This window comes from Clarias gariepinus, chromosome 11 (genome assembly GCF_024256425.1).
Source record: "Clarias gariepinus isolate MV-2021 ecotype Netherlands chromosome 11, CGAR_prim_01v2, whole genome shotgun sequence".
Classification (NCBI taxonomy): domain Eukaryota; kingdom Metazoa; phylum Chordata; class Actinopteri; order Siluriformes; family Clariidae; genus Clarias; species Clarias gariepinus.
Window position 1 is genome coordinate 22,275,500 of NC_071110.1, and position 288,358 is coordinate 22,563,857.

General features: G+C 38.1%; 11 protein-coding genes and 1 non-coding gene across 21 annotated transcripts in view; 5 read left to right on the plus strand and 7 right to left on the minus strand.

Moving 5' to 3' along the window:
- Nucleotides 1-12,840: 12,840 nt before the first annotated feature.
- Nucleotides 12,841-15,143, minus strand: LOC128532876 (tubulin alpha chain-like). Its single transcript, XM_053506995.1, has 4 exons — nucleotides 15,084-15,143; nucleotides 13,699-13,918; nucleotides 13,466-13,614; nucleotides 12,841-13,381 (listed from the first exon to the last, which is right to left on the minus strand). Exons 1-4 carry the CDS (start codon nucleotides 15,084-15,086, stop codon nucleotides 13,097-13,099), a joined length of 657 nt encoding a protein of 218 aa, XP_053362970.1. The 5' UTR covers nucleotides 15,087-15,143; the 3' UTR covers nucleotides 12,841-13,096.
- A 3,182-nt stretch (nucleotides 15,144-18,325) lies between these two features.
- On the minus strand, nucleotides 18,326-26,529 carry LOC128532836 (tubulin alpha chain-like). Its single transcript, XM_053506937.1, has 4 exons — nucleotides 26,509-26,529; nucleotides 20,199-20,421; nucleotides 19,958-20,106; nucleotides 18,326-19,869 (listed from the first exon to the last, which is right to left on the minus strand). The coding sequence occupies exons 1-4, from the start codon at nucleotides 26,527-26,529 to the stop codon at nucleotides 18,889-18,891; spliced, it is 1,374 nt and encodes a 457-aa protein (XP_053362912.1). The 3' UTR covers nucleotides 18,326-18,888.
- A 6,615-nt stretch (nucleotides 26,530-33,144) lies between these two features.
- On the minus strand, nucleotides 33,145-38,015 carry LOC128532750 (tubulin alpha chain-like). 2 transcript variants are annotated; one of them, XM_053506860.1, is made up of 4 exons: nucleotides 37,928-38,015; nucleotides 34,720-34,942; nucleotides 34,497-34,645; nucleotides 33,145-34,415 (listed from the first exon to the last, which is right to left on the minus strand). In XM_053506860.1, exons 1-4 carry the CDS (start codon nucleotides 37,928-37,930, stop codon nucleotides 33,435-33,437), a joined length of 1,356 nt encoding a protein of 451 aa, XP_053362835.1. In that variant the 5' UTR covers nucleotides 37,931-38,015; the 3' UTR covers nucleotides 33,145-33,434. The 2 variants fall into 2 exon arrangements, with proteins under 2 accessions (XP_053362835.1, XP_053362836.1); XM_053506861.1 differs by lacking the exon at nucleotides 37,928-38,015 and adding an exon at nucleotides 35,083-35,705.
- A 13,167-nt stretch (nucleotides 38,016-51,182) lies between these two features.
- Nucleotides 51,183-90,068, plus strand: LOC128532832 (endothelial cell-selective adhesion molecule-like). 2 transcript variants are annotated; one of them, XM_053506932.1, is made up of 8 exons: nucleotides 51,183-51,453; nucleotides 79,034-79,179; nucleotides 82,741-82,942; nucleotides 84,297-84,452; nucleotides 85,349-85,393; nucleotides 87,221-87,343; nucleotides 87,430-87,559; nucleotides 88,116-90,068. In XM_053506932.1, exons 1-8 carry the CDS (start codon nucleotides 51,387-51,389, stop codon nucleotides 88,540-88,542), a joined length of 1,296 nt encoding a protein of 431 aa, XP_053362907.1. In that variant the 5' UTR covers nucleotides 51,183-51,386; the 3' UTR covers nucleotides 88,543-90,068. The 2 variants fall into 2 exon arrangements, with proteins under 2 accessions (XP_053362907.1, XP_053362908.1); XM_053506933.1 differs by lacking the exon at nucleotides 85,349-85,393.
- Nucleotides 90,069-90,321: 253 nt separating this feature from the next.
- Nucleotides 90,322-100,638, plus strand: LOC128533446 (V-set and immunoglobulin domain-containing protein 2-like). Its single transcript, XM_053507717.1, has 7 exons — nucleotides 90,322-90,408; nucleotides 91,378-91,541; nucleotides 94,247-94,451; nucleotides 94,670-94,828; nucleotides 98,612-98,731; nucleotides 98,810-98,945; nucleotides 99,037-100,638. The coding sequence occupies exons 1-7, from the start codon at nucleotides 90,357-90,359 to the stop codon at nucleotides 99,149-99,151; spliced, it is 951 nt and encodes a 316-aa protein (XP_053363692.1). The 5' UTR covers nucleotides 90,322-90,356; the 3' UTR covers nucleotides 99,152-100,638.
- Nucleotides 100,639-102,344: 1,706 nt separating this feature from the next.
- acad8 (acyl-CoA dehydrogenase family, member 8) lies at nucleotides 102,345-113,052 on the minus strand. The gene is made up of 11 exons (XM_053507498.1): nucleotides 112,938-113,052; nucleotides 110,957-111,057; nucleotides 110,676-110,845; nucleotides 109,674-109,783; nucleotides 109,170-109,246; nucleotides 108,940-109,077; nucleotides 106,115-106,250; nucleotides 105,126-105,223; nucleotides 104,877-105,029; nucleotides 103,791-103,893; nucleotides 102,345-102,701 (listed from the first exon to the last, which is right to left on the minus strand). Exons 1-11 carry the CDS (start codon nucleotides 113,041-113,043, stop codon nucleotides 102,646-102,648), a joined length of 1,248 nt encoding a protein of 415 aa, XP_053363473.1. The 5' UTR covers nucleotides 113,044-113,052; the 3' UTR covers nucleotides 102,345-102,645.
- Nucleotides 113,053-115,202: 2,150 nt separating this feature from the next.
- thyn1 (thymocyte nuclear protein 1) lies at nucleotides 115,203-121,876 on the plus strand. Of its 2 annotated transcripts, XM_053507471.1 has the most exons (7): nucleotides 115,203-115,428; nucleotides 115,493-115,662; nucleotides 115,763-115,831; nucleotides 117,545-117,637; nucleotides 117,798-117,893; nucleotides 121,136-121,286; nucleotides 121,739-121,876. In XM_053507471.1, the coding sequence occupies exons 1-7, from the start codon at nucleotides 115,380-115,382 to the stop codon at nucleotides 121,783-121,785; spliced, it is 675 nt and encodes a 224-aa protein (XP_053363446.1). In that variant the 5' UTR covers nucleotides 115,203-115,379; the 3' UTR covers nucleotides 121,786-121,876. The 2 variants fall into 2 exon arrangements, with proteins under 2 accessions (XP_053363446.1, XP_053363445.1); XM_053507470.1 differs by having other exon boundaries at nucleotides 121,136-121,876.
- Nucleotides 121,877-122,984: 1,108 nt separating this feature from the next.
- Nucleotides 122,985-128,247, minus strand: vps26b (VPS26, retromer complex component B). Its single transcript, XM_053507469.1, has 7 exons — nucleotides 128,090-128,247; nucleotides 127,567-127,863; nucleotides 127,307-127,463; nucleotides 126,864-127,028; nucleotides 125,447-125,622; nucleotides 123,572-123,714; nucleotides 122,985-123,459 (listed from the first exon to the last, which is right to left on the minus strand). The coding sequence occupies exons 2-7, from the start codon at nucleotides 127,787-127,789 to the stop codon at nucleotides 123,328-123,330; spliced, it is 996 nt and encodes a 331-aa protein (XP_053363444.1). The 5' UTR covers nucleotides 127,790-127,863; nucleotides 128,090-128,247; the 3' UTR covers nucleotides 122,985-123,327.
- A 1,168-nt stretch (nucleotides 128,248-129,415) lies between these two features.
- Nucleotides 129,416-149,525, minus strand: jam3a (junctional adhesion molecule 3a). The gene is made up of 9 exons (XM_053506864.1): nucleotides 149,391-149,525; nucleotides 137,429-137,494; nucleotides 137,229-137,342; nucleotides 136,937-137,089; nucleotides 136,628-136,830; nucleotides 132,736-132,835; nucleotides 131,832-131,961; nucleotides 131,626-131,677; nucleotides 129,416-131,537 (listed from the first exon to the last, which is right to left on the minus strand). Exons 1-9 carry the CDS (start codon nucleotides 149,437-149,439, stop codon nucleotides 131,502-131,504), a joined length of 903 nt encoding a protein of 300 aa, XP_053362839.1. The 5' UTR covers nucleotides 149,440-149,525; the 3' UTR covers nucleotides 129,416-131,501.
- LOC128533746 (U5 spliceosomal RNA) lies at nucleotides 134,838-134,950 on the minus strand. The gene has a single exon (XR_008361378.1). It is a non-coding gene; the product is annotated as a U5 spliceosomal RNA (small nuclear RNA).
- Nucleotides 149,526-168,156: 18,631 nt separating the features above from the next.
- On the plus strand, nucleotides 168,157-238,968 carry igsf9ba (immunoglobulin superfamily, member 9Ba). Of its 4 annotated transcripts, none has more exons than XM_053506670.1 (21): nucleotides 168,157-168,406; nucleotides 187,440-187,637; nucleotides 195,016-195,162; nucleotides 206,651-206,802; nucleotides 214,756-214,873; nucleotides 220,459-220,600; nucleotides 223,644-223,789; nucleotides 225,574-225,716; nucleotides 225,822-225,962; nucleotides 226,129-226,248; nucleotides 227,829-227,979; nucleotides 229,705-229,828; nucleotides 230,089-230,264; nucleotides 230,396-230,622; nucleotides 231,870-231,954; nucleotides 232,237-232,398; nucleotides 232,953-232,998; nucleotides 233,645-233,731; nucleotides 234,288-235,817; nucleotides 236,449-236,494; nucleotides 238,884-238,968. In XM_053506670.1, exons 1-20 carry the CDS (start codon nucleotides 168,343-168,345, stop codon nucleotides 236,489-236,491), a joined length of 4,002 nt encoding a protein of 1,333 aa, XP_053362645.1. In that variant the 5' UTR covers nucleotides 168,157-168,342; the 3' UTR covers nucleotides 236,492-236,494; nucleotides 238,884-238,968. The 4 variants fall into 4 exon arrangements, with proteins under 4 accessions (XP_053362645.1, XP_053362646.1, XP_053362647.1 ...); XM_053506671.1 differs by having other exon boundaries at nucleotides 232,255-232,398; XM_053506672.1 differs by lacking the exon at nucleotides 233,645-233,731.
- Nucleotides 238,969-252,451: 13,483 nt separating this feature from the next.
- arhgap32a (Rho GTPase activating protein 32a) overlaps nucleotides 252,452-288,358 on the plus strand; it is a 43,310-nt gene continuing 7,403 nt past the window's right edge. The window contains exons 1-19 of one of the 4 annotated variants that reach the window (XM_053507406.1): nucleotides 252,452-252,509; nucleotides 255,941-256,054; nucleotides 257,317-257,407; nucleotides 257,509-257,603; nucleotides 257,740-257,824; nucleotides 269,094-269,180; nucleotides 274,565-274,702; nucleotides 277,087-277,179; nucleotides 280,462-280,584; nucleotides 280,680-280,757; nucleotides 281,588-281,669; nucleotides 283,262-283,411; nucleotides 283,498-283,600; nucleotides 284,726-284,870; nucleotides 284,966-285,048; nucleotides 285,178-285,288; nucleotides 286,344-286,489; nucleotides 286,576-286,777; nucleotides 287,515-287,663. In XM_053507406.1, coding sequence (XP_053363381.1) covers nucleotides 255,966-256,054; nucleotides 257,317-257,407; nucleotides 257,509-257,603; nucleotides 257,740-257,824; nucleotides 269,094-269,180; nucleotides 274,565-274,702; nucleotides 277,087-277,179; nucleotides 280,462-280,584; nucleotides 280,680-280,757; nucleotides 281,588-281,669; nucleotides 283,262-283,411; nucleotides 283,498-283,600; nucleotides 284,726-284,870; nucleotides 284,966-285,048; nucleotides 285,178-285,288; nucleotides 286,344-286,489; nucleotides 286,576-286,777; nucleotides 287,515-287,663 — 2,050 coding nt within the window. In that variant the 5' untranslated portion in view covers nucleotides 252,452-252,509; nucleotides 255,941-255,965. Of the gene's footprint in view, nucleotides 252,510-255,848; nucleotides 256,055-257,316; nucleotides 257,408-257,508; nucleotides 257,604-257,739; nucleotides 257,825-267,454; nucleotides 267,727-269,093; nucleotides 269,181-274,564; nucleotides 274,703-277,086; nucleotides 277,180-280,461; nucleotides 280,585-280,679; nucleotides 280,758-281,587; nucleotides 281,670-283,261; nucleotides 283,412-283,497; nucleotides 283,601-284,725; nucleotides 284,871-284,965; nucleotides 285,049-285,177; nucleotides 285,289-286,343; nucleotides 286,490-286,575; nucleotides 286,778-287,514; nucleotides 287,664-288,358 lie in introns of those variants that run through there. The other 3 variants (XM_053507405.1, XM_053507407.1, XM_053507408.1) reach the window with 3 other exon arrangements.

The following is a 288,358-nucleotide window of genomic DNA, read 5'->3' on the forward strand; positions in this document are numbered from 1 at the left end:
TTAAGTCAGCTGATGGCTTAAATGTGCTGGATGACCAGAGTTTTTCTTCTCTGACGGCACAGCTATATTCCAGACCTTAGATTGTGAAAGATTGTGGGAGCATGTGGGATCATTTTCACACATGAATTGGCCGCCACACTGTGTGCTGTGATCAAAGCTAAAAGGCGGTGAAAGGAAATATTAAGGTGTGAGAATTTTTCTTTTAGCCAGGTGGCTAATACAACAAATCGTATTGCTTTGTCTTTAGTGACATATTGGAACTGTTACACACTTTTCAACAGAAGAGATTAGCAAAATCTGACCTTTAGTACAAAGCAATTAAAATGGTCAAATCAGCACGAATTTGCTAAGAAAATAAATAATTACAGATAATGTTTTATGAATAAATAATATATTCAAATATAATATTATGGACAGCTGTCTCTTTCTTTACCTTAAAATATTTCAGAGTTCTAAAACCTTTTGTTTCTATTTTTATATACAAAATTTAAAAAAATCCCAGATTTTTTATTTTTTTGAAATGTCTAAAAAAAAATTTTAAACCCCACTGCAATTCTAAAATATCCAACATTCACAATCTCATAATTGCAGTATTTGACATTAGGTTTAAGGAGCACCAATGATTCGAAACTGGCCTCATTATTCACTTCATTGTACAGAGCATCACTAATGCATTATGGGAAACTGGATTCTGGCGCAGCTGTGAATGAGCCAATCGCATATCTATTTAGATCCCTCATACCAGCAATGCCAGAAGCTGTTAGAGAACACTGAGTCATTACTTACTTTCAAAAACAACAGATGATACTGGCTTGAACACTGTGCAAAAGTACTGTGTGATGCTTTAACACTTCAGTATAATGACATCTATTATCAAGTGGCCACACACTTTCTTCATGTTCGGAGAGCTTGGTCTCTGGACCATTATATCAGCAAAAGTATCGCTTTGTCCTCCCCTTTACTAAAAAGATTTCCATTGTCTGTGAAGGATTTCTGTCATTCAAAATATGCATTGCATATTAGCCATTTGTCTATGGTTCTTTCTCTGTTATAATAAAAGTGCACATTTTGAAAGCTATTAGACCTGACAGCTGTGTTTGGTTTGTATAAACACACACGCACACACACACACACAGTATTTTAGGTTTGCAGCTGTGTGCAAATATGTAACTATGAAATAACCTGCATGATTAAATACAATTCAAACCTGGATAATCAATTAAATCCGAAGATAGTATTATAAGTCTGATTTATAAGGATGCATTTTTGTGCCTGTAGCAAAACACTCCAAACCTCTGGGAATGCATGATCAAATTACCTTGCTAATACTAACTAATGCGCTAGTGTCCTTGTATTAAGACATACTATTATTTCCAGCTATGTTTAATATTAGGAATACAACTTAATGTAGTCACATTATTTAATAAACCAGTCATTCTAGATGGAAATACCTTTTTTCTTTAGGGTTAAGATAAGAGGTGTAAAGCAAGGAATACAGAAGCGATAAGAAAGCAGAAGGTTTACTTTCATTTGATGGTGCCATCAGAATCTGACTAGATAAAGACCAGCTTTAATGTGAAAGCTGCATGATGCATGTTCAAAGTTAATTCATTTACCCTTAGTAAATGCCTGTTTAGAGTCGCTGTGGTTTAAAATAGATTACTAATCTAAAGACATTTTCGGAAACAGAACCAAATAAATGTATTGAAATGTTACATAAGGCTCATAAAGAAAACAATAATTTTGTAATGCAAATAATTTTTAAGATTTGGAGCACAATTAGAATTAGGGCAGTGGCCCCTGGGATTGGAGGGGTCACTGTTCAAAATCAAATATGCCCCTGTTGGGCTCTTGAGCAAGGCTGACCCTGCCCTTATACCCAAGCTTCCTAACAAGCTGAGACATGCAATAATAAAAAGATTTTATTATTTTTTTATTATAAAAAAAATTCCTTGCTGTAATGTAATATACACTGGCGTGAGTACCCATCGAGTTTGTAGAAATAGATAAAAGGTTAAAGCTAAAAATAAGCTGAACAGCTTTAATAGAATCAGTGAGATTATTATTTCAGGTTGAAGCCCATGTAAGCCCATGTCTGCTTGTCTACTGTATATGGTAGAACTCTCTGCCTACCTTATTCATAAAAATTCAAAACGATGTTCAAGGTTAAGTACCTTATACCTTGTTTGCACAAAGTTGTACTTCTTTCGGGATCAGCCAAATACACTCCCTGTTCAGTAATCAAAGAGTGAATCCCAGTTGAGAAATAGACGATCGGCGAGAGATTGAGTTTTGTATGACTCCAAATTCACATGATTCTGGTGGCTTGTACTGTATTGCAAATACCTAACAAATACCAAAGTTTTATTACATTTTGTCAAGCCAGTTTAATGCTGTAACAAAATCACAGACATACAGACACACATACAGACAGAATTCTTTCAGAATGAAACAATATTATTGAAAGAGTTTTGACATGTACAGACAAAACATTTCTTTTATTTATATAGATGACAGATAAAATGTTCTTCTATTTGGAGCTCATAACAGATACAGATGATGTGGTTGCTTCACAATCCAAACACTAGGTTATTTGTTAGAGCTGCACCTAACAATCACTCACTCACTCACTGACTCATTCATTCACTCATCATCTATACCACTTTATCCCGTGTTCAGAGTCACAGGGGGCATGGAGCCTATTCCAGGAGACTTAGGGCACGAGGCAGAGTACACCCTGGAAAGGCACACACAGACTACGGACAATTTGGGAACGCCAATTAGCCAAATGTGCATATATTTGGACTGTGGGAGGAGACCGGAGTACCCAGATTTAACCCAGGAACATTCCACGCACACAGACACGGGAATTTAGCCTGGCTGGAAATTGAGCCCAGACCCTGGAGGTGCAAGTTTTTTTATTTTTATTTTGTGGCTAATCTAGCAGTAATGTCTGTGATAGGTTCGGTTGGATGATTTTAATCCTTTTATTAACTTACCAGTAAATAATAATCATAATTTTGATGTTTAATTGTTTACCCTTTTATTCAAGCATTTTCTTATAAAAATATTTATTTTACAAATAAATATTTTCCCACGGAAAAATTATTGTCAAGAATAAAATCTATATAGAACTAATATTTTTATTAAGTAATAAAAAACAAATATTTTAAAAAAAAATCATTGCACACAGCTTTGCGTCTTTATGAGGCAAAATAAAATCAGTGACATTTTACTGTATAAATCTATGAATAGTAATAGCAACTGCATTGCTCTCCGTAAGGCTCACACATTTATCATTTAATTTGACATAAAAATCTATGTACGGTAGGAAGCAAACATTTCTTTTGAATTTAGATTGCTTAGTTTTAAAAGTCTATACACACGTAAACAAACTGTTTATAACTTACTCGCCGATGCGGTAGAGTTGTGTTGCCAGACTAGCCTTTGGCATCTGCTGTTTAGAATCTTGACTTCCAGGCATGGCCACCCACCATCACTTAGACTAAACTCACTCTGATACACACTGAGGCTGCTGTCTCGTCGTTTTGGGGTCAGAGGGAACCAGGGAGTTTTCTTTTGAGTGTGTGTGCTCTGTGTACTGTACGTGTGTGTAGGTATGCGTGTGCATGCACACTGTGCTGAGCCATTTTACTTCAACACAGTATACAGAGAACAATCACATTAGGTTTTTTTTTTAAAATAATGACCACTTGTTGGATTATCAGGTTTGGATTTTGGTGATGTGATATTTCTTTATCTCCTATTCCAGCACGCTCTGGCAAAATTGGGGATAAAAGTAAACCTTGTGACTGATCAATACACCCCACAGATGTCAACATATTTATTACGTATAACAACCTACTAACATCGTGTAATTATCTAATTGATTAAATAGTAAGACACAACACAATACTAGCCTAGAGTATTGCTTTAATATAGCTTTCAAAAGCTCTATTTTAAGTGCAGACCTTTCATGCAAAATAGCATGCATTGTGATTCATGTGACAAACACCAACTAGAGCATCATTTGTAACATGAAACAGTGGCTTTAACTACTATGTAGAAGCTGATATTTGCTTAAATAACAGTTGCCAAGGCCAAAGAGTCGAATCTGATCTAGATTATTAAGGTCAGTTTGGAATGAAATAGGATCGATTTGGGACAGCTGTGTAATATGTCTTATTTTTTTACACTGCGATGTCTTATTGTAGACTCTAATGTGCAACTTTTTTATTTTGTCTAATGGAGTAAGTGACTCCCTTGTAAGTGTCCCATTTCATTCTTTCCCCCTCTTTAAGCAGCCACACTTTTTCCTCCATTGACTTTGTGTCTGCTGTGAAGGGCTAACATAATTGAGGGCTCTCCAAGTGAAAACATGTTCCACTCTGTGACCCTAAAAAATACAATAGGGGAGTCTAGGACATAAAACAACCAAGGTCATAGTCAGCAATGGTAATAAACCTAAGTGAATTTGACTCCTATGAAAGGGTCACTGTGAGCCTTGGTGCAGGTTTTGAAGGGCAAAAAGGGGAGCCATTTGTTAACAGTGAGGAAGTCACAGAGGAATATTGGGGGCTGAATTTGATTTTGTTTGATTCAGCCAAGCTTTTATGGGTATTGTGCTTCCATCTGAACACGGGTTTAAATGTACCCTGTCAAGTTGCATCTAATGGCATGTGTATGTTTTAATGTGTAATTAGAAATGAGCCTTTACTTTAGTCAGGCTAAACCCTGCAACGCTGCAAGCAGTTTATAACAATATTACTATGAACATCATGTTAAACCAGGACAGATAAAGGTTGTATTTACTGTATCAGATGTCTATAGACTGCACAAAGTGACATATTTAAACTACAGGTTTCTGGTCTTGCCACAAACGATTGTACTTGTTTCTATTTAATTCATAGTTTTTTTGTTTTTTGTTTTTGTTGAGAGGGTTCCCGATTTTCTCCCTAATTTAGTCATGTCCAATTCCTCCCCGTCACTAGGGGCCTCCGACATTAATCTACTTCTACCACTCAGTCGAGAATCACATGTTTCCTCCGTACAACGTGATGCCAGCCGATCGCATCTTGTCGAACTGCTCGCTCACGCACCATTGGGAGCAGTGTAACACACTCGGAGGACAGCGCTATCCGCCCCCTACCGCTTGCGTGAGCTCATAGACGCCCCTGATTGGCTGTAGAGCCGTGATTAATGTGGGAGCACTAAGTACCTCTCAGCCCTCCCCTCTGAGGGATGCCATCTATCTATCAATCAGCTCCCTCTAGACCTCCGGCTGCGAGAGGTTACAGCATCACCCGGGAATCAACTCGCAATCTCTGAATGATAGGGCGAGCACTTTACCACTGTGCCACTCGGAGGCCCCTTAATTCATAGGCCTTGCTTTTGCTTTTTTCTAATGCAAGATCACCAGGGTGTATAAAGATGACATTGTGTATGTTTGCAGTGATTAAAACAGTCTGTCTGTCTAAATGTGATTAAAAAACCTCATGAGTTAGTGGGGTTTTCTTACACAGAGAATGTCATGCTTCCGATCAAGCTGATGAGTAGATAATAGATGAGCGTAATAGACAAATGAGTACTGTACAGGACAAATGTATTTAAATTGTCATTAGATATTAGTTCACAAATCCTGAGTGATGCTCCTGTGCTACAATGGAAATAGAATCTGTAAAAAAATGGCAATCAATTTGAATTGTTAAAAATTTCTAAAACATGGTACGCTGCATGTTTTTTTAATGCATATAATGCCAATTATAACACGATTGTGTGAAGTCTTTGACAGCGCATCTTAGGGTAACGTTAACTACAGTAAAATTTTCCTGGAAAAAAAGGCCACTTCTGAGTACAGGCATGTTTTGGTTTTAGAAAAAAAAAAATACAAGTAAACAATTAATGAAAGAAAATCCTAACATGACAGTAGTTAAGGCATTGGACTACAGGTCGGACGGTCCCGTGTTTAAACCCCACCACAATCAAGTCTCCAGGCCCTTGACCCTCAATTACTCAGATGATTTATCTCATACATATGAGATAAAAATGTACATCATTCTAGATAAGGTTGTCTGCCAAATGCTGTAATGTAATGTCAAATTATATGCAAAATATCTCACAAAGAGTTTGTGTACAATACTGTAGTAACTACTAGTTGGCCTACAATGACAATGTACTTTTGCTTTGGCCCTACTGTATGTTGTGCTTGTGAAGTTAATGATGGCGCAAATGATTATGGTTCTGGATTACTGATAAGAAGGTTGGGGGTATAAACTGCTAAGTTGCCCCCGTTGAGCCCTTGAGCAAAGTGTATCCTGGCTGACCCTGCACTCTGCCCCCAGCTTCCTAACTGGAAAATATTCCAAAAGAATTATTGTGCTTTAAGGAAAGTTATATGCAACAATATTTGAATCTTATTCTTATATGAGTAATCCTAGTTGATGTACGTATGCGTCATGTACTCTGGATGTAGTAATAGTGCATTTTATTTTCTGCACACAAGAAGTGCATGAAGCATTGCATTGTGCAGTTAAACAGATTATTAATCGAGTAAGGAATGGTTACTGATTCCCATAACTAGTTGAGATGCATGCCAAAAACAATGCAAAAAAGAAAGCAGTGTTCTGAGTCTAAGTTGATTATTCATTTGAAAGGCATTAAGTAGTCAATCAGAAACAATTAATTATACCTTAACACAAACAACACAACAGGAGCAATAATTCTTCTCACGTCCTGCCTTTTCACCGATATGCCTAATGTCTCCCCGAACTCAAAACCCTGCTACTGAGTCACTGCTTAGGATCAAAAACAACAGATGACACAGGCAGGCATTAGAACATTCTGTGAAAGTACTGTGTGATGTTTTCAAACAGAGCTCAGCTGGGAATTATGAGCAGCAATCTTGGTTCTGGTATCTGAAATAATGACCTCCGGAGTTTGTTCTTGGATTCAAAATGCCCATTTTCTAAAACCGACTATAGAGTACATCTACACTAGGGAAGTAAAAACAGGTTCAGGGTTCTTGCTGGCTAAGAACTTTTAGAGCAAATTCTATTTCTTCTGTTCTTGTCAGTCCAGTTGTAGTGCCATATGGCCATGTGTCTCTGTTCCAGAAACCTGTTCTCTTACTCAATAAATCCAGTGCTGTTGGAGCTCTGGGTCACTAGAGGGCATGATCCACATTACATGCAACAAAAGGCCCAGCTGGCCATACACACGTGCACACAATCGCCAAGACACAGCCATCAAGAGAAGACAAAGCCTTCGGAGTGATTTGTTATTGCCTGGCGCAAAAGCAATAAGAGCTATATGGAGGAATAGAAACAGGGGTGTGACATGGAAGTATAAAGTCAGGGTATCTGAAAAGGAGGAGTGTGAGTGAGCAGACCTCACAGCCTCTCAGGAACAATAAAACCCACACCATTTGACCTCTATTAGTTTTAAGTGCAGACTTAAGACATAGTTTTTTTTTTTAGGGATCAAACTCCCTAATATTACAGTGTCAATAAATTCAGTGAATACAACTGAACAATAATTTGAACAATGATGTAAAGAAATCTGAATAATTTCAATCTGTAAGTAACCAGTTCTGTACGGATGAACAAATTTTCTGATTTCAATCTGATTAAACATACAATATAACCAGAGGAACAAATTTAAGTCTAGGTAGCATTGCCATCTAGTGGATTTTGGCGAATGGTTTAAGTGGCAGTGATTTGGGAAACAGTCTATATGAGGACATTTTCAAGAAAGGAATTTTTAAATCATGTTTTTCAAACAGTTGTAAAAAATTTCAAGGATAATTATTATAGATCATAAGAGATAGTCAAAGTGAATTGTGTTGAAAGCTAGTATAGGGAAGTAGGGAATAGTGCCTAAAGTAGAAAAATGTAAGAAATTGTTCACAGAGGCCATTTGGATGTCTCTAAAGATAAATAGATAATAAAACTGATGAACAGATGAACAGATGGTCATCATGCTGCAGTTCCTCTATTAGGAGAAAGTTAGCTGGGAATGAGATGGTGCATACACTTCATTTCCTGATTTTTTTTTTAAATATAGGTTTTATTCGAGTTACCAAAACAAAACTCTCTTGGCATACAGTATTAAGGGCATTTACTTGGATGTCTACTTGAAATATGCTCTGTTCTATTTTGAACAGCATGGTGTCCTTTAATGTTCAGTACTGTCTGCAAGTAACTGTAATTGATTTGTAGGTGAATTGTAAGTGATTGTAATTACAAAATGTTGACTGTTTTACTGCCGTATTGTCAATATTAATAGCGACCTATTGGTTTTTAACCTAAAGCTTCCCTATCTGTTTAGTTATTTATATAATTAACCAGTCAGGATGGGTGGCACAAAAATGTGAGACGCTTGAAGCTAACCATGTGCATTGTTTCCATACTGCTACTCACTAAACACGAAGGAACACTAAAGGAAGAAAGTGCAATTTGCCCCCTTCCGAATACATGGGTTTACAGATGCCTACAATTGGATAATGTCACTGTCAAGAGAAGGGAACAAGGGATTATGTCATTTCTCTTATCCTAATGTCTTTCTTCGCACTTGGCCAGTTTTATCCTCAAATTAATCTTCATGTTGGCTTACATTTACAGTTAGGCATTTGACTTACATTTTTATCTCATTATACATCTGAGCAGTTGAGGGCCATGCTCAAGGGCCCAACAGGGTTTGAACCTGGGATCTTCCGAACCGTAGTCCAATGCCTTAACCACTGAGCTACCACTGGCTTCCTATACAGACATCGATTCTTCAAATTTAGAATTTAGAATACACTGCACATGGTAGTGCGAACAATTGTTCAGGATAATTTATTTTGTATAGCACATATTAGTTAAAATATTACTTAATTATTAATTCATTTCTTATCCAAGGGTACTATTCCACCATAGGGATGCTACTCTGCTGTGCTGCCACATTTAACAATGGACGTTGAAAAATGGGAGCACTATCACTAAAACTGATTCTGAGGATGTGTACAACGAGATGTTTGGTTCAGTTTTCAAGTGCATGATCAAGAAGAGAGAACTGTGATCTGATAAAGTATATAAACAGGTAAGATAAAGCCATTTCTCCTGTTTACTAATGTGGCTGTTTACAAATGACTCACAGGTATTCCCTGTCACGTACCAGCCTGTCAAGCTGAGGCTCTGTTGCCGCCATGGCAACAGCCAGGGGATCCTCAGTTTGTGAAAGTGTCACTATAAGAAGTAGCTCCTGGTTTTAAATCTCTATGCACACTGTACCCTTAACATGTCACCATGCCTGACAGCAACAGAATTTCATGTTAGCCAATGAAGGAAAACATTAATAATAAATTAGTCTTACCTTACTGGCATGCTATTGGGAGTGGAAGCTTGAAGGAAACCATGCAGAGGTTTGCACAGACATTAACCCAAGCTTTGGACTAAACTCAGGATTCTGGAGGTGTGAGGCATCTGGAGGTGTGAGGCAGTGACCCTATACATCACTGCATTATATACTTTTTTAGTATAATTCTATATGAATTCTTAAAATTGTTTCTATGGATTCAGTGTGGATATGATGTATAAACAGGTTGTACAATTAAAAAACGATTGCTATGCAATATGTGAATTATTAATGCACACAAAAGTGCTGTACATGTTTTCTGATTAATACCAGAATGGGTAGGTCAGTATAGGTGATAATAACATTTAATTAAATTTTATATTTTATGTTATAATTTTTTTTGTGTTTTTTATATTGCACACAAAAAACATTGGAGGGGAACCAAATTAGAAAAGGAGACACACTGAATATTTGAATTACAGAAGATATATGGTTAGTAACCTGGTCAGGTTGTAGTGATTCTTCAGCCAAGCAGCTCTGAATGAGAGAACTCACCCTGGATGAGATGCAGTGCATCACATATACACATTCACACATACACGCATTATCATTCACTCCCAGGGGCAATCTACATTTGCATTGACAGCGTTTTACAGACACCCCTTATCCAGAGTGACTTCTATTTACTTCATTTTATACAACTGAGCAGCAGAGGTTTTGGGGCAGGTTTGAACTCGTGACCTTCCTGTCAGAAATCCAATGTCTTAACCACTTATCCACATGCAACTCTGCACGGAGAGTAACCTAAGCTCAGGTTGCAAACCCAGGATTTTGCCAACTGTGACATCAGACATTAATTGTGTCTCTTGCATAATATCAGATTACATAAGAAGTAGTATCAACCACATGAAATGCCATTTAAGATGAAAAAGTGTATTTAATAGTGAGGATGTCATAAACGTACTCACAATTTTGCAAAAGTCCCAAAATGTGTGTGGGACGTGTAGTGTGTGTATGTGTGTGTAGGATGTGTAGTGTGTATATTTAGTAGTGCTAGCATAAATGTGCGTTTTGCAAATGACCCGAAATATCTGATCTTATGTTGAGTTGAGCCCATGACATGCATAATGAAAATTGTTCAGCTCAAAGAGATCTAGAAGTGTACAGAGCTTGACATATATGTGTGCACAAGTATGTATAAGCTATGCAGCAAAATCTTCTGTGAAGGCCCAGACCCGCAGATCAACTAATGGCAGAAGATTTTAACCTGTGTGCCAATTTCCATGAGTTTTTGAACATGTTAAAACCCCCCGAAAAGGGCCCGGGTGATATTAAATAAATAAATAAATGAAAAATAAGAATCCTTAAAAGAAAAAGAGGGCCCTTGCACATTTATGACATCACCATGTCAGCTATTAAAACAGCTTTGTCATCACCATTGCTCTGATACTGGTGTGAAACGTGGCTCAGAACCAATATAACGATATAGTTTTCAGGCTAGTTTTGAGCTGTATTGCCACACACAGCTGCTGTTACATACACACTTTTAATTTTAGCATATTTTGTACATTTAATTTGAAAATCGAAAAAATTCATTTTTTTGTCCACCAATCTGCAACAATAACTGACTTGACAGAGCAAAAATATAGTTATGGACATTTTTACAAATTGAGCACATATCAAAAATTGAAAATTTACATCTTTATAAATATTCAGATACTTAATTAATTCAGTGTTGTGTGAAAGTCACTTTGCCAGCATTTACAGCTTTGGGTACATCTTCTCTCAGCTTTTCACAACTGGATTTGAATAAAAGGACAGATTTTACATTTTGTTTAATGTATTTACAGTACGGTTAGTTACGGGCACATTTCCATGAGGTTGATACAGTATATTCTTTTTTAACACAATTGTAAAAACTAGAGCCATGCTGCAATAAAATAACTGCAATGATCAACAATATCTTGTGTGGAGGACTGTGACTGGGTGCAGGGCTGACTGGGTCCAACTGGTAAACGTCCTTTTCCTCAGATTGACCTGCAAAAGATATCTTGTTTTCAAGTCTGTGTTCATCTCAATCTTCGAAATTAACATCCATTCTTTTCTTTCTGTTTACTCTCTGGTGTCACAGTGTTAAGTTACTGCAAACGCAGAGCCAATGTTTCCTGTAATTAAGTACTGACATTTCATGGTTTATTTTTTTACTTTTTATGAACACCCATTTGCACTGTGCTATCATGCCTTAAATGATTGCTATTGGTCTTGGCTTGACTTGATTGAATTACCATGGAACACTAGTCTTTTTTGTTTTTATGTTTACAATAAAAACTGCTAATTCATCCCAACAAAAGAGAAAAACACTTTCTAATTTAACAAATGTAAGGGGTTGGATCTAATATACGAGGATATTAGTGCTGTCTCACTTCATTCATGTGCTCATATTTATATTTTCAATAAGCCTTGTTACTAGTAACTTTAATTGTCACATTTTGTTGATGTAAATTTTAAATAAATGATTGCCATTCAAAGCACGTTTTCCTCTTTGGCTTCATTTGTTCAGGGTCTTAACAGCTTTAAAATACAGACAATTGACATTTATTTAAGATCAGCTGCAGGTAATTTTACTTTTAATTTTTATTTCTTTTCTGTGTTTTACAAATAGCATTCTGTATTTGTATAGAGTTCTTGTAGATAAACAATCTAATAACATTGGACGGTCTGAGCTGGAGCATGGAAACAGGCACTGGGTCCGAGCAAGTGGGGTTGCTTCCTGGGCTTTTGGGGAATGCTTGGTGCTGAACCATGTCTAGAAAACAAGGTTATGGTGCCAGCATGGTATCCACAAAGCCAGAAGGTGGCAACAGCACTGCTAAACTAGGTGGGGGCAGCAGCATGGTGACGCTGAAGCTGGGTCATTGTGAAAGCGCTCTGCCTCCTCCTGGGCCTCTGGGCTTCAGCCTCATCCTGGGTCTCTGCGCACTCGGCCTCCTGCTGGGACTCTGCGCTATCGGCCTCTTCCTGGGGCTGGGAGCTGCTCTGTCAGCCCCACTGTGAGCATCTATGGACTTGGTCGCTTCTGTGCACTCACCAACTGGGGTTTCAGGTATATCCCCTACCCAAAAAATGTTTGGGGGAGACTCATACCTCTACAGGAAACACCCCTCTCTTTAGTTGCCAGACTAGCCTGCTGAGCTGGTCAGCCTGAATAACATGAACTGACGCCACTGCCTCTTCCCTGGCTTAGGAACTATTAAGCTGTTGCTATAGAACACCACTGGAGGAAACACCCAGCAGGGTCAAATGCATCATGACCCATATACAAAAACAACAGAAGAAATCAAGCAAAACAGACAGCAGATCAGAATGTGGGGCTTTACGCACCCTGCACACTTTCTCCAATCCTTCCTCTCCCTCACCTTCAATAGAGTCAGCACCTCAGCTTGGAGTCAGCATAATCCTTCTACAGGGAAGCCATGTCCTCTTTGGCCTCAGAGAACTTGCCTTCCCTCCTACCCTAACCAACACACCAGTGCACAAAAGCACTAGATCAAAGCAAATTTATAATCAAAACAAGCCCAGGCCTATGCAATGTGTTACTCTACCTGGAAACCACAGTGGGAGGCTGGTAGTTGATGCCTACCTTGAGCACAATGGGACAGCAGGCCACAAACTGGATGGTGCGCTTGGTCTTGAATGGAGGCAGTGATGGTGATCACAATCTGACTAATCAGCCTTTTCATGTTGGTGCATGTAGAAGACACACTTAATAATTAAGGTTCCATCTGCAAATGTCATAGACGATTTCATTGTCCACCATGAAGGCATAGTCGGAATGCCCTAAGGTCGTGTGGGGGGTCAGGATGGGGTTATAGGGCTCCACCACAGCAGTAGACACCTGAGGAGCTGGGTAGACAGCGAACTCCAGCTTTGACTTCTTACCGTAATCAACAGACAGGCGTTCCAACAGCAGGGAAGTGAAACCAGAACCAGTTCCACCACCGAAGCTGTGGAAGACCAGAAAACCCTGGAGACCTGTGCATTGGTCAGCCTGAAAAGATAATGAATGCGGATTAGTCAATGAATGAAAAAAGAAATCTGTACAAACTTACAACAGGATGCAAATGTTGCTTACCATTTTGTGGATGCTGTCCAGTACTAGGTCAATCAGTTCCTTACCAATAGTGTAGTGACCATGGGCATAATTGTTGGCAGCATCCTCCTTCCCTGTGACGAGCTGCTTATTGTGGAACAGCTGGCGATATTTTCCAGTGCAGACGTCATCTAGAGGAAAACACCATTATTAAACTATAATCAGATTAACTTCCAGACCACTGGTAACTACCTTGCAAAAAATCTTAATCTTACCTATAACAATGGGCTCCAGATCCACAAACACAGCCCTGGGGACATGCTTTCCAGCTCCAGTCCCACTGAAGGTGTTAAAGGAATCATCTACACCTCCAATGATTTTGTCGCTGGGCATCTGTCCGTCTGGCTGAATGCCGTGTTCAAGACAGTAGAGTTCCCAGCAGGCATTGCCAATCTGAACACCAGCCTGACCCAGGTGGGTAGAGATGCACTCACACTGTAGGGGGAAAAGGCATGTGTCACATTCTCATAACTGGTGTATGCTGTATTTCCCCTACTGAGGACATTTTAATTTTACTGAACCTCATAAAGAATTATTTGGTAAACATTTTTTAAAACAAACAAAATTTCATTTTTTTAAACATCATGTCTTGGAGGATGTCAGGGATAACCCCTGCAGGGACCATGAATGCTTTGTGGTTTGTGTTCATGTTGCATTGTGTCAGGGCAATTAGCCTGGAAAACCCAGAACACCACATCCTGCGCCACCTGAGTCATTCCTTCCCTGCGCCACCTGAGCCTCATGAGTTGTGCCCGGCCCTGTCTTAGCCAGATACTGCACCCTCTGTGCCTAGTTAAGGCTATGGCTTATGTTCTTTAGCACCAAGAATATTCTGCTGTTTCTGTTAGCAGGACTGGGGAGCAGTGCACTGTGTCCACCACCTGGGACATCATTCTCACTCTGCCTCCGGGGTTTGAAAATTTTGTGCTCACTACACTTGAGGATTTTGTGTTTGCTCCTACTCCTGGGGTTGAGGACCCTGAGTTCGCTCCATCTCCCTTGTTTGAGAACTTCATGCTTGTTCCACTTTCTGGGTCCGAGAAGGCCAAATTACAGATCTGTCTTCAACCCTTGGTGCTTAGTCCAAAGGACATACACCACAGCCTCTGTGTCAGAAGGCCCAACAAAAAGGGGGAGGCTGATTAGCGTATTTAAGTTTCCTTGTTTAGTTAGTCAGTGTCTCACATCTTTCATTGTTACTGCTGTTGTGCTATTGTCATGGTTATTCTGGTTTTCCATTTTTTCATGAACTGTCTTTCTTTTTTTTGCTTTTTCTGTTTGTTTCTTATTGAAAGTCCTTGCAGCTGCAAATATGCCATACCTGCATTCCTTCATACCTGACAGGGAGGACTTAAAAATAAAATAGGAAGTGTGTTTTTTAAGCCTAAAAATCTGTAATACATGTATTTGGCACATTATTTAATATTACAAAATGGCTAATGTGAAATATTATGTATAAGTTTGGTTAACTCAATGAAACATTCTCAATTGAGACGTTCCATTGCATAATGTTACATTTACTGTCTCTACAAATGTCATTCTCAAAAAAATAACTAGTAACTAACAATTTTATTGATGAGGTGAAAAGTTTCATACTTACCATTATGATGTACAGATGTGGCTTTAAGTTGTATCTAAACAAAGCCTAAGGGGTAAAATTGACCTTGAACTTGAATTATCTCACGCTGACTGTAAAAAGCCTGTAGTGAGATAATGAAATGATCTAAGTTATAATACTAGAGGTTTACACTCGGATTCGCTCAAGTACATCCCCCTAATGATGATCTTGTAATCAAATCAGGCTAAATTATTACCTCACAGTATGACAGAAAAGTTGATGGAGACGGTGCCTACTGTTAGTGAGGACGTGCAGTGACAAACGTGATGGAACTACCTGCACAAACAGCAGCCAAACAAAGGCTAAACAATATATACAAAATATTTTATATATTTTTTAGCATATATAAGACAGAAACAACATCTGATTTTAATTTCTAATAATTCATGTTAAAGTTAATAACATGATTTTAACGGAAGTGACGTTCTGAAAAATTTTATTCTTTTCGGCATGAGTCTGTGGTGGGCGTGCGGCCCTCAATCTGTTGTCACTCCTCGCTTACTTCATAGGCTCACTAGATAGGCAGCTTTCCCCTCTGCAGGTGCGCAAATGGGCGAGGCCGCTAGAAACAGGCACGGCTGAGTCATCATCAACGCTAATCACCGTTATAAACCATCTAATCTAACAAAGGTAAGCATAAGATAGTTTTCCGACTACCCACACAGTTTGCAACTAGACAATCACCTTATTGCATTGTTCATTATAAACGTGCGATTAGGAATTATATAGAGACGGCTGTACATAGAGAAGAAGCCATAACCATGTTCTATGAGAGTATAAGTTAACTTACACTTCGCATTCATCGTGATTATTAGAAAAGGCGATCTGCAAAGACTCATAGTAAAATAAATCACACTCACCGAGCCTGGTGGAGATAAAGCAGGAACACGAAGCGTTAGTACAGATTCATTTTTTAGGAGCAGCTTCCTAGTAAAACCAGCTTTATATTGACCCGCGTTTATAAAGCAGTCTGGTAAAAAATGATTAGTGCAAACATGAACGCGTTTAGGTAAATCGGCGGGGACGTTAGCTTTAAAAACTAAATTCAGCCACTGCGTCCTCAGTGGCTCAGATGTCGGTAGTGAATGACAACTGCTGTGTTCGCTATTACACCCAACAACTGTACACAACACTCGCTTAGGCGACATTTTGCTCCAAAAACAATGGCCGACAGCTTCTTCTCACTCGGGGCGGGTCTTTGCTAAAACACCAATGTGAATCAACTAGTGTAGGAGCGGCCTCTTGTGGTGTGGCGTCACATCGACAGACATTTGGACAGTGATTTCAGAAGGGGGATGTTATTGTAATAAATGAAAAGAAAACCACTGGGCGGCTCTTTCTCATCGTAGAGTGGTTGTGTACGCACTCTCCTAACACACAGTTCAGTCCAAACAGCTTAAAAACGTGCATGTAGGCCTGTATGACCCCTTTAACCATTTTCCTTTTTCATTTTTTTACATAAAATTCCCCTTTTTCCTATAGGATCTTCTCTCGTGTTTGTGGTGTCACCCATGCATTAAACCTATATATAAAATGTGTGTGCCCGCTGTTGGTCTTTCGCTTGCTCTGGTCGAGGGGTCACCATAGCAAACAATCCACATAACAACTTGGCACAGGTTTTACACTGGATACCCTGCCTGATGCAACCCTCCCATTCCATTTGGGCTTGGGAACAGCACTGCATCCAGTGGCTAGGGTTTGGGCATAGGGTTCAGGCGATAACCCTACCACAAATGGGACGAGATGCTTATGCTTCAGGGTTAGGCGCTTGATGCATCATAATTGGGGGAGAAGAACGACGTCACAAGAAATTGTTGCATTTTAAATCTAATTATGCAACAGTTCAGACTAAGTAATTTGATTGAACGAGAGGCTTTCCACAAGCAGTGGTGTGGCGTGGGGAATATTTGTTTTAAGAATTCAACTGAGACAACCTATGTGTTTTTTTATTTTATCACTGTGCTTGACAGTCAGCAGTCTGACACTTCAGTCTGAAACTATCACTTTAATGATAGTTACACTAACTAGGTACTGTAGAGAGCAACTAACATGCCACAGGCCACATTCAAATCCAGTCACGGACAAACTTGTAGCAAGATAACACATTTGATATCGGGGTGAAAGTAGTTTAAAATTATTACTGGTACTATGTAGCCAAAAGGTAAGGAGCATAAACCTTGGAAGTGGTGTACCGTTATATGGCTGAGATAAACACTCCAAAAAGGGGTACTCTTGTTTTCAAAAAGTCTCTGTGATCAGCTGACAGTAGATTTGTAACTTCTAACTAAATCTCGGAAGTTATTATTCATACTTAAGTACAGTGTATCCAGAAAGTATTCAAAGCGCTTTACTTTTCCCACATTTTGCTGTAATGTTTTTTTAAACAACACTTTGTCTATTTAATAATTGCTTCTAAGTTGATCCGAATTGACTGGTGAACAAGTGATTGTACACCCTAGCACTTTATTCCATTTAATGCCATTTGGGTCCAGAAATTAGTGGTGGCCAAATGAGGCTTCGTAAAGCACAGAGGCTTTAATGCTGATTGATTAGAAAATTTTTTTTCTTTTTTGTTGTTTAATGGCGGTTAAAATCCAATAGGTTGGTTACATTACTGCCCATTGTAGGTCTTCTGTCTGCTTTATCCAATACTTCCACAGATGTTTTTATACTGGACAGTATAATACAGATGTTCACTCTAGTAATCAAGTAGATCTCTTGTTCTTACTATGGAAAATCATGTATTTTTTATGTTTACAACAAAAATGCTAAGGCAGCTCTACAAAAGAGAAGAGCTGTCATGTTTGTTGATGTGAATTCAAAGTACAAAATTCTTCTTGGGATTTTTTTATTTGTTCAGAGTTTTTACAGCTATAGCATACAGACAATAGAATTTTACATAACAGTTGTATGTAATTGTAATTTTTTTTTCTGTTTTACCAATACTTATACTTATATGTATTCTGTATAGTTTTTGAATATATTTGACAGTAATCTGGCATTAATATATAGGATATGCATGTAAAAAACAGATATGTCTGTTTACATAAGATAATGTAAATAAAGAAAAACACTAAGGTTAATGTAAATTGAAGTAATTTATTTTTGTTTAAATTTTAGAAAACTGTATGGACTGTTAAATGCTATTAATAAACAAAAACCTTTATTTAAGAAGAGCAGTTACCCAAAACGTAAAAGATTCACATATTTTTGTATTTTTGTATTCAATTTAATTCGAAGATTTAAAGATTTTTTTGCAGCATTTTCTGGATTTTTTAATGTTTGAGAGATGTTTTTGTAATGGTGAAAATCTGTAATTTCACCAAGGCTGGGCTGGAAAGAATTACAATAAGAATGTTGTTGTTGAGAGGTCGCCACAGTGGACCAACCGATCACACAACTTGGTACAGGTTTCACGCTGGATGCCCTTCCTTTCAATTTCATCATGGCTTGCATCCAGTGGCCAGGGTTTGGGCATTGTGTGGGAAAAATCAACCCAGGCAAAAATCAACATCACTGCGGAAGGCATTACAGGCAAGAAACATACCGCTGAGCCACCAATGACCAAAATTACAGCAAGAATATATGGGGAAAAAATTAGTATAGAGAAGTACTGTAGAATAAAATTTGGTATTTTCAGTAACTTGATTTAATAGTAACTGTTTAAAACCTTGTGGTTAGCCTTTTTACAGTTATGATTTCTTTTAGTGCATGCTGTTAAATTACACCAAATTTACATTGATCATCTATGCTGAATATATATTGGTGTTTTTTCTAATACTTGCTTTTAATACTCCTCTCCTTCTTCTTCTCCCTCGCCATCAATGGAGTCAGCACCAACCTCCTCATAATCCTTCTCCAGGGCGGCCATGTCCTCTCTGGCCTCAGAGAACTCACCTTCCTCCATACCCTCACCAACATACCAGTGCACAAAAGCACGCTTGGCATACATCAGATCAAACTTATGATCAAGACGCGCCCAGGCTTCTGCAATGGCTGTGGTGTTGCTCAGCATGCACACAGCCCTCTGCACCTTGGCCAGGTCTCCACCTGGAACCACAGTAGGAGGTTGGTAATTGATGCCCACCTTAAACCCAGTGGGACACCAGTCCACAAACTGGATGGTGCGCTTTGTCTTGATAGTTGCGATTGCAGAGTTTACATCTTTAGGCACCACATCACCACGGTATAGCAGGCAGCAGGCCATGTACTTACCGTGACGTGGGTCACATTTTACCATCTGATTGGCCGGCTCAAAGCAGGCATTTGTGATTTCAGATACTGAAAGCTGCTCATGGTAAGCCTTTTCTGCAGAGATCACAGGAGCATAGGTGACCAATGGGAAATGAATACGAGGGTAGGGCACCAAGTTGGTTTGGAATTCTGTAAGATCGACATTAAGGGCACCATCGAAACGGAGGGAGGCAGTGATTGAGGATACAATCTGACTAATCAGTCTATTTAGGTTAGTGTATGTAGGACGCTCAATATCTAGGTTCCTACGACAAATGTCATAGATGGCTTCATTGTCCACCATGAAAGCACATTCAGAGTGCTCTAAGGTGGTGTGTGTGGTCAGGATGGAGTTGTAGGGCTCCACCACAGCAGTTGAGACCTGAGGAGCTGGGTAGATGGCGAACTCCAGTTTGGACTTCTTACCGTAGTCAACAGACAGGCGCTCCAACAGCAGGGAAGTGAAACCAGAACCGGTTCCACCACCAAAGCTGTGAAAGACCAGGAAACCCTGGAGACCTGTGCATTGGTCAGCCTGGAATGATGATAATTTCTAGTCAGTTTAATGATAAAAAATCTTTTTTATCAGTTTAAATGTACAACTGACCCCAAATGTTGCTCACCAGTTTACGGATCCTGTCCAGCACCAGGTCAATCAGTTCCTTGCCAATAGTGTAGTGACCACGGGCATAGTTGTTGGCAGCGTCCTCTTTCCCTGTGATGAGCTGCTCAGGGTGAAACAGCTGGCGGTATGTTCCTGTGCGGACCTCATCTAGAGAAAAAGACGATTATTAAATTATAATTACATTAATATCCAGATCACTGGTAACTAACAGCTATGCAAAAAAAAAATCTTAATTTAACCTATGACAGTGGGCTCTAGATCCACAAACACAGCCCTGGGGACATGCTTTCCAGCTCCAGTCTCACTGAAGAATGTGTTAAAGGAATCGTCTCCACCGCCAATGGTTTTGTCGCTGGGCATCTGTCCGTCCGGCTGAATGCCGTGTTCAAGACAGTAGAGTTCCCAGCAGGCATTGCCAATCTGCACACCAGCCTGACCCACGTGGATGGAGATGCACTCACGCTGTGGAGACAAAAAGCACATTTGTGACATTTTCATAACCAGTTAGATTATCCAGTTTCTGGATTAAAAAAAGAAAAAACCCTAAAAATTTACTTAGGATGGAGCACAACAATGAACCCCACCAGATGAACTGATCAAATAAATCAAATTCTTTTTTTCTGATGAGAATTCAAGATGATGAGATAAGCCATGGTAACAAGCTCAAGAGGACTTCTTTGTTTGAGCAAAAATGTTGTGTGCTGTAGAAAGATCTTTACACTTGACTGTAATCTACACTGACTGAAGTTTGATGATATTCGAAAGCCAGCTTGGTTAGGAGCCCCCTTGATGCTTATGGACGTGCCGATTCTTCTCAGCACTGGCCACACGTGATCTTGACATGAGCTAAAATGTAAAATTTCAATATATGTGAGCATGTGGGCCTCACAGAACCTCATGATGAATCATCTTGTGCTGTATTATTTGTATTATATTATTTGTGTTGTATTAGTTGTTTTATTGTTTGTATTTTTATATATATATATGTAAATTATTGACATGTAAAATAAGTGTGTTTTTTAAGGATACGTCTATTTACATGTGAAATAATTTCCATTATAGGTTAAATATTTCCATTGCATATGTAACATCTGAGCCACCTCAGTCCGGGGGAAAAAGATTCGGCGAATTACTTTGTCTCCCCTAGTGTGTCTACAGTACGTGTGTACTTGTTTCCCGTTAAATTCGTTATCACCAAGATCAAGTTTACCTGTGTCTACCCCTGTGTGTCTCTATATATACCAGCCGAGCCTGTAGCCCTTTGTCTGTTCACTGTTGTGCACCCTCGTGTTTGTGTAGTGAATTTACTTTATGTGTATACTCTTCATGGACTTGAGAAAGGCCTGCATTCAGGTCACGGAAAAGACTGAAGGACTTCGAGTCTTCCGAGTTCAGCAAGAGCTGAGTTTGTTTTACTGTATGTTTCATTGTGCTTATAGCCCGCCTGCAGACCCAGCCTGGGAAATCCACAGCCCTGAGTGGTTTCGTCCTTGCCTGTGTTTTTCTTTGTTTTCATTTTGTCAACTACCTAATGAATCTGTTTGGTTTTTTTCCTGTATCTGCCTTCTCTGAGCCATGATAGACAGGACAAATAGCTAATGCGTGAAACATTATGTTTTAGTAAACAGGGCAAAAGTGTTTGGTTAACTTACTTCAAGTGACATTACATTACATGTGTTGTTACAATTTAATAAACTCCCACATGCTGTCTTCACAAATGTTATTCTCAAAAAGTGAAATAAAGTCACTGGTCGCTAACAATTTTAATGACTCAATTTTAAAGAATGTGGTTTTAAGGCGTATTTAAACAAAAACTTAAGGGTGTTTGAGGTTTGTTGCATCATAATTGGGGAGAGGTGCTAAGCCACACATCATTGTTGTGTGTTAAATTATGCAAACTTTAGTTCAGACTGAGTGATCTGGTTGGATGAAAGGCTTTTCACATGTAGTGGTGTGATGGAGAAATGTTTGAGAAATCCAGCTGAGACGACCCACGGAATACTTTAGATACACTATTTAAAGATAGAGCACTGTTCTTCACAGATGACAGGAGAAGAGAGTAACGAGAGAATATCTGATTTGCCTTGGAATCTCCAGTCACTGAGTCACTGATCAGGGAAGAATATACCTAATGTTATTTTAAGGAAAACTGGACTGGACAGCTGGAAAGTCAGCTGTAAAGGGTGGGAGGCTGAGGAAAGCGAGATCTATAGGTGGTGGTGATGCATCTTACAGAATTCCAACATCAGGAAGATAGTGTGTGAAAGTGCTGGAATAAAGCAGATGAGATGATAAAGACATATGACAAGATCAGGGAAGGAAGCTTTGGACATTTTTAAGGAAGGCTGGTCTGGAAGATCGGCTTACAAAGGCCGGAAAGACGCAGGAGAATGAGACCTATAGTTGGTATGTCATGTAACCTACTGGATTCCAACCGGTATTAAACAACAAAGGAAAAAGACCTGTCTCCTTTATATTGTTATCACTGCAGGTGTGTGTGTATATGTATGTACTGTATGTGTGTCACTATTTTAATAGCAAATGAAATGTAACCAAACTACCTTTTATAGTGCATATGATAGAACATATGATTTTGTAGAATTAAGAGCTTCAATCGAATAAACACATATCTGTCAAATATTAAGTAAAAGGGGAGAAGCAATGCGAAATTGCAAAGGTTGAGTACACACAAGTATTTTAGAAAATAGAGAAAGAAGAAAATATTTAATGGTCTCTTAAGGGTGACGGGACTAGAAAAAAGGATTTAAACTGAAACTAAGACGAGGGAGATTAAGACCAGAAGGTGGCGGCAATGCAACATAGTGGATGCCAACCAAGAAGACAAGATGACAAAAGGAGAGATATTAGTCAGCAACAGCACACAGGAGTCTATTCCGAAGTCCCACAGACACTCCAAAATCCTGAGGACATCCTTCCAAGAAGAGTAAAGGGCTCATTTGTTATGGTTTTGAAAAAAATAATAAACAAATATTGTAATTTTGTAACCTACAAACCAATTTACTAACAGCAAGCCATAAACTGTTGTCTGTTTTTATGCACTTTTATCAAGGAATTCATACTTAGAATAAAAAGTGAAGTGCACCAGACAGAACATGGCCTCCTATGGGCGGTCACATGAATTTTTCCAAAATGCTACAAGCTTCAATGCGGGGCTTCGTCTGTTATCTCCTGCTCAATACGAGACTTTAAGCCTTGTGTTCATCTGTCCAATCACTGCCAGAACATAACATAGCTGATTTTCTAAAGCAGTAGTTAATAATTTTTTTTTTTTATCACAATCTGGTTTTATACCCTCATCCGATCTCATTTCTGAATGCTGATTCACTAGCATGTATTTCCTTGCATTATCATGCTGCAGTCACATGTTTGCTTATTTATTTGACATTAACTGTAGATGCTATATTAGTCACATTCATTGGTCATACACAAACACAGTGTTAAAAAAAAAGATTATTAATTCACCAATCAGGCAAGAGATTAGTCATGAGATGATTCAGTCATGAAACTCAATTTCTTCTCACATCTCTTCCTCAGTTACGGCGTTCCTGATGAGTTGATTCTAGCTGTTACACAAAAACTCGATTGAAACAAGATTGAAAACTATCTATTTTGATTCATGCACTCACATTCCATACAAACTTAAATAATTATTTTGATTGTGTAAAGCTGCTCTGCGACAATGACAATTGTTAAAAGCGCTATACAAATAAAATTGAATTGAATATTATACTTAAATTATACTAGATACATGTTAAGATTGAGAAATAAAACATTTGAAAACAGCTAATTCTGTACTGTAAACTATTTATTTAATTCTTAGAGGTGGACAATGAACTTTTTTTCATGTAACTGTACATTAACCTACTTAAGTAGTTTTATGTATATGTGATTTTTATATATGTGACTTTTACTTCTACTCACTACATTTCTTAGATAAAAAACTTTTACTTATGACATTTAGGTAACTTTTTAGGTGACAATTACGTGAAAGTGCATTAATTGTTTGTAATCTAAACTAAATAAAATATTCTACCAATCCTAGTTTAGAGAAACGACTGGCAGGTCATTGTGAAAGTACAATTTGTTGAGTGCACCAAAGTGATTTACAGTATGGTTACCTGGGCAATGGATCCCGCCCACTTGGTCTCTGGGCTGTGGATTCTTCCAGCTCCTTTTTCAAGTGTCTCGAACAGGCGCACTTATTAAAGTAAGATTAAAAGCGATCTAGCTAGTTAATATACTGTGCAAAAGAGTTGTGACGCATGATTGGTTTGTGTTTCATGCCTATAACAATGTAATTATTAAAATAAAAATCCTATAAAGTTTTGGCACATCCTTTAACCTTATTGTATTCTGTATGCCATGTTTAACTGGGCATACTGCTCATGTTTTACTACGTAGCAGTGGTACTGTAGCACCTAGTTAGTTTTAACCTCGTTATCTTTTTTTTTTTAATCTGTCTTTGTGGAATGCTTTGTTTTATCCACAAAGGCAGATTGAAAAAAAGACCATGTTAAGTAAGATTTCTATTAACAGGCTGGGGTAATAATGACCACTGCGCCTTCTTGCTTATTTGTTATTAAAGAATAAAGTTTGCAAGTTTTAGGTTAAATACCAAGAATTAAGTCTGTTTTGACATGTGACATAGTTATTTCAAATAAAAATTCATTAAAAATCATCATAAAGTAAAAAAAAAGGTTAACCCATTTTTGTGTTTAAAAATATTTTCATTATTAAATTCCACAAAGTCTAACATAATGGCATAATGTGAAACAATATGTAATAGTAAACAGGAAGAAAATGTTAAGTCAATTCAAGTATAATTTAATAAGGTTTTTTTTTTATTTTTAAAAATGTTATTACCAAAAAGTAAATAAACTCACTGGTAGGAAGCAATTTTAACAACAGTGCAAAAAGGTTTTATACTTACCATTTCGAAGAATGTGGTTTTATGTGTATAAACAAAAGCTTAAGGGTGTAAAATTGAACTTGAACTTGAATTCTCTCAGCTTGACTGTAATGAGTCTATAGAACCCGATAGTCTACTGGGAGCTGGGACACTTATGTTAATGGTTTTGGGTTTGTTGCATCATAATTGGGTTGAAGCACTAAGCCACATATTGTTGCATTTTAAATTAAATTATGCAATAGTTGGTTCCAACCAAAAAAAATCTAATTGGACAAGCGGATTTCCACGAGTAGTGGCATTTTTAAGGAGCCAACTGAGAAATACCGGTTAAAGCAGACAAATGAGTTCAAAACACAGATTAAGTCAAGACATATTTTTGAAGGACATATAATGTATGTTAAGACATATTGTTTTTAAGACAGCTGGTTCTTCAGTACTTGGGTTAATGTCTAACTTACCCATAAAAAACCCTACCCTAACAGTGTTTGACTGGTAGGTAACCCAGTGAAAGGATCTATCCAATGACGAAAAGTCGCTCTGGATAAGAGTGTCTGCCAAATGCCTAAATGTAAATGTAAGGAAGGCTGGTCTGGAAAATCAAAACAGCAGGAAGATGAGGGAGGATGAGACCTACTGTTGGTGGAAATGTAACCTACTTAATTCCAAATGCCATTAAACAATAAAAAGAAAAGTTTATGTTGTTCAATAGTACTGTAGCTCTGTTTGAATAACAGACCTTCACAAGACTGAAATTCCTACAAACAGTTTTGTCCTTGTGCCTTCAACAACGAAAGTGGACTCCATATTAACTTAACCAGCTCTCCTGTTATATTGAACATTTAGCCACCTAACATTCACTATGACGGCAAAACAATTCCTGCTATCCAATATTACCCAAATGAGGAGGGTTCCCTGATGAGTCTGGTTTCTTTTGGGGTTTCTTTCGAGGTTTCTTCCTAATGCCACCTCAGGAAGTTTTCCTTGCCATCATTGCCCTTGTCCTCCTCCTTTCCAACCAAAGCTTTTCTTCTGAGCCCTCTCTTTCTCCGAACACCCCTTCAGCACTCTCCTCGTCGGGTGGATTTCTCCATGCCCTCTCAGATTGATCAAATAATTAACCAGTAGCAGTTTTCTGCATAATCACAATGGCATTTCACCCACTTTTACCTGGAGAGCACAGACTGAAGAGGTTTTAACTGTCCCTAGACACACTCTCAAGCCTGTGCTTGACTATATCCAGACCTGTCAATACAGATTTAGTTGCTAAACCAGACACTATACTGCCATAATCCATCCCTATTATAAGGGCGAGATATATATACAGGTCCTTCTCAAAAAATTAGCATATTGTGATAAAGTTCATTATTTTTTGTAATGTACTGATAAACATTGGACTTTCATATATTTAACATTCATTACACACAACTGAAGTAGTTCAAGCCTTTTATTGTTTTTGGCATACAGCTCATGAAAACCCAAAATTCCTATCTCAAAAAATTAGCATATTTCATCCGACCAATAAAAGAAAAGTGTTTTTAATACAAAAAAAGTAAATCTTCAAATAATTATGTGCAGTTATGCACTCAATACTTGGTCGGGAATCCTTTTGCAGAAATGACTGCTTTAATGCGGCGTGGCATGGAGTCAATCAGCCTGTGGCACTGCTGAAGTGTTATGGAGGCCCAAAAATAACACAATAAAAGCCTAATATACAAACCATGAAAGAAATTCTAATGGTTTCTATTAAATACCATTATGAACCGTTAACTTTTTCCAGTAAAACTATTACAAAATTCCTTATTCCACCCACCAATAGAATCCATCATATACCAGCAGAGATTGTTATACTTACCATTACAATTCCCATTATAACCATTAAATCCATTACAATTTTTATTATTTTTGGGCAGGGTTCTATTGTATCTAAAATTATGCTTTGTAACAAAACTGTTGTAAGGACAGTTATTTATTTCTATTGATTATGTTTATGTTGGCTTATAGCCAATGTATTTACAATATATTTACAGTATACTGGAATTAAGGGTACAGCCCTCTCCTGGCTCAGATCCTATCTGACCCATCGTTATCAGTAAGTAGACTTAAATGCTGATTATTCTGCATGTTCTCTAGTGGAGTTTGGCGTTCCGCAGAGTTCAGTTTTAGGTCCACTGCTTTTTTCCCTTTACATGCTTCCTCTGGGCAACATAATCCGTAAGCATGGTATTAGTTTTCATTGTTATGCTGACGATACACAGTTATATGCTCAGCAAAACCTAATGAGAAAAAACAGCTTACTAAAATTGAGCAATGTGTGCCGGACATAAGAAATTGGATGCTAATTAACTTCCTTCTGCTAAATCCGGATAAGACAGAAGTTCTAGTCATAGGACCGCATACAGCTAGGAGTAAAATTTTAGATCACACCGTAACTTTAGATGGCCTTTCTGTTCCATTAAATGCAACAGTGAAAGACCTTGGTGTGATTATTGATTCCAGCCTTTCATTTGAAGCTCATGTAGATAATATTACCAGGATAGCATTCTTTCACCTCAAAAATATTGCCAGGATAAGAAATTTATTGTCGCTAAACGATGCAGAAAAACTAGTTCATGCTTTTATCACCTCTAGGTTGGACTATTGTAATGCCTTACTGTCTGGTTGTTCAGCTAGATGCATAAATAAGCTTCAGCTAGTCCAGAATGCAGCAGCGAGAGTCCTCACTAGAACCAGACGATATGAGCAAATCCCTGTGAAATTTTGCATTGATTTTAAAATACTACTCTTGACATATAAAGCATTAAATGGTCTCGCGCCGCAGTACCTGAGCGAACTGCTAGTGTCTTACGATCCGCCACGCCTACTTCGATCAAAGGATGCAGGCTGCTTGTCAGTACCGCGTATTATGAAAAATACAGCTGGGGGCAGAGCTTTTTCTTACAAAGCCCCAAAATTATGGAATAGTCTTCCAAATAGTATTCGGGACTCAGACACAGTCTCAGTGTTTAAGTCCAGGCTAAAAACCTATTTATTTAGCCAAGCATTTTTATTAATAGATTTGCCATAGGTAAAGCAGCAGATCTGGGGGACTCATGGACGTAGAGTATTATGGTGAACTGGTATGTTTGGATGCTGTCTTCCTCACTCTCATTGATCACTCAGGTTTGCTGACGGTGGGGTGATTGTTTGCTTTACATCTCAGGAAGCCCTCATGTTTGTGTTTCCTTCTGGCTCTCCCTTTTAATTATGCTGTCATAGTTAGTCCTGCCGGAGTCTCTGCTTGCACTCTACCGGTAATATACGTACACATTATACATTGTATGACTGTGACCATACCTAACTGCCATCTCTCCTCTTCTTCTCTTTCCCACCCCTCTTTCTCTTTCCTCTATCTTCCTGTCTCCCCCTTTCACTCTCTCTCTCTCTCTCTGTCGAGCTACACATGTCGTTCCTGAGCTGCCAGTGATCCAGACTCCCTCTGCCCTCCAGACCTGTCTGACCCATCCTGATGCCCCGCTTCTGGCTGAAGATCTCGTCACATGGATGCCCCGTGTGTCTCTCTGGGATGCGTCTGGTGTCTGGGAATGATTCTCTCTACCTAGAAAATGGTTCTGGCCTTGACTGGTGTTGGCAACTGTTTCTCTGGGGACTTGACAGTTCGATAGTTCAGGACTGGAACTTCTTACAAGTCTACCTGGGTCTTCAATAACTACCTGGACTCCATATTAACATCAATTAAAATCAGCTATTATAGCTGAACTGCCTCCTACCCTACCCACTGTATAAATGCAGATAATTTACTGCTTTCTGTTTCACCCAAATGAGGATGGGTTCCCTGTTGAGTCTGGTTCCTCTCAAGGTTTCTTCCTATTACCACCTCAGGGAGTTTTTTCTTGCCACTGTCGCCCTCGGCTTGCTCACCAGGGACAAACTGACCATCTTGATTCATACAAATTCACATTTCATACAAACTTAAATAATTGTTTTGACTGTGTAAAAGCTGCTTTGCGGCAATGAAAATTGCTAAAAGCGCTATACAAATAAAATTGAATTGAATTGAATTAATTGTTTCTTCCTATAGATTATATTAGATTAATACGCATGTTAGGGCATGTTTATTTAAATTTTCAATTTTTAAGAGTACGCAAATATATATAATATATAAAAATTTTCTACGCATAAGTATGAGTGCGTCGGTCGCACGGGCGCCGCCGACAAAGAGCGTGTGTTTTATGTTACCCCGCATGCGGATGTATTGCCCTTCCTCAATATTAATTACTTTGGTCTATTCCATCCGTGTCCTGAAACACTTCCCCCCGACCTCTTTACTTTTAATTTACGGATAAAGACAATATTTTAGTGTCCAGTAGCACCAGTCTCAGAGACCCAGGAGGCTAATAAACAATTATAAAAACTTATAGACTGCAAAATGAGACATTTTAGCAGTATTGTGATTTTTTTTTTTTTTTTTAAAGATGCAAGACAATACTGCTAAAATATATCATTTACAGAAAAATGTTAGGCACATCAGTCGCTTAACCCCCAATTAAAAGGTCTTTCTGAGTGTTATGATATAGTTGTAAAATAACAGATGTACGGTGCGCACTGAATACTAAACCTAAACCAGGCACAAGGATTAATAAACCAAGATAGCCCCATACCCGTTTTTTTAAATAAAAATACCAAAGAATATTATTGTGTATAGAGTGATTAAAAGCAATGCAATTTATGCTTTCATAAGAAAAATCTCAATTTCTTCCATTCCAAGGATTAAAAACGGTAATAATGTCAACTTTAGAATCTAGAATCCAGATGTTTTTACACAAATTTAAAAAGAGGCCTTAATCACTGAAAGTCTTCAAAAGAGCCTCAGATTTAAGAGGTTTTTAAAGTGTGGAGAGGTGCATTACAGTTCCTCTGAATGTATAGGTGAGAACAGCTGATTCATACTTGGGGAAAGTGAACAATTTGGGAGCGAGGAGCGATATTGATTAAAGCGCACGCTGTGACAGGCTGAAAAAACTATTGTCCTCAAAAATATAACAGATGAGGACTCAGATTAATGTGCAAAAATATAATAAAACTATATAAGACTACATGCCTTTATAGGACTCTCGCAATAAGCGCACTCACAATAACGAAAAACGTTGTGATTTTGTAAATGTTTGAAAGCAAATAAAGTGCGCTGTTCTGTATTGAGCACTTCAGAAAATGAACGCAAACTTTTTTTAAATGGTCAGAGTCAGTCTGCTTGCTGTTTTCCCGACGCGTTCATAATCATGGTCTACTTCTGCCGGTGCGCAGTGGAAAACTTTATGCATGCGGCTGAGCGCTGATTAAAACTGTGGCGGAGAATCACGATGCCGAATCGAAGTCCTGAGCCCAAACCTCATTTAAATTAAATTAACAAATATTATAAGTAAAAAACAATATCCCACGTTTAGAAAACGTTTATAAATTCTTTCCGACATGAGTTGACCCGGTGTTATGCGCAGAGCGCCAGGAGTTTTCCTGAAGCTTCGAAATCGCGGGGCATTTTTCCTAAATAGATGCTATCTTTAATAGCTGATGGAGGTTTTGAGATGTATACACGCATTTTTGAGGGGTTTAAAACGAATTAATAAGTTCGAGCAGACCTAAAAGGTGAGAAGTGAGTAACTGCGCGCGCTGTCGCGGTGTATATACTGTACAACACACGTTTATCAACCTTTTGATAAAAACGCTGCCTTTTGTAAAGTGAAAGTACTTTACAAAGATGAACAGCTTTATTTCAGTCATGAATTCACAATTACATCACATTCCAGCTATTATTTCCGGCCGTGGTTAAATAATGGATGAAATAAATATTCAATGCTGGACATAAACAGCAAATATGATTATTATAAAAAGCCTGAAGAACTTTGTGTTCATAAAATAATATTTACTTAATATGATAATATATAGCCTATATATATTTTCCATTCATGTCTTCTGATGATGTCGACACATTTTTACGTTTTAAATAAGATATGTTGGCATATTCACGAATCAGGACATTCGCATAGTTAACATCAGATAGCCTACTATCAGAAAATTAATTTCAAGACCATTTAAACCGAGACATTGCCATGTCTTTCACTGTTTTGTCCCTGTTAAGACATTACAAAAACTATATAAAAACTTATTAGGAATTTTAAAGCACTTTATAATTTCATCATTATGAAAATAATATGAAGCACATATACACACATTCATTAAGATCTGTTGTAAAACAAAATAAAATTCATGTTTGCTTCAGCATTAAAAAAAAATATTGTTTTAGGCTAACTAATTATACACAGTTCTTCGTTGTACTTTGTCCGGCTTTTAGATAAAAGTCCTTACATGCGCCATCTGGCGGATATTCAGTGAAGCACAACACATTTATTTAAATTCCCGAATGTTGCTTACGGCAAGAGCTAAATTGCGGCATCACGCGGGAAAACACCCGCAGTCTTAATGGCCACATCTGTAAATACTTTTTTGCCCCACTGTACCTCTAAAGCATTTATCTTCTTTTTATGTAACTTTTTTCGCATAAATTATTATGAATTATTTGCTCAGAGAAATTTGCTGTATCGAGTAATGATTCATATCTTTCCCTATGTGAATCAGAAGTTAAAGTGGGCATGTTTCAAGACACACATGGAATACACCAAACTACATAATAGGGAGGGAGGGCGATACATTTGCGTGCACACAAACACACGCTCTTTGTCAGCAGTGCCCGTGCAATTGATGCACTTATCCATCTGCATAGAAAAGAGATGGGCTATTATGATTTCCATCATTTTTATACATATATTTGTGCAGACTGGGCCGGCCCACATTAGCCAGCAGCCCACCAAGAAAACTCCAGGCACTCCAGATGGCCAGACTGCCATTGGCTACTCTCAGTTTTGCCCATTGAAGTTCCCACACCATATCAGGTTGCTAATGTTCTGTCCCTGCTCTGTCCTTCAACTCATAAGCTTTCTTAACTCTATTTTTTTCTGTTATTAGCTGTAATAATCTACAACCACTATTCATTTGTTCCCCGCCTACCCTTTCTCTACCACATACTCATGTTCATTTCCCAGACGTGTTGTTTTATAAGGGACTCGTTTAATAAATAAAATATGGCGCAATCTCTCCTTATACAGTAAACCATATAAACCAAAATCCAAATTAGCCTTCAACAGGTGTCCCGGATGTATACTGTACATCTTTTTATTTTTTTACTTCGATTGAGTATAAAATTCTTCAGCCTTTGTCTATTAGTTATGAGACATGCATTTGCTGGAAGATCAGCAACCCACGCATGTCTTCTTTTTGGCTAGACTGTATCCTGAGCTCTTCATTAATTTCTTTTCATTTTAGTTCTCTCATATGGTGCTCCGCAGCTTTTGCAATAATCCGAATGCTTTTAGTCTTAGACCCGCTCTCAGACCTTGCGTTTATCACCCCTGCAATGAAGGTTACCGTCTTCTTCTCTTCACTCCTTTTCATATTACCATTATCTTCACATTCCCAATTTTGCTTTTCTTACCTTTTCTTGTTATAATATTTTAACAGCAAAGGAAACTTTTCTCCTGTTCTTATCAGTTGCAACTCTACCTCCCTTTTCATCACCTCATATCCCAATAGGCTACACTGTGACACCCTCCACAGTTGCAAAACTTTTACTCCTTCCCCACATTTCCTACTGTACACCCGTGATCCCCACCACACCCAACATACCTTCTCTCTCCTTTGCACTGTTTGGTCATGTGCCCAAACCTATGGCACTTAAAACAACACCAAAATGTTTTAGCACATTTTCTCTCATTCTATTTTTTATCAGTCAACATTCCCACAATGTGCTCACCACAATTCAGTCATGTACTGTACTAACCCTAATGTCTGTAATTACAGATGTCACCTTACTGTACACCTTCATTTATGTGTTCATGAATGTGTTATGTGAACAATTAGTTTCATCATCGTCATCTTCTGGTCTTGATTTTATCCTTCTGCCTTTCAGTTTAAAGCTTCTTTTGTTAAATATTTCTTCCTTGTCCCTTTTTAATTTCTATAATCCTTTTCATAATACTTAATGTTTCCAAATTCCCATTTCTCCACCGTGAAGGAGAGAGCTCTTCTTTGACACCGTGTCTTTCTATCTCTGTTATTGAGTTTGTTGTGCTTTCATTTGTCATGTTTGTCATCATCAAGTTCCAAATAAAGACTTGATATTCAAAACATGTATTCTTTTTGGGCTTTATTTGTTTAGGGTCATTTTAGACTTTTATATAACATTAAGTAATTTTACATTTCTTTTCTGTGTTTTAATTTCCTGTGTTTTTATTTCCTGTGTTTTTATTCTCTATACCAAATAAACAGTATACTAACAATTCTTTTTTAGCTTTTAAATAATATTTGACAGTAACTTGTTGTAAATAGATTGGATTATTTTAAGATTTTTTTTACAGTCCATGAAGTTAAATTACATAAAATTTGCATTAATCTTGTTAAAATTACAATTAAAACATTTCACACATCAGTAGTGCTTTTAATACTCCTCTCCTTCTTCTTCTCCCTCGCCATCAATGGAGTCAGCACCAACCTCCTCATAATCCTTCTCCAGGGCAGCCATGTCCTCTCTGGCCTCAGAAAACTCACCTTCCTCCATACCCTCACCAACATACCAGTGCACAAAAGCACGCTTGGCATACATCAGATCAAACTTATGATCAAGACGCGCCCAGGCTTCTGCAATGGCTGTGGTGTTGCTCAGCATGCACACAGCCCTCTGCACCTTGGCCAGGTCTCCACCTGGAACCACAGTGGGAGGCTGGTAATTGATGCCCACCTTGAACCCAGTGGGACACCAGTCCACAAACTGGATGGTGCGCTTTGTCTTGATGGTTGCGATTGCAGAGTTCACATCTTTAGGCACCACATCACCACGGTATAGCAGACAGCAGGCCATGTACTTACCATGACGTGGGTCACATTTCACCATCTGATTGGCCGGCTCAAAGCAGGCATTTGTGATTTCAGATACAGAGAGCTGCTCATGGTAAGCCTTTTCTGCAGAGATCACAGGAGCATAGGTGACTAATGGGAAATGAATACGAGGGTAGGGCACTAAGTTGGTTTGAAATTCAGTGAGATCGACATTGAGGGCACCATCGAAACGGAGGGAGGCAGTGATGGAGGATACAATCTGACTAATCAACCTGTTTAGGTTAGTGTATGTAGGACGCTCAATATCTAGGTTCCTACGACAAATGTCATAGATGGCTTCATTGTCCACCATGAAGGCACAGTCTGAGTGCTCTAGGGTGGTGTGGGTGGTCAGGATGGAGTTGTAGGGCTCCACCACAGCAGTAGAGACCTGAGGAGCTGGGTAGATGGCGAACTCCAGCTTGGACTTCTTACCGTAGTCAACAGACAGGCGCTCCAACAGCAGGGAAGTGAAACCAGAACCGGTTCCACCACCAAAGCTGTGAAAGACCAGGAAACCCTGGAGACCTGTGCACTGGTCAGCCTGGAGAGAATGATGAATGCTGGTCAGTTTCTAAAAAAATCTGTAAAAATTTACAACTGTGTACAAACAAAAGTTTCTTACCAGTTTACGGATCCTGTCCAGCACCAGGTCAATTAGTTCCTTGCCAATAGTGTAGTGACCACGGGCATAGTTGTTGGCAGCGTCCTCCTTTCCTGTGATGAGCTGCTCAGGGTGAAACAGCTGGCGGTATGTTCCAGTGCGGACCTCATCTAGAGGAAAATACCATTATTAGGTCATAATTATAATAATATATAACAGCCATGCCAACAAATCATAATCTCACCTATGACAGTGGGCTCCAGATCCACAAACACAGCCCTGGGGACATGTTTCCCAGCTCCAGTCTCACTGAAAAAGGTGTTGAAGGAATCGTCTCCACCGCCAATGGTTTTGTCGCTGGGCATCTGTCCATCCGGCTGAATGCCATGTTCAAGGCAGTAGAGTTCCCAGCAGGCATTGCCAATCTGCACACCAGCCTGACCCAGGTGGATAGAGATGCACTCACGCTGTAAACAAAAGGCACATTTGCGAAATTTTCATAGCTGATGTATGCTGCATTTTACTGACAGTGCAGATGTAATAATAAGATCTTTTTTTCTACTTCTTTGTTGTTTAATGGCGGTTGAAATCCTGTAGGTTGCATTACCAACAACTGTAGGTCTCATTCTCCCTCATCTCCCCAGCCTCTTATAGCCAATTCTCAGTCCAGCCTTCATTAAAAAAATGTCTAATGTTTTCTTTCCTGATCTTGTCTTGTTCTGTTTCTTCTTCTTTTTGGTGTTTACCAGCAGTTGGCATCCACTATGTTGCATTATCGCCTCCCTCTGGCCTTGATCTGGCCTCATTTTCCTTTCAGTTTAAATGTTCTTTTCTAGTCATAAACATCCTGTTTATGTCTCAAACTCTAGCTTTTACTTCAACACACTATATTCTCTTTTGGTACTGCTCTGCAACTTCTCGAGTTCTATAAGTTGCATCACCGCCATTTATATATCTCTCTCTCCAGTAAGTTTTTCGCTTCTTTAAAGACAATTTTCCAGTCCGGACTTTCTCAAAAAAACACCAAAAAAAACACAACAATAAATGTTTCGTCATTGATCAGTGACTCCCCATTCTAAAAGAATTTTCATATTGTCTTCTACTCCTCCCTGGTTCTTGGAACTGTGCCAAAATATCTAAATTCTACTGCATATATTTCCTACATGTGATCCTAAACATGTACTAGAGCACAGCAACGAACCAATTGATGAACTGATGAAATAGATGACAGCATTTCTTCTGATCAAAATTCAAGATATGAAATGAGCTATGGTTTTACTTGACTATAGATCAAGTACCAAGCCCAAGAGAACCTCTTTGTTTGAGCAACCACTTCACTAATTACATTTTAATGTGTATTTTCCAAAATTTTATGTGCTGTATAAAAATCTTCACACTTCACACTAGACTGAATACGTAAGTATGAGGAGATTTAAAAGCCGACTTGGTCAGGGAGAACTCCTTAATGCGCAAGCTCCAGTTGGGATGCGCCAGTCCTGCTCAGCACTGATCACGTGACCACTTTTTCCTGAAAGCACATTTTTCTTTAAATTTACTAATCTAAAATTGTTGATTGATTTTCATGACTCCTAGTGGCAAACATATTTAAACACCTTAATGTGATCTAAAATGCTGAATTAAAAATACTTTCTACTCAAAAAATTATTCTCAATAAATAAATCATTTTTTAATTAATTTCTGTGTGATCACAAGAGCTTCACAAAACCTCATTATAAATCATTTTTGAACTTTTATATGAACTTTAAAAACATATCTTGGAATAGGCAAGTTTAAGATTGGAAAGGTGTTTTTAAAAGTCTGTAATACAGCACATATATGGGCCAAATATTTATATTTTTAGAAATGAAACATTATATATTAGTAAACAGAGCAAAAATGTTTTAACTCACTTCAAGTGAGATGTTACATTACATCAAATTATGTTACAATTTAATAATCTTTCACATACTGTCTCTACAAATGTCATTCCCAAAAAGTAAATAAAGTCACGTAGCTAACAATTTAAACACTATTGGGAAGAGTTTCATACTTACCATTTTGAGGAATGTGGATTAACCGTGTATCTAAACAAAAGCTTAAAGGGCTAAAATGTAACGTAATTTCTCTCAGCTTGACTGTTACAAGTCTGTAATGAGAACACAAAATGGTCTAAAGGGGGCTGGAACACTTGCGCTCAATGGTTTGGTTTTGTTGCATCATAATTAAGGGAGAAGCTCTAAGCCACATATCATTGTTGCATTTTAAATTGAATTATGCAACAGTTGATTCCAATCAAGTTATCTGATTAGACGTGAGGATTCCCACAAACAGTGACCTTTCTGAGGGGTCCAACTGAGAGGACCTCCATGTCCTTTTTATTTACCACTGTAATGAAATGTAACCAAACAAACTTTTAGAGTACTGTTTTACATAAAACTTCATTATGCAGGTATACCTTTTATCTGAAACCTGCTGCTACATATCTATGCATACTCCAGCTACTATACACTCCAGCAGACACACATTTAATTTATGCAACTCCCTTTCTATTTTCTAAATGCATAACCAGACATATAATAATAATAAATAAAAGAACCATTATTACAAACTAAATCAGTAAACATTTAATTTATATTTGTATTAAATAATTAGTAGGCTTACATAACACATGAAATATAAACCCTTGTATATGAACTTGAAAAACTAATTGCTTTAATACTTCTTGTTTTCTGTGTTTAATTTTAATTTAGCAACCCCTACTGCAAAAAAGTACTGTAAGTATAGTCCAAAAGTTATGTTATGCAACATAGGAGTATAATACTTGTTTTTTACCATTCCTAAAAACAGTAAAGGAATATTGTAATAGAACCTACATAAAGTGTTTTATTGCACACACCCAACACAAACCATATGTACATTAATTTGTACATATTCAGTTAACTATTTTGTATCAGCGATGATGTAATAGGCATTTTAAAAAATGGATGGAACCATAAATATAAGGTTGTGACATTTATGTTTCTTTAATCTCAGTATCTAAAATTGCTGATTGATGTATGTGACTCCTAATGGTCAACATATTTAAACATCTTGACATGAGCTAAAATACACATTGAGCTGTATTTTAAACAGTAGCAAAAAAACAGTATTAAAAAAACTACCACTAGTAAAATGAGGAAATGTATTTGTATCTAAAAGTCTGTATTACACACATGTGCCAAATATTTTCATAACTAATTAACTTTACAAAATGGCTAACATGTAAAACATTGTTGGTAAACAGGGCAAAAATGGTTGGGTAACTCATTTTAAGTGAGACATTACAAAACATTATGTTACAATTTATTAAGCTTCCACATACTATACTGTCTATAAATGTCATTCCCCAAAAGGACATAAACTCACTGGTAGCTATCAATTATAAAGAGGAAGGGAAACAGTTAAATACTTACCATTTTAAAGAATGTGGCCTTAAGGTGTATCTTAATAAAAGCTTAAAGGTCTGTAGTAAGAACACAAAATGGTCTAAAAGGGTTCCAGTCACTTATGCTTTAAGGTTTGGGCTTTGTTGCATCATAATAGCGTGAGAAGCGCTAAACTATGCAGCCATTGTATGTCATTGTTGCATGTTAAATGTAATTATGCAACAGTTAGTTCAGACCGAGTAATCTGATTGGACTAGAGGCTTTCCACAAGCAGTGGCACTCAGACAAACTCCTCTGCTTATTGTGTGTGCTCAATATATTTCCGTACTTCTTATTTTCTCTGTTTAATCAGTAGCAAAAAAAAAAAAAGAGCACTACAGTAAATTAACACATGCAGATAATCCAGGCAAGCAAACACTATAAGAGTCCCAGCCATCAAAACAACAGCTGAAGTTTAGCACTACCAGCTAGCAACTCAATGTGGACATAACAGGCCCGTAGCCAGGGGGGGTTCGGGTGGTTCGGGTGGTTCGAACGACCCACCCCCCACTGCCAAATGTCCAAAAATTTTTGTTATTATTATTTATTTATTTTTTCTTTGAGACAGATTAAAATTGTTGGCCATTATTTAAAATAACACTTTATTACAAAACAATTTACAAAAAAAACTGCGACATGTTACAAGTCTGCGCAGCAACTGAAGTTTTTTAAATCTGTAAGGTGGGATCCACCGGTGTATAATATGGGTCAAAAAGAGCAGGAGAGACGGAAGAAAAAGCAGCAGCAGCGTCATTATTGCAGAATATTGAACATATGTTCAAAAAAGACTGCCAAACAGAGTAAGTCTGTTACTACCTCAAGATCAAATTGCTAACGCTAGTTAAGTGGTAGCTAATCGTCAACCCCACAGAATAGTTCTCTTGTGCCTTTTCATGAGCAGTCTGAATGGCTATGACAAGTCTGTAACATCTTAAATAAACATTAACAGACAGCAGCCTATCTGATGGATCTGTGAATTTATTATGTTAAAAATGTTAATCCATCAAAAAAAAGAAAAGAAAGAACGACAAGTTCAATGCATAAACAAACCTGCTTGACCATGCATAGTATTAGGATTTATTAACATTTTATTTTGAATTAATACATTATTATATTAAATTAGCAAATTTATTAAATTATTCTATTAACCATAGGTGATGCTGTCTGGTGTCTATACGCGGTGTAGACAGCATTCGAATGAAGGTTATCATGAATAATTATTATTCATTATTATTTAAATAAAAAATTTAAAAAATTGATTTTTATCCATCCCACAGTCTTGTAAGTACATTAACTGATCGTCTTTTCCCCTTAATATCTGTATATTATTATTATGAGATAATTATTGGTAATATTTTTCAAAAGCATGCACATTATGATACCAGCAGACAAGCTAATCCAGCACGTCACTAAAATGCAGTATTTAAACCTCAAAATGAAATACAAAATGAGTAAATACTCAAATACAAAATACTGAGAAAAAAGGTCCACTTTAAAAAAAAAAAAGAACCCCCCTTGCACTAGGCTGGCTACGGGCCTGCATAATGTTTCTCACTAAATGTCTGAATCCCGCCCTTTTACTTGACACATGCAGCTTTGTGTTTTTTTTTTTTTTGTGTGTGTGTGTGTGTTTTTTTTTGTTGTTTTTTTTGCTTATCTAGTGGTAGTTTAAGGTCTAACAAACACAGTTTGTTCAGCTGTATGACAGTAGCCTTCTTACTTCATCCTGGCTTTCCATAGCCTGGTTCTGATAAATCAGTTTGACAATGCCATGAAGACAGCACTTTATGATTGGTTAATGTTTCAATTTTTGTGGGTATTTAAAACAAGGCTTCGGACATGAGGGTGAAAATGCAATACCGTCTTTAACCACACATTTACTACATAATATTTAGGGGGCACTGTTTTTCTTACTTTAAAATACTTGGTAAAAAACATAGAAAAGATGGCAGTCAGCAACAGCATAGAAGAGGTTATTATGCGAAACAAGTTGTTAAATGGAGTTGGTTTTGTTTGTTTGTTTGTTTTTGTGTTTTTTAAATAAAAAAATACAATGTCAAAATACCAAAGAAGCCTTGCTTCCCTTGACTCCCGAAAGAAAATGCCCCTTTCAAAAAAATTCAAAATTCAAATTTTATTTGTCACATACACAGTCATACACAGTACGAAATGTAGTTAAATGCTTACACGGCCGCCAGTGACCTTAAAAAGAGAATTAAAGCTTATAACAAGTAATAAATATGAATAAAAGAAATATGATAGAAAATTTAAATAAAAAAATAAAATAAAATTTAACTAGGAAAAATAGAACTAAAAATAGAAACTGAAAATAGAAATATACTGTACAAATAGAAATATAATGGTGTGCAAATATGCATTGAAAAAGTGACTTTGTGCAAAGGTTATTAAAGTGTCTTTGTGCAATGGTCCAGAATGTAAACGTAAACATGTACAGTAGTGTAGATGTGATGTGCGTGGAATTGTCCATAGTGTCCATGGATGTATAAAGATTGATTGATTGATTGTGTAAAGATTGTGTTAGTTCTGCATAGTTTTCGAAAAGTGTTGATAATAGATGCTGAAGAGCACTGTAATATTTTATCATATGTATCACTTTTCAGTTTTATGAGTATTAATTAGACTGTGTGGAGAGAGCAGTTAACATGCCAAAACCCACATTCAAAACCAGTTACAGATGCAATTTTAGCAAGATTTGTTTCTGTTATTCTTAATGAAGTTGTAATTCTGTAATTCTTCATCTGTTTTCTTCATGAAGAACCAAGGCTTCAAAGCAGATTGATTTAACAGTACTGTAGTTCAAAAAATACTTTATATAATACAATGTTTGTTCTGTTACTATTCCTAAAACCTGATGAAGAGATATTGTTTTAAAACCTACATTTTAAGCAGTTCAAGGCACACACAAGCAACACCCAGTATACAATCCTTGGTATTCAACTAAATACTTTATTAATGAGGTAATTTGCTCTGTAAAGTAAAAAAAAATGGGTGTAATATTTGTGTTTGTTGTTCAGTTCTTGCGTGATGCGACTTGCTACTGCAACTGAGGGAGAGAAAATGAAAAAATAATAATTCCTAAAAAGAATCTACACTTTGGGGTGAGGCACTGTGCACCAGACCTAGAGAGCTTTGTAGGTGGCGATGATGGGACTTACATATCTCCAACTAGATGCTTAGTGGTACTGAGAGGAAATGTGTCAAGAATAAAGAGTGTATGAGAGTACCAGATAAAAAAAGCAGACAAAGAGTTCAAGAATGAAGACAAGATAGGGGAATGATGAATTTTAAAAAAGGGTCCAGAAAATTGTCTTTAAGAGGCCTGGAAGATGAGGAAGAATGTGACCTACTGTATAGTTGGCGGTAAGATCACCAATTACGATATAATAAAGTATAAAAACATAATAATAATAATACATTTTATTTGATGCCGCCTTTCAAGACACCCAAGGACACCTTACAGCAGAAACACATACAATAAAACACCAATACATAAAATATTAATAATAATAATAATAATAATAATAATAATAATAATAATAAATAAAATTACAATGAATAAGCAGATTTGAAGAGGTAAGTTTTAAGTTGTGATTTAAAACTGTTAATAGAATCATGCTCCTCTTTACTGTTGTAGTACATTTATCCCTTTAGCATTTTGAATTTTTCAATAGGGTAGTGTAAAACTATTAATTCACACTATGATATTTTTAATAAGACAGCAGAATTTGGCAGAACACCAGAAATTAACTTAATGTTCTAAGGCGGAACAATGGAAATAAATAAAAAGTCTTCTTTGTCTTTCGGCTGTTCCCTTTCAGGGGTCGCCACAGCGAATCATCTGCCTCCATCTAACCCTATCCTCTGCATCCTCTTCTCTCACACCAACTAACTTCATGTCCTCTCTCACTGCATCCATAAATCTCCTCTTTGGTCTTCCTCTAGACCTCCTGCCTGGCAGTTCCAACCTCAGCATCCTTCTACCGATATATTCACAATCTCTCCTCTGAACATGTCCAAACCACCTCAATCTGGCCTCCCTGACTTTATCTCCAAAACATCTAACGTGGGTTGTCCCTCTGATAAACCTATTCTTGATCCTATCCATCCTTGTCACTCCCAAAGAGAACCTCAACATCTTCAGCTCTGCTACCTCCAACTCTGCCTCATGTCTTTTCTTCAGCGCCACTGTCTCTAAGCCATAGAGCATTGCTGGTCTCACCACTGTCCTGTACACCTTTCCTTTCAATCTCGCTGATACTCTTTTATCGCACAACACACCTGACACTTTTCTCCACCCATTCCAACCTGCCTGTACCCGCCTCTTCACCTCCTTTGAACACTCTCTATTGCTCTGGACCGTTGACCCTATAAGTACTTAAAATCCTGCACCTTCTTTACCTCTGCTCCCTGTAGCCTCACCGATCCTCCTGGGTCCCTCTCATTTACACACATGTATTCCGTCTTGCTGCGGCTAACCTTCATTCCTCTGCTTTCCAGAGCATACCTCCACCTCTCCAAATTTTCCTCCACCTGTTCCCTGCTCTCGCTACAAAGCACAATAAATAAATAAATAATAATAATAATAAGGAAATAAATAAAAAGTAAATCACATATAATTTTCAGGACATTCCATCACCAGGGGATCTTGGCTTAGGCAAATCTAACCTTAGACAATCATCAACATATAACTTTTTTCAACATGCCATTATTTATTCAACAAAAATTGAGTAGGAAAAAAAACCTGTGTAACACTAGGGAAAAACTAATTCCTCCAGAATTAAAAATAATACTTCCAGAGAGTAAGTTGCAGCTAATTGCAGCTAATTTTCATACCTTAATTAACTGATCCTCAACAAATGTGCAGACTTTATTAAAATCTAAGGTTTTGACAGTTTGCTGGTCTGGAGCATTCATGTGAGTGTTAACACAATGTCAAGAGGGAAGCATGTACTGTAAGCACTGGTCTTAGAGAAGCAATTTCACTTCAATCTGGAAAGGGAATCTATAAAACCATTTACAAACAATTTCAAGTTCAATGTTTTACAGTGAGCAAGTGGAAGGCAGTGGACAATCTTACTAGGAGTGGACATCCCAGCACATTCAGCCTCAGACTGTGCAATGTTCAGGGAAATACAAATAGCCCAAGATATTAGACCCTACAGGCCTCAGTGAGCATGTTAAATGTCCATGTCCATGACAGCTCAATTAGAAGACTAAACAAGTACGGCTTGTTTGGAAGGGTGTCGGAAGTCTTTGTCTGTCTGAATAGAACACTGACACATGACTGAGGTTTGCAAAACTGCATCTGAACAGGCCCCAGGACTTCTTGAACAATGGCATTTGTAGGAATAAGACCAAAGTGAGTTGGACCAGAGTTGTTTGATCCACTTTGTGGATGTACCATGCAGTTATTTTGCTCCACCAACCCATATCCTTGTGTGATTGGAGGAACTAACTAGCTGTGCCTGGCAGAGCTGGGGATCACCAGTTAATAACTGACAGTTAGTGTAATTAACAGAGGTGGAAGTAGTTTTAAATTACAGTGGAACCTTGGATTACGAGCATAATTTGTTCCAGAAGCAGGCTCGTAATCCAAAACAGTCGTAAACCAAATGTAATTTTCCCATAAGACATAATGGAAACTCAAATTATTTGTTCCCCAGCCCCAAAAAATAAATACATAAAAATGATGAATATGGAAAAGAATTAGCAAGGGACATCCCTAATGACACTCGTGTGAGCGCATACTAACAGAATCACTGCTGTAACGTAAAACAAACAAACAAATGAACCTGCACTTTTTCCTTTGAAAAGAATTGCGACAGAGCAGTGTTTCTGTGCAGAGCAAAGTGTGGTGTGTGAAGCAGGGGGGGGGGGGCTTCACACACACACACACACACGTGCGCGCGCTAAAGAAAAAAGAGAAAGCGTGTAAAGCGGCACGGTGTCAAGTTATGCGCAGGCACACACAACGTAGGGGAGACGATTACCCACAATTTTGCAGCACAAGAGAGAGAAAAAACGTTGGTTCAGTTGTGATCACGTGATGCTCTGCCTCAAAATAAAAAGCGCATGCGTAATACATAATACTCGGTACTCATAAACCAAGACTTGCTCGTTTTTCAAGACAAAATTTATTAAAAATCTTTGCTCGTCTTGCGGAACACTCGCAATCCGTGTTACTCGTAATCCGAGGTTTCACTGTATTACTGTACTATGTAGCCAAAAGGTAAGGAGAATAAACCATGTAGGTGATGGACAGTCCTAAGAAACTTTATATTTCCACTTTTTCTGCCATAGAATACAAGGTGACTTCCAGTTTTTTTGGGTTGAATCCTAAATTGTGTAAAATGTAAAGCAAGTGCATTATGTACAGTGTACAATACCTTCTTTCACGCACCAAGCAATGCCCTTGTTTAGGAGTTAGAGAATGATTAGGAATTCAACATTGTGTTAAAAACTAGTTAGCCTTGTAGCTCACATTAATTCTTGAACAGAACAACATTGACAGTTCAGAGGCAATTCAGAATGACTTAGAAACAATTACTAAGAAAACAAAGTGTTTAAGATGACAACGTTATTATATGTGTTTTTATGATTGATTTTAAATGTGGGTTTTGGCAGGCAGCTTCTTTTTTCTCTTTCCAGTACTGTGGGCCATACCAGCCACATTTGCCCATAATGACAGTTAGTGATTCTTGGAATGTTAGATGCACCTGTGATGCACAGTATGAAACATATAGTTAAACATTTCAGTCCTATTACACCCTATATTATTAGATGTTTTCCTGACATTCTATAGTGTTCTAACACAGAAGTTATTTGTTTGTTTGGTGTAGCAACAGGTAGAAGGAAACCAGGGGGGTATTCCAGAAAGCTTGGTTAATCTTAAACTTACCATTTGGTTAATCATAACCTCTGGGTTGATTAACCCCAAACCCACATGCCATGAGTCTGTCGGTTCCAAAACACCTGAGAAGAGTACTGTAAGTCTAATCAACCTACTACTGGTTACCCAGAGTTAGTGCGCGTGCATGGTGCATACATAAAGATGTTTTTAATGGATCGCCGATTTCACAAGTCAAAATGAAAAATCAAAGTAAAAAAAAAGAGAGTGGCATACTTCACAGGGGTTTTAATGCACACATATGAGGAGTTTAAGCCAATAATAATGAAAAAAGCAACACGGCTGAAGAAAGAGAGTTGGCTTGGCAAAAAATAACGGACAGGTTGGCTTGGCAAAAAATAACGGACAGGATAAATGCGTGAGTGTATTAAAGTGCAAATTTGTCATCACCTAATTAAACACTCCTTCCGCGTCCTTTTGACTGTTAAATGAAAGCATTTACTTTTCCTGCCATTAATTTCTTTAGGTTAAAATACCAATGTATATTGACTAGGAACATACAGGGAGTGCAGAATTATTAGGCAAATGAGTATTTTGTCCACATCATCCTCTTTATGCATGTTGTCTTACTCCAAGCTGTATAGGCTCAAAAGCCTACTACCAATTAAGCATATTAGGTAATGTGCATCTCTGTAATGAGAAGGGGTGTGGTCTTATGACATTAACACCCTATATCAGGTGTGCATAATTATTAGGCAACTTCCTTTCCTTTGGCAAAATGGGTCAAAAGAAGGACTTGACAGGCTCAGAAAAGTCAAAAATAGTGAGATATCTTGCAGAGGGATGTAGCACTCTTAAAATTGCAAAGCTTCTGAAGCGTGATCATCGAACAATCAAGCGTTTCATTCAAAATAGTCAACAGGGTCACAAGAAGCGTGTGGAAAAACCAAGGCGCAAAATAACTGCCCATGAACTGAGAAAAGTCAAGCGTGCAGCTGCCAAGATGCCACTTGCCACCAGTTTGGCCATATTTCAGAGCTGCAACATCACTGGAGTGCCCAAAAGCACAAGGTGTGCAATAAACAGAGACATGACCAAGGTAAGAAAGGCTGAAAGACGACCACCACTGAACAAGACACACAAGCTGAAACGTCAAGACTGGGCAAAGAAATATCTCAAGACTGACTTTTCTAAGGTTTTATGGACTGATGAAATGAGAGTGAGTCTTGATGGGCCAGATGGATGGGCCCGTGGCTGGATTGGTAAAGGGCAGAGAGCTCCAGTCCGACTCAGACGCCAGCAAGGTAGAGGTGGAGTACTGGTTTGGGCTGGTATCATCAAAGATGAGCTTGTGGGGCCTTTTCGGGTTGAGGATGGAGTCAAGCTCAACTCCCAGTCCTACTGCCAGTTTCTGGAAGACACCTTCTTCAAGCAGTGGTACAGGAAAAAGTCTGCATCCTTCAAGAAAAACATGATTTTCATGCAGGACAATGCTCCATCACACGCGTCCAAGTACTCCACAGCAGGGCTGGCAAGAAAGGGTATAAAAGAAGAAAAACTAATGACATGGCCTCCTTGTTTACCTGATCTGAACCCCATTAAGAACTTGTGGTCCATCATCAAATGTGAGATTTACAAGGAGGGAAAACAGTACACCTCTCTGAACAGTGTCTGGGAGGCTGTGGTTGCTGCTGCACGCAATGTTGATGGTGAACAGATCAAAACACTGACAGAATCCATGGATGGCAGGCTTTTAAGTGTCCTTGCAAAGAAAGGTGGCTATAGTGGTCACTAATTTGTTTTTGTTTTGTTTTAGAATGTCAGAAATGTATATTTGTGAATGTGGAGATGTTATATTGGTTTCACTGGTAAAAATAAATAATTAAAATGGGTATATATTTGTTTTTTGTTAAGTTGCCTAATAATTATGCACAGTAATAGTCACCTGCACACACAGATATCCCCCTAAAATAGCTAAAACTAAAAACAAACTAAAAACTACTTCCAAAAATATTCAGCTTTGATATTAATGAGTTTTTTGGGTTCATTGAGAACATGTTTGTTGTTCAATAATAAAAATTATTCCTCAAAAATACAACTTGCCTAATAATTCTGCACTCCCTGTATGGTTTCTTATTTAATAAGGTGTAATCCTTCTGGAGCCAGAAGCCAAGTAAAAATGCAACACAAAAACATTCTGCAAAAAGGTAATATTTGATTACATGATCACTGAACTATTAATTAAACATGATTTAGTATATTCTTTTTGTCATGTAGCTACAGTAATAGAAAGAAGACTGAAACCCGTCTAACGACGGGGGCCCACCTCCACCTCCCCTCACCCCATCTGAAGAGCTGGCTCTGTCCCTTAATAAAGGGCGACCAGTGGTTGCTGGCATTCCAAGAGGCACTTGCACCACAAGTAACATGGTGAAATGTAAGTTTACTACTATGATTTGTTTTCATTATATGATTTAATAAATTTCTATCTCTGTCACTTGAAGGCTTTTGAACATGCTTAACGTTTTTATGCAGGCTTACTTTATTTAACTGCATATGATGTCTAGGCTACTGTGATCTTAGTTGTATTACTTTGTGTTTTTCCTGCATTATTGGTTTTTTCTTTGATAATATTGAGAATTTTATGGGTTGTATTTTCTTATAAATACTAATAGAGTTTTTTTGTTGTCAGGTACCTTTAGTTGCTTTTATTTTTTTATTTTATAATTTTTTTTGCCAGATAACGTATACTTGCATATTTTCATATTTGCATATAAGCAACACTAGAAATTGAATCACTGGAGCGTCGCCTTAAGGTGAGAACTTGTGCGTATATTAATCTGTTGCATGTTAAAAGTGTTGTGTATATAAAGCAATGTTATTAAAAAAAAAACACATTTTATTTCATTTTACTTTCATTGTTTTTCAATAAAGAAATCAACTTCGCAGCAGACCAGTGCAAACTATTTAATAAAAGTAATTTTGACAATTTCTCAAAATTCTTCCATCTCTGTTGTGTGCAAAAATCTGTAGAGGTTCCTCTGGGCCATCTTCTTCAATACAAAGAAGGTGGCTCTCTCCTCTTATATTATCTGCATACTTCTGAACTTAAATTCATTGCTAAGTTTGAAGTATCTTTCTGTATTTGTCAGAAGCCTGTATTAGATGATGAGTAACAAGTGGCGTTGAAAAGGAAAACCCTGAATTGGGGTCATGCTGACTACACCTGCACATACATTTAGTCATTTAGGCATTTGGCAGACGCTCTTATCCAGAGCGACTTACATTTTTATCTAATTACACATCTGAGCAGTTGAGGGTTAAGGGCCTTGCTCAAGGGCCCAACAGCGGCAACTTGGCGGTTGTGGGGTTTGAACCTGGGATCTTCTGAACCGTAGTCCAATGCCTTAACCACTGAGCTACCCCTGCTCACATGCAGGTGAATGGTCAGTGCTGGTGTAAGTGCACCCTTAATGATACGTAGCAATACAGAATTAACAACCCACAACAAATAAAAGCCTGACATTAATAAATCCTACATCAGTTTTCTCTATTGCAGGGGGACTGCAAAAAAAATTCTGTAATCAAGGTAACCTCTCCTTTACTGTGAGTCACTCACTTACTCATCATCTAGACCGTTTTATCCTGTATTCAGTGCTGCTTCACACTCATTCACACACTATGGGCAATATAGGAACGCCAAATAGCCGAATCTGCGTCTTTGGACTGTGGAAGGAAACCGGAGTACTCGGAGGAAACCCACCAAGCACAGGAAGAGCATGCAAACTCCATGAACACCGATATAGGAATCGAACCCGGACTAAGGATGTGCAAGGCAACAGTGCTGAACACTACACCACCGTGCCGATTTTAATTATTTGGACTAAATGTCATTTAAAAAATTATAAAAAGTTTATTTTTGGACTGGTATTTTGTATTTTCGCTATGTGTATTTGTGTTGTGATAATTCTCTAGTGTTGTGTACCTCCCTGCAACCCTCCCCAATTTATCCAACCTTCTGACCTGCACTAGGGGTGCACTGGCTCATACAACCTCTCAATGGCTGGGGTTGGTTCCATGACCAGAAATCAAACCTAGGTTGTATCAGTAAGACTGCCTTGCATCAGATAACCTGATATAGCCTACAGTATGAACATAAACATTTGTGTTCTGTTACAAGAATTCTAACCTAAGGATATGCTGAGTGTTGCTATTTTAACCACCTTGCAAGAAAGCTTTATCTGGTTGAAGGTAGTACAGTATTGATGCTAATGAAATTTTAAGATGGATTATGTAATCTCATCTTTTTTTTTTCTGAAATGCCAGCCATTTACCTTGGTGAAAAAAACAAACAAGGATACATTTTCCGAACTAGCAAAGCTAATAAACTCCTATTATTATTATTATTATATGTTACAGGTAAAACTCTTTTTTTTTTTTTTACACACTGGTGTTTCATTTTAATTAAACGCCTCATCTGACTGCTAAATTATTTTTTTTAGATGACGTGGCTGCCATCTACTGGTAAAAATGTAACATTGTATTGTAGGTCAAATTCAAGAAAAGCAGTAATGGATGCATAAGATAATAATAGATATACAAATTGTGCTGAATGTGCAGTTATTTTATTCCTGTTAGGATAGTCACACAAACCTTGCTTTGGTTGATAAATGCTTATGTGCTTGTGTATTTACTTTGGATATGCTGACTGTTAAGACCTCAATTAAACTGATTTTCATTATGAATTTCCTGTTTAATTATGGCAGTGTATGACCACTTTCTGGTGAAAAAGATATGTTTAAAGTGCTCTCCAATTCATACTACCTACTTGAAAAGTCATTATTTGGGGAGCACGATTGTTTGTTGTTGTGTTATTAATCGGGTTTTAGACATAATTTAGAATGTCTGTTTATATCTCAATACTGGGTGATACTGTACTATCATAACCAAAAGTCTTTTTTTTTTTTTTTTTCCCCATGGTAGTTAAATTACCATATTAATAACTGGAAAGGGACCATATTAAATGTACATTTTGTAAAAGCTGTTAATGACAAAGAATATTAACTGAAATTCTTGTGGCTTTATGCGTTTGCTCAGGTAGTTCCGTCACAGGTGCATTACAGGCCATCTTCACTGAATGTAACAGTAGGCAGCAATTGTTATGTCATACTATGACATAACAATTGCTTATGTGTCACAGGCATTTTTTATCAAATGTAACATTTGGCACATCATCATCAACTCTTATGTTATAGCCTACTTTAAGCGTATTATAGGAGTTCCACACCGAATTTAACAGTAGGCAGCACCATCATCAACTTTTATGTCATACTGTGAGCGTGTCACAGGCGTTCCTCACCGAATGTAACAGTAGGCAGTGTTGTCTACGGTGAAAATGTGTATATTAGGTCGAGCTCAGAGCGTTAACAGTGACGGCGCATACAACTGGCAGAGGTAGGGGATGACAAAACATTGGAGCAGCGCGAGGAGCGCACGCTCTATTTGCAGGTAAAGGGAGCATGTAGGCGTCAGGATGTGCAAACAAACAGACAGGCAGAGAAATAGACAGAGGGACCTGGAAAGCAGAGAGAGAGAGAGAGAAAAACGTACACTGGCAGACAGAAAGACAAATAGGTAGACAGAAAGAAAGGCAAAGGAAACAGGGAGGCAGAGAAAGAAAGGATGAGAGAGAGAGAGAGAGAGAGAGAGAGAGAGAATTATGCCAGAAATATCACGACATTTGCACTGAATTCTTCACGAAATTCAATAAAATCATTCCCAACTTCATCTGTCTCCCAGACCCGGACAAACTGCCCCACCTACTGGGGAGCACCGGGAGCGCTACACACTAGCAGCACAGTACACACACGCAACCAAGTGTGGGGCGAAGTATGAACACACTACACACACAAACAAATACAAAAATACACACGGATCACTCTCATTATTATTATTACTGTGTGTGTGTGTGCGTGTGTGAATTCCTTTTTGCAAAAGTCACTTTATCTTTGACGTTAACTAAATGTCTGTACTCTTTTATTTTACATATATTTATTTATTTTCTTATTTATTTATTTATTTTAACTATCTGCTCCTGTTTTATTCTTGTGACTCATTTCTAAACTTTTGCAATACGAATGTAAATATTTGTCATGCCAATTAAGCACCTTTGAATCTTGAATCTTGAGGTGGGGGGGCAAGAGAGAGTGGCACAGAGAGAGCGAGAGACAGAGAGCGAGAGAGACAGAGAGACAGACAGGTGGACGAAGAAGAAGAAGAAGAACATACACTGGCAGGAAGATAGACAGATAGAAAGTAACACAGAGAGACCAGGGGAGGCGGAGAGAGAGAGAGAGAGAGAGAGAGAGAAGTAAAGCCTTAAGCGCGGTAGGTAAGCAGCACTCTGTAGGTAAAATGCAGTCGGAGTCTTTCGCTGGATAAAGCGGATATATTTTTAATTGGGCGATTTTTTTATTGTAGCTTTCGCAAAAACAGAGTGGATAAGAAGTGTGGACAACCTTTTACAACGTGATTGTCTCTGCATGTCTTTACGCAAAAGGTATCGGTGTGTGTGGGCAAATGGACAAGGTGTTTTCCTGGAGACTCGGAGTCTTCTTGGTTGTCACTTTGCTGCGGCTTTTCCCAGGTAAAAAGGACATTTTCTGTTCTTTAACTTTTCACATACAGTATTAATGTTTAAACTATTACTGGTGTGTGTTTAGCATCTTAGCTACAGTAGTTTTAATAAGTGATGACGGAGTTGTCTTATCCCACTTCATTTAAACTGGTGAACATGCTGAACACATACTGTATCAATAACAGTTTAAATATCAACATGTGGAGGACAAAATGCAAAATGCATCCCCTTACTGCGCGTGCCATCGTATGTCTCGTGAAGAAAGAATGATGCATGATTTCACCACGTGGGAAAAAGTGTGTAAATGTGTGTTAAAAAACTGGAAATATACTGGACTTGCTTTTCTAATGCAAATAATAATCAAAATGCCCTAATTCATTTCAAGATTGTACACATTCACGGTATATTTCTGCTGAGTGCTTACTTTGGGGTTTAAATACTGAAAAAGTAGTAAAGAAATGTATCTTTTAAGTAGATGCTCTATGCTTCTAGAATGTACTGTGCCTCTCTTTTCCTTAACAGTACAACTGTATGTATTTAAAAGACAAAATACAGGAAACTGTAGCATGAACCGTAATTAGAACACATAAATCAAGCCCTTTTTCCTAGACACATCTGACTGGCTAAGGTTTAACCTGATGCACAGTGCAAGCAAGACAGAGAGATAGACAGACAGACAAATAGATAGATAGATAGATAGATAGATAGATACTTTAAGTTTAACACTTTTAGATTAAACTTTAATATTAAAGCCACTAAGGTTTTACATTCCCCTTGTGCCACTGGCTCAGATCTGGCCCTCACTTGTGTGTCTGGCACCGAGACTTTCCGGTTAGATCCTTGGGGTGCTTTGGGTTGTGGGATGGGGCCTCCATGAAGTGAACTTGTTCTGTGGCAGGCTGTGATGTTCTGGGTGTCCTGATATCTTTCTGTCTTGCCCAGCATTGCCTTTTTGGTGATTTGTATTACATTGATTATTCTTTGGGATCGGGCCAGGCGGGTGTAGATGCGTCATAAGTGCTTATGATCTCGTTTTTCTGACAAATTTCTCATCTGCTTGGTTTTGGTGGTGAGAACAGACAAGATAGGAGTGCTAAATACAATGGGAAAATCATCTTTTACAAACATACTGTATTCAACTAGAATTTTTGAAGATCAGTTTTACAAATTTCCTTCCTCTTAAACTGTCAGGTATATACTGTTGCAGAAGCCCCAGTATTTGAATAATGTGTAAAGAGCAAAAACTTTAGTCACACACTAATGCCATCCTTGAAATAATAATAAAAAATAATTATTATTATTTGTCACATACATGACCATACACGGTGTGATGCAGTGAAATGTTTATATAACTGTTCATGACCTAAAAAAGATAGGTAGGGTAGAGTGGAAAGACAAGAAGAAGAATAAGAAGGATTTTTCTGCAATGTACATTTTAAAATTGTCAAGAACCCGATGGTCACTCTGTCAGCGCTCCAGAGGTCCTCTGTGGAGAGAGAAGAACCTTCCAGAAAGACAACCATCTCTGCAGTAATCCACCAATCAGGCCTATATGGTAGAGTGGCAAGACGGAAACCACTCCTTAGGAAAAGGCACATGGCAGCCTGCCTGGAGTTTGCTAAAAGGCACCTAAAGGACGCTCAGACCATGGGAAACAAAATTCTCAGGTCTGATGAGACTCTCTGGCCACTCTACCATATAGAGATTGGTGGATTGCTGCAGAGAAGGTTGTCCTTCTGGAAGGTTCTTCTCTCTTTTTTGCTTGTTTAGACCAAGTGGGCAATGCCAGAGAGGATGAAGGATATCACGTCTGAGACACCTGATGCTAGAATCTTGTCAAGCTGCTCCATATACTGTAGTGCAAGTACGCCTCCCTGAAGGCACAGCCAATCTGCTTCCTAGAATTTGGGTAAAGATGGCTATGATGGGATTATTTTCTGTATATAACCTAACCTGTGACCTGTAAATATTTTAATGTCACTGTAAGTACTGACATTTATTTCTCTTCACTTGTGCGCGCTGGTGGCACTACACCTGAGCATGTGAAATACTGTAGGTCAAATGGGACTATGGGGCACATGTCCTTCCCATTTCTCCAATGTCTATAGGTTGGTGTCTATCCGTAAACAGGATGATATGAGGTTATCATATTGTTAACACCTCAATAATAGTTGATAGCGTCATTTGAATTTCGCTTCATGTTGTTAGCGACAGTACAGTGTCGTTATCAATTTTTTATGTCTCAATATAACATTGTTAAATTCGTTAACCGCTCGCTATTGAAACGGTATCATGTCACTAACACTTTCTTATTGCCTCGTGTCAAAATTTGCTGTAGAGTTGTTTTCATGTTTTTACGCATTTGTTAAAACCTTTAACGGCTCGATGTGGGATCGCTCCAGAATAATTACTGACAACGACAACTTTAAATGCAGAGATGTGAGGAGCAAATGCAGTTTAGTGGAATGAGGGGATTACTTTTGATTCTGGGAGCACAAGGAATCATAGTCACACATAATGTCTTCTGACTGTAACCCTGTTTAAAGTTTTGTGGATTTGCTACAGATGACCTACAGAAAAGTTCAACTCTCTCTTTATCAATGCAAGATCTTGTCTAAAACTAAATGCAACTCACTTACTCACTCACTCATCTTCTATACACTACACCACCGTGCCGCCTACTAAATGCAACTCTGGGTGCAAATATATGTTGTGGTATTACATGAACTTGTGCGAGCAATACCTGACAAAATATTACTGTGTTCAGGCTCCTTTTTTGATCAGGCAGTGGATATTAAGATTTACTGTATATTTCAGCTGAGAAATAATCCCAAAAAGTTATTTGTCATTTTTAATTTGTAAATAATATCCCTTGTAAATCAGCATTTTTTTATTGAAAGGTGTGTAAAGGTAAGTGACAGATTTTTTTTCCTCTTTTTTTAAGAATTTAATGCATTACGCGGCAAATGCACAAATTCGGTTATAGTTATAGTCACCACTATGCCGGTGCTCATTCATATAATATCATTATATCTATGCAATGGAATACAGTTATTTACGGAGTTTGTGATTCTGATTCTGGGGCTGAAAGGTTCACAAACCTGTGTGTGTTGCTTGTTGCTTGTGAGCAAGCGCTGACTGTGGTATAATCATGTGAAGTGTTATATTCACAGGTGTTTTTGCATAGGCTGGTTTGTGATCCCTGAATCTGATCTCCGGTGAGCTGAATATCTTATCTTATGTTCAATACAGAATAGCGTTTTGACTGTCGCAAAGCTAATAATATGGACATATGCGTGCCCAAGTGTGGTCTGTGTATTGGGAGAATTGCAAGAAATGAAACTGTGGTGACCAGCACATTAACAGAAATACCCAAATAAATGCACACTTAAAAACAAATTAACTAAATAAAAAGAACGTTTCTGGCACTTTTGCAGCTTCTTTTTCAGCCATTGTGGATACTCCTGGCATGAGACTGGAGTGAGTTGTGAGGTTTTTTTTAATACTAAGGCTTTGTTCACACGGGCGTTAAAATCGAGCGGTTTTTTTTGCGTTTGTAGCGTCCGGTAAGCGCGGATCAAGCGGCGAGTGTTTTCTACACATGGGAGTCAATGAGTGTGTTCACACGGGCTTTGGTGACGTGCGTTTGTCCAGCTGCGCGTTTATACGGCATTAAAAAACTTTGCATGCAGCTTTTTCTTGCCGTTCAAAACCCAACGAACGCAAGAAAACCGCTTCTAGTTTGTTTTCTGCGCGTTCATTTTACGCTTCGGAGGACCGGATATATCCCATGATCCTACATGCTATACATAGGAAAATGCGGAAAAGGGCAAAATAAAAAAAAAATAATTGTGAAAAACTTACACGGAGATTTTCATTTCTTCATAAACCACAAAAAAAACTTCCTTTAATCCGACATTGTGCAGTCAAAGAGTGAACCCGGTAGCGGCGGGCTTTCATATCCAGTTCCCGACACACTGCCCCCACAGGTTAACACAAAAACTACAATTTGGGCTGCAGGCCGACGTTAGACAGAGACAAACCAACGCCGGTGTAGAAGTCAATCAAGCGCCACTACAAAATGCAACATAAACGTCTAGGACGTTCAGAGCGCGTTCGTTCCAAAAACTTAACGCCTGTGTGAACAAGGCCTTATACCATAGCTGTGTGACTGTACAACCTATAACATATGCAATCTAAAGCAATCCTATTGGCACAGACTAGCTACAGAAGCAGGAATGTTCACACATAAACATCAAAAGAGGATTGAGCACCTGCCCCTTTTTCTTACTTAACAGATAGTGGCCTTTTTTTCTGTGGAATTTCAGGGCGAGTCGGGAAATGTTGAGACTCTGTCGAGTTCTGATGTGTTGCACGGTACACAGCTAAGCAGTGTGTGTATAGGGAGAATACACACAGCAAACAATGACATTGTGGCTTAGTTTCTTTCGTTGTTTCCTGTTTTTGTGATCAAATTAGTGAATACTAAAGAAGACCATTGTGTTTATGTGAACTGATTATTTTGCAGACATTTGTTGAAAAATGAAACAACATGAAACAATTCACTGAGTGTGAGGAAATTTAAATAATTGGTAAGTAAGTCAGAGTTGTGTTTATATATTAAACAATTGGTTTAGCATGGATTGTAATTAGCATCTTCTATGTATTATATACATCTTTTATATAGTATATTTTTAGCCGCAAATGAGGACCTCTTATTCATCTGTGCAGCTGTATAAGATACATAATTAAGAAAATGCTGATATTAACAGTATGATTTGCATATTTCCACAGTGCCACAAAGTCATAATGTTGCATTGCGAGGCATCTTCACACCCCTATGGTCCATCTGTTTCTACCAGTTCCCTGCTTTAGTTTAGCTGAAGGAATGTTTGCATTTTAATCTCTCATGCACATTTAATATAGCTATCTTTAAATAATTTACTGAAGCAATATGTACCCAGGTGGAATGAAGGATTTAGCTCAGCACAGATGAACTGTTTAAGCTCTCATGTTGACAGTGATGTATGTCAATCATTACAGTGTAAACAAGCTTGTAATCTCCCTAAAGTTAGGGTTAATGACTTTCTGCATACCTGCGTTTCTTGACTCATTTCTTATTCATGGGTTTTGCATTTGTAAGTGTCGTTATCGCCTACCACAGGATTTAGTTGCATCACTGTGCCATTGTTAAGCGTTGACGGTTGGGGAGAAATCTAAATGTCCATTTAATAGTAATTCAGCTGTATTTTTGGAATTTGCATAAGGTTTTTCTTTACTACTTATAGTTAAATACGTTTGAGCTATTTAAGAAATGGGATTTAAAATTCAGCTGGCAGACAATGGCATTCACATGCACATAGGTACGTTCCTAAAGTAGAGTATTAACTGTTGTTGGCTGTGAACATTATGTGTGGGTGTTTTAACCTGACATCTGCACTCAGGTGGGTTCAGACAGCTGGATCTTGATGTTGTTATTTTAAGAAATTCACTTTTTCAGACTGTTAAAAGTCCCTACCAGTGACTGATCCATCTGTGATAACAGATAGGCTCAGTTCACCCCTGATCATTATAAAAGCTGGTTCTCAGTACAAGAAGCAATTATACTGGCTCCCTGCACAGCACAGAAATTACATATCAGAAGAAAAAAAAATGTTTCACTTAATCAAGTCTGTCCTGTTTCAATGAATTCCAGTATACTGTAATTGATCTGACATATGTTAGTTAAATCCTGCTGGTTTGGACCAAAGGAGCTTTTAATGAAGCAGAATGAATTTTATAACAAACAGAACATAATGCTGTATATTTTACCTTTTTCATCATACAACTGGCATTTGACATTTTTTCCTATATTCTGTGTGCCTTCCAAAAGCAGTCCCTTATTCAGAAAGGTTGGTTTAGAACTGTCCAATGTATTTATTCCATAAAATTTCTTTTCATTTTGTGAAGCTGCTTTGAGACAGTGACCATTGTTAAAAGTGAGAGAGAGAGAGAGAGAGAGATAACTTCACTCATGCACACACACATGAAACACTTGCATACACATATATGAAACAGTCACACATACATATATACTACTAACTGCTCAAACAACTACATATGAGACGCGCACACATACACACAAACTCCCCATGCACACGCACCTATAAGACGCACGCACACACAACTATGAGATGCACGCACATACACACAAACTCTCCGTGCACACACATCCATGAGACGCGCGCACACACAACTATGAGATGCATGCACATACACACACACACAAACTCTCTATGCACACACACCTATGAGACGCGCGCACACACAACTATGAGATGCACCACATACAGCTATGAAATTCTCAGTGTAACCAGAAGTCATTTCAGTGTAGAAGGAAGTCATTTCAGTGTAAAAGGAAGTCATTTCAGTAGACGGACTTTTCGCTTCATTCTCCCTAAACGGTAGTACTGGTTTGTAAACAACCTGCTGTTGGTCAGTTTAGAAGACGGAGTAGGACAGTATAATGATCATCACTGCTCAATCAAGTGGCGTATTCAGAACTGTTCACATAATGTCTGAATATTGCAGTGGAAGAAACCGCAGGTGATGATTTGCAAAAAGAAAATTGAAGCACGGAATCTGTGGCTAATATATCCTATAAACCTGAAAGTCACTAAAGTAATCCGCCTGCTGAATCACTAAGCAGATGACGCGTCTTCCTCATGAATTTTAGTGCAAATTTTCACATATTCCAAAAACATACACACACATACACACACACGCAGAGACACACAAACAGGTGCTGCAATATCTTTATCCCTGAAGCCCTCAATTTATTTCACAGCCTGCTGGAAGTAATGATGCAGTCAGGGCAAAGGTCCTCGGAGTAATGATGCAGTCAAGCCGTACAGCTCCTCTGTACGTGCACTCCGGCTTTATCCAATCATGTCTTGTGATCTTTTGAACACTTTGAAAATTGCATGAGCCACGGGCGAGGGCCATGCTGATTTACAGCAGGTGGACCTGGGGAGACTGACCACGGTAATAAGGCTCTCACCCTGATAAGTAGGGCCGTGGCTTGCTCTGTGTGAGGGAGGCAGGTCACGTCTTCCTCATGGCATGGAGTCTGTGTTTCAGATCAGATGGTATGAAGAATTTATAAATTTCAAGTCAAGCAGGCATGTGAAATATGCTGCCTAGTGCTATGGTGCCTGGAATGCTAAGACAACAGCAAAAAAGTGGTAAATAATGTAATGTAATACAGCTAGCCAGTTTTGTGCATTAATACAGACTGATGCGTGAGTAGCAATCAGTAGAAACAGGGGAAAAAAATAATCCTGTTATATATTGTGATTTTTTTTGTGTAGAAATTCGTGTATTGTCACACTGACTCCAAAACCTTTTATATATATATATATATATATATATATATATATATATATATATATATATATATATATATATAAACTCGGTTGTTGGGCTACAACCACTAACTAGGGATTGCAAGACTATTAATGTACATGTGACGCCGACCGACCGCATCTTTTTGAAAAGTTTGCTCAGGCACCAATGAGAGCAGCGTAACACACTCGGAGTATAGCGCTACCTGCTCCTTCTGCTTGTGTACCCTCACAGATGCCCATAATTGGCTTAGAGCCGCACCTGATGTAAAGTGCTAAAGTGCCTCCCGTCTTTCCCCTCTGAGAGAGCTCGTCCAATCAGCTCTCTCTAGGCTCCCGACTGCTGAAGGCTACAGCATCTCCCAGGATTCGCACTTCCGATCCCCAGATGACAGGGCGAGCTCTTTACTGCTGCACCACACAGGGGCATATTTGTTTTAATTTTAGGTAGAAAAATGTTGCCATTCTTAGATAATCCTACAGGTCGTGTGCTCTAAACTACTCACACATTGCCAAAAATGATTTTGTAGTTTGTTCAAAATTATAATATAATCTAAACAAAAAATAATAAATATGATGACAGAAGAGTTATATGACAGTTTAATGCTGTACTTTATCTCATCAGGGTTTTTCACTAGATGTAAACGAACCACAGTTGATCAATGATCTGTATGGAAATGTTTGCATAAATCGACAGACATATGAACTGTGGATTAACTGCAAAATTTGATCATCATAGGTTGAAATAAAATGTCATCGCTGCTGCATGGCATTATATTTATGCCCGATCTCGAGCAAAAAACTGCATGTGCACTAATTATATTTTCATTAATTTCAAATAAGTTGAGTTCCCAAAACATGATTTTTCATGCATCTCTGTACAATAACCTCAACACTATAGATCTCAGGACTGTCCCTAAAAACAACCTACATTTTATTCTGTTCCTCCTCCCCAGCCATGTAATCCAGGCTGAACAGAGATGATTGCCGGGTTCAGATGTATTAGGAGGTGAAGTAGATTAGAAGTGGACTGAGGATTATGGAGGGGAATGTTTGCTTTAATGAACAAGTCCATGCAGGATCAATTATTGAACTGCTTAGCAAACAAGAATGGCATCAAATATTCCTACAGATCTTTGGCAAATACATTAATTATGGTAATTATGGTTCAGGTTGTCCCATAGTATCTTAACAATGATAACTTTATTTATTGAAGGTAATGCATATCATATCCTTTTGCCTAATTTATACTGCTCAGTTGTTAGTCTGGATGAATACTCAGTTCTTTAATAATATGTTATAGACATGAAATAGTAATAATTTACTTATGCTGCATATTTTATTTTGTTATCTTTTTACATGAGCTTAGACCAGTGCCATGCACAATTGATTTACCAGCCATGTGGATGACTCTGGATTTAGTTAGGTGAGGCACGGTTGCGCCAGGCTAATAAGGTCTAAAGGACCCGATTTAGTCAGCCAGCTAGGGACACTCATCAGATTAACGTGCATATTTGTCTTTAAGCTTCATTTTCCATCACACCTGCAGAATTGCCTGGTCTAAATGAGAGAGACTTTTCCGCCCTGCGTCTCCAGCAGTTTTATTAAATCCATTACCGTCTCCACCCATCTGCACTTTACTGTCATCTGTGCAGCTGCTCATCATCAAGCCTTATCACATTTGTCCTATAGAGCAGATCCATCATGAAGAATGGTCATGTTATAAATGTGAGCTCAGATCCTTGTCTTCAAAATGAAATGTCTTGTTCGTTTAGTTGTAACAAATAATTGGATGCTGGGGAAAAATGCTAACATAACATCATGTACAAGAAGATATAATCAACCATGACTGAACTGACCACAGAGAATACACTTAACCACAAAGTTTGGTGTGTTTCTGTAATGTGAACACTCCATATTGTGCCTGTGCCTGGATCAGTGTTAGAGTGCTTGAGTCCACTTCAAATATGAGAGCCAACCTAAACATGAAAGTGGAACACCATTTAAAACGCGAAGACCATTTAAAATGTGAAATGGCAACAATATTAGGCATATCACCAAAGTTAACTTCTTTTTCTCTTTGTGTTTATTGGCAGCTCGCAAAACCACAAGGTACCACCTACTATACACCTACCGCAGATTGTAAATACATAGAGTGAGGTCAATAAGTATTTGATCACCCTGTAATTTTGAAAGTTCTCTTACAGTACTCACAAATCATGGAGGGGTCTACAATTTTCAGCATAGGTACATTTCCACTGTGAGAGACAAAAGAGAAATACAGAAATCACATTGTATGATTTTTTTTACAATTTATTTGTGAATTACTGTGTCAAATAAGTATTTGATCACTTGCTTATCAGCCAGATTTCTGACCCTCAAAGGACTGTTATTTTAGGCCATATGCTTCTTACGGAGCCACTCCTTGGTTTTCCTGGCTGTGTGCTTTGAATCATTGTCATGTTGGAAGACCCAGCCACGATCCATCTTCAATGATCTGACTGAGGGAAGCAGATTTTTGCCCAATATGTCACAATACATGGCCCCGTTCATCCTCTCCTTAATACAGTGCAGTCGTTCTGTCCCCTGTGCAGAAAAGCACCCCCAGAGCATGATGCTTCAAGCTTTCTCTGATTTCCATAATTAGTCAATGCAAATGACAGGCAGTATAATTTTCTAGTTATCAACCATAAGTGTATCATTAGAATTTTATTGAACAAACGTCCTATTGATAACAATATTTATTTCAAAAATAAAAAACTGAAAATGCACTGTTCCAAATTATTATGCACAACAGAGTTAAAACATTTTATAGGCTGTAAGAACTGAAAATGGGCTTTTGTTGAATTTGCAGCTTTACGGGGTCATATTTACTGAAATTAAAAGCTATTTTAATCAAAAACATCCTAACAGGGCATGTTGCATCTTGACATAGGACCCCTTCTTTAATATTACCTTTACAATCCCTGCATCCATTGAACTTGTGAGTTTTTGGACAGTTTCTGCTTGAATTTCTTTGCAGGATGTCAGAATAGCCTCCCAAAGCTGATGTTTCAATGCAAACCGCCTCCCACCCTCTTAGATCTTTTGCTTAAGGATGCTCCAAAGGTTTTGGGTTTGAGGTCAGGGGAGCTTTGTGGCCACACCATGATCTTTTATGCCCATAGCAGCCAATGACACAGAGGTATTCTTTGCAGCATTAGATGGTGCATTGTCATCCATAAAAATGATTTTGTGATTTGTTACGGAAGGCACATTTCTTCTTTTATTACCATGGAAGAAAGTGGTCAGTCACATGATTCCAGCCCAAAACATGAGTCTGGCACCTCCTTGCTGATGTCGCAGCCTTGTTGGGACATGGTGGCCAGCCACCAACCATCCACTACTCCATCCATCTGGACCATCCAGGGTTGCACAACACTCATCAGTAACCAAGACTGTTTAAAAATTAGTCTTCATGTATGCCTGGGCCCACTGCAACCGTTTCTGCTTGTGAGCATTGATTGGGGGTGACTGAATAGTAGGTTTATGCACAACTGCAAGCCTCTGAAGGATCCTACACCTTGAGTCTCATGGTACTCCAGAGGCACCAGTAGCTTTAAATACCTGTTTGATGCTTTGTAATGGCATTTTAGCAGCTGCTCTTAATCCGATGAATTTGTCTGGCAGAAACCTTTCTGCCTTTATCTGCACAAACCTGTCTGTACACTGAATCAGCCACAAATGTCTTCACAGCACGATGATCACGCTTAAGTTTTCTTGAAATATCTAATGTTTTCATACCTTGTCCAAGGCATTGCACTATTTGACGCTTTTCGGCAGCATAGATATCCTTTTTCTTTCCCATATTGCTTGAAACCTGTGGCCTGCTTAATAATGTGGAGCAACCTTCTTCAGTACTTTTCCTTTGACTGGGTTTATCTGGCATCTAATTATCACACGTGTCTGAGATTCATTTCAGTGATCCAAAGAGCCCGAGACACAACACCATCCATGAGTTTAATTTTAAAACTGAACATTTAATGTTTATGACACTAAACTATGTTTATGACACTACACTATATGCACAATTTGCATAATAATTTGGAACACAGTGTAGAAAATTGGCCAGTTTGAGAGCTGGGCCAAGGTGTAAAGCAATCATGTCCTTTGAAAAAAACGTGGAATCAGTCTGCGAGTTACCAGATCACTTTGAATAGTTGTTAATCTTTCATAATGTGCCTTCATGCTGTGAAAGGTATGTTGTTTCAGAAACAATCAGAAGGTGTTTAAGCTTAAAACTTTTAACCCTCAATTGCCTGTTTTTACCATTAACATTTACTTTACATTGATTTTATTAAGGGACACCACAATAATCCTTGGTAGGACCCAACACGTAAACCTTAAAACAGATTGTGTTGGAAACAGCCTTATGAGATTTTGATCCATGCTGACATGACTGCCTCACATAATTGCTGCACATTTGTGAAAACTGCATTTATTGCGATAAATTTTTATTCATTCATTCAGAAAACATTGTCACGTTCTTAGAGCCAGTTGCAGGTGACATGTGTTTTGTGATAATATCCTGCTGGAAGTGAGCATTTTCTGATGTGTTCAATTCCATTTTTCCGAATTACAGCTATAAAGGGATGCTGATGGTCAGCAGCAATACCTTTTGATTTTCTGACACTTTGCAAACAATGCTGGATTGCTATTAAAGAAACCAGAGTGTGCAAAGGAAGTATGCCCCACATTGTTATGCCACCATCACCACAACCCGCCTGAAGGCTGTCTAATTTCGACAGCCTGCTACATGAAAATACCAAACCAGCACGCCTGGGGCCAAAGCCATAAAATCACTGAGAACACATTTTAATCATTCTGAGTTGATGTAAAACCAACGTTTTAGGGTTGTATCTGTCTGAATTTATGCATTGGGTTGCTGTCATGCACATGATTAGAGCGGAGGTACAGGAGTCCTTAATAGAGTGGCCTTTGATAAATTAATGTGCACCAGAAAATTTGCACCATAATGACATAAATTGTGCCTGTTAAAAATTGTGTGTTTAAAAAAAAAAAAGCTGTCTTCACATCTTCACAATATAAGAAAAAGAACCAATGTGGAATCATACTTTTTTTTTTGTGCACAACCAGACTTTTTCATGTTACGATTACTATTAATTTATCATATGATTTTTCCCACTTAATTAGATTGAAGCCCAATGAGCAGCATGTGTGAAAACTACTTGAACCTGAGTATGATTTGTGGACTGCTCAGCTCTTACACATTTTAAATCAGAACACTTACTGCATACATTAGATTCAAGATTGAAAGTCAAGCTTTTAGAGGTGTTAACTGTCCACTGTTCTTCTTAACTTGGCTTGTATTTTGTGCTGAAATGGCTCTTTGTGTGTATACCTCGTGATTGGCTTCGAAGATCTTTTTGTCTGGGAACTCTCTAAAACGTATCGTGTTGTATTGTTCCTCAGCAGACTCGACAGAAGACTCCACAAAACACTTTTCCATACAGTATTTTGCACTCTTATTGTGTAAAGTTACTGCGTCACACTGAACATTCCTACAGCTGCAAAAACTTTGGGTGAACGCAGTAAGAACTTGAACACAGCAGAAACTGATAAGGGCATAGTACTGTATTACTGAACATGGAGCTGTAATTTTTTTTTAAAAAGCCCATTGAGGACATGGTGAAGCAAGATAAAAGAATAAATCAATACGAATGTGGTAGCCATGACCAGTTAACTGCATACAGTATCTAATACCTTTTAGGGACTTCACTGATGTACTGTAATACAAGCATGCCGTTCTGATTGAGCTGTCATTGAAATGCTATTTTTCAATGTCACTGAAGTTTCACAGCAATCTCTTCGGGCATGTGCTATGGCCTTGGTAGGTTCATGCTGCATTGTAGAAGACTGTTGTAGAAGTCTTTACCATGTTTAAGGACCTGCAGCAGGTTACCAGAGTGTCTATAAGTGATGGGTCGTTCCTGAACGATTCGTTCTTTTTGACTGAGTCTGTAATGTGACTCAAAAGAACGAGTAGTCTCGGAGAGTGATTCGTTCATTTTCCACTGGATGCGTATGCGCAAATCATCGCAAAACCTTTGTAGATTATGTACAGAAAACAGAATTGAACAGTGACTCCCATAGACGGTATGCAGTGCAGTACACAGGAAACAGAATTAAGGGATTATTTCTCAATGACTCTTCAAGGCCCAAATCATTTGTTCTTTTGTCACATGACTCCCATAGACACTATGTAGTGCAATGGATTCAGAAGAACAAACAACTATGAATATGTTGATTATACGAATATGTCCTTAGCTGCATTGTAATATGTTCATTACTGGAACTATAGCCAACATTTTTATATGTAGACATGTTGGGGGTCTGTGTATTGAACATTTTATTTTATTTGTGATCAAAAGAATGAAATGTATAAAATGACTCGAAAAAAGATTTGTTCATTTTGATGAATGAGATTCAAAAAACCGAGTAACTAAAATGATTCAAACTCCCAATCACTAGTGTCCCAATGTCATGTTCTGAGAAATTAGAATAAATACTGTACACAATTCCTCACACCATCACTTTATGATAAAATTATTTTTACCCATTGAACGTATTGACAATGTAGTAAACGTGTAATAAGCACCTGGTAAGAGCGTGGTGAAATCTTACCGGACATGATGAGTACATGATCATGTGTGAGTGCATAATCATGTGTGTGAACAGATGGTTGCATTGAGAGCCTGACAGGGATGCAGTTAGAAAGTGGAATGAACTTCATTTTGATCCCGTTCTCACTGCATTCTTGAATATTTTTAGGACGCAGTGGGAATTTTATGATCTTTGTGTGACGGGAAGAAATAAGGATAATGAAGTGTGCTGTCGTGAAAATTGCCAAAAAGTGTGAAGCTGAGTTCCAATAAAAGCTTTTCCTAAAATCTTTCCCTCTTATACCATAGTGATTTGTTAATGATTATATATTTTTATCTACAAATTAATTATACATTCTACAATTTAATTTGTATGCAATGATATAGTTTTTTTTTCTGAAAAGCCTTGGAATGGATAAAAACAGCGAGATCATTAATTAAAAAACTGTTAGGACTTTAAGTTAAAACTTAAGGACTGTTTGTGCCCACTTATAATTTAACATAAAAATTAAGCTTGTGGTTATTAAATAAAGATTATACTCAGTACATATTGAGTATAATATTATGTATACTTTATATAGTATTAACAATTTTCAATTGTTCAATCTCAACTTTAATGATTACAGTGTAAAATGAAATACATTGATTCTATAAGAAAAAAAGAACAAAAAGCCTATTGCTTTAGTGTTCCAAAGTAGTGCATCATGGCCCAGAAATGTAAACTTAATTTTTTTTTTTTTATGTTGACTTATGTATTATTAATATATGTATTTAAAATTAAAAAGAGACACAGGTTAATTCTGTCAACTTTTCAAGCACAGAGACCCCAAATAGAGCCATTAACGATTTTAACGAATTCGTAAATAAAAACAATGAGACCAGCGGTGAGACCAGCAATGCTCTACATCTTAGAGACACGGGCACTGAAGAAAAGACAGGAGTTAGCAGAGCTGAAGATGTTGAGGTTCTCTTTGGGAGTGACAAGGATGGATAGGATCAAGAATGAGTTCATCAAATGGACAACCCACGTTAGATGATTTGGAGATAAAGTCAGAGAGGCCAGATTGAGGTGGTTTGGACATGTTCAGAGGAGAGATGGTGAATATATCGGTAGAAGGATGCTACGGTTGGAACTGCCAGGCAGGAGGTCTAGAGGAAGACCAAACAGGTGATTCATGGATGCAGTGAGAAAGTTAGTTGGTGTGAGAGAAGAGGATGCAGAGGATAGGGTTAGATGGAGGCAGATGATTCGCTGTGGCGACCCCTGAAAGGGAACAGCTGAAAGACAAAGAAGAAGAAGAGGAAGTAAATAAAAACAATGAAAATAACTGTGAATTTTGCCACGAGCAATACTGAAGTGGTAGCGATAGATAACGTTTCAATAGGGTGCTGTCAAAATGAACTAAATTGTATAATGTTATACTAAGCCAATGAGTTAACTAAGGAAAAAAATAAGCATTATACAGATATATACATTTAAACACAATTAGCAATAATCAAGCATTACTATTAGACATAAACATTTTTCATATCTTGCTGTTCGAACAATCCGAAAAACCTAAAAATGAGGTATAATTTTCATAAAATGTGTAATTAGGCATATAGATGAGCCACATGTTCAACATAAAGCCCCCTAACCTCTGCCTTTTCTACCAGCTCCTAACTGCACCTAGCAATATCTTATCATCCCATAACAGCCAACATTTTGAGAGCAGCTGCAAGCTGTGCTATCTGGAGCAGACTGGAAAAAATATATATATTGTGACCTGGAAATTCCCAGAGCATTTATTGCTCACGCACCCCTGCCATCTCAGGCTCTGGTGTGAATATTTAGAAGTCAGCCAAGGGAATGAAAGGACACACTTCTCATCTTGGAGCTGTGTTACTTCCATATATACAGAAGTGAAAGATAGAGAGAGCTGCTGTGGATACTACCAGAGCCTTCTATAGATTTTAATAGATTAGAGGTTATTTTTGAATAATTTTTAGAGAGCTGGATTAAAAAATATAAATGTATATGTGAAAAACATTGACATAGTCTAAATACATACACATAGTGGATGTAGTAATAAATTATGCATGCAATGATTGATGGACAAATCACCCCAATGCCCTGCACGGATTGTCTGCGAGCCTCTCCGTCATTGATTGGATTATACTGTACATTTATTGGATTTTTTTCACACAGTCCACAGAACAACTCAATTTCGTTTTGCCACAGTTTTCTTCCCAGATTTAGTCATTTCTCATGCACTAGCTAATTGTTCCCCAGCGTCTAATTAGCGAGGATAAACCAGCACATGGCACAAGCTGCTGCATACTGTATGTTCTAAATTGTAACATCAAAGGGTAGCTAAACACACCCAGATAAGAGTCCTAATTATCTTTATCTGCATATGATTTGTCTCCTTTACTCTAAACGAAATGGAATTTAGAATTTTTCACCCAGTGTGCATTGCCTATTTTGTTCCTTTTGTGTTCCTTTTGTGGGCGGCCAATAAGTTGTCGCACTTTAGTGCATTATAAGTAAGAAATAGGCATAAAAAGTAAAGCTGGTCTATAATTACATGCTTTGTAGTGTTTTATATATTGCATGACCTGTAGTACTTCTACAACATGGTAAAGGCACAGGGTTTCAGGGTTTCATCAAAGATTAAAGGTAAAGAGAGAACGATATAATGTTTGTAACATGTATTAAAAAGGGGTGTAACAATACGCAAAAGTCGTGGTTCAATACGTGCTCCAGTTTTAAATTTAGGGTTCAGTGCAGTAAAAAGAAAGAAAAAGATATTTTTATATATATACTATATATATATATATATATATATATATATATATATATATATATATATATATACATTGAAACAATACTTACTAACTAACTTTAAATACAAGAGTTTAACATTTAATCAAGCAGCACATACGTTCTTAACTGAGTTTTTTATTTCCTGTTTACAGACTGGTGTCAAATGGCTGCCTACAGCATCAGAAATAAACAATGAAATTTCTTACCCTTAAATGAGTACTATATGTACAGGTATTTGAGTGTTTGTGGTACAAATACTACAAATAGTGACAGTAAATACCAGTACATGAGGGGCTTATGATTTTTATTGATATGATTTAGCAATATCACACGAGAAAGCATGCTGTTGTTCCGGATATAGCACTGCTGTGATGCCGACATAGGTACAAGCTTGAAGATATTTTTTACTGAAAGTAAAACTGTCTGTTTTTAAATGTGACGTATTAAATGTGTCACATTTAAAAACATATCGTAAAACATCCTTGTGATGTTACTGACCATTATCACTTCTCATCGATTGCTTCTTGTCCAATCAAGTTGTTTGGTTGGAACTTACTGTTTGCCTAATCTTAAACATTAGGGAAATATATCTTTACAAAACATGGCTGCATGGAACTACATTTGAAGGTGATGCTTACTGTAAGCAATGTTAATGAAACATTAACGGTTCATGTACTTAACGCAGTGTTTTACTTTATACACAAGAAGATAAACTTATTCCTTCTATTTTAAACTTATCATTACAAAAAATCCTTAGACCTTCTAAGAACCTTAGATAACTGCACCCAGAGTATGTTTAATTCTCAAGCCAAGGCTCTGGCAGTCTCATTTAATTTGCCTGTTGATGAGTATTCATATAAATGTTATATCCATTTTCAAGTGCTTGGTAATATTTTGTATGTACATGAGAAATTAACAAATGTGCTTTTTAAAATGGGAGATTGCATGAAGCTGGAAATAGTTAGACTAGAAGTGTGAAAAGTGGCATAGAAATGCTAAGAAAAACATTTAATAAATTGTCACATAAATAGCATTTTTTTTTGTCTCGCAACTTAAAGGGATGTGATGCTCAAGGTTAAGGCCCATGAGCTGCAGGGTGGAGAGAGTTGAGCAAAACTGTATGTTAAATTGGAATCTTAACAGTCTGAGACCTGTTGTAAATATTTAATAAGCAATTCGCCTCCTCAGTGCTATTATTGTGCCTGTTTTTATTTAAAACATGGCTAAGGATTTAAAGTACCTATATTTTACTATTTCTTTCTTTCTAAAACTACTGTTTTAGTTTGAAAATTAATAGATACACTTTGGAGAATTTAACTTTCAAACTAAAACACTCTGATATAAGGCATTTTTAAACTTCAGCCTCCCTCAGTTTTATACCTTAGCTATATTCAATAGCTTTACAACTGAATTAAATATGAGTAATTAAGTGTCGACCATTACTTATTTTAGGTTTCTCAGTTAAAAACCAAGCACGACCTTTAAAAAACACAAACTTCAAATACAAGAGATCAACATTTAATTTAAAATGAAATTAAACAAAGAGCTACCTTTTTCTACATTCGCTAAGTTTGGAGAAAAAAGCAGATCAGTGGCTTTTTTCAGTAGCATTGGGAATGAGTCTGCATAAAAGCGCTTTTTTTGTTGCACCACTCAGAAGCGTGTGCATTCAGCACAGAATCGGTTATGTGCAAGGCTGATCATGGATGATCAAGCTGTAAAAAGACAAATCCAGTCTCATCGACTGGGACATTTCTATTATAAATGTAATAAATCATTTAAAAGTCGATTTTGTAGTCAGTGTGGTGCTACATGAATTGGTACACAAAAAATCGTGATTCATAACTAAATCGATTTTTCCCTGTCTAACCTTTAGCGTGTGTAAGTAAATGAGCTACTGTTGAGACAGAGCAGAAGAACAGCAGATCTGAGTAACAAGCAGGGAGCAGGGCTCTCGTTATATGAGGTCACTATCTAATTGGCTTGTTTACAAAAAAAAAAACAGGGAATGTTTTTTCCCCTTACTGAGTTTTTTTTTGTAAATTTTACATAATAGCCTTCTTTTGAAAACTGTGACTAAACAAATATTTGTTTCTTGAGTAAGTTTGTCTCTTATTGTTCCTCCAACTCTATTTTGCTTGTATATCTATATAAAATTTAGAGCTGTGCTCAGACCAAGTTGAAAAGAATTAGCTCCATACTCCCACCACCATGCTTTATCAACGCCCAGTTTGACTTGAACGCCCCTTGAAAACCTGGTGCATCAATAATCCTTTTAAAACTTTGATTAGTCACAATGCCCTCTGGAGACAAAACAATAGAAACTTTAAGGCGTCAACTACCAAAAAATGATTAAACGCGATAAGCCTAAAGGATCTTATTGAGGCGATCATCAGAAAAGCTCAGGTTTGCAGTGCACACTTAATAATCAGGTAAGGCTAAATACAGTTTATACATGCCTAACGTTCTTTCATGCTACCTAAAAGGAATCATAAATGGGGAACTAATAGGAATAATCATGATTTCTCTTGTAATTTTATACGCCTGAGTGGTGATGTGTATCGTACCACAGCTGCTCTGCTACTTAACGTTATGTTGGGTAATGATAAGAGTGGGTTAGCATTTACTATTTAAACTCAGGTTTGTAGCCAAAGATTTGCCTAAAGAGAAACACAAGGGTGTATAAATCTTTAGATAACTATAATGATGTCCCGAAGGATCATATACAAGACTTGACATACAAACAGATGAGTAACAGGCCTCTTTAGTATAGATACTTAGCTTCTCTATCAGAGAGGTGTGTACAGTGTCTGTCCATTCCATGGTAGCTAATCCTGACACATTCTTCCATCAACTGATTGAGTTTGTATGGGTCAGTAAATCCCATCCCACAGGTTAATGTTAACTTCAATTGGTGTTAAAATACAAGCGAAAAAACATGCCAGCTAGCGCTAGTGAACATACTGCTCAGTAAAAATTTTGCCTCCAGCTCACGGAAAAAGCCACCTATACAGACTTCAATTACAGTGATACAATCACATGGTTACAAAAAAAGAGTCCATTTCCTAGAACAGCACAGGACAAGGACAATAATTTCAATGTTCATTTTTTTTTTTTATTCTGACTTAATTGATTGAAAGTGGATTTGAATATCAAGAGTATACTGACTTTTTAGAAATAGTGCAATTTAAACAAATTAAAACTGAACATGTTGCTGTTATCCTGACACAAAGCTTTCTATTATTTATTCATTAATACCATCTTCTCTTCTGGCCCGTCTCTGAAAGAAATATTTTTTTCAGCTGAATTAGTTTGCAGGTGCTCCTGTCTTATCTAAGGGAGCTGTCAACCAAAAGAATTTCAGCCTTGTTTTGCCAGAGTCTGGAATGACATGCATACACACACTTGAATACTTTAACGCTTACATGCTGGATGCTTCAATAATTATAGTAGATGTCGTTTTTTTATAGTACACAGGTTGTGAGTAGAAACAGGTTTTTTTTTTATCTATGCTTCTGATGCTATAGGGTGTGGCAATTAAAAATAGTAGATAGTGTAAAAGTTGACATTAAATCATGATATTCTTTACATGAGATTGATAAATTAGAAAAATTAAGTTATATTTCTCCTATAACAGAAGCTCTAAGGGGCATGCAGACAAAAAATAAAAAAATTATGAATGAAATTAATAAAAACTTGAATAATTACCAAAATTTGGTTAAGAACTGTAGAATGCATTATTAAAACCTGAAAAGTTAATGGTAAACTGTCATGTGGAAGATGTGTAAAATGTGGAAGAGAACTGAAGGAATTGGTACTAAACAGCAATGGAGCCTTAAGAAAAACACTAATCAGGGAAATGGTTTAATTTGCTAGGGAGCACAAAGAAAAACTCTATAGATATGATAACCTGGTCATTCAGTAAATTGGGTCAACATTGCTAAGACTAGACCTGACCAACTGAAGCAACCCCAGATCCTAACACTCCCCCCCTCTCCTTTTTTCTGATTCAAGTGCAACCCTGTCCTTCCAGGGTTCAATAATGTGTTAAAGAGTTCTTAACTACTTTCACATCTCCTTAGTTGTTTGCTTGATGGAGCCCAATAATTTGACCCTTCTGAAACGGTGGGTGACTTTTTTGGACAGGCAGTCTGTTTTTCACTAAAAGGATGGGAGTTTTCTAAAGTGTCAGTTGAAATAAGATGCTAGAAAAGAAAGTGGAGGAAAATAAAAATAAAAAAGTCATCTGATATAAGTGTGCAAGTGAGGCCTTGTGCCCGACAGCTACCATTTCAGTAAGGTTAATAGGAATTTGTCACACTTTGATAGATCTGTATTCTCTGACTCCTGTATCGCCTGGAAGAAAACAAGCGACCACAAAATTTCCTAAATTTGTTCATTTTATTTCTCCACATAATAAGGAATGAGATCCGCTGGAAACAGTAGTTCAATTTCAGAGAAATAACAGTTTACACCACTTCTCTCTACTACTATATTCTCAAAATAGTCACATCTATATTCCTTTCACAAAGCAGTGTGCTCCTTTTATTAATGCGTTCCCACTACAGTAGCTGCGTACATGCATCATGACAATGTGTAGATTCTCGTCACATGCACAGCATTATGGGAAATACAGAATAATCTTGTCAGGCTGCATATACTGTAGGGTCTGCCATGGGATAACACTGTTACTCATTTTTTCATTGTTATAAACAATAAAGAGCAAAAGTGAAGCTACACTACATTTCTAATACAATCGGAACACAGTATTATAATTTATTATAGACTTTGGTCTAAGTGTATTTTATTTAATTACTCATTTAATCATTATTTAATTTAACCAAATTAGTACACACATCTTTAATCTGTTTTGAAGTAGGAATAAGTCAAATAGTTAGGCAGAATAACAAACTGGTCTGTTTTTAGGTTATGTGCTTACCAGGCACTTTATTAGGAAAACTTGTATTTCTGCCTATTCATGCAATTATCATTTATGAGTAAAGCCCTGGAGATACAGATCAGCAGAATGTATTGTTCATGACAATCAAAACCAGTTGAAAAAAAAATCATTCACTTTGACTGTGGCATGATTATTGGTGCCAGATGTGCTGGAATGGTGCTTGGAATTTTCACACACACACAACATTTTCTTTTTCACAGATTAATGCGGAAAAAAAAGAGAGAGTGGCAGTTCTGTGGGTGGGAATGCCTTGTTGATGACCGTTGAAGATGCCAGACTTTTCAAGGGGAGAGGAGGTTTATTAGTGAGTTAACTGTATTTTTTATTAGACTGTGTGAGACTAATGAGTGTGATTGATATAGTGTGATCTAAATGTACATGACAGTGAATCGCTGTCATTGAAAAATGAGATCGTATTTATTGGGTAAAAACATAAAAAACATTATCTGATCATAGTGTGTCTCAGTTGGCAAATACAACCTCATACGAACAACATATAACTTTTTTCATCTTGCCATTATGTATTTAATTAAAATGAAACAAAAAAACATGTGAGCCATACTAAATACCCCCTTTACTTTCTTCGACAGGATTTAAGAGGGTATGTTGCTCCCATGTGCTGCTAATCATTAGGCCTTGATTAATTCACCAGCAGTTTTGCAAACCTTTATAAAAGCTAAAGTTTTTGGCGGTAAGCTGGTCTGGAGTGTGTGTGAACACAATGCCAAGAGGTAAAGACATAAGCAGTGATCTCAGAAAAGCAATTGTTACTGCACATCGATCAAAAACTAAGCAAAAAAAAATCCACTGAGTGGCTGTTCTATGAGTGGAAAGCATCGTTGAGAAAGGCCAGACTCCTTCAAGGAGACAAAAAGTCTATTACAAATCCAATAACCACTCTTTACAAAGGTAATGAACAAAAAAAATTTCAGAATACACAACGGAAGAAGACCATCAAGCCACATCAAAGTGTGCTTTCACCTCTCACTAAAAGCTTAAACTCACTCTCAACCAGGTTGTAGCATTCATCTCTCCTTCCTTTCTTTTTCCTATATTTTTTACAGACAAATTATATTTAAAGATCAAGAAATTCCACTGTTAAACAATATTTCTTTAGAAGTTGTATAAATGCTTAATGTTTCCAAATAATTATGTTAAGAAATTGCAATCTCAATATTGACCAAAAATATGTTTTGGTTTGTTTGTTTTTTGCCATAATTGATCAGCCCTACAAACTATTCTAGCGATCTGACCTCTTATCGTTTCCCTTATTAAGCCATTTCTGTTTACCCGACTGCTGCTTACTGTTTTTTTGCACCATCTGTGTGAACTCCATAGATTGTTTTGCATGAACACCACACTGTCGGGAATCATCAGCCATGTCAAAGTCACATTTTTCTTCCTTCTAATGTTAACATAAAATATGTTATGATTTTATGCATGCCACCTAATCAACCAACTGAATGAATTAATAGGACTACAGGTGTTTCAATGAAAGTGGCCATTAAGTGTAAGCTCATTACGTAGGGAATGAAATACTGATCTTATCACACCTACTTTTTTTTCCAATATAATCCAATTGTGACATTAATGACACTAATTAATGACATCAACTTTTTTTCTTCACCTGAAAAGCACACACTGCTGCAGAGAACAGTCCTGCATAAAGAAGCTGAAGTTTGCAGTTTGTGATTTCACTTACTGTATATATCCAGATTTCTGAAAACCAGCTTTGTGACAATGTTTACTGACAGTACTAAAAAAAAAGACTCACTTACTTACTCATTCTCTATAGCGCTTATTATTGGAAGTATGTAGCCTGTCCCAAAGGATCCACAGCAGTAGGTGGGATGCACCCTTGATGGGGTGCCAATTTACTGCATGGCACAAACAGGCACAAATTCACACACTCACTCACACACTATGAGCAATTTGGAACCACCACTTAGCCTACCTTGCGTGTCTTTGGACTGTGAGTCCACCAGCATGCTGCCTGAATAAAATGTAATTGAATTATAAAAAAGTCATGCTTTGATTAGTTTATTAAATGTTATTATACATATAAGATCCAATCTACAGCATCGTAAACATTTAAAATAATGGTTTGGTAACTTTAAACTTATAAATATCAGCTGTAAGATACAATCTGTTCCTTTTTCCATTTGCCGTTGGCATCTCCTCTTCCTTTTTTAGGATCACTAGCTATACATTATGCAAGCCCCAACCATCTGTCTGTTGTGCGGATTATTATATCTTGCACAGATTTTCTCAGGAGCAGATCGTGTCCTCATGCTAGTGGCGATGGAGAGATGGATGACTTGTGCAGTGGCATCGTTTTGTTCATCTTTACACTGCTGAGATTGAGAGTCTCTTAGGCTGGTCATCTTCCCTTGACGCAGACAGCTTTCTGTGGCTTTTCACTAGAAACCATGCGAGTTTCAAAAAAAGTATTTGTATTAAATGGAGGTTTTACAGAATTAATTGTTGTGAGAAATTTAACGGATAAATTTGTTTAGCATCTTGTGGTAACCTCAGGCTGTTACACACTTGCATCCCCGCTTGTAGCTTATTTGAAGAGTCAGGTCTCTGCGATTCCTTCCCCTCCCGCCATTTTTATTTTCACAGAGCTCTGTCACAAATCTGACTGCTGTTGTTTTAAAACTTTTTCAGTAAACCGACTGTTCAACAGCATGAACTGTCGTTTGTTCAACTGTTAACATGCTTGACTATTGGTTAAGAAAAATGTGTGCAACTATAATATAATTCTTGTGGGATGTGGAGCTTCCTAAAGGCATTAATACTAAGTACAGTAATTAATGAATACTCTTTATAGTCTTGATTTGTGTGTGAGTTTGTGTTGTGCATGAAGGAAAGAAGAAATAAGGTTAGAGAGTGAACTGGGTCGACACTCAATACATGTATGAAGAGTCAATTTAAAAGCCCTTAAAGCTTAAGAGGGGATTTGGACCATCTGAGATAGCACTCTCCAAATCACTTCAAATAGTCATGGGAAGAAAGCTAATGTACGTTAATGTAATCCTGTTTAAAGCAGCCTTCTCCCCATGTTTTTCTTTTGTAATCAGAGCACCATCTGCCAGAGCTTAATGTTAACCTACAAAGACTGGAAACAAATCACATTCTCTTCTGCGATCCCTTTCTGACCCACCTGACCCTCTTATCTTTTACTTTCCTAGAACTGAGAGATTATTAATTCCATAGTTTTTGGAACAATACAGTCTATTGAGTCTGAAATAAGCTGGGAATTCGTCAGTCATGCCTGATGAGCCTGAAGGCCCTGGTGGCTATGCGGCTCTCCGATGTGTTGCTGCCACTTTCGCTCACACAAGATTAGCGTTTATTTTAAGAGAGACCTCAGAACAAGGCTGCTTGTCTCTCCAATTGCTTTATCTCTAAGACTCTTGTGTGCTGGAGACAAGTGAGAGAGGAGGTTATTTTGGCACACTGTGGGTCTCTGGTTAATGAGAGTGGACTCCTGTTGACAGTCAGGTCTTGTGCTTTCATCCAGGCAATTGGTAAAAAGCCTCTTGATTCCTTTAGGCACTTTAGGATAGAATTATTAAACATACCCTTTTATGCAGGTTGGAAATTAAGACTAATTAAAAGCTAGTTCACAGACATTTGAATGCTGCAGTTAGTTTTTTAATTTGAACAAGGTTTTAATCCATACCTGCCATGTCAAAGCAAATACATTTATAGGAATCCATTAGAATTGAACAAACACACTGTGCGGATTCTTTGTATCCCAGTGAATCATGCCTGGGCAATTTGTCTAGTTGTGTCACTATTCTTCATTGAGCAATTACTTTAGCTTGTTCCATAGACATGGCTGTACATAGACGTGGCTGCAGATTGCTGGATAAGAAAAAAAAATGTCGATAGTGCATGCACAGTGCATACAATGTGGCTATTTCACTGACATGGTCACAGCATATCAGGTCTATTAGTGTGGTAAATAAAGAAACACAAGCACTCTTTCTGGGTTCCACGCTCAAGATTCCTGGCCGTTAACATGTAGCCTAAAAATTACAATAAAGCCACATTGTACAAGCCAGAGTGTGGTTATACTAAATATCAGCATGACTGTGACACAGTAGCAGGTCCAACTCTGCTTTCATACAACAGCTTCTTGAGCAAGATATTAATATTCAGTAAGCGACAGTTCACACACATATGACTAAATGTTCTGTTTATTTGTGCTCCACCAGCTGAAATTAGACTCAGAGAAGCTACACTCACTCTATAGCACGCTGCCTAGCTCTTTAGGTAGTGCACTTTTGGAGTCAAAAGTTAAATTCCTGGAAAATGGTTGAAAAGTCTTGCCCTAATGATGTCACTTATTCTGTAATAGTAACAGTTTGAAACTTGGAGGTGGATTTTGACATGGCTGACTCCACAGAACGAAACAACCGAATCTTAGCAAATATAAGCACACATAGAAAGCTGCACAACCATTTAAGTTCAAGTTCAAGTTCAAGTAGGCTTTATTGTCATTACAACCATATACAGTTAGTACACAGTGAAACGAAACAACGTTCCTCCAGGACCAAGGTGCTACATGCAACATAAATCTACAACATAAATTAACAGAGACACTAAACTAGCTAACCAAGAGGCCTAGTTAGCTGGCTAGCAGAGACAGGACAGAGAGACCTAACATAAATTACAACATAAATTAACAAAAAACTAACTAGCTAAGTATAACATCTAAACATATAACATTAAATATGCATCGGGACTAGAATCAGTTGTTATTATTTGAACTTTTTAATGTCAATTCGATTTATTGAATCAACGGCTCAGTTTTTTATTCAAGAACGATTTAGACTTTTACATTTATATAGGTAAACTTGCTGCTGTTAAATGGTCTAAAATTAAATGGTCTAAATTGCTGGTGTTAAATGGTCTAAAACACACAGTAAAAGGGGAAACGTTAGGAACATCCTCTGTAGCCGTAAACTATTGCAGATTCCAAGGTCAGTATGCAACAGTAAACAACAGACTTTGCCAAGGTCTAGAAGGAGACAGAAACTGTAACCCTCAACTAATAGGAGAACGTTTTGGATCAGAAAAGGCCTTCTTGAGAAAAGTTTTGACCAGAGCTATGTTTGGAAGTGTAAACCTTTTAAGGGTTCCAACAGGACATTGACCTTAAACACATCAAATTTTTTTGGGGACACAATTTTAATACCACTAAACATAATTTATTTGTTTTTTAAAAAGATTTTTTTTAAACTGTTAAAAACTTAAGGGAACATGGATGTGGTCAGTGCAAATATATGCATAAATGCTCAAAATAATGGTTACAATTTTGTCGTTTTAAGGTTGTATTTACAATATTGTGTTCAGGTCCATAATTTACTGAGATCTCAACATTAAAGTCATTATAACTTTTAAAAATAACATTTTCCCAATAGAGGACATTATCGCAACATCCTTGCACTAAAAGTACAGTATTTAAAATACTGTGTTAGGATCCCTTTTTATTCTCGCTTTTGGTCTTCAGTTTTTGTTCTATGAACTATACTGACATGGCCTGACTGGGATCTGACCCATGCCGGGACTTGTGGATGACGATTATTGCAGGACCCAAAATGTAGCTTTTTTTTATACCATATATACCATAAAAGTATATATTTATTATATATTTTTTATATTTTTATATATTTATTCATATATATACTACGGCAACTCAGCTGATTTATTTTATGATCTTTAACTGCTTGTGTAATTTAAATGCTCCAATTTGCCTCCATCGCAGGTGATTCCCAGAGAGTGGAGATGCCAAAGAAAGACATAGAAGCCATCAAGGGCCAAATGGTGGTTCTGGAGGCCTGGTACACGCCCACATCCGTCATCGAGAAAAATACAGTTATCTGGAACTTCAAGGCTAGAGAGTACAAAAATGTGAGTGACAAGTGCTGGCAGCAAAAGTACACTGATTTCACCGCCTAATTATTAGTTCAGCATTGTCTCTAATAGTTTGTGTATTTTTGGTGCAGCCACAGATGTTTTGCATTTTAAAATAGGTCCAGTAACGTCATTTGAGGACTTACTATAAGAACGTTCCACTGTGTATGCTCAAATCCAGGGACATCTGACTCATGGACAAATCATTATTTTGAACCGACTCTTTTGAATTAATTAGTTAGCCTGTTTCACAAGGCAACGCTACTGTTATAACCAGTAAATCTGTAGCACAAAATGTTGCATTAAGTTAGGACTTTTTTCTCAGAATTTCAGTTTAAAGTGTTAGTTATGGAAAAAACAATGAGCACTGTTTTTATTTATTGCTTTTAAATTGTCATACACAACTAACTATTTAGCATTATATCTAAGGAAAGTAAAGCTCCAGCGTCTTCAGGTCCATTCTGAGTTTCTGTATATGTGTTCCCCATGTCCTCATAGGTTTCCTCCAGGTTCCCTGATTTTGTTCCTTATTTTAAAAACATGCCAGGTGCTTCAGCTAAAATAAACTGCTTCAATTTTTGATTAAAAGTGTGGAAATGTTTGTGCATGGTGTCCTAAGATGGACTGGTGCCCCATTCAGTGTTTTTGGATGAGGCTCAATGGATTCACCTCAATCCTGACCAGGAGGGGTGGATGTTTTAATAAAGTGAGGATGAAATTTACCTCAGTAGTGTGCTTTTTAATGGTTTCTTATATATTGGTTTTTACAGAGCTTATGGATTCTTATGGATCTCAACTCATCAGCTAGGCCGCCAGTTAAAAACACATAATTCCTGGTTGATTTGTTGTGTTGAAAGTGTAAGATAGGGTTAAATTCTCACTGTTTTGTATGTGGTGGGTTTAATTATGTGTTGAAGTACCCAAGAGTTAACAGCAGACGCAAATCATGCCTACAGTGCATGTACATGCACTACAAGAAATGTTGTACTTAGCTTTTATTAAGATAACTACTATTTATACATTAAACAGTGACTAGGAAGTGGCATGTTGGGATTAGGTCGGGCTGTAATTACCATATAGTAGTAATTAAAAACCTGACAAAGTCCTTAAAAACCTTAATAAACCTTTTGGTTCTGTTGATTTGTGGCGTAAGGGTTTTAATGTAGTGGAACACGCAATTATGATTATAAAAGTACGCTGATTTTACCATCTAATTATTAGTTCAGCAGTGTCTAATAGTTTGTGTATTTTTAGTGCGGCCTCAGATATTTTTGCGTTTTAGTTGAGATGCACGATTTAAGCAGCTGTTCTGTGAGACATGTTTGATATGTGTGACTTCAGTGGATATATAGCTGATCCAAAATGTCACTGCGCTTACAGCAGTGTATTTAGCTGTTTAGCTCGCATGATGAAACCAGTGTGATGAAAAATTTACCCTGGCAGGTGTTCTCTCATGCAGAAGAATGAAAACAGGCAGTAGATGTGAGTTAGAGAATGAATGATTATTTTGCAATACTTCTGCATTTGAATGAAGTTAATCCTGTTCCATAAATAAAATCAAAACGCTAAATAGAAGTGAAATTATGAGAAGTTATGTTCCAGTTGGATTAAGTGCCTAAAATGCATTTCAGTTGGCCTGGTCTGTCTAGAGCGCCATCTAGCTGGGATGCAAATATAAAAATATAAATATTTTTATTGGGATTAGTTAATATGTTCACGGCTGAAATAACAAAGCTGAGCTTGTTTTAAGACAAAACTTAATCTTTATTCAATCTACTTTTTCGATTTCTCATAAGTGATTCACACTCTGATTACCGAACAGTGAGTGTACAACATAGCGTGAACAAGGTATAAGATAGTCAACCTTACAAAAGATTATTTCTTCGTATTATTAGGTTAGGCAGAGAGTTCCGCCTAATTTTTTCAATAAACTGTTTTCCCGTCAACAACAGGGACTTCAGCTAGTAAAAAATATAGCAAATGCTACTGAATACTTACAATACTATAAGAAGCTCAGTAAATGTAGCACTATCTGCTTTATGTATATTGGATAAACTGTATATTGTGGTAAATTTATTAAACATGTATTTACTTTAATATGCCAAATGAAATAAACTGTCACTACACATTCTATAGTGATAACCAATAGGAACACATCCTTGACCAGTATTAGCCTTGTCTCCCTGCTGGATGGTTGATAGCCACAAATCTCTTTCCTTTTCTGTTAGTGAAAAACTGATAAAACTGTCTTTCAGGTTTTTGACCTTGTGTGTTGCTTCAAAAGCTGCCCGGCATTGTAAAACATCAGACAGATTGTCAGACAAAATGGTGGCTGGTTTGGTTTTACACTGACATTGCATGACATTGCTATAGTCCTATAGGTGTGCAAAAAAATATGATGTAGATTAAATTGAAGAATTGTCTGTTTTAACCCCTCAGCACCGGTATACTAATCACTGGCCTGATCATCTGTGATCTGCACCTGTTTCTCATTGGTTTATCCCTTAAGTTAGACATTTTTTATGCTTGAATGACTAATTGGTCACTCTGTGGCTTAACAAACAAAAACATTCCTCTGAAACTGGTCATGTACAGGTACTGGACTAAAAATGAGAGCCAGAAAATTCCTTCAGGAAGCGTAAAGAACAATTCCCCCAGACTACATAAAAATAAAATAAAATAAAAAATACAAAGTCTGACAAGCAACATATGAAAAAATCAAGGCTGGCTCAAGTCTTTTGCACAGTAGTGCACATCATTAGTCAGTTGCAGTACTAGACAAAATGACACACCTTCTTCTTCAGTACTTTTTGTTTTGTAATTTATTGTTTTACATTTAAGAAAAATACTGGGTGTTTTAGAACTATAAAATAACACATATGGGATTAAATAAATTAAGTAACAACCACATTCAGTTGTTATGTTAAGACATAGGCATCAGCTGTCAGCTGGAATAGTTCTTGCACAAACAGTATTGTCAAGTGCAATTGTAAAAACCCATCAAGCCCCATGATGAAACCATGGTGAAGATCAGCACAGGAAAGCAAGACAAAAACTTACTGCAGAGTAGTTCATTTAATGTTACCAGCCTCAAAAATCGCCAATTAACGGCACCTCATATTTTGGATGTTTTTAGCATTGAAATAAAAATCAAGGACCAGGGACTTGGAAGGTGTAACTTTTTGACTGGGAGTGTAAAGTTTAGTCTGGTACATACTACAGTAAAATTAAAAACTTAAAAAAATGCTAGAATGGTAATATAAAATCGGTTAAATGCATGATCTAATAACCAATAATGACTTGCATAAAGAAATGGTAAAAGGGTTGTTTTGTCCTGCGGCAGTTCAGGCATTTGAGGTGCTGGGTTGCTGATCAGCAGGTCTGGTGTTTAAGCACGCCACATGACTAATTATAAGTCCTTAGGACAAACCTTTAAAACTTTATACAACCCCCAACTCAACCCTGGCTACAAAATAGCATGGTTTAGACCGAAAGGGGCAGGAGGGAGGGAGGTGGGGTTGTCCCCAAAATTACTGATTTGTTTTTGTGCTATTGCAGATCATCACCTATTCTTCAGGAGAGATCGGGATTGGAAGTTCTGAATTCAGAAAACGTGTTGGCTTCGCTGTGTCCATGCCCTCCACCAACCTCTCCATCTACATTAACAACACTCAGGAGTCTGACTCGGGGAATTATCTCTGCAACGTCATCATTCCTGGAGCACCAACTCTCTCTGGGGAGCTGAACCTTGACGTTAAAGGTGAGTGCATTGAAAAACTTGAAAAAAGATTTCGTATTGTTAGCCTTAATTGCTTTAGTATTGCTGATTCACAGTTTGCTTCTGCATAAATGCTGCATCAGTTGAACCTTTTCACACACTATTGTGGTACAGTAGGTGCTAAGGATCATTAAAGTTATGGATGCGCACAGGTGATCTGAAACTTTTCACTTTTAACTACACAGAATTGTCCCAAATTAAACTTCTTAACTTGATAGGTGCTGTGGCAGTAGGTTCAGTGGTCATGCCATGAAATACACGCTCCTCAATTATTCTGTCCAGAAAGAAGGGTGTGCCCAAAGTTGTGTCAAAGTAGTAACAGTGCAACCAAATGCAAATAGTGCAAAAGGTGTTTTTTATATATACTTTGTTTAAATATTCTTCATTTAAAAGAATCTTTGTTTTATTTTATTTTTTTCCATAAGATTGTCCACAGATTCCCTGAATCCATGCATTGCTACTTCCAATTACGAGGGGCATTTAAGTAAAAACTGATTTTTCCCTATAGTTTTATTGATTTAAGTTTTAGTTGATTTTTGACATTTACAGAAGACTTCAAGCATAGTATGGTGAAATGACTCTTAGTCGCAGTGAAATATTTAAATAGTGCAAACATTTTAAAGAAGGCAGTATGTCTGAGAATGATGATCCCAGTCAAGGTGGCTTAGAGTCCACTGAAATCGCTCCCTTGGAAATTCACCTATGGAATACCTGATCCTTGAAAATCAACAGATAACTTGTCGCCAACTTAAAAAAAAAAACTGATCTGTCTCTGGGAACTGTACACACAATCATTCACGAATACAACTTGCACATTACAGGAGAAAAGCCAGGGCCAGGTGTAGCTCAGTGGTCAAGGCATTGGACTACGGTTCGGAAGATCCCAGGTTCAAACCCCACAACCACCAAGTTGCCACCGTTGGGCCCTTGAGCAAGGCCCTCAACTGCTCAGATGTGTAATGACATAAAAATGTAAGTTGCTCTGAATAAGAGCAACTTACATTTGCTCTTATTTATCTGCCAAATACCTAAATGTAAAAGCTGGGATGGGACATCTCCAATACAGTTCACATGTTTGGGGCATTAAAGGAGTTCCTGGGAGGCTAGGGTTTCAGGCATAAAGCAGGCAGTCCAATCATGACTCTGGTCTATTAAGCAAACTTTCTACCTTAATAGTATCCAAGCACTAGTGAAAGGGAAAAATCTAGAAAATTAGAAGTTTTTTTCTCTCATAACTCTCTTCTGTTATTCTGCACAATTAAAAGTCACATTTGGTTAATCATGATTGATCACATTTGATAAACTTGGGCTTTGTGGATTATCTCTGCATTTCTAGTTCCTCCAACCCCTCCAGTGTGCTCTATTACCGGTGATCCTGTGTTAAGGGGAAACGTGACTCTGAGCTGCAAGTCCAGCTATGGCAAACCTGTTCCTCAGTACAAGTGGACCAAGGCTGCTCCTGTCTCCGAGATCTACTTCCCTCCAATGCAGAGTGAGTGCATTAACTGCCGTACATCAGAGTCAATATCAGATTTCTTATTCAGCATGTACATTTACAGGTCTTAAGAATATTCCTTGGTGTTTGGGCACAACATGGTATAGTCAACATATACATCTCCGACAACGCAACACATGATCTTTAATCATCTTTGTACAAATATTGCAGCTTGACCAATTTAATTGTTTAATTGATTGATTTAGTTGATTTTACAAAATTTGGCGGAAAAAAATTGGATTTCCATTTAGGCAGGGTGAAGGCTAACTATAGACTATATAAAAAGAACTGGAGAAACTGTCTGTGACATCATCCATGGGTTTCGTGAAGAAATGTTTTGAAGCTCAACTATGGGAGCTCTGGCCGTTGCCATCCTGGCAGGCATACTGTAGCATACAGCTAGTGGTTTGATACGTGCATCGTAGCTGTCACTTACATCAGCCATTTAAGTATAAATAACTTTATGACATAATACAATTTTATTGATAAATTAAATAAAACCCTGTACACCTGTCATAAATGGGAAATCTAGCCATGGAAGCCGAGAAATCTTTTTTAACTCCTCCTAGTCGGAGGTTGGACAGGCGGGACAGCCTGGTACTGTTCTCAGACAAGGTAGCTGGAAAGTACTGAAGTCCAAATAATGAGAACTCATATGTGCTTGAAAGAAAATCAGCTCTATATAAAAATGGGACCTCTTATTCGTATCCTGCAGGAAATCAGTCAAGCCTTTTGACATTATAATCACAGTTCTCATAACATTTCTTTAAGACAGCTGACGTAGAATATTGATACGTCAAACAAACAGCACATTCTTTATTTCCTTGTCTGTCCCACACTTATCAATACATAGGCAACCTCTCATTGCTTTCATTTTTTCACTGCTCTCCCAGAGGGGAGGTCATGCCCTCAGCCTGTGCTAGTGCTCGGGTACATGGGTAAGAAATTAGACAATTAGTTCAAATAGATTCATAACATGAGGTGATATATTCACCTACCACTTTATAAGGAACATTCAAATCAAACATCATCAGAATGCAGGAAAATGTGAAGCTTCTTATCTCCCACATACTGTACAAGTGTTTATACAAAAAAACATATTTATATTTGAATATTTATTTAATATTTTTTTATTTATTTATATAACAGTTAATGAGGTTTAGTTAACACAAAGTACACTTTGTGGAGTTACCGACTATATACTGACACTGAGACACTGTCACATAAATTGTCTTAATTCCTGTATCAGATCACAAGAGTTGGCATGATGTTAACACTTTTAACAGGGGTATGAAAACTAATGAAGTGAAATGCCTGAGTTCTAGACTAAATAACAAGTTAAAATCATGAAAAATTAAATTACTATTAAAATGTATAGGTTTTACTATGGATTCTGGCGTTTTGTTTTTTTATTTCTCTGAAAATGTATCTTTTGAAAATTTCTTTCAAAAGTGAAGATATTTTGAAACTCAGTTTTACAAAAAATTGCGATGTACTAATACAGGACTAGTCCTGAAATCACATTTTTTTCTGTTATGATGTTTGATGCAAACTTTAAGTGAAGTGCATAAATTATATCTGCATGAGACTATGCATTGCGCTGCTTCCACATGACTGGTTAATTGAATAATTGCATGAACAAACATATAAACTGGAGCTCCAAATAAAGTGGTATATAAGAATTTATGACCTAAAGAAGGATTTTTACTTAGCTAATGTAGTAGAGCACCTCCAGTTCAGTGTTTAGATCCTTGTCCAATCTACGAAAATAAGTCAAAAATTATCTGCACTCTGGCTATAAAATGTATTTGAGTAAACTTTAATAAAAAACAAATAAATAATTATTCGACGTAATTGCTTTTCAGGAGACCAGACAGGTGAAAGTCCAATGGAGCCAGATCAGGACTATAGGGTGGATGCTTTAACACTTTAAAAAGTTTTTGTTTTGAGTCTTGACAGAAAGTGTTTTGTGTAGGAATAGATAGAGAAGTTCAAGGAAGGTTGCGACAAAGCACTTTTTCCATACTGTGTACAAAGTATTTTATTAATAACGGCATCAGGTAAACCCTCAGACCACAAAAAAATGAATTACTGCAACTGCACTGCAGTGACTGGGGAGACAGTAGCCTTGAACAAAAAGTGACTAATAAGACAACCAACAGAAGTTACAATATACCCAGAATGTGGATAATTTTTAACTTACCCTTGTACACTAATATGCGTCTTGAAAATGTATATTTAGCATACGGAAATTATGAGATTGATTCCTGGGTCATCCCATGACCATCTGTACCTGGGAACCTAGAAAGGTGGCATACCCATCCTTTCACATCAATCATCGTGTCACTAGCCAATCTTAGGCATTTGTAATCAAGAGGAAGGGCCGAATAGCAGTCAGATGATGAGCAGCAGGTTGAAAAGATGCGGTCAGCCTGTATTGTGTGTCTCAGCATCATGGATCACAAATTTCCTAGTTGGTAGTTGTTGTCTGATGTGAGAGTGCCCTAATAGAGAGACTGGTAGAAATTCGGTACGACCCTTAAGACCTCCCTACTCATTCCAGTCAATGATGAATGTACTGTATGTTAGTGTTAATCCCATAACCCTGGTACCTTGGTCTTAATGCACTTCTTCTTAGTATTGTAGCACTACACAGATCTACAGATCACATTTTACTCGTCCTTTTAATCAATTATTTTTATAAATTTAATACATAAAAATACAGAGTATAATGTTTAGTATGTCTAAATGGCGATATCTTTTAGATGAAAGGCAGGGCACCCTGAAGCTGACAAACTTGACCAAAAGCATGTCAGGAAAATATGTGTGCAAGGCCAGCAACACAGCCGGAAGCGACAGCTGCCACATCAACTTGGAAGTCTCTACCCGTAAGTACTAACTCAAGAGTCAGGCAGCATCTTGTGTAATTACATCTGCTAGGTGAGACAAATTTGCTGTGTATATTCCCCTGCAGCCAGCAATATCTGGTTTATAGCAGGAGCCACTGTGGGTTCAGGTTTTGGGATCATGGCCCTCGTCCTGTTTTTGGTCCTGATCTTCAGGAGGGAATGTGACATAGAAGAGGAAATGGCCAATGAAATCAAGTGAGCAACATTTTTTTTTTTTTTTATTAAAGAGGTTCCTCCAGTCTGTTTCAGTAGTGGTGTGGGAGTTAATAAAATGTTTTTTAACCCACATGTTCTGTGTACTACTTACCAGTGGAACAGAAATTGCAAGTTACACTCCATCCATGATGCATGACCCAAGAGAGTACAACTGATGGCGTGCTCTCTCTCTCCCCTATCAGTTATAGTAACTTTAAACAATATAGTCAAATCTGTAAGCTTGTGAGCTGAGCTTATGATGGTCGAGAACTCTTTTGTTAAATGTGAACCCTCATGACATACTGTACAAATCCGATCTGACTAAGAAATCAGAAAGGAACAACATGTGAACAGCAATAATCCTTACACTCCCTGGTGACCGGATGATAGAGCTAGCTGTCGGGTCACTACTGAGCAACAACAACCTAGAGTGAAAAATATTGTGAATCTATTTTTGTCTTAATTGCACAGAAGGCTAATACATGAATGAGAGAAAGACAATATAAAACGGAAATAGATGAAAATGTACGATGTGTTGTACTTTAATTCATTGCAGGGAGGATGCTCAGGCTCCAAAGCGGGTCTCCTGGTCTAAGAGCGCTACCCCATCAGACATCATCTCTAAGAATGGCACACTGTCTTCTATAGCCAACAGTCCTGCCCCCCAGGACCCTCCTCACATCCATACCAACCACTACCCATACTCCCGTGGGGGATGTAACTCCATTCCCACTGCTCCAGCTGGCATACAACTGTACCCAGGAGAGCCCAATCCGCTCCATGGGCTGCCTGGCTACAATGTCAGCAAGATGCCTACCCTTGCCCAACATCACCAGCAACCAAAGAACAGCAGCACACTCAGGACTGATGGAGCTCAGCCACAGGCACCCTGCCCCACTCCTGTACTCATCACATCTGGGCCACTGTGTGGCGCTGTGCCTGTCATGGTACCTGCCCAGAAACAGGCCGGCTCACTCGTCTAGATTATGTCAAGTCAAATACTCCAACTCTTACTAAGAGTAGAAAATAGATCTGACGACTTTGTAATACATGTTGGAGATTTACATGATTTATAGTATTTAGAATACTCTACAGTATGTCCGATATAAGTAGCCTGTTTTATAAAGTATATTTTATGGGTGAAGATCAGGGTTTCCCCCTAAAGCAGTACAGTATATTTTCATGTTTTCAAACCTACATCTGTAATCGAGACAGTGTTATTGATTTTGACACGGGTGACAACTCTTTTTTCAGATTTGATAGACTGTTTTTTTTTTTGTAAGGGATAGTTCAGATTTTTTTAAGTCTGTCTTAAATCTAAATAGATTCTGATTTATGTACTCCGACCATGAAGCTTGTGACCCAGAACGTAAATACAATGTTAGTGTTCAGGGCCAAATTTCACAGCCTTTGCCTCTTGCAAAAATGTATTCTAAAGTTTAGTTGAGTCTCTTATAAAGCTTCTGCATTCCCACCAAGCTAAATCTAATTTGGCTTCTTTCAAAGTTACAATGTACTTTATGTAGAACCAATGTAACTCTTTCTCATCTTTCAGTTATATGACTAATTTTGGTGAAAGAAAATAGAAATACACCAAATATTCGAAAGATACAAACTCCATTTAGCTAAGTTAAGTCTCATCCAATCTTTGGGAAGCAATTTTGCTCAGAATGTGTGTTATGGAATTTGGACCCAGTTACTACTGTACCATTGTACTTGCGTTCTGGGTGACAGACTTAACAGTCGATGTGCAGAGCAGGAATATTTCTAACAACCAAGCTCTATTGTAATGTACTTATATGCACCTCAATTTTGATTTAAGAAGGACTGAGAAAAATAGACTCATAAAAGAAACTGGGGAAAGTCAAGAATGTAATGCTATAAGCCTGGTATGTATAAATAGTTACAGACACTAATACAGTCGATGCAGTTCAGTTATGATTAGAGTGATTTTACAGCAGGTGTATGTTAGGGGTGTTCTACTTTAAATGTTACCTTGTGCCTCTTTTTTGCTCAGGTGTTTCTACCTTTTGGAAGCCCAACTCTTAAACAGCCATCAGCAGATATCTCAGCCTAAACAACCGTTTTTGTGTTTTAAAAAGTTATTTGTTACTTGGTTTTCTGTGTATTTTAGGAATACAGTAAGTGAACTTATTTGTAAACAATGTATCTATTTATAGAAAGGGCAAAACAGCACGTCTTTGTAGTCATGTACTTTTTTTTTGTCTTAGGAAATATTGTTTTTTCATCTGAGTTTAATGTCAAGTTTGTGACATTACGGCCAATTCTTTAGTTCTGTACTTGGTTTAATGCACATAGATTGGAATTATTATTCCCAGCAAAAATGCTGAATGTTTAGTTTTAAAAAAATGGAATAGAATGTTTCTTTTCCGTTGATGAATCAATGATTTAATTTTTTTATTATTTTTATTCCTGTATACTCCATAACTGTCCGCATGGTGGAAGCAAAGATGTAACCATAGTTCTTTTATGAAAGAGAAAAATAAATTATATTAAACACTGTGTTCATTTCTTTACCGAAAGATTGATCTCTATAGAATAAACTCCACAATGTTGAATTTGGACCTCACTTCTCAGGATTATTGTTTTATATTATTTGATATAATTTAATAAGACTTACATTTTGCTGTACAGAGTAAATTGTTGGTTTTGTGTACACGCGGTTTCACCTGCCTGCCGTGTGTTCACTATTAATCAGTGCCACGCAGGTATGAGCTGTGCAGAATGTTATCTCGGTAAACAACAAGGAAACGAAACCTGTACATGAGAAACTGGCATGGCTTACACTCGCAGATTGTTCATCTCTTGCATTTTGATCCACTGTTTTGGTAAGTAAAATCCTTTTCGCTGAACTTTACTCACTACTGAAGACTTAAGTGTTGAGATATGTTTTTGTTTTTTCAGGAATCAAAATCTATTCAAGCTGCTCTAGGACAATGTCTGTAATTAAAACTACTGTATGATTTTAAAATAAATTCAATGTTATCATTTAATAAAGCATTCAAAGCATACAAAACTGCAATGCTTGAAAAGATTTTACATAGTGGTGTTATTATAAATATTGATTTACCTCAACTAATAAGAAAAGAATCTTCTATGCATTATTTAACCGTTTCTAATAATTTATCCTTTTAAAACAAAAAGAAAATCAAATGAAATAACTACAATCCATACCACAATGGCATTTTATGAGCAGTTTTATCATAGTGCAGTTAAATTCATGGATCTGATTGGTTAAAAGATAACTCTTACAATAATGCATGAGATGTCATAAGTATATATTAATGCACTTGGGCTGTGGGTCCAAATCTCACCTCTGGTCTGTGGGTGGAGTTTATGTTTGCATGTTCTCCCTGTATTTTGTGACTTGCAGTGTAGGCTGATTTGTGTTTTAAAATTGGCCAAAGTGTATGAACAGGTGTGTGAGTGTGTCTTTATGTGCCCTCCGATGGGTTGGCAGTGCATCCATGGGTTCCACTTCTTTGTGCCCTGAGTTCACTGTGATCAGTTACAGGATCCCTGCACCCCTACACAGGATAAGCTGTATGAAAAATGGATAAAATAAAAACATGTGTAAGGAGACATTTCTTAAACATTTATGTCAGAAATCTCCAGAGCCAGAACTTACAGTTCCTATGTTTTTTGTGCCAGGAGAATTTTAAGGATGCTCTCTGCTCACCCTGTTATATATAAAACAGCATTAGATTTAATTATCTGAGACTTGTTGATTAATAGCATGGTATTTTTATGCACTGTAATAGCTGAGTCACATCAAAACCAGTCTTCTGTTTGTCCAGATGAAACGTGGTCCTGGGATTCGGTTGTGGTGAAAAGTTCAGTGTTTGCTCAATCTGGTTCAGCAGCCGAGCTCTCCTGCAGCTACAGCACACATGCTTCACAGGGCTTCACTCTGGAGTGGCGTTATGCTGCTCCCGGGACTCCTGCTGTTCAAGCGAAGAGGGTGAGCATATAAACTATAAACTTTTTTTTTTGCCTAGTTGGAAACCATGGCATTTTATTCTTTAGTTCTTGATTCAGATTGGCCAGAAGGAGTTGCTCCATGTTCAGCAGCTTTGACCAACATTTCTCTTACATTTTCTCTTAATTTGATGCCAGATGCAACAAACTTTCTTAACCATTCCTATCTGCTCTTAACCAGGTGAGCTGAATTAATATTCCCTCTTTATCTTAAATTAGAGATGCATAGCATGCAATTAGCATGTAATTAGCATAGGTAACTCCCAAAACACCATATCAGGGTAAGTGCCAAACAGTTGTGCCACACAGAAATCATCCACAGGAATTTAAGAAATGCCACTGAAAACTGGTACTAATAATAATACTGTAATAATAATAATAATAATAATAAAGAACTACAGTAGAGTAGTAAAATTAAAATACACATAAACAAATTGAACATTTGATCTTCCACATGAGCAGCCATGGCAAAATATGTGTGATGCTGTGAATGTGATGTCAACCAAGGGACAAGCAATTAAAGAATTACAAAAAAGGCTTGAGGGCATTATCTCACTCACCTACAGGGGGTGGACAATGAAACTGAAATGCCTGGCTTTAGACCGCAATAATTAGTATGGTGTAGGGCTAATACAGCATCAATTAGTTTTGAGAACGACTGATACAAGTCCTGCACAAGGGACAGAGGGATTTTAAACCATTCTTCTTGCAGAAAAGTGGCCAAGTCAAAACACCCCAAAGTGTAATATTTAGATCTGGTGACTGTGCAGGCCATGAGAGATGTTTAACCTCACTTTCATGCTCATCAAACCACTCTGTCACCAGTCTTGCTGTGTGTATTGGTGCATTATCATCCTGATACACGGCAACGCCTTCAGGATACAATGTTTGAACAATTGGGTGCACATGGTCCTCCAGAATGGTTCGGTAGCCCTTGGCAGTGCACAAGTATTGGGCCTGGGGAATGCCATGATATTGCAGCCCAAACCATCACTGATCCACCCTCATGCTTTACTCTGGGCATGCAACAGTCTGGGTGGTACGCTTTTTTGGGGCTTCTCCACACCGTAACTCTCCCAGATGTGGGAAAGACAGTGAAGGTGGACTCATCAAAGAACAATACATGTTTCACATTGTCCACAGCCCAAGATTTTCACTGCTGGCACCAGTGAGGCCGACGTTTGGCATTGGCACAAGTAAACAAAGGTTTGGCTATAGCAGGCCGGCCATGTACAGTGATCCTGTGGCGCTCCTGACAAACAGTTTTGCTGGAAACAGGAGAGGTGTACATTTCATTTTGCAGCAAGTTGGACAGCGGTTTTTTGGATACAATCCGGGTTATTTTTCAGACAGCTTTCTATTGCGTCCACAGTTACTCCAGTTAAATGTGGTTTGTCCTTCTTGGTGGTATGCTGACATTACCCTGGATACCATGGCTCTTGATGCATCACAAAGACTTGCTGTCTTGGTCACAGATGCGTCAGTGAGACGCGCATACAATTTGTCCGTTTTTGAACTCTGACATGTCACCCATAATGTTGTGTGCATTGTAATATTTTAAACAAAACTGTGCTATTACCCTGGTAATTCAACCTTCACACTCTGCTCCTCCTGGTGGAATGTGCAGTCATGAAGATTATAGATTATAATATAATAATATTTATAGATTAGATTAAGTTAATCAAATTTAGCCATGAAACCTCCAACAATAAATTGGCCAGCGTTTCAGTTTCATTGTCCCAACTTCTGTATGTTATGTATAAAAGTTGGGTTTTTAATAACAGTTTAACCAGATAGTTGAGTTCATAGTTATGTTTCATAGTGCTGGTGGCACCTTCAGATTCTGGGTTTAAGTCCTGCATCAGGTCTGTGTGCATGAAATTTGCATGTTCTCCGCATGCTGGGTGGGTTTCCTCTGGGTTCTTCGGGTTTCCTCCCACAGTCCAAAGGCATGCAGATTAACTGGCATTTCCTAATTGCCCAAAGTGTGTGATTGTGCATGTGAATGTTGACCAGAGGTCCTACCATGGTTCTAAAAGACGGGAATAAATACAGTAGTCACCACTGGCCTCCCCAGTGATGGTCCCTTGTTGCACTACAGAGGCAGAGATGGATGGATGGCTTTTACTGAGCATCAGATGAACAGTTTGCGCGGTGTGCAATTTTTTTCTTATGTTGAAATCTCGACCATGTGTAAAGTTTTATCTAACCTAAGAGAGAATCAAAAACAAGAAAACAGTAAAGAATCCCAGGCATTAATAGGTACACACAAAATAGCTCAGTTCGTATATCGCTTCTTGCTCAGGACCAATTGTTTATAAGTTTGAGAAGGATGAGTGAATGGATTGATAAATAGATGGATGGATGAGTGAAGGGATGGATGGATGAATGGATAAATGGATGTGAGTAAGAATTAGGTCCATGCTACAGTTTGCGTTTTCACAGATACTGCAGGACTTTTGTTTAAAACATAATTTCTTAAAACCATTTTGCACCACACTATAATTTTCTCATTGTACCAGAGATGTTGAACTTTATATTCTGATTGGCAGATTAACTTCCTGTAACTGCAGCTCTAACATTAATTTCAGCTACACAGTATATCCCAATTAACTATTATCAAATTAAAAGAATGAAGTTTCATCTAGATTGAATATTTATCTTTGTGCCCTGACTCATTTTGCGCAGGTGTTGTACTACAATGGGAACCTATACTGGGTGAACTCTTGGGAGAGCAGAATAGCTTTAGTACAGAATCCTCCAGTTTCGGGTGTTGCCTCTGTGAAGATCCTCAGTGTCCAACCCAGTGACAGTGGACTGTATATATGTGATGTTACCAATCCACACGACTGGTCCGGAAGTGGGCAGGGTCTCATCAACTTGACTGTGCTGGGTAGGAAACGACCAAGTCTATAAATCAAACTAATAATAACACTGAAGTGCATTGTTATAAACATTTCTGTTGGAGTCATTGGATAACTATGTGAATTAAAAAAAAAAATGCATAAATGGATGCAAAACAACAACTTTAAAACAAATTTAACAAAGGTGATTCTCATTATATCATTACTAATATGGACGTTTCTTTTTCCATACATTTTTGCGATTCAGTGGCCCCATCAGTACCTGTATGTGAGCTAAATGGCCGTACTTATGTGGGCAATGATGTCACTCTTACATGTCACAGCTCCCAGGGGGTTCCTATGCCTATCTATTCCTGGACCCGAGATACAAACACAGCTCCTCTGCCCCCCAACAGCTTTATAGCAGGTATGTACAATAACTCACATAGATTTTTTTTTAAACCAGCTTTGATTGTCAGGGATTAACACTGCACCACTCTGCATTTGAACCCAACCCTTAGTCTGAGATAAGGTTTTGGAACTGGAGCACAGCTGTTTGCTCAGCAAACATTAAACAGGTTCAGGGATTTACTTAAGACTTTCAAGTCACCTTTTATATTGTAAGGATTATCAAGTCTCCCATGAGAACCACCACCAAAAAAAACCCCTATTAATTGTTAAGCTGTAGTTGGGCTATGGCTGCTCTCATTAAGGGGGCGCAACAGCAGATCATCCAATATGCACACAACCTGGCACAGGTTTTACACCCAGCGCACTTGCTGGTGCAACCGTCCCATTTTATCTCAAATTCAAATTTTATTTGTTACATACACAGTCGTACACAGTATGATATGCAGTGAAAAGCTTGTACGACCGCCGGTGACCTTAAAAAGAAAATAAAAACTATATATAAGGAATAAATATTAATAAAAAGAAATGAAATACATAAGAAAATAAATATAACTAGTAAAATAAACAAAATGTACAAATAAGGGCATAATAAAAATATTACAAAATATAGAAATATAGGAATATAGGGGGAAATATTTATATAAAAATTTTAAAATGTTTATTAAATGTTAAAATTTATCTGGGCTTGGGACCTGTACTGCATCCAGCGGCTAGGGTTTGGGCATTGGGTGGAAATTGAACCTAGACATTCCACATGGCAGATAAGAAACCAACCACTTAGCCACCAATGCCCCAGTTGTTTAGCTGTAATACAGCCTAATAATTTTTGTCTTGAAAGATGAGTTAGGCAGGTTGGCCAGCTGAGTAGTTAGTCTGTGATTTTGTTGAAGGTTGGTTAATCTTCTGAGTGGCTTAGTGGCTTAGGGATATGCAAAACTGCCTCACTTCTCCACGGTCGGGGGTTTGAATCTCACCTCTGGTTTATGCATGTGCAAAGACATGTTTTTGCACCAGTTTTGTTGGTGTTTTTCCGGGTGGCACCCCTATACACGGTGAACCTGGGGTAGACTCCAGAATAGAATAGAACAGATTAGAATAAAATATTTATTGTTATTACACAAGTGTTATTTAAATAAGTGCTGTCCTCCTTGGTGCAACCCCGAAAAAATTTTGTGTGCAGACATCATCCCAAAATAATGACACAAAAAACAATAGCCACAGAAATACTAGTGTATTAATGCATTTATGCTTATAATGAAGTAAAATTCCTTAAACATCCTCACTTTGACCAAGAGCACCTTAAATTGGGAAAATTCCAGCACTAGACCACATAGTGGAAAAAGTCAATCAATCAACTCAGCGTAGAGGAAAGTCTCCACCCCAAAAAAACCCGGCTGTGAATTGGTCCAGAAGTTCGGATTTACAAGCTATAACTTGAATTCTCAGATTAGCTCATTCTATGCTATATTATAGATCATTTCTGCTACATCCATATATAAATTAAGCATTCTGTCACAGAATATAAAGGGCAGCATACAAGATCAGGAATATGTAGCACAAAACACAAACGAGGCTGAAGCAGAAACAAAACTAGAAAAAGCAAACCAATAGCAAGGCCATTTACGAAAATGACAGCACCAAGCAACAAAGAGAAGAAAACACAGAACTCATTGAAAGAACAAAATTTGCTCATTGAGTAAGGAAATAAAACAGCAAAAAAAGTGATCATTTATAACATTTGAGTGGGATTGCCATGTGGTGGTCTGGTGTGGAAGGTCTTTGTGCCATAGTGGTTCTGAAATGAAGAGGTGACCACCTCCATATAAATATCAGGGGAATTGGAATGGCATGTTCAAATTCATTTCATTGTGATAATCAGGTGTCCACATACTTTTGTCCAATGAGTTTATCTTTAAAAAAAATTACCAATATTGAAATAGGCAGTCATGTCTTATTTGATGGGTGTTTATTCCCATAATGTTAGGAAAATACTGACACAGTCGAGTTAGTGTTACTACCTTGAAGTTGAATATTTTCCAATTACAACATAGTGTTTTTATTAAAGGACATGTCATTATGTAACTTTTATCCATTTACAGTAACACTTATTGTTGAAAAATATCTAAAAATGAATTATTCCCTGTTAGCACATAAATTAAAGCAACTATCGCCATAGACAAAGGAAGCATTTCATATAAAAAAATTACAAAAAAAAAAAATTAAGTTAGATTTTAAACTGTCAAGGAATTTATCCAGCAAGTCCAGCTGCAGCCAAAAGTCATTGAATCGTACAAAAACCTTTTGTGCATAAGCACAAACTTAAAACGCCAACATCAGTAGTGGCAGCATTTTCGGAACAATTTCTTAAATGATACCATCAAACTAATCTGTCTTGTCCTGGCGTTTTCACTCTTGGCCTTCCAAATGTACTGTAGTTCAATCAGCAGTAAAACCAGGTGTTAAGAATCTGTTCCATAGCCTGGAAATGGTATGCCTAGTAACTTCAAACCGTATGGCGATGGTGTCTGCCTGCGTCACAATAAATTAAAGTGGTTTTTTAATTGTGCAACGTTTCTTTTGGCCATAAATATATATACTCAGCAAAAAAAGAAACGTCCCTTTTTCAGGACTGTGTATTTCAACAATAATGTTGTAAAAATTCTAATAACTTTACAGATCTTCATTGTAAAGGGTTTAAACAATGTTTTAAATGCATGTTCAATTAACCATAATCAATTAATTAACATGCACCTGTGGAATGGTCGTTAAGACCTTAACAGCTTACAGAAAGTAGGCATTTAAGGTCACAGTTCTAAAAACGCAGGACGCTAAAGAGACTTGTCTACCGACTGTGAAAAACACCCAAAGAAAGATGCCCAGGGTCCCTGCTCATCTGCGTGAACGTGCATTAGGCATGCTGCAGGGAGGCATGAGGACTGCTGATGTGACTAGGGCAATAAATCGCCATGTCCGCACTGTGAGACGCCTAAGACGGCGCTACAGGGAGACAGGAAGGACAGCTGATCATCCTCGCAGTGGAAGACCACGTGTAACAACACCTGCACAGGATCGGTACATCTGAATATCACACCTGCGTGACAGGTACAGGATGGCCACGACAACTGCCCGAGTCACACCAGGAACACACAATCCCTCCATCAGTGCTCAGACTGTCCTCAATAGGCAGTCCATGAGGAGGAGATGCACTGCAGTACTTCAAGCAGCTGGTGGCCACACCAGATACTGACTGGTACTTTTGATTTTGAGCCTCCCTTCATTCAGGGACACATTGTGAAACATTTTTAGTTTATGTCTTATGGTGTTGACTCTTTTAGTGTTCATACAAATATTTACACATTAAGTTTACTGAAAGTAAAAACAGTTGAAAGTCAGAGGACGTTTCTTTTTTTGCTGAGTATATAAACCTTTCTCTTGAAATTCTAGGAACATTACAGAGCTCATAATGGTACCATTGTCCACTACCATAAATGTAAATTAATATCTCCTTACAGAAAACTTCACCATATCAATGATTACATATATTTCTCTGAAAAAAAAAAGTTTAATCACATCCACCATATAAATCCTTGTCAATGAGCTGTTACTATAGAAACACTAATGAGCTCATTAGCATAATCCTTGCAGCAGACTCTGTTATCAGGGATGCTCTAATAGAAAATAAAACAACAGCTTTTGTTTAATGAGACTGATATGCACTCTATAATAACAGAACTGTGAGTTTGTGACAGTTAAATAAGAGTAACGACCAGAATACAGCTAAATGTTTCCTTTGCTGCAGATCAGCGCACTGGTTCGCTACTGTTGTCCAACCTCACTGCTGACTTTACTGGAACATACACATGCAGAGCTTCCAATGATCAGGGTCAGGCCGCGTGCAGCATCGCTTTGAAAGTGGCACGTGAGTAGGACATCACATATTATCATTACAAATATGTTCCAACTCTCGTAGCTATATAAGTACATTGCTGTTTAACAGACGGCAGCACCGCAGCAGCGGTTGCAGGAGCACTGATGGGAGTTTTTCTCTTAGTCCTACTCATCACATCAGCGGCTGTTTATTTCTTCTTCTGCTACAAGAAAAGAGCTCACAGCAGCACAAAGAACAAGCTGAGGTATGTGTTTTAAAAAAGTGGCGATGAACAAACTGATTACTGCTGTAATTCTTATTAATATATTTTTTATTATTTTTTTATTCCTTTATAGGAAGAATGTTGGTTCATCAGGGAAGCGTCAATCTAAAGGTCCTCTGCTTTCTGCTCATTTTGATGCTGATCAGAGTCCACAGCTCAGAGTCTCTCATCTCAGCCCACTGGTATAAGGGTGGACTTTTTCTCTTGACTGTACATGCAAATGATCTACATCATATGCATCAGTTAAATGTTTTGTAATATACTTTGTGATATTTTTGGTAGCTTTAAATGATTGACTATTATAAAAACTCCAATTTGGCATTATGGGATGTAAACGGGGTACCAAAACTTACAGGCGTATACAGTAGGAAACACAAAATACTCTTGTAAAGCTACACTTGGAGGGACAAAATTTAAATAAAATTCACAGTGTGAAAGAAGAAATTACTTAAGGAGACAGGACGCAGGAGGTCCTGAAGGAAACGTGTTTATTCTCTTGTGGTATTTAATCTCAGTTTAAGAACTGGCTTTATCTACATTTATAAATCCATAAGACATATGAGACAAGTTTGTGGTCAGTTAAAAGAATAGAAGGTGTCTATTGTTACTTTTCTTATATTACATTATTACAGTATTGCAAAACAAATCGAAGGCTATTTTCTTTGCCTACAATTCTTAGGGTCACACAGGTCATTTGTGATGGTAATTAAATTTTTTATGTCATACATATAATACAAAAAATGTGTGTGCCAAAGAAGCTACTTCTGAAGTTTATGCAACAAGGAAGTAACAAAGCTAACCTCCCCAACAAGTTCAAGTTGCTAACTTCAGCCGTTTTGGGAAGATGATTTTATATGTTTCCCAAAATGGCCATTTTAAAGGCCCAAGCACTATGACATCAACGCTGTGACAAGATATTGCTGATGCTTTGTTAGTGTGATGCCATATATCAGCATCCAGGGGGTCTTAACATGCTCAAAAATTCATGAAAATCAGCACACAGGTTGGAATCTGCTGCCGTTAGGACGCCTGAGTGGCTGGGTCCTGGGTGTAACTCAGTTTGCAAAATGCACCCAATGTAATTTAATATGTTCCTTCTATAGGATTTATATAATCCCCACAAAACTGTCATCTCAAGACATTGAGAATGCAAAATTTCAGAAGGATTTTTAATATCTCAAACGATTCAGCCATGGAAATGCCTTAAACTTGTGCAGAAAAGTGATTAATAACTTCCTGAGTGACATCACATTGAGCGACATCATAGTGTGATGGTTTTTTTTCAGCATCCTTGTGCTTTTTGAAAGCCTTAACTTGCTTCAAAAGCACGCAGATTGTGTGGTTCGCCTGGGCGAAAATGGCCCAGGTGCTTGTCCAATCATTGTTGCTTCGCAACTATATTTCAGCATTATATTCTCTCGCTTTAAGCACTAATAAAAAAATTATGTTTATATCTTTATGCTTATTGATGCCAAAATTGTTGTGCACTTTTGGTAGCATATGACCTGTAAAAATATTTGCTTAAGCTAAAGCATTTCGTGCAGAATTAAGGATTATCCCCCCAAATTACTAACAACAGTGGTTTTGCTTAAATGCTTCAAATTAGACACACACACTTTATGTTATGTGGCTATAAAACAAAGAAAACTTATTTAGTTTAAATAGCTTTTTGTAATTGGCCTATTATTTTTGTTAACACATTAACAAATTATTGTTATGATATTGTTCTTTGCATTAAAAAAGGTTTTTGGTTAAAGTTTAAAAAGCAAAAAATCTTTAGTGTCTGTAACAATGTCAAATTAAAATTTTTTATCTTAACAATTTTGCATTTTGGCAAGTTTCATCTAAATGACAATTAAGATCATTGAAAGATTTGATTTGACACTACAGAATATAAAAGGGCATGAAATTGTATTTAGCATATGTGTTTTTTTAAATGATACAAATATAAATGTGTATGCATATTTAAAGATGATGACCAGTGATTAGTAATATATACAGGTGATACTGAATGCTGATTGTTTGGAACTCCTATTAACAATGAGTCCACAGTAAAATATTCTAAATTAAATTAAGCTTTATTATCTGCACCATAAGCTCTTGCTTGCTGTATTGGATCAGAGATATTTCAGTAAAAATAAAACTCAAATATCCTATACATGATTTATTTATCAAATCCATGTGTGCTACTCTTTAGAATTAGACCTGTGTAATATGCTTTCAGAAATAGAATGAGACCTTGTTGCTGCTAACATATAGTGCAAAATCCAACACAACTCCAGTAGTTTTGCCTAGAAATCATATTCACACTATTTTTCTCCTTGGCTAATGTAGCCAGTTTACCAACTAAGGCAAGGGAATTTGTGTCTGCATCAAGAGTTAACATTTTTGCTTCCAATGTGAAAGGACTTATTTAGACACCAAGCGTTGTGGTAAATTTCATTTTTCATTTCAGCTCAGCAATTAGTTTAAAACCCTTTAATTCTAAATAACTGTCCAAGATAATGTCACCTGTGAAAGGAACATATTTGGAGTTGGATCGAACATATTTAATATGAGTCAATTCCCATAGAACCCCATGTTAAGATGCTCACAACAGAAATAAACATGTTTATACAAAAAAAGAAGAAAAAAAAAAACTCACCATCACTAATACAATGCAATGCAGTACCCTTAGCATATAAATCTGTTAGCCAGCCAATCAGGTCAACCAGGGTTTGGGGTGAGTAATCAACCCCCTGCCAAAATGGCAACGAACAAAGCTCCTTTCCACAGCTGAGCTTTAAAACCTCTCCTTAAAAAAATCCACAGGTGACATTACAGAATATTTTTCCAGTCTTTTTATACAGACTGTGATGGCACAATGGAATGGACAGCTGTATTATTTCATGTGCATTCCTGCCTCATTCCCAGGATTCTTGGAACAGCCAACAGATATGATGTACCGCAATCATGACCAGAATAAATACTTGATTTGAAATGAAGAATGATTCAAAAAGGCTAATGTGGTTCGCTACTTAAATTGTTTTCATGCATTGAGGCATGGATGTGTTTATAAATATAACCATAAACGGTCACATTTTTTGGTAAAATTACACAGAGTTGGAGAACATTGAGGACACATGAGCAGTAGAACTATGAAAATACATGCAATATATTGTATTTACCCAAATAGATAATTAAATGTTACAATGCACAGGCATTATAAGGGGGTTATTCTATCATCTCTGTTTATTAATTGGTCAAACAGTCCACTTTAATTCAGAGCAAAAAATCAGCAGCAATACACAGTTATTTTCCTGTACAGTTTTGACCCTACTATTACACACAGTGGCAATACACCATTTAAAATGTGATGAAATGTAGTGTATTTAAAAAAAATTGCATATAGTGACTGCTTCATAAATGATGAGACACAAGATGTTGAAACCAGCCTTTAGAATACTCAAACCACTGTAACACAGGAAACAGTAATAACTTTGGAGTGGTATTAAACATGATTTTCTCTATTCGCAGTGTGTTTCCCTACAGCATGTCTTGAATATAGAGCAAACACTATTTAGACATTTCTAACTTCAAAGTGTGAGATTCTGACCAGCTTCTCATTGTGTGTCATTTATAATTGATTAGTCGCTTCTGTGGTAACAAAGTCTGTGATGCGCTTAAAGTTCCGGTTTCATGATCAAGACTCGGTCAGTAAATTTCTGGAAATTATCATCCTCATCACTTCATTGGTTCCTGAAAAAAAACAAAGAGTCAGGAGTGTTTATAGTGTTTAACTATGAGCCCAAAGAAATATATGCTCAATTACAAGAGTAAGTCAAAAATGATCTGCACTCCAGTTAGATTTAAACTTCTGGTGGCTGCACATGGTCTTATCATAACAGTCACTGCTGGGCAGATGTAACGCAGTGTAAGCAAAGAATTTATGCCCCACATGTGATTTGCATGAAAAAAGAGCAAGTGTGCAGTGATACATTTTTCTACTTGTGGCGCTCGGATATCTGCATACAAAATTTGAACCGATACTCTAAGATATGTGAAAGTACCTTAAAGAGCATCATTACTGGTTACGAGAAATAGATTCATTACTACGAGCCTGACAGTATATATTATATATTTCTGACAGTAAACAGTATATGGTAGCACCGGAAACATCCTCGATGGCCGACCAAGAGAAAGTTCAAAAGTAAATCAGCTGGACAATTAATGCTTACAGTTTTCTTGGATTCTCAAGGAACATTATTGGAACAGGGTTTAAGAATCAACACTGATCATTACAGTGAGATGCTTATTGAAGGAACTAAAGCCTAAACATCAGATTAAACTCAGAGAGAGGCCTGCTATGCAAGGGTGTTGTGATCTTGCATGACAATGCACATACTTCTGCCCATATTGTCGACACTCTGTAAAAACTTTGTTTTGAGGTGTTAAAGCATCCTCCCTATAGTCCTAATCTTGTTCTATCACACTTCCTCCTGTTTGGTCCCTTAAAGAGGCTCTACAAGAAAGGCGGTGCATGTGTAGCTCAGCACTCAGACGAAAACATTTTTAATGAGGGAATACGAAAGCTTATGGACGAAGTGTATTGGGAAGATTATGTTGAAAAATTATGTTTTTTTTTTTGTTTTTAGAAGTTCATTTAATAGAAGTTCAAATAATTTCTATAGCCAGAATGTGGATAATTTTTTACTCACTTTTAATAAATAAATAAATAAAATACTGATCCATTCAACCCAACACACACATACATAAACACAGATATACACAAACACACAAACTTACTCACTCGCTCACTCATTCTATGCTGTTTGTGTATGGACTTGCCTTCTAATATCTGATGTACTCGAATATCACGGACAAACTGCTGTACTGCATAGTCCTTGAGGTAGCCATATCCTCCGTGCATCTGCAGGGCCTGGTTACATATCTAAATGCAAAAAAATACAAATTTATGTAAAAATCAGTGACATCATATTGAACTCAGTAAGTTACCCTTAAAGCCCAAAGCATTTTAGCCCTTATTTGTTGCTGTTTTTTTTTTTTTATTGACATGTACGAGTCTCAGGATTGTGCAGTATAAAGGGACATATCCTTTTTTTTTTTTAGATTAAAATTGCCAATATGATAAACTGAATTTTAAACTGAGCCAAAAAAAATTTAAAATGAGTCACATGGTCAAAGAAATAGCACAGATACACATGATCACATGTTTATTTTTTTTTACTACATTCACATAGTCTCGTAGTGGTAAAATTTACCCTTTATAAAAGTAATGATAACTTTTGTTCTACTTGATGTATCCAAAAACCCAAATACACAGTTTTTTTTTTTTTTTTTTAAATCATCATTAACCTAGGCTGTGTTGCCGGCACGCATTAGTGCTGCTTGCGTTTTAAGGGTTTAAATATAGCAGTTTAGAAAAACCCTTCACATAGTAAAAGTTCAACATTGTCTACTATATACAGTATAGTTGTGATAACTACAGACTTCCACTAAATTTAAATAATTCTCATTGATCTCAAAAACAAGTTCCAAAAAAAGTTAAAAGGAATTGTCTAGGTTATATAAAGTTAAGATAAGCCTTCATTTGTCACATATACAGTACATTATGTGCACGATTTACACAGACAGATCCTCCCGTCTCAAGTTGGCAAGAAGTTATCTATCAATTTTCATGAAATATAAAGCAGTTTTTCATCACAAGTCCTGGTTTGACTTGAACACCCTTTGTACAGTATATACATTATGTACAGTATGCTCTCCAAACCAGGAATATATACAAATATTTCTAAAATGTTGTTTTTTATTTTAAGTTTGGGGTTACTATTCATGGTACATGAACTGATCCTGTGTGACTGACCCTAAATATATATATTTTTTAATTCCCATCCATTATCATCATACACTTACGGCAAAGCATTCATCAGTGGCGAAGAGTTTTGCCATGGAGCAGAGTGACACTGCATCTGGTCTGTTCTCTTGCAGAGCGACTGCCGCCTGACGCACGAGTAACCGGGATGCTACCAGCTTCGTTGCCATTTCAGCCAGTTTAAACTGCAGGAACTGAATGCAGAGCACAAGCGAGTACACTTATTACAGATTGTACGACTCATCTTTTCACAAAGGTTTAGTGTAAAAATTCACAGGAAGACTTTTCACCTGGCTGTTTGCTAGAGGTTCCCCAAACTGTTTGCGCACACGCATGTGATCTCGAGCCAGCACCACAGATGCGTGAGCAGCTCCTAGAGAACAGGAAGCTGTGAATTCAGCAGAAGTTAAACGTTAATATTAATGTTGATGCTCAGAACTTTTTAAGTCTTTAACTTAAAAGTCAGGAAGAGTTAAAAGTCTGCCTGGGAGCAGATGCTTGAGCAATCGGTCCCACACAACTTAAAAAGAAAAAGAGTGAAACAAGAAGTGCACAGTTCAGCTAAAATCCTTTCCTGAGGTCATACAAAAAAAAGAGCAACTTACAGACAGTAGGCAAGTGTATAAGCATAATAACTTATTTGATGATGTCAAATGAGAATGAAATATAATATGTTTTCATGCTCAGGTTCTTAAAAACATCAGTTTCTAGACATATGTATACATGAGGGGCGTTCAAGTCAAACCAGGATTCGGAACAACTTTCTCATGGATGAAGGCATAAAACCGATTGACACAGACACAGACTTCAAGCAGACCTTAAGACTCTATGGTGATGAGACTCTTAGCCGCAGTAAAACATTTAAATTGTGCAAAAATTTAAAAGAAGACCATACGATTAAAGGAGTTCCTGGCAGGCCAGCGTTTCTACTTTTCTAAAACTTTCTACCTTGATGGTATCCAAACACTAGTAAAACGCTGGGATAAATGCATTAGTGCAGCGAGGATTATATAGAGATACTGTAGAAAGGCAGTTTTTGAACTCATAACTGTACTTTGTTAACAATGTTCACAATCAAAAGTCCCGGTTTGGCTTAAATAAACCTCATATAATATGTATACACATGAGCAGGTATTTATAAATAATTGAAGATCAAAGTGATACCATGAATGTAAATAGATTAAACAAGCATCTGTGAATTCCCAAGAGTAATACAGACACAATCATAAATCAGTGGTGAGCAAAATAGTTGAACAGCTTGTTTTTTCGATTATCTCACCAATATTAATTCTGCCCCCATTGAGTCCGAGCATGGCGATGTTAAAGCCCTGTCCCTCTGCCCCGAGCCGATTAGTCACCGGCACTGCACAATCTTCAAAGATTACAGCTCTCGTGGGTTGTGAGTTCCAACCGACCTAAAGAACACAAGCAGTTGGGTTAAGTGTCATGTTACTGCCCTCTAGTGGCTCAACTGTGAAACAATCACAGTTCCTTTGCTAGGATTTGGCCAACGCTGCCAAATAAAATAATTATATGGAAGTATAATAGTGCCAAAATTCCTCAAAGCAAAATATGAATCTGAATTGAAAAAAATCCTTAGAGCATTTACAATGTTTGAATTTTTTGACACTGCAATTAATTGTGGTTGTATATTTCAAGTTAAAATGTAATTTAAGCATTTAAGATTCAATGCAATAATATTCAAGTTACTAATTGCAGTTCAAAAATATTTTCAAGTGTTAAAAATACAATCTTTATTATTTTTCAATTTTACAAATTCAGGTCGACAAAATGCAGGTCTTCACCGCCGGGATATCACAGGAAGAGCAGTGGAGAGCCGATTGCTGCTGTTCGTGCCGCAGTGTACTTTAAAGTGTGCTTCCTGCTCCCTGTGCAGTTTACTTCTCAGAAACTACTTACCGATCGGAACGCAGCACTCTTAACTAACAGGCTGGGTTGCCAGTTGCACAATAAAGGGTGTAATGTGTTAAAATTACCCGTCTGCTGTAAACGCTATATTAAAAGCCAGCGCTGTTTGAGTCACACGCGAGAGCGATGGGTTTCCCGCCCCGGCGCTCGGTATTGTTCAGTCAACATTCAGCAACAAGAGGGGGTTAATTTCCTCAGCAGCAGCACCAACATACATGCTGTTTACACTTTGTTAAATTTATATTGCTCATGAATAAAGGTAACCATAAAAACTTTGTAATTAGGAAAACTTAAAGTGTGGATGGATTGTACGGTTTATTGTCAGTCTGATTAAATAAATAAAAAATTGTCACAAATTATTTTATGCAACGCAATTACAACATTTCAGTTTCAGTTTAATATTTAGTATGAAGTCGTAAGTGTAGGAGCCATGTTTTTACTTAAGTTTTCTCCCAACCACTAGAGGGCGGTGTTTCATAGTTTGGGTGTTTGCCTGGGGTTATTTAAGGTCAACTGTTTGTCATTCAGGTGTGATGATTAAGGAGGCGAACAGTTTTTTTTTTTTTTTTTTTACTGTGTTCAGCGATAGGCATTGGTCCAAAAGGGGAAGACTAATAAATGTTCATCTTGTTATAAAGAGAGTGTGAGCATGAGCCTTATTGAATACACGTAAGAAAACAAATCTATTAGTCATCAACCAGTAGCATGTAGAGGTACGTAGAAGCTACAGTAAGTCTTCATGTAGTTGTTTGAGCAGTTAGTAGTATATGTGTATGTGTGAGTGTTTCATATGTGTGCATGAGTGAAGTTTGATTTAAGCCCTATACAGCGCCTCATTAATACCTGTCGCACTGTGAATTTGTCACATATAACATTGTACATCAATGGCTGCACTGCAATTAACCCCATTTCTCTTTTTTATTGTAAATTATATTTTTTATTTATATCCTTTTTATATATCTTGTAGTTTTTGTCCATCAGTGCACTAGTAACTCAGTTCTCACATTACCCTGGGTGTACTGACTGTGTGCAATATATACAGTGTGCAGTCTATAACCTGTCTTATTGTTATTGTCTCTATTGCTGCTGGATATCTGGAATTTCCTTCGGGATCAATAAAGTATCTATCTATCTATCTATCTATCTATCCGTCTGTCTATATTCTTTGTTTTGAATTGTCCCTATCAGTTTCTGTTCGGCTGCAGTTACTCTGGTGTCACTTGCTAAACCCATGCTGTTTGACTGCTTCCTAAATTAGTTTCTGCTGCTGTACTGAATTTTTCCACAGACTGTACATTGCCGAGCGCAGGGGCGGGAAACCTATCGCTCTCTCGTGTGAATCAAACAGCGGTGACTTTGCTTTTAATATAGTGTTTACGGCAGAGGGTAATTTTAACACATTACACCCTTTATTGTGCAACTGGCAACCCAAGCCTGTTAGTTAAGAGGGCTGCGTTCCGATCGGTAAGTAGTTTCTGAGAAGTAAACTGCACAGGGAGCAGGAAACACACTTTAAAGTACACTGCGGCCCGGACAGCAGCAATCGGCTCTCCACTGCTCTTCCTGTGATATCCCGGATGTGAAGACCTGCATTTAAGCGACTTGAATTTTATTACCTGAATTTTGTCGACCTGAATTTGTAAGATTGAAAAATGATGAAGATTGTATTTTTTACACTTGAAAATATTTTTGAACTGCAATTTAGTAACTTGAATATTTTTGCATCGAAGTTAAAATGCTTGAATTACATTTTTGAAATATACAACCACAATAAATTGCAGTGGCAAAAATTTCAAACATTGTAAATGTTCTAAGGATTTCAATAAGGATCAGTTCAGATCAAATTGCAATACAGAAAATTTTTTATTGAAACATTTTTATTGCAACACGTTTTTTTTTTAGTTCATGTAATATAACCTGCTATTTTGCTTTGAGGAATTTTGGCACTATTATACTTCCATATAATTCTACCAACAATGCACTATTACATCAGGGGATCATCAGTGGATGCAGCACTATACCATTAGTGGACTCAAATAGTTTCCATTTTAGAAAGAACAGGACTGATAGCAAGACAAGAACATTAGATGACCTGATCAATAAAATGCCTCGATTTTCCAGGAATTCAAACAAGACTATACAGAAGGAATTCCAATACAGAGAAATATATCTTACCTTCTTCTCCTTTTTACCAAAACTGAGTCCTGGAGTTCCCTTCTCCACCACCAGACAGGAGATGCCTTTGGGGCCCTTCCCACCAGTACGACACATTACTACATACACGTCGGTATCTCCTCCACCACTGATGAAGGCCTGACACAAACACATATGTATGAACAGCTTAAAAAAAAAAAAACACTCCCACATTATTGTTCATGATGACCTTGTGAGGCTAGGCTCAGTACCTTGGAGCCGTTCAGAACGTAATGGTCTCCTTGTAGCTTTGCACTGGTTAACAGTGACGCTGCGTCACTTCCGCTTCCTTTAAAGAGGGACAGTTAATAATCATTTAAGCATAAAGATGTGATTAACAGACTTGCCCAAAGCCATTTCCACTCATTAAAAGAAGAGCACTAAAAGTCATAGTTACAGCTATAGAGTTTAGCTTCAACTTTTTTTTTTTAAATTAAATAAAGAGTAATATATATTAAAGAATTTAACAACCAGATATCTTTTGAAAATGTAATGGTTGTGATGATCACTTTTAACCATCAGGAACCCTATGGAAACTGAGCAGAAATACAATTTCATATCATTGTGGGGATGATATAATATTTAACCATTTTAGATTCACTTATCACTGCACATGCATATGTGTTTTGTTTAAAGTTTTTTTTTTTTTTCTCCTTCCTTCTTCTTTTGGATGGACCCTGAACTATAATGTATAGATCAGCACTTCTGGGTCATACCAGGTTCAGTCAGACAGTATGAGGCAAACTTCTCCATGGTGCACAGATCAGGACAGTACTTCTCTCTCTGCTCATTATTACCAAATGTGTCGATCATCCAGGCGCACATGCTGCAACACACACAACAACCCTGCATTAAGCTTACACAAATAAGGAAGACATATATGTATGAATTGTTTTGCACAGATATTAAATAAATGAATAAAATGTTGAATAAAATGATTAAATGATAAATAAAATGATACAATGATCTTAAATAAAAATGAATAAATTGTCACCCCCACTTCACAACCACCAGTTTAGTTCGATTCTATTTGTATAGCGCTTTTTTTAGGCAGCTGCACATGCACTGCCTTTCTTTTGCCTCAGTTTGAAAAGAGTTAATCAAATCCTGCCAGACTCACCTCAACTAAGCACCTATAATGTCTTGTTATTATTATTATTATTTCATCTTATTAGTAACATTGCCCCAGTGGGAAAACATAACTGTCCCTCTCTCATTTGATTGGAATTATGAAATATTAATGTAATGGAGGAGGGTCACTTTTGCTATGTGTGGTACTGCCATGGAACATTATTCACAATGTAACAGGCACAAAAATACACTATAACACTATTTACAAAGAAATACAAGCACATTAATAGGAGGAGACAATAACAGATGGTTAAAATGGGCTATTATCTTGTGCTCACAGTAGAAAAATGCATAATTCCCAACCAGGGCAAGATGGCTTTGAGAGGATCACATACAGTACTGGTAAAAAGACTACGACTACATCTGCTCGTCTTACATTCTTTGACCAGTAGGGGGATTTGTGTCCAAATGAAGCCTCGAGAAATGAACCCTTAAGTAGCTTGTAAGTACACCATTGTTGGCCTTACAATTGAGTCTTTCACTGCACTTTGAGACACGGCCCTAAAGTTCCCTTGGACTGTTTACTGAGAATAATCTGTAGCATTAAATAGTTAGCACTAGCAATAACTTTTAATGTTTATACTGACTTGTGAATGCTGATGTAAGCTGTGGTGCTCGCACAGCCAGTAGACAAAGCTTCAAAGATGATGGACGTGTCTAGGCGAGACAGTCCTGAGCCCCCAACGTCTGGCTTTACGTAAATTCCTCCAAACCCAAGCTGGGCTGCATTTCTCATGGTCTCCACAGGAAAAATTTCCTTCAGAAAAAGATTCATGCTATGACATCGGTTTTAATAAAAAATTAATAGATTTTTATTTAAAAAATATATTTTATATATGTGATTGTAACAGAAAAAAACGCCTCCTACTTTCTCGTCCCATTGTGCCATGTGTGGTGCCATTTCGTTGGCAGCAAAATCGAATGCCACTTTCTGGAATTCTTTTTGTTCATCTGTAAGACCTACTGAAGCTAGAAAAGACAAATAGTATTTCAATTGATTTTCCCGGATGTAAAACTGTTTAAATAAAATAGATTTGCTTTATACTAGAATGTAGGAATGAGGAAATATGGCAAAATATATCTACTGTCATATTCCCTCATTTCCACATTAGCCCTCAATATATTGCATACTGTCATGCAAGCACACAAAATACGCATCAGAACAACTATTTAATATACTTGCAAGCAACAATGAGCGGGCCCAAGCACCTTGCGCCATCGCCACCCGGGCACGCAATATTGTGTGTGTGTGTGTGTGAGTGAGAGATGTGAGTGTGTAAGTGTTAACATATTTGTAATGTGTTCCTGTGTAGAATAGGCCACAGATGGTGTGTATGAGCTATGCATCAAAATCTTGAGTGAGGGCCCCTGAGGGCCCCGGGCCACACGCCTCTCAGTCATCCCAATGCATTTTCATGACTTTCATGTGTCCTATAGTGCTTGGGCTCTAATCAAGGAGTTAAAAATATAATTTATAACATAAGTTCTAGTTATTTCATGTATGTCTAGCTGCAACCAAAGTATGGTGTATCTTTTTTTTTTAACAAATAAGTAATTGCAATTGTTGTGCAACAGCTGTGTTATAGGAGAAAAACTAACTTTTTAATACAGTGTTATAGGAAAATCATCATCGACAGGGTTGTGTGATGGAGCTTGAGTTATTGTAACCACCATGAAGTATAACGCTGCCACTGATGAAGCCTCTGGAGCCTCCCGAGTACTAAATGACCAGGTTATCTCTTTTATGCATTTTTCCCCTCATTGCAGGGGAATATTCCAGTGGTTAATGCCTTAGACTACTGATCACAAGGTCACAGGGTCAAACCCCAGACCTAACAAACTGCCACTGTTGGGCCCTGACACAAGATAAACATAAACCACTCTGGATAAGGGCTCTGGTCTGTGTGTGTGTGTGTTTATGTAGGTACCATGACCTGTCTGTACTTTTATCAACCAGTTATGACTTTCAGGTCAAACTGACTCAGGCGTTAGGAGGGATTTTGTGTTTTTTCTTGTACATGTTCTCAAAAACTAAGCACTGGGTGTCATGTGGAAAATGTATTTCTTCTTTATTTTTACTTTTTATTAAAATTGGATTAGCTGTATAAAATTCTGTAACTAGCATAAACCTGTTTAACCTTGTTTGTACTAGTGCGCTAAAAAAAAACAGGGCGTCACGTGTATGGGCGGTTCTATCCTGAACGCTGATTGGTTGAGGCGGGGAGGCGTGTCTGGTTACGTACCCGGAAACAGATACAACAACACGATATTTCCCCCTCATTTTCTTTTATTTTTTTGTGCACACTTTCGCGTTACATGCAGCTATGAAAGTGCGCTTTCAAAAGACGCAGAAATGTATAGGAGTTACTTATAAAATGTGTTTGTTTTTTGCTATTTAAACCGCTTACTCTTGTACTACATAATTTACCAAATACTTAGCCACCGATGGTAACTATGGTAACCCACGGCTGTTTATACTTACACACAGCTTCTGTGTGACAAACATACAAGGCAACAAATATCGACCTTAGATATGTGCAGATTTCAACTGTTTAATGCATCAAAATAACCATGAGCACCCATTTTACACCACTGCAGAGTAAGATGTGAGTGACAGCATGCTCTAGAAAGGTCACAATCACTGTGACAATATTTAAAGAAGCAGCAGAAATACTATGCTTACTAATCTAACCTTACTGTCAGATACTCAGCTGCACACAAACCCAGGTAAATACAAGTATGTTCCAGTGTCCTGAGCTGAAACTCAGACGCGCCTTTTTCACTACACTCTGGTTAAAGTGCACCACCATCACCCCAAATCATCTCCACATCCGGAGAGTTTTACTTACGATCAATGCAGGCTGCAATTCCTCTTTTATGCACTCTGTTAAATATTAAACCTCTACTTCTGTTAATGCTACAGGACCGGACAAGCCGCCACACAGACGCCGCCATGTTGATTCAGAGGATCAGGGTTGCCAGATTCACGCTACACAAAAGATCTTTAATACTAGCCACTATACCGACGTTCAAAATTCTGTTCACCGCTAAATCGTATGTGCGGACTGAATGGTCCGCTGTGGCGATCCCTTACCGGGAGCAGTCGAAAGACTAATAACAGCAGAATAAAACAAAACAATATTAAAGTAAAGAATAAAAAAAATACAATATTAAATTTACATGTATCTTTATGTATTATGTATTAAAACATGTATCTTACCACAGTATTGGTATAGCTAGAAGAAAGCGAAATATCAATTCACAAAGAAATATTCTTTCTTTCTTTGGTTTCTTTCTTTCTTTTTCTTTGTTTCTTTGTCTTTCTTTCTTTCTTTCTTTTCTGGGCATGCCAAGTTCTTTAGTCTACTCACAAATCCTCACTAAAATATTTAATGAAATCTAATATTTTGATATTAAACTAATCTTAATAATTAATATGAAGTCTTCATTGTGGTCATTTCTTATTAAGTTAAATTTCTAGTTTAAACTTGCTGGTCTACTTTTTACTTTGGGCAACAGGTATATCACCCACAACACAGTTTCCATGTTCTCCCTGTGCTCTGTGGTTTTCCTCCAGGTACTCTGGTTTTCTCTCACAGTCCAAAGAGATGCAGTTTAGATTAATTCGTCTTCCCAAATTGCCTGTAGCGTTTGTGTGTGTGTGTGGCTTGCCATAAATTGGCACCCTATCTAGATTGTACCCCGCCTAGTGCCATAAGTCTCCTGCAGGCTCCAGGGCCCAACTCCCCATGACCCTGTACACAGGATAAGCAGTTTCGAAGATGAATAAATGAACTAATTACCACTTACAAGGCACCTTAAATGCAGTCTAAAATTCTGGTTAAATACAATAATTATGAGGTGAACATGCTTGAAGACCACCAAAATATAATCCTTTTATATTAGGGACTTATTTTTTAATAGGTGCATTTAGATGCACAAATGGAAACAGTTCGTATAACAATCCTAGAATCAGAACCTATTGATGAAACCAGGTCTGCAATTGAGAGTCTAGAACTGTTTTGAGAACTGTTTCATTTTGTGCATCAAAGAATGCCAGTTCTAGAATTTTTCCAATTGTCATGACAAAATGAGTCTCAATCCTGTAAGTTTGGTGCATGTCAGTAACAAAAAATCATTACAATCAGTCATCACATTTTGCCTTTAAGCTTTTTAAAGCTCCAGCTATTACACTATTGCCATCTCAATAGTCTCATCACCTCTAAGATGGTTGATTGGTTAAATAAGTCTTCTCAGCATACACTTGTCATAGCCACAATCCATTTAGAACTTTCATCCCAAAATTTTGTAGCATTGTGGTGTGGTTGTTATCATCTGCAAGACCTTTAGGGTCGAGGGTTCGATTCCCGACGCAGGTCAGTGTGTGTGGAGTTTGTGGTACTTGTGCTTGAAGGATTTTCTTTGGTACTCCGGTATCCTTCCACAGTCCAAAGACATGCAGAAAAGGATCACTGCCATTTGTGTGTCCCCACAGTGTGTGAGTGTTTTTGTGACCAGTGTCTGGATTGGCTCTGGGCCTCACATTACCCTGTACATGATAAAGGGTATAGAGAATGAGTAAGAGTAAGCTTGAGTATATTATTTCTACACTAGATTTCTCAATAATATGTCATAAAATGGAAAATGGTCAGTGAAAAAAGAGTTTGTTCTATGTGTTTTGTTTTAGGAAATAAAGAGCAAAACCTGACCTATTATATTTTATATCACTGTCTGGCAAGAGAATTTCCGTTTTAATTTATTTTATACTGTTCATATCCATTTGAAAAGGTTTATTAATTTATTAATATTTGCATTTAAGAAATTCAGTTACTTTAAACTGGCGACAGATGAAATAATCCAATATGTACTATCTGGCAACCTGATCCCAAGGTGACTCCAGGTGGTCATGGGTAATGTCGTTTATTTGTTCCTGTCTCCAATAAAGGGTGCGTTATGAACGTCAAGTATGCGCCATACTTGTTCATAAAACATTTTTTATGTTTCTACCAAAGTATTTTTATAAAAAACAGTTCTTGTGTTAAAGTATTGTTACACTGGGCACTTATTTTATGATTTTGTAACATGTTATTTGTGCTTTAATGTTTCAGAAAAAAGCAGTATAATTAAAATTAATTAAATGTGAAACTAAAGTCATTCTGCGCATTTGAGAAGCAACACGCGTTAGCAAGCTGACTTTATAGCTACAGTACTGAACTGACTTCTGTTAACTTGGGGGAGAAGGTTTAAGTCAAGTTGTATTAATATATTGTTTTTGCATTTCTGTGTGAAACATGGCTCCAAAGAAAAGGTCTCGAGCTGCTGTGAAGGTTCATAAGCAAAGTAAGTAGCAGGGTGTTGGTTATTTAATGTTTATCATATTGATTGTAATGGTGTGATCATGCAGGTCAAGCTCTCCATGACGCCTCTGATACTGAGGATGGAGAGGGAGGGCGTCAAAGAAAGAGAGCATCTGTGAAAAAGAGTTCAGCCTCAGAGAAGCTCAGCCTCACACACACAAACTGGCTGATGAAGTCTGAACCTGAGAGCAGGATGGAGAATGGAGTGGATGTGAAGGTAAAACATGAGGAAGGATCCTGATCACTGATCATCTTCATTTATTGAGCTTCTGAGTATTTTAATGTTACATCTTCCTAAATGAATTAAATGTTTGCAGTTTGGAATTGAGGACCTGAAAGCTCTTCCCAATCAAACAGGCTGCTGGGATGGAGTGAGGAATTATCAGGTAAAGAAGATAAGATGAGATGTTGCTCATAGCGTGCAGAGTCATCTTTTTCTTGTTTTCAAGTAAGCTGAAAATCATGAAGCACCATAGTGGTTATCGCTGTGGCCTCACACCTCTAGGGTCGAGTGTTCCATTCCCACCTCGGGTCTGTGTGCGTGGTGTTTTCATGTCCTCCCTGTTCTCCTATGAATTCCTTTTACAGTCCAAAGACATGCAGTTCAGGCTTATTGTGTGTGAGTGTGCGCCCTGCGATGTATTGACACCCTATCCAGGGTGTATCCTGCCTCAGGCCCTAAGTTTTCTGGTATTGGCTCCAGCCCACACCCCCCGCAGACTCCGTACACTGTATAGCGGCATAGAAGATGAATGAATGAATGGAAATCATGATAGTGCATGCAGTGTTAGGAAAATAATCAAAAACAGAATAGTGAGATTCACTCAAGTTTATTATTTTCCTAATCGGCATGTTTGAACATGTTTTATTTATCTTCTTAGTTAGTCTTCTTGGTTAGTTAAAACAATACAAAAATACATCTTGTAATGTTGTAACTAATGTAAGCACTAATGCTAAAGACTCCTTTAAGGGGCATTCAAGTTAAACTGGGACTTTTGATTATGTAAATACACAGAACACTGTTGGAAAGTAAAAACTATATAATTCTCTATAAAATGCTGTGTTCCACTGAGGCACCTATACCAGCTTTTTAGTAGAGCTTGGCTACAGTCAAGGTAAAAAGTTTTCTTAGTACACCATAACCATGATCGGAAGGCATCCTTCACATATGAAATGCTGGCCTCCCAAGAACTCCTGTAATGGTCCCAATGGTCCAATGGGTCTTGGCTGTACAGGTGATGTGGCGATAATGCTCAGCTGAGTTTCTGTAATGTGCATGAATGATGCGTACAGATCCTACAGACAGACACGTCTCTTCCACAAGCTGGTGACAAGTTATCTGTTGATTTTTTAATCAGCTGTTCTCACTCGCTAAATGTTGACAGGAAAGATTGCAGGGGGCTCGGAGCCACTTCGACCGGGATCATCATTTGCGGATGTACGGTTTACTTTAAAACGTTTGCACCACTACTGCAGCTAAGAGTCTCATCACCGTACTGTAAATGTCAATTAGTTTCATGGCTTAATTCACAAAAAAATTCATCACGTCCTGGTTTGATGTGAGCGGCCCATGTATAAATGCTAAATAAATGTCTCCCTGCAGAAAACGTCCCCGAGTTAATTAATGTTAAGCATAACCTTATTGCTTATTTTAAATCTGTCCATATCAAAAAGTATGGACATGTTTCACAACGATTATGTAGCGTTAAGCATGATCTCATTCTGTCATTTTCTTCCACCGAGTTTGCAGGGCACCCTTAGTGGAAGGGCATCTGGTAGCAAACTGGTGCCAAAGTCAAAATATGTGAATAGAATCTGCTATAATGATCCTTAACAGGAGCAGACAAAAGAACAAATTTGAAAAGATTATGTTATGAAGCCTTGATCGCTTATCTAATTAAAAGCCCCAATAAGTCATTTATTTAGGCACCCTGTGAAGGAAAGTTATTGAGTGTTTTTTAAAATCTGTATTAGAAAAAAGGATCAGTAAAAGCTTTGTAAAAGACAGTGAGGTGGTGACATAATCAAACTGGTGTTTTACTACTTCGTTCTAAATTGATGTGCGTTCAATAAAGCATGACTGTGTTGTTGACTTTCAGGCTCGTAACTTCATGAGGGAAATGAAGGTGGGTCAGCAGGCTTTTTTTTACCACAGCAACTGTAAAGAGCCAGGAATTGCAGGTATTATAAAGGTGAGTGTATCAATTAAGAAGATACAGACTAACTCAGTGGTTCTTAGCCTTGGTCCTGCGTGAAAATCTCCAGACTAATTTGGATCACCATAGAAACTTTCAAACTAACTTGCACCTTGATATGTATGTGAAGACGAACCAAGTGTCGTTGTTGTTCCAGATTGTAAAGGAAGCGTACGTTGACCATACACAGTTCGACAAGAAAGACGTGCACTATGATCCATCCAGCAAACCTGAGAACCCCAAGTGGAGTATGGTAGGCTCTCACGATGTGGATGCAGATCAGTTGAATTAAATATACTAAATAAATATTAAATAAATAAATTTTACTGTATTCATGAAGAAGGCACAGGATTTTAAGTGAAAGTGCTATATTATAATCATTTCTAATGATAGGATGGAATATAATCTCAGTTTTAAAAATTTGCAGTTTAAAAAAAAAGGCAAATAAAAAAAATGGAATTTAATGTACAGTCGTGGCCAAAGGTTTTGAGAATGACACAAATATTAGTTTGCTGCTAAACTGCTTTTAGATCTTTGTTTCAGTTGTTTCTGTGATGTACTGAAATATAATTACAAGCACTTCATATGTTTCAAAAGCTTTTATCGACATTTACATGACGTTTATTCAAAGAGTCAGTATTTGCAGTGTTGGCCCTTCTTTTTCAGGACCTCTGCAATTCGACTGGGCATGCTCTCAAACAACTTCTGGGGCAAATCCTGACTGATAGCAACCCATTCTTTCATAATCACTTCTTGGGGTTTGTCAGAATTAGTGGGTTTTTGTTTGTCCACCTGCCTCTTGAGGATTGACCACAAGTTCTCAATGGGATTAAGATCTGGGGAGTTTCCAGGCCATGGACCCAAGATTTCAACGTTTTGGTCCCTGAGCCACTTAGTTATCACTTTTGCCTTATGGCACGGTGCTCCATCGTGCTGGAAAATGCATTGTTCTTCACCAAACTGTTGTTGGATTGTTGGAAGAAGTTGCTGTTGGAGGGTGTTTTGGTACCATTCTTTATTCATGGCTGTGTTTTTGGGCAAAACTGTGAGTGAGCCCACTCCCTTGGATGAGAAGCAACCCCACACATGAATGGTCTCAGGATGCTTTACTGTTGGCATGACACAGGACTGATGGTAGCGCTCACCTTTTCTTCTCCGGACAAGCCTTTTTCCAGATGCCCCAAACAATCGGAAAGAGGCTTCATCGGAGAATATGACTTTGCCCAGTCCTCAGCAGTCCATTCACCATACTTTCTGCAGAAGATCAATCTGTCCCTGATGTTTTTTTTTGGGAGAGAAGTGGCTTCTTTGCTGACCTTCTTGATACCAGACCATCTTCCAAAAGTCTTCGCCTCACTGTGCGTCCAGATGCGCTCACACCTGCCTGCTGCCAATCCTGAGCAATCTCTGCACTGGTGGCACTCCGATCCCGCAGCTGAATCCTCTTTAGAAGACGATCCTGGCGCTTGCTGGACTTTCTTGGATGCCCTGAAGCCTTCTTAACAAGAATTGAACCTCTTTCCTTGAAGTTCTTGATGATCCTATAAATTGTTGATTTAGGTGCAATCTTAGTAGCCACAATATCCTTGCCTGTGAAGCCATTTTTATGCAACGCAATGATGGCTGCACGTGTTTCTTTGCAGGTCACCATGGTTAACAATGGAAGAACAATAATTTCAAGCATTACCCTCCTTTTAACATGTCAAGTCTGCCATTCTAACCCAATCAGCCTGACATAATGATCTCCAGCCTTGTGCTTGTCAACATTAACAAGTTAACAAGACTCTCAGCAGGTCCTTTAATGACGGCAATGAAATGCAGTGGAAAAGTTTTTTTTGGGATTAAGTTAATTTTAATGGCAAAGAAGGACTATGCAATTCATCTGATCACTCTTCATAACATACTGGAGTACAGTATATGCAAACTGCTATTATAAAAACTTAAGCAGCAACTTTTCCAATTTCCAATTTATGTAATTCTTAAAACTTTTGGCCACGACTGTACTTCTCTACAAATTTACAGATTTATATATATAAAACAAAGTACATTTAAATGGGAGAGGGCATCAAGAAGGGCATCTGGCATAAAACCTGTGCCAAGCTTGTGTGTGGACCGGATGGTCTGCTGTGGCGATCCCTTGCCAGGAGCAGCCAAAAGGCCTTTATTTAACTATATTTAATATATAAATTAAACACAATGTGCAAAGTGTAATTGTATACTTAGAGATATATAAAGAATATAAGTTTGAAATAAACTGATGTGTGTGTGTGACAACAGCACTGTCATTGTCCATTCCATGTTCTAAAGTGCAAGTTAGTCCTCACTGTATGTGTAAAATAAGAAAATAAGAAATGTGCAGTCTGGTGAGTGTGCGAAGTACAAAGTGTAAAGTAAACAAAATCAAGTCCGATTAGTTCAGTTCTGTGTGGCGTTCTGGTTGAGCGCCCAAATAGCCTGCGGGAAGAAGCTCCTCCTCAGCGTCTCTGTGTTGACCATCTGGAAGCACAAGCACTGTCCTGACCACAACAGAGAGAACAGTCCATTGTTGTAGTGGCTGAGGGCCTTTTACTATCTGGTCCAGCTTTGCTTGATGTAGAATAAATGCAGGTTAGGGAGCTCGGTGTATACTGTTTGTAGCTATAATTGCAGGGGCACTACTGACACCCACACGCCCGTTTGTGGAAGTGCATTTGTCTAGCCAATAAGAACACAGGAACTGAGACTTTGCCGAAAAACATGGCTCAAAAATTGAGCTGGAGAAGGGGCTATACACATTGTCTCCCTCCTCCATTTTTTTTCTTCTTGTCTGGAGTGATGTCAAATCAGGCAGGTAATTTGACCAGTACTTTTAAGCACATTTACCTAAAAAGTGATTTCTAAAATAAAGAGTAAGTGCCCTTGAGTAATAAAGCAGGTTGAGACATGCTATTAGAGAAACGACAAACAGGGTAGTCAGACAAGCAGGGCAAGTTCATGGTAGTGAAGTTCATTAATTTCCACAGCAGCACATTTTATTAAATATTATTCTATATTAAAGCTTTTTATTAACATTTAATTTTTTTTTTTAGTAAAAAACAAGACATTTTATAAGACTGTTTATCCATTTATATGTGTATTTAAAGCTGCAGAAAAACAAAAAACAAGTTAGGTAATAGATGCTACAGAAACTATCATTAGCTCTTTGGTCATTCTCTCTTTTGATGTACTGTAAGATAAAACAGTTTCAGCTGATTGGTCTAAAGGGCTGAAACTGGAGGCTTCTTTCAAAAATGTTACATAAACACCATCTCGCCATTTTAACACACTTAAAAAAAAATCTATATCTGCATACAAATCCATATACAAGATGATCCTATAGAAATGAGCACATTATTACTAATAAATTAATTAACAATTAGAAATGAGAATACAACACATTCCCACATGCGGCTCTTATCTTTAACATGGACAATATTTACATGTAATTTTTTACACAGGATTGTCTAATGTGTTTAGGTGGATATCCAGTTTGAGAGGATGACCAAGCGCTTCATTCCACTGTCCGAGCTGAAGAAATATCACCTGGAGCACAAGGCCAGTGGAGGAGCGCTCAGTAACATGGCCCTGTTCACCAGAGCTCGGCTTTCAGTACAGCCCCTAACCACAGGTCACTTAAACACACACTCATCATGCATGTGTAAATACCTGGACTGCTAGTTATATCCAGTGCACTTCAGATTTACCCACGTGATGTCTTTGACTAAACATTTTAATAAAACAATATGTATAGTCCAACCAATGCATTGAGCCATCCAACCATCATCTACAGTATACTGCTTATCCTGTGTAGAGTCACAGGGGGGCCTGGAGCCTATGGTGGGATAGGATACCACGTGGATGAGGTGCCAGCCTATTGCAAGCCACAAGCACACACGCGCACACCCACACATACTGTACTACAGGCAGTTTGGTAACACCACATGCATTTAGGCTGTGGAATGGAAGGAAACCCAACAAGCACCAGGCGTCCAAACACTTGTTTACACAATTTTTTTTTCTTTGGTTATATTGGTTGCAGTGTCTCACATCCTGACTTTTGGTTTTGTCTTTTCTTTTCAGAGGAATTTGACTTTGTCTTAAGTTTGGAAGACACGGACCCATTATAAGGACAGAATCTACTACAAGTTATAACATGATTTTTTTTTTTAAATGTTGAACTTTAATGTACATACTGTAATAAACCAAGCCCTGAATTAATATTCCTATAGTTCATAACGTCCATATTGACCTGTAAACAACTTTTTTGTGCTTTATTTTATTATAAGATTGCTCAACCTAAGAATTGCTATGGAAATGGCATTATGGGAAAAGAAGGGGTCATCCATCAGAACTGTGACCAATATGAACAAAACACACATCCAGAATGTACAGATGCATGTGCCTAGCACGTGTTATCTCTTTTTAGGGAGTAGTGTTAATGAGTGATTTTTAATTGGTGTTAATATTTTAACTGATTAAAAATGTATTCATCAGTTAGGTTAGTTTTGCATGTAGCTGTAACCTTTCCAACCCAGCTGTGTGTTAACATCAGATTAACTATCATAATGTGTATAATTATCAAGGTAAAAGAAAAAGTCAGAACAATTTTGAGGACCTTGCCAAGTAACTGATTGTTGTGCCATACTGTGGAAAAGTCTTAGGCATCCTGTGTTCATGTTGGTTGTGCATGTAAAAAGTAAACTGATTCTAAAGTCCTCTAAAGAACTGCGTGTGGTTCTGCAGGATGCTCAGTAAAACGTAGTAACTAATAATCTAAACTAAAATTCCTTATAGGACTGCACAAATTGGATCTGAGACGTCACCACTACAAAACTAGTTGTTTGTCTTGCTTTTTTTTAAGGTATACTTGCTCTTTCGCACAGTACTGTACATACATACTCGTGTTAGCAAACTTTATAGTGAAGGAAATATGGATGCATGTTGACTGATCTGACTGTGTGTGTGTGTGTGTGTGTAAAATTTTATATATATTCTTCGATAGAGGTCCAAATATTACTCAAACACTGCATACTGCATACCTTTCCTAATTCTAGCACCGCAGCACAATAGGGTCAGTGGTAGCTTAGTTGTTAAGGCTATGGTTTGGAAGGTCCCAGGTTCAAATCCCACAACCACAAATTTGCCACTTTTAGGGCCGCTGAGCAAGGTTCTTAACTTTCAACTGCTTAGATGTATAACCAAATAGAAATGTAAGCCGCTTTGAATAAGAGCGTCTGCCTGATGTATAAATGACAATCTCACAATACTGTGTATAAAACTCCTATTATTAAAACAATTTCAAATAAATCAACCTTTGACACGAATGCAAAATATAAATTTCCCAGTGTTTACTTGAGGCTCATGTACCAGGACAGAAACAACATAATATTAATTTGTATTCACTTGTTCATAAAGATAAAAGGAATGTTTCTGAATGTACTTTATAAATGTTAGTTAAAAAGCAATATTTTGAATAGGAAGCTCCTATAGCACCTTCTTACTCATAATCAACAAGTTTGGAAGAAAAACTTTAACCTGTTTAAAAACGATGCACCTGGATGATGTTTGTAAATGATTTTCTTTCCCATGAATCCTGAACCCCTGTGCTGCTGATCCCATAGGATCTACATACTGTACTGGACTTTATATATAAACAAATAACATTTCATTTAACTGCCGTCCATTTTCGCTTGCATCGACGCAGTTGCAGGTCTTGATCCCTCAAATCTCTGAGCAGCTATGGTGGCCTGTTGGGACATACTCCTTTTTACGATGTCTCCTTTCCTCCACAGTGTGATTTCCTTCAGTGGAAAAACAAATTAAATTGATTTGACCCTTTGCTCTGCAAACAATCTATAGATGTCAAATATATTATATATATATAAATTATAAGCAGCATGAAGGATACTGCACCTGCTGTTTGAAGTAGCGTCTCTCCTCCTCGTCGATCAGGACTAGGTTGAGATAATATCGCACAGAGAACTTCTTATTGATATCTCTCATGGTGGGCGTCACCTCATAGCCAGAGAGAAATAATCTGATGGGGATTGATTCACCTAAATGATACCAAGATACAGAAACGTCAGCGTGTTTTAAATACTACAGCTATTCAAACTGCTAGAGGAGGCAACAAAGTAAGTGTTAGGGTGGGCTGTCTGGGAAAGACATCGTAAAGATATTTAATTTAAATGCTTTCATATTCTTTTCACGCCACTAATGAGTGGTGCAGGCATTACAGCACTTGTTGTCTTGTTAGCATAACGTCTCACGGCTCAGTGGTTAAATGTTTGTAGGATTTTTTTGTGCATTTCTATAAATTAGGTTGTTTCTCCTAATTTATTTTAAAAATTAATAATTTAAGCCTTTTTTGTTTGAAGTTCGATGATTACAAAAATCTAGTATCTAGACTATTTTCTATGATATATATAAAAAAAGATTTACAATACAGAAATGTGTAACCTGCTAGGATCTAGATCGAGAGAAAGTTGCTCTCACAGAGTTTACTGAACAAGATTTAAACCTTCCTTAAAGAAATGTTAAATTTTCTTCTCAGAAACTTGTTGCATCACCTAATGTCCCCATCACCTAAGGTTCAACTATTCTGATTTAGGTGTTTACAGGATGCACTTTTATTTTATCTGATTGAGCCATTATTCCATTGTGAGTGAAGTATTATGGTCCATGTAAATACAGCTATTGTAATCAGCAGATGAGCTGATTGCATTTTGGAAGTAATCCAAAAAATGTCAACTACAGTAGTTTTTCTTCAATAACTTCCTTCATATTTAAAATGTATAATTTAAGGGTATTTTGGCATACACAAAAGTTTGTTAGTGGTATAGCCTTGTCTGTGTACTTTGGTGTCAAGTTCAACTTGGTAATCTTGCCTAGGCCATCTTCCTGCAAGGACAAAACCAGTTCAACACCCCCGTTTCCCCTGTTTGAGAAAGGTCGAAATATTGGCCTGCATCATGCAAAGCAAACTGCTTAAAGAATTGTACTTGGATTACGAACCGTGTAACACATTTATTAAAACCTGGAAGGAGAAATGTGGTCAGAAAATATTTAAAAATTTGAGAGACTTCATCAAGCATTTAAGTGCACACACTGTGGCCATAATAAAACCATTTGTTAGTGAGAATAATCAGAAAAAATGCTTTAGTTTGCTTGGGAGCATAAAGATTGGACTTTGGAGCAAAGGTCATGTGGTCTGATGAGTCCACACTGACCCTATACCATGGGTGCATCGGGGTAAGAAGTCAACAGCATGAAGTGATGCACTCATCATGCATAGCGTTCTCCGTCAAAGCCTTTGAAGGCGGTGTTATGGATTTGGCTGACGTCCTGAATGACCAGATTATACCATCTATGCATTTCTTTTCTTCCCTGATGGCACAGGCATATTCCTTGACTCAAATTGTAATTCAGTGATTCTGGGAAAATGAGGAAATATTTTCACAAATGAACTGGCCCCCACATTGCACACAGTAACCAAAACCAAAGTTAGTGTGTGCAACTTTTTTGGCTAGGCAGTGAATAATGAGTTCCTGCGCCACAGTAAGAATAGAATCGTTAACTGCAAATTTCGCATTTTCTCTTTTTGATATAAAGGCTCTTTGAAAGAAAAACGTTCAGTTCTGTAATAACTCTAGAGTTGCACTATATTAGTATATAAGTACAAAAGCTCCAAATTTTATCCTATGAAGGACTTTCCCTTCCAGGCCACCACTCACCACCATTTTCAAAAAAATGGATATTAAACATCAGGTTAAAACACCTTTGCTTTACCTCTCGCTGGTGCTCCATCCATAATCTCGTATTTGGCGATGCTTTCGTTTTCGTGATATACGCTGGGTCCTGTGCCTGTTGTCTCTCGTTTTATTATATCAATTTCCATGTGCTTTATTTTTATCCTCACAAGAAGGAAGTAGATCTTCCCCACAATCACATCCTTCAAGTGATATCTACGAAAAAGAAAAAGAAAAGTGGGTTTCCCAGGACCCTAATCATCACGAAAAGATATTAACAGCTTTAACCTGCTGTAAAAATACAGTATTAAAATATACAGTGGAACCTCGGATTATGAGTAACACGGTTTACGAGTGTTCCGCAAGACGAGCAAGGATTTTTAATTAATTTTGACTTAAAAACGAGCATTGTTTTGGTTTATGAGTACCGAGTATTATGTATCACGCATGCGCTTCTTTCTTTAAGGCTGAGCGTCACATGATGACAACTGAGCCAATGGTTTTTCTCTCTCTTGCGCTGCGGAATTGTAGGTAATCGTCTCCCCTGCTGGGTCTTAGTGCTCGTCTCTCACTAGTATAATAAACATCCGTGCACGCATGTACTGTTTACTATAACAGTGTGACCATGTGTATGTGTAAAACATATTTTATTTTGTGTTTCTAAGCGCGTGTGTACAGCGCACGTGTACTGTTTCTTATAACACGTGTGCGCGCGCGTGTAAATAAAAAGAAAGTCTCACGAGAAGTTAAAAATCAATTTTTTCTCTCCCTCTCTGTATAAGCCTGTCATGTTTCACTTTATGTGTGTAGGAAGCCGAGAGAAAGAGGGGGTTGGAGGGGGGCTGTAAAGGCGAGTGTGTGTGTGTGTGTGTGTGTGTGTGTGTGTGTGTGTGTATGTATGTATGTATGTGCATGTGCGTGATTTGACACCGTGCTCCTTCACCCACACCAACACACACACACATACTCTTGCCTTTACAGCTCCCCTCCCACTCCCCACTCCTTTCGGCTTCCCACACACATACCAACACACACTCTCTGCTTAACACAAAAACTCTGTCGCGATTCTTTTCAAAGGTAAACTGCAGGTTCATTTGTTTTAGTTTTTTTACTTTACAGCATAAAGCAATCTCTCCGTTAATGTTTGTGTGTGCATGCACATTACACACACACACACACACACTACGCGCATAAACGGAAACACTTATTTGTCTGGATTTATAAAGTGCCGATTAATTTGTTTTATTTTTACTTTATAGTTTGTATAAATTCTTTTTACGTATTTATTTTTTTGGGCTGTAAGACGAATAATTTGAGTTTCCATTATTTCTAATGGAAAAAAAGACATTTGGTTTACGAGTGTTTTGAAATACGAGCCCACTTCCGAAACAGATTATGCTCGTAATCCGAGGTTTCACTCTAAACTCAAATTTGCAATGGTAAAATGGCGTACTTACTTGGATTTGTTATACTCAAACTCAATGTGCAGACAGTCTTCAATGCCAACCTCCATCTTAATGGACGAGTTTAACTCAGGATAAGAGGACAGCGTGTGCACTACGACATCCAGTTCCTTGGTGATGTTGGTCAGTCTACGGCTTATAGTCGCACGGAGGAAGTACCTGCACAACACAGACAATAAAGCACAAATAAAACAAATCCTCATAATGGAAGGTCACATGATACAGTTCTGCATTTAAAACCACAGCAAGAGCAGGACTGACTTTCCTGACTGTTAGAAAACACTGAAACTGGAGACTCGTTCCAAAAATGCTAAAAACAATCCCTGATCAATCTCAGTGCCTTTCAGACACAATGGCGAGACATAATGAAAGCACAACAAGTCCTGTCCCGAACAGACTAGCTGAAAGGAGTGTGTAAAGGGGTGTGTGTGGTTTACCTGAGTTTCACGTTCTGGCCTGTGTACGCCTCGTATGGCTTCTCGACATGAGAAAACTCGAAGTTGAAAGACTGAGAGCTGGAAAGTTCTCCAGGATGGGCCAGATCCTTAACCAGGGAGACAAACTCATGGTGGTTGCCTCTGTCATAGTACAGCTCTATACACACACACACACACACACACACACACACACACAGTTACACAATCAAAACACTTTAACAGACAGGTGTGTGGAGAGAAAAGAGGAGGAGATCCCTCACCAATCTGACCCAGGAACTCGATCTTGATGCCATAATGCTCGAGTCTCTTGCCCGGGTTTTTCAGTGTGATGTTGACTTTTCCGCTCACTGTCTCGCCGTCATAGAAGAGGAAGTACTTGTCCCTTTTGCCATCTTCGCTCTTGTGCTCGACTTTCTTCCGTGTCTCGGCATCGTTCAGCACTATGTCGAGGTCTGCGCTTTGGCCAAAGCCGAAAAAGCTCATATCTCTCTCTCTCTCTCTCTCTCACTCCCTGCGGTTATCTTGCGAAACACTTGTAGCACGGAAGTTCTGACTAGCTGAAAGTAAACGAAACACTAATACAGTTACACTAATACAGACGAGTTTAAAACATTGCACACAAACCTAATGTGTGTTTTATTTACACATCCGAACAGAGGAGTTAACGTCAAATCACAACTTACCAAAAACTGACTTTAGTTAGCAAGCTGGGTAGCAGACATTTACAGCTTTTGATGCAATTTCAGATGCTAAGAAGGACATTATTTATAATAATAATAATACCTGTGTAGCAAAACGTTTTTCATTTCTTCTCAAGCGTCGGTTGATGTAAAGAAGTGCTTTAACAACTAGTTATTTCGCAGGCTAAATCCCAAATGAATCCATATAGGGTGAATTGTGCACTACTTAGGGTAACAGAAAAGGTTGTGACAGGTACTTTATAGTGCACTTCTAGTTAAACAAAAGATCAGTTTGGAGTTCGACCCTTCTGCTAGACACTTCCGGTAAACGTTGACGTCGGTGCGAAACTTTATAATAAAAGTCTCAGGGCGGTTTCAGAGTAACCCTCCTTAAACGTCCATACGTGTACATTAGTTCTTTGATTCATTCATTTTTTTCTTTTTATATTTGAGTAACTGCTTCACAGTTCACAAAGACATGCAGATTAGGCTAATTGGTGTTCCCAATTTGCCCGTAGTGTGTGTGTGTGTGCGTGTGTGTGTGTGCCCTACTCTAACAATGTACAGAAATTGTCATTTCTTCCAAACTCCTGAGTAATGTTCTCATCTAATTTACAGAAAATAAGTACATTGTAACTTTACAATACTATTAGAACTGTTCCCCATCTTACATCAGAAGTATGTTACAACTCTTTTATATTAATAATAATAATAATAATAATAATAATAATAATTATTATTATTATTATTATTCCACCAACACCACACAGAACCAGACACAATAGAGAACCCATCCTTATTTGGGGGATAACAGATACCAGAGATTGAATTGCAGTCATACTGAGTGTTAGACAGCTGGACGTTTACTGTCACTGTGTTTAAGTTCATATGGATAAACAGTATAGGAGATGAATGAATGAATTATTGTGGTGAACTCAGAACAACACACACACACACTTACCCACTCACTGTCTTTAACCAGAGTTAAGAACTGAACTAATAACAGAGGCTGAAACATGTTCCATAACATGTTCTATAACAACATCTTTATTTAATAAAAACAAATTGCTAAAACTCTAACAATGTACAGAAATTGTCACTTCTTTCAAACTCCTGAGTAATGTTGTCATCTAATTTACAGAAAATAAGTAAATTGTAACTTTACAATGGTTGAATACTGTTCAAATCTTACATCTAAAGTACGTTACATACATATATACATATTCTACGAACACCACATAAAAGAATAATCTGACAAATTAAAAACAGCAGGACAACAGGGGAGCATCTAATTTTTCATGTAAATGAGAAAAAATATTTAATCATACTTGGAATGTCAGATTATTTTATATATATATATATATATATATATATATATATATATATATATATTTATATATATATATATATATATATATATATATATATAACCATTTATTAATTTCAGATAAATAATGTATACCTGAAATTGCTATTTGAATCAAAAAAATAATTAAGTATATATAGTTATGGAATAACTATGGAATTATATTGGCCAGAATGCACCTTCTTAGACCATACATATGAATTAAGCAGCAAACTTGACTACACCAACACTGACAATGAACTGGCATACAGTAATAAGGGAAACGAATATCCAAACAGACTCAATGACTCTTATTTTTATAAGAGACGCTAAAATAATTTCTGTATCAAACAGGCAGTTGTGGTGAGGCTATATACTGTATACATATACATGTTAATATTTTCATTTACTCTTTGTTAATGTTTTTTGAGTAATTTATCTTGCACAGTTCTGCTTAGCCATGCAAAATCAAACATCTCCAACGTAAAAAAAAAACAAATCTTATTTAAATAAATACTAGCACAGTTCACATTCCGGTACTGGCGATTTGGCGCAAACATTGAGTAATATTTCATTTCATATATAAGTTACCTCACTGCATTGTCTGAACCTCAGTCCTTATTCAGTTCTTCTTATACACTGTGCATTTCTTTACAGCATTCAGAATAACAGTCAGTCATGCTGCCTGTAAGACAGTGGGACATGCCATCATGGAAGACAATTTGTCAAAACTCACAAAAATGTAAGACATATTTATACGTTTTAACAGTCTGGGTTAGCTTCTTTGCAATAGAAAGCTATTTTAAAACCAGCCAGAAAAAATAATTTTGTAGTGGTGATGTAAATGGATAATGGGCTTGGATTAAAAAAAAAAAAAAAAAAAAAAAGATCTGGAAACCTGAAAATCTTTTAATAGTGTAATAGGATTTTTTTGTTTTTTAATTGGTCATGGCCCACAATCTTAGCAGCAATTCCTTTTGACTTTGCTAAACCTAAATAATTCAAACTTTAACTTTAACACAGCTACTGAACAAAGCAGGACAATTTGTCCAAAATATAATAATATAAAACAATAAAAAAATCACAGAAGGTCACTTAGAGAGAAAAAGTGAAAAAGAGCGAGAAAGCACTCTGACAGAATCTATAAATATCCTTCTTAAATATATAATGTATAGGTCTAACAACATTGATTTAATGCCGATTAAAGGATTACCAATGTTAAACAATCTTTTTATTGAACAGTGATCAATTGAACTGTTAAAACTTTTGCAACTGTTTCCATACAATAAGGATGAGAATCATCAAGGACCAGTATGACCTTATCATGATACCCAGGTGCCGATTCGATTTGTATTGTGAATCTGTTTAAATTTTTACTTTAAATTTTGTCCCAATTCTAAACAAACTTAGCACATAATTCGCTCCTATCACACAGGGATGGTTTGCTGCCTACCAATGTGTGAATAGTTTAGACTACGGCATCTGTAGGATTATAGCAACACCTCAAATGCAAACATACTGTACATAAATACTTGAGTTGTTACACAAAAGACCTACCATACATAACTAAATCTTTTTCCCCCTGTTTACATTACGAGATAAATAACTTTCCCTGAAACACTGACAAGTAACATCCCAGAACTCAGCCTCGTTTAGAGTCAAAACTGTCAAATCAGTGTTTCTGAAAGTAAGAATACTGTACTTATCCCAATGACTGACTGAACCCTGCTATGTGCTGCTCCGATCGATTATACATGGCAGAATGTATACAACATTTCAGTGTACAACCAGCAAAATGAGCTACTTTGCACTTTCCTGGACCATACACATGACACATCTCATGATGAAGTATAATGTTCTGGACAAGTTTTGCTTTTGGAAATTGAAACTTGTAATTAAAAACGATGTGAAATGCATAAAGATCTTTCTTTCATTTCCTTTTAAAAACTGTCAAAAGAATAATTGCAATCACTTCTGTAACATATGAGGAATAAAATTTTCCCAGAGAGCTGTAATACTGTAATACTTGTCTGTAAAATACTGTGATGTCTGTTAATAGCTTTGGCAAAGAAGATCATGTTTATGCACCGTAGAAGAAAATTCACATTGTGAGAGTTCATATTTGTGGCACACAGTTCAGTGAAATCGCCCGTAATCTTCGCCTTCTTGGTCATATGACAAAAGACGATTTATGCCGGAAATGCCCCTGTTAAAATATATATATTTTTATTATTCATAAAAAAATGAATTAGTAATAGTACCCTTCATGCAAAGAAAAACCAGGAAATACTCACTTCATCCGCACTGACGCAGTTCCTTCTGCTGTCATATTGAGGAACTTTATAACTAAAAGGAACAGTGTAGTATTACAGACACTCATTATTCCATGGAAAAAACACTGAACTGATTGTTTTTAGCAGGTATCAGAAACAGACCAGTGTTACACTGTGCTGACCCATTTAGAATACTTTTGATCCCACAGATCTACATCAATACTCACTCGTTTTCTATACCATCCCTGCAGGAACAGTAGCCGTGTTTTTGAGCCAGACAGAGTCCCACTGTTAAAAAAATTAATGCGATCACTCCTGCTACAATCTTTAAGAGCAACATCCCGATGTCAAAATCATCTGTAGAGACAGAGAACAGGAAAGTGTACTAAGTTTTTTGCATTTAAAAAGCTAGTTTCTTCTTGCCCAGCAGAAATTTTTGGTTGTAAAATACGTTGTGTTTATGTTAATTTGGCAGTGTTATGGACGTTGGGACAATGTTGGTATTGGGCTGTTTTTGAACATTAAAATTACTTTAATGAAATGACAAAACAATCATGATTGCATGATGATGGGATAATGCTAAATTAATGCACCAAACACAATGTTGCAAAAATTATTTACATATACATCTGAGCAGTTAAGGGGCCAAGAGCCCAAACAGAGACGATTTGGTGGTCGTGGGATTTGAACCTGAGACCTTCCAAGTTGTAGTCCAATGCCTTAATCACTGAGCTACCCTTAACCCCTGACAACTGTTGAAGATGCAACTCACAGACGGTTCTGAAAGAAATTTAAACAGAGGGGTACCATTGCCACACTAAGAGGTGCATGACATGAGATACACATACTGTATGTGGGAAGCAGTTGTGTCTATCTCTGTTTGGATTTAGAAAGAGACTGTAAATACAGTCAGACTATGTGCGAATGGATCTTAATCCACATTAAGATTGTATTTGCAACATTGTTTCTGGGTCATTCATTCAACGTTATCTTAACACCATTTTATCAAAGTCATTTTGACTGTCATCACATCATTATGACCAAATTACAGCGGATATTAAACCTTGGGGTTTCTGGATACGTTGCTCATGATAATATATGTGTGGCTAGTTGTTACTTGACACTACTTACAGACTTCCATGGGTTGCGGTGCGCATTTTGCATGACCTGCGTCATTTCTGGCCTGGCAGTAGTACTCCCCTGCATCTTCTTTTCTCACTATTCTAAATTTCTGAAAAGAATAATACATACTCTTTAATACTTACACAAATAAAACTAACCTTGTATATTTAATCACTTTCTAAATATCATCATTTCATTGTCAGCTTCTTGTAAGTCTGTTTAAGGTTTTAATTTCTTTTTTCATTTTGTGTCGCATCCCTAGTAAACACAGCAAAGAGATGTTAACTACATGCAGTTGTATAATTTATGTTTATTTTATCAAACTAGATTGATTCTTTATTCACCATGACACAATGTGCAAGTTTTATGACATTTGTCTCAACTGTTTTATTGTGTTTTACTGTGAAAGAAAAATTATAACTTAGACTAGTGTACTCTGTTCTGGTCATGTCTGATAATCCAATATAATTCAAGGGTGGTGTAATAGCATGCAGTATTGGTAAAATCATGCAGGCATAGATTCTAATATTTTAGTTCATTGTTCACTAGAATGCACCTTATTTGATGTATCTTAATTGTAGAAAATGCTTATTAATCCAAAGTATCAGACGTCAGTTATTTCTTTGTGTACAGTGGAACCTTGGATTGCGAGTACCTTGGTCAGCGAGTTTTTTCGCAAGACGAACAAAAATTTTAAATAAATCTTAACTTGGTAAACAACCAAGTCTTGAAATACGACCAGTATTGTGGGTAACCATCTCCCATGCTCGGTCTCAGTGCGTGTGCATCACTCTTATAGTCAACATCTGTACGCACATATACTGTTTACTATAAAACTGTGACTACGTGTGTGAGCGTAGTTATTTTGTGTTTGTATCTTTGTGTGTGTGAGACAGGACCCTCTTGTTTTTCTAAGAATTGTTTTCCAACCTTTTGGGCTTGCACACACACACACACACGGCCACGAACGCACGCACACGCGCACACGCTCACACATGCACACCTCTCTCTTACGAGGCACACACACACACAAACACACTTATATCACGCGCACACTTTACAAATGTTAACACTCACATTCATACAGATGGAGGCATACACAAACACACACACTTACCCTCACACACACACCCACACACACACACACACACACTAACACACTCAACAAATTTTTAGCACCCAAACTGACATTAGCCCTGTATAGTTTGTGACGTGTGCAAGTTGTGCAATGCAACCAGGTGGCGATGGCTTTTTGTAGGTCTTAACATACTCAAATAACACACAGGTTGTGCGGTGCCCCCGGGGTGGTGATGGCACAGGGTGCTTGGGCCCGTCATCGTTGCTTGCAAATATATTTTGTTTGATTTTTACTTTATATTTTATATTAATTATTTTCTATTAATGTTTTTGGGTTGTAGAACAAATCATCAGTTTTCTGAGGGTGAAATTCATTTTGATATATGAGTGCTTTAATATACAAGCCCATTTCCAGAATGAACTATGCTCGCAATCCAAGGTTTAACTGTATATGTGTGACACGAAGCCAAAGTTGTACTAACAGGCGCAATTGACCATTAGAATTGAGATAGTGACAAATCCACAAGCAGTGTGTAAAAATATAAGTTATTTGTAACTTTTTGTCCTCAACAAGCCTTTCTAATGAGAATTACTAGTTAGAGTATTTAGAGAATATTTGAACAATGACACTATTTTTACACTTACTCATTTTGGCACACAAGTTTGTCTAGAACACAAAATTTCAGTTAAAAATCATTATTTATTCTTCTAGAAGCATTCACCTATTACTAGCACTGGTTTTGCTACATTTGAAAGCCATGATGCATTTCAATACTTATGAAAGTAATATTTATGATAGAAGTTCAGTCTTTACTCGGCACATATACATTATTGCGCAGGAAAATTCATTATTTTTCGCATTTATATTCGCCCTTTTTAGCAGGCTGGGGTTAGAGACAAGGGTCAGCCATTATACGGTGCCTCTTGGGCAGACAGGGTTAAGGACCTTGTTTAGGGGCCCAACAGTGGTAACCAGGCGGAGCTGGAACCTTTTGATCAGTAACTCAGACCCTTCAAACTACCCAAAAGCAAGCAGTGTTGCAGATGCAAAGCTCATAAAAATAAAGTACCTCATTAATAATCTCTTCCACAGAAATCTTTAGCTAAAGGCGAAAGATTTATGCGTGATTGAAGAGAATCCTGGGCGAAAATTCTTTAAAACTTAAAAGCGCAGGCACTTTGTGAAGAATAGGTACGAGATACATGCGTTGGCCAGCTGTTACATTGGGATATATCTGCTATGCCCCATCTCCAATCAAGGTTGGATTGAACTTGATAATACTTCTTGCTTCTTTTGAAGAAAAAAATGGAGAGATCTAATTTTTCAGTCAAATTGTTTATTTACTCCCTTTATTTGTTGACCTTAATATCAGTTATTAAAAAAATGTTGTTAATGCTGTTTCATAAAAAAAAGTTGAATACTTCTATCAAGGACAGCAACTAAAGGGATATTCTGGCAAGTTTTATTTTTGTTTTGGTAGTATTTACAATTCTTTTTTTAATAACTACTTATGTTCATAACTTTTGTTTAGGACACACCCTGTGCATTTGAATATAGCATAGAATTTAGTGTCAAGTGTTGTTGTTGGTCTTTCAGCTGCTCCCGATAAGGGGTCACCACAGCAGAACACCCAGTCCGCACTACAACATGGCACATGTTTTACACCGGATGCCCTTCCTGACGCAACCCTTCCATTCTATCCAGGCTTGGGACCAGCCTTGCATCCAGCAGCTGGGGTTTGGGCACTGGCTGGGAATCGAATTTTAAGACTATTACTGACTATTACTATTAGGCCCCAAGGACTATGACATAAGCACAATGATGTCATTGCCATTGCTTTGATAATGCTGTTTTACTGGTGCTGATGTCATAGTGTGCGAAGGCCCTCTTACTAACTTTTATGGCATTATAATGTATTTTTACGTTTTATCTTATTTATTTTTATCCTGTGCATTTTGCACTCTAGGAATATGTACAGTTGTTTGTACTGTATACCGTAGTTATTCTACTGAAAAACACTTTGGCTCGACTTCTGTCGTTTTACATTTGATAAACAATAAAATGTCTTGACTTAATGATAATAATAATTGCCCATCATTATAACATGAAAAAGTACATTTACTAGATAGTGTACATGAGAAAAGCTTTCTTTTTGCACGTTCTTGCACAATATCAGCAGCTCAAACCCAGAAACATCTATAACGAGATTTTTGTTGGTATAAAGAAATCTTGGAATAAACACAAACTGATGATGTAGACCACACATCTTCCACTAATTTTCAGTGTTTGTGAACAAGTTAATCGCATTATATTCCAGAAAACAAACAAACAAATAATTAAACCCCTCAGATAGGAGCAAACGACTGCAAACCTTTATTTTAAATCTCTATGTTTTAGATAAGTTATTTCTGAAAAAAAAAAAAAAACTACTACTATAATTCCGATAACTAATTCTACAAAAAAATTTACATTAGGCATTTTTGGCACTGTTATACATCACTAAAATACTGCAGATAAGCATAACTGTTCCTTTAGATTCATTTCATATAGAAATTTAAATTTTAATGCGCTTTTAGTCAACTTTTTCAAAAATTATTTAGAGAATATTAATCTTCCAAAAAGTTAGTGTCAAGTGTGCCAGTTCTATAAACTACAGTGGTAGTAAGCTATTGCTGCCTCTTCCTGGACATCTGATGTAAATAAAGTTTATAGACGAGTCTGTATTTAGAACATTATAAAATATTGCCTTACTTCTAAAATCAAATTATTTAGTTAGGTACAACCCAAGAAGCAGTTACAGGGTGTTCACCTCTCTCTGCTTACCAGTGACCCAGTCTCAGCATTCATAACATATGAGGAGTTGTAGAAGCGAATGCTGGTTTTGGGGTCCTCGGGCAGCTCCTCGTTGTTGCGAAACCACTGGTACTGAGACAGAGGGTAGCCCTCACTCTCCATACACCGTAGCTCTGTAGGAGATCCTGCAGTGACCGAATTTGGAACGCTGCAACGTGGCACCACCGGCTTCACTGAAAGCAAACAAAATCAGAGCAGAACTTTTTTTTGATGATACAAGCAGTGTATAAGATTATGGGCTTTTAGATTTAAAAATTACTAATAGGTATATTCAAGTACCTCTTACAGTCAGGCGTATGAGTATTTCATCAAAGGGTTTATGGTCTTCAATGGCAACCACTTCACAGCGATACATTGCACTGTCTGATCTGCTGACATTCAGGATCCGGAGATTTGCAGGTTCGCTCATCTCTGCCCTGTTCTCCAAATCACCTGCCATAGGGACCATACTGCATATAGTTCTTTGCTCTGGTGTGTCCATTAATATTTAATAGCTAACTTTACTTGAAATAATATTTATATCCAGGATAGTGAAATATCATGGGTTCAATACTGTCTGTAGATGCATTACCTGATATTTTGTTTTGGAAATATACATAGCTGGGACTCCCATTTTTTATTTTCTTCCATTCAATTCTAGGGTTGCTTGTGGATATAGATTCTATCAAGCAGGTCAATTTGATTGCTTTAAAAGAAAAAAAAAAACATTTGTCAAGTAACAAATGATTGGAAAGATTATGTGGTCTTACAAATTTCTGAGCTTTTACTTACGCTCAAATTCATTGGCCCACACATCCTTTTCTGCAGTTTTGAGAATTACAGCAAATGTCACACAACCTAAAAAAAAAATGAATTCACAATTTTACCAGACATGAACAGTGAACAGCTTTAAACGCCACTGACATGGCCAATACACCAGCATTATATGTATGTTGTACCCCCAGACCCACCACATCCAAAGAGCAGCATTCGCACACATAACCCTTATAACAAATTCCTCTGGGGTGTAGGTGGAAGCCTGTCTGAGACAACAGCTGTTGGCTGTGAAGGAAGTGACAGTCTGGTGCTATGAAAAGATGAGAATCAGCTGCTACAGTACCATGCCTCAGAGTGCAGAGTGATGAGTATGCCTTTATCTAGTAGTGGCTTGACTAGATCATTCTGGTTGACACTTTTATTCCGAATGCCATTTGAGACAGCTTAGCAGCTAATGGTTACAGGTCTTTAAATATGAAACTATGGAACTTTGAAGAGTTGGAACTTGAAATTTGCAGGACTTGAAATTTGCAACATTCCAGTAAGCCAAAGCTTTAACCAGTAGAACAGAACATGGGTATACACCATGCTGTTGATGCTGCCAGTAACATTTGGTTGGTTGCATTGTTCTAGGCTCTGGTATCTTGCCAGAAGATCATGGGATCCCTTTAAGGTGCGAGTTTAACCTGCATAGCCTTCCAGGGACATAAGAGACATATGGAACAACCATGGATACGGTAAGTGTGTATGCCCTGAACTGCCGCAACAACATTAGCATGTATGATAAAATGATCATCGTCTGGTATGCTGATAGGATTATCGATGGCACCAGTGGCAGATTCGGACAGAGTAACAGTTCTTTCGAGACTCTAATGCTTTTCAGATAAACAAGAATAATTAATATACCAGTAATCCCCCATATAACAGTGAAAAAAATTATCCTCGAGGTGAACATGGCTATACTGTATGTGTCAACTATAAACCACATAGTTTTCCGTGTATAGACAGTGTGTGCAAAAAAAACAAGAAACAAAAGCACGATAGAGCATAGCTTACTCCAAAACAAAGGAAAGTAGATTATGAAACCTGAAATTTCAGAGATGAATGGGGAACTATCAATATATTTTTATTTCATATGTTCCGAAATGTTCCATTGTTAATAATAACAATAGAAGGAGCCAGGGGTAGCTCAGTGGTTAAGGCATTAGACTACGGTTCGGAAGATCCCAGGTTCAAACCCCACAACCACCAAGTTGCCACTGTTGGGCCCTTGAGCAAGGCCCTTAACCCTCAACTGCACAGATGTGTAATGAGTAACACATGAGATGAGTAATGTAAGTTGCTCTGGATAAGAGCGTCTGCCAAATGCGTAAATGTAAATAAAAGGCGATAATGAAAAGAGTAAAACAAACTCCATTTATGGAGCTATGGATATCATCCATGACATACACATAAAAATAATTATATTTATATACACTACTCACAATAAGTTAGGGATATTGTGAGAGACTTAGTGGATTTCATACTGTACATACAGTGTTTGTTTCATTTCAGACATTTTTGGGATAGGGAGGCAATTGTATAGGGGTGATAGACACCTCATTTTGTGTTTTCCATGTAATGGTCTCATTGTGTACAGGTGTGCCTTATATTTGGGCCAATCCCAAAAGACAACCTTTATCAATGTGGCATCAATTTTAACATTTTGTGGGTATAAAAAGCTGGTATTGTCAGTAAGTCATTCCAAGTTCATCATTCAAACAGCCATGAACACACAACGTCACTTAATGGACGAGCAGCGCCACCTGGCCATGGTGCGCCTTTGGGTCGGTGGCAGGCAGTCAGATGCTGCTCGTGAACTTGGTGTGTCTCAAGGTGTCAGCAGCAGACTTGCATCAAGACACATAACTACTGGCAGAGTTCATGACAGACCCAGAAGTGGAGCCCCACGAGTGACAGACCGCAACAATGACCAGTCCCTAAGGACCTATGCACTCAGACATCGACATGCAACTGTCACACAGCTGCAGGCCCGTTTATGAGATGCGAAGGGTACTAGGGTTTCCAGACAAACCATTCGCAACCAACTCCACCGACCAACTCCACCGATTTGAATGCCAGATGACCGTTGCAGGTGACTCCACTGACACCAAGACACCGTCATGAACGTTTGCAGTGGGCACAAGACCATGTGACCTGGACAATGCAGCAGTGGTCTACCGTCCTGTGCACAGAAATGATTGTCGTCAGCGTTGCTGGAGAAGGCAAGGTAAGCGATACGCTGAGGACAACACGGTCCCAAGGGTTTGCTTTGGTGGAAGAGGTGCAACAGTCTTGGCAGGCATCACCAGTCAGCGCAAAACAGATTTGGTTAGTGGCTCAGTCACTGCACGTTCTTACCTCAGAGCCAGAGCTTACCATCATCATCCCCAGCACACCTTCAACTTTCTGTATCATGGATGACAATGCTCCACCACAGCGGGGCAGAATTGTCACAGCTCGAAATTAGAGTGCCTCATATGGTATGGCCCTCAATGTCCCCTGACCAGAACCCCATATAGCACGTCTGGGACCAGTTGAAGCAGAGACTGCATGATCCTATCCCACCCCCACGTGACCTGGCAGAACTACAAGTAGCATTTGTGGAAGAGTGGAATGCATTGCCTCAGAACAACATCATAAGGCTAGTGAGGAGCATGAGATGTTGCTGTCAAGCTGTCTTTGCGGCAAATGGTGGAAACACCTGCTAGTGACATTGTCAATTTTTGTTATTTGGGGCTATCCCTGTTATTGTCTAAATTTTGGGGGTAATAAATATTAAACTAATGAAAATGGTGTTTCCTCTCATACATAATTATTAATATCAAAGGGGAATTCAGAGCAAATAGGAAAAGTACTCATGTAAATAACAATATCCCTAACTTACTGTATTATGAGTAGTGTAAATACATTTTATGTATTAATATATTATGTATATATTTATGAAAAAAGGTTAGGAAGCTTCTTAAAGAACTTTAAGCTCTGAGCTAGTAATATTTTCAGTCATGAATTAACTTTGAGCAAAATTCCTAGGAGTTATTCTAAAATGTTTAGTTAATATGAGTTCATTCAAAGTACATGATAAATAAAAGAGTCCAGGGGTCCTGATTTGGAAATTTAAGAAGGTCCAAACAATAAAATTTTATAAGAGAAATTCGAACCGAGGTTCCATTTGGACTTATGGCCCATATTAGCTAATTGTCTCAAAATCACTCTTAGGAGTCGCGTTTAAAGTAAATTGAGGTATCCAGTTACATACTGTAAAACGTTACAGTAAAACATTTAAAAAATGTATTCTATTTTTGTCCAAATGTATCTTTTATCAGCTCAGTGTCACTCAGTGTTACTAAAATGTCTCCTTTGCAAGTATCTCTGTCTGAACACCATTTCCTCACTACCTTTAACTAGGATTGGGTATAGTTTTTTTGTGCCAAATCGATACTTTTAAAATGGTACCGGTGCCAAAACGGTGCCTGAACCGATACTTTACAAAAGCCACAAAATGATGGTGGATGACTCAAGAATATATATTTTTTAACAAAAAATTGAATGCTTAAAATTTAACAATATATTAAAAGTATATATGAATATATAAGTACTGTTGTAGTACTACTGCTGAAAAGCCATAATTATAAACAGAATCCATGTTACATTAGTATTTTACACATTAGTTTGACCATTTGTTAGCATGAATGCAAGATTTGCATTTTGTAATTAACATTACATTCGCCTACTACTAACCTGCGGAAAGGCTGCTGTCGTCATTATAATCGGTGGACTCCTTTTTGCTACGGTTGGTATGACTGGGGCTGGGGTTTACCCACACCGATAGTGCCAGCTGTTGTCCGCAAGCTGTAAATCATGGTGCCTCCCTCTGCTTTTAAGTCTATTCCGTGTGCTCTCAAATGTTTCATTAGATTTTACTGCCGTCAGAGCGAGTATAATGCTAGCTGCTGCATTCACACGCAACAGGGATGGTCTCATTTCCTGATGATTCGTGCTTTTAATTTTTTAATTTAATCTAATAAACTTTTAATCTACAAAAATATATGAATAAAGAGAACAAATATTTCAATCGACAGTTCAAGCATTTAAGTGGCACCGAAATGACGCACCAAATTTCGCGCTCTGTTTCAGGCCGGTACATACCGGTTATATACAGTAGGTACCGGTGCCGTACTGGCACCGGTTTTTGGTACCCAACCCTACCTTTAACCAGTTAGGACATCCACATGGTGAAGATAAGAGTGCTAAGCTGTTTTAAGAATGATGATGAATTGCTTACTCCTACTCCTAAAAGTAGGACTAAAATTGAACAATTTGGGGATTTTTGGCCACTTACAGTAGAAGCGATTTCTTACTCTGAGACGCTTTACCAGTATGGCCCCTGATTTTTACCTCTGGTCTCACATCCCTGTTTAGTTCATGAATGTGTCTGTGCTTGTTTTGTGTTGTGTTCTCTCCAAACCATGGTAAACATGCGGACAGATTTAGGGCAGCTTATGTTCTAGGCACACTGTTACTCGGTGACCCTCTAAAGCATCCAACAGGCTGTCATGAGCTGTGTTTTTTTTTTTTTTTTACAAACTACATGACTTATAGGCTGGTTTGCTGGGAGTTTCTTTAGTTTTTGACTTTTGCTTTCAAGTTTAACATCATGGTCCAACAACAAAGTGCATGCAGCTACATATGCATGCACCTCTCATACATCAATCATGGGGCATGGAGTCTGTAAGACTGCAAACAAACTGTGTCACAACAGTGCAAAATCCTTCTTGTAGTACATGCAATGTTTAACTGGGTCACTTTCACAAAGCTTGTAATAAACATGCAGCATTTTAGTTCAAGAGATCAAATTTTAATAGAAGTCATTTCCCCTGACCTCTTAACTGTAAAGCAGACAATAATCCATTTTTGACAGGCATAGATTTAAGTGAATGATTATGCCATTAAGATGTCACACAACAAGATCCATAGATTACCACACAATGAATGTAAATCAAATGCAGTCAATTCAGAAATGTAATTGGTATCTAAATGGTCTGAATTTGTATCCAATAAGTACTCAGGTAGGTTATTATTTTTAACTGAAAAGAAAATATAAATAACACAGATACCAGTACACCCACAACAAGTAAGTTGCTTAAAAAGAGTGTTGATTTTTTATTATTTATTCAAAAACACTTCTAATTTAATTTCCAAACAAAACTGGCCTGTGCGAGTCTTAACTAATTAAAGACAGGCACTGTAAGGAATTGCCACTAGAGGGTATTGTTTTGTATTTTTGATAAATTTTTGTACAGGTGATGCGGGAGCTCACCTGAACCGAGGTAGGTCATTAAATCTTCTATAAATATCTGGTTAGTCTGGGATACTGGTTCGTTTTGTATTTTGGTTTTTGTTCACATGTTGGTTTATTTTATATTGTTATTTTGTGGTTTATGTTGTCACATAACCACTAAGCATGTGTCCCTAGTCTCTGTGCTTCTGTGTCCCTAGTGTTGTAGTCCCTTGGATGTTTATCTCTGGTATGTTTAGCTTACTCGATGTTTAGGACATAGTATGTTTCGCTATTGGTAAGTGTAGCTATGTGTATGTTAGGCTAAAGACATGTTTAGCTAATTGCCACGGGTAGCTAATCACCATGTTTAGTTCATTGCTATGTCTTTAGCCCTAGTCCCGTCTCTAGTCTCTCGTCCCGTCTATTCCCCCCGGCTCTAGTCCTGTCCCTAGACCAGTCTATCGTCCTCCCCTGTCTCTAGTCCTGTCTCTAGTCTCGCTCTCCAAGTCTCTTGTCTCGCCACAGAGCTTATGTTACCAGTGTAACAGGTATTAGAGCCTGTGTTTCGTTAGTAAGCCTGTGTTTCGCCATAGAGCTTAGGTCCTCTTTAACATATATTAGAGCCTGTGTATAGTTATTTAAGCCTGTGTTTAATCATAATGCTTGTGTCCTGTGTGTCTGGTCATAGAGCCTGGGTATTCAGTTATGGTTGTTATATTTTGAGTGTTCGTTTCTTTGTTTGTATTGTATCTTTGTGATTCATGTTTTATGTTATGTCATGATTAAAGACTCTTTTGTTTAAAAACACCCCACTGCGCCTATGCCTGCCCTTTTGTGCCCACGGCAACACCAGCAGCCATTACCACCCAAAGCATGACTGGCACTTTAAACACGCACATGCTGCCTCTTGGAACTGCACATTGAACCACACAAAGCGAGAACAGACAAATCCCAGAACGGAGAACTGCGTAGGCTTAAAACTTTTTAGCATGCTGGTCCTAAACTGCCAAGTAAACACTAGATGTCGGAAGGATGGCTAAACTTGATAAAACCAGAGTGGGTTGGTCCGACTATGATTTAGGCATCTTTTAATGTGACCCCAAATTCATACCTTTAAACTAAAAGTACAACAATGTATGGCTGTAGAAGATTTATACAATATAATAATACTTTTATGATATAATAATCCTAAAACAGTGTGTAAACATCATGAGCACCGCTCATTTCTTCATATGAAATGAAATTATGTAGATTAATTGAGGAAATGGGAACTAATTTTTTTCTCTGACAGGATACAAGGTGCCTAAAGATACAATTTAAATATTGGTTGTTTATATAACTGCAGCAACCTCATTTCCCCTCTCCTCTGTTTCAACCATTCAGCATCTCCAGTATACTACAGTAATTACCGGCCTAATCTTCAGTTTTACATTCTGTTTTCCATTTTTTATGCTTGAATGACTCATAGGTTACTGTGTAGCTTAACAAGCAAAAAACATTACTCTGAAACTGCTCAGGTACAGGGACTGGAATAAAAATGGGAGCCAAAAGAGTCCTTTGGGAAGCCTGGAGAACTATTCCTAAAGACTACATTAAAATTCAAGAAAGGTTGGCTCTTGAGTTTATTGCACATGTGCGTCTACATGGTTGCATTATGCGTTATCTGAAACAACCAGCAGGAAGTGTTTAAATTTCCCAATAAATAGCAGCCCTGTGCTTGCTCTGATTATAACCTATCACATGTGATACAAAACCAGCCAGTCAGAGCAAGCATATAAGTGAGTGTGAGTATAAGCTAGGAAAAATACAGTTCAAGAGCATAAAAAAATGTTTTGCACGCAGAAAAGAGTAACAAATCTAACACCATACAGTATATTACTATGAATCTGCCATTTAAATTGTTCTGTTTATCGTGTAGTATTGTTTATTTATTTCCTATTTATACCAGTTTATACTCTAAACAACAGTACACAAATATAATTAAGATCTGAGAAAGTATCATATATTTAAAATTTAAATTAATTATAAAACAACATGTGCAACATTTTCCAATCTCTTATTATTTTATGAAAATTATAAAGAAACTGAAACCAATAGAATAGGCTAAGGGCTTAACTAGCATCAAGGGGCTCTCACAAATGCCAGAATACATATTTAAAATACTACTATCCTACTATACTCGAATACATACTACTACTGAACTCTGAACATATCCAGAGAGATATGTTGTTTCCGGGTAACATTGCAACTTATTTTAGTTCAAAATTAAACTTCACTATAAATGGATGAAAAGTATAATAATTTTTTTTTTATAATAAATTATAAGACATTCTGCACAGAAAGTTTTTAAATAAACACAGACATCAATGTATTAGGCGAGCCAACCATGGCTACACCGTAGTAAGCAGCAAATGCAGGCATATCTTCATAAATATCAGAGTTTATGCATTTTTATGCATATCATCCAGAATGTGTGTAGCCATGCTAAATAGTCGCTCACTGCCGCACTTCATGCATGGAGCAGTAAGGTAAACCGGGGCTGCCTTGGCCAGAGCTGGGAAGCGCTTTTCATTTCTCTCTTCATTATAATTTTGTGATAATGTTTTTTAGCCCTTTTACTTTATGCAGAGTTACGTTCAAGATTTTCGAGGGTTTCTGCTACAGGTGGTTGAGTGAGGGTCGACTTAAAAGATTTGCAGATAACTTTTCATACTCAAGTTATTGCATTGTTCTTAATCAGCGAATAAGGTTTGTTGTGTTAAATCTTTTGGCAGACATTCCACCATATGATTTAGATTTAGAAAAAAAACTTTGCATATTGCAAATCTGACATCATTTAAAGAGACTTGGTAATATTCCAAGACTGACGGCGGCATGTTCATGTGAAAAGACATCTTTTTATGGAGGTCTTTTAGGGTGCCCAGAAAATCCCAAAATGGCACAAATTTGGTCCTACTTTTAGGAGTAGAAGTAAGAGCAATTAATCAACATTCTTGAAATAGGAAATCACTCCTACTTCCACCAAAATGTAAGAAACCTCCGGAGGTGTCTGGTTAGGAGTAGCGAGGAAATGGCATTCGGGCAAAGACGTGTACAAAGGAGAGACGTTTCGGTGAGTCATAAAAGTAATGTTAGGACAAAAATGGAATACTTTTTTTTTAACAGATTAACCTTAACATTAATTAACAAACATTTTGTAGGCTGTCTCTGCAGGTGACTGATTTTTTATTAAAAGCAAAGATGCAGGTTTAAAACCGCGACATAGCCGACAATGTCGGAAATAAGAAATCAAACTTTGCTCTTACAGCACCACAGATCATGCAGGATTGATACATTTCCCTTTCGCAAAGGGTGACATAAACACCAAACAAGCTTCATTCGCTGCAGTTGCGGGCATTAGCCATCTGCAAAGATTCATAGAATAAGAAATTACTCACCGAGCCTAGTGAAGATAAAGCAGGAACACGAAGCGTTAGTACAGATCAGTTTTTAGGAGCAGCTTCGTAGCGAAACCTGCTTTATATTGACCCGCGTTTATAAAGCAGTCTGGTAAAAAATTATTAGTGCAAACATGAACGCGTTTAGGTAAATCGGCGGGGACGTTAGCTTTAAAAACAAAATTCAGATGTCGGTAGTGAATGACGACTGCTGTGTTCGCTATTACACCCAACAACTGTACACCACACTCACTTAGGCGACATTTTGCTCCAGCGCCGAAAAACAATGGCCGACAGCTTCTTCTCACAGGGTGCGGGTCTATGCTAAACAACACCAGTGTCAATCAACTAGTATAGGAGCGGCCTCTTTTGGTGTGGCGTCACAGTGACAGGCATTTGAGAATGGCCTTATTTTAGAAGGGGCATGTTATTGTAATAAATAAAAAGAAAACCACTGGGCGGCTCTTTATCATCGTAGAGTCGTTGTGTACGCACTCTCCTAACACACAGTTCAGTCCAAACAGCTTAAAAAAGTGCATGTAGGCCCTTTAAGAAACCGGTTTTAGATGATTTTAGCTTTGTGACATGGCATGTTATCCTGTGGTTATAAAGGAATGGACATGCTAAGGTAGGCTACGGCATCTTAACAATTTTAAGTTGGTACTAGGAAAACCAAAGTGTGCCAAGAAGATATCCCCCACACCATTACATCAGCACCAGAAGGATAAACCGTTGATACAAGGTAGGATGGAACAATTCTTTTATGTTGTTTAAGCCAAATTTTTTAGCATCCTATCTGAATATTGCAGCAGAAATCAGACCAGGCAATGCTGTTCCAGTCTTCTATGTCTACATGCCTAAATGCACACTAAAATGCTGATGTAATTGGATGATTAGATATTGCGTTACATGCTGTTGAACAGGTGTGCCTAATGAAGTGGACGGTAAGTCCGGTAACACTTGAATAATTTTACTCTCAATGATTTACAAAAAGAGAAATAGTCATTTAAAAAAAAGTTTTAAATGCGCTTGATCATTGAAAATAATTATACTTAATTATAATAAATACTGCAAAAATCCCTCATCATAGTTCAAAAGAAACTTTTTAAATGTTTCTTCTTATAATAATAACAATGATAATAATAATTGTATCTATTATCTATAATGGTATGTATACCACTTATTCTGTGTAGGCCTGGAGATTATCCCCTGATAAAGCCCAAGGCTGGGTACACCCTTGATGGTTTGCCAATCCGTCTCAGGGCACAGGCACATACACCCACCCACCCACACACATATTGCATATTAACAATTGCACAAGAAAATTGGATAGCAGCTGCTCTACAGACCCCTATTATTATTATTTTTTAAGTATGCGTAATCATTACATGGTGACGCTTTTCAGAGACATATGTTGTCTTCGGCTAACATTGCAACGTTTTTTTTCTTTGTTTATTGGAACAACAGTTTATAACTGTTACAACAGGAAATTGGTTAAGCTGAGGTTTCTCAAAATAAAACATCACTATAAATGGATAAAAAGTATAATGTGTTGTTCTTTAATAAATACAAAACTGGAAAATAATGAACTTTAGGTTGGTACCAGTTCCTTTGCTTTGCTTCCAGTGTCTGATTATTTTCCTAACACGTGATGATTTATTCTCAATACTGAAGCAAACATCATTCGTTTGAGGGAGAAAAGAAAACGATACAGCACTTTGGAGCAAAACCCAAATGACTCATACTGTATGAACAGTCAGGTATAGGGCAAAATCACGAAATTCGGTGAAGCAACAGTGTCACGGCTTTGCGTCTAACCCTTCATCACTCGAAAAACATGCCTCTCTGCCTTTTTTAAAAAACCAACATTCTTTCAAGGGCCACGTCCATGTCAAGCCAAGACAAACAGTCATGTTGTCCCAGCTGTAACTGATGGAACTCGAAGGTCTCAGTTGACGTCTGCTGCACTTTCCCATCAGCCATGCATCCTGGGCTATTTTTACATCCGCTGCTGACACTGAACCATTAGAAAGGCCACACGATACACCACATTATGTCCTTTCAAAAACCCTTGTGCTGGCCTTCCTGTCCCTGTCCTCCAAGTCCATATTAGTCTTGCCCATCCATATAAAGAAATTTTCTTCATGGGAGAGGGGAAAAAAGAAAAAAAAAGTTTCCAGAAAAGAAAAGTCAAAACATATAAATACTAACCCAGGCTGCGTCAAAGTTAAAACTTTAACATTTCTGCTCTCAAACTTTTAACTTAATTTGTACTGCTTGATTTGATTTTAATTTGACCGTGATGTCAAATGAATTACATGCAAGATTTGCATAAAAATTTTAACACCTTTGAGCTGTAGTGTAATGCATTTAATTACACCTCCCCGTAGGGAGGGAAAAGAAGGTTTCTTGGTTTCATTAGCTGGAAAACTTCCTAAACATGTGATGCCAAATGATTTTACAATTCCCATGAAGCAGTGGAGCGGGGCTGTCTACTTTGGAAAACAACTCAAGTTCAGAAATGTGTAGGACAGATAAGAGAGATGAGAGAGACAGGGTGTAGCTAAAATGTTTGTATTTTCCTTACACGGACAGGCATAAACATCCAACAGGATGTCTGTCATTTTACAAACAATAGTGCTGGCTGAACGGTGTGAACACTTACACCCAGAACATACACCTTGCCAAGTTGTTCTTTCAGCATTTGAAGAAATGGGACAAAACACACAGGGAGGGGGGTTTGTGCGTTGTTGTTTTGCTCTGTACTTTTTAAAAATAAGCTTACACCTTTTTAAAACTTAAAAAACTGTTTTAAAGTTAAACCCTGTAACTACCCCCTGTTCTTGATTTGCTCCCTTCTCCAGCTAGTGCACATAAACATCATGTGTAATGTAAAGACAACAGCATGCATAAGGAGCAGTGTAATGTTACTCTTCCCTTATAAGCCTGGGTCAAATTTCAAACCACATTTATAACACTGACATTCACAACAAGCACGCAAAACACACACACACACACACAAACATACACGGGATCTCTCGATAACATAAACATAAAATAAATCCTGATACCATGATTTACTTCGGATGTCGTTACAGCTAAGACACGGTCACCACGGCGAAACTATCTACAGCCTGAAAAACACAATTACCTACCGCCCTACATAATTTCCTCGGTAAGAACGTTTACCGGTCGAAACGTAAACGAAAAACGTACTTACAAAGCGAGCAGAGGAGCACCGGTACAAACGTTTGACGTCCCGTCGCCATTTTGGAAGCACGTTTAGCTAAGCTCAGCTGTCCGCGCGCAGGGTGAGGGAACGAGAGGATGCTGCCGCTGCTCTGTTGCCATGGCTACCAATACGTTCTCACGGACGAGGTCGCAGTGAGTCCACTTCCGGTATGTGCCCGCGCGCTCCTGCGTGTTACTGTGAGGTACTGCTTTTACAAACGGTACGTTATAGTAATGAAATAGTGAACTGGTCCTGAAATATACTATAGTGATCTAATATGTCCAAAAAAGCAGCTTTTGGAATTAAATTGTATGTCCTTAAATAGGCCCCTCTTACCCTATGGCAGCACTATGGCACCAACATAATCAGAGAAGTGTGGAGGTCATAATCTCTGTGAGGTCATATTGGCAATGTCATAGTGTTTGGGCCCTTAAAATTCCCTCAAATATTGATTGATTGATTGATTGATTGATTAATTAATGACTCCACAAGCTCAAGAATGCCCAATCAAAATGGGGTCTGGGTAATTTGGAGGCCAGGTCAGCAGCGACCAGACCCTTGGCCGGCTGGGCCCTGTGCAAAACAGGATGGGGTGCACTTGCCGTTCTGGTGCCTTTCTATAGTTGCCAGTAATAACCTTTTTGTGCCAAGTTGCATTGGCTTTTCTGTGAGATCAGACTGGATGTCTATGATCCTGTCACCAGTTTACTAATATATAGATGATAATCAATATATATATATATATATATATATATATATATATATAGGATAGGGTAAGATGGAGGCAAATGATTCGCTGTGGCGACCCCTGAAAGGGGTATCATATATATATGATTTCGGAAAGTATCACTTTTTCCACATTTTGTTATGTCACAGCCTTATTTAAAAATGGATTAAGTTCATTTTCTTCCTCAGAATTCTACACACAACACCCCATAATGACAACATGAAAAAGGTTTACTTGAGATTTTTGCTAATTTATTAGGCACATCCTGTTTCCCCTGATCGTCCTTGAGATGTTTCTGCAGCTTAATTGGGACTCACCTGTGGTAAATTCAGTTGATTGGACATGATTTGGAAAGGCAGTCTATATAAGGTCCCACATCATTGTGTGTACCGTCATACTGTATATTACCCCATGCATCTTCTGTATATAAGACATTCATATTCCTGTTCATATCACCCCCATAGCCATATTTTTTAATTTGTTATTTATTGTAAATGTCCCACAATTCATATATCCAGCTTTGCACAAGGCACAATGAGAAATTAATTTAGATAAACTAAATCGAATCGAATCTTATTTAATCTATCTATCTATCTAGGATTTTTTTTTTTTGCCTATCATGAATAAAACAATTAGCCCCTATCAAAATTTGGCGAAATTCCTCTAATGTAATATTTGTAATTATGAATATAGTAAATGATCTGATATTCTAAAAACAGGTTCAATATGCTTAAATATACGGTATAAAACCTACATATTCCATATCTGTACTTTCTTGCCATAAGCTACACGACCATTATAGACCTCAGTTTGCTGAATTCCAACACCAGATGGCAGGATTTAATAAAATAAGGACAAACAGTGTGCACCAATTTGACAAAGAGATTTATAACAATCGTTAAAATCATTTTTATTCTTTTATTCTTTTATTTTATTCTTTTATTTTTGTTCTGTACAAAATATATTGGATAATCTCTGTACAAGGTTCTCTAAGTGGAACTCAAGACTTATGTTCTTGGATTTATTATTTTATTTGACTACTTAATTAAATTGAATGGGTGTAATGCAATATCAGTTAACCTAAATAAATAAATAAATAAATAAATAAATAAACATGTGAATAATTATTGAGTTATTACTAACATATTATTATATTAGTGTTCTATTGGTGCAAACTTTGGGGAAAAAGAGCTGTATTATTCTAAAAAAGCATTAAAATAGTATTGTACACATGTACAATTTAGATATAGATAAATTTAGGTGAAGATCTAAGATTTAGCAAAATATTAGATTTTTAGAAACCGTATTAATTGGCAAAAAAAGCAGGGGAGAAAAGGTAATACAGTAATCTATGTACAGTATGCTAGAATATTAAGCATTCCATCTAGCATTTGGACCATATAACATTTCCCTATTAAAGATGGTTTTAAGTAGAACTATTTTAGAAATCTACCTAACCTGTGAATAACAATCTTTTCTAAAAAAAAATGGGTTGAATAACGTTGATTATCTTGTTACATTGGCACCTGTCAAGGGTTAGGATATATTAGGCAGCAAATTAACAATTGAACAGTTGAACAGGAAAATGTGCAAGCGTAAGGATCTGAGAGACTTTGACAAGGCGCAAATAGTGACGACTCGACACCCGGGGTCTTCCTGGTATGCAGTGTTTAATACCGATAAAGGAAGAAGAGCCACAAAAGTGCTCCTGCAGCATTAAACTGCTGGAAAGGGTAATGCTGGCTTTGATAGAAAGGTGTAAGAACACACAGTGCATTGCAGCTTGCAGCATATGGGTTTGTGCAGCCACACCTTGGTCAGAGTGCTCATACTAACCCCTGTCTACTGAAAAAAACTAATAAAAAAAAACCTAGATAGGATATACTACTGTGTTATAACATTTAATAGTATAAATATCTAGCCCATAAAAGTACATTATGTACATTAATAATGAAATAAAATAAACTGTGAATAAAGCAGAGCAGCTAGCAGGAAATACTCATTCAACTTTTCGCGAATGGAACACCAAATTCTTAAAAATCAACAGGTAACTTGTGGCGAACTTATGGAAGAGATAGATTTGTCTGTGTAAACTGTACACATAATCATTAACGAAGATCACTTGCACATTACAGGAACTTGGCTGGAAGTTATTCCCATGTTTCCCATACAGTCCTAAGCTCGCTCCAAGCCATTTCCTGTGAGGCCAGAGGTACAGACATAAAGCAGACCATCCGATCATGTTTCCCAGGGTACTGAGAAATCTTTCTAACTTTATGGTATCCAAGCACTAGTAAATTGCTGGGATAAGTGCATTAGTGTAGCAGGGGATTATACAGAGAATTAAGGGTCATTTTTGCTCTCATAACTGTGTTCTGTTATTCTGCGCAATCAAAAGTCCCAGTTTGAATTGAACAAATATCTCCTTACATGTTAGAAGCTGTACCAAATTATGCTTTTTTTTTTATTGTTTTATATGCATTGCCACTGTCATTAGTGCTTTATCTACAATGACTAACATGATCTGCTGTAAAAACATTTTCTTAGAGTAGCTGTTTTGCTTTTTTTTTTCTACACGGATTCTTGTGCTATAATTTGTTATGACACATTATTGCCTAGCCATTTTTAAAGCCCTGGTTTTCTTGAATAGGTTTTGTGGACATTTTACATCATAACTACATATAAATCTAAATAAACAAAAAAGGTGATGCCTCATTCTTTAATCATTAAAAAGTATGTGTCACGGGGCGCTAGAGGGCGTGATGGATCCAAGCGCAGAGTTAGACCTGATTTGTGGTAGTGCTTGTGTAGCAGACTGAGCCGGCCGAGTGGATGAAAGAGAAAGTGCCGGTTTAGCTCTGTGCTGTGGCGTGAGCAGAGTCTCGCTGGAATGCGGAAGCGCGTGTGAGCGCTCTGTGTGCAGCGTGGACCTGCACAGTGCAAAGAGCCGGTGAGGAACTTGGTGTGCAGCGCGCTTCGCGCAGTGTAGCAGAGACGTGGAGAACCGGCGGGCGAATGGAGACGCCGCACAGGTTGGTGGCTGGTTTTGCAAAACTTTATCGTGGTCGAAGGTGAGCAAGGTTCAGAGCCAGAGAGACAAGAGAAGGTCCGTGATCCGAATTCGTGGTCGTTGAGGCAAATCCAAGGGTCGATAACAAAACTCCGTGAGCGTGAAATCCAAACGTGAGACAGTGGCGTGGTCGAGAAGAAACGAAGCGTGGTCGGTAACAGGTAATCGAGACATGAAACTAACGCTGGAAAATTGGGCTACGAAAGGCACACAATAATCTGGCAACGTGACTGTGGCAGAGCGTGGTTTAAATAGGTAAGGAGGATGATTGCAGATAATGCACAGGTGTGTTGAGAGCGGAAGGTGAGGTGGCAAGAAGCAAGGAGTGGTTGGGAACGTGGAGCAGGAGTGCTTATATGATCATGGCAGAGCTGTAGCTTGACGGGTTGTGACAGTACCCCCCCCCTAAGAACGCCACCTGGCGTTCTAGTAGGCGCCTCAGGGTGAAGTCTATGAAAGTCAGCGATTAGGGAGCGGTCCAGGATGAATTTGGCTGGTACCCAACTCCGCTCCTCAGGGCCATAGCCCTCCCAGTCCACCAGGTACTGGAGACCACGACCGCGGCGGCGAGACCTGAGGAGTCTACGGACTGTGAAGGCTTCACCTCCGTCTATGAGTCGAGGGGGGGGAGGGGGTTGGATGGGTGGAGATAGTGGACAGGGGACCAGTCGGCGGATCTGGGAAACGTGAAATGTAGGATTGATTCTGCGCATAGAGAGTGGTAGAGCTAGTCGGACGGAGCATGGATTTATGATCCGGGTGATGGTGAAAGGTCCGATGAATCTTGGTGAAATTTTCTTGGATGTGGTCTTGAGGGGGAGGTCACGTGCAGACAGCATGACCCTTTGGCCGACAAGATATCTAGGGGCTGGTGACCGATGACGATTAGCCTGGCTTTGGAAGGCACTTACGGTGCGCCGTAGTTGGTTGCGGGCACGCTGCCATGTTCTCTTGCAGCGCCGGATAAAGGTTTGGGCTGAGGGGACGGCTACCTCCTCTTCCTGGGTCGGAAAGAGGGGTGGTTGATAGCCCAGGCAACAGTGGAAGGGGGACATGCCTGTGGAGGAGGTAGGAAGCGAGTTGTGGGCGTACTCAACCCAGGGTAAAAAGCGGCTCCAGGAGGATGGATCCCGGGTGGCCATGCATCTTAAAGATTTCTCCAGCTCCTGGTTGACTCATTCCGTTTGGCCGTTAGTTTGGGGATGGAAACCGGAAGAAAGGCTGGGGTTAGCACCGACGAGGTTGCAAAAGGCTTTCCAGAATTGGGCAGAAAACTGGGGGCCTCTGTCCGAGACGATGTCGACTGGGAGTCCGTGAAGTCGGAAGACATGGTTGATTAGCAGTTCAGCCGTTTCCTTCGCAGACGGGAGTTTCGGTAGTGGTATGAAATGGGCAGACTTAGAGAAGCGATCCACAATGGTCAGGATGCAGGTATTGTTTTGGGATGGTGGTAGGCCGGTGACGAAGTCGATGGAGATGTGGGACCAAGGGCGGTGGGGAATGGGGAGCGGTCTAAGGAAGCCCTCTGGAGGGCGGTTGGTGACCTTGTTCCTGACACAGGTGTCACAAGTTCTTGACATCCTCCTTCATCGTGGACCACCAGAAGCGCTGTTGAAGGAGGAAGAGAGTGCGTGCTGCCCCAGGATGGCATGCCAGTCTGGAACTGTGAGCCCAGTCCAACACCTGTGGTCGTACAGAGACTGGAACAAAGAGCTTGTCAGGTGGGACGGTGCTTGGGCCTGGTTCCCGTTCGAGGGTCTGCTGGACAAGCTGCTCCACAGTAAGCCGGGTTATTGCCACAAGACATTGGGGAGGAAGGATAGTCTTTGTTGTGGAAGCGTCCTGGGAAGTGGAGAATTGGCGAGAGAGGGCGTCAGGTTTAGCGTTCTTGGAACCAGGGCGATAAGACAGCGTGAAGCGGAAACGAGAAAAGAATAACGACCACCGTGCCTGGCGTGAGTTGAGTCTTTTTGCCGTTCTTAGGTATTCTAGGTTTTTATGGTCAGTCCACACAAGAAAGGGGTGGTCGGCCCCTTCCAGCCAATGCCTCCATTCTTCTAGGGCCAATTTGACCGCCAACAGTTCACGGTCCCCAATGTTGTAGTTGCGTTCAGGGGGTGTGAGTCTGCGGGAGAAGAAGGAGCATGGGTGAAGTTTGTTGTCCTCTGTGGACCTCTGGGACAGGATGGCCCCCACCCCAGTTTCGGACGCGTCTACTTCCACGACAAACTGGAGAGAGGGGTCGGGAAAGATGAGGATAGGTGCAGTGGTGAAGCGCTGTTTAAGATCCCTGAAAGCTAAGTCTGCCTGGTGGTTCCATTTAAATGAGATCTTGGACGACGTGAGGGTCGTAAGTGGGGCTGCGACCATGCTGTAGCTCCGGATGAAACGGCGATAAAAATTGGCGAACCCTAAGAAGCGTTGAAGTTCGCGTCTTGATGACGGTACTGGCCAGTCGGTGACTGCCCTCACCTTGGTGGGGTCCATCTGGATGCCCTCAGGGGAGAGGCAATATCCCAAAAAGGATGTGGACGAGCAATGAAACTCGCATTTCTCTGCCTTGACGTAAAGTTTATTTTCAAGTAGCCGTTGCAGGACCTGGCGAACGTGGGATCTGTGTTCCTTGACTGAGCGTGAGAAAATTAAAATATCGTCCAGGTAGGCAAAGACAAAGACATTGAGAAAATCCCTGAGAACATCATTTATGAGAGTCTGAAACACTGCCGGCGCTTTGGTTAAGCCAAAAGGAACCACTAGATACTCATAATGGCCGGTGGGTGTGTTGAAGGCAGTATTCCACTCATCACCCTCCCGTATCCTGACAAGGTGGTAGGCGTTTCTCAGATCCAACTTAGTGAAGACACGGGCGTCCTGGAGAAGTTCGAAGGCTGATGACATCAGAGGAAGGGGGTAGCGGTTCTTGACCGTGATCTCATTTAGCCCTCTGTAATCAATGCAGGGTCTGAGGGACTTGTCCTTCTTTTCCACAAAGAAGAACCCTGCCCCTGCTGGCGAAGAGGATGGGCGGATGATCCCTGCGGCAAGTGACTCCTTTATGTACTGTTCCATGGCCTCTCTCTCAGGGCGAGAGAGGGAGTAAAGTCGCCCCTTGGGGGGAGAGGTGCCGGGAAGAAGGTCAATCGCGCAATCATAAGGGCGGTGTGGAGGTAAAGAGATAGCCCGTGACTTACTGAACACCTGACTTAGGTCATGATAATCTGTGGGAACCCTGGTTAGGTCGGGGATCACCTCTCGTGGCGTAGACAAGGTTTGGCCCATAGGGGCGGAGCGTAGACATGAAGAGAGGCAGGTGGGACTCCAATCCAGGACCCTTCTTTTGACCCAGTCAATGTGTGGGTTATGCAGCCTTAACCAAGGGAGGCCTAAAACAATGGGTGCATGAGCATTATGAACAATTAGGAGCGAAATGAGCTCTGTGTGGTTTCCTGAAAACTGTAGGGTGATGGGGGCAGTACGGTGGGTAATCGGGTTTAATTTGCTGCCATCAAGAGCCTGAACCACGAAGGGTTGATGCAGGGGCGTGAGAGGAATATTGAACTTGGAGGCAGTGCAAGAGGAGATTAAGTTCTGATCGGCCCCGGAGTCGACTAGTGCGTGAGTGACGTGGGATTGGTCGTCATGGGTCAAAGTCACGGAAAAACATGATCGTTGGTCCGGGGAAGAAACAGATGCGGGGCCCCCCTGCATCCCCAGAACTACGGGGGGGCCTGCCCTTTTAGTGGGCAGGAGCGCACAGCGTGACCGGTCTGGCCGCAATAGAAGCAGGCGCCGTTATCTCTGCGGCGCTGGCGTTCCTTGGGTGAGATGCGTGTGCGGCCTATCTGCATGGGTTCAGGGGGTGCCTCGGAAGTGTCTAAGGTTGGTGCAGAGGTGCATGGTGTGAAACAAGGCTGCCGTTCAGACCGTCGAATCCGCTTGCGAGCGTCAATACGTGTTGCCAGGTCAATGAGTCCCTGCAGGTCCGAGGGGAGTTCACGAGCTGCAAGCTCGTCTTTCACTGAGTCTGTAAGCCCATGGAGAAAACAGTCAAAAAGAGCTTTCTCGTCCCAGTCACAAGAGGGAGCTAGAGTCCGGAAATCAATGGCATAGTCAGAGACAGAACATGCTCCCTGACGTAACTGAAGTATTTGGTTAGCTGCCTGATGTCCTGTGAAGGAACGATCAAAAACCCTCCTCATTTCCTCAGTAAAAGTTCTATAAGTGAAGCAACATGAAACTTGAGCATCCCACAGTGCCGTTCCCCACTCTCTCGCCTTTCCAGAGAGGAGAGTGATGATGTAGGCGACCTTAGAGCGCTCTGTGGGAAATGACGTGGCCTGCAGTTCCAGAACGAACGAGCATTGGGAGAGAAAAGAGCGACATGTGGCTGGATTCCCGTCATAGGTAGGCGGAGCAGGGAGGCGTGGCTCATGGACTGGAGAGAGCACCGGGGGGGGGATGTAGCGGAGCGGGTGCAGGAGGGTGCAGGAGGAAAGAGACTGCAAGGTTTCGGTGATGGTTTGAAGTGTAGTAGTGATTTGTGTGATTTCCTGCTGATGTGTACCTAAGAGGGTTCCTTGGCTCTCTAATGCCCCCCTCAGGCGAGCAGCCTCTGCTGGATCCATTCCTTTTGGCCAGATTATTCTGTCACGGGGCGCTAGAGGGCGTGATGGATCCAAGCGCAGAGTTAGACCTGATTTGTGGTAGTGCTTGTGTAGCAGACTGAGCCGGCCGAGTGGATGAAAGAGAAAGTGCCGGTTTAGCTCTGTGCTGTGGCGTGAGCAGAGTCTCGCTGGAATGCGGAAGCGCGTGTGAGCGCTCTGTGTGCAGCGTGGACCTGTGAGGAATGCTAAAGCGCCGCGAGTCGGCGAGAGCGTCTTGTGTGTCCTGTGCAGGAATGCGGAAGTGCAAAGAGCCGGTGAGGAACTTGGTGTGCAGCGCGCTTCGCGCAGTGTAGCAGAGACGTGGAGAACCGGCGGGCGAATGGAGACGCCGCACAGGTTGGTGGCTGGTTTTGCAAAACTTTATCGTGGTCGAAGGTGAGCAAGGTTCAGAGCCAGAGAGACAAGAGAAGGTCCGTGATCCGAATTCGTGGTCGTTGAGGCAAATCCAAGGGTCGATAACAAAACTCCGTGAGCGTGAAATCCAAACGTGAGACAGTGGCGTGGTCGAGAAGAAACGAAGCGTGGTCGGTAACAGGTAATCGAGACATGAAACTAACGCTGGAAAATTGGGCTACGAAAGGCACACAATAATCTGGCAACGTGACTGTGGCAGAGCGTGGTTTAAATAGGTAAGGAGGATGATTGCAGATAATGCACAGGTGTGTTGAGAGCGGAAGGTGAGGTGGCAAGAAGCAAGGAGTGGTTGGGAACGTGGAGCAGGAGTGCTTATATGATCATGGCAGAGCTGTAGCTTGACGGGTTGTGACAGTATGTGTATTTGTTTGTTGGACAAATTGGAAATTTTTGGGGTATAAAACTGTGGAGACTTGTTATTGTAAAATATTAAATGTCGGTATGGTAAAAGTACCATAAGTCCTACCACACCATCTGGTTGTTGATTATTTTTCTACAGATACATGTGTCATTCATCGAATCGCCCAATAGTGAAATTTTTGTCCATATTTGTAATATTTTACAATAACAAGTCTCCACAGTTTTATACCCCAAAAATTCCAATTTGTCTAACAAACAAATTAAAGTAAAGAGAGCCCTTTAATGCTCTGAAATCGTACATCAAACACTATGCTGATATTATCACCATATCCTAAAATAAACATCCTTGAATAGGAAATGCTTTTTTCTTCGGTTATGCTAAATTTACCACTGTCAAATTTGACTTAATCTTTTTAGATATTTAAATGAGTGTAGAATGCAGTTGCGTTGCAGTTGCAACGTGTCACTTCAGCCGTAATACGTATTGTACTGTACTTGAGGAGTCAAAGGGCACATTGATTAAGATTGGTATTTAAGATGCTAATGCCTATGTAGAATGCATGATTGCTTTCCTAACAATGTGAACATGAGATCTGATGAGTAGCAAAGCCAGTGAAAATACTGATTAAAACAGTATATACCCTGCAGCTCACATTAAAGTTCACAGCACATGACCCAGACTATGTGTGTTTTGTGTCGAGCATGACTGACAACCCTAAGTGGCCGAGCTCTAGTGTACACATAATGATGGCAGGGTATTTTTATACAATGCATCAGGCAATCAATGTTCATAAATGACAAAGACCATTACTATTTACTCAGGAGCTACTATTCTGTAGTATGTGGTGTAAAAAGGTCTAGTAAAAATGTAATTCTTGTGATTTGAAACCAAAAAAAAAAAGATAAATGATGTCAGACCTTGAGTAACTTATTAATCCCAAAGGGAAATTATATCGTTACAGCAGCCAGTTTACATATTATACAACAAGTAAGCAACAATTTATTTTAGTTAAAAGCAAATATTTGCTTGCAATACAGCCTTCGATTATTTGGGGTAAACGTCTATCAACTTAGCACACCTTGATTTGGTAAGAAATGTTGAGAAATGCTCCAGATTTAACAGTTTTTTACTTCCTTGTGAAGTAAGCCCTTCTTTTGACTTGTATTTATACTTTGATTGTTATCATGCTAGAAGATGATTTTTTAAAAACTTTTTTATCTTTATCTGTATAACAAAGGCTTGAAGCTATTGTGTCAAAATACAATATTGTTTGAAGCAACCCATGTTTCATTCATAACTAAAACTTCAGATCCAGCTGAAAAGAAGCAGCGACAGCGCATGATGCAGCCATCACCATGCTTCACCATGAAAATGGTGTTCTTTGAGTGAACTTTTAGAATTATTTTAAAATAAAAATTCAGACCATAACACCTTTTGCTACTTGCTTGTGGTAATTTAGGCATACTTGTGTTTTTTTTTTTTTTTCTAAAAAAAATTTTAGTCTAGCTTCTCTGAAACATAGCCCATAAATATGAGGGAATACAAAAGAGTTTTTTCATATGAGTGGAGTGACAATTACTTGCCAGGTTTACTGTATCTCCAGCTTCTTTAATGTTGCTGTAGGTCTCTTGACAAGTTCCTGCTCATTTCTTTTGTTTAATCCTTTTAAAGGTGTTGGAAGGACATCTGATTCTAGGTTAAATTTTTGTATGATTTTTAACCTCCACTACTGTACATGGTTATATTATCATGTCATTAAAATGCAATCCCATCATAAAACCATGACAAGATTTTAGGCACGGGAGGGTGGTAAAATGTGTGGGGCTTGGAGGATTAAGAGGTCTTGGGGTTTGTTAATGTAGGAGCAAGTTAAAGTAGGAAACTGAATAGTGCTGCTATTAATGGAAAAGAACTAACCGATCCTCTAGGCCACACTGTTAAAATGTTGATAATGCAACCACAGCAACAGCTTGCTCCATGATTCTAAGATTATGAATTTCTGCTGGACATTCCAATTAACACGACTGGCCTATTATGGGATGCATCATTACAGGTTGTAAAGGATTAGAGATTTAATTATGGATATTTGGGCATGCCTCTTCCTGTCGGGTTGTTTTAAGGGTCATTATGAATTAGGTACACATTGGGCCAATAATAATCCCACTGAGATGTTCTAATATTTGCCCTGCACAAGATTTATTGCCATTCTCAGCCCCTTTCGCTTAAGCAATCTTGCATTTGCCTTTCAATTGCAACTAATGCCAATTTGCTGTGCCATTAGGTTTGTTCCATCATACCACCGTTTCAGGAGCCAATTAATACACTTCTCCTTCACCGTGTTTCATGGTGTGTTTGGTTGCCTGGTAACAGGGGATTTTCTCCTAGGCTCAACTGATAGAGCCCTTTTAGAGTGCGGTAGTAGCAGGTCACCTGTGAACACAAGGCTGACCTGTTTAAACGGATTTAAATGCATTAAAGAATAAAAGTATGACAATGTTTGAAAAAAAAAAGTAAAATAAGAAGTGACATCATTTTATAACTTTTAAGCTTTTGCAGTTCAAAAATATGTCAGTCAAATGGTTCTGAATACTGTAAGGTTGTTTCCATCTAGAAATCTAGGGACCTCTGTACTCCAACTAGGGAATGTTGAGTCAAATGGTGACCATTGTATTTATTCCCAATTTTATAACATTTACACATGCTCATTTACACACTACAGGCTACTTTGGAAAGCCAATTAGCCTAATCTCCATGTTTTGTGGACTGAGGAAGGAAACCGGAGTACCCGGAGGAAACCCCCCAAGGACGGGAAGAACATGCAAACTCCATGCACCCAGACTTGAGGTCGATAATCGAACTCGGGCCCGGACAGTACTTACCACTATGCCACTGTGCTGCCGAGGAATACATTTATTGTATGAAAAGTTATTTATTTACTTTTTTGGTAGAATTTGTATTGGGGGTCGACATCCTATGAAAATGTCAAAATCTTTGTCTATTATGATTAGCCACTTTTATTTCAAACCTATTTATGTTTTATCGTTTATACTAAAACTGTCCATGAGTTTTTTAATTCTTAATTCTCTTATTTTGCTTATTTCACACTGAAATGTTCTTTTTGAAATCTTGAGGGCATCAACAATTGTATAAGCATTTCACTTCATATTATACTGTGTGTGACTGTGTATGTGACAAATAAAATTCTAATTTTAATTTTGAATTTACCTATTGGTTTACTAGGTTTAACCTGAACTGAAAGTTATCAGTTATCCCATTCTTTACTGAATTGCTATTCCTTATTATTTTAATTTGTTTTTGTTCCAATTATAGTTATAAAACATTGTATATGCTCTATACACCGAACAGCCATAACATTATGGCTGACCATAATGTTACAGTAAGTAGGTCCCCTTTTTTGCACCAAAATGTTAATGCACTCTGTGTTCTGACACATTTTGAACAATTTGAGTTACAGTAGCTCTTTTATTGGAACGAGCTACAAAGGACAGCCTTTGCTCCCTACATACTACATCAATGAGAGTTAGCCGCCCATGACCTTGTGCAGTTTTGAAGTTACCCTGACCCAGTGGTCTAGCCATCACAATTTGGCACTTGTCAGGAAAAAGGAAAGGAAAAAACTTGCTCCTTAATATGTTTGTAGATTTAAATGGTGACTATTCTGCATGTTCTTATGTGAAGTTTGGTGTTCCACGGGGTTCGGTTTAAGGCCTACTGTCATCTTCTCTTTACATGCTTTCCCTGGGCTACGTAATTAGTAAGCATAGTATTAGTTTTTACTCTTATGCTAATGACACATGTATATGTCACCCTTGGCCTGCTCATCAGGGACAATCTGATCATTTTGATTCATACAGTACACATTTTCTAACATTTTGTACACATTTCCATCATTTTTTTATTTTATAATTTTGATTCTATAAAGCTGCTTTGCGACAATGTGTGTAAAGCTGCTTTGCGACAAAGGTTAAATTCTGGTTTTGAAAGAAATGTGTCAGAACACACAGTGCATCATTGTTTTGGGGGTAAATTGGCGACCCACTCATATTGGGCATGTGGTCATAATGTTATGGCTGAACAGTGTATATTAGCTAGTTTATCACAAAAGTCTGTGCTCTGTAAACATGATAAAGTATATGGATATACCTGTCTGTCTACATCACCTGTGCAGCTTTTTTATCAAGTCCTTCAGTGTTTTATTTACCACATGAGTCCTGTTTGCTCCTAGTTCTTGTCTTTCCTGATTTTGACCTAGTTTGTGCATGTTTTGTATTTGCCTATGATGATACTGTGGCTGCCTATAATCTGGTCTCGTGCTGTGGATTGTGACCAAGATTCTTGAAAGAGCCAAAGTAAAGCCCTCCTATTACATCCAGAAGTCCTTCTGTTCTCATGTATCAACACATTTAGGGAATACTTTGCACAGCAAACGATGTTAAAATGTTTACAGATGCTTTCACAAATATGCCCACAATCATTTTTAGCATGAGCTTCCCTTGAGATTTTTTTTTTCTTGGAATCATTTTGCAGCTCTGTAATCTTACCGAGAAGAGAAAAGTGCCAAGGACTTGAGCTTGAAAAGCATGAGAATTAGAAAGCGGGATGTTTACTTTTATCTAAGCTTCTACAGGAGGGAGAAGGACAAAAGGACAACCCCAGGATCCCTTTGGCAAAAAAAAAGTGGTGGAAATCTGTGCACTGGAGACTTGCTAGAAAACTACACAAATATCCTGTTAGTTGTATAATTCTGATAGACATATTCTAGTGCAATGCATAATTCACACAATTTTTTTTATCATTGTAAATATTTTAGTAAATAATTCAAAAACAGTAAAGACTCCCAATCAAATTAAAGCATAGTATCTGGTGGCTGGGTTTGTGTTTGGGACAGCAGATGGCTGAAATTACAGTCTTTTATAAATATTTAGCATCAGAAACCTCAAGCTGTCCTAACAGACATTATGCATAGTGTGTGGAGGGTATGGCTTATGGACTACATGAACTGCAGCTATGAAGCCAAGACAGAGGAAGTGTGACAAAAACCATATACCAGCTGTTCATGAGGACTTGTGACTGCTGTCGCTTAATAGTTCAGGACAGGAATTTCCTACAATTTTGTACCTGAGCCTCCATATTAACTTAAACACGCATCTGTTTTATGGAACTTTCAGCAGCCTAACACACCGTATGACTGCAAAACAATTCCTGCTATCTATTATCATCCAAACCATTTCCACATGTTTGTGCCACTAAAAACGTTTCTGGGAGGCCAGCGTTTCAGAGTTCTAGTGTTCTAAGTCAGCTCATGACTCCAGCATATTGAGAGGATGGGTCCCGGTGGGGCTGGTTCCTCCCAGGGTTACTGCCATCTCAGCAAGGGAATTTTTCCTTGCCCCTATCACCTTCGGCTTGCTTATCACGGACTATCTGATCATTATGATTCAAACATATTTTCTTACATTTCATACACATTTTCATAATTTTCTTTTCGATTTGGTAAAGCCGCTCTGTGACAGTGACCATTATTAAAAATTATATATAAATAAACTTTAATCTATATAAAAAATTTAAGTGGTATATCTCTCTATAACATTGTGTGTACAGTAAATATATCATGCATGTGTCTAGAGAAAACCAGTCCTGCAATTATTAGGGGTTATTTCCGCAGAGGCACACTCTTCTTAATCTGAGAGCTGATGTTTCAGCATCTCTGAGGGTGAGCAGTGTTTTAGAAATGAAAATGTCTATCGAAGGGAATGACCTTGCACCTAGCTCTCTATACAGCAAATCAATGCAAGGCTCCTCCACACCCCATCAAAGCATAAACTGAAGTGAATACAAAGTTGAGTATTGAATTAAAATCTTTTTTAGCATTGTTTAAGTTAAAATCTAACCCATTAAACTCCCAGGACCTGAGTCCTGATATGAATTAGTCTCTCTTAACCTAAATTCATTACATTATCCTAAAAGTTTTTTTGTACAGGGTTCAAGTCAAACCAGGACTTTTGATTGTGTAGAATAGGAGAAAACAGTTATGATAGTTAAAAGTATCTTTATTTCACTATATAATCCCCTGCAACACTTATGCACTTATCCCAGGGTTTCACTAGCGCTTGGATATCATCAAAGTAGAAAGTTTTCTCAGTATGCTGAAGCCATGAGCTGATTGTCCGCTTCTCCTCTGAAACGCTGGCCTCCCAGAAACTTTTTTAGTGGCTTAAACATGTGGATAGAGGTCAGGGCTATACTGGAGAATGTGCCAATAACTCCCAGCCAAATTTCTGAATTGCACAAGTGGTGTTTGTAAATGGTTGTGTATATAGTTTCAAGGGACAGCTGTGTCTTTTCTGCAAGATGGCGAGGATTTCCAAGAAACAGGCATTCCACTCACCGACTGCAGTGGGCCCATCCTTGGCCCAGGATTGTCTTTTGTGAATATATAACCATGTTTTAAGCATTTTTAACACCCAAATGTTTCATCACCACTCAGATGAATATAAATAATTAAGGTGAGTGGCACTGTGGCTTAGTGGTTAGCATTGTTGTCTTGCGCCTTCAGGATCCAGGTTCGATTCCTGCCCACGTTTGATTTCCGTCTCTGTGTGCATGGAGTATTGGTGGGTTTTCTCCGGGTACTCCAATTTCCTCCCATAGTTCAAAGACATGCAGATTTAAGAAAGTGATAAATAATTATAAGTGCAATACGTAAATACATTCCTCAAATAACACATGCTTTGTTTTATAAAAATGGAATAACACTCAAAACCTAAACTGAATTTAATTCAGACTACTTTTAGTTTCCTATTTGGCAGCACCAGAGGCAAGCTTATAGACTAAATGAACATACATGGAATATCATTTCAAACCCCAGGGACGAGATCACAGAATGTTTTAAAGACAGCTGCTGTAATTGAAATGCATGTGTATGAGTGAGTTTACTGGAGCTTATTGTGGAGATAGCATGTTTGTGTGTTTATAATACTTTGTAGACATGTGCAGGTTTATATACTTTGGTTCAGTGTAAATAGGGGATAACACACTGGAATTGGGTGGAACTTAAATCAAACGTCATCATGACATGATTACGTAAGTTGTGATAATAAAATGAATCATTTGTATTTGTAACAGACCAAAGTGATGCTGTCCAGGAGACAAGGTTTTCTAAACGATTAACCTAAAAGCAGGGAATTGGTGACATTATTATACATCTCTATATAATAGTTGGACTATGTAATTTGTACAAAGCTTTCTGATTTTGTTTCTAATTAAAAATGATTAATGTGATGTGCAGAAGACATTGTACAGAGCTGTGAATTCCCATTTGAAAATAGTGCAGTTTATCACTGTCCATCATGTTTTTTCAGCACATTCATTATCTTTGATAAGTGGCTTCTCATGGGAATCTTTTGCATCTCTGTGGGATTAACACAATACAGAGCATTGTCAGGGAAATTATACTTCTCTCAGGCTTAAGCCTTAGTTGAGAAGATTGTAGTGTCGGAATAAAAATATATATAAGAATAGCTGTTGTCCTTCTTTTAGCTGCTCCCGTTAGGGGTAGCCACAACAGAAATTCCTTTCTATATATTTTGATTCAGGCAATGGTTTTTATGCTGGGTACCTTTCCTTATGCGCACTGGCAACTTTTTTTAATAAAGGCTTGGACCAAACACTATGAGTGCACTGCAATCTCAGTTTTGGTGCACTGGCTAGGAACTGGATTCTAGTACTGAATTTCACTGCAACCATATGTATGGTTGTGTACGTGACAAATCTAACAAAGTGTGACAAAATTTTAATTTGGACCCCAAATTCCATTAAAATAAAAAAATATTAGGAATTCAAATTTAATTACACCTTAAACAAAAACTCATTTTACTACTTACTTCCTTTTGCCATAGTTTGCCCTGTGTAGGAAGAAAGCGTGCATAATAATTAAAATTTTCATACTGTTAAATCCAAACACCATAAATGTGTTGCTGTGTGCTCCAACTTGTATTTTAAATTACATGCAGATGAATAAAAATATAGAAGGGTGCAATACCTAAATACATCCCCAAATAACACATGCTTTGTTTTTATAAAATTGGAATAGCACCCAAATCCTGAACTGAATTTAACTCTGTCTGCCTGGACTACATTTATTTCTTTAAATGGCAGCAGGAGGCTACTGGACTTAAATGTACATACATGAAATATTATTTCAGACCAAAAAGATGAGATTACAGTATTTTTAAAGACAGCTGCTGTAATTGACATGCTTGTAATAAAAGGAGGTGTATATAATGTTTTATTTGTGAAAAGAAACCTATTATCCAAATGTGTGATAATGTAATTGTCTACTATATATATAAGCATGCACAGTAATTCATTTCCTTATTTATTTTTACATTTCTTGATTTTCTTGGTACCTTACGATTTTACAAAAAATTTACAACAAATCTGTATTTTTGTCGGCAAAGTGGGTAAAGTTCCTTACACCTCGGTGCTCGTGTGATTAGGTTTGGTTTAAAGCTGTGTTAAATCTTCTCCTCATAGGTTTTCTACATGTTTACTGGTTTCTTCACCTTTTTCTAAAAATATGCCAGTCATGTCCGTATGGCGCATTAAGCCAGGGTGTCTTACTGGGCACCAAGTGTTTTTGGGACGGGTTGACCAGGTTAAAGAGGCTTCTGAAGATGAATAACTGAAAGAAAAAAAAGTATGATGCAACTTTTTAGGATGGTGCTATTGATATGTAAATCTCCACTAGATTGTATATGATTATAAAAATATACAAATATGCAGTATTTTTAAATTCTTTTTTGTATCTTTTTGTTAAGGTTTGGGAAAGGGAAATATCTCACTTTTATCAGGTAACTCTATGAACATACTTTATAACCCTACAAAACCCTTTAAAAAAAAAAATAGAAAACAAAGTTTTGATATGCTTCAAGTGAGAGCATCATCTGAAAGTTTGGTGACTATACAGATTCACAATCAGATACAAAGAGTTTTCTTTTTCTCCTTGCAGTGATAGCTGTGTCAGCCTAATTTTCAGCCCCAGGCTCCTCCACCCAGAGCTGATAAGCGGAAACGTGCTAAGCTGTGCATGCATGGCTCATCTGTGCGCATGATACTGCGGCTGCACCACTCTCCTCTTCTCTCCTTTCCTCTCCTCCACTCCGCTCCGCTACACCAGCACGCTCCAACTCACCTTGAGTAACCGCGTTCGGGATTACGCACACAATTAACCAATGCACTTCCCGACTGCTCGACACGTCAGCCAATGAAAAGGTAACAGGGGCGTGGTCTGCGGCTGCATTTCCCACTTCAGCGCTGCTGCGGGAGCGAATGGAAGCGCGGCGTGGGCGGAGCCGCCGTCTGAATTCCCGCACTGGGGTTCGCGTCGCGCTTGAGAAGCGTCTCCGTCTTCCACGAGTGTGTTGGTGCAGGTGTCCGGGGGGAGGATGAGGAAGAGGATGATGATGATGATGATGATGAGGATGCCATAAGAAAGGCGGGCAGGGGCAAGAATGAAGGGAGACGCCGGAAAGAAAGAAAGAAAGAGATAGAGAGAGAAAGAAAGAACGGGGAATATGATATGAATAACGGGAGAACGGTGCGGTGCGGTGCGCAGAAATCGACTATGTGCAAAATATTGCAAGGGCCACGCTGAGCTGTTATTTCTGGTCGGCGACAGTACTATGATTTGGTATGTGGCCACTTTGATAGCAAGCGTTTTCAGCACCCGGGGAACGACAGCTCAAGGTGAGTGCAAGAGCAGAATTTTGTTTGTTTTCTTAAAAAAAAAGAAAACATATATATAAAAAAACAGATATATAAACGTACACACGGCATTACTGCATTATTGTTATCATCAGCATCATTATTGTTGTGTTTGAGTTAAAAACAAACAGTGGGAAAACGTGACCAGGTGTGCATTTGTTTTTATTTGTTATTGTTCTCCTTCTTCAATCCTCGGATTCAATGCATAACTTGCATACAAGTTCAAAGTCTTTCGTTCCATTCATCCATCCTGATTGATCCTGCGCCTTATCCTGCTGTCTTGTCTTGTGTGAGGCCATGAGCAGCGCCCAGACACAAGGCGTGTAGCAGCGCCTCCAGCTCCATCACCTTTCATCTGTACACCAGCGCATTTCATGTGCAATTGAAGATCGAAGCGCTCTTTAAATGCATACTGGGCACGTATCGCATTGAAATGTTAATGCAGAAATGCATCAGATTAACCAATCCTAGACGGAAGCCTGTCCAGCATGCAAGAGACACCACAGTATGAGTTGCAGTCTGTGCACAGCAGTGTTGTGGCAGACTGACTGTGTGCTTGGATATATTCTCGGCATATTGCATGGTGTAGTCTGTTCTCCCTGCAGTCATTGGTATTATAAATCCGTGCAATCGCGTATTCTTTGCAGGCGCCATGCTACTCTGTTTTGATTGCACTACCAAACGCGCCTGCCATGGGCCTTGCGCATTATTGTTATTATTATTATTAGGAAATGAAACAGTGCATGCTTTGCTTTACGTTTTGTCCACACATGCATGGACTATTTAACCTTGCGTTTTCCGCGCGTGTCCAGGAGGAGGGGCCGCACGCTCGCGCTAATTAGGACTACTCGCGTGCATCTGGACCCCATACAATTAACGCCGCGTGCGTGGTTCTGGAAAGTCCGTTGAGCTTTGATAACCATTTCAGTATCAAATCACACACATACTACTAAGTTTATGCATTGTTTTTTTTTAATTGTTATTATAAGACGTTTCGTCTACTATGTTTTGGGCCTTTAGATTGGATTGCCATTAAAACGTGCGAGTGCACGAGCGAGTGATGCTCTAAAAAAAATGCACGCTACATCCCGAGTCCGCGTCTTCTTCTTCTTCAGGCGTTTGAATGAAAATTAAATATACTAAGTCTATGCATGAATTATCAGCACTGATTGGCTTGTTGGCGTTGGAGGTTCGCTGTGGCACAATGCGGCTTTGAAGGTAGCCTTAGAAACGAGTGAGCAGTGTGAAGAGCATCGGAAACTCACAAGCACTCAGTCCACTGGTCACTAGTGCAGCAGGCAAGGTCATCTCAGACCCAGACTGCTCTGAAAAATGTTGAGTTCATGCTGAAGATGTCTAAAAACGGGAAGATGTAAGCTGCAGGAAAGAAAGAAAGAAAGAAAGAGCGCCTGTGGGCGGGGCTTCACACTGCAGCTACAAATGAAGCAGAACATTAGTACTCCCTGTGTGTGTGTGTGTGTGTGTGTGGTCCGAGAACTCTGCCTACGAAAATCACTTTATTAACTGTACAAACGTTTGTAGCACAGTGCTGTTAAATTCTTCTGGCCTAATTGTCTATAACATTAGCTTTGTAAGTAGTTTTGACTCTAATTAGGTATTAATAAAGTATTAAGCCCATTCAGATAGGTACTGGGCATTGGTGGCTCATTGCTTGGTTTTTCTCCTGCCATGTGGACGGGCCCAGGTTCGATTCCCACTCAACGGGCAAACCCTAGTTACCGGATGCAGCGCCAGTCCCAAGCCTGGATAAAATGGGAGGGTTGCATAAAAAGGGCATCTGGCGTAAAATCCTTATCAGTTGTGTGTGCGTAGGATTGTCCACTGCGGTGACCCCTCGAATGGGAGCAGCTGAAAGACTAACAACATTCAGATTCAGTGTTGGACCAATGTTGATTGGGATAACGTTAACGGAACCGTGTTGCAAATGTAAATTTAAAACAACGTTTATTTACAGTCTATACATTAGCTCTACTGAAATCCATCATTGAGTGCTCATACTGCCTGTGCTATTTTTTGGTTCCCTGACCAGGCTAGTCACTGGTCCACGAGGAACCCCACTGGGGATGCTAGTAAATGCTCATGCGAGGGGTGTTCAAGTCAAACCAGGACATGTGATGAAATTTCTTGTGAATGATCGCGTAAACAGGAGCAAAGAAGCACAGAGTGGTGATTAGACACTTGGCAAAAATAAAAATAAAAATTTATGCAAACTGTTCAAACAAGGCTGTGAGTTATTGCTGCATCTCTCATATAGTCCTAACCTCACTCTGAGCCATTTTCACATATTTGGGCCATTAAAGGAGTTCTTGGAAGGCCAGCCTTTCGGATTTAAAGCAAGCAGTCCAATAATGGCTCCTACGTACTGAGAATACTTTCTGTCGTGAACGTATCCAAGCAGGGAATTGTATAGAGTAAAAAGGTAATTTTTACATTCATAACTGTGTTTTGTTGTTCTGCTCAATCAAAAGTCCTGGTTTGACCTGTATATTGCTTTGTCAAACAATGAATGCCATAAAATATCTTCTCTTATTTTATCTTCTTTGATATCTTCTTCTTTTGTCTTAAGTCATAAAATAATACACAACTGCAATGTACCAAATCGATCAACTTAGACATGTCAGAAAGAACAAAAACAAACCATAAACTTCAGCATCTGCAGTTTATGAGCATGTCAATGTATGCGGCGCTTAACACCTGAGATCTGTATGTTTTGTAATTTGGCATAAATGTTCTAAAAATACACACTTAAGGAAAAGAAAAAACTTTAAAATATTTTACTAATAAAATTATTGCTATACATTATATATTGATATATACAATGATATATATTTATATATTATTCATAATATTTTTCTTTTCCTGAAGTGTGTATGCATTTTTCTGTCCTTATTATGTTGTTTTCAGGCATTGTGTTGAAGTCATTCATTTAATGTTATCCCAACATAATTTTCTCAAAAACACGTTCGGTCTGATGTTGTATTTTAAGCAGATGTCGTTGCAACCTAATAAAATGATATTACAGTTTTAAGGTTTAAGAAAGAAAAATGCTAATTGATTATATTGTGAAGATTTCTCTTAATGTAGCATTTGCTGAGGAGAGTTTCTCCACCACAGGAGGCTCCTGGACTTCTTTTTCTGCCTACTCTGTAAAAATGACAAGCTGTTTTTTTGGATTATAATTTCAAAAAGACAAAAAAGAAGAGAGTCTAATGAGGGAATGACTGATCGACTGTAACATTTGTGATAACAAAAAGTAATCTCATGCCCAATTCAAAAAAAAGATATAACTGTAAATGGTTAAAAAGCCCAGGTGGTTAGTATTAATATAAATTCAGTAATTTGTAATGAGAGCTTTGTTGTTCTCATGGCTGTGGTAGAGTATCTTTGCGTTTACAAACTACCATGGATCTATAATTACTTATACTTATACAGATACAGTGTACATGATGGACTGGCGTCCCATTCTGGGAGTGTTCCTGCCTTGCATACCGAGTAACCCTAACCGGGATAATGAAATTACTTAAGTGGAATGAATGAATGAATGGATGAATATAAGCATTCTCTAAGCATGCACATTGAAAGAGAAGTGGCTGATACGTTCCAGAAGATGTAAATGCTTAAATGACCTGCTTAAATGAGCAGCCTTTCCTATAACCTAAGAAGGTAATGTACTCTAGAGATGTAAAATCATACACGCAAGAGTTTTACATATACATTTCCAGCAACTGATAACTATTACTGTAATGTCTTACTTCTCAGAATGGTTTATCTTTTGCGTTAATAGAGTCAGGGTTTGTGTCTGGTGTGGCCTGTAAGCGCAGAGTTTATGGTGGAAATTATGGCAAAATAAGGCATAATGTTAAAACTGGAAAGATGAGTATCATAGGACAGTTTCCATATCAGATTTTCCACCAAGAAAATGTTAATATTAGTAACACGATAAACTGTTAGTAAAATACTATATTAGTGAATGTAAACTCTGGTAAAATCAGAAAATCAGACATTGCTTTTTTAATTCTGATTTAAAAACAAAAACAACAACAACAACAATAATAATAATAATAATAATAATGAAACTGGCCTGGACTAATTAGTTGGTACCCCTAGCACAAATTAGAAATAATGTGACCATGGAGACATGTTAAACTAAAGTGCGTCCTGTATTTAACATCACAGTTTTTAAATGTTGAAATGAAGTCACTTTGCTGCTTGGTATCGTGGTGGGTAACACACCATAACATAGACCAAAAAAAGCAAATGAGACTAGTTGTCTGATGAAATCAGAATGAAAATTATCAACAAGAATGGTAAAGGTAAAGGCTGAAAGACCATCTGCAAGCAGCTAAATGTTCCTGTGACTACAGCTGCAAATATTATTAGGAAGTTTACAATCCATGGGACTGCAGCCAACCCGTCTGGACGTGGCCACAAGAGGAAAAATTTGACGTCAAATTGAACAGAAGGATAATTCGATTGATTACCAAACAACCAAGGACAACTTCCAAAGAGATTCAAGGTGAACTGGTCTCACCATCCACAGCTGTTTAAGCAAAAGAGGACTGAATGGAAAACGACCACTGTTGAAAGCGAATCATACTGGAATTTGCCAATTTGCACAATGACAAGCCAAGTGCTTCCTTTGGACAGAGCTTTTTGGCAAGGCACATCAGTTGCATGTTCATATACAGTACAAAAAAAAAGAGAAAAGAGTTAAGTGTTCTTTTAAAAAAAAGAACACTTAACCTACCTCGATACATGGAGGAGTCTCGTTTTTGCTCTGTGGGTGCTTTGCTGCATCTCTCACAGGGTATCTTGAATCTGTGCAGGATACAATGAAATCTCAAGACTATCAAGGCAATCCGGAGCGAAACCTAATGCCCAGTGTGAGAAAGCTCAGTCTTAGTCACAGGTCTGGTTTTTGGTTCTCTACTAGGATAAAGACTTAGCTAAAACCACCAATGGCTAAGTACAAAACTTTAGACTATTCTGAAGTGGCCTTCTGTAGTTTGGTGAAGGTATCCTTTAAACCAGCTGGAGCAGTTTGCTCAGGATAGGTGGTCCAAATTACCATTGGGACACATGCAGGAGTCTCATTGAGAGTTACAGTAGTCGTTTCATTACAGTGAGTGGTCGTGCAACAAAATATTTGACTAAGAGTCACATCATTTCTGTCCAGACCAGTTCCATTATTTGAAAAAATTCATTCTTTTGAATCACAATTTGAATGCAATGTCTGATTTTCGTTAGCCAGTTTTCATTAAATTATTATTTATTATTACTTTTGCCAGTTTCAAGTTATTTCACAGACCATGGTGGGTTTTTCTTTCTTTAATGAAACGACAATAAATTCATCTACAGTACATCTATGTGTATGTGTGTGTATATCACACTCTCTGGGATAGAATGGCATCCCATCCAGGGTGTATTTCTGGCTTGCCGCCAGTCATTCTGGGATGGACTGCAGATCCAGCATAACCCTAACCTGGATAAAGCTCTAACTGAAGATGAATGAATAAAATGACAAAGTCTGCCGGCAGAGTTTTTCACAATTCATTGATTTTTTTTAATGCCCCCGATAGTTAAAATCAGGTGACACCGTGAATGAACCAAGATAAGGAGAGAGACGGGGCACATTGACAGCTAACAACAGGGGCATTCACACAGCTGTCTGCTAATGCCCACCCTTGGCAAAGCGACCTGCTTTTCCACCTTGCAAAGCGGTGTTTGTTTGACCTCCGGCCTTCGGGTCCATACTGTTTCACCTGTTTATGATAGAACAGGAGCAACTTACTTTTCATTTTCTGCAGTAATTCTGTGTAACCTTTTCTCCTGCAAGAATTTAAGGGATTGTAAATCAAGCACTGGTTTGTTTTTGTATCTTATGGTGAAGGCATCCTTATTCTCCTAAAGCAGTTAGGGAACAGAGAACTTTAATGACTGAAATAAACAGAATACTATAATTACAGACTGCATTTCCTAAAGTTTATTTCCCCTTCCGATAAATTTTATTTTCCATTATCATGCACACTATCAGTAATCATTAAATCAGTAAACATGGATCCAGTAGTTTCCAGGTGATCAACTGTAATAAGTCTGGGTTTTATATTGCTTCTAGTAGTTTTATCCTATTTTCCATTGAACAAAGTCTAAAAAGGATGGTTGCAATCATTTAACTCTCACTGTTAGAGCTATGTGACTAAATCAATTATGCAGTTTAGTCAGTGGTGTGTTTAATCCATATGTAGGTAAACTTACAAATGTAAAGTGCTCTAAAATGAAATTAGTCATACAAAATATAGCACAGGTCTTGCAATAAGTACAAACTGTTTGCAAAATCTTCTGCAAAATACTTGCAAAACATTCTTATGTTGAGTTTATGGTGCAATACCGCCACCTACTGGACTCGAGTGTGGAGCAGAAGATTGGCAGGAAGAAAAAAGATAATCACTTTGTACACAACACGATATATACCTTTACCTTTACTTGAGGACTTTACTTAAGAAGTTTTCTTAGTGAGTACATTTTACTTTTACTCCACTACATACTGCAACAAATAACTATTAGATATTATGCATAACTGCATGATTTGCCTTCCCTCTGTGAAATGTAGCAGGTGTTTTAAATGGCATGGTCGAAGACAGCGATGAAAACACACACAGCACAACTACAGCTGGGAAGCAGGGAGAGAGAAAGTGAAAGGGAGGCTATTTTACAATGATTTAGAAGATACTGTAAGCTAATACAAGCTCAGGACTTTAAATACTTAGGAAAATTTAAAGGTAAGTACTTTTACCCAAATAGAAATGTAACTGGAGGACGATTTTGTTTTTTTGTTTTTTTTACATGGATAGTATTTTACCCAGGGTATCTCTACTTTTAGTCAAGTATAGAGTTATATAGGATATACTTCAGCCAGTAAATGTGTAAACAATTAACAACACAAGTTACATATAATTTAAATGGTTATTTATTACTTTAAATAGTTTTAAACCTGTAAAGTAATAATGCTTCTAAATCAATAAACCTTAGTGTGGTTTAGTTGAATAGAATTGAAAATCTCAATGCCACAAAATTGAATCGGACCGATGATTCACAGCCATAATACCGTACCTGTACAGTTGTGCAGCTTAAACGCAGCATGAAATCAGTTCAATAAGTTCAATAAGTTTGTAATGATTCTTTTCATAAAAACATGTTTCCACTCAAATTTAATGTATTTCAATTTTGTTATTTCAGATACAAATTTTTCTGTCAAAATAAATCCTTATTTGCACAAAGGTTAAAAGTATTTGTTTAATTTTTGAAAGTGGCTCTGACAAATCCAAATGTGTCATTCAGTGAGGCTCTCAGTACAGTCTGGGCTGAATTTGAGTAATAGTAGCACATATATAGCATACGCTCTCTTTCTCTGTCTCTCTCTCTCTGCATCCTCTCGCTTTCTCAACTTACTTTCCGTTTCTCTCCTCTCCCTTCCGTCAGCTGGAGTTGTCAGAGTGGCTCATTCCGTCTCCATCAGATCTATTAAATATTCAGCAATTTGCTTACTTATACAGATCTGCACTGTGTCTTAGAATAAGAAGATATTTCTTTTTGTACATTATCTTCTTTTAAAAGGAAACAAGAGCATGGATATGACATTCCTTGCTCTTTTCTGCGTATATAATTTACCACATTGCACTTGTAATGTTATTAAGGCAATGCGCTTATTGAGCTGCTTTGGGAATCCGCTATCCTGTGTGCAGATCTTTTCATAGATTAATTTAATGTAGAGAAAGTGGTTGGTGCCCTGCTGTGTTTCACTAAAGACCGCATTTCCTGGTGAGGATTTGTTCTGCTGTCATCGTTTTTTATCAATGAAAGCAATCAAATGCCTTCAATGTGCCTTACAGAAAGCAAAATGTACATTCTGCCTGGACATCTTTGATGTTCCACTGTGTATATACACAAGTTGGTTGAGCGTATACATAAAATAATTCAGATACAGATCAAGAGCTTTAGTAATTGTGCACATGATACATCAGGCTGGGGTTAAAATGTGATATCAGTGACTTTGGAGGTGCCAGACTGGCTGGTTGGAGTATTTTAGAAATAGCTAAGCTCCTGGGATTTACACACAGTGTGTAGTGTTTCTGCAATATATATATATATATAAAAAATCTAGTGAGTGTCTTATTGATGAAAAAGATCGAAGGAAAAGAGCCAAGCTGATAGGAAGTCTAATAGATGTTTAATGGTACACAACAGTTATGGTTTGGAAGGAACCTCAGTTGTGAAATCACAGTTTGGTACTGTAGGTTTTCGCAACAGTAAACAACAACAAAGATTTTTTTTTACATTTTTTATAAATTTTTACATTTATTATAAATTTATATTCTACAATCATTCCCTGAACATACAAATAATGCACATACAGTTAGGTACACCTTGCTAGTACTGGTTAGATTCCTATTTTTGTGCCTTAAAAAGTGCCTTTTTCATGGTATAGATAGTGACATGATAGCTTCATACAGTTGCTGCAGATTCAGCATATTCCAATGGTGCTTTGTTGGATTGAAATTTGGTGATTTGTAGGCCTTGTTAGCTTTGTGACATCTAAGTTCTCCTGTATTCATAAAGGGATGGACATGGTAAACAATACTCAGACAGGCTATGGCATCTACTGTAAACGATGCTCAATTGGTAATAAGGGGCCCAAAGTGTGCTAAGAAGATAACACAAATACACCACCACTAGCCGCAAACTAACTGCAAATTGTTCCTTTTGTTCCTTAGCTGACACGAGTGGCATCTGGTGCTGCTGTAGACCATCTGCTTTAAGGTGCAATGTGTTCTCCTTTTAGAGATGCTCTTCAGCATACCTCGGTTGTAACAAGTTATTTAAAGTTATTCGAGTGACTTTTTAATTTATATCAGCTCAAACCAGCCTGACCATTCTCCTCTGACCTCTGGCATCAACAAAGCATTTTTTACCCAGACGACTACTGATGAATGGATCTTTTTTTTTTCTTTGGCCCTTCTTTTTAAATCCTAGAGAAGGTTGTGAGTGAAATTCCCAGCAGATCAGCAGTTTCTGAAATACTCAGATGAGTCAATTTTGGCACCAGCAACCATGTCACATTCAAAGTCACTTAAATCACCTTTCTCCCTGAAGCTCTGTTAAAACTCTAGCAGATCATCTTGCCCATGTCTGCTGCCTTAATTGCACTAAATTACTGATATGTGACATGCTACAAACATGATTTGACATGCAAGGTCGGTAAAAACCAGAAAACCTATAAAACTTTCACACGGACAAAAGGAACATTTCAGAAGCTAATAGACAGTACAGTAACCATAAACCAGTGATCTTGGAGCTGTCGCGTGGCAACACTACACACACAAATCACAATAATGTCTAAGATGGAACAAGTTCTTTCGTACCCAGTGCCTGGAACAGACTAGTCAATGCATTGTGCCGTACAGCGCATGTTAAGGCTGGAAACAGATTGTGAGGTTCAGGGACACCAGGCTCCAGATGGGGTGAGTTCGTGGGAAGAGAACATGGTGCAGAGTCTATCAGATGGACATCAGTGACCCTGCTAAAATGACCATGTCTTTCGTTTTCAAAGGACTTACTGACCATCTGGTGTCCCTGAGGTGTCTGTACTACTCTACTAACTTTATTTTTCATCCTGTGCTGAAGTTACTGTGCCGAAGATGATATTGTAATATGTATGATGCAATCTTGACACAATTTGGTTTAAGTTTAACAAATCATGACCTCTAAAGTGAGTGCACTAATAGAATTCTTGTGGTTCGTAGGCTCTCGTTTCTAAATAGGAAAGCTCGTCAGCCAGCATGTGGGCTCTGGCTGCTTGGGTATTTGGCATCCTGCTGTAGTAAGGAATGCTCGTGTTTTACTCTGGAATTAAAGTTCCATAGAATTTTACAGAATTTAATAGGGCTTTTTAAAAATGCCTATAGAATTTTTATTTTTATACAAGTCTTTAGACCTGCCATTGGAATCTGTAGACCCTCTGCTATGAATCAGAAATTCTACAGAATTCCGACGTAGTTCTGTTATTCTTTGAGATGTCTATGTTCTGTCTAATTAAGTTTCCGCTAATTTATTTTTAATTAATTAAAATTCTTTTTTTTAGTAGTATCCAATTCCCACCCATCACTAGGAGGCTTCCACATTAAGGCTACTACCAGCAGTGAGGGAGGGTCAAAGTCTATCGGCTACGAGAGGCTACAGCATCACCCCGGAACCAAACTAGTGATCTCCACATGATAGGGCGAGCATTTTACAACTGCGCCACTTTTTTTTTTATTTAATTGTTTTTATTTTATTTATTTATTTATTATTATTATTATTATTATTATTATTATTATTATTTTTAAAATGAACTGGAACTCATGGTGGCTAAGTACTAACCAGGAAGTCAATTTTTATTTAATGCTTATCAGGTACTAGGTTCCCTTGGGTACTAAAAATGGCTAAGACTAGGGAATTCTCAAATAAATTATGAACTTCAGTGGCAAATTTCTGTACATGATCTTTAGAAAGCAATCAAGCAGACATGGATTGAGCGAGTGACACCAGAGTACAGCAGACGTCTTTTTGAATCTGTGCCCACCTGGAGCCAGTGGGTTTTGAAGATTGAAGGACTTTATACTAAATATTGATTGATGTATAGCAATTTCATTGCATTAAAATAACAAATTACTCTTATTATTATCATGGATGCAGTGCTGGTCCCAAGTCTGGATAAAATGGGAGGGTTGCATCAGGAAAGGCCTCAGGCATAAAACCTGTGCCAAGTTGTGGTCTGCTGTGGCGACCCCTCGATGGGAGCAGCCGAAAGACTAACAACATTATCATGACTATCATTATTTTAAAAAAAAAAAATGTCATAAACACATTAAGTTTCACTTTTGTCTCAATACTTTTGGCCAGCACTGTGGATATTCCATAGATTTTGTTCTTTAGGAATTTTGTAGAATTTTTTTTTCACTTTTCCACTTATTTATAAATTAGCTGTGTGTGCTAAAAAAAATAATAATAATAAATTATGTTCCATGAGGTTATACAATAACTGGGGCGGGTGATTATGTAGGGACCGAGTGTTCTGTTCTAGGTTCATAATCACTAGGATGATTACTTTCCAATAACAGCACATCCTGAAGCATTTTCTGCTTCTTATAACACTTGTTAATGATAACTATTTTTATGTGTTCGCAAAACAATTTAGTTACTTATTGCTTTATCACTTACACTTTAACAAAACATTATAACAGTTTGTTCTCTATAACGGTCCATGATATTTTTACCTCATATCGCAGGTGTTGATTAACGTTATATAACAACAGCTTGTTTCTAATACAGTTAATAATGCAAAAAAAAATACAGCTTGTCATGGGGAATAAGGAATAAGGACAATACTGAAGACGTTCTCGTGTCAGACAACTTTACGTATGACATGTTTCAAATCACTGACAATAGGAGACTCCTTGTAGAAATGCTCAATAACACTCTTCTCTGGATTTAAGGAAACCGTCCATATCGACAAGCCTTTGTAAATTAGCTGTTACTATAGAAACCAGCTGCTGTTATATAACATTAATCAACACCTTCAATACCTGTGGTACCGTATGAGGTAAAAATATATATATTTTTATAGAGTCATTTATTTAGAGTCTATTATAGAGTCAGAGATTATTGATGAGCAAAATCAGTCACTTTATATGTGAAGAAAGGAAAGAAAAAAGCATAATTGTGCTTATATATTCTAATATCAGTATCAAATTGTCATACTGCACAGCCTTAATAGTAAATGACTTGACATTACATGACACAGAAAGAGATTCCAGGGTGGAGCACCTGCCCCTGTGCATATTCCTTTTAATCTATGTCTAAAACTTTGTGCTACAGGTATGATTCGATCCCTCACTCATCCTGTTGTCTCTTTAGAGCATGTGTTGCCGGCATTGCCCTGACTTATTGCAGTTTCTTTCGTGTTAAATGACCTTTACCAAAGACAAGCTGGTGTTTACATACAGATCCATCAGCGATCCAGGCAGTTGAGCGGTTCTCTGTATTTCTTTCCACATCTCTTGTTTCCCTCGCTGCATGATTGCAGATTCCCAATGTGTCTCTGTGTTGCAAGTCAAATGCTGCCTTGCAGTCTGAGGATCGCAGTTGATAGCAGGTTCCACACCCTCCTTCTTCCTTTCCTTATGCTGAAATGTTGTAGTTCGTATGTAATTAATGTATGTGGAAATCCTAAAAATGACTCAATGAGGGATAAAGAGAAAGTTGCAAATAGTATTATATAATATATAGTATATAATAAGTATTATAAGGTGAAACAAGCGTTAATATTGAAGAGGAGACCAATTAGTTTGTTTTAGAAATAGATATCATTGTTTATTTGCTATATACAGTATATAGAAAGTGAAATCAGTATAAAAAGTAATTAAGAATTTCTAACTGTGAAGAAAGGCTTGAAATAATTACAGATTGGCCAATACTAAAGACTAATAATGGAGTTTTACTGACTTAATAGCGCTCATGAAGCTGTTCTGTTAAAGCACGGTTAATGGGTCATAAAATGGTCTAAAGACATCAAGGGGTGCTAAATGGCACTAATAATTGCATAAGCCTTCCTGTCATTTTAAGACAATTGCACCATTTGGGAGCCTAAAATATTCACAATATAGTTTAAGAAGACCAACTATGGTCGAGCAGTTGTGCAATAGTATTTCTAAATGGTCGCCCACCTCAGTTCTTAGATTCTTCTTAAAGTCTCGTTTATTTCCTCTCTTTCAGTTACAGCCAGCCTGACAATGGAAGTCTAATAAAGTGAATAGGTGATTTAGGTTTGTTGGAAGCTGGACATAGAACCTTTCGAGTATACAAATATGGGTTCACGAACGTTAGATCACATGTCCGGCGTACATTGTCGCGTGCATCCTCTGCATGTGCAGTATAAGCCCAGGATGTCCGGATGCAAGTGTAAAAGCAGTGACGATAAAGCTGTTACTGCTAAGAAGCGCCGAGAAACAGCGATGGAGACAAAAGAGAAAATAATTAAGAGAATGAAGCGAGGTGAAAATATAGTAGACATTGCACGATTCTAAAGAACACTGTACTGTATATACTGTGTATAGCCAATTGTAATATTATCCTAGCACCTAGACAGTGTTAGTTGGACTTACAAACAAGTTTGACTTTTCAAACTTGTATGTACAGTACAGGACTGTGACTTACTTACTGTAAGTTATACTCTCGCTTTAAATAAATATGCCTTTTAATTCTTTTGAAGTTATAAGCAATCGGTGCATTATTTCCGCCACATTATTTCAATGTTTATTAGATAATTTTAGTTTTTAATATTTTAAAACCTTTATGAAATATAGCTGCCTGAGACAAATCAGATAATAGACATTAGTGCTATTGAATCAAATTGAAAATCAGTGGCCAAAAGTCGAATCAAACTGACATTTTACCTGAAAAAAAAACAACAATTTGCTTTCTTATGTCTTTTCTTAAAGACAAATGTGTTTAAATGTGGTGTAGTTTAGTGGTTCTCAAATGTTTAGTTTCCAAGGAACCCTTTAGTTGTAAAATAAATCATATTGCCCTCCTTGGTATTACAGTACATCATTACATTACTGTACATGACATTACAACAGTACATTGTTTTTTAATTCCAGAAATTTTCAGCTAAAGAACATATTAAGCTTGAGATTATTTTATAATCACCCCGCTGGCTATGCTTGACTGTCCCATGGTGGTCCCTGTACACTACTTGGTCAAGATGCTGTTGAAATAGACTTCGCTTATGGTTTGACCTAAAAGGAAAATTCTGGCTGCCTTACAATCAGTGCAGGTGACTTGTGTAATCTGAATTCATCCCTCAATTCATCATATTCCTAATCCCCCTCAAATGCAAACATATGTAAATTAAAAACCTTTTTAAAAAATTGATTTTGGACTCAGTATGCTGATAAAAAACAAATGTATCATAATATGTAACTGAATATTTTTTTAAAACTCTAGTAAACATGCTGTTTGGCACTGCTTAAAATAGACATATTTTTGTAGTGCTAATGTACAGAATGACTGATGGGAATTTGGATATTTACTAAAGGTGAATATTTGACCTTGTTGTGCCTAAGATTGAATGGATGAAATGGTGATCGCTCCCACCAGGTCAGCCAAGGCTCAGAAAGTGAAACCTTGGCCTGCAGGGCTGCTTCAGCTTAAACCGACTGTTGGCGCTCACAACAATGCCTTTTTACAGTAGGTCTGTGCAATTCTTCATTTGTAATTGCGTTTGTTCCGATCCCAGATACACAATATTTATTATTAATCTAATGTACGCACAATACATTCATCTGCTGACATTTCATTCAATGAGCCAATTAGTTTGTAAGATGCCCACATATTAACAAGCCTAAACCTGTATGTACCCTATCTGTGGGGCTAAGGGGGCTTTTTTGTGAGGTTGATGTCAATGTGCAGAAGTTTATTAGAATGTGCATACCTCCCCATGGCCATTCATTATGACTAAACTGTTTTTTTTTTTTTAATTGTTTCTGTTTTTTTGTATTTGCGCACTTGTACTGTCACAATAAGCTCAGGGCCCCACACATAATTTGATGAAATCTGTTCTGTTTCTGTCTAAAAGCTGTGCTGCAAAAAAATCTAATAAAGTGACCTATTTCCCTAGAACAAGAAGATTAAGCTGGTAAATACTACAACTAATTGATGTATAGCAGCACTTACGCAAGAAGATGGGGAAATAATTTCTACTACAAAAAAAGCCCTATTACTGCAACACAAATATATGAATTCTTAGTGTTTTTTATTCTCAGCTATGTTCCTAGACCTGGTGGCCTTCTGAAATTTTTCCGCACTACTTTAAATGGTAACGTTTTTGCTATCTTAATAGTGTGTTGAAGTATCTCAGGAGTCAAGAGCACACTGTCAGCAGTTTTTCCTCATTTCACTGTAGTAGTGAAGGTGTTTTAAATTCTTCTGAAGTGAAGATTCTCAAGATACAAAATAAAAAACAACTGGACAAAAAGTCAATCCTAAGGCTTTACATTTTGCTGCTAAGGTAGGTACAGTGACCTTTAGCTTTACACAAAGGGCTGAAAGGTGACTGTACTGTATGTCAGTTAGCAGTAATCAGTCTTCCTTTATAATACGAGGGGCATTCACGTCAAACTGGGACTTTTATTATTCTGATGTTGCTGAATAATAGAACACAATTATGAGAGTAAATATTTCCTCTATTTCGCTATATATTATCCATAAAGGTAGAAAGTTTTCTCAGTACACCAGAACCATGAATGAACTGAATGTGAAACGCTGGCCTCTTAGGAGCTCCTTTATTGGCCCAAACATGTGGAAATGGCTTGGAGTGAGGTCAGGATTGTAGCATGGATGTGGCAATGACTCCCAGCTCAGTTCCTATAATGTGCTCATGGTGTTGGTAAAAGATTGTGTACAGTTCCCACAGACAGATTTTTCTCAAAATCAACTGATATTTACAGAATCCAGCAATTTCCAGTTATCCAGCGATGGGCTCAAGAATTGATGGGATAACTTAATGAGACTGACCTCGGCCAGGATCGTCATTCACAGATGTAAAGCCTTCTTTAAAACATTTGCACAGTTTAAGTTCAAGAGGCTAAGAGTCTTATCACCAAGTCTTCTGTAAATGTCTATTGATTGTACCCCTTCATTCACAAGAAATTTCATTACAAGTGCCAGTTTGACTTGAACACTCCTAGTAAAATCTGAGGAATTTGGAAGTGATCAATTCATTGTTCTGACATGCTGCGTGTAATCTCATTAATGTAGTAGGACTTTTGTGTGCTACCTCTTAAGCAAAGACAAATGGCTAGTAGATGAACAGTTAGAAAACTGTCAGCCTATGAAAAAAAAGAACCTGTTGATTCTGAAATTGGCAGATTTTTTTCAATCTATGATTACATTTTAATTTAACTAAACATTTTAACCATTAAAGCAACCCTAACAATAACCTCTAACCCCTGTTAGGATGAATTCATGCATTTGGGAATTCATACCTGACTAATATAAGTGGTTTGATCAGTGATATTTTTTGTTAAAGTTAAATTAAAATTGCCCGTCAATCAAATTTCTGATCAATTGCTTTTACATGGTAAAAGAGAAATAATGCTAAGTGGTGTGAATTGTCAACCTCACGACCCAAGTAAAGTAATTTTCTCTATCAGATACACCCAACGCCTCAACAAGAAAATTTAAAGTTAACATGTTTAGGTATAAATATATATATATATATATTCATCTGGTTTTGTCTGTACATTGGCCAGAACTCACTCAGAACTCTTTTCATACATTTTCAAACTCAAACCAGTCTCAGAAAAAATATTTTTTTAGCTCGACAGCATTTAATGATACTTGCCAGCCCTTTGGTCTCTGCCTGAAGTTGCACCTGCACCATATATAAAATAAAAATGTTCAGTAGAAGTGAAGTTATGACCTGTTTTGTGCCAGATTATGTCACAGCAGCCAGCGCTTTTTTGAACTAATATGGCGCTTTTTTCCCCTTGAGGTGCGCGTGGCTACAGTATGTGTCATTTAGCAGAGCAAATCAATTCAGCACTTTTTTAAGCACACAAAAATGGGAAGCACACTATGAAAACTGAACCTTCAAAGATGACAGATCACTGTATGTTAATTCTTGCTGCGGGATTTTTAAAACTTGTTTGTCTCATATTTTCTGAAACCATGGCGCTAAATAAAATGGGTTACTAGAGCAAACATATACCCAGGAGTCTGAGGTGAGGGCATGTAAAATACCTGAACTGAGAGCCTAGTGTTATGCGCTCAAATCTAAATGTTGAGTAAAAACGATGTTATGAACCGTTATGTGGCGGATTTAATAATCTAGTTTAAAATAAGCTACTAATAAGCTACTTGCTGGGGGGGGGGTGTCCCAATTTTCTCCCCTAATTTAGTCGTGGCCAGTTTCTCCCCGTCACTAGGAGGCTTCCACATTAAGGCTACTACTACCATTCAGTCGCCCCTCAGACGCCCCTGATTGGCTGTAGAGCTGTGATTAATGTGGGAGCGCAAGTACCTCTCATCGCTCCCCCCTGAGAGAGCTCGGCCAATCAGCTCTCTCTGTGCCTCCGGCTGTGAGAGGAAAACAGCATCACCCGGGGTTCGAACCAGCGATCTCCGGATGATAGGGCGAGCGCTTTACCACTGCGCCACTCGAAAGCCCTGAAATTGTATATTTCTGTGTATTAGTAAGTTAGGCAGAGAGTTCTGCCATACAGAAAGACTGGCAGACATGGACGTGGGCTCAAACTTGAAAGAATAGTACGGTAAAACCTTGGATTGTGAGTAACTTAGTCTGCGAGTGTTTTGCAAGACAAGCTACATTTTTTTATAAATTTTACTTTAATATATGAGTTTGATATACAAGCACACTTCCAGAACAAATTATGCTTGCAAATCAAGGTTTAACTCTTTACCTTATTACATTAAAGGTGATCAGCTTATTTTAGCATTGACCTTTTAACTATGTCTTCAAACTCTTGGGTACTAACGCTAGTATATATCAATCACGTACAGTATGACATCATTTTAACAGATTTTTCCAGTATCCACTGGAGATTGCATGTTCTTCCTGTGGTTGGTGGGTTACTTCCACGTATTTTTTGGTTTTCTCTATAATCCAAAGACTTGCATTGTAGGCTGATTGGCGTTTTCAAATTGCTTGTACTCGATGATTGTGTGTGCATGTGGTTTGCTAGAGGTTAAGCAACATAACTATAGCAGTGACCACTGGCATGAAGGTCAAGGTCATTGCGGCCAACTATCGTTTAGAGAAGTCATTTAGAGATGTCAGCTTGATTGCTGCTGACATCAGTGTCAATGTGTACGGTTGGGTGTTTGAAAGGTGCAGCTACTGCTAGAGCCTCTCTAGTGATATAATGATGCTGGAATTCATGATGATAACTAACATCAATGTTAAAGTCTTGGACAGAGTTAGTGAGTTCAGAGCGAGAGGGAAAGTGACCTTTTCACAGTTTGACAGCATGCATGCCTCTAGAGTACATCTAGAGTGGGAGGCATTGTGCATGATCTACTCCGTAATGATGGAGATCTTTACTTTACTGATAGCAGGTATTAAGTTTGCTATAAACAGAAACCTTTTTGGTGGATACGTTCAGGGATATTTGTAAGCAATTTTCAGTTCAGGAGAAAAAGTCAGAATGGTTATTCAAGTGAGAGTCTTTATTCCTGATTGCATGTTTTGTATAATGGTGTGTATAATGCAGGTTTGCAGAGAATGAGACATCTGTGTAAGAGAAGGAAGGAAATAGGATAGAAACCTATTAGACCAATATTAGAAGCCCCTCAGTTGAGAGTTTTTTTCCGGTGATATGTCAAGCATATCATCTGTTTGGATCAGGTGTTTTGGACTAAGGTTTGAGAGTGCTTAAACATACTTTGTAAAAGGAGCATGATTGGGATTAATAGATTTATTTTTCCAGTGCATATCAACAACTAAAGCAAGTTTAACATGGTACAATTTGTTAAATCAATAAAACTGTAAGTGCAGTTTAAAATGTTTCTGTGTTTCAGTATTTGTTGACAGTGAAGAAGTGGAACACACCAGCGTGACACAGATTAATGCAGAAGAGATCAGCAAAGCCCTAACCTAACACCAAAAATACTATTGTATGTTATTAAAGTCTATAGTTTACTTAGGGCCAAGCATTATACTGTAAGTCTGTTTAAAGTATTTTAAGCCATACTGATTCTTATTCTTAGTAGTCTTGCTACTCCATCGAGCGGTTGCTACGGCCATTGCATCCCTACTTCACAATTTCTGGTGAAATTGTTTCATAATTAGTTTGTTATTAAAATGATCAAAATTTGCTATCTGTATGAAAATGTACATTTGATGTAATACCCTTCTTGTATGTCGGGTTGTGTCCAGGTGTCCACGGTGTGAGAGAGGAGCCCCAGTTTGTGACGGCCCGTGCAGGAGAGAGCGTAGTTCTGGGATGTGATGTGAGCCACCCCCTTAACGGCCAGCAGACCCCTTATGTGGTGGAGTGGTTCAAGTTTGGTGTGCCTATCCCTTTTTTCATCAACTTCCGCTTCTATCCTCCTCATGTGGATCCGGAGTATGCTGGTGAGTCGGAAAGTCGTTGCTTACAGTCTGAGTGCCATTGTCCTGGAGGTCCACCTGAACATTTTTTTCCCCCATCAGTTTTCTGCAACATTTTAAAAAGCAAAATGTTCAAACTGGCATGCGGTTTATTTAGATTTCAGCACCTAGATTCCTTGAATTGCTAATTATGTGCCACATACATTAGGCATAACGGATAACGAGACGTAAAATCTGATTTCTTTTCCGATCAATAGACTTTTAAAGCTTCAGGTTGATTTTTCCTGCTAAGCACAAACCATGTGAGATGTTTGTTTCTAACCTGCCAGTTGTTCCTGTTAAAAATGCATAACACATTAATTATCCCATGTCTGCTGTAGGTGCTAGGAAAGAATTACACACACAAAGTGTTGAAAGACACACTTAGATCAGTGACATCAGCGATGTGGATGTGCCAAATCTGGTGGCAGACGTAAGGAAAGTATCCCAGGAGCTGCATGATTTTTTAAACTAGGACATGTAAGCAAGTTATGCATAAATTCAAACGGAAGTTTGTTGAGCCCTGGTAAGAGGAGGCAACATCATCGTATTAAAGATGCCATACCATGATACCATTTGTGTGAGATTACCGTACAAATCAAAGACAAGTGATTAGATACAACCCTACGAGTACTTTAATTCCCATCAATTTCCACCTACGAGCTATTTGTCTCCTATCACACATCAGCTAGCAACCAGAAAGATGAATTCTAGGACCTTCTCCGAGACATCCCGTCACTCTTTCTTTTCCGTACCTGCTCCTGCTGTTTTAGAGAACTCTTGAACACTTAGACAAAAGATCTGTCTTTTTTTCCACATACATGAGGTCACAGATTGCCGACTGACATTTTGATTGACTTGACGAAAGAATACGCCATGCCTCCTGGTTATCGATGGCTCTGGCATTGAAGACTAGTTGAACTTGCAATCTCCAGGTGAGAGACCAAGCGCTTTTCTGCTGCACCGTTCTCACAGTTCCATCCTAGCATGATTAAAAAACAAAAGCCCACCAGCAAATCTTCGACTCACATAAAAATAAATCGATTTTTGATGAGAAAGCAGCGAGTAGTAAAAGAACTGATCACCTCACTATTTGGGTGCTTCTTCATCACATTTTAAATTAGAAATGAGGTCTCGTTTTCAATTTCAGTTCTCCTGAAATGAGCCAATGCAGCACAGCGGCATCTTTAGGGTAGTTACTACCGTCAGTCTGCAGCTCATTATAAAAGACTATATCTATTGTGATTTTTAGACGCCAGCTCAGCCTTAGCACACTGCCTGATGAAGTGCTTCAGTATCAGGCTCATGGGAGTAGTTCAGATCTTGCAAGGATATTTTTATCCATTTGTAATGACATCAGAAATAATTATAATTAAAACATCTGGTCTGTTTTGCTAGGCTGTATTAAAATGTAACCAATTATCACACTTAAATGGAAAGCAGAACCTACAGGCCTCCATGTGGTCAATGTCCTGACCTTGACATACATGCATTCAATTTGAAATAGCATTGTCTTTGCATTAGTAGTGTAAAAATAAGAAAAAAACAAAAAATGTAAGACAGAGTCAGAACTTACATGGTTTTCTTCTTGGCTGCTCCAAATGATGATGTAACTTCCTTTCTGTGACTCAGTGCATTATTAAGTAAGCAGCTATGTTGATATTAGGGATGGGAATCGCCAGGGATCATCCGATGCAATATTATCACGATACCTTGGTACCGATTCGATTTGTATCGCAATCCTGTATCACGATTTTATAAAAATCCTGATTGAATATTAAAATTTTTTTCCAGATTTTGTTACAATTCTAAACAATCTTAACAAATAATTTGCTCCCAAAATGTGTGAATAGTTTAAAGCTCTGCATGTAGGATTTTAGAGGAACAGGAACATTTTACGACCTTAAATTTACTCACTCTTACTTATCATTTATATCATCACCACGCAGGGTGCCTGGAGCCTATCCCAGGAGACTTGGGGTATACCCTGGACAGGGCCAATCTCTGACAGGGCACACACACATTCACACAATTTGGGAACTCCAATTAACCTAATTTGCACGTTTTTGGACTGTGGAAGGAAACCAGAGTAAACAGAGAAAACAGGGAGAATATAATATACAATCAAACTCTATGCATTTAGAGTGGAGTTGAGAAATGAACCCGGACCCAGGAAGTGCAAGGTGACAGTGCTAACCACTTAACCACCGTGCTGCTAACTCAAATTCTAGCACATGAATTGTGTCACAAAATAATCCTGATTTATCACTAAAACGATTTTTTTCCCAGTTGTTGATATAATATTTACTAAACTCACTTGACAAAAATCTACTGTGAAGAAGTATTGATGTTTCTTCTTCTTCTTCTTCTTCTTCTTCTTTTTTTGGGTTTTCAAGGAGACTTTTGAACCTTTCACTTTTACAGAGTAACGTAGTTATAAGAGTGACTTTATATGGTGGCTCTGACTTTGGACTGCCCTGACACCTTGAGCCAGTTGGTCTGTGCTCAGTAGACCGCTTCAGTAATTCATCCCTGACTTTATCTGGCACATTTTTTTTTTTGTTGCATTATTTATTTATTTAATCTTTTTTTTCTGGCAAGCTCTACCTGTATACATAACTCTTGCACAAATCTCTGAATAACACATCTGTAGTTTGAGGTCTGAATACTGATGTGCACATTTTCAGTATGAATATACTGTGCTTCACTTGGTGTACTTAACTGAACTCCCTGAAAATGTTTAAAGTCAGGCTTTAACAACTGCAGTAAATAAAAAAAAAACATTTTACAGAGTTGATATAAAAGATATCTATGAAGTAGTAAAAATTATTTTAACATTTTACTAATAGGCCAATGTTTAGTTTGGTTAGAAGTAGAATACTCTTCTATGAAAATGACATCATGACAATATTGAGCTTTTAATGATTTCTTTCTCTGATGTACAACATACATATTGCATTAAATAGGGGGTGATAGTTTAATATATCTTGTTTTCTAATATCAATAAAAGGTCCACACGGTCATGGCACTATAGAATGTGCATTGTATATTTTTGACCCTGTACATACAATGTACATACAATGTGTATGTATAACGCTGATCCTGTATTTATTTCAAAAAAACTAAATGAATTAACGCTTATACCCAAAACCTTTGGTGTTTGCACATTATAAAGATATGTGCTGTATAATCATTCTGCCGTATGTGGTGGAAATTCTGAAAACATTATAAAGACAAGTAAGAGCAAAGTAACAAAGGTTTTATTTAAACTTCTACAGAAGGACCAGTCTCATAAGGCAAACAGGTGCAGCATGGAGAAAGGAGATTTCTTTCTCTCAGCTGTCCCATTTTATACAGAAACATCTCTGCTAACATAATCAACGCCCTGTACGATTCATTTCCCGCATCAGGTCTGTTTGCATGTTCAACCTGTGCCTGTTGGGTTTCCTCCAGGTTCTCCGGTTTTCTCCCACAGTCCAAAGACAGGCAAATTAGGCTAATTGGCGTCTCTAAGTTGCCGGTAGTGTTGACCGGAGGGAAAGGGAATAAATACAGTGGTCATCATTGGCCTTCACGGTTCTTGCTTGGACTAGGATGGATGGATGAATTCAGGGTTCATGGGTTAATGGATTTAGGGCAGGGGTAGCTCATTGGTGTAAGCCTGTTGATTGGAAGGTTCCAGGTTCAAACCCTGTTACCACTGTTGGGCCCTTGAGCAAGGCCCTCAACCATCAACTGATCAGATGTATAATGAGATAAAAGTGTAAGTTGCTCTGGTTGAGATGCATAATGTAAATGTATGTTGACTTCAACTGCATGTTTAATACTTTATTTACACTAAAATGTTTGTACTTTCTTTGTTTTTTGTCATAAACTGAAAGTGAAAGAACTTAGTTTTCTTTGTTCTGAGATTTCTTCCAGTTTAACCCCTGAGTAAATTCCATTTGTGGTCAGATTTGCTAATTTATTTATTACCGCACATGCAGTAGCCTCCTATTTACATTTTACAGGAGCTGCAATATTTGGGTTAACTGATTCAGCATGTCCTATCCATTCCAATGGAATAAACAAAACCAGAAAATACCCACCACTTTCTGCAGACATGATCTTTTGATTTAAAGATAGATCACTTTTGCTCCAAGTAGTTGACTTCTGTGCTGTAGTAACTAAATCACAAATCTGTGCCTAATTCTCACGCACTGGTGTGTGGATTATGTTCATTAAACAACTGAAAAGCGTGGCAAGCTCTGAGAAGCTTGCATAAAACAATGAGCAGGTATTGAAAAATGATTTTATGATACACAATGAAGAGAAAACAACAATCCGGCTACAGTTAACAGTCAGGATGATGGGAAATGCGCCTCTCAAGTAGTGGCTGAGAATCTTTTCCTTTTGCCAAGAAAGCATGGATTTGCTCCCTAACCTCAGTGCTGACGCCTTTCCTCATCAGCACTTCATCACCATGTACAAAAATAGACGTGTTTCTTCAAAGCTCTGATTTAAAAAAAAAATCTCCTTTACTGTGAGACTGTAGCCCCTTTTCTCTCATAGCGTATTGATTTTCTGCTCTGGAAACCTGCAGTTTCCTCTCTCAGGTACTACTTGTGATCCCAGGGCTATGATATCTTCTGGTCGATACACCAGCGCTGCGAAGCATGAAGACTGGCCACAATGTCAATATGCCGATGTTTTATCTCAAGCAAAGTCTTCTACAGTGGTGATGAGAGTTATCAGGACATGGCTTCCAATGCGATGAGAAGCATAACCCTATGTGACAGCACAATGAATGATTTACACATTTTACTCACGAGCAATAGTTTTAGCATTACTAGCATTACTAGGTTATATCAAGTACTGCTGTCCTTACAGACAACATGAAAGAAGTTTAAAATCTTTTTCAAATTTATTAAAAATAAAAGGTCAAGAAAAAAAATCACATGTACATAAGTATTCACAGCCTTTGCTGAGACACTCACAATGGAGCTCAGGTGCAGGTCCTGTTTCTACTGATCATCCTTGAGATGTTTCCACAACTTGATTGGAGTCCTCCAGTGGAAAATTCAATTGATTGGACATGATTTAGAAAGGCACACACCTGTCTATATAAGGTCCCATAGTTAACAGTGCAAGTCAGAACACAACAGAAACCAACAAAGTCCAAGGAATTGTCTGTAGATCTCTGAGACCCATTTGTATCAAAAGGATACAAAACCATTTCTGCAGCTTTAAAGGTTCAGATGAACACAGTGGCCTTCTTCATTCATAAGTGGAAGAAGTTAGGAACCACCAGGGCTCTTCTTAGAGTGGACCACCCAGCCAAACTGAACGATCGTGGGGAGAAAGGACTTGGTCAGGGAGGCCACTCAACTGAATTTACCACTGGTGGACTCCAATCAAGTAGTAGCAACATCTCAAGGATGATCAAAGGTCTTCACTGGGTTTGAGGTCAGGAGTCTAGGCTACATCAGTGCTTCCAAGCCATTGTTGGCCAACCATGTCTTCTTGGAGCTTGGGCACTTTGGGTTTCATTCCCTTAGTTATGTTAATAATAAAAATATAAGGATAGCTTAATTAAGAATAGTGTGATAATGGAGTGTTTTTAGTTCCAAATGTATGAAGTGATTATAGTTTTATAAGTCTACTCTTTAAGCAGTGCTTGTCTTAAAGAGCAGATTTTTTTGTTTTTTTTAAGTGTTATATGAACTTAAAGTAGGGGAATGTACTGTACCTCAAACCATGATCTAATTCTCTTTATAGGATCACCAAAATTTTAAAACATTGCATTTATTTGTTAGATTAAGCTGCCATTTTTTTTTTAGGAAATCCTCCTGTATATATATAATACGACGAGAACTAAACCTTCATTAATATTCAACACATATTATAGATGTGATTTTATTTGTCAAATTATTTTGGCTGTCATTTTGTTCAGCCTGATTGTTCTTAAGAGTCTTCATGATACTGAACTAAAAAGTCAGACTTTGCATTAGAATATACATATCCATGTAACGCAACCAAAATCTGTCAAATTGACATAACAATGGGTCTGTCAACTATTGGAATAACTAAATTTAATATTAATATTAACAGTAGATATTGTCAGAAAGCAGCTAAGCAGAAATCCAAATATACTGTAGTAAAATATCAACAACAACAACCACAAAAAAAAAAAAAAAAACTCTTGAGAAGTCATGAGGAAGAGATCTTGAGAGGACCCAGACTCAAACCCACCAGGTAACAGTGAATAGAGTGGTTATTCAGTGCAAATGGTTACAGTATATTATTGCTCAGAGGATAGGATGTTCATTATGTACATACTGTAAATTATTAATAAGTTGTAGGAATGGCAATCACCAGAGACAAGCCAATACAATATTACCATGAAACCTAGGTGCCGATTCGGTTTGTATTGCGATTCTGTAAATATCCAGATTTAATATTTATTTTTTTAGACTTTATTACAATAAAAAAAAAATTATCACATAGTTTGCTCCTACCACAGAGGATGCTGTGTTGCCTGCCAATGTGTGAATGAAGTTTGTCTGTCTTTCTTTATAACAGCTATAAACATCTTTTCCTTTACTAAAGAAAAGACAAAAATGCAGATCATCAGGTCTTTAGGCTACATTCACATTACCAGCCTGAAGCGACTTCATTTTGATGTTTTTTTTGTTTTGTTTGTTTTTATTTTAACCGAATGTAACACAGGTCCACAAATCTAATGTTGGTTATACAACCCAAATGAAGAACGGTCAGACGGGAATTCATGCGACTGCTGCCTCTGCGCATGTGTGGGTGCATGTATGTCAGTCAGCACCAGCAGCACTGGGATTTCATAGCTGTGCTAAAACAGCTAAAATAAGGGATCTGGCTTTTTACCCTCTTCTGGACCTCAACAAATATAGCCGACTAACTGCTCGCAGTCCTCCAGAACAAAATCCCTGGCATGTTTTTTTTGGTTTTTGCTAAAATTGTGTCCATTGTTTAAAACGAATGGGCGATCACATGAACTCATGACATGTTTTAACCCAGATGGCCTGAGCAACGATTTATCGATGTGCACATGCGTGCCATTTCCGAAGACAGATGCGTCCACATTAGAGTCACATAAAAGTCGCTTAGAATTATTAATGTGAACCATCATGCAAATTCCATCTGACCAAAATATCAGAACTGAGCAGTGGCTTGTAATGTGAACGTAGTCTTTGTCTAAAAACAGTTAGATTTAATTAATTTGAGCCTTTGCCTACCACACAGATGAAACTTTAAAATGAACCTTACTGTGATGTAATTGCATCATGAGACAGAGTTGCGAATATGAATGCTTTAAAGACTGCCGTGTGCTTGTCTGTATCTCCTGCAGGAAGGACGAGCCTACATGGCAAGGCGTCTCTGCAGATCGATCAGGTGCGCTCGGAGGACCAGGGCTGGTACGAGTGCAGGGTTCTCATGCTGGAACAGCAGTACGACACCTTCCACAACGGCAGCTGGGTCCATCTCACAGTCAACGGTTAGTTACACACCAGACATCTGCAACCTGGAGAGATCCTTGACTACAATCCAGAGGAAACAAAGCACTTAGGTTGTTTCCACTGCTCATGTCCTTTTAGCAAGCTCATGTTGCAGGAATGAATGAGCTGCTTCTTTTTTTTCTGCCTAATGATCTCGTCACCGATTCATCCAGCTGAAATACGTAAAGATTGTAACTGTGCGCTCATGCAGAATGGAGTGAGTAAAACGTACAGCTTCGGTCTTGTATTTGTATTCGACTGATTACGTCGCTTATTGTTTTCTCCCCATGGACATATCAAAGCGTGTGTTTAAAACTGGCAGGTTTGCAATAGTCTCTTTCAAATCTAGCATTGGCGAGCACTCCAAGGGTTCAACAGCCAAACTGATGACGGGACTGAAAAAAAATCCACCCATTTGCATTTCCTTATGCGCTGCTTTTTTTAGGCTGCTTGCTCGTCATGTGGAGACTATTCTGATCCTTTAGGGAGCTGAATAACATGAAATCAATTCCAAGGGAGCAGTTAAGGAGCAGAAGAGACCGAACTCACTCACTCGTTGTTGAAAATAAGACGAGCACTGTGGTGTGCCTTCACTATTTTTATCGAATCAGAGTTTTCTAGGATGTTGCCTCAAGCTTGCTTAATGTGCTGCCTTGTTCTGTTTCTGAGATTTGATAAGCTCAGATTGCAGAGTTGGTGTGTGTGTCTGAGAGTATAGTATATGAGTGTGTATGGGAGTGTATTACTACCATTTTGAGAGACTCATACACACCAGGAGCTGATTGGAATTTCTTTAGGGGTTTTTCTATTCTCTCAATGTATAATAAAGATAAAAGGCAAAATAAAAGAAACGACAAATTCATTTATATCCGTCAGTGAATCAGAAGTGTATGAAAATGGGAAGTGAAGGACACAGCAAGTCATAATTTTTTTTGTTGTTGCTTTGGCACCAGAAAGAAGAGTAAAAGTGCAATAAAGCATTAGTAGTGTTGAAAGTGGGCATGCATATAACATGCAGTATATCATATACAGTAGGTCAAATCAATTCAGGTTTTAAATTAGAAAAGTGTCAGAAATGCTTTACCTCGCTTAGTACGTAGAACATTCCAAACCTTATCATTTACAGTCAATAAATAAGATAGGAATAAAACATAACAGGGTTTGTTATAGGAGTTTACTGAATGATCAGGCAGTAGACTTAACTGTAGACCCTAAAAACATCGGCCAAAAATTGTGCAAAAAAGGAGATTTGACATCACATGGGACAATCAAGACAATCAACAAAACAAAAACACGTAAACAAAAACAAATACAATTGAATGTACAATAAATCGACAGAAAAAAGAGAAAAAGGCATCTACTAATCCATTATTATAACTCCTATCCGTGTGTATGTGTGTGTGCGTGTGTGTGTCTGTCTGTCTGTCTGGCTGGCTGGCTGGCTGTGTGGTTATTAAACTATAGGATTAAAGGTATGTATGTAATTGAAATGTGTAAGTGATGTAATGATAGTAAAGACAACAAGAAGAACAAATCACAAAAAATATATGATGATGATGAAGATGATATAATAATAATAATAATAATAGTATTAATGATTATTATAATAATAATCACATTTTATTAATAATAATATGGATGAATGAAAAAAATAATACATAATAATAACAATAATAATAATAATAAGAAGAAGAACATCAACAATAAAACATCAGTAGCTGTTTCATGAGTAGGGGAAATATTTTAGTAATGAAATAAAAGAATATCATTTTATCGACATGTGCAAAGGGTAGCACTGTGGATTTAGCATGTTCTCTCTGCACATGGTGGGTTTCCTCCCACAGTCCAAAGACATGCAGAGTAAGCTAATTGGTGTTTCTAAATTGTCCCTAGTGTGTGAGTAAGTACTTGAGTATGTCTGTGCTTGTGTTCTGCGATGGACCGGCCACCTGTCCAGAGTGTATCCTGTGTAGTGCCCCCATAGAGTCCCCTATAATTTTACACCCATGAACGGCATTATGACTATGTATACAACCATATGCATAAATTCTCGTGAATCTTTATTAATTGTTGCAATCATAATACTACTCCAAATAATAAGTTATTGTTTTGCCACAGAGCATTACAAAGAAGATTTACATGATTAAAAATTCAGTACTGCATATGCGAGTAATATGTTCCCCATGTCTACCATTAGGCCGTCTCTGGAATTCCTGATCTGTTATTCTGCACAGTCAAAAGTCTCGGTTTGACTTGAACAGCCCTCATATTTAATAGTATGAATTGATTTTGAATCAATTTAATATAACAAATCATTAACACCAACAAAAAAGATTAATTTAAACTGCAAAATAGTTTTGACCACAGAGTATCCAACACAATGTTTAACAGAATACTTTATATAAAACAACAAAATATTTTCCCAGTAGATTTTTTTCCCAAATGCATTCCAGCAATCTGAAGGAAAAAAAAAACTTATCATTCTTCCAGATTCTTTATTATTTGTCCTTAATACATTCTGGAGAAATATAACACTTATCCATTCCACAGAGAGTTTGCATTTTATTAGATGATGAATTTAATACGATCCATTAAAACAATATATACACTATCATGCTTCATGACTCTCTAATCATTGCCTGAAGGTCAATTTTAAAAGGCCCTCTGTCGCATATAAATACTATCACAAAGGCGCTGTAGGCTTTGTGTGTGTGTGTGTGTGTGTGTGCAGATAGGGCTGATTAATTTCAACAGTGGCATGCTTTGTATTCTGACTGCACAACATGCGAAAGGAGCTTCGGTCTGCTCGGTGTTCATCCTCTACAGTCAAGAAAGGGAAACGAGGTAACGCTAGTAATGATCACCATGGCTTTTGGTTTCTGTTTGTACAGTACCATTCACGCTCAGAGCGTAGCTTAAATTATATTGCACTCGTTTATATCAGCTGTAAACTGTTTCGCTTGAAGTACGCCCTCTTATATACAGAATCATCAAAGTAATGTAAGCTCGGCAGAGAAGGCTTTTTTTTTTAATTTCAGAATCAATTTACACTTTTGAATCAGGACGGATGTTTAAGTCAAACTGGGACTTTTGATCGTGTTGACTAACAGAACACAGTTGTGAGAGCAAAAGCTCCCCTTATTTCTCTATATAACCCCCCTGCTACACTGATGCACTTACCCCAGTGTTTCACTAGTGCATGGATACCATCGAAGAAAGTTTTCTCAGTACGAGAAGTCATGATCGGAATTGCTGGCCTCCCAGGAACTCCTTTAATGGCCCAAAAATTTAGAAATGGTTTTGAGTGAGGTCAGGAATGTACTGGGGATGTGACAATAACTCCCAGACAAGTTATGCTCTTTAGCTATTTTAGCATGGTTGTTGGTCTTTTAGCTGCATCTGACAAGGATTTGCCACCACGGACCATCCAATCCGCACAGGTTTTACACCGGATGCCCTTCCTGACATAACCCTCCTATTTTATCCAGCCTTTGGACTGGCACTGCATTTAGTGGCTGGGAATCGAACCCGGGCCTTCAGCATGGCAGGCGAGCCACCAGTGCCCTAAGATGATTATTTACTATATACTGGTTAGCACTGTGTTCTCGTTCCTCCAGGGTGGAGGGTTCGATTTGATTCGTGCCTCAGGTGTACAGTATGTGCGCAGAGTTTGACCTTCTTTCCCGTGCTTAGTGTGTTAATTGACATTCCCAAATCTCAAAAGTTGATTTGAAATTTACATGACGCTCATGGCCTGTATCTGTATAAAGTTATTCATTTTGCTGCAGCCACATAATTGGTTAATTGTATATGTGTTCTTATTAAAGTGTATTAAAATTTAAGTGGGATCAAGGTGGACTATATGGAAAAAAATCACAATCTGCTCTTTTTTTTTCTCTCTTTTTAATTTAACATGAGTAATTTTCGCCATGGTTCACCGTCAATTCATGTTTATGTTTGGTGCAGCGAAGCCAGAAATCCGATCTCGAATACGGTGACCACGAGAGAAAATTATCTGATATATGTAACACTAGGATTGGTGTGGCCCGGCTGTCTTGTTCTTCGCAGTTCGCTTTGTTTCTAATTGCTGAGTCGTGCTCGTTCATCACGACGCTTAGCATCTCTCGGTATTTCTTTCCTCTGCCGTCAGATGCTTAGGTGCCATCCACGGGAACGTTATAATTAGCACCGGGCTGTCAGCTCTTAGCGTGCGCTCGATATTTGTTCGCTAAAAATATGCATGCAAGGTTCATGAATATTCCAAACTTTAAACACTGACCCCAACAACAGTATCTTGGACTCATAGTACCTGCTAGTTTTACCGCTGCATAGGCTATACAGTACAGTAGGTCTTGGTGCAGTGCACAAGCTTTCGGGGGTTGGAGGGTAGATCCCGATCCCGCTGGTGTGTGGGTGTGAGAGAGCATTTGTGTTTGGCACTGTGTGAAGGAGTCCATTGTTTTCCATCCTGAGAAATGTCACCTGCACAGCTGCAGCAGGCGACGTAGGCAGGAACATATGCATGTATGCTAATGGTTTCCTCTCTGCTTCTGCTCCTGCTTTTCAACCTCCACTGGTCAGTGTGTGAGTTTACGTGCTCCTGTTATCTTCTGTCATGATTCATTCTCTCTCTCTCACACACACACACACATTCACTCACTCTCCCTTGTGTGCACTGCTATGCGCACTTCACCTCACTTCCATGTACACGTGAGCCCTCACGAATGCAAGGACACCCCATTCAATACAAACCTTTGCCCTTTTAAACGGTTTATAAAATCTCAATAGCACTTAGTGTTCAGCCAGAAGGAATATGGCTTTTGTGTTACAAGGCCATTTTCCTCCGTGCATGCATCGGGATTTCTGTGACCTTACTCAGCTTTTGATACGCTAGCGCTGCTGCATTGCACCTAAATGCCACAAAGCCTACTTGAAATTCATCATATTTGTAGAAATTCAGGTAAACGCAATAAGAGAGACATGCAGGGTGTGTGTGTGTGCTATAGCTTGTTACTGAAACAGAGCAGGGGAAACCCGCTATAATTGTGTGTGTGGGGTGCAGAGCAGATTTTTATCTGATTATCTCCTAAAACTGAAAATAAAAGATTGATTTAAAGATTAGAGGGAATTTTACAAGATGTTTTTTTCAGCGCACATTGTATTTATTCATTCCTTCATCATCTATACTGCATATCTTGTACATGTTGCAAGGGGCGTGGAGCCTATCCTAGGACATATTGGACACAAGGCGGGGTACACCTTGCACAAGGTGCCAATTAATTGCATGGCACACACACACACACACAGACACACTACAGGGCAAATTGGGAACCCTGCCTAATCTGCATGTCTTTCCATTGTGGGAGGAAACTGGGGTAAAGGGAGAAAACCAACCAAACACACAGATCAAAGGCAGAAATCGAACCCGGACCCTGGAGGTACAAGGCCATAATGTTAAACACTACACCACCTTGCAAACGGGATGCATAATTGAACTTTTTTAACTTATACATTTTATTTAGGTTTTATTTTTTGGTTTATTTCTATGTAGTTTGATAACATCCATATCAGGAATCAGTCCTATACTTATGTATAACTGGCATGTAAGATGCATCAGATGCATTAGTTATTATTGCAGCTACTTGTAGTGCATTCATTTGTATTCAGATTAATCAAAACAATAATCAAAAAATAATAACACTAGCAATGATGCCATTTTTTCCCTCCTGAAAATCGAGACGGAAAAAAACAAGCATGAAATGTACACATTAGCTTTATGGGTTGTTCAAGTCAAACCGGGACTTTTGTTTCGGCAGAAAAACAGAACACTGTTATGAGATTAAAAACTACATTTCTTTTTCTATATAATCCCCTGCTACACTAATAAACTTATCCCACGGTTATTAGTGCTTAAATACATCAGAGCCATGATCAGACTGCCTGCTTCATGTCTAAAACGCTGGCCTTCCAGGAACTCCTTTAATGGCCCAAACATGTGTAAATGCTTGGAGCGAGATCTGGACTGTATGAGGGGATCAAACCAGGCCTGAAAATGTTACACACATCTTGTAGAATCTGACCGTAGTATTTACTGTTCATTTTGAAACAACATGGAAGGAAATCCACATGAATGATGCCATGTAGTCCAAAAAAACACTGGTCATAACTTTGCCTGCAGATGCCATTACTCTGGAATTTATGGGGTGGTGATGAGTGTGTTTACTTCCACTGTTTTGAGGCATGTTTTGATTCGGGGGTGAAAGGATGCACTCAAGTTTTGTCAGAGGTGACAGCGCAGTCAAGAAAATCCTGTCCATGTCAAAATGTTCCTTTTCACTTCAAATAAACAGCCACAGTTCATGTAAGTCTTGTAACAATTTTGATAAAATAACATTCAGAACATCGCGAATGCAGGATAAGAAAACAGATGAGTTTATTTATTGGTCATCATGCCACTTGGCACAGTCAGAAACATTATCACATAAACATGCATAACTTCAGATTTATACAGTAGCGTATATAAGCGATTTGCTTATCCTGCTGAGCGTCGTCTTTGCTCTGCTCACAGCCACACATACAGTTATCTCACTGCTCAGAGTGGGGGGGGGGGGGGGGGGGGGGGGGGGGGGGGAGGGGACATGGTCTGGAATGTAAAATACAGCTGCATTAACCATCACCCTTTTGGCTCATTCCTCAAATCACCCCGTCCTACTGCAGACTATGGCCAAACCGCAACCTGCCATGTACAGCACTGCTCTTCTTTCTGTATCTGCTGTAGCAGATATACAGTGTAGTTTCTTGTTCAATGCATAGGGAAGAGCAAGATCAAGGACCCACTAGCTTAAAAAAATACTTTTTAAATCTAAGGGTGTGGACAGGACCCCAGTAGCCTTGGTCATACTGGGCTGTACTCACCTATAGCCATGTACTGTACAGGACCGTCCTTCCCATGTCCGGCATAGAATAAGAGCAAGTGAGTACAAAGGCACATGCACCAGAAGAGATTTGTGGCAAAACATTCATCAATGACATTAGAATGACATTCAAATGCCTGGCCAGTATGCAGTGTTTTGTCAATCCCTAGGCCTGGGGTTCTAATGAGTGACATGAAAAAGCATTTCCCTGTGGCTCTTTGGAATTAACGACTGGGTGACAGTTCCACCTTGTTGACGGTCCTGGCTCACCTTTTCCTTGAAGACCTGGACCACCTGGGCCATTTCCTTTTGCAGACTGTCAGACCTTAATTGTCCTGGTCCTGAACACCCCAACAGACCTCGCTCCAGCTCTGGAGGGAGTTCTGTGGCATCCTGTTAAAGAGAGTGGAAGAAGGTGTTGTTTACGCACTAAATGCTCACACAAGGCATGCCAAAGTTCGTTTATGTCCCCTGAGCTGGACTGCCTGCTGGAGCCTGTTGAGTGATACCCCCTCTCAAGTGGCTAGCCTGTAAAGCATATCTTGGTATACCAGCTTCTTCGTGGTTTTCTGTGCAGCTAGGGTGGATAAAGGCCTGTTAGTGTGGATGATGGGGTTGTTTTCTCTGAGCTTGCAAACAAAGACATGAGCTTCTCTAACAGCTGAAATGCTATACATTAAAATACATTTAAAAGTGTAAATGAGAGAGATTTTGGGGGGTAAGGTACAGTTGCAGAGAGTAGGAAAGGTAGAGGAATTTAAATATTTAGGGGCAACTGTCCGAAGCAATCGGGAGTACGGTAGAGATGTGAAGTAGAGAGTGCAGGCAGGGTGGAATGGGTGGAGAAGAGAAGCAGACGTGATCTGTTTCAGAAAGGTATTGGCAAGAATGAAAGAGAAAGGTTACAGGACGGTACTGAAACCAGCCATGTTGTATGGTTTAAAGAGGTTGCCACTAACAAAAAGACAGGAAGCCGAGCTGAAGATGCTGCGATTTGCCTTGAGAGTGACAGGATTAAGATGTGGTGTACTTAATTACAGATTTTACATATCTGTATTTTACTCGGGTAGTTTTATTAGTGGATTTCTTTTACTTTTCCTCCACTACATCCTTCAACACATATTTTGTACTGAGTTACTACATTTGTGCATAACCATAATGATGTGAAGCATTTGAAACGGTACCTCCACCCGCTAACTATCATAGTTATTTGTAAGATTTGCCTTCCCTCTGTAAAGCACTCAGTCATGTAGCAGGTGTTTGAAGTCAGACATGGAGGTGATTTCAGACAGCAATTGAAGCACCACGTTCACAGTTTGGAAGCCAACAGAGAGAGAGACTTTTACTATGACGTTAAGGCTACAGGTGGCAGATACAAGCTCAGTACTTTTATTTTTTTGACTTTGCTGCTCCCTGAAAGCGTCTCCCTGAAAGCGGCTCCTGCGGACCCCGAGCTTGATCACCAGTAGTTCCCAGACACTTGGGGCTAGCTGCATCAAATTTTGCAGGCACATTCTGAGGATCACCCCAGACCCCATGACACTGAACGCAGGCCTGGAGAATGTCCATGCCCCTGGGAAACGGCTCTTTGGAGCCCACTGACTTTGTTAACTCACAGCTCACCCAGCTTTGTGTCATACATCACCAAAATTTGCATGTCTATATGGAGGACTTTTACTTGAGTTATATTTTACCTAGGGTATCTCTACTTATACTCAAATACAGGATTTGTGTGTTTTGTCCGCCACTGGTCATAGGAGAGGAGGAAGTGACGACGAGGCTCCTTAGACACACTTACTGTAGGTCACGGCTCAGACTGAGAGAAAATGTAATTGGCATGTTGGATGTGAAATACAGGTGTGTTGTTGTCCCCTGAGTTACACATCCCCTTAATGGAGAATCAAGCTAATCCACCAGCTGCAAATTGTTCATAAGGTCTTAATAACTGTCAATGTATTTTTTTGTACTATGCTTTTGCTCATTATTTTCTAAGAGGCTTCTGCAAATCTTCCACCTCTAACACAACATGGGCCAGCTCCATTAGTTATACTGCATACCAGATGACATCCTAATCCCTATCTGTTCTGTACATAGTTATGGCAGAAGTCATAGACCAATTTGAGCTCTACTAAATACCAACCAAGCAGGGTTGTACCACCAATGCATCACACACATTCTAGCAATGTTTATTACGGGCTGTTGCTTCTCTTGACAGTTAAGCCCTCTTGTGAAACACTGACAGTGGTACTAAATTAGCATTCAGTCTGTTCCACTCTTGTCCAAAAGCCTCTTTGTCAAGGCAGGTGCTGTCTGGCTCCCACGGAAGCCGAAAGGCCCGACAGTGTCGGTTTCCTGTGGCGGTATATTAACACTCTTGTGTGTGTCCTATGCAGGCAGCAGTTTTTCTTCCTGCCATGGGTGACAGAGAGGGTGTCTGTCTGTCTGCACTTGCACTGCAGGTGTCAGATGGGCAGATGTAGCTTTGCTCCGAACAGTAGCAGTTCTGTCGAAACCTCAGGATGAGCACACACACACACACACACACACACACACACACACACACAAACACACACACACTTATCTACACCCTTCTTCTCAGAGCCTCATAGCAGTGGCCCAGCATCCTCCTGCCATTACGAGCGTGTAAATCTGCCAGGTGTAGGAGAGAGTGTAAGAGTAAGGATGATGCTTCTTTAAGAAGTATTCAAGGCTGGACACTAAGCTTGAATTCTCAGGAAAAACTGCAGGCTTGCATGATAACGGATTTCTCAGTGCATGTGCTTTCTCTGAAAATTTTAGGCACTATGATGAATTTTTACTTAATCTACGTTAAAGTTAATTCTTTTACACACAGCATCTAATCTGGAGTGGGTTTTATAATTGAAATGTGAAATAATAATAAAAACCAAGTCTTCATTCATTTGAAACTTTTTACACTAAATGCTTAGAGAGCATCAGCATGATGAATTAGTTCCTGTTTACACTTGAGTTGCAGCAAATATTTAAAAAGCTCATGCGTTAGATACAGCACGGTATGTATGTGCCCTTCAGGAAAATCTGTAAGGATGCACAGATTGCGAAAATATAGGCCAATACCAATGCCTATTAAAGTGGATAGATGGTAATGCCAAATACACCTAAAATCACAGTGCTGCTTGAAATAAACTCCACGTTGAATTTGTTCCTGTGTAACAAATGTTGCAGTGAACAGTTGTTTCGTTCTGTCTTCCAGTCATGTATCACATAGTGAATGCAGGGTTGTGGATACTGAACTTATGGACGATTTTTTTATAATAAAGGTACAATGTAGAATTCCCTGCACAAGCGTGTTATTGTCTCTCTAATCTCTCTAATTGAATGCATCTGTGATACGTTGAGATGGACTGGCATTTCTACTTTGGGTCCAGTGTTTCCAGGATAGAACAGGGCCGCCCAAGTATATTGATGGCTGACCAGATACATTTTCTCACTCATTAAAATTTTTTTCTGGGAGAACGGTGCCATCCACGATCGATTAACTAGTGGCGGTCAGTTCCGTCTCACACTACCGCGCCTGTACCTAAGAGGCAGTAAATGCATCAGACGCCAGCTGCTGTAAAAAGAATAAGGAGGACGTACTGACGGCCGCACATGCTTTGCAGAGAAGCCTTTCTTTGTAAAACCCAGAAAGATTAACCCTTAAAACGCACGCGGTACAGAGTCTGTGCAGCATCGCAGCATCGGTCTATGACCGGTTTAAAAAAGAAAACAACTTATACGGGTTTCCTCCCGGTGTGTTTTAATGTGGGAGGCTTCAGACTGTGCATTTGGGTTTTCCGATGTGTCATGTAGAACTGAACTATACATTTAACTGCTACCACGATGTATGAATGATGTCACAAAAATGTAGAACTCACAAAATGCACTTATTATTATTATTATTATTATTATTATTTTATGAATCTGCGATTTCTATTTGCTTATGTGTTTTACATTTTTTTGCCCAGCTGTGTTCGATTTAATTTTGATTTGAATGCTTTATTTTAAACATGAAACAATGTAACAAACAAAATAACATAAACAAGCAGAGCAAATACGTTTGAAAAGGAGTAGAAAGAATATACTTATTTAACCCTACCCCTTTTGACTACTTAACAGTTTCATTCAATTTATACCACACATACAGTAATACACACACACATATACACACATTTACCTGTATTCCACACACACATATATATATATATATATATATATATATATATATATATATATATATATATATATAGTACACACACACACATATACACACATTTACCTGTATTCCACACACACATATACATATAGATATACATACACACATACGTACAGTACTGTACACTTACTGTATACTGTATGTTTGTATAGTTGAAATAAAATGCAGTTTATTATATTGTACATATACATGTATATTTTAACAAGGCATATGTTTTTAAGGGCTAAAGAGTGTTTATTTCTTTTTTTTTTTTACTTCACATATGGGTAGATGGAGGGTGGTTGAAAGTTTTGATGGGGCTCTCATTGAACTAATCATTCTTTGCATTTTTTTTCCTAGCGCCCCCTACCTTTATGGATGTGCCACCGCAGTATGTGGAAGCCAGGGAGGGAGGCAGCATTACACTAAGCTGCACCGCCTTCGGCAACCCCAAGCCCGTGGTCACCTGGCTGCGAGAGGGCGAGCAGTTGTCCACCAACAAAAAATACACGGTAATGTCCCCGTCTGAGTCCTTTCCCCCTGGCTGATTAAACCGAGCGCCAAAGACGTGTGAAACAGAACATGGGTACTGGTTTGGTTGAACAACCTCCATTACAAACTTCGCCTTGCTTGTATTCGGGCTGTGATAATAAGGGAATTGTTCTTTCATGCTCCGAAAGGAAAGAATTAATGCTTTAAAAAGCGCCGTCAGGGGCTGTTGTGTAGGCTGAGCTGACAGACGAAGGAGTACAATTGTGTGGAATGAGTTTGAAGCATTGACAAGATGAGAGAGAAGGAGAGAAGAGCTTGTGCTGGATATGACAGAAACATTCAGGCAGTCTGGCTCCAGCAGGCATCGTCTGGCAGCACATCAGAACAGCACCAATGCTGAAAGACAAGGAGGAAAAAAAACAGAGAAAAAAACAAGCAGACTGAACTTTTCTTGTCTTTTCTCTCACCCATTACACTCAATCAAGTTGTTTTGGCATTGCAGATGCTCAGATCCTGCTGAACGATATTTATTCACTTGGCAGATGCTTTTATCTGTAGTGATTTACGCTTGACCTGAGCATTTGAGGGGTTAAGAGTTAAGATTTTGGTAATGCTGGGATTGAAACTCTTTTAATCACTAGCCAAGAGACATGAGCAATGTAACCACTACTGACCTGTCTCTCCTGCTCCATTTGCTTTGTGCATGTGCATCATTATTATTGTCATATCCACATATATTATGATCTGGAATAGACTCAGTATGGGTTTATACTGAGTTTCCAAAAGATTTAGTAACTTTATTAAGAATAGCAACAATTACAAAAGCCAAATGTCATTAAGTATTTTTTTTTTTTAAACTTTAAAGGAATTATTATAAATTTGTTTCATTTTGAACTTTGGTTAAAAATTGGTTGTTATAAATAAAATAATGATTATACATCATTATGGTAGTGTTCATATGTTGTTATTATATAACATAATAAAAAGGTTGAAGACCATTCATGCCAGAGTAATCAAAATTAGAAATTAAGGTAGGAGTAAAATGTCTTTAATTCTATTTTTTTTTTAAAAGGAAAGTCGTTTAGACCACCATCACTCAATGCTTTAATGCAGTACTTTATAATTAAACAGAAAGAAACAGAATTGTTAGCAGTAGGCAAATTATATTAATATCACCGTATATACACCAATCAGCCATAACATCAACACCACCAAATGATGAACTGAACAACATTGATCACCGAATTTACACCAGCAAACTGGTGACAGGATCATGGGCACCAAAAGCCCTCTCATGCCCTTGGGGACCAAATACCAACCCGTCCTGTCCAGTCCCACAGAAAAGCAAGTGCAGCTCAAATCACCGAAAAGAGTCAAAAAGGTCAAGGCAGACAATTCCTATGCCTGATGGCCGCACAATGCAGCCCATAGCACCCAAAGGATCCGCACAGAGAGGCCTTGTGGAGTCATGCCCCAAGGGGACACAAGGGAAAACCGAAACCTAGGTGGTTTTAATGTCAATGTTTTTAATATTATGGCTGATCATTGTATACAGTTATATATTGACAATATATTACTATACACTATACGGACAAAAGTATTTGGCCAAACCTGTTAATTATCTTTAAGGCTCTGGTCTTAAGGCTTTAACATACTAAGACCCTTTTTATTCCAACATGACTGTGCCATAAGTATATCTATTGCAATGTCATTGCAAGTTTGAACAAATACCTTTGTCCATATAGTGTGTGCATATAAATATGGGATCGAGTACCCACACTATTGGATGCAGAAGCATGCAACATTTAGATACAATTAAATCTATATTTTATATATTTATTAACATATAGTCTGTCCCAGGCTCTAAGATTTCCCTTTTCAAAGTCTTTCCTACTGTTCCACTGCAATGACTTTTCCCAGAACAGCAGTGTGTCATGACCTCACCTTTAAGAAGAGTGGCGAGCCGGCCACTGGATTTGCTCTCTCTGTTCTGGCTGCCATGGCCGGAAGCCGGAGAAAGGCAGGAATGTGTAGATGGACCAGACAGTGTAAATAGCAGGAAGAGGGGGATCTTGTCTCATAGAGGCAGACGGTTTCATTCCCCAGAGATCCTGTGCTCATATTCTCATTCCTCAGCCTCCTACTCATTGTGCTGCACCATGCATGGATTCAGTCAATTCAGTAGAAGCAGCGTTTATAGTTTATTACTCACTCTTGTCTGGGGCTTCAGTGCAGTGGGTCAGACAGTGACACAACGCAAAGAGTGCAAAGAACAAATATAATATATGTATTGTATCACACAGTGGTCAGAGTTGCATATCTGTCTCTGTCTGATCTGAACAAAAAACTATTCCGTCCCTAATGGTGCTTTCCATAATAAAAATCCATGTTCAAAATTTACAGCAACCTCCTGTTAGCATTATATATGTCATTAAACCGCGTCTTCACAGTCTCCTTCTTTAATAAATATTACTCTACTATAACTTATCGTCATTCTTTCCAGTTTGTTTTGCTCAGCAAGACCTATTGCTATAATCTGACAGCTACCAACTAGAGAGGGTGAAGTCTTAACTTAAGTCTTAAGCCAGTGCACTGTTTAAAAACTCTGAGCAAGATATGTCACAGTGCAACTGAACTCACTTCAAAGTCAAGCACTCTGATTGGCTGTTATTGCTGTGATTGAGGAAAAGATAATGCCACCCAGAGCACAGAGGAAAATTTGGGTCTCCCAAATATGAATAGCTGAAACATTGTCAAGATTTGAACTTGCAGTTTTTAAACAGTTCAGTGTTTCATTGTGCCACTCAGGATTCTTACAGTAAGTGCTGGAAAATCTTACTGATTGACTTGGATGACAGGTCTTTATTCTTATTTATTAAATGTGAGATCAGCTCTTGGTTACTTTTGAAAATTGCACTAATGCCTCAGACAACATCAGATTACATTACTGTAAATACATTACATTGTTTTCGGATATTAATCAGATATTAGTGTTAATGGTTAGTGGACTCATAAATGTAACCTTACAGCATGAAGGTGGCACTGTAACTTCATGGGCTTCAATGTCATTACATAGGATAATTTGATCCACCAGTTATTGGTGCAGGTTTAACCCTGGATGCCCTTCTTGCTGCAACCCATCCATTTCTCCAGGCTTAAGATTGGTACCCAACATTTTGCCTAAAAGTGGCAACCCGGCAGTGGTAGGGAATTGGCAATGCTTGACCCACTGACCCTTCCACAACTGCCCCTAGTTTTAATGATTTCATTCTTTCATCTATTCCTCATTTTTACCACGTATCCAGTGTACAGGGCCTATCCCAGGAGACGTACTGTAGGGCACGAGGGTGGGTACACCCTGGAAAGGGTGCCAATCCATCGTAGGGCACTTAGGCACGCAAACACACACACTTACCTAAACTGCATGTCTTTGAACAATGAGAGGAGAGCCACCAAACACGAGGAGAACATGCAAACAGAACCTACATCCCTGAAGGTGCAAGGCCACAGTGCCAACCACTAAGCCACCAGACAATTTTAATGGTTACAGAATACTCAAAGCTTCAAGAGTTAACCTTGCAGCCCACTACCACCTGACTGTCTATATTAATTTATTAAATCTGCTCTTAACTATAGCCTTGATCTTGACCCTGGCCTTCCTGTAAGTTCATCAGTTTTTGTGAATAGGTTTCAGGGAGAACAGAAAGTGCAACTAAAGTGTCCTTTAGTGCCACTTAATAAAACTTTTATGCGATGCTCAGTTTGAGAATGATCTTCGTGCTTTAATGCTTTTAGGAAATTGTGTTCTGAAATGGTGTACACATGGATTATCTATTTTCTCACTGTTCTCAGCAAAATCTTGCAAAACACTTGGTAGTGGAATGTGGTATACAAACATCTAGTTAATCCACCAATTACATGGATTAAAAAATGAGCAATTAAGTTTGTAGATCTGATGGATTTGATATAGCTAGATGATTAGATGTATGCACTTCTATGCAATTTGTGTTTTGTGGTTAGGTTTTCATTATTTGCATTTTGGTTGGCTGGAATGTTGGATATGGTATGGATATAATAAAATATGTAGCTATGAAGGCCAGAATGAGACAAGAGAGACATACAAACATGAGCTAATTATATCAATCCAGTACTATAAATAGCATTTTACATAGTTATTATTTCAAAAAGGTATTCCATCTCCTTTACTGATCGTAACATCTCTTTCCTTGGCTATGTGAAACTTAAAAACAGGAAGTAACTAGACAAGATGAAGTGATCATGTTACTCGGCATGCAGAGCTACAGTAAGAATGCATGGCTTCCGTACCTGATGAGGAGCATGCCCCAAACCACTTTTTTTCCCCACTATTGGCTCCTAGGCTAAAGAACATACTTCACAATACCAAACCTACCAAATCTATTAGAATATTTCTTTTTCATATTCAGTTGACTTATGATATGTCGTTTTTTTTTCATGTGGTATGCAAACTTTTATTCTCAAACGCAAATACATGCATTATGTAAGTACCCTGATAATAACGCTTTAAAGAAGAGCAAACATACGCTCATTTCCATTAATTTTTAATTATTAGACTTGGAAGGATCTCTATAATACTTTGTAATATGTTTTCAGATGTGATAGCAGCATGACCCCGGAGTGAAACGTTAACACATGAGCACACAATCCACACTTGATAATTGAACCCCAGAGGGGACGTTTATTTTCACGGCACAAAGAAAGAAGCTGCCTTCATCAGCAGGAGCGATGAATATGTGATTTATGGTTTTAGGTGGAACGTTGAGCTAAATGTCAAGAAAAAAAGGAAACGTTATTAAAGCAGCTACAAAAACAAAAGGAAGTTTGGTGGAAAGTCTAGTACTATCTTTCATCGACCTACGAGGGTGAACTTTTAGAAAAGACAAATACAACACATTTTAATACACATTGTCCATCTGTCCACAATCTTTCGTATTCCCTCGTTAACAAATGTTTTAGGCTGAGCTGCGAGCCACGAATGCACGGCTGTCTTCACTTCTTCATCAGAAGTGAAACTTTGTCCTCGTAGATCGGCAAGATTAGGACTAAAGGTAGGATGCGTTAACACCTCGAAACTAGTAGTTTGCAGTAGTGTGCATGATCACAAAGGCTTTGGAGATCTGCATTTAATCCGGAGTTTCGCCTTCAGCTCCTCAATAAGCATCTCTCTTTACAGAGCACTGTTGATTGTTTACCCTTTTTCCTGAAAATGTTCCAATACAGTAGCCTTTCAATATAACCAGAGTGCAGATCAATTTTGACTTACCCTCACAGTACTTTCCACTATTACTACCACTACATTTCTAGCCATTTCTAAGCGTTTACTTGGAAATGACACAGAAAGCAAAGACCAAATGCAGGAATATTGTTTTATATTTCATAATTTGCCGAGCCCAACCAAGCCATGCTGTTTGCTTTGTCAAGCATTCTGTGTCCTCATTTCTACAGTTTAATGTTTCCACACAATTCAAATTCAAAAGAAATAGTTTCTGTACCATATTTTTAAATTCACAGCTAAAGTAAATGTCTTACCAAACGATTCTGGCAACTTTGTCCATATTTGGCATCTTTCCCTAACCTCTTGTAATGTTTTTCCTCACATCCTCATACAGCTCCAGGCATGATAGCACACATAAGAGCTGGGGAACATTCAGTAGCAAATTCCCATAGCAAATTATACAGGCAAGGGCTAATTTATTGTGATCTTTTGTTTCCTTGTTGTTCTTTGTGTATGTAGTCATTTTGTTGCAGTTTTGCTGGTATCTTAAAGGTTTCAAATTTTACACTTTCTTTAACAGCTTAATATATGTCTCAGAGCTCCTGCAAAGTGTGCTTGTTGCTGCTTCAACTGAAATACCCCACAGATTATGCACTTATATTATTTTACTTCTCCAAAACACGCCATTTGAGTGTCTGTGTAAATGAGCTACTGCTCAGCCACACTCCACCGGAGAACAGTCGAGCTGAGCACAAAAGTTCGGTGGTTAAGGTTATCTTCTCATATGAGGTCATAATGGAGGGTGTGGGGGGATTTTATAGGCTCGCGATGCAATGATTTTGTTCTTATATTTTTTCTTTGTACAATGAAGACCCCTGTGAATGTCTAAGAATGATTAAAAAGTGAATTTTGCATCAGTCTCCTTTAAGTTTTATATTTTGGGTTTAACTAAGCTAGCTATAAGCTAGCATCGATATTTAAATGCACCTTGTGTGATAATCTCTGTCTCATTGTTAGTGCATTCTGATGGTTTATTTAGTAAAGTCAGGTAACAGCAATACATGAATTGCATGTTCTCCCTGTGCCAGGTGAGTTTCCTCCGGGTACGCTGGTGTCCTCCAAACAGTCCAAAGACATGCAGATTAGGCTAATTTGGCAAGTTGCCCATAGGGTGCGTCCTACATGCCTGTACATGCTTGAGTCCTGTGATGGATTGGCACCCCTTTCTGGCTGTTCCCTGCCTCATTTCCAGAGTTCCTTGAGGTCCAGTCCTCACATGAATAACTGGTATAGAGAATAAGTGAAAGAGAGTAAAAAGCAATATTGTTACAGGTCTGATATTCTCTCTCTTTTTGTACACTATTCCATACTGGGTTTGTGTTTGATTGCATTTTACTCAATCATCATTATAAGGGTTCAAAATTAAGTCAGATTAGCTCACCTGTAGACCTGTCTTTACTTCTTATTGCATTATTGGATGGGGTACTCTAGATACTTTGTCGAAATAGGAATAGACCATCTGTGTTGCTGTCCATGGTTCTGAACCATAACTCATCCCAGTAGTACCTGATCAAAGTGCCAAATTGTACTTTGCGTTTTTTACTTTCTTACACTTTATTTAAATTTAAAAAATATATATTTTATGATCGTTTATTTATACTTTACTTATTTTATTCCCATGGTGTACTGATCTGTTACTTGCAGATGCTGTGACTTCCCTTTGAGGTTAGTTAAAGTTTAAGACAGTCAAACCTCATAAATTGTTAAGAGGTGACTGAAATTTAGAAAGAAGTAATACATAATAAAGTTATAAAAAAAAAATTAAAAATTAAATTGTATATCCTCTGTAGGAGCTATATACTATCTACTAGGCATGGAAATCATTAGGGACCACCTGTACAATATTACTCAAATACAGTACCTAGGAGCCAAATAAATTTAAATAGTTTTTCTGTATTACACTTAGTTATCGCTTCACTGTTAAGGAGGTGTAAGTTCAGATGTGAAGGCATTTATTTAACAAACATAACAAAGGGGGAACAGAATGATTTAAAACAGCTTGAACAACTGTGCCCTGTGAATAGAAACAGCCAACAATATCAAAATAAGTCCAAAAAAGACACACACACACACAAATTATATATATATATATATATAATATATATATATATATATATATATATATATGTGTGTGTGTGTGTGTGTGTGTGTGTGTGTGTATAGAGCACCATCCAGGGGTTATCCTTGACACTCATACATGCTGTGTATAATTTTATTTTAAAAATATATATTTTTTTTTTATTTTAGAAAAATAGCGTAAAAGAATCGTGATATGTAACTCAATACGTAACTAGTTTTTCCCCCTAATCTCCACTGGTTAGTGTCATGGTAGATCTGGACTCTATCCCAAAAAAACTGACCTTGAAGCTTTAACATACCCTGGATGACTGGAGAACTCATACAAACAGTCCACATAACCAGTATTTGTTGTCAGCAGTCAGACTTCGAGAGGGTTATTATTGAGATTAAGTAAAATATTGTTATGCATATTTAGAGTACTGTTTACAATAATGTCTTGTGTCTTGAATTTTCTGGTTTGTTAATAATACGCAGTTATAGTTGACATGCTGTATGATTGTGTGGGACATGGGCTGATAATAGGTTTAATTCATGTTTTTTATGTTTTATTTTATTTTATTTTTACTGCATCATTGTATAGGTAAGTGATGGCAGTTTGACAGTGCAGGCCATCGCACGGGAGGACAGAGGAGCGTACAGCTGCCGTGCTCACAGCGACCAGGGAGAAGCACTTCACACCACACGCCTGCTCGTACAAGGTGAGAAAGCCATAACATGTTCCATATATGGAAAACTCGATGGTATTTAATTTTATTAAATTAAATTAAATTAAATTAAATTAATTTTAAAATATATATTTGCTTTTATTATATACATTAATGAAGAGCAATGCTGTTAGCCGATAACCCACTAGGCAAGCTAAAGTCTCAGTGTCCTGTCCACTCTTATAGCTCCAGTGTTTAGATTTACATTACTTAGCCTACAAGAAAGTAATGTAATGTAATAAATTACGGGTGTTGGTTTAAGCATGGGTTAAGTACAAAACACAGATGAGCTTGTGAATTTTAAGTGAGGAGATGACTGCATAGCTATCACCCTGATCCTCTCCTGATATTGTTTTTCACATATGGTAGTGTGCCCTCAACAGAAAGCCATCTGGTGTTTTAGGCTTGCATTGCAAGTACAGATAATATTCTGGTCTGGTTAGCAGGATGATTCTTGCAATATGCTTAACTGCAGGATTTTCTGTAGTTTAGCATTATACACATATCTAATGCATTTCTAATTCCTGCCTTGGGATCAATATTTGTAATAATCAATAATTAATTTGCACAGAGAACCAGATTGCACCTTGGCTGATGAGTGTAGTTCAGCAGATGCTGGGAATCAGTAACCTAAGGCACATCTTAACACTCTAAAACACATTTATACGTTTAAACATACAGGATTGTACAAAATTCTTAGGCACCATTTTATCTGTAGTACAAATGGTGTTCTGCATGATTATTTGATATATATTATGCATGATATATATTAATATTACTATTATTTACAAAACCAAATCCTATTTCAAAATATTGCGTAAAAAAATATTTTAAAAAAAAGTAACAGTACAGAGGAATACTTGTATTTGTGTAAAGAGAGCAACATATTAAAGGACAGTCCAGGTTTCAGATGGAAGGAAATAATTCAAAAATAAAATAAATAATAATAATAATAATAATAAGGTGGGATTCTGGGTTTTGCCTGAAAATAGAAAGAAACAAGTATAGCAAAGGTACAAGAATTCTCCAGCAAAAGTCTTGGTAACATACAAAAAATGCCATAAGCAAAGATGCTTTTGAAACTTCTATAAAGGTCACTAAAGAGTAATAAAATGAACACAAGTCAATATTCTGTGTGGGAACTCTTAAAAATCTATTGGAACCTTAGATTTATTCTTGGTTTTCCACTTGGTTTTGAATGGTTTACCGACGTATTAAGCTGTGCGCTTAACCGGCATCCGGTTCAGTTCATTTGTATTTGTTCATTTGCGGATGCTAATTGCCTGCCAAATTTATATTCTAACATCGGTAGATTTGTACGGTAGGCATTTGCATGCCTAGATTCCACTGTAATCAGTAGTGTTACAGTAGATACAGATTTGTGCAGTTTTATAAGCAAAACAGCTGGAAGGTTTTACTGAGTGTGCTGGAGAATATGAGTTCTTCAGGTAACTTCGTCATATTCTCATGCAAAACCCAAAAACCTACATTAGTTTATTTCTGTTTGTATGTTTGTTTGTTTTGTTTTTGTTTATACCCAAAACCTGTTCTATTGTGTAATATGTTGTTTTCTTTGCACACATGCAAATATCCTTCTGTTGCTGTTGTTAGCCTTTTGGCTGCTCCCATTGAGGGGTCGCCACAGCAGTCCATCACAGCACAACAACTTGGCATAGGTTTTACGCCGGATGCCCTTTCTGATGCAACCCTACTATTTTATCCGGGCTTGGGACCGACACTGCAAACAGAAACGATTTGCTCGTGTATTTGACACAAATTCTCCTTCAACATTCCCCAAAAGTAGGCATCAGGTGGTGTAAAGAGCACTGGTGGCTGAGTGGTCGGTCTCTCGCCTTCCAGGCAGAAGATCCGGGTTTAATTTCCAGCCAGTGCCCAAATCCCAGCCACTGGATGCAGTGCCGGTCCCAAGCTCGGATAAATACTGGGATCACATGCGACAAACGCACATGGGTGTCAGAGATGTGTTAGTTTTAGTACTGAATATTTTAGTGCATACCGTATAACACAAACTGTACTGTAGATAATACAGTGCCTACGAGATTTGCACAGTTCTGTACATGCCACCTGATAGTTTTGTACAAGAAATAGTAAGGCTTCTTTCTTGAGACAGTAGGGATTCCTAGGAGAATTGCTAGGTTGTCATCTGAAACTTTTAATGGCTTGAAATCTTAATAAATTTGTACTTCACAGATAAAAAAAAAACAAAAAACAATACAGCAGGTCATAATTATGTTAAGGTGGATCTCAGAGCTTTGTTGGTAGTCCATAGGTGGTTTGTTCCTCTTCATAATAATTCATAGGGATAAAGAACATGTCAAAGTTTTTGTTTAGTGTCTGTATGGACAGCTTTGACCTGTCGTATCTAGTAAATCTAATCCTATAATTCACTAAACTTCTTAATATCCTGCTCGACTAGAAACACTGCTTATAGTGACTTTTAGGACAGTGGGGTAGGGTTACTAACAACTACAAATATACAGTACACAATGTACAAGTCAATGTACAAGTCAAGTTGCTAAAAAGTGAGACTCTTATGGTCACCCAAACATCACACCCAAATATATGTAGCTCTTGCAAACCCAACTCACTCATCCTTGTCTTCATGGATCTTGCTTTGTGCACTGGAACGCAGTCATGTTGGAACTGGTGTAGGGTTGTTTTTAGGAGTTTAGCTCGACCCCTTACTTTCCGTAAAATGAACTTTTAATGCTTCAGTATACCAAAACATTTTGGACAATTTCATGCCCCCAACTGCGAACCAGGCCTTTTCGTCGTTTTCATCAGTGTCTGACCTCACAAATGCGTTTTTGAAAGAATGGGCGAAAATTCCCATAAACTCACTCCTAAACCTTATGGAAAGCCTTCCAAGAGTTGAAGCTATTATAGCTGTGAAGGGTGGGCTAACATCAAATCAAAGCGCGAACACTTTTGGCAATATAGTGTACATATACTGATATGATAATTAGGTGCTGATTTCAAAGGCATTCCGATTTCATAAGTCTAGTTTAATGTTCAACGAGGACACATATGGGTATGGTTAGTCAGGTGTCCACATACTTTTGGACATGTAGTGTATCACTACAGTATATGCTTAAAATTGGAGATGGGCAATCCAGTCATACTTTATTAATATTGTAATAGGAAATTAGTTTTTGGTAAGAATGCAACTAAGACTATAAAGCATATGAGCTACTTCCCAAATGACTGTGCCCTACTGAGTTTCAAGCAGTTTTTTACCCTCAGGAAGAATATAAAGAATAAATAAAAGGTAATAAATACAAGCCATTATATTTGTAAAAAATGGATTAAAATAAAAAAAAATCAAAGTGTTTGTTATGAGCACAGCAGTTCATGGGGTAATGCATGGAGTGTGTGTGTATGTGAGTGTGTGGTGCTGATGTGGAAGCCTATATGACTCTAGAGTACCAGGGTGAATGATGAAGTGGCTGCATTTATTAGCCTTGCTCTGTGTACGCGATGACAGCAAACACCATCAGTCTGCATGTCGGTGCCTTCGTGGCTTTCACAGCAGTCAGATTTATGGATGAAGGACACAGGCATCACACTGACTGTGTGCGCAATACAAACAAACTTACTACATGCAGAGCCTCACATGCTTTACCATAATATAAGATGTGGTACAGCGATGGAGGCGTTACAGCCGAGGAGAAATGTCGCCTCTCATTCCAGCCAGGCAGAGTCAGATAGAATTCTGGCCCGAGCCATGCCAAGTCGATATTGCTGGCCCAGGGCTTGTTTTTCTAAAATTTAAACTGGTCATATTGTTTATACAAAAAGCAATATTCGCTTATGGCCTCGGAGAAAAACACTCCACTCGAAAGTCTTCTGTAATAACACTACTGGAGCCCCTCCTGAATATTTTTCTATATAACCGGCTGCTCATAGGACTTCTTTTGTGGTGCCTTTAAACATGCAAAAGCCACAATAATCCGGAATCACTGACACTCAGCTGAGTGATCTGTTTGGGACAAAGTCCAGGATTATTTTCAGTAAAGGATTTAATGTGCTTAGTTTATTTTTATTCTTTAGTCATTTGTCGATGTAAGCATTAAAAAAGATAAAATAAAACCTAACACACACCATCAGATGAATGCAGATAAGATTTTTCTTGTAAATAATAATAATAATAATAATAATAATAATATATAATATGAATGAAATAATTGATAAAATATACAATATTTATAAATGTTTTATGTTTTAAAAACCATATATATATATATATATATATATATATATATATATCCTTTCTCCTTTCTTATTTGAGTTACACACACACACACACACACACACACATTATCGGAAAGAAAAGAACACTATCATTGCTAATGCCACTCAAGTAAGTGCATACTAACGGAATTACTGCTGTAAAGTAAAACAAAGAAACAAATGAACCTGCACTTTACCTTTAAAAATAATTGCGACAGAGCAGTGTTTCTGTGTAGAGCAGAGTGTGTGTATGTGTGTGTGTGTGTGTGTGTGTGTGTAAAGGCGAGAGAAGGAGGGTGTGTGTGTGTGTGTGTGTGTGTGTGTGTGTGTGTGTGTGTGTTTGTAAAGGGGCACGGTGTCCAATGACATGCAGGCTGATACAAGGAGCGAGAGAGAAACTTAATCTTTAACCTCTCTAATGAGACTTGCTTTTGCTTTAAACACGCGCACACACGTGTCATTACATGCACACTGTACACACATGCTTACAAACACAAAATAAAAGATGTTTTACACACGGATGTTAATTATACCAGTAAGAGACCGAGCAGGAGAGACGACTACCCACAATTCTGCAGCGCAAGTAAGAAAAAAAACATTATGCAAAACAAGAAGCGCATGCGTGATACATGATACTCTGTACTCGTAAACCAAGACTTGTTTGTTTTTCAAGTCAATATTTATTAAAAATCTTTGCTCGTCTTGTGAAACACTCGCAAACCACATTACTCGCAATCCGAGGTTTCACTGTACTGTATATATCATGGAATATTCCATCCCAACTCCGATCTTATTGTCGGGACAGTAATGGCAGTGGCAGTCAAGCAGTGGCGGGGCTTTCCTCTGAGCATCCCTATTCCTTAAAAGCCTGAGCCACCTCCGCCACTAAAGTAATATTATAAACAATAATAAAAAATTGGGCATCATCTAACGGTAAGCATTCCCAGAAGAGCAGAGGTTATCATCACAGCAAAGGGAGATCTTGTTTAAATTGTTACAATGTCATATGTCTTTGGTGTATAGCATAAAAATATATGTACTGTATATTGTATACATATATAAAAAATTACTTCTTCTTCTTTTGTTGTTATACTGCATATTCAAGATTTGGATAACTTTCAGCAGTACAGTAATAATATCCAGCAGTACTTTAAATCCTACAATTTTATTGTTACTCAATCCAAAGAGACTGCTGGCACCAGTGGGATCCCTATGGCTCACTAATAAATACAGTTTAATGGTTAAACCAATACTAATACAAATAGAATACACAGCTATATATTTTTAACCACGTCGTTGCTTAATGCACTGTCTTATGCTTCTTCTAGGTCCTCCATACATAGTGGCGCCCCCTGAAAACATCACCGTAAACATTTCTCAGAACGCGCTCTTCACGTGCCAAGCAGAGGCGTACCCTGGCAACCTGACCTATACCTGGTTTTGGGAGGAGGACAACGTCTACTTCAAAAAGTATAGTTATGATCCAGTGCACCACGTCACCATGTCACCAGATGACATGTGAGGTCAAATGCTTGAGTCTGTCTGGGAGGATGTATAGTTTAGAATTGAAATATAATCATATTAGACGTATGATTTCTGAACCACGGGCTGGGATTTCTGCAGCTGTGTTGCTTTGACACGCAGAAGCTCACACAGCAGGTTTACTTGGGACAGTCTGCTTGTGTCATCACATGCTTAAAAAACACACGCTGATAGTCAGAGAGTCAGCCAGGAAGTTTTTTTTTTTTACCCTTCTACACAGAGAAATACTGTTCTTCTGGAAAGAAAAAGCTGAAAGTTAACACTCAGTTTAACCTTCTAATACAAAAAAACTTTCTTTATCTGAAATAAGATATGTTATTTTTAAACAAGACATTAAATTAATTTAATATACAGTACAATTGTGCATTTAATGATTATAATGCTGTTTTTGGTGTCTTTTTAGAGATTTCATCATTGTAACTATCTAGTTTCCCAGTGTTGTTTCTGGATATGCGATACTGTATATGTGTGTTCGAGCTCATTAATACATGCACAGAGCCAAACACATAGATAAGTGATTTTTTTTTCCAGTTTAAGGAATGATGTATCAGAATGTACACTACCACTCAAAAATTTGGGATCACTTTTTCATTTCATGGTCGTTCCTTATTTTTAGGATTTTTATTTCTGTCTACATTGTAAAAAAAACTGAAGGCGTCCAAATGATGTGATGTTAGTTGGTGATTTTTGAGGCTGGTAATGAACCTCTCCTCGCAGCAGAGGTAAGTTTTGTCTTGCTTTGCTGGGAAGGTCTTCAGGAGTGAGAGCCAGGTTCATCATGCAAATGGACTTAATAATACTGTTCTTGCAAGAACTATTTCAAAAAGGCTGGCTTCCATGTTGTTACATAATTACCTAAATAGTTTTACATAATTACCCAGTTATTTCATAGTTTTGAAATCCCCAGTATTGTTGCAAAATGTAAAAAAAATACATCACTAAACAAAAACAATTTGCAATTTGCGAGTGATCCCACACGTTTGAGCGATAGTGTTGTATATGTGGAGGAATCGCTAATGAGATTGGCACTTCAGTTTTAAACAAGATTCCTCACGTTAATTGTTGATTTGGTGTACATTTTAATCATACTCAAGTATATACTGCCTCACGCTCTGCGTTCATGCAACATTATTTTCTGTAAATTTAATTGCTAGTGAGCATTCCTCTTTAAATACACTATATGGCCAGATGTTTGTGGACACCTGAAGATCACATCCGTATGTTATTCTCCCCACAAACTCAGTAGGTGTAGAGAACATCTTTGTACAGTATGCTATAGCATTAGTTTTTCCGTTCACGGGAACGAAAAAGGACAAACCTGTTCCAGCGCGCCACCTGTGTACAAAGTGAGCTCCATGAAGACATGAGAGAGAACTTTTGTGAAACACACACACAAACACACACACAAATTCCTGACCTCAACCTCACCGAATACCTTTGGAATAAATTAAAAAACCACCTGCACCCCATGCCACCTCGACTGACATCAGTGTCTGACCTCCATATAGCCACGTTTAAAATCCACTGGAAAGCCTCCCCAGAAGAGTGTAAAGGTCATTATGACAGAAATGGGGAAGTCAATCTGAAATATGATGTTCAACTTGTATGAGCGTGTTGGTCAGGTGTCCACAAACTTTTAAAGATACAGTAGTTCTTATTATTTACCATGCTATTTACCATGCTGCCATATTTTGGCCCAACTGACCTGAAACTAGTACTGGATGGTGGCAAAGGGAGATGAATGTTTCTTCTTAAACAGGCTCAGGAAGAATCCAATTGTTTATTTGCAATACATCTTGTTCTTATTGCTAAGTACAGTTCTTATCCATTCTAATAATCCCCCTGTCCCACTTCTAATGTTTGCAATATATCTTACAACATAAACATTGTACTGTGCTCTGATGCGTTGTTTCAACGTACACATTGTTTGTCAAGATTATATTAAATTCCATCTTTAAAACAAGATCTTGGCACACGCATATTTGCTTTTTTTTAAGCAATGCCACCCACAGACTTGCTTATTCCAACTTCAAACTTGTTTCGAAGTTGGACGGATTGGGGGGTAAATCTCTGACCCTGTGGCATCCCCGACCATTTGTATTAGGGGTTTGGACTACTTCTGGCAAAATATACTTTTTTTTATACTTTTTTGTGTAACAGTTTTGTGGGATTACTTTAGATTCTGTAAAATACCCTCCACATGTACCCAGCTTTTCTAACTTTAAAGGGCACCTGCACATTCAGAACAGTTGCTTGTCATCATTAAACATGCCATCTCCCGACCATAGACTAAACTCTGTTTAGACTAGACTCTGTGCACCAGTAATTTATTGTGTTTTGCTTATTATGTAGTTTCATAAATCACGTCAGATTAGGTGTAGCACTTTAAAAAACAACACATCAGCTGATGTAAAACATCAGCAGCATGACGGCTCAGTGATTAGCACAGTTGCCTCTTGCCGCCAGGGTTATGGGTTTGAATCTCAGTTCCAGACACACAGGGGTGTGGGCAAATTTTATATGTTCTCCTATTCATAGTGGCAAAGTGCTCCCACATGCCACAGACATGAGCTGCATTTTATGCATTTACAAATTGCCGGAGTGTACGATTGCATGTTCTCCCCATTTTCTACACAGTCCAAAGACATACAGATTAGGCTAACTGACATTCCCAAATTGCCCATAGTGTGTGAATGAGCATGTGTGTGTTTGTGTGTGCCCTGCCATGGATTGACGAGGTCAGAGTGTATCTTGCCTTGTGCCCTTGTGACCCTGTATACAGGATATATCATTACAGACGAGAGTGAGAGAGTTGTTATTTCTTTAATGTACCTCTGATTAGTTGGGAAAAGAAAGGTCTCTTATGAAGGGAGTCAACAACAAAACACTACTATACCTCTTTAAGTTTTAGTTCTTCCACACTGCGAGACACTTAAAGTCATGTAACATGTTCTCTTTGTTCTTACTCCAGTGATCTGAAACTCAGAGTGCGCATCCTGATCGACGGAACCCTCATCATCTACCGCGTGAAGCCAGAGGATGCTGGGAAATACACATGTAGCCCCAGCAACAGCCTGGGCATCTCGCCCTCTGCCTCGGCCTATCTGACGGTGCAGTGTGAGTCTGCTTTTCCTCCTGCTCTTTGAACATCTAACAACCTGGAAGCACTAACTCACAATCTTCCTTCTCTGTTTGTTTGATGTCTTCTGTGTTTTGCATTGTGGTTGCAAGGTCAGAGCGGGTAATTGGTGTATGTTACCTACACATGCTGTGGCTGTTTGGGTGTGATGCCGATCCTGTCTTGTGATCTGTCCTAGTTTCAGGCTCTCTGTGGAGTACACAAGCGCTTTCCTCCATCTGTATTAATGCCGTATGTGGATAAATAAGCTGGATAAATCTGAGCTACGTATGTTCCTCTCAGCTGTGCTAGTGCCTTCTGCTCGTGTCGTGACTAGTGTTATAGTGAGGCAAAAATTCCAAATTTAGAATCACAATGTTTAACACGAAAACGATATTATTCGAATAAAATGAAGGGATTATGACCATATTCCATCGCAGTTTGTTTAAACTATTTGTAAATAGATGATAGATGTTTTTTTTACTTGTGGTTTTGACATATTGACATATTTGCCTATATGCTTTAAATCATATCCTGCTGTATATGGAATGGCAGATTTGATCATTTTTCCTCTCCTACAGTATGTTTCCTTAAATGGCAACAAATAATTAAATGTAGCTTTTTTTTTTTGTATTTTTTCCACAATATTGCTTTGATCAGTGGTAGGCAAAGTGCACAAATACAATGGAACCTTGGATTACAAGCATAATTCAATCCAGAAATGGGATCATATCTCAAAATACTCATAAAGCAAAGCTAATTTTCCCATAAGAAATAATGGAAAATCTAATTATTTGTTCCGTGGCCCCCAAAAATAAGTACATAAAAATAATTTATACAAAATATGAAGTAAAAATAAAACAAAGTAATCTGCACTTTACCTTAAAAAAGGACAAATAAAACAAAATGCCATGCAGAAGTACAGTGAAGTAAAAGTATGCACATTTCCTGTACGATGTAGTGGAGTAAAGGCTAAAAAGTACCTTCTACTAAGAGTAAAGTAGTGATATGTGAAATATTTACTGAAGTACAATAATTCTAACTAAACATTAGGTACAGTAACAGTAACTAAATTTACTTGAGTTTTGCCGTCTTAGATTATGTTCTACACATGGCTGTTGCATTGCTGGGTTTTTAACTTACATTTTCCAATTGCAAATATGTTTCTACTGCAACACTTAGAATCACTATAATTTTTTAACAAAAATGTCCTCTCGTGCTGCAGTTTCATAAATAAACACACAAACACATTTGTGAGCTACAGTATGGAGGCTCTCTTACAGGAAATAGTCAATAATGCTGGATATAAGTGCTTTACCCATAGTCGTGTTTTCTTTGCATTTATGTAACTTGCGTGATCTGATTTCATGATTCTCTTTATAGAAAAATATACAATAGGAATACCAAGGTATTTATTCTGCCTCGATTTTTGTTGTTTATTTAGTACTATCATTTTGAAAATCTTGTTAACAATAAAAGCCTTGAATGACAAAAAAAAAACAAAGAATATTGGTGCAACCACTGTTTAATATCCTTTTATAGTGCAGCAATCTTCTTAATAGCAGAGCAGAATTAAAAATAACTTACATTCTTGTTCATTAATGCTGGCAGGCTATAGTTTAAGTACCTCTGCCTTAAAGTTCTTTTGTTACACATTAGTTATTTGTAGTTTATTTTAAGTTTATGTCTGGTCTAGTCACTGAACAAGTTCTTTTAACCCGTCTTGTTTGCACTATCATGGCGCTTATTAAGATCATTATTAAGATTTTGGTGCTCTCTGTAGATCCCGCTCGTGTTCTCAACATGCCACCGGTTATCTACGTCCCGAGGAAGTTGCCAGGAATCATACGCTGCCCAGTCGACGCCAACCCGCCTGTTACATCTGTCAGATGGGAAAAAGATGGATATCCATTAAGAGTTGAGAAGGTTAGGAAGTTTGCTAGTATTTGGTTTCCATCATGTGAGTTTAAATGGATGCATGTTCACGTGATCTGAAAAGCCATTTGTTCCCATGTGTCTCATGTGTCCCAGTACCCTGGCTGGAGCCAAATGCCAGATGGAAGCATTCGGGTAGCAGAGGTCACTGAAGACTCCCTTGGCACCTACACCTGTGTGCCTTACAATGCTCTAGGTACCATGGGACAATCCCCTCCGGCCACTCTGGTGCTAAAGGTTAGTGCTTGTGTATAGATTGATATCTTATTCATCCTTGATTTTTCAGAGTTAATAAGGACACATGACTAGAAAATAAACAACCCCCATTTAGAACCAGGTAATGGATTGCAGGCTGTTTGGTTGCAGCACATCAAATAACTTATAATTCACAACTGCTCTATAGGACCCCCCTTACTTTAACGTGAGGCCTGGTGGGGAATACCGTCAGGAGGCCGGCAGAGAGCTTGTCATCCCTTGTGCTGCTTCTGGAGACCCTGAGATTCCAACTATCACCTGGAGAAAGGTACAGCAACTTGTAATCTGTTACATTACAGCGCTACTTTTTGATAAAAGTCTAGTTAGAGTACTTTTCCATTGCAGAAAATGAAAACTCCTTTGTGGATTCCTCATGTATGTTGTTTTAGTCAAGACCTTTATAATTATTCATCATCAATCAGAGAAGTTTGGCCCATAATCTTTTAACTACGAATACCCCTATCTTACCTACGCGGTGGCCGTGAGTACGGTTCATCATGATTCACCGCGAGTTTGGTCACTGTGATTACATTCCATCTTTTCACGCGTTGGTCCTCAGGGAACTTCGTGAACCTTGCAGAACCTCGCGGAACGTTGGGCAGTCACTTGCTGTGGCTCACGGTGCCTAACACGGCTCCTCACCGCGAGTCCAACCGCATGGGTGAGATAGGGGTATAACAGCAGGAGTAACAGAGGGGTGCGGGTTATCGGGGGATAAGGACAACTTTCACACACACACACACAATAGCGGAATCACTGCTGTCTGGCTCACCGATTACATAAATTGTCTGAATAACGGATTACATTTTTGAAAATATAACTAAACATCAAAAAAGTACTCTAACGCGTTACACCCGACACTGTTCCCAACATTACATATAACCAGTGGAGAAGTGGAGGACTGCCAGCACTGTTTCCGTCTAGTCTAAAACCCTGCTACGTTTTCTGTAAGGCAGCCCTGATATCATTCTGCAGTATATTATGGAATTATACTTAAATTCTTAGAATCCTATGAGCACTCTCTTCCTAGGTAAGTTCATTATTCAAGTTTAGAGAATGAGGAGTAGTCACTGAGAGTACATCAAGGTTATGTGAGGTAGCTGTACTAAACTCTTCAGATTACTGCACTTTAATTCGCTCCACTGTGCCAACAGCTTCTGCTTTTGTCTCATGCCTCACTTCATACAGTATCAGCGCTGTACAGGTATTTTAGGGGCCCGGTAGCTGAACCTCGTGCCCTTTCTGCTTCCGCCTCGACAGTTCTTTCCGAACAGTTTGCTGTTCTGCCCTGAAAAACAAATGGTTGGAAAAGTTCACAACCGCATGAGTTATGAATGTAACTAGCATTAGAGTAGCATTAAATCAAGCTTTTGCACGCATGTGTGCATTAATATACCTTCTTTGATTATAAAATTTAATATTAACAAAATTTAAAAGTATCAAACGATTACAGTAGTATAGTATATAATGCATCTTAAATCTAGTTCCTCAGTTGCAAGAAGGCCAAAGAGGATAAGAGTCATGACCTACACTGTCATGAGGTTCATGTCTTGAGATGATCATTTTGCTATTGGACCTTGGCAAGAAAACAAGCAAAAAATAATACTGTACTTCTATATTTTCAAAGGAAACCATCTCACAATCCTGAATGTAAGGAACTACATCTGTACATTATATATCAACACTCACAACACACTCATACACACACACGCACACACAAAAATAAAAATTTACTTGACGTTAGACTTCCATTTTGTTCAGTTTATATTTTCCTTTTATAGATATTCACTTCAGGTAGTGATCGTATTGGATATTTAATGTTAGTATTCTGTTGCGTGTGATTTCCAGGTAGGAAAGCCAAGTAGAAGCAAGCACAACATCTTACCCAGTGGCAGCTTACAGTTTGTGTCTCTAAGCAAAGAGGATCATGGGGAGTGGGAATGCGTCGCCACCAACGTCGTCACAAGCATCACTGCCAGCACAAGACTTTTTGTAATAGGTAATGGAACGTCCACTTGATCATTTTAAGTGTGCATTCCTTTTATAAAATATGCTCGTTTATTGTGTTACAAGGCGACAAGGTGGTGTAGTGGTTAGTACTGTCGCCTTGCACCTTCAGGGTCCAGGTTCGATTCCCGTCTCTGTGTGCATGGAGTTTGCATGTTCTCCTCGTGTTGGGTGGGTTTCCACCCACAGTCCAAAAACATCCAGATAAGGCTAACTGGCGTTCCTAAATTGCACATAGTGTGTGTTTGTGAGTGTGTGTGTGCCCTGTGATGGATTGGCACCCTGTCCAGGGTGTACCCTGCGTCATGCCCTAAGTTTCCTGGGATAGGCTCCAGGCTCTCCGCAACCCTGAACACGGGATAAAGCGGTATAGACGATAAGTAGGTGAGTAATATGTGTTAGTTAAGCAATATCACATGAATGAGAGTGCTATTGTGCTGAATATCAGCACGGCTGTTATGCAGTTTTAGGCACGAGGCGGCCTGATTGCTGTAGTTTTTACAACTAGAAGTGTGATACCACTTTTGTACAACAGTTCCGCAAACACCATTTATCAACAGGTTATAATTAAAGGGGGAGAAAAAGATGTTTAAGATGACATTATTTAAATGCTTTCTCCGCTTGCAGCACACCTGATTTAACCAATTTGCTAATTAACTCATGTTTACGAGTCAGAGTGAGTGCGGTGGAGCAGGGGAACACTAAAATGTCCAGGACATTTTTTTTGTGTCCACCACACTCCTCCAGGACCAGGGTCAGGAACCACTGCAGTATTTCACCATCACCATCTCAGTATGGTGTAGCATAGACATTTTAGAGTTAAATTATCTATGATCTATACAACACATCCTTCTTTCAGAATTACTTCATATATGAGAAAAGGGATGTCTCCCAAGCCTGTCTGTTATGTGCTATGCTAAGGTTAGGCTTGGCATCCAGATAGATGGAGCAAGTCATTATCTAAAAGGTCTGTCAGGCCTCCAAGTGCTCTTTCCCAGTTGTTATGTTAGTACTGTATCGTGATTGTTTGATGATAAAAGTTGCAGTCATGACACTTATATTTAATTAGGTGATCATTATAATGCCTAATATTGCTTGCTTGAATTGCTCAAGAGTATCTGAGGGACAGAACTTCTATAGGGAAAGTAGGGAATGGGTTTTATCAGACCTCTGCAAAACTCTAGAGTAGTGTTACTGTATTTGTCTTCAAGTACGAATTTTATTCTCTTAAGTTAAAAAGATAAACATTTTTTTTTTATCATACTCTTAAGCAGTTGAAATAAATAATTTCACAAAGAAATACAGGTTCATATTAGTCAAATTTTGAAACCTTTGTAAGATCTTTTTCCACATGGTTTTTGATTTTATTTTATTCGAATACTTTATTTTGAACACGAACATGAAACAATAAAAACCAAAAAATTAATTAAATTAAATAAACAAGCAAAATCTAAATGGGGTAGACAGACGTAGAAACTTATTAAATCTTACCAATGTATACCAAACATTTTTTATACCTACACACATACATACACACATGTATACACATGGACACATATATTTTCATGTAATCCCTTCGCCTGCAAATACCTCTGTGAACAATTTAGGAATAATTATAATTGGTGCCCATTGATTGAGGAATATATACTGCTTGAAATGGCACATTGAAGTGAACTATGAAAGATTTGTATTTTATTTTTTTTTGTGGGTTTTTCAGGAACAAGTCCTCACGCGCCAGCCAATGTCCACGTCTCGGTCTCCACAACCTCAGCTAATGTCTCCTGGGAACCCGGATATGATGGTGGATTTGAGCAGACCTTTTCGGTCTGGTATGGCCCTGTGTAGGTCCCCCTAGCACCTATAGCTTTTAAATATATTTTGCCCCTACCAGCATTATGTTTTATCTGTGAATGATGACTAAATTGCCTTCACCATAAAATTTTATGAAAGACAGAAGGAAACACAAATACTGCAGAAGTAGTCTTATCAAATTATATTTTAGATTTTAGATTTTTAGCCTTAGTTTCATGGTTGTTTTCCATTATATTTCTCTGTACAGGTTTTTCTCAGTGGTCTTATTTTGTTCTGTCTTTCTGAACAGGAAGAAGAAAACCGATCTAGGCCCTCATGACTGGCTGTCCATTCCTGTGCCCAGCACTCAGAACTGGTTGGTGGTGCAGGGCTTGGAGCCGAAGACGGCATATCAGTTCAGTGTGCTGGCCCAGAACAAGCTGGGCACAGGCCCGTTCAGTGAGGTAGTCACTGTGAATACAGTAGGTGGGTGCCATTTCTATTTACGCCCTCTGTATTGTGTAGTCAGTCTCTAACCGCTCACTATACATACTGTCTATGTTCCGTACCTGTTACCTGTTTGTGTGTGCTTTTGTGTGTGTTGTTTTCTTCCTTAGTGTACCCTATAAGTACTCCGGAACCACTGGTGCTTCTTACCCCACCGCGGTGCCTCACAGCTAACCGGACACAGCAGGGTGTACTGTTGACATGGCTTCCTCCAGCCAACCACACCTCACCCATAGATCGTTACATTGTCGAGTTTCGCTTGGGAGAGAGGTGGGAGGTGCTCGACGACCTAATTCCAGCAGATGAGACTGAGATCATGGCTAGAGACCTCATTCCGGTAGGAGAAATAAAAGCAGTTTGTGTAATTGTGCTGAAGATTTAGGTAAAGACTTGATTCTTACCTCATATCATAGGAATATAAAAGGGTATCTGCTGTTTTTTTATTTTTTATTTTATTTTACTCAGCTAATGGTGGAGGTTTCTTTTGGTACTTTGAACATTTTATGTTGTTGTGAGCTTAAAACAGGGAGCCGTGCCAAGCGGCATTTATATTTAAATTATCGTCATGCAAATTAATGACACTTTAAATGATTTACGATAAGATAAGATGAGATAAGCCTTTATTAATCCCGAAGAAAATTGTTTCTCCAGTGTCTGCATATTTAAAAGATACAAATACAATAAAAATACAATAAAAAAGAGAGAGAGAAAAAAAATACAATATAAACAGATATAAATAGAATAAAAAATATATAGAAAAAAAGTAAAGATCTACAGAAAGGTGCAAATTTGACTCTTTTGTGTACTGTAGATTTATGTTGTTGCATATTACATATAGAGTAGTAATGATATTGAAATATTGCACTTGATTTTCATGATATGTAAGTTAAATTGAAAGTGCAGGTTTTAGAGTATCCAGTCTGTTTTTTGTTTATGTGCCCAGAGACAGACAGACAGATGAGAGGAAGCGAATTAGCATTTTCCAGCTAAACAAAAGGGTTCCAGTGAGCTATTTGTAGAAATATTCATCCGGACCTCCGGCTACAGGAAGTATTACCATATAAGGAATGAGGAAGCACAATGAGGGGGTGGTTTTGTAGATACAGAGGCATGGGAACGTTCACACAATGTGACAAAACCTTACAGCACTATTCATTTCTGTGTTGTTGTTTTTTTTCCAAAGCAGTGTCTGGCATGTAAATACAGGAGGAAATTTACGGTCTCATTTTTGTTTTGGTTTTATTTCACCCTAGATGCTATTAGCTCAGCTACTGCATGAAAAAAAGTCCTTGTTAATTTTAAACTAAAGCTTTTTCCTGGCTTTTCAGCACTTTCTGCCGCTTGCTAAAACTGTTTTTTTTTTTTTTTTTTTTCGGCTAAGTTGCTTTCCCCTGTTGCTTTTCAGTTTGTACTAAATTGCCTAGTACCTATTACTAGAGATAATAATTCACTTTATTTTAATTCAGTCATGCAATAGCAGTGGTGGTCATGTGATATTTCTCTGGTCCCTATGATATTTGACCTACACCCTGGTAACCCACTTTGAGAAAGTTGTAATATATTCGTCTGTCCCTCTTCCCCTAGGACTCGTGGTATGAATTCCGTGCCCTGGCAGTCATGGATGATCTCATTAGTGAAAGCAGTAATGTAGTGGGAGTGTCAAGCACAGGTAAGAATTTGAAATAAAGCTATTTTTAGATCCCATGATTTCACTGCTTTAGCAGCTCTAACAATGTGGCACTTCATTGCCCCCTGCTGGTCCTAGTAGATAGCGCGCTTCTTTCTCATGCTTTGTAGCGTTAGTACAAGTCTGGGTGCGAAATGAATGCCAGTGGTTTATTAGAATTGAATAACGTAGTTGCTTTGTTGGCTGCTGTGTGAATAACTGCATGCGAGTTGGCTGCCATGCTTCCATCATGTTTCATGCTCTGCAGTGTGTCTCCTCTCTCAGACCCCTTCCCTCCCACAGAGATCTCTGACGAAGGACTGGCCAGGCCAGTGGTGGCTGGGATTGTGGCTACAATTTGCTTCCTAGCTGCTGCCATACTTTTTAGTACGCTAGCCGCGTGCTTTGTAAACAAGCAGCATCGACGCAAGCTCAAGCGCAAGCGAGGTGAGTCCTGAGTCCGAAACGGAATCAGAAATTATTATTTATTGGTATTGATGTAATGGGCAAGTAATATTTCATTTATAAAGATTTCGACTTGCCAGTTGCTCCATATTACAACAAATTAAAACAAAGGAGATAAAAAAGATATTACGTGTTGTATAAATAAATAAAGATATTACGTGTTGTATAAATAAATAAAGATATTATGTGTTGTATAAATAAATAAAGATATTATGTGTAGTACAGTATGCATGTCTGTATGGGTAGGGGTATGGGTACGTAGATATAGAACACAAAAATGCAACTGAAAAGAAAGCATCAGAGTAACTAGCTGTGCCACATGTTCTTAGCACAATCGTGGGCCATATTCGGTAATTAATTAAACGCTTTTCCTTTATAGTTGCCTGGCAGAAATGCAGGGTAAACAAGAAGAGAAGAAGGAAATCATACTTCCTACTAACATTTGCTAAGAAAGGTTAACATTTGGTGGATAGAAATGTGAACTGGTGCTTTTCTTAATTTATTAGTAACTATCGTTGTTTTGTCCATATGTCCAGATCCTCCACTGTCAATAACACACACCAGGAAAAGCATTGAGTCTCCGTAAGTATTGATGCATGGTAACATCCATCATACTTTACATTTCGACAGATATGTTGAAATGCTGTGTGTGTATAAGAGAGAGAGAGAGAGAGTATGTGTTTAAGTGTGTGGTGGTGAAAGTAAAGAAGGAAGTGCATGTAAAGTGGTAGACCAAATGGCTGACCCTAGCAGATCCCCTGTATAGTGTGAGGGATACATGGAAGAGGGTTTGAGTGACCAACTAAGTGATTGCAAAAATGCATCTGTGCTTACATCTGCTTTTTGGTCAGCAAGATGCATTGATTTGCAATTACCAGCGATCCCATGCAGCTTCTCCATACTCTTCTGAGTTGGAGCCTGATCAATCATCAGTGGCAGCAGGACAAACTGTCACCGTGCTGCTTATACATGAGCTTCTGAGAATTGATTAGTGCAGCCATGGCCACCTAAACATTTAAACGCCGTTTTGAAGTTTATCCAGGGTTCAGTTTATGCCCAGCCCAAATTGAGGAAGGCATTTAATCCCATCCTGACTTTATGGCAGGTTTTGTAATTCTATTTCCATGTTCCCATCCATTTTCATCCATCTTTGCATCACTGTTTGGAAACCTGGTCGGGTCTGATGGCCGCCTCTTGCCCCTCCTCTCTATTGTGTCTCTCACCGCAGGCCTCCTCTTACCCCTTTGCCTGGCATTGAGCCCTACTGGGAAGAGCCAGACAGGAGCAGCTACAGGCCCCCATCTACCAGTCCTCAGTGAGTGCCTGCACCTGCATCCCCTTCCCAGCACATGGCGCTGGTTGCGCCTCGCTGCCTTAGCTGCATGCTTTCTTCTTTTTTGGTGCGGACTTAGGTTGACTTTAGATTGGTTAAAGCCCTTTTGGCGTAACAGAACACTGCTGCTCCTATGTTTACCTACATATTTATATTTTTTGAGGTAGATGATTATTGATATCATTAGGCCTTTTTATTTGAAGGTAGATATCAGATCTATATATCAGATCTAACAGTCGCATATATTGGCCCTGTCCCCACTGCTACTCAATCGTTTTTGTCTCTTGTTTCCATTTTGATGTCCCCTCATGGTGCACCATGACACTGTCTTTTGTTTCATCCTCAGAGAAGTAACATATTGTGAGAACATGTCTGTGTGATAATGATAAACTTTTTTTGTTCTTTACTTATGGTCTTCTATAACAAAACCACTCCAAAGCTCTGACGTATTTTAAAAGAGACTTAAAATACAAAACCTAATGCATCTTTAAGATGTATTCTATAGAATAATAAGCACCATGTCTGCTCTGATTTACAGGCTTTCCTCTGGGAAAATTAGTCCAGAGAGCATTGCTTCCTCACGTCCTCCATCTCTGGCCAGTGTGGGCACATCTGGCCTCTATGTCAAGAAGCTGCCAAGCCCAAGGAAGGAGAAGGAGCTCTCATTGTACAAGCGAACCAAGCGAGCAATAACAGGCAAGAAGTACAGTGTGTCGAAGCATGAGGCCGAGGTCACCACTCCTATTGAGCTGATTAGCCGTGGCCCAGATGGCCGCTTTGTTATGGAGCCATTAGACATGGATACATCACTGAAGCAACGTCGCATTGAGGGCTTCCCCTTCGTGGAAGAGTCAGACCTGTACCCTGAATTCAGGCAGTCAGATGAGGAGAATGATGAACCTGGGCCCCTCCCCCCCGTTATGGCCACCCTCAGGCCCCAGATTTCGCCTGTGTCCTCAAGCCAGGAGTCCTACATGGTGCAGCCCCCAGCCTACAGCCCTCGTTTCCACAGGCCTATGGAAGGTACGAGCATCTTGGAGGGTAGTGGGCTTCAGGCCACAGGGCAGAGCCGGGTGTCCCACTTTCACAGAGTCTTTCCTCCGGGCCCTTTCTATGGCTATCTAGGTAGTGGTGCCGAGCTGGAGCTGCATCCTCCGTTCTACGCAGCCGATGTGAGCCCACGCAGCTCAGCCATGTCCTCTTCCTCACCACCGTGCCCCACCGAGGGGTCCTTCCACCATCCCACCATTGCTTCTGGCCACACACTTCCGCTGGCACATGGCCCACCCTCCTCTCGCTCCACTGACACTTGGCGCCCCCCTGACTTCCCCTTTTTAGGTCAGGAGGGTGCCTGTGTCGTTTTGCCACCACACCCTCCTCCCCCCCATCTACGCCGAGACGTGCCCGAGCCGCCACCGTACCCGTCGCGTAGCCACGCCCCCTCCAGCTCAGCGTTCCTGCGGCTGGAGGCGCTCCCTACTCAGGGCCTAGTGGGCACACATGCAGCTATGCAACAGGCCCAGATCGTGGGGCAGTTGAGACACACTGCCCACGGGATGGGCGTACCAGTGTTGCCTTACCCAGGCCGAGCAGGGAGCCCCAGCACGCTACGTAGCGAGAGCTCGGACGAGCCGTGGCTGAGCCCAAGGGCGGCACGCCGCCTGGAACTGGGCCTGCAGCAGGTGGTGCTGCAGCCATCACGCCTCTCACCCCTCACCCAGACACCTCCCAGCTCCCGTGCTGGCTCGCCCGACATCTTGGTGCGCCCGCCACCACGGCCGGGCGTCCTCCGTTCCTCACGCTCACAAGAAATACCCGAGAGCATGCGACACATCACCTTTTCCCGGAGATCCCTGTCCTCTTCCCCTGCCACCTCTCCCACCCTGGGCTCAGGCTCCATCCGCCTGCCTGGCCTGGGCTATGGTGCCCATGTGGCCTTTGCCACTGCAGCAGCCAGCTACCCGTCACAGTCCCCCTCACCCCCAGCGGAGAGCAGTGATGCTTTTGGTCAGCTGCCATCTCAAAGGAGGACAGATGAAGAGATGCTGCCCTCAGAGCCCTCACCAGGGTAGGTGAACTGCACCACTGGCGGTTCCAAAATCATGACAAAGAAATTTTCATCAGCCAGTCTGCAAAAGCAGTGCCCTTCATGCTTTTGCTGTTTTTATTTCAAACCAATTCAACAATAGCCTCAGTTAAAACATTTTTTCAAATACACATTTAAAATCATACTGTACTCATATATTGTAGCTCTTCTGCTATAATATCACAATTTTTTATTGTCTTTACAGAAATAAGCATAAACTGTCCTTGTTTATGAAGTTACATTTTTCTAGCCTTTTGAATGGTTCAGTAATTTCCTAATGCTTTCCTGATGAATTCATGACTCTTTTGCTTTTTTTGTCCACGTTTATGGGCTGGTCATCTCATGTCATTTTCTCCAGCTCATCCACTCATCTCTCTCTCTCTCTCTCTCTCTCTCTCTCTCTCACTTTTTCTTCCACTCCCACTGACTCAACGCTTTCTTCATCAGGGTGGCCTTCTTAGGCGGCCTTTCTTGCCAGGGATGAGCCTGCACTCATCTCTTGCAATGTTCACCATCCTCATCTAGAGTAGCGACGGCTGATTGAAAAAAGAAAGAAAACACATTTTGTCCTTTCAGGCTTTGGTAGTCTTACTTTCTTTGTTTTTGATCTCAGCTATCTGGGCAGCATTGTTGTGACCAGGTCCTCTACACCATAATAGGTAAGGGTTGAGTCCATGTCTGAAAGGGGAGAGGTTAGCAGGCGGGGCCTTAAACCATTTTTCTTCATTTAAAGGGGAATTCTACTGATCTTTTTTTTTTTTTTTTTTTTTTTATTAAATAACGGAAGAATTAAAGTTAATAACACATTTTAAATTCTTTGAATTTAAAATACAAAAATTCCAATTTTTTTGTATTTCTCTAGCAACCCAACTAGTTTGACCAAACAAGTGAGTGAGTTTTAGTCACAGACTCACATATTCCCCTTTAAACAGTTATTCCATGTCCAAAACTATCATGCATGTCTTCTTTAAATTTTCTTCCTCGACGACGAATACGTAATGGTGATCCTGAGACTAAAATTCTTGTCCCATTTGTTGTCCCAGTGGTTTGGTTTCTTTTCTTCATGTGACTGTTGTTTAATGGCCATTCTACCCCCTCCCTGCCATCTTTTCTCCTGTCAGCATGGTGAAGCCGCTCTGTTCATGCTAACCAGAGTTGTGCTTGATGTGACTGTAGGACTGTAGTGTGTCAGCCATGTCTCTCCCCCCCTCCTCTACTAATGCCTTTCGCTTTCTCTCTCCACAGCCTCAGCAGCAGGGGAGACTCTCTATAAACGCTTTGTGTTTCTGTGCCTTGTGATTCCCATGAGTTGTTGGACTCTTCCGTGTGGACTTTTTCAGTTTTCATGGTCTCCTTGTCGTGATAGTGGGATGGCATGTACGGTTAAAACTCAAATAGGCAGAACGGAGGTTCTTTTTTTTGGGGGGGGGGGTCGGCGAGTGGTAGAGGGTGGAGGTGACTTTGATTAGAAAACGTTTCTAAGCAACTGAGCTTTGGCTTTTTTCGGTTTTTACCAGTGGCGGAGCCAGGAAATTTTCTGTGGGGTGGCCAGGATGATTATGTGATCAATTTGGGGGTGGCATAAATTAGAACTATATTTAGGTCACCTACTGTAAACCACACACCTCCTTAAGAAAGAACATACAGGAAACAGTTGTTTTATTATAACCATTAGTTGTTTTATTTTAGTTATAAAAAAAGTCTTCAAGTCAGGTGAGAGTCAAATCAAGTCAGTTACAATTACAAACTACTCTACAAAATGCATAAAAAACGTATTTACAATATGTAAACATATTTACATATAAAGTGTACTTACGAAAGTGAAATACTTGAGTGTAACTTTTTTATTTAAAAAAAATTAATTATGTCTGATGCCTTTCTCTTCATGTCTGCTGCTCTGACATGATACAGTGCACATCACCATCATTACAGCTAGTACTTGCAAAATTAACAAAAGCAAACAATAAAATTGACAGCCCAAGTTAACAAACTATAACATTCTTTTAACAAACTAACACATTTTGTTTGATTTAACTTATTTGCAGGAGTTATCTATCACCAATAGATATGCTAGTCAATTATCATGTTACCAAAACTATCAACAAATTATTCAAAAAGTAGTCAGACTTTAGTTGGAATGACAAATGTGACATCATTTTATTTTTTTCTCTTTTTTTGGCTCATGTAGCTTACTAAACAGTTTAATTACGAATTCACCGAGGCATAAAGTAGTTAAAAATGCTTATACTTTTACTATCTTTTCTTTTGTATTAGGTTAATAGTGTTTAAACAAGATCACCTGTAATTATTTGTTGTTCCGTCGCATTTTCAAATTCCCGCCAGTGGTATTGGACTCCGCTCCGCTCCGCTCCGCTCCGCTCCACTCCACTTCACTCATAGAAATATATCCGCTCCACCGGGCTCCACTCAATGACAGTAAAAGAACTCCACTCCACTGGCGGTACCAGGATGTGCGCACACAAAAGTGTCCGGCATTGCTGTGGCAGTACAAAAAAGGTTCCGCGTCGCGCGGGTGGTTGCATGGATGGCTGTGGTCAGACCAGGGGGGGCCAATAGGGTGGCCGGGGTTCGGCGGGGGGTGGCCACGGCCCCCCCTGGCCACCCCCTGCCTCCGCGCCTGGTTTTTACAACAGCATGAGGTACATACTGTAGGAATTCTGCAGTGCCAATGTTCATTTAATGACTCTCTGAAGACAAGAAATTGAACATACACTACTCTAACCAAACGAATGTTATTGCTCACAGGAAATAATTATTCTGAATTTGAGTGTAAACCCTTACGTGATTGTTTTCTAAAAGCAGAAATGTCTTGTCAAATGTGAACTAACTTCACTAAATCCTTCCTTAAATGATTGCCTGCTATAAAGTATATGTCATTTTCTGTCACTCAGTGGAATTAGTAAGTAAAATAATGAAGTAAGATCTTACTGTATATCTAACACTGGCTTATGTACAATAACTGGTATGGTCGCTTTTGGTTGTGTGAAATAACGCTGCTTATTTTGCCTCTGCCTGCTTGTCTTGTAGGGAACCTGTAGGTGCAGTGAGAGTGCCTGCAGGGTCTGAGAGCTTTGAAACACTGTTTTATCATTGTTTAAAAAAAAACAAGAAGGTAGCTGCCAACAACAACAACAACTCTACGTCAAAGAAAAGAACAGGTCGGTGGTATTTCATTTATTATATAATGTACTTTTTATTACCTTTTATTATAATAACAATTTTTTGTTATTAATTACTCCAGTTTCCTCCCACGGTCCAAAAGTCAATTGCATTCCGAAATTGCCTATATTGCCGAAATTGCCACATAGTGTGTGCATGTGAATTTGTGTATGTGTGCCCTGAGTTAGGTTGGCACCCTGCCACCACCTTGTGTCCAAAGTCTCCTGGGATTGGCTCCAGGCCCCCCATGACCCTGTACAGGATAGGGGGTATAGAGGAGAAGAAAAAGAATTATATACAATGTGGGCCAGTCACCATTAAAAGGAATGCACAACACCAGACACAAAGACTTGATCTAAGTGTAAGGCTACTCCACTGCACCCATGTTCTGAGGCATGCACCGTAAGATACCATTAGAGTCAACCAGGGCCATATGATGGGGTACATAATTAAAGTGCATCGCCAGCACTTTCACCAAAGTACTGTAATCAGGTTCATGGTGCCCGAGCAGAAAATTCTCTAATATTTTTGTTACTTTTATGGTGCAGTCATTCCAATATTCATCTGTTGACCCCTAAATGAAAAAGATGATCAAAACTTGACTCCCAGCTAAGGGACACCTAGGCCAGGATGTAAAATGGTCCTTTACCAGCCTGGGTTATGGATGGCACAATTAACTATGTGAAATCTATTCTACATAAAAGAAACCTGACTTCCTACTTATGGGCAGTAATTAGTGTCATGTAACTCCTGGAAATCCCAATGTACCACAGCTACCTGGGCATCACTAAACATGACTTGTGAACATGACTTGTTCTTGTGGGATAAGTATGACAATTACCATATGGTAAAGAAATTGTTCATACAGTATGGTAAAAATCACTTCATTGTGGTTGGAGTTGTAAAATAGGAACTTAGTTATACATGTAACTTTGATTGTATGAACATTATAGAAGGTATTTTATAGTAAATAATGTGTCATGTAGTCACCTAATCATTTGAGGCTGCTTTGATGTGAGCGCATGTACATTTGATGCTTAGAAGTTATACACTGATCATCCATAACGATATAATGCAAGGGTAGCTCAGAGGTTAAAGTGTTGGACTATGGATCAAAGAGAAAAGGTCACAGATTCCCATGACCCTCAGCTACTTAGATGCATAAAAAGATAATTGTAAGTCGCCAAATGGCAAAAATGTAAGATGTACATTTACACACACTGCTGGATCGAAGTCATGGCCTTTATTTGCTGGCTTTCGGTCCCCACAAGCATAAATGAAACTTTTGTGTTCATGATCCTGTTACCAGTTTACTGAGACATAATTGATAATTAATGCTAAGGTGATAATGTTACAGTATGTGTTGTTAATGTTCTGTGTAATGTTTGATCTGTGTGAGAAGGTAGGCAGATTAATATAAGGCCTAATAATATAGGGCGTTATGTAGGAACCATTGCAATTTCAGGATGACAAGGAGCTCGAAAGGTTATACAGGCCTCATAGAACCCACAGTGGCATGTGAAGCTGGCCTTGTTTCTCCCTCCTAAACCATCATGATTGGTGATTATGTGTAACATCTGCAAACAGGATTTTGAATAGGACTCTCCTGAAAGGTGCTCATGTACTGTATGATTGCTGATATCACACCACTAGGATTGGTCCCAATAATCTTTTAAAATTTGTAAGGATAGCAAAGATAGCAACAGCATAGGCATCCTGAAGTGGTCCACCATCAACTAAGACTTGCCCTGTAGCCTTAGGATGTAATGTAATATTGGTTAACATTATAACTGGTAACATTATAAATAGTAAAACTTTGGAAAAGTTTGGATACTTGCCCTTTGATTAGTAATTTGTGTATACAGCCACCGTGCCTCGGATGACATTCAAGGCCAATACACAAAAGGGACTAAGAGCGCTCATATAAAAGTCATAATCCACTGCAACCCTATTTGCTTGTGTTTGCACCTTATATGGGTGTTACTGTTTTATTCCTGTATTTTTACACATTTGTACCATTACTTAATTAGGCCTATAATTTCTACATTAGCTAATCTGCCCAGCTTTAATAATGTTCAAATTCAAATTTTATTTGTCACATACACAGTCATACACAGTACGAATTGAAGTGAAATGCTTACACGACCGCGAGTGACCTTAAAAAGAGAATTAAAGCTTATAATAAGTAATAAATATGAATAAAAGAAATATGATAGAAAAATTAAATAAAAAGTAAAAATAAAATTAAACTAGGAAAAATAGAACTAAAAATAGAAATAAAAATAGAAATATGCTGTACAAATAGAAATATACTGTACAAGAACATTTAAGAAACATTTAAGAAATTGTGAAAGTGCATTAATGTTGTAATGTAATGTTGTAATGTTTGTAATGTCATTCTTCATTTTCCATCATTTTCTCTAGATGTGTCTTCCTCTCAGACCCAGCAGCAATTCGCATCTCAGGCACCACAACAAGAACAAAAGATCTGCTCTCCCACCAGGAAGAGGAGGGAAAAAGTACTCCGAAAATCCCCTTACCCTCTCTTATCTTCCATGCTGCGCTGGCCTTGCCCCAGAGAAGACAGGAAAGCCCTTTTGGCCAGTGTGAACTCCCAAGTTCCCCCAAACTATGGCGCTCTGCCATGACCATTACGAGAACCACATACTGATCCATTAATTGCGACAAAAGATATGCAGTCAGTATTGAATTTGATTGACCTAAAGATTTATTGACCTTCTCCTTTGGCACAATATTATCCCTACACATGGGTCTTCTGTAAATTTAATAGGGTGCCCAAGTAGAAGAAGAAGTGACACAGGATGAACAGAAATAAGTTATTATTTATCTTTTTTTAATGACTAAAATATCTGTAAATTTATCAAGAAAAATTTGCAGGATTTTTTTCCCCCATAGATAACACTCAGATATGAATTACTATGTATACTGTAAAAACCGTTAGGTCCCTCAGAACATCTAATTAACACAGGGTTTATCCATCTCCTCCTACAGAATATACCTCAGTACAAAAAAAAAGGAATTTTGGCACATATTTACAGCACTTATATCATCATTTGTGCAAGCTAGCATTATTTTATAAAGAATCCAATGGCCGCCGTTGCAAGATACCTATAATAGTTATTATTATTTGTTCTTTTAGTAAGAAGGCATTAATCCAGATTGCAAAATTACTGTTCTTTTTCATTTTTACGATTTATTTATCAGTGCAGTATCAAATCATCTGGTGCAAAGCACAGACGATCACAGAAATTGTAAGTTTAAAACAAAGTCTTTGGATCATAATGCAATACTGATCTGCTGCTATATCTGGATCTGTCATCATAAACCCTTCGGAGGGGTCTCTTCTGCGCGTTGATGTGTACTCAATTTAGCCGCTTTAGCCCAGTTTTTTCTTCGACGCAATGTAAACCCATTTTTATTTCTTGTCTACTCTTGAAACAACAGACAATTAGTGCTATTTTTTAATATACGTAATAGTCAGTGTGGGGACTGGACATAGCATACAAAACATACTTTTGTACTTTTGGGGTAAAAAAAAATGTATAGTTACAGTGAACAAAAACTTTGGCATGTTAAAGGTGATATTAACACTAGACTGCTAGTATTTTTTTTCCTCTTAAAATATTTAAAAGACTGCCTTTTTCACAGGGGTTTTGAGTGACTTCATGATCACTCCTCAGATTCTCTTTTGTACCTGAGAGAGGCTTGGGGAAATACATCAACTTCAGTGGAAAAAAAAAAAGACCTACTAAAAAAAAAAATCATAGTATATAGTACAATTCCCATCAGAGTTTTTCAGTGTCTGCTCAAAATCGAAACTTTCAGAAGGTCTCAAAGTTATCGAAGTTATACAAGTATTGTAACTATTGTACTTTGGCGACCCTTGCACAAATGTCCGTAGAAGTCGTGAAATGCATTGTTAGTGTACTGTTGAACTGTTTTGATCAGTTTGATAGAGATACAAGTATTAACACATAGATTATATTATATGTACACCAAGGCAGTACTGTAAAGTAGATATTGTGCTGACGAATGAAGACAACATATACCAATGAGAATTAACAGGAACCTAGTCACCAGAAACATTATGGCAAGTTCTCTAGATTGCTTTATACTTAACAAAGTGTACTACTTAAAGTAGCTTGTCCGTTTTTGTTAGGGGGAAAAAAAAAGCATGGATTATCTTCCATCTTTTGTTTTTCCATCCATTTGTAAATCTTCATGAGATACAACAAAGTGTGTCGTTAGCGAATTGACGCGTTTCTAATCCCTTAAACGCTTCCTTATGTCTAGAGGTCACTAATATCTGCTGACTTACTACATGCATCAACATTAAACATTAGCATGTATCGGATCAGTTTAGTTCTAACCGATGATGAATGTATGGTTTGGCTTGAAGAGTGTTTGTTCTACTTGTTTTTAAAAACTGCTATCCTTTATTTAATGTATTTATTGGAATTCCCATTGTTAAACTACTTCATCTGGAATTACTTACCGAAATGATTTTTTGTTTTTCCAAATCTGTTACTAACTTATTCAGTACAGCACGCGGTGGGGGAAACCGCATTGGGACGTTGCTGTAATTTTGCGAACAAGCCAAAAATGAATCCTGTGTAGAGATCCTCACTGATATTCAGATATATTCATTGATCTCCATATACTTTAGAAAAACACTGGATTGAAGAAAGAAAGTGGAAGAGTGTATGGATCTGTATAGATCTTAATGAAAACCGTTCATTAAGCACATCAGTTGGCTGATGGACTGTACAAGTCTGTATTTGCTTGTGGTTGTTGTTTTCCCCCCTCATTACATTATGTGTATCAGCATGTAAAGCTGCTTTCCATGTGTAGTATATTGGGAGTCGTACTGGACACCCATTTACCGGCCTTCAGCTGTCCATTGACACTAAGGACCTTTTTTTTTGTTGCTTTTTTGCTAAACATTTGTCCAGTGGTTTTGTCTCTTTTTTTTTTTAATGAGTTTTTTAGAACAAGTCCTATAAAAACACGTGTTTACATTACTCAGAGATACAGCGCGAGGACGTGGCACACCATCCTCATTTTGACTTGGTGCTATGTCTTTTTGAACTCTTGTGGTGCTGTGTTCCACATGCTAACACAACAACTCCTGTACAGTCTTCTTCCCGCCACTTCGGTTCCTCTCGTCAAGGTCTTTTAGTGAGTAGGGTTGTAAGCAATAATAACATACTAACAAGACAGCACTTGCATTCTCATTGTCTCTCTGCAGAAACCGAAAAAGGCACGTTTCGTAAGATTCATCAACAGTAACAGATTTAGTCTCAGATGTGACTCAAGAAATTGCTTAATTGTCTGTATTGTTTAATTTGATTTGCTGACCAAATTAAAAAAAAAAGTATATATATATATATATATATATATATATATATATATATATATATATATATATATGTAACCAGGGTATTATAATAATATAAGAACATAATAAGGTTTCCTTTTTAAGTCCCATTGAGCATGGACAGGACCTAGCAACGCAATCGATTACAACACACAGTCTGGAGAATGAAATGCAGTATTTGTTTTTACAGCGATTTTTACACACACACGTTGAAGTGATTTCCATACGAACCTGTCAGATCCTATTTAGTATTTCTGTACATTCTAACAGTTTCTTTACATGATGCTTGATTGGATTCTATTTGAGTTTCTCCAGTACATGCATGGAGACCTGAGCTAATGCATTTCTCTTGTAGAATAAAAACTAATGCTGTATATGTAGACAAGCCCCTTTTTTGCTTGTTAGGAGAAAATAGGGCTCATGCACATGAATTTGTCATATCAGCTTTTAGATTGCCTGTACTTTGCTTAATGTGCTTTTTTTTAAAAAAGATTATTTTTTACAGTGCTTTGTGAAACATTTTTATGTTGTATAATACGCAACTAATTTCACATTTGTCAGCTTCCATTCAGTGTCTCCTGCTCATTGCTTTTCATGTTTACCAGCACTAAGAATCTAGAATGTACTACAACATTATGCACTAATTTATGACTGTTTTAAGATTAAACCTCATACATTAGACGTCATGCTAATTGGGAGCATATTTCGAACCGCGTTCTTGTACGTTCGACCTTTTTTTAACTTCATTTAATTTGTTTTGTGTATAGAACTTGTTTACAGTTTCTTTCATGTAGACAGTTTCTGGGCTGACTTCTGCATATGTTCGTTATTTCTTTTCCACCTCAAATGCAGTGTACTGAGACTGTTCACGTGTTACAAAAACACCAATAATAGACCTTTTTACATATTCGTTTTTTCTTTTGTAGTTGAGCGACTGATTGAATTCATTCTAAGTGTCATTGGTAGGTCTGATTTATTTCAGGTATTATTCTTAAACAGTATGGTGCTGTACCAAAGCCTTATGTAAAATATTGTTCTACTGTATTGTTTCACTCTTCTGCCACTGCTGTTAAGACAAGCGAACATTCGCCAAGAAAATTGGTACTAATGTTGCTAGCCAAACTGACTGATACCACTATAATGCAGTGTGCCTCGAATTCCTCGTCCTTGAATAATACTGCTCAGTATAGGCAGGGACTTTTGAAAAAAAAAATTCACATGCCCAGTAAAACAGTAAGATTTGGTGCCTGGTGTGTCTTCTTCATGTCTGCTGCTAGGAATAAATGTTAATGGTGTCTCATATCTGTATAGCATTATCCGAATCATGTTGTGTGTCTCCACTGTTTAACTCTTTTGGACATTGCGAGCAGAATTTAAAAGTGGTTTACCCGAATGGTTATGATCTGACGATAAGGGGAATGTCCTTGTAATTCATCTATCCATCCATTATATCCACATTAAAGCATTTCCCATGATCTGCTTTTAGAAACAAGTCAGAAAAGAAGTACGTTTAGGCTGTCATATTTGTAAGCTGTCTCAAATGGTCCAATTGAGCTAATATAAAGTGGAGCAGTTCAGATAGCATTGTTTACATCACCAGATGCCCAGATATGCACATTTTAGCAGGTTATGTTGTCATTTTCCAATGCTTCGTTCCATCTAATAACTCTCTAAAATTTTTGTATTTTGATATAATAAAATACATGAGAGTGTACTTGGGTGTCTGTGGTTGAATTATTTTTTTATTTGTCTTACTTCATGAGTGATGCATGTCAATGCCAAAGACTAGTTTAAACGTAAACATTTACTCTGTGACCACATGATCTTGATATTAAGCTAGTTTCTGGCACTTTTATGCTACCAGTAAGATTTACGAAGGACGTTCAACTTAAATCGGTACTTTACTTTTCTATATAATCCCATGCTACTCTAATGCACTTACCCCAGCGTTTCACTAGTGCTTGGATACTATCAAGATAGACAGTTTTCTCACTATTCTGGAGCCATGATCAGTCTGTCTGCTTTATGTTTGATGCTGGCCTCCCAGGAACTCCTTTCATAACAAACATGTGGAAATGGCATGGGGGAAAAGTCAGGACTATATGGGGATGTTGCAATAACTCCAAGCCGAGTTCCTGTGATGTTTAAGTGGTGTTGGTGTGTACAGTTCCCACTGACGGATACGTCTCTTCCACAAGTTGGTTACAAGTTAGGTTTAATGATCAGGCAATTTACTCTCTAAAAATCCAATGGAAGTACTGCAGACGTATGGCTGACAATGTTTGCACCATTCAAATGTTTTACTTAGTGTAAGAGTCTTGTTACCATACTGTGCTTGAAGTCTTTTGGAAATGTCAATCAAGTTATGCATTCATTCATGAGAAATTTAATCACATTCTGGTTTGGCTTGGACACCCCTTTTACATTAATCTATAATGGGTATGAGGCACTATATATATTTTGAAAGGTATTTAATTTTTTATTCACTTTATAGTCAAAACATCAAAAAAAAAAAACTACAAAAAGTATTGTCCTAAATATTTAAACATTAAGTCCTCATTTCATTTTATTTGTTCAATAATAATTTCCAACGTCCTCAATATTAATCTCCTCAATATGCCTAATTTTACTAAAATTATTTATTTATTTATTTATTATTTCAGTACTGTTTTTTTTTGTTTTAGAATTTAATTTTAAAAAGTTAAACTTATGTAGTCTAGATTGGTTACATGCAAAATACAATATTTTAAGCATTTTTTGTTTTAGTTTGGATTATTGCAACTTACTTTACTTTCGAGTTTGAGGAAATTACAATTCATACAGAATAAATATCATCTATCTCTCAGTCTAGTTTATTACATGGAGTAATAGCTGCCCATGATATTAGTGCTAAAAGCCATAGATCTAGTCACATCTACAGTAGATTATATTATATATTATCTCAAAAGGCAGCAAGGCAGCGTAGTGGCCTCACACCTCCAGGGTTGGCGGTTCGAGTTCCGCCTCAGGCCTGTCTGCATGTAGTTTGGATGTTCTCCCTGTGCTTGGTGAATTTCCTTATGGTACTCCAGGTCCTAAATTGCCTGTAGTTTACAGTATGTGCTCTGCAGTGGATTGCCCAGGGTGATCCTGCCTTGTGCCCAAACTTTCCTGAAATATGATGCCACCCTGCACAGGGGAATAGAATATGATAGAATATGAGTAAATGAATTATCTCAACAATAAATGTGTTAGCATTGAACAACACTAAATTTATTTTTATTTCTCAGGCAAATGCCATTTATGGGGGAAAAAGGATTCATAAATGAAATGAGTAATTAATCTGTTGAGTCTGGTTCCTCTCCATGTTTCTTCCTATTGCCATCTCGGGGAATTTGTCTTTGCCACTTTCACACATCCGCTCACTTATCAGGCACAATCTGATCATTCCGATTTATACATATTTTCTCACACAATTTATTTTTACGGAGCCCTGGAAGTCACCTATGAGGAGGAAAAAAAAAACAATCTGTGGCAACGGTTTTACAATTTGTGCCCTCAGTTTAATTCTTTAACTGTTCCCTCAGTTTAACAATCTGTGCTCTCGGATTTTGTAATCCGTACCCACAGATTCATAATTCCACGCGCACGCTTTTATGATCCGCTCCCACAGGTTTGTACACAGACTCCTTTTAGAAGAACAGGAAGCTCCCAGGTATGTGTTAATAAATCTTATTGTATATTGTTTTATTGTGGATTATTAAGTGTAATATATCAAACTGTCTTAACTGCATGCTTACAGTGATCCTCTTGCTATCAACTGTGTAACCATCAAATACAATGATTTAATAAGAATTATTTGCATTAAAATCTTGTAATCTTGTTATGATAATCAGCACATTATTATTATTATTATTTATTAAACCTTGCATTGTGTATTATGACCAACTTTTGACTAATTGCTTTCTTCCTCTTTTTTAAGTATTTTGGATAAAAGCTTAAGGCTAAACACATAGCCTACACACGTGGACAAAATTGTTGTTACCCTTCGGTCAATGAAAGAAAAACTCACAATGGTCACAAAAATAACTTTAATCTGTCAAAAGTAATAATAAATAAAAATTCTATGAATGTTAACCAATGAAAGTCAGACATTGCTTTTCAACCATGCTTTAACTGAATTATTTAAACAAAAAATAAACTCATGGAAAAGCACTAGACAAAAAAAATGGTACCCCTAACTTAATAGTTTGTTGCATAACCTTTTGAGGCAATCACTGATATCAAACGATTCCTGTAACTGTCAATGAGGCTTCTGCACCTCTCAGCAGGTATTTTGGCCCACTCCTCATGAGCAAACTGCTCCAGTTGTTTGCGGTTTAAAGGGCGCCATTTCCAGACGGCATTGTTTCAGCTCCTTCCAAAGATGCTCAATAGGATTGAGGTCAGGGCTCATAGAAGGCGACTTTAGAAAAGTCCAGTGTTTTCCTCTTAACCATTTTTGGGTGTTTTTAGCTGTGTTTTGGGTCATTGTCCTGTTGTAAGACCCATGACATGCGACTGAGACCAAGCTTTCTGACACTGGCCAGCACATTTCTCTCTAGAATCTCTTGATAGTCTCGAGATTTCAGTGTACCCTGCGCAGATTTAAGACACCCTGTGCCAGATGCCGCAAAGCAGCCCCAGAACATTACAGAGCCTCCTCCATGTTTCACAGTAGGGACAGTGTTCTTTTCTGGATATGCTTCATTTTTTCTTCTGTGAACATGGAGCTGATGTGCCTTTTGTCTCATCTGTCCATAGGACATTCTCCCAGATGCTTTTTGACTTGTCAACATGTAGTTTGGCATATTCCAGTCTGACTTTTTTATGAGTTGTTTTCAACAATGGTCTTCCTTGGTCATCTCCCATGTAGTCCTTTTTGGCTCAAACACTGACGGATCAGGCAATTTACTGTATGGATGGTGTGAGCTGACAATGATGTTTCTTGAGCATGACGTTCACCTTGGATCTCTTTAGAAGTCTTTCTGAGCTCTTTTGTTACCATTCGGATTATCCGTCTCTTGGATTTGTCATTAATTTTCCTCCTGCAGGCACATCCAGGGAGGTTGGCTCTAGTCCCATGGATCTTAAATTTCTGAATAATATGTGCGATCATAGATATGCTGCTTGGAGATGGTCTTGTAGCCTTTACCTTTAACATGCTTGTCTATAATTTTTTTTTTTAATCTTCTTAGACAACTCTTTCCTTCACTTCCTCTGGTCCATGTTGAGTGAAGTACACACAATGTCACCAAACAACACAGTGACTACCTGGAGCCCTATATATACATAGGCCCACTGACTGATTAAAAGATTGTAGACACTTGTTATTTATTAAGTGGACACACCTTGAATTAACATGTCACATTATTTTCAGTCTTTTCTAGGGGTACAATCATTTTTGTCTAGGACTGTTCTATGAGTTTTTTTTTTTTTTAATAATTCCGTTGAAGCATGGTTAAAAAGCAATGTCTGACTTTTATTGGTTAACATTCATAAAAAAAAAATTATTACTTCTTTCAGATTAAAGTTATTTCTGTGACCATTGTGAGTTTTCCTTACATGATAGACAATTTTGTCCATGTGTGTAAAGTAGTGCTGTAGTAGTTGTAGTAATTATTATTATTATTATTATTATTATTATTATTATTATAACTATATAAGTGTACACTTAAGTACACTTTAATATAAAATAATTCATGAATGCTTTATTTATAAATAACCTATATACATTTTTAAAAAAGTGTTTCTGTACTATTTATTCTTAACATGAAGCCTTGTTTTGGTAATTTTACCAAATTTTACCATGCATTTAGAATAAGCTTTTATCCAAAAGACTTACAAAGTAGGGAAAAAAACATTAGTCAACAGTTGGTCATAATACACAATGCCAGGTTTATTAAATATTAATAATAATAATAATAATAATAATAATAATAATAATAATAATAATATTGTGCTGATTATCACAAATTATCACAAGATCTTAATGCAAATTATCTTTATTAAATCATTCCTCAAACCTGCTACAATTGATAGCTACAGAACCACTGTAAGCATGCAGTTAAGACATTTAATGGATTACCTTAATAATCCACAATAAAACAATATATAATAAGATTTATTAACACATACCTGGGAGCTTCTTGTTCTTTTAAAAAGAGTCTGTACAAACTTTGGAAGCGGATTGCGAAAGCGTGTCCAGAATTATGAATTCGTGGGTACGGATTACAAAATCTAAACGCACAGATTGCTAAACTGAGGACACGATTTACAACACTGTTGCCACAGATTTTTTTCTTCTTCTCTAGGTGACTTACAGGGCTCCCTGATTTATTTATTTTTATTTTGTAAAGCTGCTTTGCAACAATGATCAATACAATTTTAATAAAAGTGAAATAAAATTTATTTGAATTGAATTAAATGACTATCAGGGATAGGATGCATGCTTTTACAGTCTAGGCTATTTTTATGTATTTTTCCAATTTCCACTAGTCATACTGTACATATCTTCAAGCTCCTGATGTCTCATATGAGGCATCTTTTGAGGACACCAAACAGAGCAGAAGGTGTGTCTAGCTTAGACCTCCATTGTAATTCTTAGTGTTGATTCTAATTTATTAATATCATTTTTTTTGCACAAAAAAGGGCTATGTAATCATTTCTGACTTTTTTAAATATATGGGACAGGTTGTTCGTAACACAAGTTAATTTGATGGTGATGCCATCAAACAGAAAGAGAAGACACATCTCAGTAACCTTGTAACAAAGTTTGACCAAACATCATATAACACTCAATGACCTTATTTTAGTGGACTCTTCCAAGTCTGGTCTAAATTCAACACTAAGTGGTGATATGATTTGCAAGTTGGGGAAAAATGTCATAACTCTTGAACTGCAAAACATCAAAGCAAGATTTCTATTTCCCTTAAAGAGTAAGAATGTAGATTTCATTTATGATTTCTCAGACAGAGGGGTTGTTAAAAAAAAGGAAGTAGCTTAAAGAAGAAAGAAGGTAAAGGGGAAAAAAGTGATCAGCGCTAATATCTTATTTGCGTATTCATTCTGTGAGCTATTAAAGCTGAGAATTTTATGCAATTTCATTACTATTTTCAGTTCGAAACTTTGGTCAGGTTCTTAAGTGATGTTCAGAAGCAAGAGTTTAAATGGATAGAGAGGAAGAAAAGTAATTTTTTGTTTTGACCATTTAGTTTTTCTTTAACTTCAGCTATTGTTGGCTATTGTAGCAAGAGATCAGCACAAAATGCCTTTTCTTTCTCCTCTCCTCTCTACATACAGTATGATATAGTATGTGCCACCTGGAACCCCATAAACTATGGAAGAAGGCCACCATAACCAATTTATTTAAGTTCTCACTTTTGTACCTCAGAAGGCTGGCTTTAATCTGGTTAATCTGATTTAAAAAAAAAAAAGTCTGAATTGTGCAATTAAATTTAGATTTATGAGGAGAAATGTTAGCTATCTAAGATTAAAGTCAGAATTCTGAGATTAAAGTCATAATTCTATGGGGAAAAATCAGACGTGACATTAATGTCAGAATTCTGAGGGGAAAAAAGGCAGAAGTCTGAGGAAGGAAAATGCAGAATTTTGTTAATGTAAAAAATTAAAACATTAACAATGACAAAAAACATAAACATAAAACATTTTTATGGTGGCCCTTAAACATCTTCCGTTGTAAACATCAAGATTTGCCCTTCATATCTCATCAATTCCGCGTGCACGAGGACAGCCACTAGGTCATGACGTAACGCAAACCTGTATTAGAGTTACGTGCGCGCGCCGCCGTTTCGCGCACGTGCTATTGGTGAGTATCCTCCGTATTTTCCGCTCAAACACGCCCACAAAACAGCGCGGGCACGGCAGCGGCTCCGGCCGCAGAAGGGAACTTTTCAGCGTGCTGTGCTCGCGCGAGTGCGTGCGCGCGCGCGTGTGCGCTTCATGTCGTTCCTGGTTTCCAGCGGTCATTCGTAAGTAATGCCAGAAACGAGCAGGACGAAGAAACGACGCGCTCTGTGAGTTCCTCAGGCAGATGGTGAGAATGTCGCCACGCTCAGGTGAGCTGTTATTTAATAGCAACTTAACGAATAGTAATTCCCAAACTGACATTTTGTCTTTTTTTGAGAATGATTGTCTTTTGTTATCTCGTGCACTAGGCGCACTTTTATCTGTAAGTAAGAGCTCGGAGTGTCTATTAGGAACACAGCTTTTGACAAATTGCTGATTGTTTTTTTTTCTAAGACACATAATTAAGCCGGTCACCATGTTGGGATTTCAGTGAGATTAATTTGATGTGTTTGCGTGTAATTTTAGTTAATTCATCGTCAGTAAATGCTTTATTCTGGTGCTGGATCCAGAGCCTGTCCCAGGAACGCTGAGCACAAGGTGGGAGTTGACCCTGGACAGGACACACATGCACACGTAGGAGTACTTTAGCATCATTGGGATGTTTTGGGACCCAAGAGATCATGACATTCCCAAAACCCAGAACCTCAAAAGCAGCACTTGCTTCTCCATCACCTTCATCCTATGTGTGATTTTATAATAAACAATAATAAATTATATTACATTATTTCTAAGAAAGTAGAAGAGACGAAAGGGGAAAATAAGGTTGCTCCTGAGGTTATTAAATAAACAACCAGTTTTTAAGTGTATCTTTACTCACTTTGCAGCCTGTCTTAGTTAAGCATTTGCCCCTATTTATTTCATTTAATCTACATAACTTAATTTAATATTTAATTAAACTGTTATGTTTGAATCTCAGGCCTTATAGTAGATAATTATTCACAACCAATTCAATTCTATACTGTACATTTCAGCTTTATGTATATAACACTTTTAATAATGATCATTGATGCAAAGCAGCTTTACATAATCAAAAAAGAAAATAAGGGTAATGAGTTCGAAATGTGTGAGAAAATATGTATAAATCAGAATGATCTGATTGTCCCTAATGAGCAAGCTGAGGGCAACAGTGGCAAGGAAAATCACTCTGAAATGGCAATGGGAATTAACGTAGGGAGAAACCAGACTTAACAGGGAACCAATTATCAGTTGCTGTCACTTGAAATTTTCAAAGTTGACAACCTACAACTGAAATGGACCTTATTATGATATTTACCTTTTAACTTACACATGTCTAAGATTTGAAGAAGCATATTATGGTGCAAAGATAAATTATCCAAAAAAACAGACATGTGTTGATTGCATAAATATCCCCCTCCCTTTGCTAGCACTTGGTACAACCGACACTGGTTGCAGTTATAGCAAGATTTCTGGAATAGAAATCCTGATGTTTTTGCCTCAGACATCAAGCTATGTTGATTTGGATGGAGACTGGTAACAAACATCTAGATTCCGAAAAAGATTTGAGGCTCTGACTTGATCTTGACCATTCAATCTGTTTTTTTGTGGTAAATAATTTAGCAGATTTCACACATTTTAATAATATGGGCTATTTTGATTAGATTCACTTCTCCCATATGCTAACAGTGCTGATATACAGTACAGTCACATAGCCAGCTATGCCATTAAATAGACATTGATAGTTTTTCAAATTCCTTAAGTTAGCCTTTTTAATATGCATGGACAGTAATAGTTGTTGATGTATTAGAACTTTATTCCATATAAAATGGTTCAACAGATGGGTCCGTCTGAAGCATCTCGGCAGTGGGTACAACTTTGCCTTCAGTGTATAAAGACGTAGAAGTCCTGTTGCTTAGCAACCAAACATTCATCAACATCCATAGAATCCCATACCATGATGACAGATGCAGCCCCCCCCCTCCCCCCAACCATGAAGCAGCATGAATGTCCCTGTAGATTATTAAAAGCTCTTCAAGGGTTTAATGCGGAAATCCGTGTTAAAAACATACAGCCATGTTTCGAAAATGCAATGCGTGCATGTAAAGGTTGCATTGTGTCTGCATGAAAGGAATTTTAAAGAAAGATTGCAGTGGGTCTAATGCCTCATTTAGCTGTTAGATATAATTTTGTAATCTCTGTGTACATATTGCAGGCCATACATTGATCCTTTACTAAAAAAAAAAAAAGCTCTACAGTACATGCTAGCTCATGCTCAAACACTCATACTATTTTGTAAAATAAAGCCAGTGTTTAAGGGTCAAGTGGATCTTGTCAGACACAAAGATGCTGTTTACCTACACATATAGTGTTTGTTAATCACCAAATGCATCAGAGGCAAGTAATAAAATTTAGGTCACTCTCAGTTTGATCCTTTCTACTGATGGATCAGGTGGTAATGTCTGGTGTATGACATCTAAAGTTGTAATTTAGTCATCATAACATCATAAAGGTAACCATGACAATCTTATTAATGATCAATGCTGCAATCATTTTAGAATATATGTATATGTTTTGTACGATAGTTATTAAACTATTTGAGAGAAAAACTAAATCAAATACAAACTATAAAAGAAATAACTGTAGGTGAAGTAGCTGAGACATTGCAAGTTGTAATCTGAACTGACTTAGGGGGGAAACTGTGCTTTGGTTCCTTGATAGTTCCCTTATGTATCTTAAATTATTTGGTGCACAGCTTGTGCACGTCCTCTGAAATTAACACGAGACGCTCATATTCGCCCGTAAGATGCAATATGCATAGAAACTGTAGGGGCAGTGTAGTCAGTCGACGTGTCGAAAATGGTGTCGAGTTCTAAGGAAAGGTCATGACATCAGGTCTGCAAGTCCCTCCACCTGTATAATGGATCTTTATCTCTTTACCAGTGACAAATATCCATATCATAAGTGGTGGCAGGAGATAATTTGTGAATATCTTAAATGTCGACATTGAAACTAAGCTATTTGAAAGTCGCCATGTTTAGTTTATGCAAAATTGCCTGATTGAGTTCTCCTGTGTGGCCCCTACTGGTACATGGGCAAATATGTTAAGAAATATACGCATGGTTTAACATAAATTATTGTAAAACAATTGACTTTAGAATGGTAACAATGTGCGCTACATCAAAAAAGCATTACACAATCCTGTCACGGATTTATTATTTTAAAAGGTCTGATTTAATATATATCATAACATGCCTGTAAGGTTAAATATAATTTGACTAGATTGTAGAGAGTATTTAAGTATCAGACATTTTTTGCATGTATCAATATAACAGACATCAGTATTATATTAATTAAGGAAAAATGAAATCAGTATTTTTTATAGAAATTATGACAGTTAATTGTAAATAATATGATATAGTGTAGTTGCAGTTTATAGTATATGTAGTGAAAGATGAACAGTGTAGTTGTAGAAATGCTACTAAACACATTGCCATATTAATTCAGAAACACAGAGATTCAGATAAGCACATAATACCATGCGCAATCCTCTCTGTGTCCTGCTATACCTCCTGCACGCCTCAGCTCATAGTGGGTTAATGTCTAGCTGTTCTGCTATAGCCAAGGTTGAAGCTTTATTCCGAACAGAGCACCGATCTGCTCCCCTCCCTCCCCCGGCAGACAGGCAGCTGTTGAGGTGAGGCAGGATCATGGAGGCAGGCAGCGGCAGTGCTGCAGCACCGCACAACGCAGCTCCCACACCTCCAGGAGACATGGCAGTTCCTGATCCCTTCCACGGGTGAGTCGTAGCTCTCCTTGCTGTGTAAAGACTGAAACTCCTCTTCAATTTGCGTTGTGGAGGATTATGATTAGTCATGCTGTTTTGTGTGTGTGTGTGTGTGTGTGTGTGTCAGGGATTTTAAAGGGCTAGCTCAAGCATCCTGCTTAAATCTCTGTAAATGTTGCAAGACTTGGCAATAACTGCATGTTGTGAATGGGAACTTATACAGTATAAGACACGGCATTCTCTTTGTAAAGCATGTTGTGTTCAAGTGTTTAAATGATTGGTGACTTCTCTCATCTCATCTCTCCTCATATCCTATCCTGTATGGTAAATCCAGCAATCAAAGCAACGATTGCCCATATAAATAGTGATACAACGTGCCAGCAAGTCACATGACGCCATCAGTAAGAATCTAGAAAAGGTATAGATTCGAATAATGCAAGGTGTTTTTGTTAGGAATACGGCATTGAAGTTGCTGTATGTGTTTCCAATACAGAAAAGGTTTTTCCTCTCTAGGGAGCAAAAAGCTCTCCCCAGTTCACATTGTTTAAACTCCAGATCTCCCGTTTCACCTTTACTGTGCACAATAAAAGGCTCCCCAGTCCCCAAAGCTACCTGGACTCACCTTACCCGCCCCACACAGCTGCTCAGATTTCAATCAGTTCCAATTCACACAAGTGCTTTATGTCCCTTTTTCATTTATGACTATCTCTGACTGAGTCGTCGCCTTTGTCCAGTGTTAGAATGGACAGCGGTTTGCTTTTTTTGATCCTGTTCTTGATCAAAGGTACACCGCGCTCATATAAGGTTATCACCGAAAGAAAAACAAAAAAACTTCCCAGAGTTATTTTTTCCTTAAAATTCATGCAGTGTTAGGAAGTTTTTGCATGCTTTGCGCTGTACTGTATTTCTAATTATAAGTAGTAATTCATGAAGTATGTATGATAACTGGTGTATGAACCCTCGAGTTCTTTTACATTTGTTTTTTTTTTGTGTTCAAGCCACACCTGTTTAACCTGTAGCGTGCTGTTTTGTGTATTGCCTCACACCCAGATCAGAATTTCAATAGCTCTATTCTGTTTGACTCGTCCAGCGTTATTTACTTCTTTCCTGCTGTTTTCAGTCATGCATGTGATTGTATTCTGTCTCCCATCCATTGTGATTTATTAAAAGGAAAATATTTCTTTAATGATAGGCTTCTGTGTGTGTGTGTGTGTGTGTGTGTGTGTGTGTGTGTGTGTGTGTGTATATGTATTCATGCGTGCACGTGTACCCAGCCCCCACTCGTCAGAACAGAAGAAGGATGAGTATGAGAGGAGGCCGAGGACAGCAGAGAGAGCGGGCTGGGAGGACGCCATCGCCGTTATGGTCAGTATCTGATGTGCGCGCTTTATTTTCATACCATTTATGCATAAAGTGTTGCATAATGGTCTGCATACGTGTGTTTGTGTGTATATGTGTGTGTACAGGCGAGGAGTGCGACCGTGCCCCCAGAGCTGTCTGCTGACTCGTCTCTCCGCTCGTGCACCAGCACAGCCAGCATGAAGGTCAAGAACGTGAAAAAGTAAGTGCCCCTCCCCTCTCAGCTGAGATCTTTAATTTTCTCCCTTTTTTTTTTTTTTTTTTATGTTCTTTTCCCCTTTCTTACTGCTTTGGTCAGAGCATCAGATGCATACTGATGAGCCTTCCTGTCTTTGCAGGCTTCCTCTCAGCAAAGGCCATTTCCCTCGCCTGGCAGAGTGCGCCCACTTCCACTACGAGAACGTCGACTTTGGCTCTGTTCAGGTAAGGCTGAGGATTTGGCTTTTTTTTTTTTAACTACAACTGTGGGAGTGGATTGAATAGACAAGGTTGAGCTATGGGGTAAGGAATGGTGTTGTGTTTAAGTGCATCCTTTCCTGCAGGTTAGATTTATTTCATATATACGATTCCTTAACCATAGAAGCACTTAGACATAAAACTCGTATTGAATACGTGTTTTTTAAGCTTTCATGTCAAACATCTTATTAAATAACATTGCATCTGTTAACTTCTACATCTTTGTGACTGTTTTTCATCAACTGCAAAACCCAGCACGTATTATGCAATCACTAGACGATCTCTCAGCTTCCCAATAATATTTCTCTCTGTCATCTGGCTTCCATCTGCATTAACTAATGAGGCAGTTAACGAACAAAAAAACCAAACAACCAGCCCAAAAATATCCACTCTGAAGGCATGGTAATGTTTTAAACTTTACTTTAACCTCAACAGGGTGTCACCAGATGAGGCCTGCCTCAGTATTCAAACTCTAGACATGTTCACAACAGATGCATGCATTGCAGTTCTTTTACACATTTCATGCATTGCAGCTATTTTAGCCTCCAGTAGAGAGCGGTAGTAGCGTGTCCTCTGCAGCGTCTAAAGTGTGTCGTCGTATCGTACAGACAGTGTGTTGTAGTATAGAAAGACAGACAGGACCGAGCCGTATTCTCTTTCCTGCTCTATCCTCTTCTGGTCATGTGATCTGTACTCGCTCTCTCTCTCTCTCTCTCACACACACACACACACACACACACACACACACACACACACATACACCACATGTCTGCTGTACTGCAGTAAACTGCACCTACTGTTTAAGTGTTCTAAGTAAAATACCGCAGTGCCAGAGAGACAGTCACACACTGTACCACTGCACCATCACATGCATGCTGTTAATACTGTAGCAAAACTATATTAAGCCTGTCCAGTGAAAACCTGTTTTGTATTATATTTAAGCCAAAAACTACTATATATATCTTATCTGTGCATATCTTACCAAAACAGTGATGACAACACAAACCAGGAAGCAGATCTAAGCCTTTCTGCCCTGCTGGAAATAAATAAATGCATGGTGTTAATCACAGACCTTCAGCTAATATCACAGTACAGTATGTGTGATACCTGACCAGTTCATGATCATGTATTATTTAAGTGTTTTACATACTGTCCACCAATAAAGAGCTTTAATTGGAACATCGGTATGCCTGGAGCACTCACTTAGTGATTCAAACTGCAAATCATGTGCCAGTGGTGCAGTGGAGTCAAGCACTTTGGTTAATGTTCTCATCTAATGGGTGATAATGTAAGCTCAGTGGCTTTGACTGTTGCATAGCTATTGGGTTAGGTTAAGTTTTTCCATGAAGGTTGAGTTTGAGTTCTCCTGGGATGTTAACATAGAATAGTCTGATTTATATGGACTATATGTAATTACCTGTTTACATGGACACTGATCTGATAAGATGTGTATTTAAGAAATAACATGTTTTTTTGACATACGCAAAGTACAGAAGGTTCTACTTTCTATGAAGCAGCAGCAGAGCCATTTGTAGTCTTCTCCTGTTATAGCCTCAAGATTTAGCATATTGGGTTTTTGAGATGCTTTTCTCCTCAGCATGGTTATAAAGAGTCTGCATGTAAGTTTGTGTAGCTTGTCAGCCTAAGCATCTGTCGGTTCCCCTCTGAGCTCTATCATAAAATTAGCAAGGCGTTTCTACTTGCAGAACTGCTTCTTAATGGGTTTTGTAAAAATTTCATAGCTGTTTTTGGATTGTTGCTTGTACTGTACATGAATAGCTAGTTTGCTTTGTTAATAATAATAATAATAATAATTAAGGATCATAGATATTGGTCAATGGTAATGAAAGTTTATGCAATGAAATTCTTTTTTTTATAGTTACAGTTTTATTTTTCTTAATTTACATGTAAAACAGGTAAAAATGTCACCTATTAAACTTATAACATTTAGTTAATGCCAGTAATATAATACTGTATGAAAAGTTTTACCCAATTTTTTTCTTGGTGTTCTCAGTCTCTGATATAATGCACTTTCTGGATAAAATCACCTACTAAATATTGTAAATGTGTAAACTCCACAGTGTATTCCATATATACTGCAGGGACGGAAAAAAAGTACAATCTAATATTTTGTTGGACCGGTTTTAACTTTGATTATAGTGCACATTCGCTGTGGCATTGTTTAGATAACCTCATGGGACATCACAAGAGTAGGACTTTCAATGAGGTTAAGGTTGGGGCGCATGTTCATGTGTAAGATCAATCCCCTATGCTTTCAGCAACCCTTTTTCAATTTAACATATTCTGGAATATGCCGTGGGACCAGCAAAGAAAAAAAAAAAACTCTATTGATGGAATAACTTGGTCATTCCATCTGACTTTATTTTAGTGCCACATAACATTGCCGAGCCTAGACCTGACGCAATACATGATGGGTACATTGCTTCATGTACAGTACTTCTTTATTTAGCCTGATGCACAAATCATTTTAAAATTGGGTCAATCTGGACTTATCTGACCACATAACCTTTCTCTATAGCTCCAAAGTCCAAATTTGATTTGTGGTGTAATATCTCAATTAATTTTTGATCAGGTGATTTTATGTGTATTTTAAATAATCAATACACCATAACTTACGAAAAAATACTCAGTTTAGCTCAGTGAGACTGCAGATATGAGTTCTAGCTGAACTTTGGAAAGCATTTTTTAATGTAGCAAGGGTCTTGGAATTTGGTCTTGCTTACTTAAAGATGTAGTCATCGATCCTGGAGAAGCGTTGTTAATATTTTAACCCAACTGCTAAACAAATACAACTCCCCACACCCCACACACATTAGTGCTTCCCAATGGAAATCCATTGCCAAACAATCAGGACCTACTGCATTTAGGAATTTAGAAAGTACTTTCCTGGGATTCACACCAGCATGCTGGTGAATTCCCAGTGGGAAGTAAAAAGGTCTGCATGTAACATGTGCAGACTCCACAAACGAGACGCAGTAACTAGTAGAGAGTTCTTGCACCATTCTGATTTGATATAAACACACAAGTCACTGCGAGCCTTATCACACAGAGCTGGGTTTCTGTTGGCACAAAACAAGGCTAGCCCATCTAGCTGAATGGCAGTGTTTGGAACTTAGTCACTGAGTCTCAGTGAAAACAATGTTGCAGTAGTTCCAAGACTCATGCTGAGGAGTCTGTTGGAGTAAGAGGTAGTTAACATTTTATTTTCTAGAGAGAATACATTTGAGAGATTAGCTTTTAGACTAGCACAGACCACCGGCCACATGCTGAGCTTTCACGTTTTTGCACAATGCTACCGACATCCCCTGTTCCTATCTACGGCTTTAGGCAACGTCAATGTTGGGATATATTACCTTGTATATTTCCAGTTTTGCAGCAATCCACATAGTCTCATTATGCTAGCAAACTAATGTTTATGGTTTTTGTCATTGTAAAACCCTTTTCCAAATGTTATAAATATAAATAGCATGATCTAAGATTAGACAATGACATGGCATGTCATATTAGCTAATGTTAGCTATGTTCTGGATTAGCTGTCCAGACATTAACTGTCACTACTGCAAAGCTATTAAATTGGGATTAACCAAGTTAGCACAAACTTTATTATATACAGTAAGAAAAAATAATATATCTATTGGTTATGTGAAAAAAAAAAAGAAAAATCAAAAGAAGGAATGTTATTATTACCTGTCAAGCAGGTTCTTTTTCATGACTTTTGTTGATCGGCTTAAGTGGCTAGTCCCATGGTAAACCATGCAGCTCACTACGCTGGCATAAAAAATAGAACGTTGTCTCTGAAGTTCTCCAGCTGTGAGACTTCCAGGCCAGGGGATAAACTGGGGAAAAAGACGGCAACCCAGAGCAAAACCTCTGGATTGGCCCAGACCAGTGGTTCTCAAACATTTTCTGTCATTCCCCACTTAAGGGGGTGGAAGAATTTTTATTTTAAAAAAATATTTATTAAAATATCAATTTCTAAACCAATAGGATCAAATAATACCAAGTTCAACACAGATAAAATACACGTGCAATTGTTATAACAGGCTTACTTCGTCACTTATCTAGAGCTTTCTTTTAAAGAAGTCGAGTGACTTATTAACGTGACCGGGGTGTGTTGTCTCTAAGTGTCTTCCTACTTTGTTGGGTCTCGTGCTGTCTGCTGCCAGCGGTTTAAGACCCAAAACACACACAGGTCTCTCCTCTGCCCTCACCATCCCCACCATGAATCCAAGCGCAACATAGGCTTCATCATGTTTTCCTTTCGGCTGGCTTTTTGGTTGATTAGGCTAATAGTGCTGAATTGTCTGCTTTTTTTGTGGTCCATGTAACAATTATATCCATTGACGTTATTATGCTCACTACATACAGTACGCTACTGACCCGGTTTGTGTCCGCGGTAAAGTTAGTTTGATATTCGCATCTCCGAATTCAATAGCTGCGTAAATAAACCCACAAATAAGATACCCACATATATTTCTTCTCTACATTGTCTTTAAGCTACATCCGCCTTAAATTATACTGTACATGTAGACTAGTACTGCCTGATAAAATATCAATTTTTAACAAAAATACAGAAACATCAGCATACACATTGGAATAAATGAAATGACATATATAATACCGAATGTTTCCTTATATATTGTTCCTCTGCAATTAACATGCCGACGTTAAATCGTTATTGTTGCACTATGGTTCCACTTTTTCTCTGATGTTGTTTTAATTTACTTGTATTAATGATCCATTTCTTTGCGTGTGATTGTTTAGTTTCGAGTGTCCGATCTTAACTGTCAATAAAGAAAAGCATCAATTAGAATAGGTACCTTTCTAACATAGGTCTCCACTAATTCCCTCCCTTTCATTGCGCCCCACCTGTCATGTCTGTATTCCCCACTAGTGGGGCGCGCCCCACACTTTGAGAACCACAGGCCCAGACACAGGGAAGCCATGGACCTTGTCATACTTGTGCAAAAATCAAGTTGTTCCTGGAGTTGCATATTTAAATGTTAATAGCTCCAGAACAGTCAAACTTTTAAAAGACTTTAGTCCATTCTATATTAATGCATTTCTTTGCCCATGTCTTATCTAATAGCTCATTCATCATTTCTAGCTCTTACAATTTTTTCTTCTTTGGTTGTTTCTCAAATGGAAGATCGAAACATTTCCTCTCCCTGTTCTGTGCACAAACTCCTCCCCTAGTGCTGATTGGCTAGAGTGATGTTTTGCTGTTCAGAAGTATTAATAAACAGTATTAAAAAACTAATCAATCATCGATCAGTAGTACAGATACCTTCCCAAGGATCACCACAGATTAATTGCAAAGTTTAAACGTCATAGTAAACAAGTTGTTTACCATTATATCTAGACTCTGTTTATTCCAAATGCACACATTTAATTATTTCCTGCAAAGTTTAAACTCAACTTACTTACTCAAACTTAAATACTTTTGCAGACAACTCCCTGATCACCAGGACTAAAACTGCACGGTCTACTTTGGCCGTGTCTTATCTAATAGCTTATTCTTCATGGCCAAAAGTTTTTGCTGAAGTCTGCTGCTTCATTGTTTTAAACATCCTCCGAAAAACAACTTCTTCCACCCATCCAAGAACAGTTTGGTGATAAACAATGCCTTTTCCAGCATGATGGAGCACCTTGTCATGAGGCAAAAGCAATACCTAAGTGGCTCATGGAACAAAACATTGAAATTTTGTGTCCATGGCCAATAAACCTATATTGAGAAGATGTGTTCAATTCTTAAAAGGAGGGAGGAAAAACAAAAATCAATTTTTCTGACAAACTCCAGGCATGATCATGCAAGAATGTGCTGCCATCAGTCAGGATGTGGCCCAGAAGTGATTGTCAGAATGCCAGGGCGAGTTGCAGATATCTTAAAGGGTCAACACTGCAAATATTGACTTTTTGCATAAATATAATGTAATTGTTAATGAAAGCATTTGACACTTATGAAATGCTTGTAATTATACTGTACTTCAGTATAGCATAGTAACATCTGACAAAATGATCTTAAAACACTAAAGCAACAGATGTTATAAAAATTTGTATTTATGTCATTCTTAAAACTTTTTTTAAGTAGAGTGTTTAAATAGAGCAAGCAGGTTTGCCAGGCTGTTAATAGCTGCTCTGTAGTGATTTTCTTCCAAAAGCAAAACAAACCAAAAAGGCGTATTGATATTTTAACCTGTTATGCGATATACAAGTTAAAACAGGAAGTTTAATCTAATGCCCCATCTTCTTTAGAATGGTGGGTTAGCCATTAGCTGCTAAGCGCAAACAAGACACCTGAAGATGGGTAGCTGTTAGTGGGTAACTGCTAACAGCTATCCTGCCCTTCTTTAGCTTTATACATTTTTATTTTACATTTTATATTGCTGAACATTGAAAATGTCATAGTAAATCTAACCTCATAAATTTGTTTATCAGAATACAGGTTGGATAAGCCACAGACACTGTTGGGAAATGCCAGTGGTTTATAAGCGTTTATTTTTTCCCCTGTCCTTTTTACTGTGGGAGAAAACCCAAGTACCTGGAGAAGAAACACCAAGAATGGGGAGAACATGCAAACACCAAGCACAAAAACCAAAAGTGAAAATTGAACCTGGACCTTGGACGTGAACCACTAAGTCACTATGCATCCACTAAAACAGATTGATGCTAAAAAGCCTGCCCTCTCACCTGTAAAACCTAAACAACACACAAACACACACACACACACACACACACACACACACACAAAAAAAAAAAATCACCAGCCAGGTTTTAACACAGCTTTGTAAGCTTTGTTAAATAAATAAAAAATAAAAAACGAGTGGCACAACTGCAGCTGCCTGAAAATGGAATTAAATACTTTTTGATTTGCATATATGCATACAATAAACCTGTATATGCATATAACAGAATTACCTTTAAGTCAGGTAATATCCTTAGTTGTTTTCTTTGCTTAATGCAAGCCAATAACTTGACCCTTCTGAAACACGTCTTTTTCACATCCCATGGATACGTGATGCATGTCAGAAACATGTCTTCTGACATGGTTGTTTAAGAAATGAGAAGCTGCTCACTGCATCAGGTAGCCCTAAAATAATTTTTAGTTAGCTAAAATATATATTAATCACTGCAATAATAATCCAATATTTGCTTATGTCTTAATATTAAAAATAAAAGAAAGGAAAAAAGAAAGAAAGACATTGAACTAAAAATTCCACACTGCAGTATGAGTTAACCTCCACCCGAAGAGATCTTTGCTGCATTGAGGCAGTGTTGATGTCCCACATACTTCAGATCAGGTTTACAGAGAAGACAACACAATCCCTTTTTACCCCTGGAGAGTGAAATTGGTCTAAAAGCAGCAGCGTACTGTAGGGTGAAGAGGGTGGGTGACTTCTGATTTTCCAGTTCCTGTTAATGCCTCAGGCTTAGATTAACTATTATTGACATAGACCTAAATCTTAAAGCTGTAATTCTCCAAGCATCACTCAGCACTGTTTTATCAAGGAGCAACTGAAGCCAAAGCTTTCCTGGGGTTTGGAGAGTGGAGTGTACATGCTATCAGATTTTCCTAAGATGTCTTAGCTTTTAGTGTGTGACCTCGGCTCTAAAGTGTGTCTGATATCATGGAAAAATAATTAAACAAAACATTTTGCAATAAGTTGCTATTTTGAAAACCACCTCAGACACTCCTTTTTTTCTAAATGTAAGAAAAGCTAAGGATTTTATAAGGCCATGATCTGGGACAAATACTAACTTAATTATTAACCTGAGGGGTGTTCTAATCAAACCATACCCTTTGACTATGCAGAATAACACAACAGTTATGAGAGCACAAAAAACCCTTGATTTATTTCTCTATATATTAATAATAATGCTACACTAATGCACTTTACCCGGTGGAAAGTTTTCTTGGTATGCCAGAGCCATGATCGTGCATTACGTCTGAAATGCTGGCCTCCCAGGAACTCCTTTAACGGCCAAAACATGGAAATGAAAAATGAAGTGAGGTCACAGTAAGATGTGTATCTTCTGCAAGTTGGTTACATCCGCTAAATGTTTACAGATGGCAGTGGACTCCAACACGCCTTGGCCGGGATTACCATTCATGGACACATGGCATTCTTAAAAGTTTGCACCATAAAAATGTTTTACTGCTGTGTATGCAAAGTCTCATTACTCTACTGTGCTTAAAGTTTTCTGCTAATTCATCACAAGTCCCGATTGGGACTCTCCTCATAGAATGAACTATATAATCTTACTGCAAGTCTGTCAGTAAGCATTACACTTCTTGAGAAGATACTGATCTGAAAGGAGACTGAAATGGTGAGCAGATCAGATTGCAAAGCAATAAAGGAGACAATGGAGCAGGGAAATGAATGAGCTTTTAAAATTTTCTGTAGTTTAAAGAATATTTTTGTGCTTTATTGTTTCCTTAACAGTAAAACTGCTGCATTGTACTGCACAGGAGAAATTTTAATCCATAGATCGTATGACAGGGTGGCACGGTGGCTTAGTTGTTAGCTATGTCACCTTGCACCTCCAGGGTCCAGTTTCGATTTCCCACTTTGGGTCTGTGCATGTTCACCCTGTGCTTGGTGGTTTTCTTCCCACAGTCTAAAGACATACAGATTAGGTTAACAGGAGTTCCCAAATTGGCTGTAATGTGTGAATGAGCGTGTGAGTGTGTGTGTATGCCCTGCAATGAATTGGCACCCATTCAGAGTGTACCCCGCCTTGTGCCCCAGGTCTCCTTGGACAGGTTCAGGCTCTATATAAAGGATAAAGCGATAGAGACAAAGAGTGAGTGAATGGGTAAGATCGTATGACAAGAACAGTATTCACTGTAGTTTTCTACATTTGGTAAATCTCTTTGGCTGCAATACAAATCCTGGTTTATCTTAATAGATTATAAAAAAATATATAATTGATACATAAAGTGTTATCTGGGTGGCGTTAAGAGAATAGTGTCTGCTTTGTGTTTGATATCCACAGAAGTGTTTCTGCTGTTTATGAACAGAACATAAACAAGGTTTTGTTCAATTATTTTTCTGCAAGATCCTTTATTTTTTTTCTAGAAGTGTCCAAAAAAGATTCCCTGAATACAAATTGTAAAAAATACAAATTATACAAAGAACTGTAAATTTTTTTTATTTGTAAGTTTTAACATAAATATTTGAATTGAATATAATATTTGGCGTAACGCTAGTAAAGTAATACAGGCTTGGAACATTTCAGAGTGTGTACGTAATAGGTTGTCGCACATCCTTCTTGTGATGTCATCAAAGACACCTCGTGCTGTAATTCATTCCCCCGAATCGTTTAATTCGCAAGCCTTCTTATTGATAATGGATTTGGTCCATCCCTTCATCATTTAAAATAATGACTGAACATTACTGCCTGCCTTCGCTGCTCTTTGCATTATGTCAGAGAGAGACAGCTCCCAGATGCATTCTGAAGCTTTACTTTGTGCACGCTGTTTCATCTGAGCTCTCTTTCAGTCCCACATCACCTTAGGGGCAGGGCTTCCATCTAGTGCTGGAGTGCTGGAGGATTGGATTTGTCCTCCTTTTCTGTCGTAACTAGACACGGCAGGGTGCACACGCTTTTCTCTGTTGCAGTAGCAGCTTTTTTTTTTTAAATGCCCTTGATAGAAAGGATTTAAAGACTCTGGATAGAGAAGAACTGAAGGAGTTGCGTTTGCTGAGCCTCGACTAATGGATGGATAGAGGAATCTGTATACAGTGTGACGGGTTGCCTGCGTGTGCGTGTTAGGAGGTGTCCAGCTAAAGCATGCGTCAGTGTGGTGCAGGCTGGCTGGATGAAGCAGGGAAGATGGAGGAATGGTGAGGAGTGCTTTTTCTTTCTTTAAAGTGGAGCTTTAAAGTGTATACTGATGTGCTTAGTACTGATGAATGACATACAGTAGCTTTGTGCAGTGATGTGTTCGGCTTAACATGGTGCTTTTCTGAAATGTGCTGAAATAAAAACACCATGAGTGAGACTTGATTACAAAAATCACGTGTATGTTTTTTGGACAGCTTATACAGTATTGGTTTGATGTTTTTTTTTATTTAATGGTTTTCCTCACTCATTTTCTGGGACTACGTATTGCGTGTGTGACACAGATAGGAAATTAGTGGATGTTAGCTTCTACAAGTAGTTCAATAATCTGGCGTTTTGTCATTTCAATTTTAATGCTGAGCTCAAATAGGTCATTTAATCTCTTAAGCGTTTTCATTCGTTTTTGCTATAAATAAGCCACGCTTTAATATTTCAGTGCTCTGTTGAGAGAGCTGATCTGCTACATACAGGTAGCTACAGGATAGTTCTCTAGTCTGTTCACATTCATTTGATCAAAGGTCTTCATGTTCATGTTCTGGATGTGACATAATGCATTATATCAGACTTTGGAAAGACATGCCTGTTTGGTTTTTATATAGATGAAGAAAACTGGTTATAGTGTAAGTGTTCACGATAAGCCCATTTACTGCCCCTTCCCTACCAAATAAATCATTTTTATGTACATGCAGTAATGTGCAGAAGTCTTGCGCCATTTTTTTCATTAATAGAATGATGATAATTGAATTAAAGATTTGAAAAAAAGATTGTTACTGTGACAGGCTGGCTGCAAAGTCCCTAAAGATACAATTAAAAAATTGGTTGTTTTTGTACCAATCTCAGCAGCAACCTCAATTTCCTCTCGTCTGTTCCAACCTCAGTATTCAGCATCACAATTATACTAATCACAGACCTGATCATCCATCATCTGCACCTGTTTCTCACTGGTTTGTGCCTTAAGTTAAATGTTTTTTCTTGACTGATTCATACAGTAGGTGAATGTGTGGCTTACTAAACAAAAGCATTCCTCTAAAACTGACAAAAAACAAGAACGACCTTCAGGAAGCTTCTGAAGAACTATTCCTCATGACTGTGTGAAAAATGCAAGAAGGTCTTGCTCTTATGAACCAAAATATAAAGGACCGAATGAGGATTAAGGCTTTTGTACAGTACTGTAAAATAACTTTGTTATATGTATATATGTAGAAGATATATAAATCAGGTCTTCTGGATGCCCTTTTCTGATTCATAAATTCTCCCTGCATATTTCTCATTAGCTTTTAAGACAGTGAACATTGCTGACATGGTTCTTCCTGAACTTGGCTCCACCTTCCAGCTTCTCTCTTAATCATTCCTTTCTTTCTGTCTCCAGCTAACTCTGACCTGTGATGAGAACGATCTAACACGCAGCAGCCTCAACTCCAGGGAACTGGTGTATCTTATCCAGATCTGTTGCCAGGTATGACCATGTGTTTTGCCGTGTGTGTGTGTGTGTAAGAGAGAGAGAGAGAGAGAGCTCTTTAGATTTCTAAAAGAGGAAATCCCATTAGTTTGTTATGGCAACAGTGGAGAAAGTCAAGCTTTGTTATTATGGTAAAAAAGAAGAAAAGTAAAGTTATAAAAAGAACTGGAGGCTTAGATCAAAAAGGCAAACCAACCACATGTAGAGCACTTGATATTTTTCTCTTCTTTTTGTCTGATTTGTTAAAGACTACCCTTCAGGAATAGAGCAAGAAGGTTAAACAAATATGTTCTTTATACAAAAGGCTTTGTTTCCTACACAAGAGCAGGAATGTAGGTTTCATTTGTAGTGCTGGAATAGTGTGTATTGATGATGTGTATAAGGATGACTGTGCTGTGTAACACATACCTTTCTGTATGAAATCTATTACCATGGTACATGTACTGTATAGCTGGATTTAGACACTGAGTGTATTGATTGTAAAACAAGCCTCTGTAAGCCTCTGTAAGACTTTTTACCAGGAAATAGTCCCTTCATCCTTTTACTTTTGGACACAAGTTGTCTTTCCCAAAAGAATTGTGTTGTACAGTAGCAAATAATTTTATTTATAATCTTGAATAGTTTTGGGGTTTATCTTATTTTGGGGTATCTTGGGGAATGGTATAAAATCATTAAAAGCAGGCTTAACATAAAACATGCCTTATTAAACTATGAATCGAGTATTTCACATAATAAACTACTTTTAATTAATCATTGCGAATTTTTTGAAACACTTCATTATGGAATAATAATATTTATGCATGTTTTTAGTTTTAGGACCCGTTCACATTACCATCTTGAAGTGACTCAATTCCGAATTCCAATTTTTTGCCCCAACACGATTTATAATATCCTGTATGATTTTTTTTTATGGCTGTTTGAACACAAAAATCGGATGTTTTTCATATTGGATCTAATTTACTTTCATATGCGGTCCTAGATCGGATACAGTACATAGCCGATACGCAGGCATGAGACCTGAATGTGAATGGCAGATCAGTAATCGTACAAATTTATACCTCTGCATAGGCTGCTGTCGTCATCCGTCAGCACTGTCTGCTCAGCAGTGCTAAAACAGCTGAAGTGAGCCTTCTGTCTTTCTTCTTTTTTCTGGACATCAACAAATACAGTTGACTGACTGCTTGCCGTCCGCCAGATCAAAATCCCAAGCATATTTTTCTTGCTAAAATCACATCTAATGTATGAAATAAAAGAGTGGTCACACAAACTCATGATGTGTTTTAAGTTTAAGAACGAGCGAAAAAGATTACAAACGCATCCAGATTAGAGTCATCTTAAGGTTATGTGTAATTACGAATGTAAACTGTTTTGACGTGCAAATCTGATCTGACCAAAAAAAAAAGCAGCAATGTGGCTTATAATGTTAATGCAGCCTTACTTACTAAACAGGAGGCATTGCTGTAAAACCAACTTAGTTTAATACATTATGTGTTCAAAAGTTTGCGGAGACCTGAATATCACACCTATTAACTGTACAGTACTGCGCAAAGGACTTGAGCTACTCCGCATTTCTTTATTTTGCATCCAAAGAGCCAGCTTTTCTTGTGTCTTTAGTTTATTCTTGAGGAATAGTCAGGCTTTGTAAAGGACTTTTTGTCTCTCATTTTTGGCAGGTGTTGTCATTTGTGTCTATCTCAGGTGCACTGTACCTGAGCAGTTTCAGAGGAATGCTTTTTGTTTGTTAAGCTACACAGTGTCCTATAAATCATTTAAGCATAAAAATATCTAACTTAAGGCATGAACCAGTGAGAAACAGATGCTCAGGCTGGTGATTAGTACACTAGTGATGCTGAATGCTGAGTGGTTGGAACAGATGAGGGGGGAAATGAGGTTGATGCTGATGTTGTTTTACATTAACAACCAATTTTTTTATTTTATCCTTGGGCACTCAATTTACATTATTTAATTTAATTTAATTAAATTTATTGTAAAAGAATGAGGGGTAGCTCAAGCACAGTCCTGTAAGAGTTAAATTGTATTTTGTGTTCATGGTTAGGTGTCCAGTAACTAATCTTCATATTAAGCATTTTACACATTGCCAGTGGCCAGTGCTTTCTTGTTCTTCTTTATAATTAGGGTTGATTTATGCTGATACTAGGATCCCACATAATGTGCACCTGGGGTCAAATCATAAGCTAACCGAGGGACAGAAAAGACAAAAGCATGTTTCACTCTTTTCTTGTTGCATGTAATTTCAGTTCAATGTGAAGCTTTTTTTTTCTACTTTCAGTCTGATTAACATTTTAACTCATTTGACTGATATATTTATCCAAAGCAACTTCGAGTGGACGCAGGAAAAATGTTTACATTTACATTTAGGCATTTGGCAGACACCCTTATGCAAAGCGACTTCATTTTCTTTTCTCATTACACATCTGAGCACTTGAGGGTTAAAGGCCTTGCTCAAGGGCCCAACAGTGGCAACTTGGTGGTCATAGAGTTTGAACCTGGGACACTCCGAACCGTAGTTCTAAAATTGGACAAATGTGTGGTTAACATGCTGTCGAAATATGTAGTCTGGAAACCAGATGAAAATTACTAAATAGGTGGTAATGAAAATGAAATGTTACTTAAGTTATTATATAATTTTGTTCTGGTCAGAACTCAACAAATGGAAACACATTGGTCATGCAGACATTGAGTTTTCTAAGAGTTTCACTTTGTTAAACTGATATACATCATGATTGGTTTATCATTTTTTATATTAAACTTTAAATTATTTCTTAATCATTAAACTTGCACACAACAAGCCTATTTGCAAACATTACTTTTGGGCCCTGCTAATATCACCTTTCCAAATGAAGGATTTTTATGTGCATTTGTCTGTAACTGTACTGTTTGGCAAACAGTCAGTAACCTGTTAGCCCAGTTATGGCTATGAGCACTGTGTACATTTGGTTAACATAACTTGCTATTTATCAAACACTGTCATAGCAATTTAAAAGGTACGGATGGACCCATATGTCATTAACCGCACTCTACTGTAGTTACTACATGAATATCATTACCCTCCCTAGTTATTTACATTAGTTGGCATATCTGCTATGATATTTGTTACAACAGTAGTAAAAGTGACTTTAATAGGCAAACAATGTTGCATTTAAATAATCATAAAGTTGTTTGGTAAATAATTATTTGTTGCATTAAATGTGAGAGCAGTAAGGTGCCAGAAAGGCCAGGATTACAAGTGATATAATTAGAAGCAAACATTAATGGCTTTTAAATCACCTAATAAGATTAGGCTTAGGTTAAGGGATCTTTATACAACAGTTAGTTCAGACCAGATAATTTGATGGGACAATGCTGATATACACCAGCACTGGGATGTTTATGTATCATTGTGATTCACTAATGTTCTTATAATACAGTGGTTAATTACAGGAACTGTCAGTTGCCAGCTTAACATTGTTGATAATAAATGGTGTTTGTGGAGCTGTTGTATAAAAGAAATATCACACTCAAGATCATGCTGTGGTACATGCTATCATGCTATCATCCGGAGATCGCGAGTTTGATTCCCGGGTGATGCTGTAAACTCTTGCAGCCGGAGGCCTAGAGAGAGCTGATTGGCCGAGCTCTCTCAGAAAGGAGGGATTAATCACGGCTCTACAGCCGATTAGGGGCATCTGTGAGCTCGTGCAAGCAGGAGCACATAGCGCTGTCCTCCGAGAGTGTGAGCGAGCAGTTTGAAATAAAGCGGTCGGCTGGCGTCACGTAGTTCGGAGGAAACGTGATAGTCTTCAGCCCTTCCACACAGTGTGACAAAAACTCACAGGATTGGGACTAAACAGCTGTGTGGCCATAAGAAAACTACTTTTTAGCGACGGTGACTGGTTGACTTGGAACAATGGAAAAAAGGTCATGTGGTCTGATGAATCCAGATTAACCCTGTTCTAGAGTGTAAAAGCCCCTTAGGGCAATGTTATGGTCTCATCTGGGGTTGCTTCACTTGGTCAGGTCTAGGCTCAGCAATATAATTGTGGCAATAAAATCAGCCAATGATCTGAATATATTAAATGATCAGAGAGTCACATCAGTGGAGTTTTTCTTCCCTGATGGCACAGGCATACTGTATTCCAGAACAAAATTATGAAAGAGTGGTTAAACAAAATGGCATCAGTGACGAGGCCTAGCTGATATGATTTAAAACATAGTATAAAGTAGTATATTAGTATATAGTAACATTAGTAACATTGATAACATTAGAATTCATTAGTAACAAACACACAGTACATAATCTTGATCTGGAAGGTTGAGATTAGAGTTTATATTATGCAGGTTCCCTAAAATCAGTCCCTGGCTGCTGAGAAGCAGGTTGCACTTCTCTTCCTTTTTTTTGCCCTGTTAAATGGCCATCCTGAAGCAGAGAAACTATAAAACATAACTCCAACGAACCAGTGTTCTGCTCAGTGGAAACAAAAAGGATCACACGATACACATTTTTACAGTGGCTTGCTTGGTTCGTCAGACACATAGTGTTTTAAACAATGTATATTACAGTTTATTACTTATTATTACTCTTTTAAGGAAATACACAGAACGTTACCGACTGCACTCATAGCACTTTACCATTAAACTGTTTAAATACATGATAATGTAGAACAAAAACACACAGTCACACCGCACGCATCATGGAAACCAATATGCATGATGAAATAAACAAAAATAAAACAACCTCACTGACTGCACACACTCAAGAGTAAGGAATGAATCCACTTGCAGAAACATAAACAATACACTGTAAAATGGGCATTGTCACAATATTACAATCAAAACTTTGAATTTATTATATTACAATGAATTCCAATAATGTTTATCTGGTTCTGTGGGTTACTAAGATAAAGTATCAGGTCCCAACTGTCAGCATCCCAATGTTTAAATATACTGTATGTGGTACTATCAACAGATTATAGGTTTTATGGACGCTGTACCTTTTTCAGAACATTGCAAAATAATGAGGTCACATCCACATCACAGACATGTGTGGCATGCCACAGTTTTTTAGTTAACCAATATGGCTGCCATTAATTGAAATGGGTTCAGGGAAATGATGTCATACCTGTTGCTGCTATTATACCCCCATGGTTTAATGGACTACAAAGAGACACGTGCACAACACTATACAGTATGTCTAATTGTAAAACTGCCCCCAGTGATTTCATCTGTGTATTACCCTCTGGTCTGATGTAGATGCTTATACATTTTAGTACGGCCTGACTAGAAAAATCTACATCTACAATAACTTTTCATAATAGACTTTGTAGATTATTTAGTGAGCCAACCCAAAGCTCTTTTGTAATATTCCTTTGTCTTTCTGCCAGGGCAAGAAATGGATTGTGAAGCGGTCATATGAAGACTTTCGTGTGCTCGACAAACACCTCCATCTCTGTATATATGACAGAAGATTTTCTCGGCTCACGGAGCTTCCTCGATTTGAAAACCTGAAAATCAAGTCAGAGGTATTCCATAACTAATATTGTTTTTTCTCATGACTTTTGTTTTCTGTGATATTATTCTTGTTTAAAAAAATCAACTGGTCTTTATGTTGTGTCCCCTGTTTGTCCTTATCATATTACATTTAATGCTGTTGGAATGTCTGCAAAGCAAGTTACTTTCTGGTATCATTTATATTCATTTATGTGTGACTCGCCATGTCAGGGATTTGTATAATAGATAGTCTGTGAAATGTAATGATAATTTTAAACATTCTTTATCAACATACAGTAGAGCTATTAATACAGTATGGTAAAGCTTTTTATAGGGTAATGTTAATACAACATGTATGACAGGGGTCTTCAGTGTCAGTAAGTGCTTTGTCAGTACGTTTTCTGACACATAGGATTCAGGAGTGAGGATTTTGCTTTGTCCGGTTTCTTTTTAAGATGACTACCTATGTCTAAAGAAAAAAACAAATTAAGGCTGGACGTGAAAATAAGTTCTCTTTATAGTTTTTTTTAATAATGTAAGTGTTAAACGTAAGAGGTTACTTGCCCCATGAATATTCTACAACAAATTGTCAGGAACATGCCAGAATTGCCATTGCAGTTGCATCCCATGCTACTGCTGCAATAACAATACAATCATTGGTGTACCTTACCCTTTATTTATTAAATATGTATTTTAACTTCACTAATCACTGTTTCAAGTATGTACAGTGCATCAAACAAATGTTATTACACATAGGTCACAAAACTAAATACAAAATGCAATTTTTAAATGATGATTTCATTTATTAAGCCAAACTGCCTTGATCTATTTGAAAAAGTAATAGCCCCTTGCTACTGTAAATCATGAATGAACTGTGATCAACCACATTGTTTTGGAAAGCTGAGTTTATTTTTTTCTTGCCACACTGATTACAGTCAGATCTGTTTAATCAAGAAATAACGTAAATAGAACCGGTCTAACAAACTAAAAAACACTAAAAGATCTTAAAGAGCAAGAAATTCAAGGAACGATGAAAAACAAAGTCAATTACATTATAAGTTTGGAAAGAGCATGCTACAGTACAGTATATACAGTCATATACCTTGAGTGTGCTAAGTATACTTGAATTTTTTTCCACTTTAGCACATAAATGTAAACTTAATACTCTTTTTCATTTGTATAATTTGATTATAGATACTGTAAAATACACTTAATACAAAATTAGTTGTTTCAAAATAACAAACTTTAAATGTACTAATCATTATTCTGGCTACAGGTACAGGTAAGTATAATCTGGCATCAGAGTAAAATTTTAAAAAATTCTTAGCAAACTTTTTTTCACCTGCACACACCTTAACCCCAATATTAGTTGGCACAGCCCAAAACATGTAAACATACTGTAATAAAATAAAGACCTGTTCAAAAGCAGTACAAAAGCAGCTCGTCCTACAAACACGAACTACTTTACCAGTAAAGGTGATGATTTTTGCTGCTATGGTTGCTGTTTCTTGAAATTATTTAGTGGAAATTCCAGATAAGTTTTGAAGGCCATTTTTAGGGAAGGTAACCAAGCAATCCAAAAGGTTTATCCCCCACATGATGATGGTCTAAACACCCAAACACTGGTCAAATAAGTAAGTTTTAAAACTTACACTGAATTTAAACTTAAGGTACATTTTCCTATAACATATTTATGGAAAATCTGTATGTTTATTTCATTATTAAAAGTACGACATTAGTATGCTTCTTATATATTAACTGATGGTACATTGTTTCACAATTTTTCTGTTAGTATTTTTGAAAATATTTGAAATACACTAAAGTATTTTTCCCCCCTGGGTTAATTACACTCCTCCCTCTTACATGGTACAGTATATACAGTAAGGACGCCTAGTCTGTTCACACATTGTGGAACAATGCTCTGTGTGTTTTAGCCATTTGTTTATCCTGTATCTTGATTCTGGTTTAGATCCTGTTCTTGTGCGAATCATCTTGATCCTTTCCTTGTCTGTGTGGTTCAATTGTTGGCATGAACCGCTGTTTACTGTTTTTGACCTAAGATGCATGTCTTTTGTTTGAATGGTCAGCACTGTATCTTTATTAAAGATGTGTTTGCGTCCTCAAGCCAGTACGATCTTACAGCAAAAACAGGTTCTTTTTTTCTTCTTCTCACGGTTTGGATATTTGCATAAACACAGACAAGCAAATTAACTTAAAACCCGTCCCTGAACCAACCAATCAAAAAAGAAAAACTCTTACGGGAAGTAAAGAACTGACGACATCGCTACCCAGTCCTCTAATAGAGTCAGGGTTAAGAGACTGATCCATTAGGATGTAGACTAAGTCAGCTTTTTTTTGTGGAACTAAGAGCTTTATTACTTCCTCTGTTTATCAGTCTTTCCTCTTGCTTTCTCAGCCAGTTTCCCAGATGCTTACTGCCTACCTTTCCCGCCTTTCAACCATCGCTGACAACAAGATAAACTGTGGGCCTGCCCTGACATGGATGGAGGTAAAGTATGCACCAGTGTCTCAGTCAAGTCAACTCTTCCATTAATTATTTTCTTATCCAGTACAGCGTTACAGATGTGCTTTTTGTTAAAGAGCTAAAGCAACTGATCACGCCCATTCTCTCATGTACTGTAACAGTAGTCAGTTGACAGGTACAAAGCACCTCTGTACCTGAGTAAACTCGCCAGAGTTTTGTGTAGTGCCTATTCGAACAGCAGTGTTTGGGGAAATACAGTACATTGACTTCAGAATGACTTATTGAGATGTCTGATAAAAATTGCATGGAATAGGAAAGTTTTGGGGTGGTAAGCCTGTAGCTGCATGTGCTTAACAAAAAATGCATATTGTACACTGGTGAGAACCTGTCAAGGTCCTTGATAGTCAAGTCAGATTAGTCACCATGCTGACAGCACGCAACAGAAACTTCAAGTTCAAGTACTTCTTTGTTGAGCAGCCTTTAATGATTAGGACGAAACCTGGCTTTTGTTCATTTGAACCACTGTGAACTTCTTTTGAATTCAGTTAACACGCTGTTCATTACTACCTACATATTAAATAAGTTTGGCGGCTTAGAAAAACACTTAATGTCTGTATTCAGGTTTTTCTGAATTCAATTCTGTTTGCCTTTTGTAGGGATCACAAGTAAGGTTTTTACATTTTAAAAGAAAATATGTATATAATTGTAGTTAAATATTTAAACTCTAATGCTGCAGAAAGACACCAACACAATATACAGTATTAAGTAATAGAAAACAACAGACCCAACAGTTATGACTAGCATGCACCTGATTGTGGGTAATTGAATCATTAATTGAAAAGGGGTGTGTTCAAAATTATTCTGTGAAAAACAGGTGTCAAACAAATTTGAGTATACAAAAATTCAAGTTCTCTCTGAAAATAAAATGGGTCGTTCCAGACATTGTTCATAAGAACAGCGTACTTTGATTCAAAAGTTGATTAGAGATACAGACATAGAAGTGCAGAAAATGATAGGCTGCTCTGCTAAAATGATATCAAATGCTTTAAAATGGAGAACAAAACCAGAAAGCTATTAGCAAGAAGCCTCTGCAAAGTCCCATTGTTAAAAAAAAGACGTGCTGAAGAGGTTACAGTCCCCAAATAACACATTGACTGGCCTAAAGAGAAATGGCGCAATATTTTATGGACTAATGAAAGCAAGATTGTTCTTTTTAGATCTAGAGGCCGCGGACAGTTTTCGATTCAAGCCACAGTACACTGTGAAGACACTGAAGGGAGTGTCCTACCATGATGCTTGTCCCATGGAGGGACAAGCATCATGATGGGGATGCTTCTCGTACTATGGTGTTGGGCCTATTGTGTATGGTGTTGGGCCGATTTATCACAATTCAGGGATCATGGATCAATTTGAGTACATCAGAATACTTAAAGAGGCAACGTTGCCTTATGCTGAAAAGAAAATGCCCTTGAAATGGGTGTTTCAACAAGACAACAACCCCGAACTTACCAGTCAGCAAGCATCATCTTGGTTCCAGACCAACAAGATTAACGTTATGGAGTGGCCAGCTCAATCCCCAGACCTTAATCCAATAGAAAACTTGTGACCTGACAATAAAAATGATGTTTCTGAGACAAAAAAATGCTGTTTCTTAGGCTGGAAGTTGGTTGACTCCATGCAGCACAGATGTGAAGCAGTTCTTAGAAACCATGGTTATACAACTAAACATTATTTCAGAGATGCACAAGAAAGATTAAACTTCAAGCATTTTTGTTTAAACTGTAAATTGATCATTTAATAAAGATGAATGATGACACTGCTATTTTTTTAACAGACTAATATTTGTTTTTTCTTTACTTTCTGTAAATGAATAATACATTTAGCACATTTTTCTTTATGTTGTGATTCATAATAGAACGTGCAGGGTGCCCAATGCATTATTGTTATTTAAATGAAAAGTTATTATATGGATATGGAGCTTTACTCACTTTTTTACTTACTGCTTAACATACTGCTATTATTTTGAACACTACTGTACATATGTATAGTATATAAAATCTAATTGTACACATACAGTAGCTCACAGCCATCTTTACACCTGCATATTCTTGGGGTAACCTAATGTGATCTTTTTTAATCTTTAGATTTTCTAGTTCTAGGCAAACTTTAAAATATATAATACAATAGTAAAATGATGTCTGCATTGTTTTAGGAAAATATTTATCCATCCATCTAGCATCTATATCACCTGTCCTGTTAATGTTTGTGGAGGGTAGGGGCTTATCTCAGCCAGCACATTTCAGTCCACAAGCAAATACAATCACACAATTATACACTATGGCTAATTTAAAAAAAAAAAGTCTTTGGACTGTGGGAAGAAACCAGTGGTAGCTAAAACATGGTAATTTCCTCTCCACTGCCTGGACTTCGATTGTCATTTTTCCACTTTCGGTCAGTTTAAGCTAGGATAATGCTGCGATTGAGATTCACTGGTGTGATTACTCACTGGCAATTGTTTCTTTCTGGGCAGCATGATGTCCCAGTTCTTATATTCCATGCGGCCAGCTTGACCTTTTTTATTTGGATCGATTACATTTTTGGCTTGGGCTAGATTTGATGGTTTAACCATTAGCACATTTACATTTACATTTAGGCATTTGGCAGACGCTCTTATCCAGAGCGACTTAAATTTTTTTTTTTTCTTATTACACATCTGAGCAGTTGAGGGTTAAGGGCCTTGCTCAAGGGCCCAACAGTGGCAACTTGGTGGTTGTGGGTTTTGAACCTGGGATCTTCCGAACCGTAGTCCAATGCCTTAACCACTAAGCTACCCCTGGCCCCCATTTCACACTATTCTATTATTCCATTCTATTCTATTCTATTATGTTCTAATTAAATGTAACTCCGGTTTTCTCCCACAGTTCAGGGTATGCAGGGAAGGCTAATAGGCGTTCCTAAATTGCCCGTAGTGTGTGAATGAGTGTGTGTATGTGTGTGTCCTGCGATGGATTGGCATCCTGTCCAGGGTGTACCCTGTCTCGTGCCCTAAGCCTCCTGAGATAGGCTTCAGGTCCCCGTGACCCTGAATACAGGAATAAAGTGGTATAGGAGATGGGTAAGTGAGCGTGAGTGAATGATTAAATATAATATGAAGAAACGAGGGCTAGCTCAAGACCTTGACACAGTACTACACATATCACCTTTCAAATGTTGATATCACAATTTATATAAATGGCTAAAATGTCTAATCCTGCTCAACATTCAATTCAGAATTTCTGAGTCTCTACCTGCTTTAATCTTACTCAGATTGATAATAAAGGAAACCGCCTACTGGTTCATGATGAGTCCTCCATTAATGTTCCAGCTGTTGCTGCTGCTCATGTCATTAAGCGCTATATAGCCCAGGCTGCTGACGAACTCTCTTTTGAGGTGACTATTTTTAAAATTAACATTTTTTTCATACTGCCATTTGACTTTTTTGTGACTTAGCATGACCATGTGTTTCTTTTCTTTTTTTGTTTTAGGTAGGGGACATTGTTTCCGTCATAGACATGCCTCCAAAGGAAGACACTGGATGGTGGAGAGGAAAGCATGGCTTTAAGGTGAAGTATCTTGTGTAGCAGAACATAAATTCTCGAAACTCAAGCAGCACGAATACGTGCTGACAACACAGCATTAGTCAATTTAAAAAAGATGTCCTGCCGGTGTGTGTCGATGGGCGATGCTTCAGACATCAAACTGTGCATTTGGGTTTTTAGAGTTTTGAAGTTATTGGTCCTTATAAATTGCGGAAATTTTACCGCTACGAGAATATGGGAATGCTCTTGCAAAAATGTAAAATTCACAAAATGTCCATATCATTACATTTTAGGTCATAGAAACAACTGAAAACAAAGTCTTATGTATCTGGTCCTATTTCTCTCGCCTGTGTGACCCAATTGTTTTTTTTTTTCTTTAAATCTAGCTTAGTCATGATATTCCCTAGGTTATGCCAGAAAAAACAAATATGTCACAATTAGAATATGGCACAATTAGAATATGGCACAATTCTTATCCCTGTATATATTTATTAAATATATTAACGCAGAAATAGCTAAAAAAAAATCTGAGTTTTAAGGGCTACATTGGGCTTTGCGATTTTTAAAATTATTATTATTATTTTATGTGTGGTTTGATATGTGTATTAACTTATCTTTTTGCCTGAAATATAGTCAAATTTATTATTATTTTTTATTTGGAGATTACAAAATATAATAGTACTGTAACACTACTGGAGCTACATAATATTATACAATTTTCATGTTCATTTGTCATGTCATATTATGTTCTAAAAGTAAATGCTTAGTATATAATTTTTTTTTCAATGTAACTATGTAACAAGATTTATGAGATAAATGTAAGATAATTCAAAGCTCTCCTACTGTTTTGGCAGGTGGGATTTTTCCCTTGTGAGTGTGTGGAACTGATCAGTGAGAAGGTTCCCCCAAATGTGACCGGCTCACTGCCAAAACCAGGTATATTTCTGTTAATTTACAATAAACAAAGAGATAAATAAAAGAATAACCAAGCCAGCCCTTCTTAGGGAAAGATAAACTTTGCTTTTTGTTTTTTTACATTTATTTATTCAGGTTCAGTAAATACTTTATAATGGTCAGGGTTACTGTTTTTCCAGATTCTATGCCAGAAACAATGCTCAAGAGGCAGGAATACACTACGGTTGGGTCAACAATTATGAGGGCCATTCAAGTCAGACTGGGAGTTCTGATTGTGCAGAATATCAGAATACAGTTTTTAGAGTAAAAAAAGTTTGCTTGGTATGCCAGAGCAATGATGGGACTGCCTGTCTGAAATGCTGGCCTCACAGGAACTCCTTTAATAGTGGAAATAGCTTGGAGCGAGGTCAGAACTGTTCAGGAGATGTGGCAGTAACTCCTAGCTGAGTTTCTGTAATGTGTAGTGGTGCTGGTGAATGATTGTTTGTATACAGTGCCCACAGACAGTCTTTTCCACAAGTTGGCATCAACCAATCCGCTGACTTTCAAGAATCAGGCGTTCCTCTCACAGAATGTTCAGATGAAAGACTGCAGTGGGCTCCAAGGCGGGATCGTTATTCACGGACGTATGGCCTTCTTAAAAAAACTAATTTTGATGCACCATTAAAATGTTTTACTGCGGCTAAGAGTCTCAACATCGTAATCTTATTACTGTGCTTGAAGTCCTCTGTAAATATCAATCGGCTTTACTGTATGCCCTCATTCATGAGAAATTTAATCAGAAGTAATGGTTTTACTTGAACACCACTTGTATTTTTTAAGCATCCATGCACACACACACTTCATTTGCTAGGGACATTAGAGTAATCCACAAAACATTCCAAACCTTAACTATTGCCATGTTTTAGCTGGAAAGCAAATAAGCTAAAGGAGGCCGACATGCACACAGGAAGAACAACTGGTAACTCTAAATAAACTTCACCTCTGCAGCAGAGGCAAGTTTTGAGCGCCAGTTTCATCATGGTGCTTGATGAGTTTTGCAAATGCAATTGACAATACTGTTCTTGCAAGAACTATTCCAGGACAGCTGAGATTCATATTTTAAAATAATCAACTGTTTTTGCTGTTTTTTTTAATTACCTAATGCCATATGTGATATTTCATAGTTTTGTAAAAAAATTTACAAAATAAATCAAAACTTTTGACTGGTGCAGTAGTAGTTTTTCCCATGTCCATGGGGGTTAGCAAAGTCGAGACGGTTTCTTGATTCTTACTGCATTCTTCACCACTGTCCAACAGTTGTATATTGGGTTTAGGTCTGGGGCTGATGCAGGCAATGGCTCCAGAAGCTTAATCTCCTTGTCACACACTGTAGCCTTGTTTCCTCAGTTTTTCAGCTGAATTGGCCAGAACCTATAGTGAAATCATTAATGTTTTGGGCACAAAAAGAGCTTTAATACATAGCATACAGTATGTTGTCTTAATACTTTTGGTCACCACTGTATAGCAGATTTAATTATGCATCTTTATAAAAATATATAAAAGTATTGAGACAACAAATGCCATGTATTATAGCTTTCCTTGACCTGCTTGTGTTTCTTAATGTCTTTTAGTGTCTAATAAACACGGGAAACTGATCACATTCCTGCGTACTTTCATGAAGTCGAGGCCTACTAAGCAGAAGCTGAAGCAGAGAGGTATTCTAAAAGAGAGGGTGTTTGGATGTGACCTGGGAGAACACCTACTCAATTCCTGTCATGATGGTGAGTAGAAATTAATATTTACGGCTGATTGCTCTTAATTGTGTGTTCTTAATATTAATTTCTTTTCATGTATTTCTCGGCTCTAGTCCCCCAAGTCATCAAGAGCTGCACTGAATTTATTGAAAAGCATGGCGTTGTTGATGGCATTTACCGCTTGTCTGGGATTTCCTCTAACATCCAGAAACTGCGGTAAGTATAAAAATTCCAAATTAATGGTGTCATCACACTTATGTTAAGAATATTGCGCTCCAGACTGTGCTGTTATATGTATATAATGCCTCGTTGATGAGCAAAACATTGCCCATTTTAACAGTTTATAGTTATAATTAATGTTGTGGAAACTCCAGAGCCCCGTTTACACTGCAGGTCTCGGTGCCCAATTCTGATTTGTTGCCTATATCTGATTTTTTTGATCGTCTGTTTACACGTTCTTTCAACAATGACCCATATCCGATTCAAGTGTTTACAGTTACCATCTGAAACATTGCTCATACTAAAAGGAAGGTTCTTGCGCTACAGGCTAGCCAAGATGGACGAAGGCAAAATATGCTTGATGCTAGCTCTATATGCGATATATGCAAAGTTTGCGAAACGTCACCGTGGTTTTGAAACGGGAGGAGGAAAAAACTCCATAATTGCAGCCTGTGCATATACTTTATTCACCAAATACTGATTTTTGTTATTAAGCCTAAATAAGCATTAACACAAGGCGGGGGGCTTTTTCCTCTTCCATGTCATTTGCGATGTTATAATTCCACACGCGCTTCCATCGGAGAATAACATTACGCCATTAAACCGAGAAGAAGTCGCAGTTTTAATGACGTACAGAACACAACGCCTCAGAAAATCCGATCTGTCTGTTTACACGACAATCACAATAGCACATACCTGATTTATGTCTGATTTATTTCCACATATAAAGGAAGCCTAAAACTAATCTTGAATCTTGGAATGCATGTTTTTTTTCCTGTTTACATGGACATAGAACATATCCGATATGTGTCACATATGAGCAAAAAAAACGAATTGGGTCACATTTAACTGACAGTGTAAACGTAGCTCAAGAGACAAGTTAGTAACTGGTCCCAATAACTTAGCAGTGTTCCCCAAAGTGTGGGCTGCAGCCCCCTAGTGGGGCTTAAGGACACTGCAAATGAGGTCATTTATAACAAATAAAAACAATTTTATTATTTTTTTTTGCCAGGTTAAAATTTTCATAACATATTTATGATTACGTATTTACATTTAAAATGTAATTTATAGATTTCATGAGTATAAATTAATAAGAAGGTCCATGCTCTGCTGTATCCCCAGGCATGAGTTTGACTCAGAACACATTCCAGACCTCACTAAGGATACGTATATCCAGGACATCCATTCTGTAGGGTCCCTGTGCAAGCTCTATTTAAGGGAGCTTCCAAACCCCCTGCTCACATACCAGCTTTATGACAAATTCTCAGTAAGTTTAAAGAGATAAACCTTGTACATCATATTCATCTGGTGCATGACGAATGTTTTAACTTTGTGCATGTGTGTATGTATGTATTTTTATAGGAAGCTGTATCAGGAGCTACAGATGATGAAAGACTGGTTAAAATCCATGACGTCATTCAGCAATTGCCTCCTCCACACTACAGGTTTGTTTGGTGCACAGCCCCATCTGGTGACAAAGAGAAATACTGCAATTTACTTTTTCTGTGCACTGCAAATGATTCACTGTTTTGGTTTTAAAAAAAAAAAAAAGCCTGTTCCTTGTTTTCCTCCAGAACTCTTGAATTCCTTATGAGGCACTTGGCTCGTATGGCGACCTTTAGTTACATCACAAACATGCACTGCAAGAACTTGGCAATTGTCTGGGCTCCCAATCTCCTCAGGTGGTATGCTTTTAGGCTGTGTGCATAAATAGATCTGAATGTGAAGCTTTATCTTAATAATTTTTTTAATCATTATTTACTGCACTGGTTAATATGACAAAGTACAAACCATGGTCTTGATGAACTGCAAATATCGTAATTGAATAAGAAATGAAAAACATATTCGCAAAGATGTGTTGGTTTTTCCACATGCTTTATCCGCAAATAAAAACAAGTTAACATGAATTAGCCTTATTTATTTTACAGCATATTTCTAAAAGTTCATAATTAACTAGATCAAGTTTTTCAGGTATAAAATATTAGAACCTGCAATACAGCTTTACTTATAAATTGTGTTAGGTTTTGTTGGGTAGCATGGGCTATTACTCTGATGTAAATAAATATGTTTAAGTGATTATCAAAAGCATTCATTACTTTTTGAAACATAAGTCATATCAGAAATAAAGGCTCTAGAGCCTTGTACAGTGGCTACTATGCATGATGGATACATCTTTTCATGCTCTTCCCTTCTTACCCTGATACACCCATCGCTCTGAAATAGGGTCAATCTGATCACAAAATTTTTTTTCCATTGTTCCAAATACCCAAATTAATGCTCTCTCAGCAAACTGGTGCCCTTTTTGCCCCTCATTTTTGTCTTACAAGCAAGAATTCAATGCTGTGAGCTGTTGTCACATTGTGTGCATGGAAATGCTCCTACTTTTAATCCTGATAATACTATCTAAAAGCCTTCTGACTAATCTTATTTGAGAATGTAACAACACTGTGCTACAGTATAAGGTTTATTATTATTGTTCATGGTTTGTTTAAATATACTTAATGGCACTAGATACCATTAATTAGGAGAACCTCAGTATTAACTGTTATATTGTAATCTACAGTTGTATTGTAACACGGTATATCATGCCTTTTTCTCCTAGTTAATACTCTAGACATGGTGTTACGTCTGAAATTTGGATTGTTAAAGCATACCAAACACATGTTCATGCTTTGAACATGCACATACTGTACAGTAAATATACTGTATCTAAAACCTAAACCGTTCACTGTGATTATAGGTCAAAACAAATAGAGTCTGCCTGCTTCAGTGGCACTTCTGCTTTTATGGAGGTACGAATTCAGTCAGTGGTAGTGGAGTTCATCCTCAATCACGTTGATGTCCTCTTCAGCCCCAAACTCAGCACTCTGATTCGTGAAAGCTCAGGTAAGCAAAAGGAAACTCAAAGCTTACACTTACTTGTTCAGTGACACATTGCAAATCAGGGCTTTCTCTTCAAAATGCATTTATAGGCCATAGCACTTTGTCCCGGCCCAAGTCTCTGCTCGTTTGCTCGCCATCCACGAAGCTGCTGTCTTTAGAAGAGGCACAAGCCCGTACTCAAGCCCAGCTCGCCTCCCCTGTCTCCCCCGAGAGCAAGTACATCGAGGTGGGAGAGGGTCCTGCCGCCCTGCAGGGGAAGTTTCACACAGTCATCGAGTTTCCCATGGAAAGGTGCTTTCATTTACTGTATTATTGCTGGAATGAGTATTCTCTCAGGTGAAATATTTAACAATAAGTCCATTTAGGAATTATACATGTATAGTAATGACTTGATGCTGTAATAGTGCAGTTTTAACGTAGGATTCTTAATGTCTAAAGTTAACAAATTTTACATTTCTTGCTGTGTGAGTACTGATTGTTCGCAGTTTTCAGTAATTTATGATTTTGGTATGTCTTCTTCTTTGTTAGTTCATTTTAGTTTATTATCTATGTACTTCACTTGTGTTTTACTATTTGCTATTTAATGACACTATGCATACACATATCTTCAATTTCTGTTCTTGATCATTATATGTTCCTGTTTCTTGGTTTCTTTTTTTATACAGTATGTAGTAATGTTGTGTTTGTTTTTTATTTTTTTTCTTCGGGTTGTGTATTACAGTTACACAATATGCCCTAAAAGGTATTGCACACCTGACAACGAAATACAAGTATTCTCTTATTTATTAACAGACACAAAGTTGGAAGCAAACAATTGTGAAGAATGTCTTTGTTTGCTGTAGCACTACAATTTTCCATAATGAGACTTTAGATGCCTGGACGAAACATGTTTCACATGTAAACATGTAACAATGTCCCTGTACACTAAGCGACGTCCATAAAGACATGGTTGGTGTGAAAGTGACCTGCCGAGACCTGACCTCAATCGAGTTGATTTATTTACCATAAATAATATTCTGTTCTCATAGAAAGAAGGCCCAGACAAAGGTGAAAAAATCTCCTGTGGCAAGCTGGCGTTCATTCTTCAATATGACAAAATCCTCAACCACAGCCAAGCGCAAGCTGCTCCGTCATCCCAGTGAGCCCAATAACATGAAGACCTCAAATGCACTCCCGGGTACAGCTTTCACTATTTGATACTGAAAAACAGTAAAACAAGATGAGGGTATTTTCAATTCACTTAAATTTTTTTTTTGTTTTGCTGTTGAGTTTTTCAGTTTGGATTGTCAGTTTTTCAGTTTTGTTGCCGATTTTATCACGTTACCATGCGCGTGGGTGCTGCTTCCTCGTTGGCCAGCTGCTGCTGGGTGGGGCTTACTGAACTTTATTCTAATTGGCCAGCTTAAAATCCTTTTAGAATATATTTTTTTCTAAACAAAAAGCATTTTTACATTCCCCCTTCCTGTTTTTTTGATAGTTATGCTATAATCACTGCTAGGTTCTGCTAGAGAGGAAGCGTGTATCAGCATTAGGTGTACATGAATTACGGTTGTAGTGGAAAATAATTCACTGTCATAAGGAATATTAAACGCTCAGGCATAAACAGGCTTCTTTTTCTTGGATTAAATACTTGGATAGTCATCCCTTTATAATGTCATAGGATTAAATGTACACGAAAAATGCAGAATATGGACATACAGTATACACCCTCACTGGCCACTTTATTCGGTACCCCTTGTCTAGTGTGTTGGACCCCCTTTTGATTTCAGAACCGCATTAATCTGTGTGATATAGATTCAGCAAGGTGTTGGAAACATTCCTTAAAGATTTTTTATAAAGATATTGACACGATAGCATCACGCAGTTGCTGCA

Bases quoted from the DNA above. Each gene is read 5' to 3' on its own strand.
- thyn1 (XM_053507470.1), top strand. From the start codon at position 115,380: ATGGCTCCAAAGAAAAGGTCTCGAGCTGCTGTGAAGGTTCATAAGCAA. The intron at 115,429-115,492 runs GTAAGTAGCAGG...GTGATCATGCAG, and splicing joins TGTGAAGGTTCATAAGCAAA to GTCAAGCTCTCCATGACGCC. The intron at 117,638-117,797 runs GTGAGTGTATCA...TTGTTGTTCCAG, and splicing joins GAATTGCAGGTATTATAAAG to ATTGTAAAGGAAGCGTACGT.
- vps26b (XM_053507469.1), bottom strand. From the start codon at position 127,789: ATGAGCTTTTTCGGCTTTGGCCAAAGCGCAGACCTCGACATAGTGCTG. The intron at 127,464-127,566 runs GTGAGGGATCTC...GTGTGTGTATAG, and splicing joins CGAGTTCCTGGGTCAGATTG to AGCTGTACTATGACAGAGGC. The intron at 123,715-125,446 runs GTAAAGCAAAGG...GGTATCATTTAG, and splicing joins GGATGGAGCACCAGCGAGAG to GTGAATCAATCCCCATCAGA.
- LOC128532750 (XM_053506860.1), bottom strand. The intron at 34,646-34,719 runs GTGAGATTATGA...ATTTTCCTCTAG, and splicing joins TCTGGAGCCCACTGTCATAG to ATGAGGTCCGCACTGGAACA. The intron at 34,416-34,496 runs GTAAGAAACTTT...CATTCTCTCCAG, and splicing joins TGGACAGGATCCGTAAACTG to GCTGACCAGTGCACAGGTCT.
- LOC128532876 (XM_053506995.1), bottom strand. The intron at 13,615-13,698 runs GTAAGATTAAGA...GTTTTCCTCTAG, and splicing joins TCTGGAGCCCATTGTTATAG to ATGACGTCTGCACTGGAAAA. The intron at 13,382-13,465 runs GTAAGCAACATT...TTATCTTTTCAG, and splicing joins TGGACAGCATCCACAAAATG to GCTGACCAATGCACAGGTCT.
- LOC128533446 (XM_053507717.1), top strand. From the start codon at position 90,357: ATGGCTTACACTCGCAGATTGTTCATCTCTTGCATTTTGATCCACTGT. The intron at 94,452-94,669 runs GTAGGAAACGAC...TTTGCGATTCAG, and splicing joins CATCAACTTGACTGTGCTGG to TGGCCCCATCAGTACCTGTA. The intron at 98,946-99,036 runs GTATGTGTTTTA...ATTCCTTTATAG, and splicing joins AGCACAAAGAACAAGCTGAG to GAAGAATGTTGGTTCATCAG.
- jam3a (XM_053506864.1), bottom strand. From the start codon at position 149,439: ATGGCGACGGGACGTCAAACGTTTGTACCGGTGCTCCTCTGCTCGCTT. The intron at 137,495-149,390 runs GTAAGTACGTTT...TTTTTTTTTTAG, and splicing joins GGTGCTCCTCTGCTCGCTTT to GTTGTGTGACATTTGCTGTA. The intron at 136,831-136,936 runs GTACTTGAATAT...GTTTGCTTTCAG, and splicing joins CATACGCCTGACTGTAAGAG to TGAAGCCGGTGGTGCCACGT.
- LOC128532836 (XM_053506937.1), bottom strand. From the start codon at position 26,529: ATGCCACGCCGCATTAAAGCA. The intron at 20,107-20,198 runs GTTAAATTAAGA...CTTTTTCTCTAG, and splicing joins TCTAGAGCCCACTGTCATAG to ATGAGGTCCGCACAGGAACA. The intron at 19,870-19,957 runs GTGAGCAACATT...TCATCATTCCAG, and splicing joins TGGACAGGATCCGTAAACTG to GCTGACCAATGCACAGGTCT.
- igsf9ba (XM_053506670.1), top strand. From the start codon at position 168,343: ATGATTTGGTATGTGGCCACTTTGATAGCAAGCGTTTTCAGCACCCGG. The intron at 187,638-195,015 runs GTGAGTCGGAAA...TATCTCCTGCAG, and splicing joins TGTGGATCCGGAGTATGCTG to GAAGGACGAGCCTACATGGC. The intron at 231,955-232,236 runs GTAAGAATTTGA...CTCCTCTCTCAG, and splicing joins AGTGGGAGTGTCAAGCACAG to ACCCCTTCCCTCCCACAGAG.
- acad8 (XM_053507498.1), bottom strand. From the start codon at position 113,043: ATGGCGGCGTCTGTGTGGCGGCTTGTCCGGTCCTGTAGCATTAACAGA. The intron at 109,078-109,169 runs GTACTGAGCCTA...TGTTTGTGTCAG, and splicing joins ACGTTCTGAACGGCTCCAAG to GCCTTCATCAGTGGTGGAGG. The intron at 105,224-106,114 runs GTGAGATAATCG...CTGAATTCACAG, and splicing joins TGGGGGCAGAATTAATATTG to CTTCCTGTTCTCTAGGAGCT.
- LOC128532832 (XM_053506932.1), top strand. From the start codon at position 51,387: ATGGACAAGGTGTTTTCCTGGAGACTCGGAGTCTTCTTGGTTGTCACT. The intron at 51,454-79,033 runs GTAAAAAGGACA...CCTCCATCGCAG, and splicing joins TTTGCTGCGGCTTTTCCCAG to GTGATTCCCAGAGAGTGGAG. The intron at 87,344-87,429 runs GTAAGTACTAAC...ATTCCCCTGCAG, and splicing joins CAACTTGGAAGTCTCTACCC to CCAGCAATATCTGGTTTATA.